The sequence below is a fragment of the Mesocricetus auratus genome, unplaced genomic scaffold (genome assembly GCF_017639785.1).
Source record: "Mesocricetus auratus isolate SY011 unplaced genomic scaffold, BCM_Maur_2.0 Super-Scaffold_100042, whole genome shotgun sequence".
Taxonomy (NCBI): Eukaryota; Metazoa; Chordata; class Mammalia; order Rodentia; family Cricetidae; genus Mesocricetus; species Mesocricetus auratus.
The window spans coordinates 375,987-617,684 of record NW_024429219.1 but is presented as its reverse complement, the minus strand read 5'-3'; the positions used below and the strand labels follow the sequence as shown (position 1 = coordinate 617,684).

General features: G+C 49.1%; 19 protein-coding genes, 4 long non-coding RNA genes and 1 other non-coding gene across 49 annotated transcripts; 15 read left to right on the top strand and 9 right to left on the bottom strand.

Annotated features, from left to right (window-relative positions):
- Nucleotides 1–6,961: 6,961 nt before the first annotated feature.
- Fndc10 (fibronectin type III domain containing 10) lies at nucleotides 6,962–9,744 on the top strand. Its single transcript, XM_040735058.1, has one exon. It carries the CDS (start codon nucleotides 7,151–7,153, stop codon nucleotides 7,820–7,822), a length of 672 nt encoding a protein of 223 aa, XP_040590992.1. The 5' UTR covers nucleotides 6,962–7,150; the 3' UTR covers nucleotides 7,823–9,744.
- Nucleotides 9,745–12,726: 2,982 nt separating this feature from the next.
- Nucleotides 12,727–14,987, bottom strand: LOC121135803. The gene is made up of 2 exons (XR_005872921.1): nucleotides 14,774–14,987; nucleotides 12,727–14,199 (listed from the first exon to the last, which is right to left on the bottom strand). It is a non-coding gene; the product is annotated as an uncharacterized LOC121135803 (long non-coding RNA).
- Nucleotides 14,988–15,174: 187 nt separating this feature from the next.
- On the top strand, nucleotides 15,175–41,886 carry Ssu72 (SSU72 homolog, RNA polymerase II CTD phosphatase). The gene is made up of 5 exons (XM_040735094.1): nucleotides 15,175–15,430; nucleotides 25,748–25,891; nucleotides 39,575–39,714; nucleotides 40,161–40,279; nucleotides 41,579–41,886. Exons 1-5 carry the CDS (start codon nucleotides 15,351–15,353, stop codon nucleotides 41,678–41,680), a joined length of 585 nt encoding a protein of 194 aa, XP_040591028.1. The 5' UTR covers nucleotides 15,175–15,350; the 3' UTR covers nucleotides 41,681–41,886.
- On the top strand, nucleotides 25,543–25,645 carry LOC121135820. The gene has a single exon (XR_005872942.1). It is a non-coding gene; the product is annotated as a U6 spliceosomal RNA (small nuclear RNA).
- Nucleotides 41,828–42,906, bottom strand: LOC121135804. Its single transcript, XR_005872922.1, has 2 exons — nucleotides 42,479–42,906; nucleotides 41,828–42,275 (listed from the first exon to the last, which is right to left on the bottom strand). It is a non-coding gene; the product is annotated as an uncharacterized LOC121135804 (long non-coding RNA).
- Nucleotides 42,907–42,989: 83 nt separating this feature from the next.
- On the top strand, nucleotides 42,990–48,691 carry Tmem240 (transmembrane protein 240). The gene is made up of 4 exons (XM_040735095.1): nucleotides 42,990–43,236; nucleotides 43,510–43,616; nucleotides 47,675–47,883; nucleotides 47,957–48,691. Exons 1-4 carry the CDS (start codon nucleotides 43,180–43,182, stop codon nucleotides 48,103–48,105), a joined length of 522 nt encoding a protein of 173 aa, XP_040591029.1. The 5' UTR covers nucleotides 42,990–43,179; the 3' UTR covers nucleotides 48,106–48,691.
- Nucleotides 48,692–48,799: 108 nt separating this feature from the next.
- LOC101844585 (ATPase family AAA domain-containing protein 3) lies at nucleotides 48,800–68,953 on the bottom strand. The gene is made up of 16 exons (XM_040735092.1): nucleotides 68,648–68,953; nucleotides 65,045–65,121; nucleotides 63,927–64,028; nucleotides 63,537–63,596; nucleotides 62,326–62,395; nucleotides 61,455–61,620; nucleotides 61,118–61,187; nucleotides 59,727–59,882; nucleotides 59,160–59,216; nucleotides 58,779–58,904; nucleotides 58,445–58,569; nucleotides 57,634–57,685; nucleotides 57,201–57,271; nucleotides 56,068–56,235; nucleotides 54,415–54,523; nucleotides 48,800–49,469 (listed from the first exon to the last, which is right to left on the bottom strand). Exons 1-16 carry the CDS (start codon nucleotides 68,850–68,852, stop codon nucleotides 49,320–49,322), a joined length of 1,764 nt encoding a protein of 587 aa, XP_040591026.1. The 5' UTR covers nucleotides 68,853–68,953; the 3' UTR covers nucleotides 48,800–49,319.
- Nucleotides 68,954–74,698: 5,745 nt separating this feature from the next.
- Vwa1 (von Willebrand factor A domain containing 1) lies at nucleotides 74,699–80,251 on the bottom strand. Its single transcript, XM_040735000.1, has 5 exons — nucleotides 80,087–80,251; nucleotides 79,773–79,780; nucleotides 78,224–78,773; nucleotides 76,153–76,431; nucleotides 74,699–76,073 (listed from the first exon to the last, which is right to left on the bottom strand). Exons 1-5 carry the CDS (start codon nucleotides 80,157–80,159, stop codon nucleotides 75,745–75,747), a joined length of 1,239 nt encoding a protein of 412 aa, XP_040590934.1. The 5' UTR covers nucleotides 80,160–80,251; the 3' UTR covers nucleotides 74,699–75,744.
- LOC121135786 lies at nucleotides 76,430–82,806 on the top strand. Of its 2 annotated transcripts, XR_005872901.1 has the most exons (3): nucleotides 76,430–76,535; nucleotides 80,428–80,999; nucleotides 81,120–82,806. It is a non-coding gene; the product is annotated as an uncharacterized LOC121135786 (long non-coding RNA). The 2 variants fall into 2 exon arrangements; XR_005872902.1 differs by having other exon boundaries at nucleotides 80,428–82,806.
- A 7,245-nt stretch (nucleotides 82,807–90,051) lies between these two features.
- Nucleotides 90,052–92,733, bottom strand: Tmem88b (transmembrane protein 88B). Of its 2 annotated transcripts, none has more exons than XM_040735045.1 (3): nucleotides 92,423–92,733; nucleotides 91,932–92,225; nucleotides 90,052–91,084 (listed from the first exon to the last, which is right to left on the bottom strand). In XM_040735045.1, the coding sequence occupies exons 2-3, from the start codon at nucleotides 92,208–92,210 to the stop codon at nucleotides 90,824–90,826; spliced, it is 540 nt and encodes a 179-aa protein (XP_040590979.1). In that variant the 5' UTR covers nucleotides 92,211–92,225; nucleotides 92,423–92,733; the 3' UTR covers nucleotides 90,052–90,823. The 2 variants fall into 2 exon arrangements, with proteins under 2 accessions (XP_040590979.1, XP_040590978.1); XM_040735044.1 differs by having other exon boundaries at nucleotides 91,932–92,242; nucleotides 92,423–92,728.
- On the top strand, nucleotides 91,083–97,673 carry Ankrd65 (ankyrin repeat domain 65). Its single transcript, XM_040735046.1, is given in 5 exon segments — nucleotides 91,083–91,213; nucleotides 93,786–93,970; nucleotides 94,057–94,591; nucleotides 95,236–95,418; nucleotides 95,420–97,673. Coding segments are annotated over 4 exon segments (1,170 nt in total). The 5' UTR covers nucleotides 91,083–91,213; the 3' UTR covers nucleotides 95,687–97,673.
- On the bottom strand, nucleotides 94,973–96,949 carry LOC121135791. Its single transcript, XR_005872907.1, has 2 exons — nucleotides 96,868–96,949; nucleotides 94,973–95,120 (listed from the first exon to the last, which is right to left on the bottom strand). It is a non-coding gene; the product is annotated as an uncharacterized LOC121135791 (long non-coding RNA).
- Nucleotides 97,674–100,117: 2,444 nt separating the features above from the next.
- Nucleotides 100,118–106,911, top strand: Mrpl20 (mitochondrial ribosomal protein L20). The gene is made up of 4 exons (XM_005079237.4): nucleotides 100,118–100,278; nucleotides 100,371–100,481; nucleotides 103,834–103,911; nucleotides 106,554–106,911. The coding sequence occupies exons 1-4, from the start codon at nucleotides 100,192–100,194 to the stop codon at nucleotides 106,725–106,727; spliced, it is 450 nt and encodes a 149-aa protein (XP_005079294.1). The 5' UTR covers nucleotides 100,118–100,191; the 3' UTR covers nucleotides 106,728–106,911.
- Nucleotides 106,912–110,610: 3,699 nt separating this feature from the next.
- Nucleotides 110,611–123,140, top strand: Ccnl2 (cyclin L2). Of its 7 annotated transcripts, none has more exons than XM_040735111.1 (11): nucleotides 110,624–110,938; nucleotides 111,343–111,417; nucleotides 111,633–111,742; nucleotides 113,995–114,115; nucleotides 117,037–117,101; nucleotides 119,421–119,520; nucleotides 119,849–119,953; nucleotides 120,039–120,180; nucleotides 121,195–121,303; nucleotides 121,385–121,477; nucleotides 122,125–123,140. In XM_040735111.1, the coding sequence occupies exons 1-11, from the start codon at nucleotides 110,657–110,659 to the stop codon at nucleotides 122,477–122,479; spliced, it is 1,557 nt and encodes a 518-aa protein (XP_040591045.1). In that variant the 5' UTR covers nucleotides 110,624–110,656; the 3' UTR covers nucleotides 122,480–123,140. The 7 variants fall into 7 exon arrangements, 5 of the variants coding, with proteins under 5 accessions (XP_040591049.1, XP_040591045.1, XP_040591044.1 ...); XM_040735110.1 differs by having other exon boundaries at nucleotides 121,192–121,303; XM_040735112.1 differs by lacking the exons at nucleotides 110,624–110,938; nucleotides 111,343–111,417; nucleotides 111,633–111,742 and adding an exon at nucleotides 117,608–117,621 and having other exon boundaries at nucleotides 114,038–114,115; nucleotides 121,192–121,303.
- A 4,246-nt stretch (nucleotides 123,141–127,386) lies between these two features.
- Nucleotides 127,387–129,019, top strand: Aurkaip1 (aurora kinase A interacting protein 1). Of its 2 annotated transcripts, none has more exons than XM_040735006.1 (4): nucleotides 127,387–127,559; nucleotides 127,936–128,021; nucleotides 128,301–128,743; nucleotides 128,839–129,019. In XM_040735006.1, exons 2-4 carry the CDS (start codon nucleotides 127,970–127,972, stop codon nucleotides 128,938–128,940), a joined length of 597 nt encoding a protein of 198 aa, XP_040590940.1. In that variant the 5' UTR covers nucleotides 127,387–127,559; nucleotides 127,936–127,969; the 3' UTR covers nucleotides 128,941–129,019. The 2 variants fall into 2 exon arrangements, with proteins under 2 accessions (XP_040590940.1, XP_040590939.1); XM_040735005.1 differs by having other exon boundaries at nucleotides 127,545–127,672.
- Nucleotides 129,020–134,932: 5,913 nt separating this feature from the next.
- Nucleotides 134,933–139,629, top strand: Mxra8 (matrix remodeling associated 8). 3 transcript variants are annotated; one of them, XM_021232570.2, is made up of 10 exons: nucleotides 134,933–135,494; nucleotides 136,420–136,443; nucleotides 136,555–136,848; nucleotides 137,054–137,155; nucleotides 137,268–137,738; nucleotides 138,057–138,218; nucleotides 138,299–138,338; nucleotides 138,413–138,489; nucleotides 138,564–138,644; nucleotides 138,845–139,629. In XM_021232570.2, exons 1-10 carry the CDS (start codon nucleotides 135,446–135,448, stop codon nucleotides 138,868–138,870), a joined length of 1,326 nt encoding a protein of 441 aa, XP_021088229.1. In that variant the 5' UTR covers nucleotides 134,933–135,445; the 3' UTR covers nucleotides 138,871–139,629. The 3 variants fall into 3 exon arrangements, with proteins under 3 accessions (XP_021088229.1, XP_040590913.1, XP_005079290.1); XM_005079233.4 differs by having other exon boundaries at nucleotides 134,940–135,494; nucleotides 136,546–136,848; XM_040734979.1 differs by lacking the exon at nucleotides 136,420–136,443 and having other exon boundaries at nucleotides 134,934–135,494; nucleotides 136,546–136,848.
- A 2,947-nt stretch (nucleotides 139,630–142,576) lies between these two features.
- Dvl1 (dishevelled segment polarity protein 1) lies at nucleotides 142,577–153,932 on the top strand. 6 transcript variants are annotated; one of them, XM_013120036.3, is made up of 16 exons: nucleotides 142,577–142,850; nucleotides 147,964–148,033; nucleotides 148,196–148,317; nucleotides 148,542–148,645; nucleotides 148,892–149,030; nucleotides 149,161–149,254; nucleotides 149,326–149,395; nucleotides 149,482–149,621; nucleotides 149,700–149,776; nucleotides 149,865–149,932; nucleotides 150,066–150,218; nucleotides 150,730–150,861; nucleotides 150,960–151,127; nucleotides 151,210–151,416; nucleotides 152,136–152,174; nucleotides 152,629–152,766. In XM_013120036.3, the coding sequence occupies exons 1-15, from the start codon at nucleotides 142,681–142,683 to the stop codon at nucleotides 152,144–152,146; spliced, it is 1,725 nt and encodes a 574-aa protein (XP_012975490.1). In that variant the 5' UTR covers nucleotides 142,577–142,680; the 3' UTR covers nucleotides 152,147–152,174; nucleotides 152,629–152,766. The 6 variants fall into 6 exon arrangements, with proteins under 6 accessions (XP_012975490.1, XP_005079289.1, XP_021088269.1 ...); XM_005079232.4 differs by lacking the exon at nucleotides 152,136–152,174 and having other exon boundaries at nucleotides 142,579–142,850; nucleotides 150,066–150,143; nucleotides 152,629–153,932; XM_005079230.4 differs by lacking the exon at nucleotides 152,136–152,174 and having other exon boundaries at nucleotides 142,580–142,850; nucleotides 152,629–153,932.
- Nucleotides 153,933–154,033: 101 nt separating this feature from the next.
- Tas1r3 (taste 1 receptor member 3) lies at nucleotides 154,034–159,765 on the bottom strand. Its single transcript, XM_005079229.4, has 6 exons — nucleotides 157,726–159,765; nucleotides 157,310–157,610; nucleotides 156,424–157,227; nucleotides 156,100–156,297; nucleotides 155,872–155,992; nucleotides 154,034–155,699 (listed from the first exon to the last, which is right to left on the bottom strand). Exons 1-6 carry the CDS (start codon nucleotides 157,986–157,988, stop codon nucleotides 154,738–154,740), a joined length of 2,649 nt encoding a protein of 882 aa, XP_005079286.2. The 5' UTR covers nucleotides 157,989–159,765; the 3' UTR covers nucleotides 154,034–154,737.
- Nucleotides 159,766–159,921: 156 nt separating this feature from the next.
- Nucleotides 159,922–164,328, bottom strand: LOC101834831 (ceramide-1-phosphate transfer protein). 2 transcript variants are annotated; one of them, XM_013119936.3, is made up of 3 exons: nucleotides 164,030–164,328; nucleotides 161,757–161,981; nucleotides 159,922–161,522 (listed from the first exon to the last, which is right to left on the bottom strand). In XM_013119936.3, exons 2-3 carry the CDS (start codon nucleotides 161,876–161,878, stop codon nucleotides 160,994–160,996), a joined length of 651 nt encoding a protein of 216 aa, XP_012975390.1. In that variant the 5' UTR covers nucleotides 161,879–161,981; nucleotides 164,030–164,328; the 3' UTR covers nucleotides 159,922–160,993. The 2 variants fall into 2 exon arrangements, with proteins under 2 accessions (XP_012975390.1, XP_005079285.1); XM_005079228.4 differs by having other exon boundaries at nucleotides 161,757–161,891.
- A 91-nt stretch (nucleotides 164,329–164,419) lies between these two features.
- Nucleotides 164,420–179,069, top strand: Ints11 (integrator complex subunit 11). The gene is made up of 17 exons (XM_005079226.4): nucleotides 164,420–164,580; nucleotides 167,236–167,333; nucleotides 167,760–167,833; nucleotides 169,985–170,213; nucleotides 175,440–175,538; nucleotides 175,616–175,650; nucleotides 175,888–176,026; nucleotides 176,433–176,497; nucleotides 176,985–177,174; nucleotides 177,321–177,404; nucleotides 177,670–177,759; nucleotides 177,843–178,005; nucleotides 178,092–178,199; nucleotides 178,283–178,344; nucleotides 178,426–178,568; nucleotides 178,639–178,768; nucleotides 178,858–179,069. Exons 1-17 carry the CDS (start codon nucleotides 164,553–164,555, stop codon nucleotides 178,921–178,923), a joined length of 1,803 nt encoding a protein of 600 aa, XP_005079283.1. The 5' UTR covers nucleotides 164,420–164,552; the 3' UTR covers nucleotides 178,924–179,069.
- Pusl1 (pseudouridine synthase like 1) lies at nucleotides 179,061–182,277 on the bottom strand. 3 transcript variants are annotated; one of them, XM_013119995.3, is made up of 8 exons: nucleotides 182,134–182,275; nucleotides 181,857–181,914; nucleotides 181,520–181,707; nucleotides 181,176–181,325; nucleotides 180,925–181,095; nucleotides 179,913–179,967; nucleotides 179,679–179,841; nucleotides 179,061–179,405 (listed from the first exon to the last, which is right to left on the bottom strand). In XM_013119995.3, the coding sequence occupies exons 1-8, from the start codon at nucleotides 182,208–182,210 to the stop codon at nucleotides 179,392–179,394; spliced, it is 876 nt and encodes a 291-aa protein (XP_012975449.1). In that variant the 5' UTR covers nucleotides 182,211–182,275; the 3' UTR covers nucleotides 179,061–179,391. The 3 variants fall into 3 exon arrangements, 2 of the variants coding, with proteins under 2 accessions (XP_012975449.1, XP_021088270.1); XR_002384844.2 differs by lacking the exon at nucleotides 179,061–179,405 and having other exon boundaries at nucleotides 179,747–179,841; nucleotides 179,913–180,144; nucleotides 182,134–182,277; XM_021232611.2 differs by lacking the exon at nucleotides 179,061–179,405 and having other exon boundaries at nucleotides 179,699–180,144; nucleotides 182,134–182,277.
- Nucleotides 182,278–182,823: 546 nt separating this feature from the next.
- Acap3 (ArfGAP with coiled-coil, ankyrin repeat and PH domains 3) lies at nucleotides 182,824–197,409 on the top strand. Of its 3 annotated transcripts, none has more exons than XM_005079225.4 (24): nucleotides 182,824–182,992; nucleotides 186,777–186,834; nucleotides 187,408–187,527; nucleotides 187,746–187,799; nucleotides 188,848–188,906; nucleotides 189,423–189,606; nucleotides 189,953–189,997; nucleotides 190,083–190,178; nucleotides 190,279–190,353; nucleotides 191,076–191,087; nucleotides 191,745–191,857; nucleotides 191,946–191,997; nucleotides 192,218–192,318; nucleotides 192,391–192,502; nucleotides 192,756–192,964; nucleotides 193,054–193,123; nucleotides 193,208–193,302; nucleotides 193,378–193,580; nucleotides 193,789–193,896; nucleotides 194,941–195,039; nucleotides 195,136–195,356; nucleotides 195,538–195,647; nucleotides 195,723–195,833; nucleotides 195,929–197,409. In XM_005079225.4, exons 1-24 carry the CDS (start codon nucleotides 182,946–182,948, stop codon nucleotides 196,074–196,076), a joined length of 2,502 nt encoding a protein of 833 aa, XP_005079282.1. In that variant the 5' UTR covers nucleotides 182,824–182,945; the 3' UTR covers nucleotides 196,077–197,409. The 3 variants fall into 3 exon arrangements, with proteins under 3 accessions (XP_005079282.1, XP_021088267.1, XP_021088268.1); XM_021232608.2 differs by lacking the exon at nucleotides 182,824–182,992 and adding an exon at nucleotides 183,094–183,231; XM_021232609.2 differs by lacking the exons at nucleotides 182,824–182,992; nucleotides 186,777–186,834; nucleotides 187,408–187,527; nucleotides 187,746–187,799 and adding an exon at nucleotides 187,972–188,104.
- Nucleotides 197,410–208,669: 11,260 nt separating this feature from the next.
- Ube2j2 (ubiquitin conjugating enzyme E2 J2) lies at nucleotides 208,670–224,540 on the top strand. 4 transcript variants are annotated; one of them, XM_005079223.4, is made up of 8 exons: nucleotides 208,671–208,854; nucleotides 211,292–211,454; nucleotides 214,394–214,524; nucleotides 216,834–216,874; nucleotides 221,831–221,933; nucleotides 222,015–222,153; nucleotides 223,078–223,158; nucleotides 223,907–224,540. In XM_005079223.4, exons 3-8 carry the CDS (start codon nucleotides 214,394–214,396, stop codon nucleotides 224,189–224,191), a joined length of 780 nt encoding a protein of 259 aa, XP_005079280.1. In that variant the 5' UTR covers nucleotides 208,671–208,854; nucleotides 211,292–211,454; the 3' UTR covers nucleotides 224,192–224,540. The 4 variants fall into 4 exon arrangements, with proteins under 4 accessions (XP_021088174.1, XP_005079280.1, XP_040590902.1 ...); XM_040734968.1 differs by lacking the exon at nucleotides 208,671–208,854 and adding an exon at nucleotides 208,949–209,111; XM_040734969.1 differs by lacking the exon at nucleotides 208,671–208,854 and adding an exon at nucleotides 209,258–209,317.
- A 1,667-nt stretch (nucleotides 224,541–226,207) lies between these two features.
- Nucleotides 226,208–232,554, top strand: C1qtnf12 (C1q and TNF related 12). Of its 2 annotated transcripts, none has more exons than XM_040734967.1 (8): nucleotides 226,208–228,672; nucleotides 230,458–230,628; nucleotides 230,742–230,862; nucleotides 230,978–231,105; nucleotides 231,510–231,618; nucleotides 231,794–231,884; nucleotides 232,017–232,095; nucleotides 232,342–232,554. In XM_040734967.1, exons 1-8 carry the CDS (start codon nucleotides 228,514–228,516, stop codon nucleotides 232,438–232,440), a joined length of 957 nt encoding a protein of 318 aa, XP_040590901.1. In that variant the 5' UTR covers nucleotides 226,208–228,513; the 3' UTR covers nucleotides 232,441–232,554. The 2 variants fall into 2 exon arrangements, with proteins under 2 accessions (XP_040590901.1, XP_040590900.1); XM_040734966.1 differs by having other exon boundaries at nucleotides 230,954–231,105.
- Nucleotides 232,555–241,698: the final 9,144 nt, after the last annotated feature.

The following is a 241,698-nucleotide window of genomic DNA, read 5'->3' as shown; positions in this document are numbered from 1 at the left end:
GCCAAATAAACCCTTTCCACCCCAGCTTGCTTTGGTCATGGTGTTATTTTATTACAGTAATAGCAGCTCTAAGACAGAAATGGTACCAGGATAGTGGGGTATTGCTGTGACGTTTTCGGAGGATTGTGGAAGGACTTTGCCTAGAAAAGCCATCGAATGTTGAGGGCTCAGTGAGCTGTTCTGCAGGAGCTTGGGAGATAAGAATGTTGAGGGCAAGGCCTAGCTTTTGAAGTTTCAGAGAGAAGTTTAAAACTCTATCAGGGCCATTTGTTATTTTGGATTAAGATTCTGTGGTGGTGATGGTTTGGATAAGAACGACCCCCACAGGATCATGCATTTGAATGCTTAGTCATCGAGGAGTGACACTACTTGAGAATGATTAAGAGGTGTGTTCTTTTTGGAGTAGGTGTGGCCTTATTGGAGGAAGTGTATCACTAGGGATGGGCTTTCAGCTTTCAAAGTCCAAACCAGGCAGCACCAGTGGCTCTCTTTTCCTGATACCTGTGGATCTGGAAATAGAACTCTCAGCTACCTCTCAAGCACCATGTCTGCCTGCATGCTGCTATGCCTCCTGCCTTGATGATAATAGACTAATCGTCTGAAACTGTAAGCCAGGCCCAATTAAGTGTTTTCCTTTTTTTTTTTTTTATTCCAGACAGGGTTTCTCTGTATTGTTTTGGAGCCTGTCCTGGAACTCGCTCTGCAGACAGACTGGCCTCGAACTCACAAAGATCTGCCTGCCTCTGCCTCCCGAGTGCTGGGGTTAAAGGTATGTGCCACCAATGCCCAGCAAATGTTTTCCTTTTAAGAGTTGCTATAGCCTGACTAATCTAAAAGATATAAGAAATGTGGCTGAAAATATCTGTAATTCTCGGGAGCTTAGTAGTACAATGGCTGAAGCTTCCCAAAATAATTTAGCAAGGACCATGATTACAGCAATATAACTATGTACACACTGTACCATGTAGTCTTCCCGACAGCTGCCTGGGTCCCAAGCTGTCTCATCCCCCAAATAACACACAAAACCCTATATTAATTATGAAGCCGTTGGCCTTTTTCTTGGTTTCTTATTGGCTAGCTCTGACTTAATCATTAACCCATAACTGCTAATCTGATTATTTCTATGTGGTCTTCTCTTACCAGAAAAAGTTCCCAGACTTCTTGCTTCTCCTGCATCCTACATTGTGACTGACTGTGCCTCTGATGTGTCCCCAAATCCTCCTTGACTCCTAGTCTCACCTATCTTGCTTCCCTATTAGCCAACAGTGCTTTATTAATCAGCCAGTAGGACAATATATACACAAAACACACATACTTGTGAATCTCTAAAACAGAGGAAGAGCCGGGCGTTGGTGGCGCACGCCTTTAATCCCAGCACTTGGGAGGCAGAGGCAGGCGGATCTCTGTGAGTTCGAGGCCAGCCTGGTCTACAGAGTGAGTTCCAGGACAGCCTCCAAAACAATACAGAGGAACCCTGTCTCGAAAAACAAAAACAAAAAACAAAAACAAACAAACAAACAAAAAAACAGAGGAAGAATTGAAACGTCTTTTTTTTTTTGAGACAGGGTTTCTCTGTGGCTTTGGAGGCTGTCCTGGTACTCGCTTGGTAGTCCAGGCCTGCCTCTGCCTCCCGAGTGCTGGGATTAAAGGTGTGTGCCACCAACACCCAGCTGAATTGAAATGTCTTAATCAGAGGTAGAACTGTGTAGTGCAACATTGATGGGCGATGCCGTTCTGTAAATCTGTCTGTTATTGGTTGTTGAATAAAGCACTGTTGGCCAATAGGGAAGCAAGATAGGTGGGACTAGGAGTCAAGGAGGATTCTTGGAAAGAGAAGCACAGGGAGTCATGATGTAGGTGCCATAGGAATAAGAGGTCTGGGCCCTTTCTCCGGTAAGAGAAATACTTAGATTAACAACTATGGGGTAAATACTTAAATCAGAGATAGCCAGTAAGAAACCAAGCAAATGGCCAACAGCTTCATAATTAATACAGTGTCTTGTGTGTTATTTGGGGGCTGCAACGCGGCAGAGCCCAGGTGACTGGTGCTGAAAAAACAAAGCGGCTGGCAAGGAAAAGGCTTCACCCTACATCAACATGATAAGATATCCTAAATTGTATCAATATACAAAATATCTTAAATATATGTAAAAGCATATATACATAGAATATTATAAGGATATTTGCGCACAAAGCATCGTAAATAGAAAGAATAACTTACACATACACAATATGACAAAACATAATAACAAATTATCCGAGAAAGGAATACAAATTTGATTGTACATAAGTTACATCACACGGGAATCTCTAACAATGTAAGTTGCCTATAGCTAATATTTACTAAGGTAATTCATAAGAAGGCATGTTAATCTACTTATATCCCATCCTAACCACTTTCCCATCCATACTCTAAACTTATCTAAAAGTGATACCTGAGTCTGAGCATCTCCTTCTATACCCAACCCTAAACAAATAAAAACCAACCCTATGCAGGTGTAAATTATCCCTTAATGCCAACAGTAGGGGAAGGGAGCATTGTATTCTTAGAATTACTTCCTGCTGAAATGGTAACATGTAATTTAAAGAAATTTTTTTAAACTGAGACAGGGTCTTACTGTGTAGTCCAGGCTTGCTTTGAACTTAGAACATTGGCTCCTGTAGGCTCTCAAGCCTCAGCAGGTAAAGACTTGCCACCGAGCCTGAGAACCTGAATTCATTTCCTGAAAGTTACATGGTAGAAGGAGAAAACCAATTCCCACAAGACGTTCTCTAACTTCTACACACACACTGTGGCATGCATGAGCACACACAATATATGTAATTAAGAAAACCAAAGCTGGGTATTGGTGGCGCATACCTTTAATCCCAGTACTCGGGAGGCAGAGGCAGGCGGATCTCTGTGAGTTCGAGGCTAGGCTGGACTGACAGCCTCCAAAATAATACAGAGAAACCCTGTCTCGTAAAAAACCAAAAAAAGAAAAGAAAATGTAAAAACAAAGCTGGGCATTGGTCCAGCACATGGGTTTTCTTCATCTGAGGCTAGATCTAGATGCTTAGAGGAAGCCTACATGCCAGATTTCTTGCATTTGCTGTGTTTGGTTTCCTTTTGATCAGCTATTGCCTTAAGATAACTTTATAGCCACAGAAGCTGACATTGGAATGTGCAGGCCAGGCCCAAGTCACCTGCCAACCCCAGAGCAGGGAAAGGTCAGTCTCACCCAAACTCCTCCTAGCCTGAGAAAGAGGGTCCCCCAAGGGAAATGGAATTACTGCTACTAGAAAAGGAAATGACCCTGGGGTACTCAGTTCCCACTCCACATCCCACAATAGACCCAATATCCCGCAGTATCTTGTGTTTCAGCCTCAACTTGTGCACTTTGTGCTAATCTGCCTCCATCTGTCTACCTAACCTATGAGGTACTACTCTCTGGGCACCCTGCCTGCGACAGGCTCCTTTACCCCTAGTTTCCAGCAGCGTTACCTGGGAAGTTGGCTGTAGCCCGAAGAAGAGCCACCTGTTCCAGCCTGCTTCCCCACTGTGCTCTCTGAAGAGTGGTATTTGTGCTGATTGGTAGTTTTGTGAGCAGGGACCTGGAAAGTTGTAACAAGGAAGCCTTGTGTAGAGGTATGAACATAGCTTTTTTTTTTTTTTTTTTTTTTTTTGGTTTTTCGAGACAGGGTTTCTCTGTGGCTTTGGAGGCTGTCCTGGAACTAGCTCTTGTAGACCAGGCTGGCCTCGAACTCACAGAGATCCGCCTGCCTCTGCCTCCCAAGTGCTGGGATTAAAGGCGTGCGCCACCAACGCCCAGCGAACATAGCTCTTAATAAGGCCCAAGCTCCCACTGTTTTTGCATGATTCCAGTGGCATGGTTGGGGCTGCAATGCTTCCACAGAGCCAAGCCCTAAGACTGTGCTGCCATAGGACTAGGGAATATCTTACTTCAATTGTGGGGGGCAAGCTCCAGACATAGGAGTGGATCCACATGGAATGAGAAGGTGGTGGGCTCCTTGAGGTCTCTAGGGACAGCATGGCTCTCCTTTCTTTGCTCTGTTGGCTTAGAAAATTTGGATGGGAAGTATGGCCTCCTGTTGCCGGCTTTCTCTCAAGTTGCTGTGGCTTGGCAGACCTTGCATGAGAATCGACTTTCCCCTGCCTTTGTTCCTATACCATAGATAGATAGAACTATCCAGGCAGGATATAACAAAATCCTCATCCCCATTGCCAGCCCTAACCCAGAGGAGAGAGAGCATCTGGAAATCAGATCAAGCGCTGCCCTGACCAGGAAAAGGTCAGTGTTGGTGATCCCCTGGCCTGCTGGAAAGGCCCTCGCCCTAGGACAAGCATGAGGCATGGATGAAGTCAGATCTAGGCCAGGGCTCTGGGTATTGTGTTTTTCAACTCAGCTGATTGTGTAACAAGGTGGACAGTTTGTCTTGGTCAGTGTTCCATTGCTGTGAAGAGACACCATGGCCGTGGCAACTCTTATAAAAGGAGACATTTAATAGGGGCTTGCTTACAGATTCAGAGGTTTATCGTCCATAATCAGTTTGGAGGGATGCATGGCAGCATGCAGGTAGACATGGTGCTGGACATGTGGCAGAGAGTTCTACGTGTGAGTCCATGGGCACTGGGGAGAGAATGCTGGGACTGGCTTGGGCTTTTGACACACTTCCTTCAACAAGGCCACACCTCTTAATAGTGCCACTCCCTGGTGACCATGCATTCAAATCTACGAGCCTATGGGGGGGCATTCCTATTCAAACCACCATTACAGCTTTTCCTGCATCCACCTGACTCTAATTCCTGGTGTGAACTAGGATTGAGCATCCAGCTGTCTTTAGTCCAAAGATTCCACATTGCGTTTTTTGCCCCACCCACTTTCTGTACCCTACTCCAAGGTAAAGAGGGACTCTAGATGTTCTTTTTTTTTTTTTTTTTTTTTTTTTTTGGTTTTTCGAGACAGGGTTTCTCTGTGTAGTTTTGGAGGCTGTCCTGGTACTCGCTCTGTAGACCAGGCTGGCCTCGAACTCACAGAGATCCGCCTGCCTCTGCTGGGATTAAAGACGTGCGCCGCCAACGCCCGGCGACTCTAGGTGTTCTTATTTCCAGCAGATACCTACAAGCAAACTGAATGAGGGGTCTGGGTAGTTTTGGACATGACTTGCAGGTCCCTGGGGTAACCATTATTTCCTAATTCCTTGAGAAATTCCTGGGCACTCTTACAATGATGAGGCAAGAGTCTGCAGTTTGCCCAGCCTAAGGGGAAGGCAGAAATGGGTGGCGGGGCAGATAAATCTCTCAAAACCTCTGTCCTCAAACTGGGAGCAGAGATCTCAGCAGACCCTATCCAAGGTTCCTAGAAATCGGAGAGGCCTAGTGTTGTGATTGGGCCCCTCTGAGTTAGTGATGACATACACTGACTGGGTGGGAGGCTTCTGATATTGACCTCAGGCTCGGTCCTGCCGGTAAGACTGCCCCCCTCCCCCCCCCGTTTTCAGGATGGCTAGGAAAGGGCTCTGTGGGTGTGTGGCAGCATGTGATCATCTACAGACACATGTGTTCTGTGAATACTGCAGCCCACCTAGGCCCTCTTTATCCTTTCCCAGCTGAGGTCACCTGGAAGGTGTCTTGAGGGAGTCAGAATGCAAAGGACATTTGGGTGAGACCCTCCTGGCCTCCCTGTCCTTAACAGTAGAGTTTTCAGCACTAGGGGGCTCCGGCTTCACCCCTTATTAGGGCAAGGCAGGCCTAGCCAGGTGTTCTCTGACTCTGACCAGTGCAAGAGTAGGACTGGAGTGTTCCCTTTCTTCCCTCTGTGGAGCAGCATAGCCATTGCACAAGTTGAGTTGTTTCTGTTTGGTTGTTCTGTGTTTTTGAGAGTGGTCTTATGTTTGATAAGTAGTCAAGGATGACCTTGACCTTCCTGATCTGTTCTCTCAAGAACTGGGATTACAGGTTTAGGCCACTATAACCTCTCTGGGATGCTTGTTTTTCTTTTTATCTTGTTTTCATTTTGTGGGTCTCACTCAATTATCCAGGCCAATTCATTTTGGTAGCCCAGGTAGTCTCTCTGCCTCTGTCTGTCTCTCTCTGTGCCCCCTCTCTTTCTTTGGTTTTTCAAGCAGAGTTTCTCTGTGTGGAACTGGAGCATGTCCTGGAACTTTCTCTGTAGACTAGGCTGCTCTCAAATTTACAGAGATTTGGCTGTGTCTGCCTCCCAAGTGCTGTGATTAGTAGGTTTTCTCTCTGTCTCTGTCTCTCTCTGTGTCTGTGTCTCTGTCTCTCTCTCTTGGTTTTATTCGAGACAGGGTTTCTCTGTGGCTTTGGAGGCTGTCCTGGAACTAGCTCTTGTAGACCAGGTTGGTCTCGAACTCACAAAGATCTGCCTGCCTCTGCCTCCCGAGTGCTGGGATTAAAGGCGTGCCCAGCGGTAGGTTCTATCTTAAGCAGCTTGGATTGTATAGGCCTGCACCACCTGACTCAGGGTGGACTTTTCGTGAGCATTTTCTTTGTCCAGTCTTGACCCTCTTCACGAGGGAGAAGGGAAGGAAAGCCGATGGGACATAGAAGGTCGGTCCGACCTTCACCTTCTCTTCAGGTGTGCAGTTAATCAATTTTCAGCAAGCCAAAGCCTTGTCTCAGACTTCCCTCCCTAGCAGATGCCACCGGCTCCAAAGACAAGAGTTCAGGGTGAAGTTACATTTCAGTCATTTTGCCTATCCCCTGGGTCAGAGCGTGCAGGACCCTTTTGCTGGCCACGAGGGGCCCGGATTGGGTAGAGGGACCGTACATCCAGGGCCCTTATCAATTGTGGCAAGGGCCTGTCCCAGGGTCACTGCACACCACCTGCCCATGGTAGGTAGACTCTTGTGCCATGGGATGCGGCCCAGAGAGGGTTAAGGGGGCGGGACCTGGGACAGCCCCACCTCTGCCGCTGGGTCCGAGCGTGCACTAGACGTGGGCGTGGGGCGGGTTGGAGCGGGTGGCAGATGAGGGCCCTGCGTGGGGCGGGTTGGAGCCGGTGGCGGATGAGGCCCCTGCGAGGGGCAAGCGCGGCAGTGGCTGGGGCGGCGTGGCCCGCGTGACCCTCCGCCGCGCCTGGTGCGCCCCCGAGCCCGCGCCTCGTTGCGCTGGCTCAGCCGCAGAATGCAAGCTCCGCCGCTGCTGCTGCTGCTGGCCGCCTGCGCCCCGCCCTCAGGCGCATCTGTGACCCCGACGCCGCCGGGTTGGGAGCCGGCCTCCGACGCGCCCTGGTGCCCTTACAAGGTGCTGTCCGAGGGCCCCGAGGCGGGCGGTGGGCGCCTATGCTTTCGCAGCCCCGTTCGGGGTTTCCGCTGCCAGGCACCCGGCTGCGTGACGCTGGTCTCGGCGGGTGGTTCGCTGCGCGCCCACGTCCTGCGCAACCGCAGCGTGCTGCTGCAGTGGCGCCTGGCTCCAGCCGAGGCGCGCCGCGTGCGAGTCTTCGCGCTGAACTGCTCGTGGCGTGGCACCTACACACGCTTCCCGTGCGATCGCGTGCTGTTGGGCGCCTCCTGCCGCGACTACCTGCTGCCCGATGTGCACGATAGCGTGCATTACCGCTTGTGCCTGCAGCCGCTGCCGCTACGCGCCGAGCTCGCCGCCGCCCAGCTAGAGCTCGCCGAGTGCGTGGAGTTCACCGCCGAACCGGCAGCTATGCAGGAGATCGTGGTGGCCATGACGGCGGTGGGCGGCTCCATCTGTGTCATGTTGGTGGTCATCTGCCTGCTGGTGGCCTACATCACCGAGAACCTCATGCACCCGACCTTCCGGCGACCCAGCCGTCGCAGGCAGTCCTGAAGCGCAAGGCGACCCGCCCACCTGGGTTCCACCTGCCCAAATGTGCTAAGACCCTAGGCCCTTTCCCTGCTTACCTCTCCCTCTTTGCGATGCTCATGGAGGGCCTAACGGAGACTAGCCCGTGCAGGGACCTTGTCATCATCCCACGACCTTGCCAGCCCCAGCTGGGTATCTGCCTTCCAGACTCAGGCCTCAGACTGGCCATGGGCCCCAAGCTAGAGTGTCAGCCGCGCCCGGGGGTCTTCCCTATCTCTAGAAGCCTTGTAGGGCCGGCCAGAATTTACAGTTCCTCTGTCAAGAGCCACTGGCACCCAGGATCATCAACCTGAACTTTCGTCCTGTCCTAGGTTGTCAGAGCTTGGGCGTGATCGTTGCTTGGTCACTTTGTGTTTTGCAGATGGGGAGGAGTGACCTCTGGATCCTGTACCCACCCCACCTTACCCAGTGGGCTTAGGTTAGCTTTGTGCCTTAGTTTCTCTGGCCCACTGCAGGAGCCACCCATCATCCTCCAGCTGTCCATGGGGATTTGTCGGCCCAGTGTACTGGCTGGCTTATGCATGCTTCTTTCTGTCCAGAGTCCCACTCAGGACACAACCATCCTCGAGATTTTCAGGACCCAGGGGCAGAGGTTCGCAGGCCCTGTTTTGTCTTCCTATGTGGGTGTCCAAGAAGCCAAGAGCCATGATGTAGCCCAGCAGGCTGGACCCAGTGTCCAGCTGCTGCATCCGGGGGTGAGTGCCCTCCACCTTAGGAGGCTGGGGATTCACCCTTGCCTTTCGCTTGTACTGCCTTGATTAGGACTTTCCCGGTGTGTGCTCCGGGGAGGGGGAGGGGAAGGGGTGTTGGGAGGACAGCTCAAGGGATCATGAGAGCTGAAGGAAAGCTGCCAGCCTCGTTCCTCCAGCCAGACCCTTATCTGTGATATGGATCCCAAGCCTCAACCAACTTGAGACCTCAGTGGCCACGGGGCCACTTCACTACCTACCCCACGTCCTTCTTACACTAGAGGGTAGAGAGCCTGAGCTCTGACTCCAGTGATGTGTAGCCCCTCCCATCTGCACGGGCAGAGGGTTGGCCTTGCCTACCTCCTGGCAGACGTGGGCACCTGGCTGAGGTCACCCAGCCATCTGGTGATATTGGGCACTGGGAAAGAATAAGGCATTTCCCAGGCCTCTGAGCCTGGGCTCTGACCACTGGACTTGAACTCTGGCTATTTGCCCTCCCAACTCTCACCCCAGCGACCATGATGACCTGAGCCCTAGCTGGTAGCACTTGTGCCCTACCTCTCTGTCTTTGCTCTGCCCTCTCCCTGTGAGGCACCAGAGAGTTGCCAACATCTAAATGTCCATCACTCTCAGACCAAAAAAATACTGTCTTGTGTGTTTATTTGGGATGTTGGAGGGAAGGTTGTGGGTGAGGGAAGGTGAATTCAGTTCCACCAAGGGCCTCAAGCATTAATCCAGTGGCTGGCCTTGAACTTTTTCTCCCGGTGGGCATGGGATGGGGATCAGCCCCAGGCAGTGTTCACAGGAATGCTGACTTTACAGTGTGGCAGAAGGACCGGCAGGGTGTCCATGGCTCACTTGTCCACCCTCAGACCTTGGGAAAGCATCCCTTCCTAGGCCGGCCATGTTGGGTGGGTGGTGGGTGGGGAGGTGGTACTGTCAGTGGCCAGAAATAGGCTCAGCATACAACGATGGCCCATTTGAACTGTCACAAGCAACAGTTATACAGCTCTAGGAGAGGGTACCCTCCCCCCTGCCTGGGGCTACCCTCTGCAGTGTTAAGATTTGGGAGTAGGATTTGGCATAAAGTGAATCTGGGGCTACCGTGTGGGCCACTCACTCTCCCCACCTGGAATGTCCTTGGGGCTCTTATGCTCCTATGACCCTGAAGAAGGCAACAGCGCAAGACAGGGATGAGCCAGCTCTGATGAGTGACTCATCTGGAGGGGGTGGGAGAAAAGCTGGGGGGGGGGGTTAGTGATGTGCTTAGATTCATCTGAGGGGTGGAGGACATAGCAAGTTGTCTAGACAGCCCGGGCAGAAATGGGAGGAGTTTACAGTCCAGCTGCCTTCCCTTGCTGTTCCAGGGGATCTAGGCTGTACATGAGATTTATTCTGGTGTCTTCAGGCAGCATGGACAGGAGTTGGCACTCTGGAAATGCCCTTTCTGAAGTACCTTAGTGTCCAGCTTCTAGCTCCCTAGGCACAGTCTGATTCTCCAGAGTTAGGACCATGTGTCTTTTTGGATGCTAAAGTTTTATGAGACATCCTCAGGCCCTCAGCAGGACTCAGCTGTAGCTCGGTTGTTAGAATGCTTTCCTAGCATTTAAAGGGTACTGGGTTCAGTCTCCAGCACTGTATAAATTGAGAATCGTGGTAGACATGTGTAACCCAAGCACTCAGAACGTGGAGAGTGGAAGGATAAGAAATTCAAAGTCAGAGGGGCATTGTGGTGCACACCTTTGATCCTAGAACTCAGAAGGCAGAGGCGAGAGATTCTATGACTTTGTGACCAGCCTGAGCTACAAAGTAAGTTCCAGGAAGGCCAGGGCTGTTATACAAAGAAACACTTTAAAAAAAAAAACAAAATAAAAGGTTCAAAGTCCTCAGCTATATTGAGATAAAGGCTGGGGAAAAAAACCCAATTTACAGACCAGCCATATGAAAAGAAATGTAGCCATTTAGTGTCCAGGTTCCCCACGGCTATGATGCTGTGTTCTAGCCCAACTCTGTTCAAGTGTGTGTGTGATACTTCTTGAAATTCCTAGTATGATCCCCAGGGACATCTTACACTTCTACCCAAAACAAAACCATCTGCTCTGCCTACATTCAAAACCTAGTCACAGCATATGACTACCTTAGCCTACCAGAATGATCCATAGCCATTTTCTTTGCATGAACTCAACTCCCATGAAGGGAGTACCAAGGTTTCAAGGGATGAACAGTTTCTTCTAGAACCTCCATGTGCTGAGTTACACAGAAGTTACCAAAAGAACTCATTCATTGTTACCAGGGCTTAGGACATGTGAACCCTACTAGTCATTGTGGATCTTGAGCACTTGCACGTGGCTAGTGTGACTGAGGAAATTTTTGCTTTTGAGACAGGGTTTCAGTGTAGAGCCCTGACTGCCTTGAGGCTTGCTTTGTAGTCTAGGCTGGCCTTGAACTCCTAGAGATCTGCTGCCTGTGCCTCCCTACTTCTGAGATTAAAGCTGTTATGCAGAGAAACCCTATCTCAAACAGCAACAACAACAAAAATCATATCCATCATGTTTTTCTATTGGACACCATAGTATGTACCATAAAAGAATAAATTGATAAACTTTAAAAGTTAAAATTTTTAATCTAGGTATGGTGGTTCAAACCCATAATCCCAGTAGCTGGAATGTGGAGACAGGAGGATTAGAAATTCAAGGCCAAGCCTTGGCAATTTGAGACTATTTCAAATACCAGACCGCAGGTTGGCGAGTTGGCTTACCAGGCAAAGGACCCCCGTCAAGCCTGATGGTCTGAATTTGATTCCTAGGACTCACACAGTAGAGGGAGTGCACCAACTTCTGGAGGTTGTTGTCAGACCTCTACATGTCCATGGTCCATGTGGACACACACAAAATAAAGGAATGTAAAAAAAACATTAAATTTCTGCCTTTACCAAACGTGGTATATTCACATAATTTCATCATTTAGCAGACTGAATCTAGAGGATTGCTTTGACCAGTCACAATCACAGAGTAAGACCCTGTTTATGCTAGGGATTGAACTCAGATCCTTGTATATCTTGGCCAATTAGTTCTTCTTACTACTGAAGCTCTGTCCCCAATCCCTCAGAAGTCTTCCTCTTTTTTTTTTTTTTTTTTTTTTTTTTTTGAGACAAGATCTCACTATGAAGTTGGAGCTGTGCTGGAATTTGCTATATAGACTAGGCTGGCCTAGAACTGACAGAGATTCCCCCTGCCTCTGCCTCCAGAATGCTGAGACTAAAGGTGTGTGACATGATGCCTGGCCTCTTGACATTTTCTTAACCCAAATGTGAAGAATTTTCATACCCACACAGCCTGGGCATGGTGGCACATGATTGTAATTCCAGCACTCAGGAGGCTGAGGCAGGAGAATTACAAATTTGAAGCTAGCTTGGGCTGCACAGTGAGACCCTGCCACAAACACTCAGAAGTAAAAAAAAGAAAACAGAAACCTGCAGGTACTAACTCAGGGAAAATGCAAAGTATTTGTACATATTGTTCACACATACATGAGGTATCTGCAATAGCCCTAGACTAGAAACAGATCAAATACCCATCTGCAGGTGATTGAACAAAATATGGTACGTCCTAATAATGAAAAGCAGCTTGTTAATAACACTGGCTGGGCATGGTGGCATATGACTTTTTTTCCCTGGTTTTTTGAGACAGTGTTTCTCTGTATTGTTTTGGAGGCTGTCCTGAAACTCACTCTGTACACTCTGTAGGCTGGCCTCGAACTCACAGAGATCTGCCTGCCTCTGCCTCCCAATTCCTGGGATTTAAGGCGTGCACCACCAACGCCTGGCGGCATATGCTTTTATATGCCTTTAATCCCAGCACTTGGAAAGCACAGCAGTTGGGTTACTGAGTTTGAGGCCAGCATGGTATTCAGAGCAAGTTCCAGGTGGAGGAGAGAGAGAGAGAGAGAGAGGGAGGGAGGGACGGAGGGAGGGAGGGAGGGAGGGAGGGACGGAGGGAGGGAGGGAGGGAGGGAGGGAGGGAGAGAGAGAGACACACACAACACTGGTGCTGTGTGGGAGAGGGTCAGGAGTTCAAGGTAATGATCAGGTATATATCAACTTTAATGTTAGCCTGAACTACATGAGACCTTGTAATTCTAAAATATGCAGATTATAGTAACAGGAAGCACCTCACATGCTTCTTTTTTATGTATTTATTTCACATGCTTCTTTATATTTCCCTTGACCATGTCATAGGGTCCCTTAAGGATTTTTAGCACCTGGCTTTTAATATGCCCCCAGACTTTATCACTGACTAATGCCATGTTAGAGACACCATTCTGCCCTTAAAACCCAGCATATAGGCCCCAAACACCTGCCAAAATGGAAACAAAGACATAGTCCATAGTTCTAGGAAAGTCCCCTCTAAATATGCTAATCTTGCTTTTTGGTTTCTGTAGCTCTGCTCCTTGATAACTGAAATGTGCCAACCAATATATTTTTTTTTTTGTACATAAAGGACAAAGAACTGTAAGGGTCAAAGCTACATGATTTGAGAAAGTTCTCCATGAAGCCACTGGGCAACAATAAAAACTTTGGTTTTGGCTCTAAGAGTGTCTGTATGTTTGTCTCTAGTGTGCTTATCTCCTAACAGATTCTCAACATTTTTCTTCTCAGACTTCACTATCAGTGAGGATGGTGCCCCTAAAAACTAGGCTTCTGAGTTTCTTCCTCTTCAACAAAGTTAAGGTCTGTTTTTTCACTCATACCTACATATCTATTGTCACAGATATTAAGACACAGGCAAAATCCATGTTATTGTTTCTATTTCTTTCTGGAGATAATTGGTACATTCTAGTGAAATCTACAGTTCTGTGATGTGAGGTTCCCTGAAAAAAAGTCGTATCTGTGTTGAAGATCCTGCAGACTGATTGCCTGATTAAAACACTGTGACTAAAGAAAGATGGAACACTGCAGATTGGGGGTAAAAATTATATTATTTTCGCCCCTTCTCTCTTTTGAATCAGGCTTTCACTCAGTAGTAACCTGGACTGAGTGGGAACTCAAGAACTCATGATCCTATGGCTGTACTGTCCCAAGTGGTGGGATTACGGGCATAAGCCACACCTGGCTTTAGCTCCTTTAGTAGCTATTAGTTACCAGCTTCGGATATAACCTAACTTCTTCAACTATTAGGGTAACCCTTTTGGTATATTACAAACCTAGCAGATAAATAACTTCCACTAATTTCATAGCTAAAAACATATCAGTATCTGAAACCTATAGATTTTCTGGCTTTGATGTAACCTGTCTATCTGATGTTTCTATTGATATATGAATAAATTCACCAGTTTATGGTTTTCCTTTGTTCTGTGGCTATATAAGTTCATGAAACCTCTCCCATGGTAGAATGAATATGCCTATTATGGCAATCTGAATCCATGCTCAGGCTGTGATCATTTGTATCTGTCTCAGAATAAATTCTCTCTTAGTTCCTTTGGAGCAGGAGTTACATTCTGTATTCATTGTTCACATCATGTCTTTTTCCAGTGGCTGTCAGCATTCACAGTTCTGATTCTATGGCAAGTCATTGCCATTCCTGGCCTCTCTTTTGTCCCATTCTGACAGGACAGGAAGTCATAGCCTTCTCCAAGCTGCATCCCTGCAGACCCCTGTGAGAAAGAAGGACACTTCACATTAAGAGCACTTCACATGAAGAGTTCTCGGGATGGCAGGGCGTTGGTGGCACACACCTTTAATCCCAGCACTCAGGAGGCAGAGGCAGGCGGATCTCTGGGAGTTCGAGGCCAGCCTGGTCTACAGAGCAAGTTCCAGGACAGCCTCCAAAGCTACAGAGAAACCCTGTCTCGAAAAACCAAAAAAAAAAAAAAAAAAAAAAAAAAAAAAAGCATGTGAGTCACCATCTGGTTGCTGGGACTGACCTCTGGAGGAGTAGCCAGTGCTCTTAACCTCTGAGCCATCTCTCTAACCCCCATTAACGACTTTTCTTTCTTTCTTTTTTCCCGAGGCAGGGTTTTTCTGTGGCTTTCTCAAAAATCTCCAAACCACCCATGTAATAACCTTCCTACAGTCCCATCCCTTCTTTTCTTGATCACTTTATTGGGGTTAAACGTGCGAGCCACCCGGCTCAGCCCTCTTTCTACTTTGAGTCTGTTGTGTCACCCATACTGTCATTACCACTTAAATGTCAAAACTTTAAAGGACTCTCCAAGGGAAATGACGTACTTCCAGAAGTTCTGTGATCTTGAGGAAGAGATACTCGTTAGAGATGGGGCATAAACAAAGTGCTGGAACATAGGTGCGTTTCCGAAATTGGCGAACTGGCTACCTGGAGGAATCAGGATTGAGAGACATCGCAAAACAGAACCCAAAGAAACCGGCCACAAACGTCTCCAGCGACCACCCCGCCCGCCCCCACCCCGCCCAGCAGTTCCCAATATTGCGCAAGCGCCGCCCACGGCGCGTCATCAACGGCGACGAGCAGTTTACGACGTCTCGGACGCTGGCGAGTCGCAAACTCTGCCGGCGCAGATGCTGTGACGTCAGACGCGGGCCTAGGTGGTCCACGAGCACCAACTTTAGTCGCTCTCTGCTCAAACTGACGCAGTGTGGGCCGGTCGCTCTTCCGTGCGGATTGCTGCGCGGGCCCCCCGGAGAGCCGTGCCGACCTCCCCACGCATTACGTCGCCCTCACTTCCGGGTTGCTGGTTTCCGGTTGCCGCCATCTTCCTCGGGCGGAAGCCGGCTGCTTGGTGGGAGCTCCGGAGCTAGAGTGCCGTGGGGAGCGCTGTCGGCCGGTGCCATGCCGTCGTCGCCGCTGCGGGTGGCGGTCGTGTGCTCCAGTAACCAGAATCGGAGCATGGAAGCACACAACATCCTCAGGTAGTGTAGACTCTACCTGCCTCCCGCCCCTCCCTCCTTTCTTCCCGCAGATTCTCGTCCGGACCCCCCCTCCCTTTCCTCCCCCGACCCCAACCATGACAGGGCCTTCGGAGTTCGGGCCACGCCGGGCCTCCAGGCCTTCCGACCCCCCTCTGCGGGAGCCCCGCGCGCGTAGCGCGTGGGTAGGGTAAGCATTGTAATAGTCAAGTCGATCTCAGAACCGAAACGTTCGTGGTCACAGGAGCGTCAGCCCCCGCCCCTCCCCTTCCCCGGTCAACCCGAGGAGAGATGGCGGCCGCCTGTCTGCCCGTTGGGCCTTGTGTGTCTGACAGCTGGCAGCCTCAGGCCTGGACGGAGAGGGCAGCATCCCGGGCGGAGGCCAAAGGTCTTCCGTCGTGCGGACTGCTGCCGCCCGACGGTTGTCTTTCCCGTGTCTGTCGTCATGCCGCATTCACTGGAAAGCTCTCAACGCGCCCCCCCCCCCCTGTCAAGATGGAACGAGTCTGGGAGCAGCAGCAGCAGCAGCAGCAGCAGCGACCCGAGTCGCTAACGTCAGGAGTTGAATGTTGGTTGCTGTCTACGGTTTGCAAGTCTCAGGCACAAGCCGGCACTACACACACACACACACACACACATACACACCACCCCCCACCCCTGCATAACTCCAATCAGTAATTTTTGGAACACACGAATAAATGAGGTTCACTGGTACCCCCTCCCCCCAGTAATTTTCCAGTGTCTAATAGCGCGTTCGTTCCTCTTTGGTAGTACTCTTATCTTCAGAACCTCATTACAGGTAAAATACGTCATAAATGTCAATTTTCATAGTGCAGTAGAATTTATGAACTTCTGAGATTTTTGTAAATGTTATTTTTTGTCGATATCCTCCCTCCCCCTGACAAGACAGGGTCTCAGTGTGGTCCTGATTGTCCTCGAACTTGGTCTGTAGACCCGGCTGGCCTGAAACTCCAGAGATTCACCTACTTCTGCCTCCCAAGATCTCAAGTGCTGATATTAAAGACTTGTTGGCTGACTTCCATCTTACTCTCTACCTGTCCCCCTAGTGTTTGCCATCATACCAAACTGTCTCATGCTTGCTTACCCAGAGTGCTAGTTGCCTGTCTGCAAATTCTAGAATGTCATTCTTTTCTTTCTGGTTTTTCAAGACAGGGTTTCTCTGTGGCTTTGGAGGCTGTCCAGGAACTAGCTATTGTAGACCAGGCTGGCCTGGAACTCACAGAGATCCGCCTGCCTGTGCCTCTCAAGAGCTGGGACTAAAGACATGTGTCACCACTGCCTGGCTTAGAATGTCATTAAGATTTATTTATTACATATACAGTGTTCTGCCTACATGCCTGAAGAGGGCACCAGACAGATTGAATTGTAAATGGCTGTGATCCACCATGTGGTTGCTGGGAATTGAACTCAGGACCCCTGGAAGAGCAGCCAGTGCTCTTAACCTCTGAGCCATCTCTGCAGCCCCTAGAATGTCATTCTTTTTTTTTTTTTTTTTTTTTTGGTTTTTCGAGACAGGGTTTCTCTGTGGCTTTGGAGGCTGTCCTGGAACTCACTTTGTAGACCAGGCTGGTCTCGAACTCACAGAGATCCGCCTGCCTCTGCCTCCCGAGTGCTGGGATTAAAGGCGTGCGCCACCAACGCCCGGCAGAATGTCATTCTTGATAATGTTACCACATAGATCAGTGAGTGGCTGTCAACCTAATACTTTGACCCTTTAATAGACCCAAACCATAATTTATATTCATTGCTGCTTCATAACTATAATTTCACTTTCTGAATCATGATAAAAATATCTGTCTTTTCCAGTGGTCTTAGGTGACCTCTGTAAAGGGGTCTTGTTTGTCTAGCATGCTTTGAATGTAACTAACCTGTGCTACAAAGTATAAAACTAGTCTGGGCTGTAAGACCCCATCTCAAAAAAAAAAATGGGGTGAGGTGTCCGTTTTCCTTGTATTCTTCTGGATAGGTACCTTACCCATTCTCGCCCTCCCAGCCTTGCTGTCTTGACCATGGTAGCTTTGAACTTGAAAATAACAAACCACTGGGTCTAAAGGTATGTGTCACCACCTGGCTCAAAAAGAAATTAAGTATGCTTCAGTAGACCAGGAGGTGGCAGCACACACCTTTAATACTGGTACTTGGAGGCAGAGGCAAGTAGATCTCTGTGTGTTGAGGCCATCCTGGTCTACAAAGTGAGTTCCAGGACAGCCTCCAAAACAATACAGAAAAACCCTGTCTCGAAAAAACCAAACAAACAAAAAAGGACAACAGGCTGGGTCTCAACTAGAATACCATCTACTGCTTTTGTTTTATTTACAGGTTGCTAATGCAGAAAGGCCTAACCCTTTAATTTTATTATTAGCCAGACTTTGGTTTCATCTGTAGTCTCAGTAATCTTAGGCTACACTCCCAGTCATGAATTAATTTTTTTTGCCTACATTTATGTTTATGCATCACTTGTGTGCCGGGTGTCCTGAGAGGCCAGAAGAAGGCATTGGGTCCCCTTGGAACTGCAGTTACAGATAAGGTTGTGAGTCACCACGTGGGTGCTGGGATTTGAACTTAGGTCCCCTGGAAGAGCAACCAGTGTTCTTAACTACTGAGCCATCTCTACAGCCCTTTTTTTTTTTTTAGACATGTGCTGGGATTAAGCATGTGTGTACTATGGTGTCTGGCCCCTGGAAGCTTAATATTTTGGCAATAATCACCTAATATATCCAAGGTTATGGCTTAATCCTAGCACTTCAAAAGCAGAGGAGGAGGAAGCTATCGGAAAACATAGCTTTGTAGCATGCTTATTTATTAAGCATATAGCCCTTAATTTGATTCTTAGCATCCCATTAAAAACAACTTGATGTGACATATGCCTATAATCTCAGTACTTAGGAGGTAGAAACAATAATACTAGAAGTTAGTTGTAGTTACTAACTACGTTGATAGTTAAAGACCAGCCTAGCCCTGCGATGGTAGCGCTTGTGTTTAATCCCAGCAACTGGGAGACAGAGACAGGCAGATCTCTGTGAGTTTGAGACCAGCCTAGTCTACAAGAGCGAGTTCCAGGACAACCTCCAAAGCCTCAGAAACCCAAAAACAAAAATACCTGGCCTGGACTGCATGAGACTCTGTCCAAAAGTGAGGGAGACTAAGACAGTCTTGTGATAGCCAGGCAGTATGAGTTATGTTTAATTCCCCGGGTGGGAGCAACAAGCTTAGGAGAGGTGGTAGGGTGAGTGCCTCTGCCAAGGTACTTTCTCAAAGCCATTTCAGTTCACCTTGTCAAGTGTGTGTGTACATGTAATTTGGGGATTTTGTGGAGGTTGATGTTGGATAACCTGTTGTTACTCTATATAACGTATTTTGAGACATTTACAGTGAATGTGGAGCTCACCAATTAGCCAGACTGGCTGATAGCAGACTCCAGGTTACTACTATCTGCACCTTTTCCATGCTGCTAACATTACAGTCAAATACCACCATGGCCAGTTGTTTGTTGGTTTCGTTTGTTTAAAGATATTTTTCTTTTTTTTTTTTTTTTTTTTTGGTTTTTTTCGAGACGGTTTCTCTGTGGCTTTGGAGGCTGTCCTGGAACTCCCTTGGTAGTCCAGGCTGATCTCGAACTCACAGAGATCCGCCTGCCTTTGCCTCCCGAGTGCTGGGATTAAAGGCGTGCGCCACCAACTCCCGGTGATATTTTTCTTTTTAAATTTTATGTGTATTAGTGCTTTGTCTGCCCGTGTGTCTGCATTATATGCATGTAGTGTCTATGGGGAAAAATAGGAGCCTAAGAAGAATCCAGGGAATTGGAAGAAAAGCAATTAACTATGATCCCACAAGTCCTTGATTTGTGGGAGGCTCCAGAATGGCAGTATAGTGAGCATATATCATGGGCCACCACAGTTGTGCCATCCAGTAACTGGTAGTAACTGACACAAGGTTTGAACATAGGCTACCTCGAGGTGCCATGAATTTCTCTCTGTTCTTAGGCCATGTTCTCCATATTCTTTTACATGGAGGTGGCATAAGCTGTCTACTGTATGTCTTTTTTGGGGGTTCTTGGTACACTATAAGAAAGTGAGCTGGGTGGTGGTGGGGCACACCTTTAATCCTAGCACTTGGGAGGCAGAGGGAGGTGGATCTCTGAGTTTGAAGCCAACATTTTCTATAGAGTGAGTTCCTGGACATCCAGGACTGTTTCACAGAGAAACCCTGTCTTGAAAAACAAACAAAAGTGAACTAGAAATTATTTAGGTACATGAAGAACTTGGAACCAATATACTTATAATCCCAGCACTGGAGAGGCCAAACCATGCGGATCAGAAGTTGCAAACCAACATACACTCCTGCCTTGAAAAACCTGAGTTTGATTCCTAGGACCAACATGGTGGAAAGAACCAACTCCCACAGGTTGCCCTCTGACCCACACATGGGCACATGTTACATAAATAGTAAATGTAATAAGTATGTTTAAATTTCTACATGCCTGGCATAGTAGCACACAACTTTAGTTCCAACACTTATGAGACACAGGTGGATATTTGGGAGTTAGGTCTACATAGCTAGTTCTAAGCCACCCAGGGCTACATGGCAAAACAGAACCAAAAAAGTTACTGTCTGGCCGGGCGTTGGTGGCGCACGCCTTTAATCCCAGCACTTGGGAGGCAGAGGCAGGTGGATCTCTGTGAGTTCGAGGCCAGCCTGGTCTACAAAGTGAGTTCCAGGACAGCCTCCAAAGCCACAGAGAAACCCTGTCTCGAAAAAAAAAAAAACCAAAATAAAAGTTATTGTCTGTGTTTAGGATTATCTTCTCAACCTTTCTTTTTAGGTGAGAAAATTGGTGGAGCCTGTTGTGATAGCATAAATTTTGTGAAGATATTTTCCAAGTTTTACTTTCTGTATTAGTTGATATTTTTTCCTGTGACAAATGACCAAAAGAAACACCTTAAGGGAGAAAAGATTTGGGCTTCATGTTTCAGTCCCTGGTCATTTGGCTCTGCTGTTTTTCATCCTGTGGTGAACAAGGGCATTGTGGGGAGGACCTGTTCACCTCTTCACTCATAGTGAGGATAAGGTACATAAGGTGATTTATTCTCTCCCCCTCCCCAATAAACATCATCAAATTTTGAATCCCTTATATTAACCCATTGTTTAGGTTGGAATTCTTGAACTTTTTTTCCTTTTTATAGACTGGCTGTCTTGCTCTGTAGACCAGGCTGGCCTTGAGCACCTGCCAATTATAGATCCATCTGGCAATACTGGGATTAAAGGTGTGAGCTGTCATACTGGGCTCTATTAGCCTTTTTGGTAAATACTTCATAACCATACGATAACATCTCACCAGCCTTAAAAACGTTGGAAGACTGGTAGCCTGTGAACAATTGATTTGGGTTCTACAGAATGATGTCATTAGCATTCTAGAAATCATACTAATAGGTTGTAGCTAATCTTGAGTAAAGATGACAGGATTATAGTACTTACTCTTTGGAGGTGTACTTGCTTTTAGAAGTAATAGATTCAGGATTTGAGTCCTCCAATAAATTTACTGATAGATTTTTGATAGATGTGAAAGACATTTATTTTTGTGGACGATTAGACAGAATAATTGGCCTTCAGACAAAGCTGTTGGTTGTGAAGAGTATTTTTATAAATTTCATTGCCTTTATGTAAGAAGCAGATTGTCACCATACAAGATGGGCTGTTAAGCCAGTTTCAGAAGCTTCAGAGAAAGCAGAGCTTCTGTTGCTAATTAGCCATTTTGCCACCTGGGAACAGCTTTTTTGGGGGAAACAAACTGCCTTGCAATTTATTTTTAAAAAGGATGCTTTGAAGTAATAGTTCAGAAAGATGGAGGTGGGACAACACTAATGCGATGGCTGTCCAATCGTGCAGGCAGCTCTTAAGTCTTGTATCCACATAAAGACTAGGTCAAGTTTTGGAGATGGTGTAATTATAGGAATGTAGATAAACTGGAGAATGCTCCCTGTGGAAAATTCTATAGCCACCTTACAACCCTCTGGGGAGTTGTGGTCATATCTATCCTGCCCTTTGCAATACTCTTGGGGATGTGCTTGGTCTGTATAATGATTATGTTGTATGCATTTGAAGTGCCTCTGACTCCTACATTACTTTGTTTTGTTTCCTAGGCTGGTCTTGAAATCTTGATTCTCCTGCCTCTCAGCCTTCTGTATACCTGAGACTTAAGCCTTGTGCCAAGAGACCTACCTCTATACTTCACAGGAATGACCAAAAAGAAATGAGCTTTTTGCTTTCCTCATTGCTAAAATGATTCTTGTGATCCCTTTAGAGTGGGTCTTAGCAGTGAGTGGAGGGATCTTAAGATGGCTTCTCAAATACTTGATTTATTCATACTTGGTCACAAGTGGCTTTGATTGTAAAACATTACCATTACCTTTGACCTCATTCATGCCTATGGAAAACATCGGCTGTCCTAGAACTCCCTCTGTAGACCAGGCTGGCCTCAAACTCACAGAGATCTGCCAGCCTCTGCCTCCCGAGTGCTGGGATTAAAGGTGTGCTCCACCAACCCCCAGCTTAGTTTGTATGTTTTATATATACATTTTTGTTTTTTGCCACAGGGTTTCTCTATGTAGTCCAGGCTATCCTAAAACTTGCTATGTAGATCATGCTGGCTTCAAACTCACAGAGATCTGCCCGCTTCTGCCTCTGGAGGGCTGAGATCAGAGGCATGCACCTCCTTTCCCTGTTCCCTGCTTGACTTTGTGTTGTTTTGTGCTTTGTAGTAAAGATCTTATTTGTCATTCATTACATGTTCTATTTTTAAAAGTTTGGATTTGTATTTTTATATGTGTATTCATGTTTTGCTTTCATATATTCCTGTACACTGCATGTGTGCCTAGTGGTCATAGAGGTCAGAAGAGGACATAGGGGTGAAGCAGAGATGGCTCAGTTGTTGAGAGTACTTGTTATTGCTGAAGACCCAGGTTTGATTCCCAGCATCTACATGGTTGTTCACAACTGTTCATAACTCCAGGTCCAGGATGCATATGATATACATGTGTATGCACAGAAGCAAAACATTCATGCACATAAAATAGATAAAAAAAAATTTTTAAAAAGCAGAGGAGGGGGACTTCAGATTCCTGAAACTGGGGTTATCAGTGGTTGTGAGCCAACATCTGGTGCTGGGAATTAAACCTGAATTCTCTGCAAGAACAAGTTTTTTAACTGTAAAGCTATCTCTCTAGACCCGATAATTGTTGTGTTTTAAAAACTCATTGGCAGCCGGGTGTTGGTGGCACACACGTTTAATCCCAGCACTCGGGAGGCAGAGGCAGGCGGATCTCTGTGAGTTCGAGGCCAGCCTGGTCTACAGAGCAAGTTCCAGGACAGTCTCCAAAACAATACAGAGAAACCCTGTCTCGAAAAACCATATCATGATGAGTGTGGTGGTCAAAGGAGGAGTCGGTTCTCTCCTCCCAAAACAAAACTCATTGGCTTGAAGAAGGAAGTCTTTATCTTGTGACCCTTACTTAATCTCAGCACTCATGCAGAGCATGCCAGTGGTAGGCGCTGGGGCACCATAACTTGGGTGTGTGAACTGTAAAACAAAGGGCTACCACATTAAAGGGTGTGGTAGTCAAATGATCTCACCTGATAGTGCTTCTCTGGACCTGGGAACCTTCAAGTTGTCTGCTCATTCTTGTTTATGTTTTCATGAATAATAAGGCTTTTTATTGCATGTTATCCAAGTTTGTAAGGAAATTGTTTCAAATTTAGGTTAAGGGGACCCTCTGCTTTGACCTTTCTCAAGAAGGCATAATATTTAGGTTTCCTGTCACCTGTCTCATGTCTGGTTGTGAGACCTTTCCAGTTCTGACCAACACCTGGCATTTGTTGCTTTCTAGCTCACTTTTTGTTGGAACATTGGAATATTTGTGTTTCCAGTTTATTTTAGTAGCTCAGGTATGTGAACTTTGGGTTTTAGTGATGATGCTTTAGGTTGTATTCCTTCTGTATCATATTCTGGGGATCTGGCTGTATAGTCAAGATGTTGTAGAAACACAGGCACTTTTTATCAGCTTTTTATCAACCTCAGTGACCTAAGCTGAGTTTCCTAACTTAAATGTGAACTACTTTTTTCAGATTTTTTTTGTTTGTTTTTTGAGACAGGGTTTCTCTCTGTAGCTCTGGCTGTCCTGAAACTAGCTCCATAGACCAGGCTGGCCTCAAACTCACAGAGATCTGCGTGCCCCCCCCCCCAGTGTTGGGATTAAGGCGTGTACCACCACTGCCTTTTTTTTTTCTTTTTTTTGGTTGTTTGTTTTGATTTTTCAAGACGGGGTTTCTCTGTATTGTTTTGGAGGCTGTCCTGGAACTCGCTCTGTAGACCAGGCTGGCCTCCAATTCACAGAAATCCGCTTGCCTCTGCCTCCCAAGTGCTGGGATTAAATGCGTGGGCCACCAACTCCCGGCTTTTTTTTTTTTTTTTTTTTTTTTTTTTAGAATATTTAAGTGTTTTTGAGACAGGATTTATGTCTATAGCCATGACTGTCCTGGAACTAGTTCTGTAGACCAGACTAGCTGTGCATTCAGAAATCTACTTGTCTGCCTCCCAAGGGCTGGGATTAAAGATATGCACCACAGCACCCAGCTAGAATTATTTTTTTATATGTCTGTCTTTGTGAACTCTTTGTAAGTGAATTTAATGGGTATAGGACTGTGTTGCCTGGCACCAGTTCTCTTTTAGCCAGACCTCTCTGGTGCTGCTTCAAACAGTGCTTGGAGATGATAGTGTAGACTTACAACCAAGTAGTTTGTTGGTGCATGCGTGCCTGTCTGTGTTTCTGGAACTGAAGTTTGACTTTCAGGTGTAGCTAGTTTTACTTAGTTGGGGACTCATTACCACTGTAAATAATGGCTAAGCAGCCTTGTATCTAGCTGTAATGAGAAATCTCTTTCCTAATTCATATCCTAGTATTTCTGTTTATTTGACGTCCACCAGTCATTTACTTTATACCTACTGAATGCTACTACATGATACTTTCGGGTTATAGCAGTGTACTACAGAAAAACTTTAAAAATCACAGCTATTGAGCCAGGTGCAGTGACACAACACAAGACTGTAATCCCAGCACTAAGAATCAGAGGCTGTTCTTTTTTTTTTTTTGGAGGCTGTCCTGGAACTTGCTCTGTAGACAGGCTGGCCTCAAACTCATAGCGATCCACCTGCCTCTGCCTCCTGTGTGCTGGGATTAAAGGCGTGTACCAACGCCCGGCTTGTTGGGTTTCTTTTTTTCTTTTTCTTTTTCTTTTTTTTTTTTTTTTTTGGTTTTTTCGAGACAGGGTTTCTCTGTATTGTTTTGGAGGCTGTCCTGGAACTAGCTCTGTAGACCAGGCTGACCTCTCAAACTCACAGAGATCCGCCTGCCTCTGCCTCCCGAGTGCTGGGATTAAAGGCATGTGCCACCACCGCCCGGCTGCTTGTTGGATTTCTTAAAAACAAAACATGCATACATATCATATGGTGCTTTACGTCTTTTGGTGCAGATGTAGTTTGCTAGGTGGGTCTAATTAGTTTGTCCTGTAGCTCTTCTGCATTTTTCTGGTTTATCAGAATCTGCAGCCTGCTGGATTCCAGAAAGTCACTGCTGCTATTGTGGCAGTTTGTCCATGCAGGACTCCTCTGTGTACTTAAGTCTGGATTGCTAGGAAGTTGGTCAGGTGACTACAGTGTTCTAAATTTCAATCAGGATTTTGAGTTCACAGTAATGTCACTAAACAGCTGTAGTTTTCACATTTAGGCAGAAGCAGGCCCTTGAGTTGAAGGGCAGCCTGATGATCTGCATGGAGAGACCAGGTCTTGAATAATAATGGTAAACAAATTAAAAACAGGCTGGGGAGATGGTGGATTTGTTACAGTGCCAGCTCTCCAATCATGAGGACCTGGTTTCAGATTTCCAGCATCCATGTAAAAGTCAGGTTTGTGTGTATGCCTAGCACTAGGGGCAGGAGTACGGGGTGAAAGGACAGGTGGATGGAGCTCATTGCCTAACCAGACACACACACACACACACACAAATAATGTGAAATTTTAAAAAGAAAAATAGTGTGTTTGCTTGCGTTGGCCGCACATATACTAACATTGGAATGATACAGAGAAGATTAGCATGGCACCTGCATGAGGATGGCATGAAAATTCATTAAACACTTCACATTTAATAAAAAAATAAAAAGATTGTACATTTCTGTTTGTATCCTTTGGTATGAGAACTTCGTGTTTTAATCCAACTATGATGTTTCTTTCTTCTTTGTGTCTTCCAGCAAGCGGGGTTTCAGTGTCCGGTCCTTTGGAACAGGAACTCATGTGAAGCTCCCAGGACCAGCACCTGACAAGCCCAATGTTTATGACTTCAAAACCACATATGACCAGATGTACAATGATCTCCTCAGGAAAGACAAAGAACTGTATCCCATGGCTGACCCTTAGAGAAGCAGGGTGGTCTTCTGGTGGGTGTGATTTGTGACTGGTAGTCACTCTGATCCCCCACCCTGCAGGGTGTGTTTTAAGGTGAAACAGGACCAGCAAATGTGCTCTGGCATTTGTGCCTGTAGTGCCCACACCAATCCTTTTTTATTTATGAGAAGTCTGTTTCCTTTCTTCCTTCCTTCCTACCTTCCTCCCGTCCTTCCTTCCTTTTTTTTTTTTTTTCCTCTCTTAATTTGAGACTGGGTCTCACTACATAACCCTGCTTAGTCTGGAATGTACTCTGTAGGCTAGGGTGACCCTGAACTCACTGAGCTCATCCTACCTCTGCCTTAGTGCTGGGATGAAAGAAGTGCAGTACCAGCCCAGTGAAGAACTCAGTTTCTTTCCTTTTGCCTACTGGAGAGTCTAGAGTAGTGATTCTCAACCTGTGGGTCATGACCCCTTTGGAGGTCAGTTGACCCTTTCATGGGTTGCCTAAGACCATCAGAAAACACAGATATTTGCATTATGATTCATAACAGCAAATTTGCATTATGAAGTAGCAACAAAAATAATTTTTGGTTGGTGTCTTCAGAACCATGAAGAGGAACTGTAATAAAGAGTCACAGCATCAGGATGGTTGAGAGTCACTGGTCTAGAAGTAAACCTGCAGACACAAATGTAAAGCCTACCTTGGTGATCAACCAGAAGGCTCTGATACGTTATTAAGCAGTGAAGCGTAGATGAGGAAATAGAAACTACACCGTGCGGGTGCTTCACACTGTAGGCTGCCCAGCTGCTTCCATGAAGGTTTTTCTGCACATGCATGTTGAGGCTATTTGACATTTCTGTGACTCTTGCAGATATTCTAGCTGGTTAGTGGCTCATGCTTGTAATCTCAGCCTTTGGGAGGCTGAGGCAGGAAGATTGCCGCAAGTTTTGAGGCCAACCTGGACTACATATTTGAGGCTAGCTTGGTCTATAGAACAAACCCTGTCTCAAAATCACAACAAAATAAAAAGACACTGTGTTTACCAAAGCATGAAAAAGTATTCTGTGAGAACTTTACTTCAGGAAGAATCACAATAGTCTGAATCGTGTACTGTAGACTCAGGAGGAAAGAAAAGGGTGTTTAACATAGGTTTTTCCATACCATGTTCTATAATGGTTAAGCTAATTAATGCTCCAGGTGTTTGAGTGGGGCATTTTATGATAATCCCCATGCTCACTTGAAATTTCCCATGTTGGCATGAGACCCTGGTATTGACCCTAACCCCACCTGTCAATAAAAATTCTAGATGTTCTTTAGTTACAGTAGTGCTCAGAGTGGAGTCTAAATATTCTAAGCCAGTGCATTTTTTTCCCTTTGTTGTTTTAGTATTGAGACCTTCAGCCTTGTACATGCCAGCCTAGCCTAGCACTCCTCCACTGAGATATTTCTAGATCCAAAACATCTTTTTGATTTTTTTTTTAATAAGACATGATCTCACTATGTATCCCTAGCTGGCTTGTAATAATTTGTATAGACCAGGGTGGCCTCAAACCTAGAGATCTACCTGCCTTTGCCTCTGTCTCTGCCTCCTAAGTCCTGGGTGTTGGGATTAAAGGTGTGGGCCACTCCGCTACATCCTACCTTTTTCTTTTTTCTTCTTTTCCTCCTCATCTATCTTTTCACTTTTAAAATTTTAATCAGGCTTTGAAAAAACTCTAGCCCAGATAGGCCATAAATATGTTGCTCCTCCTGCTCCAACTTCCCCAGAGCCTGAGATTACAGAGCTGTCACTCCTGAAAGCTTTTTGTCTCCTTTTTCCTTTTATATTTATACATGCAACTTTATTTTTTTTCTAGACAGTTTCTCTGTGGCTTTGGATGCTGTCCTGAAACTAGCTGTTGTAGACCACGCTGGTCTCTAACTCAGAGATCCTCCTGCCTTTGCCTCCTGAGGGCTGGGATTAAAGGCATGCGCCACCACCACACGGCCAGCAACTTTAATATAAACTAAAATTTAAGCTACTGTAGAGTCCTAACTACTCAGGAAGTTAAAACAAGAGGATTGCTTGATCCCAGAGTTCAGGGCCAACCTGGGTAATTGGGAGACTTAGCCTAGAAAGAAAGCTAGCTAGCTAGCTCTGGGTATACAAGCCTCACTCAAGAGGCTGAAATGGGATGGTCTTGAGATAAAAAGAAGTATACAATAAACTAAAAGTATTTTTGTAGGTACAGACATGAATTAGGTAGCTTGAAGGTCCCAAATGCCTTTTAGTGAAACATAAATCCTTGTGGTCCCTACATCTTTGCCACCCTCACCCTGCTTCCCAGTCCTCTCCCAGCTGGAGTGTTAGTGGGGACATTGGCTCAGAAACATTTATTTCCTGTTAGCTGCACACTTTTGGAAATGTTTGGGGCTGTGAAGTGCTTAGGGCCTGTACCACAGTGATCCTGGGCCCACTCTGATCTTCAAGCATATCTGATGATACTTCACCCTACTCAGAAATCCAGGAACCTGAATTTGGAGGATTGAGTGTTCTTCCTTCTGAGTGCTCAGTAGAGCAGACTGTGTTCTGCTCACATCCTTGTCCAAAGAGTGCTTATGTGTGTGTTGGGGGGGAGGCTCAGAACAGCTTTTGCCTGAAGCCACTCTGGGGAGCGTGGTGTACTTCCTATCAGTGTCGCAGGAAGTATTACCATGAACTCTCTGAGTCCAATTTGGGGGATGGGTGTTTTCCTTAGCCCTAGGGAAAAGTTGAGGTTTTATTTCTTAAGTTTCTGTGTACCATTAAGTTTATTCTGAAACCTTAGCTGCTTTTGAATTTTTTTTTTTTTTTTTTGAGGCAGAGTTTCTCTGTGGCTTTGGAGGTTGTCCTGGAACTAGCTTAGTAGACCAGGCTACTCTCGGGAACTCACAGAGATCTACCTGCCTCTGCCTCCCTAGTGTTGAGACTAAAGGCATGCGCCACTAACGCCCGGCCTGTTTTGTTTTGTTTTTAAGATGGGCTGTATTATGTAGCTGTGCCTGTCCTGGAACTTAACTATGTAGAACCGACTAGCATGTGTTGGGAATTAAAGGCATGCATTACCATGTTCTCAGGACTATCTTTGGCCAAAAGAATGTCTCTTCCTGGGAATTTGCTGTACATTGGCTTCCAACCAGATCAGTTGTTGGGATATATGGAGGAGAGGATAGAGGTAGGATAGGGATACCCTTTTGTTCCAGGGTACACCATTGTAAGAAATTGGGTAAGAAGTGGTACCATTCTTTGAAAGGTAACCATAATAGCATTCCTTAGTCTGTGTAGTAAGTGCCCCTGCATGATCTTGCATTAAACTGATAGTTTATAGTGGAGAGCTAGAAGAATGTTTTAAGATGTAACCCAAAAATAAACACTCTGCTTACATTTTCAAGGGGGAAAGTGTTTTGTGAGGGCTAGGAAAAGACACTTGATTAGAACTGGGGGCCTCGTGGCCATTATATACCTCTGCCATATTTTTGCTCTTTGTGACTAGGGCCTCAGTTTCTCCATAAGTCCCACAAGGTGAGCATAATAATGGCCACTTTCAAGCTTGGGCAGTAGATGCAGAGGCTAAAGGCCATGCTCAGCTATATAGTGAGTTCAAGACCGACTTGCATCAGACCTCTGTCAGTAACAAAACAAATGAGGGAGCAACATCCATACACAGTGTAGACCTTGTATTTTGTAAATCTGTAACAGATTTTAGATAGTATTTGTGTGTGAGGAAGCGGTGTTCTTACTGTTCATGTGGCTTTGACTGGCTTGGAAGTCATTTTGTAGACCAGACTGGTCTTGAACTCAAAATCCACTGGCCTCCCAAAATGATGGGATTAAAGAATTGTGCCAGGGGCTGGAGAGATGGATCAGAAGTTAAGAACACTGATTGTTCTTCCAGAGGTCCTGAGTTCACTTCCCAGCAACCACATGGTGGCTTACAATCATCTATAATGAGATCTGGTGCCCTCTTCTGGCTTGCAGACATACATGCAAGCAGAATACTGTATATATAATAAATAAATAAATAAAAAAGATTTGTGCTACCACACCCAGCCTTAGACATACTTCTAGATTTAGGTTGGGTTTATTGCTGATGAGGCCTTGAAGGATAAAATGTGGTAAGTCAAAAGTACATTCACCACGCTGGGTGTTATCAGTTCACACTTTTTTTTTAATTTATTTTTTATGTATACAGTGTTCTCTCTGCAAGTCAGAAGAGGGAACTATATCTTGTTATGGATGGTTATCAGCCACCATGTGGTTGCTGGGAATTGAACTCAGGACCTCTGGAAGAGCAGCCAGTGCTCTTAACCTCTGAGCCATCTCTCCAGCCCCCATCAGTTCACACTTTTAATCCCAGAATTTGGAAGGCAGAGGCAAGCAGATCACTGAGCTTGAGGCTACCAGGACAGCCAGAGCTACACAGAAAACCCCTATCTCAAAAAGGAAAGTGCATCTATCTAATCTACTACACTTGTAACTTTGACAGTGTTCATTGTTTACCATTGTGCCTGTGGAGCTGACTGGAAGTTGAGCTAAGCTGGCTTTGCCCCTGGTTTTAAGAGTATCAAACTGTCTCACCAGCCTAGGAGTAAACCCAAGCTTAGTATGGTGTCTACAGTTTCTACTGAATATATATCATTCTCGTGCCACTGAAAAAACGGACTTGTCCTAAGTTTGGGATTATACATTTAATTTCTTTTTCCTTTTGGACTTCTTTCAAGATGGGTTTTCTTTTTGTGTAGTCCTCAATGTTCTGGAACTCACTTTGTAGACCAGGCTGGTCTCAAACTCCCAGAGTGCTGGGACAAAAGGTGTGAGCTACCACTCCCCAACTGTGTGGTGTTTTTTTTTTTTTTTTTTTTTTTGGTTTTTCCAGACAGGGTTTCTCTGTGGCTTTGGAGGCTGTCCAAACTCGTTCTGTAGACCAGGATGGCCTTGAACTCACAGAGATCAGCCTGCCTCTGCCTCCCGAGTGCCCCAACTGTGTATTTTAATATCTTAAAGGTATTTAGCTATAAATAGTTGGATTTTTGTTTTTCACAAGCAGAAATGTGCCTGAAGGATGAAAATTTGCTTCATACTGTCTACGTGGACCCCACCCACGAAAATTGTTGAGGCCAGTGGGACTGAACTGAAACTAAACCAACTATTTGCCTTCACATATTGATAAAGCTAGTGTCGGTTGCATCATGGTTTTACCATTTCTCTTTTTGAGAATTACCTATAATGAGTAACACATGCACACCCTAGATCAGTGACAGGAATTCTTCTAAGCTTACCTGATCTCTAGACAAATATCTTTAAAACAATGTGGTGGTTGTATACCACTATCTGAGCTTCTCTGTAGCTGAGGCAAGAGGAGCCTGCCTGGGTAACAAACTATCCTTATCTCAAAAATGAGAGAAAAGGCTGTAATTGCTACCACATACCTGTCTTCCCAGTACTTGGGAGGCAGAGGTTGAATTTAAGGCTATCCTGTGTTAAATAGCAAGACTCTGTCTCATCTTCATTTAGGAGGGTTTTTTTTTTCTTCTGTTTATCAGTATTAGGTGAACCTGGAACACTTTTGGTAGTGATATAAGTTGTTTATGAGGAATTGTCAGCCTTACCAATGAACTATCAATAGATTGAGGAAGTCTGTCAGAACAGATCAATGGTTAACACTCTGCTCCTGCCACCCACTGCCTACTGGGCTGCTCCAGAGGCCACACTGTGTTCATAAGACTACAGAAGGGTGTTTTTTCCCTCCCCACCCCTCATTTCTTTTTTTTTTTTTTTTTTTTTTTTTTTTGGTTTTTCAAGACAGGGTTTCTTTGTGTAACCCTGGCTATGAAACTGGCTTCATACTCAAGAGATTCCCCTGCCTCTGTCTCCAGAGTGCTAGGATTAAAGTTGTATCACTGCCCAGTTTTTAACTGAGTTTTCCTGAGTCTTGCATATATGTTGTAGCATAGACCTATGAATCTGCTGCCACTGGCATGCTTCTTGGGTTTATCTTTGGGATCTTACAATCACCTTATGAGTTTTTATTTTAATTACTCATTTATTGAGTGCTCAGTGTTCATCCTTTGTCTTTTATTACTGTCATTCCCCCCCCCCAAAAGGGAAAAGTGGTTTTTGAGATAAAAGATTATCAGATTTGGCCTTCGGATGATTAATCTTGTCAAATTGAGTGGATGAGACACACCTAGGTGATTAGTAAAACATAGCTCTGGGTATGCCTGAGAGAGTGTTTGTTTTTCATTGATAATTATATTATTTGTTGTGTTTCATGTATGAGTAAGGGTGCACATGTGCTACAGTGTGGGTGTAGAAGTTTGAGGACAACAATGTAGACCTGATTCCTCACTTCTGTGTGGGTCCAGGGGTTGGACTTGTATATAAAGTGCTTTTTCCACTGAACCATCTTAACAGCCAAGGATGTTAAGACAGATTGTGAGGTTGAGAATCACTGGGCTAGGTTTGTTAAAACTTAGTCACAGGGGCCAGCCAGATTGTGACCTAATTGATCCTTTGATGGATTCATAATATACTGGCAAAATTGGTTGGTGGTGGGACTATTAAAAGTAGGTTACAGGCAGCGTGTCCTGGCATTTTTTTCTATGAAGTTAATATTTTTTAATTTTATGTATATGTATTTTGCTAGATTGTATGTCTGTGCCTCATGTATGCCTGCATACCAAAAAAGGGCACCAGATCGCATTATGGATGGTTGTGAGCCACGATGTGGTTGCTGGGAATTGAACTCAGAGCCTCTAGAAGATCAGCCAGTGCTGTTAACCTTTGATCGACCTTTTTTTGTTTGTTTTTTTGAGACAGGGTTTCTCTCTATTGTTTTGGAGGCTGTTCTGGTTCTCTTTAGACCAGGCTGGCCTCGAACTTACAGAGATCCGCTTGCCTCTACCTCCCGAGTCCTGGGATTAAAGGTGTGTGCCACCAACACCCGGCTGATCCATCTTTCCAACCCATGTAAAATTATAGTTATGAAGTAGCAATGAAATAATTTCATAGTTGGGGGTCATCACAACATGAGGAACTGTATTAAAGGGTTGCAGCATTAAGAAGGTTGAGAATCACTAGACTAGGTTTTTTTAAAACTTAGTCACAGGGGCCAGCCAGAAAGCTTAAGAAGCCTGACAACTGTTCAGTGCCCCATTTCTATCCTGGAAGGAAAGAGCTGACTCAAAAAATTGTCCTCTGACCTTTACATGTATACTGTAATTAATGCACCAGTGCATGCAGGCAGGCAGGTAGGCAGAGGGGTGCTCTCGAACACACAGACACACACACTTATTTAGTGTGTTCACCAATAGTGAATAGCCATTTCTGAGTTATGCCTTTGGGGATCTCTCCCACTTGAGACTTGAGTTTCCTCTTCAGAATTGTGCTTTAGCAGGGAGTTAGTGGACGTGGTGCTGGCAGCACATGCTTTTCTTTAATCCCAGCACTCAGGAGGCAAGAGGCAGGTGAATCTCTGAATTCAAGGGCAGCCTAGTCTACTACAGAGAAACCCTGCCTCAAAAAACAAAACAAAAATTGTGCTTTGTACCTTATATTTTTTAAAATACTTTTAACTTTATTTTATGTGCATTGTTGTAAGGATACCAGATCCCCTGGAACTGGAGTTACAGACAGGTGTGAGCTGCCTTGTGAGTGCTGGGAATAGAACCAGGAAGAGTCTGTAATCCTAGCATTTGGGAGGCAGCTGCAGGAAGATATCTGAGTTCAAGATCAGCGTGTTATACAGAACCAATTCTAAGACAGATGGGGCTACACAGAGAAACCCTATCTTGAAGAAACAAGTAAAATAATTCTGAGATGGACAGGTAGTAGCAGAGTCTCTGGCCCAGTCTGGGAGAGCAGGTACATGAAGCAGGTAGCATGACACAGACTGGCAGCCACGGAGAGTGTGGCTCTCCCTTAGCCTCAGACTGTAAAATTTGATTTTGTAGTTGAGTACGATAGAGGAAGCACACATGTAACTTAAACACTTGGGAGGCTGAGGCAAGATGTGATATTGGAGGTCATTGTGGGTTATACATCAGATGCTGTCTCAGAAGTTAGGGAGCTGGAAACTTTAGCCATCAATAAAATGTTAGAGGACATGAATTCAAGCCCTGGGACCCACATAATAACAGCTGAGGGAAGTGTGCTTATAATACTCTGGGGAGGAAGAGACAGGTGGATCCTTGGGATTCATTGCTAGCCAGCCTAGCATACAGTTGAGTTTCTGGCCCGTGATGAAATCCTGTAAAGAAGCAAATAGACACCAACACCTGAGGTGGTATTCTAGCCTACATGCATGTATGCACACACAGGTGACAGAACCTGAGGTAGTTCCAGCCTACATGCATGTGTGCATACATAGACACACATATAGCTTTTTAAACTTTTAAAAGATGGTTGGTAAACGGCACTGGCCAGTTAAAGTAATGGGCTCTTATGATGTTGACACTATTCTCTGATTTTTTGAGACAGGGTTTTGTGTAGTTTGGCAGACCAGGCTTGGCCTTGAACTCACAGATATCTGCCTGCCTCTGCCTCCCAAGTGCTGGGACTAAAGGTATTCACCACCAATGCCCAGCTAAGCTTGTATAGTTGTTAATCAAACTGAAACATATTAACTTTGATGGTGGCTGTTTTGTTTTGAGATAGGGCCTCATTATGTAGTCCTGGCAAGACTGGAATTTGCCATGCAAACTAAGCTGGCTTTGAAAGAATAGATTTGCCTGCCTCTGCCTCCTGCATGCTAGGATTAAAGGTGTGTGTCACCATGCCAGATTTGATGTTAGGTTGAAGGAGAATTTGGTGCCCCTTCCAATGCCTGCTTTCTGCTGCTTTTCTGAGGGCCTGGGAGTCCTGCAGCTGTATCATTTCCCTGACTGTATCTGTGTGACTGAGAGGAGGCTGTGACTGAGCTGGGGGTGTTAGGACAGTGGTGATGGCAGCAAGGTTTAGAGCCCCTCAGGATTCTTTCTGTTTCTACCGATTCCCTGTCTCAGGGAACATTGCCATAATGTTCTGGGTCAGGCTTGTCTTAAATGTGGCTGTTTATGTTTCTGTAGAAATGAGGCCTGATTTGTGCTTGCCCCCTTGGTTAGCTTCTCAACAGCAGGATGGGTAAAACCTGTACTTGACAGTTCTGCTGAAGATTTATCCATAGCAGGATCATGGGCCTGACTTAACCCAGGAAATTCAGTTTGTAGGTAGCTTCTTGAGAGGCAGTTGAGAGGGCCCATGACTGTTGGGTGCTGAGGGTGTATGTACCTCCTAACAACAAATACCGGCATTTCATGGTATTAAGCCATGGAGACATGGTAGCAGAGCTGTGTGCACTGATGAGCCACAAGACCAGCAAGTGACTGACTGTTGTGTAGTTCCTACCCTATGCACACTTTCCCTTTCTCCAGAAAGCTGCTTGCCTTGCCTTGGGTGGCTGGGCACAGATAAGAACTCAGGCCTTGGCCTGTGTTGAACTTGATACTGAAAACCTGCCTGTGGGTCTCATTGGTCTGACCTTTCTCTATAGGGTGTTCTGTCAAGTCCTGTGTTCTGGGAAGTACAAAGACATCCCTTTGCAAGTGGCTAAGCATGCCTGGTTCTGCACCTACTTGATAGGAAAGGTATCAGATGCTAATATTGCATGAAGAGCCCATAGTTGTCCATGAAGTCAGTTGTGGAAATAGCTTTTCTTTGAGAAATTGCTTAACTAGTAAAGACATGGTTAGTATTACACCTGTAAAATCTTAAATTGCAAGTGGATGAATATCCACTTCCAAGGGCAACTCAGCGGAATATGTGGCATGATTCTGGAAGCAGGCCTCTAAAGTGCCAGCCCCCCTCAACTTCATGGCCCTGAAGATTACAGTATGTCAGCAGGTTCTGTGCATGTGGGTCTAAAGGGTCTCATTCCTTTTCTCATTTTCATTTTGTTTTTTAAGATGGGTCTTAACTTTACACATAGCTGACTTAGAACTCACCATGTAGCCCAGACTGCCTTAGGACTTATGGCAGTTCTTCTGCCTCAGCTTTCTAAGTGCTAGGATAACAAGCAAAATCCACTATGCCCAGCTTGTAGTTAAGATTTTTTTATTTATGTGCATTGGTGTTTTGCCTGCATATCTGTGTGAGGGTGTCAGATTTTGGAGTTACAGACAGGTGTGAGCTGCCATGTGGGTGCTGGGAATGTCAGGCCAGGTGGTGGTGGCACATATCTTTAATCCCAGCACTCGCGGCAGGCAGGTCTCTATGAGTTTGTGGCCAGCCTGTTCTACAGAGTGAGTTCCAGGACAGCCAAGGCTTGTCAGAGAAACCCTGTCTGGAAAAGGGGGTAGGGGGCAATCAGATCCCTGAAGCTGGTATTAAAGGAGGTTGATAACTGTCTGATGTGGTTGTTGGGAACTGAACTTGAGTCCTGGAAGTATAGGAAGCACTCTTAGCTGCTAAGTCATCTCCCTAGCCTCTTCCTCTTTTTTGAGACAAGGTTTCATGTAACCTAGGCTTCCCTAAGGCTTGTGTAGATCAAGTTGACCTGATCCTCCTCTCTTTACCTCCTTTCCCCTGTATCCAATCTATCATATCACTTGGTATTAAAAAATTGTGTGCTGTATGAGGGCTAGGATTGCAGGTGTCAACCAGGAACCTAGCTCCAATGTTCCTGTTCCCCTGTATCCAATCTATCATATCACTTGGTATTAAAAAAAGTGTGCTGGGCGTTGGTGGTGCAGGCCTTTAATCCCAGCACTCGGGAGTTAGAGGCAGGCGGATCTCTGTGAGTTCGAGGCCAGCCTGGTCTACAAAGTGAGTTCCAGGACAGCCTCCAAAGCTACAGAGAAACCCTGTCTCGAAAAAAAAACAAAAAAAGTGTGCTGTATGAGAACAGCTTGAATTGTTTGTCTAATGGTAAATCTAGAAGTTTTTAAATAACTGAATTGTACCTCTGTTGAGAGACAACATCCCAGGGCCTGGTGCCCTCTGTTAGCCCTTTTGAGTCCTGTTCCCCACCTTCATTCTTTTGGGGAGGCTCCTCAGAAAGCCAGACGACAGGTATGGGATTCCAGAATCACGCGGGAGTGGCTCTTCATTCAAGAAAAAGGCAGCAAGTCACTGTTGGCTCATTGAAAGTAGATTAAATTTATCCACACTTAGCCATAGCACAGCTTTCAAGACGCTCATTCCAGGGACTAGCTAATTAGAACCAGAGGGTATAAGCAACCTGACATTTGTACTCCTGGCTCCTTGGAAGCTTTGTTGGGAAGCCCAGGGCTTAGCCAATTAAGCATCAGCCCAAGCCTTGCTTAAGCTTGGGACTCTTGAAGTTTTCCAGAGTTATGTTCAATGAGGTTGTCAAAAACATAGCAACAAGGTTAGGAGATCCTGGATAGTGGGCCCTGGATACTATGACCACCCACATATCCTAGCCTGGCCTCTTTAGCAGGCTGTCAGGAGTTTGTTGAAAGTGCCAAATTCACTGGGTGGTGGTGACGCATACCTGTAATCCCAGCATTCAGAAGGCAGAGGCAGGAGGATCTCTTGAGTTTGAGACCAGCATGGTCTACAGAACCAGTTCCAGTACATCCAGGGCTACAGAGAAACCCTGTCTCAAATCTCCACCCCATCCCAAATTGTGAAGTTCAGGTGAGCTGCTGGCACGGTTAATGTTCTCAACCTTCATCAAATAGCTCTTCACTGAGTGTGGTCACTTAAAAGTAGTCTATCCAGGCAAGAGGTGCATGTGTGTGGTGGAGACAGTATCAAGGCCTTCCCAGGCAGGGTCATTCTGTGTGACCATAGTTCTTGGAGCACTTTTGGACCCAAAAGTATCCCATTATCCCTAGCTTTCTCCATGTGACTTGCTCCAGCGTTTCCTTGGGGTCAGTGCGAAATTTAAGTACCTGGATCCTGATTGGATTACTGCCCAAAAGATCTATTCCTCCGTGTCCTCTGTCCCAGAAGTTGTACCAGCCACCGGGTTTGGTCTCAAATTCATCTCCCCCCCCCCTCAAGACCTTTGAAGGACTCTCTAAGTCTCCGTGCAGTTCTTGTAGGCATCAGGGAAATAGGAGCAGGTGATAGAAATGGAATGGTGTTGTGCCCCTGAAGCAGGTGATGGAAATGGAACTGCCTAGCAGCTCCTGGTCAGGTGTCTTCAAGATAAAGTGTTTAGATTGGCCACTTAAATCACTTAGATATTTTAAAAGCTTCCTTTAGGGGCTGGAAAGAATTCCCAGCAACCACATGGTGCCCCACAACCATCTATAATGAGATCTGGTGCCCCTTTCTGGTGTGGATGCATATGTGTCAGTAGAAGACTGTATGCATAATAAATCTTTTTGTTTTTGGAGACAGGGTTTCACTGTATTGCTTTGGTGCCTGTCCCAGAAATCGCTCTGTACACCATGCTGGCCTTGAGATCAAAGAGATCAGCCTGCCTCTGCCTCCCGAGTGCTGGGATTAAAGGTGTGTGCCACCACCTCCCGGCCATTATAAATCTTAATGCACTCGGGATGCAGAAGCAAGCAGATCTATGAGTTTGAGGCCAGCCTGGTCTACAGGGAGAGAGCTCCAGGACAGTCTCCAAAATGACATAGAAACCCTGTTTGGAAAAACAAAACAAAAGCTTCCTGTACTGTACAGAATGTAGGAGCTATTTTTTAAAGCACCATGAACTAACTTAAATAAACTGACAAGTTGGTAAGATGGCTCATTGGGTAAGGGCACCAATAACCTGAGGAAGGTCCCCAAGCTCCACATGATAGGAGAGACCTGCCTCTGGATAGCCTTTCTGTTTCCCTAAAACATTGCTTGTTTCTAAGAGTAACCCAGGGTGAACCACAGACTATGGGTGCTCCAGGAACTGTCTGAGGAGAGGGTGCCACAACCTTGAAGGCTCTCCTGGCTTTCAGCAGGGCTGATGGGCCTGAGCATGCAGGGATCATCTGGGTTATCCCTTGGGCTCATCAGGCAGCCTCCCTCCCCTGCTTTCAGTTTAACCAGAACTTGTCACTTCTGGACTATCAATGGGTGTTTCCAGTCCTTCCTGTTGCTGAGGTTTGAGAAATTTGTGGAATCTGGGGTGAGGTGGTGCAAGCCTTTAATCCTAGCACTCAGGAGGCAGAGGCTGGTGGATCTCTCTCTGAGCCAGCCTGGTCTACAGAGCAAATGCCAGGGCTACACAGAGAAAGCCTGTCTGTGTGGGGAATAATATAGTGGGGTTTCCAGATTTTCTTCCTGCTGTAGCTTAGCTAGATTGAGGCTTGTTGGTAGGACTACAGTTTGAGAGGAAACAAATGCTTTACCCTGTACTTGGATGAGACAGTAAAACAACTAATGCTAAAAGCACAGATGAGAGCCGTGGTCAGTATGATAGAGGGAAAGTCCACAGTCCTGAGTGGAAGCAGCCGGTGCTGTGCCTCTGCTATCTGTCCAGTGAGAATGAACAAGGCTATCTGGAGCCATGTGTTTGGGTCTCATAGAAACCATGACACCCCCAAGAAGACAGCACCTTTCTAATGTGGGACAGTGGTGACCAGGCCTATACTAAGACCTAAAGCTGTGATGCCTCTGTTGACAAGGGTTTTCTTGGAATCCTGACAGGCAAAGGGACCATTTATTTACAGGCTGGTCTAGTGAACAATCATTTATCCAAAGCTCCTTGACTCTGGTGTTCAGCTATACACAAAATGGAATTTTACATATGTTGGACAGAAATAAAAGGATCAAGCCCCGTCCAGAAAGGTTTCAGAACTGCAAGGACCTGTTTGACCTGATCCTCACTTGTGAAGAAAGAGTCTATGACCAGGTTGTAGAAGGTGAGTGCACAGAGCCTGGTCTGCTTTCAGGCTTCGCCATCCAACACAAAGCTGGAAGATTTATGGTCTTCAGGGATAAGGGAAGGAAGGTTAGGTCTCAGGCCCTGGGCAACAGTGAAGGAGGCAGAGGACACCCCCCTCATCCTCTGTCCTACATGGATATCTGGAGGATAGCCTGTGAAAAGTAAGCAGAGGACTGATGTCCAGCAAAACTACCTACATGTCTCTGTAAGCCTTGTGGCCTTCAGTGTTTGCTTTTCATATCTGTTGGACCTGCCACAGTGTGGCCTTGAGTTGAGTATACTTTTACCTAGGTTTCTTCACTTAGCCTATGTTGTTCCTTGGGCTTAGATGCTCAGTTCAGGAGCAGGTGTGGGGAAAGCTGAGCTTGGACACATCTGTTACCCAACATCTAGTAATATTTGTATCTCTTTTTTCCCAATCAGACCTGAATTCCAGAGAACAGGAGACCTGCCAGCCAGTGCATGTCGTCAATGTGGACATCCAGGATAACCATGAAGAGGCCACTCTGGGGGCATTCCTCATCTGCGAGCTCTGCCAGTGTGTGAGTCTGAGCACCTGGGTCCAGGCAGTCCTTACAAAGGAAGTAGCTATGAGACTGTCTCCTGTTGGGCAAGAGGAGGGGGCTTCCCGTCACTAGCAATTTTTCACATTCTGGTTAAATATTAAATTTCAAATAAGACCAAGAAGTGCACAGTCTAGGAAGTTAGCCAAGTGGCTTTACTGGAGAACATACCCCAGTGTTTCTGTTTGTGGTAGAAGAGATGTGTGACATCTCCCAGGTCTGACATTTCACTTTTTCCTCTGGTGGACAGCTAGGAGAGAGTACCTGGTATTGTCAGAGATAGGTCTGGGGACTTCCAGAGGTAGCATCCATGATATAGGGATATTTCTGTGTCCTTTTGCCCGATACTTATGTAGATATTTATCTTCAAGGCCCCTGGGCAATCTTGCAGCTTCCTAAGGGCTTGTGTACCTGCTGTGTGGAGGTGTCACCCTGTTCAGGTGCTGTGCGGGGGCTTTGTGGGAAGAGCCATGTACCTTGTCCTGCCTTTTGCCCTTGAGAAAGATGTTTAGGTTAGCTGGATGTAACAGAACTGATGTCCTCTTGGCTCACCAAGTAGAGGCTGATAGGGAAGTTGATGTGGGGGATCCACATCCCTGCTAAAGGCAGCACAGTTTCCACTCTCAGTATTACTGCTGGAGTTCCAGTTGGTGAGCTTGTGGTTTGCCTGATGATCTGGAGAAAGGGCTGGAACCAAAGAGACTGTGTAGCCATGCCAGGGCAGTGTGGTCAGCAGCCACCCTGCCTCACTTAAAGTGTTAAAAGGACTTCTGGCAATGCCTGGCCACCTTTCATATTTTCACAACAGAAGCTGCTGGTGCTGGGGATGGAGGCAAGATGTCCTGTTAACATGCTGCAGTGCACAGGCTGCCCCACCACAAAACATGGTCAGCCTCTGTGCTGCACAGTTCTAGGAAAATGCCTGTATATTTCTATGCCTCACTTCACTCATTGCAAGGTTGGGATGGCACTGGTTGGTGAGGCTTCTATACACCTGTGATGTCTGAGAACAGAGATTGAGTTCCAGCCCGGGAACCCAGTCCTTCCTTTGAATCTACTCTACCACTCCCGATGTGGGGGCTACAGTGGTCACTGTGTAGGTCTAGAGCCCATCAACATCCATGGCAGGGACTGCCAGGGAGGGACCATTGGGACAGTCCTAAGGAAACTGTCCTGACTTGGCCCCACTACAGGAGGGAAGATGCAGCACGGGGCAGGGGTGTAGAAGGAAGGCGTGTCACAGTGCCTGGACATCAACCGTGGCTGTGCTTTTCTCAGATCCAGCACACTGAGGATATGGAGAATGAGATCGATGAGCTGCTGCAGGAGTTTGAGGAGAAGAGTGGCCGGGCCTTTCTGCACACTGTCTGCTTCTACTGAGCCAGCCGTGGTTGGTGAGCAGCCTGCCCTGCACAGCCACCTTTGGAGCCTCTTTTTCAATCTGTTTCCCGTTCTGATGTTTGTTTATACTGCTAGGTGTATGTCATCTATGTACTGTACATATGGAATGAGAAGTACACAGAAATGTCAGGTTGAAATCATTGTTTTTAACCAAGAGAAATAAAGACGGTTTACTGTACAGTCTACAGCAAGTGTCTGTTGTTGGCCTGCCTAACCCTTTTCTCTCCACTGCTGGATTGTAACAAAACCTAAATAAAACAATAGGCTGCTTTATGGGGGGAGGGAGGCTTGGATTCACCACAAAATAGGTGCTGCTGGAGGTCTTTGATTTGTTATGAACTCCTGCAGGGGAAGATTCTACCCAGGGCCTTAAGTCCAGCCCTGCCTCATACCACAGGCCACCCTTTGAGAGCGAGGACCAGTGTCCTGGTGTCTTTCAGCCCAGGCTATGCGATCTGACACAGCTGGAACGTTTAGACACAGTGCACAGTGGAGTCTGTACTTGGGGCTGCAGGTCAGCTGTTCTCTTAGGTGTTTGTCACACAGGGCAGGGTTGGTTCTTATGTTGTCAGCTCTGTGGACAGGACAAGCAAGGACTTGGAACTCATCTTGGTTCCCAGTATCAGAGGCAGCCACAACAGGACCATAGACACAGAGCTGCTTCAGGCCACTGTCCAGCACCCCTTCCTTCCCAAAAGCCTGCTAGCCTTCCCTTCCTCTGCCAGGATGTTCTACGGCATCCTTGTTTGCCCCACTCCGTATCTCTTGCCCTCCTACCTCTAGTCATGTAGTCATAGTCCCTGGCTCCTCTGACCTTGTAGGCCCCTCCCCCGATGGCATTTTCTTGCTGGAGGAAGCTGGGTGCTGACCTTCTTGTCCTTCTCAGGAACCAGGGAACACAGGAGGGGGGTCCTCACTTGGAGAAGTAGAACAGAAACGACCACCCGGTCCTGGCCAAGTAGACCAGCGTGGCACTGGGCAAGGAGATCAGAGCCAAGACTGATGAGATGGGGCAGAATGTGGATCCGAGACCGGAGGGGAGGGGTCTCGGCCTGCGTCACAGGCATAGGAGTGGAGAACCTCGACCCTGGATGCTGGTGCGGGGCGGCGAAGTCCCTCCCCAAAGGCGGAGGCAGAAGGAGGAGGGAGGAGATAGTGAGGAAGAAAAGGAGGGAGGGAGAAGCCTGGAGGAGGGAAAGGGGAGGAGGGAGGGGGCCGCCGAGCCGACCGCAGGGAGCCGGGCGCAAGGAGCACCGGCGGGCGGAGCAGAGCGCGGCCAGCGGCGGGCGGCGGGCGAGCGACCCCACAACAGCCCCCACATCTCTGCTTCCTGTGACCGAGCCTGCCCCCGGGGCCCGCGGCGGCCCCGTGCGCGAGCACTGACCTCTGCGGAGGCGGCGCGGGCTCAGCATCGGGCCGGGGCCGGGAGGGGCACCGGGGCCGGGGGGCGGCGCTCCGGCCCGGCCCGGCCCCGCCCGATGTCCATGAGTGCGAACACCATGATCTTCATGATTCTGGGGGCGTCGATCGTGATGGTGAGCGGAGGGGCTTCCCGCGCGCGCCCCCTGCTTCTGCCGCCCGCGCGCGCGCGCCTACCCCACCTCGCTTCCTTGTTTACCGGCCCGCGCGGCCTGCGCTGCCCTCCGCGGCTTGCCCTGCGCTACCCTCGCTGCTACCTTGCGCGGCCCTCGCCCTGGCTGCCTTGCGCTTCCCCACCCACCTACCCACCCCGGCAGCCCAATGCTCCCACTCGGCACCCCCTTCGGCCCGGCCCACTCCTCGCCCTGACCGGTCATGGGCTCTTCCAGGCCATCGCGTGCTTGATGGACATGAACGCGCTGCTGGACCGATTCCATAACTACATCCTCCCGCACCTGCGGGGCGAGGACCGCGTCTGCCACTGCAACTGTGGCCGGTGAGTGCGCCCCGGCTCTAGGCACTACACGCGTGATCACACTTGTGCAGCGGGCCCTACTCGGCCGGTGAGCCGGGAGCAGGCTGGGCCGCAAAGCCTAGCTGAATGGTGGGGGCCGCTTCTGCCCGCCAGGTGCTGGGGGAGGGGTTGCCAACGGGAACCCCAGATCAGCCCGGTGCCTCCCTGGGAAAGGAAGCATGACTGAGTCTGTTAGGGACCCCTTCCTCCAGTTCCTTTAGAGAAAAGGCTGCCTGGTGGTGGCACTATGGGCCATGGAGCCTCCTGGTTCAGGGCCTGGAAGGCCTAAGAGCAGCATCCCTGAGTAGTGCCCAGAGTGGAAGCCAAGGAAGCCGGTTAAGCCTGAGACAGTAGTCTTGCCTATGGCCCAAGTCTTCCTTCTGGGCCTGTACCGTGTTCATGGCAGGCAAGTTCAGGAGGTCGAGATAGAAAGGGCCTACCTTGAGGAACACCTGCCACAGCTCATCACTGTGCAGAGGAGGAGCTGAAGCAGGCTGAGGTTTGTTCAAGGTCACAAATGAGACCCACCACACTCTCCAGGGACCCCCCCCTTCTGTGCATGTGTAGTGACGAAGTCTTCTGGCCTTGCATGTTTGTATGTCCATGTATGAAATAAACATCTTCTCATGAGCCGCGCATGTGTGTACCGTCTGTGCATATACATGTGCGTACACAGCGCACTCGCACATCCGCATGCACTCATTCCAGAGATGCCCTCATGCGATAACCGTCCCTACTGGACAGCCTAGAGGGAAGTAGATGGAGGCTTTAGAGGGTAGACTTGCCCAAGGTTACACAACTAGGAAAGAATGAGGCTAGAATCTCAGAACCTCAGTTCCTTACCCCACCATATGCTTCTGCTCCAAAGGCTGCATACACATGGGGGTGGGGGGGAGCAGGGTAGGGAAGGTCAGGACAGTTGCATGTCTCCTAAGTGCATATATGGGTATGGGTACATGAGTACAGGCAAGTGTGTTACAATCATGGGCATTACAGCAAGTAGAAAAAGGGATGTATGTGCCTTCACATGCGTTGGGCATGGTAGGAAAATTTTCTGTGTGGCCACACATTCCCAGAGAGCCCTATGCTCCATCTTGGTGAACACCATCTGTCTGTCTGGCACATCAGAGGGCTCAGACTCGAGGTCAGCTCTACTGTTCCCAGGCCATGTCTGTAGGTGAGCTCTGAAGCCTTCCCAAGACAGAATCCAGTCACTGGGCCCATGAACATTGGGAATGGACACTACATATGGGGGCTGTTGTAATGGGGTTGGTTCAGCGCTGTCCGCTAAATGGTTTACCCGAGCACAGAGGGTATGTTCTTAGAGTCTGTTTATACAGGTTATATATATGTATATATGCATCTCATGTAGCATCCATGTAAACAGATGGACTCATGTAAACAGACACCTGTAGATTGGAACCTGAAGAAAGGCCTGTGTGCGCAAGAGTGTCTACATGTATGTGCTTTGTACACAACTCTACATACAGGGTATGTAAATTCATTGTACAAAGCACTTTTGTATATTGATTACATATATGTGTATGCAGAGTACATGTATATAAAAACAATATACAGTTCAATGTGCTCAGGGAAAATGTCAGAACATTGCAGCGTGGGTACAGTGACTGCAGATTAGTTTGCAAATGGGGTATCTGTGCACATGCCATGTACACATGTGGTGTCAACAGTTTGCCTGTGTGTACATACTTTGCAGAATAAGTGAACACATGTGTCTGCCTTGTACATGGCTATCTGCAGAATTTTAGATAGAGAACATGTATGTAAACTAATGTTCTGAACAAAGCACGTCAGCAGGCAACATTTGTGTGTACACACAGATCCATGCACATGACAGCATCCCACGGAGAGGGTGGCTGGTTCAAAGCTGAGTGAATGTGCATCTATGTGTGACGCACCATGCTCATACCCAAAGTGTACACAGTGCATGGGTGTGGGGCTTGTGGGACCCGAGTCCACAGTATACACGCCATGTCCTGTGCATGCGGACAGCGTGTATACCGGACACACACTGACCTCAAGTGGACACATGGCAGCATGTGTCATGAAGGTAGGACACATGTATGTACATGTCACAGACATCCATTTGTACACAGCACATCCTGCTTTCATTCGGAAGACCGAAACCCTTGCCTTCAGGGGCTTGGTGTGGGGTTAGGAGGAGTCAGGTCAAGGGAGGAACTGTAGATACCCAAGTTAACTGTAAAGGTACAGGTCATAACCTCTAACCCCTGCATTCTTGAAGCCTCAGGTTGGCTTGGGCCTCACAATGACTACTTGTAGGCTACCTAGGGTCCTTCTTGCCTCCTTGGTAGCTTCTTTGTGTTTCCTTTCCTGGAACAGCTGTATGTTGGGGACAGTGTGGAGGAAGGATGTGGGGCCCAGGCTGAGCCAGTCCCACCAGAGCCTTGACAATCCCTGATGATCTGGAAGCACTACCTTCCCTGGGGCCTGGTGCAACCATACTTTTCTGTGCCAAGATTAATAGCATCCATCCATCCATCATGATGATAGACATTGGCTTACATGAGCAGATGAGTGATGGCTGCTAGGTGTCAGTCATGCTAGCTCGAGGCACCCAGGACTGGCAGCCTAAGCTTTGCCTGCTGGGATTGGCCAAACTACAGACCGAGGACCCCTGGGGTTTCTAAGATCAGAGGATTTGAGGAGTGTCACTGCTCCCCCTCCTTCTCCCTGCTCACCCGGGCTCGGGTTTAAAGATACCAACCCCACTGTGAGGAATTATCCATGTGGCCCCAATGGGGACCAGGGACATCAGCAAATGGGCACAAGGAAGGAAGGAAGGGTTTTAAATCTTGGGAAAGCTGAGGGTCTACTGCAGGCAGATACAGGTTCCAGCCTCTCACTGAGAGGAAGAGGAGGTGCAGGTTCAGGAAGCGAGAAGCTATTTTCAGCATGCGTTTGAAGTGTCTGTAGATCCCACGTGGAGATTCAAAGGCAGCTGGAGCTTTTAGCAGACATGGTGGGCAGTGGAAAGAAGGCCCACCCACTAGTGGCTCTGGAAGGGGGTGGGGCCAGGAAAGGCAGCCTCATAGCAGAAGCCCAGGCAGCCCTTATACTGTCAGGAAGGAGGTGGAAGATGCTTAGTCTGGTGGCACTGTTGGTACCCAAACCATCCGGACTGCTTGGCTTTGTGGAGTTGAACCATCCGTTGGGCCCACTACACCTAGAACAACAGGACAGAAGGAAAGGGGAGCAGCAGCCAGGGGGAACCATAGTGGAACTCCAGTGCAAGCTGAGATGATCTAGGGCAAGAAAGCAACGGATGGTTCCAGGAAGCCTAGGACAGGGAGGCAAAGAGGAGCAGTGTGTGGCACTAAATGACCAGGGCCACAGAGGGTGCTTATACTTACAAGGTCCAGCATGGACCAATAACTGAAAAGGGCCCATTGGGAGATCCGTAAGTGGAATGATAGACATGTGGTGGGTCTGCGCTGGACATGAGTGAGGAGAGAGAAGACTCCCCAAACCTCTAGCAAGATGAGCAGGGGGTGGATACAGAAAACCAGAGGCCCAAGGCAGGGACAGTGAAGGGAGAGCAAGAACACATGCTGTCTCTTGTAGGTGGCCTCCTGAGAGCAGTGCGGAGGCCACGGGGCATGTCTGGTGGGCCTGGGTCATTTGGCTGTGCTAGGACGTTGGCTAGGACCCTCAGGGCCAGTAGGTGGATGTGAACCCTGCTGCAAGACTTTCGGGAAGATGGCGTATTGGGTGGAGCATTCACCCCAGCCATTCCTACTCTCCTCGAACCTCACTCCTTATCTCCAGGGCTACAGTCTCCACCTGTCCCAGCAGTTCTGCCAGGTGACCTTATCTGTGCCTGGGGCTGCTGTTTCCCCTCCCAACCCAGCACACAGGGATTGCTTCAGAGAACTTCCCAGGGTGGCCCATAGGAGTCGAGCCATCCACTTTGGGTCCCCTAACCAGCCCAGCACGGACCTGGGGAAGGCTGGGCCAGGGTTGGCAGGAGAGGTGCCAGCCCGCCCTGCCGCCCCCAGGCACCACATCCACTACGTGATCCCATACGACGGGGACCAGTCGGTGGTGGACGCATCTGAGAACTACTTTGTGACAGACAATGTGACCAAGCAGGAGATCGACCTTATGCTGGGGCTGCTCCTGGGCTTCTGCATCAGCTGGTTCCTGGTGTGGATGGATGGTGTCCTGCACTGTGCTGTGCGCGCCTGGAGGGCTGGCCGGCGCTATGGTGAGTGCCTCGCGCTGCTGCGGGCACCACTTCTGGCCCAGCCCGGCCACCTGACTGCCCTGTCCCCCTGCAGATGGCTCGTGGACCTGGCTGCCCAAGCTGTGCAGCCTGCGGGAGCTGGGGCGGCGGCCGCACAGGCCCTTCGAGGAGCCCACAGGGAACATGGTGCATGTGAAGCAGAAGCTGTACCACAACGGCCACCCCAGCCCGCGGCACCTGTGAGTGCACAGGACTCGGGGCTGCTGTGCACATGTAAAGGGACCTCGTGGACACTCAGCTGGCGAGACGGGACTGCGGCCTCAGGCCCAGAGTATGCTGGGCTGTGGCCAGCTGGGCTGTGGCCAGCAGGCAAATCCAGTGGAAGGTGCTGTCTCTTCTTTTTATAAAGGGGGTCGGGTGGGGGCTGGGGTTGGGATGGCCACTGGGCTTCAGGGACAGCAGCCTGGTTTCCACAGTGAGCAGGACACAAAGGCAGGCTTTTAGAGATGCTGGGGCCAGGGGTGGTGGGTTCGCAACGGGGACAGGTATGGCCTGGGTCACGATAGCCTAAGGCCACATCTCATTGAAAGCCACAGTTTCCTGTGCACCTGTCGTCCATCCGTCCATCTGGAGGGGGAGGGATGTGTCAGGGCCTGCGCCCATCTGCACACGGGAGCATGTGCATGGGGCGTGTGCGACTGGAGGATTGGCGGGTGGGACTGGAAGGGCGGGCCCCCAGCAGCAATAAAGATGTGGTGGCGCCCCAGGTGTCCCAGCCCTCACTGTGAAGCCGACCCTGCCTGGCCAGTAAATTCTCCAGAAAGCTCCAGCCTCTGCTTCTTCCATCATCTCTGATCCCAGGGACTGCTGAGGGCTCCTTCATCTAGTGTCCCGTCCCCCGCCCCCCCGCCACCTCAGCCAAGAGACAAGACCAGCAAACCAGTCACAGTTTTATTAGAGTCTGCATTGAAAATGTTCAGTCAAGGGGAAGGTGGCACCTCTGAATCCTGGATGCCACCGGCCAGAGACTGTCTAGCACCAGATCCACTCTACCTAGTAAGGACTGGGCCAATTCTTGGCACAGAAGTATGCAGGGCAGAAGCAATGTCCAGGAAGCAGAGGCCCTTCCTGCCTGTAGTCTGGTCCCTGCAGGTCCCAGTCTTGCTGGCACAGCCATAGCTATTGGCCTGTGGTACAGTACTCTGCTTCCTCCCTTCTCTGATCTGGGCTTGTAGACAAGTCTCACCAGTGTACTGGGGCGCAGGGAGGCAGTATGCCTTCCTTTGCCAGCACTGAGAGACAGACGAGGAGGTGTGGGAGGCAGAGAAGCTGACACCACCAGCATCCCACAGCTGGGCAAAGGCATTCAGGACAGGAAGAGAATAGTGTGGTCACAGAGACTGGCTGTCCCCAGTCAGGTGTACAAGATGTCCAGGTCCAGCTCAGCAGCTGAGGAGTCAAGGAGACGGTGGCTCGCTGACCTCAGGATCGGGTCTCTCTACTTTAAGCCACCGCATCTTCTGCTGGTGCTGCTGGACAGCATCCTGGACGCGGGCATCCATCATGGCCTCCGTGAGGACCCCATCCTCAGAGGCATATGCCATGGCCTGGTAGGAAAGAGGGCACAGGAGGAGAGGCTGACTGCTTGCACAAGGATGCCCAAGGCCCTCAACCTGGACCCAGAGGCCTTAGGCACTAGCACAGTGGGCACACCTGCGCTAATTAGTGGACTCACAGCCCCAGTGCTGCTTCGGTTGAGTTTTTTCAATGACTTTCTAAAATAGAAAGCCTGAACAGAGCTGCTCCTCCTACATACACATACAGGTAACTCCCTCTGAGCAGGACACAAATGTAGAACCTTCATAAGCTCTAAGTTTAGATTCTGGCTCCATTTCCCAGCTCAGGCAGATATCAGGTCACACAGCAACTACTCAGGTCAGGTTATGCAGCTGTACACTTTACAGGTCTCCTGCAGCTGCTCGGTCCCTACTTTCAGGAAGTTAGTGTGAGGTTTCTCTAATTAGAGCCAAGTGACTCTCTGGCTAGGCTGCTCCTCTTCAAGTCTATTCACACTGGGTAAGCATGCCCCCTTCCACTTCCTTATGCTTTCTGAGGATGGCACTCCAGGACCAGCCAGTAGGAGTTTGAACTGGTCAAGCCGTACCCTTTAGACACTATAAAAGGACCAGGGTTCACAGGTGGTTGAGACCACACTCATGCTGGTTTTCTGCTTGAAGCAGAGCATGTTCCAAAAGGTGTCAGCAAAAGGAATGGAGAATCCTAAAGATGAAGCAAAGGGATCTTCATGGACATTGCACAGGAGGGAACTAGGAGCTGGGATGCCTGAATGCAACGAAGGGAAAACTCCAGGCAGAGAATTTTCCTCCTCGGGCACTAGGACATACTCTAAAGGAACAGGAGTGCACAGTCATATGTAAGAGTTCTGCCAAGACACTGTCACCTATGAGATGCCCATAATATAATGGTATTCTGTTCCCTCTGGATAATTGGGACCACCAGGAACAGATGTATCTAGGGTCCACTATCCCGTTATGATTCACTGGGTGGGAAGACTTCACCATAGAGTCAGACCATCAACTTTGCAAGGTAGTTGGGAGCCATGGATACTTTTTCCCAGCTTGAGCTCGCCCAAGCCCAAAAGCAAGGTATGTAGCTGCAATGGAGCCCTGGATGGATGGGCAACCCTCTTTAAGTGGCTACACTCTGCCAGGGGCCCAGCAGAGGAGAGGTAGAGCCATATGGGCTCATCCACTACCCAGCCTAGTAACTAAGGTCAGGTGAAGCACACTGGAATAGACATTACGGGTCATGCTGTGGGTATTGTGGACTCGACCCTGGGCTATTACCAAGCCAAGGTGGAGTTAAACAATGATGAGACACAGAACCAACATTTACAACTTGTTAGAGACGAGGACATGGGTGCCTCTGCTCTATCCTGTAACTTTTCTGTAAATTCAAAACTATTCAAATGTTTTAAATTTAACTAGGTGTAGTGGTGTACCTGAAGACCCAGCTATTCATGAAGCTAAGGCAGGGTTGCCTTACTGTAAAGTTCAAGACCAGGCTGAGCAATGTAGCAAGAACCCAGCTCAAAAATAAGTAAATAGGGGCTCGGCAGTTAAGGGCACTGTACTGTTACTACAGAAGACCTAGGTTCAGTCCCCAGCACCAACATTGGGTGGCTCACAACCACCTGTAACTCCAGCTCTAGGGAAATCAATGTATTTTTGTTTTGAGACAGGGTCTCTCATAAAATCTGGCTGTTTTGGCATGTGCTATGTAGACTAGGCTAGCTGTAGACTAGCTGCCTGCTTCTGCCTCTGCTGGAATTAAAGGTATGTGCCACCACTCCCAGCCTCATGTCCTCTTCTAGCCTTCATAGGCACCAGGCACACATGTAGTACACACATATATGCAGGCACTCACACATGCACATAATATAAAATAAATCTTAAAACATTTCAAGAATTAGTCTTGATTCTCTTCCAACCCTCAACATTAAAGGGGAAAGGAAGGAAAAGAGACACTTCCTAGCAGCCTCTATACTATCACTGGAACTAATAAACGAGGAGTCCTGATGCGAAGTTCTAGAACCTGAGACACCAGTACTGAGAGCTATAGGCCAGCCCAGACCCAAATAAACAAAACAAAAAAAGCCTAAGCCCAGCCTGATGGCTCACACTGGAATCTTAGCATTTGGGAAGCCGAGGCAGGAAAATTGTAAGAGCATTCAAGACTAGCCTGGGCTACGGAGTGAGACCATGTCAAAACAAACAAGAGGACTCCCTCAACTGCATAAGACAAACCACTTCAGCCCTATCACCTTTTATGACACTGGGAATTAAGCCCATGACTGAAGGTACAAGGCAGATACTACCACCGAGCTCCATCTCCAGCTTTCATTTCACTTTTAAATTTTAAGAGAGTATCTCACTGCGTTGCCCAGGTTGATCTTGAACTTGCAACCCTCCTGACTTAGCTTCCAAAGTGATGGGATTACATGTGTGTGCTATCATATATTCTACTTGGCAGTGGTTTTTTTTTTTTTGGTTTTTTGTTTTTTTTGTTTTTTTTTTTTTTTGGTTTTACTGAGACAGGGTTTCTCTGTAATGTTTTGGAGACTGTCCTGGAACTCACTCTGTAGACCAGGCTGGCCTCGAACTCACAGAGATCCGCCTGCCTCTGCCTCCCGAGTGCTGGGATTAAAGGCGTGCCCCACCAGCGCCCAGCTTGGCAGTGGTTTCTTAAACATGACATTACAGATAACAAAATGAGAATAATCAGACTCCACCAAAATTTGAAAGTTTTGTACACTAAGACAGAGGCAGATGCTTCCCTATGAATTTGCAGCCAATCTGGTATACATAGCAAGTTCCAGGCCAACAACCAAAAAAGAATATTAGCAACAGAATAAAAAAAAATGGAAGAAAAAAATTTATAAATCATATATCTGGTAAAAGGCTAATATCCACATTTAGGATCTCCTGCAATTCAAGAAGAAAAACTGCATAACTTCAAGACCAAAGGCAGGAGAAGGTTAAAAGCATTGGGATGCTCTGCCAAAGAACCCAGGGTCAAGTTCCAGTACCCACATGGTGACTCTCAACTTCATTGGTAATTCCAATTCCAGGGGCTCTGACACCCTTTCCTAACTTCTGCAGGAACCACTCTCACATAGTATGCAGATGTGTATGAAATCAAAAACAAGCACATAAAAAATAAAACAAAGAAACCAGGTGTGGTGCGAGGGCAGGAACTTGTGTTATCCTGACATGCATAGAGGATAGAGGCTGCAGAGAAAGGAAGGATTTTTGTACCGTGCAAGTCCCATGGGAGGGGGGGTGTTAGGGAAAAATAAACAGCAGCATCCAGGTCCTGGTGCTATTGCACAGATGGCAGGACCTAGGCAGCACCTTGGGTAGTTCTCCTATAGCTCCCATTCCTCTCCTGAGAGCAGCCTAGACAGACCTGCCTTGGCCACTCTGAACAACTACCCAGACGGAACATCAAGGAACATCCCTAGCTCTCCCCTGTAAGGTCTGTTTGGACTGTTGCTACTACTCTCTCTGACAATACATTAAGCAAGCGAGGTGAGCTGTCTCATTGGAAGTTGTGAGCCAGGTAACCTGTTGGGATGAGCTCAGTGTATCACCCCATAATATTTCATATGCTGAAGGTTTGAGAACCACATAGGAACTGTATTAAGAGATCATCCTTCAGAGGAAGCAGTTTCATGGAAATGAGGGCACAGAAAGGGTCCTTGGCTCCTTGGACATGCATGAAACACTATTTATTACATGAAGACCCAACAAGATCTTGCCCTCTATTAACCAGGAAAGAACCCTCTTCAAGATCTGACTGTGCTAACACTGACCTTTGTACTTCAGCCTCCAGAACCACGGGAAGACAATTTCTTGTTTTTAAGCAGTCCACCTGTACTGTGCTAACCTCCCTGTACTCCATCATCAGTGTGGTAGCAGACCCTAAGCAAGGACAGACCAGAGTCACTGACTGGCCACAAGGGTGCAGTCTTCAATGTGAGATGTATGCTGCAGCAGCTAAGCTAGCTTGATACCATCCCTAGTATACCTAGGCTTCAAAGTCCAAACCTAAGTAGGATTGTCCTATATACATCCAGAAAAGCACTGACAAGTTTAAGTGACTAGGCTCTGTCACTTGGTTATGCAGTTGTCTACAAGTACATGGTGAAGTTGGTACAAAGTTTGAGGTGGCCATAGCACCTTCCATTCCCTCAACATGACTTTTCTGGACAACACCAGGGACTAAAATTCCTAAATGGCCCTGGCACTGCTGTGGGAATTCCATGCTGCAGGATCATGGAGCTGGTGCTAGGCAGGTTCAAGGGAAAAAACAAAGGTTTTCAGGAATGACAATAGACTACTGTGGTCTATGTGTCTTCAGCCAACAACATCCTTGCCTAGTCTCGGAGGGAATGTTCCTGCCCCTTTATTAAACTTCATCATGAACTTGTCCTAAATAGCCAGATACCTGTGCCAGGCAGTGGTGGCCCATGCCTATAATCCCAGTACTCGGGAGACAGAGGCAGGCAAATGGATCTCTGTGCATTCAAAAGCAAGTTCTGGACTGCAGAGCAAGTTCCAGGACAGCCAGAGTCACATAGAGAAACCCTGTTTTCAAAACAAAAACAAAAAAGGCCAGATACCTATACATGAAGCATACATCTGTTGATCTGGAGCAAGAACCCATGACTTGTCTGCAACTATCTCAACAGACAACCCAAAGAAGCAGCTCTCTAGACTTGCCTAGAGACCCTTGCACATCTACTCTAGTACCCTGGATTCCTTAAAACTCAGCAGTGCCCAGATTTGGGCCAGAACATGCTGAGCCAGTGACAGTATCATCCCATCATCCCTGGGTGAACCATCAGTCCTTGAGGTGGTCTTTGCAGAGCCAAGGGCCACATACCTATCCATCCTTCAACATAAAACCCCCTGTGATGAGACTGGGACAAAGTTTCAGAGCAGGTTTAGTTCCAGGATCTTAACTCACCTGCCATGCCACAGCAAGCTGAGCAATCTCCCGGCCTGACATCCCCTCCGTCAGCTGGGCCACCTCTGAGCATTTCTTTCCGTAGTCAAACTGGGCCACCTTCAAGCGTCTGGAGGAAAAGTTCCCAAGTGGGCCTGGGCTGCCATGGCTCTACACAGAGGGGACTGGGGAGATGGGAACAAGGCTGCCTAACACCACACTCATCAGATGCTTCCACCTGATCTGGGTAACATTGGTGGGCTTTTTGCACAGCCAAGATGGATGAGGTAAACTCAGCCTTCCTTCCTGATCTACAGGAGAGGCTCAAGTTGGAGCCAGGCAGGGTTGGCAGACGGAGTCATCGTCTCCCAATCTGCCTTCACTCCTACTCATTGGACCCAGCTTATAATGACATATTCAGCCCCAAGTAGCAGTAGTAATTAAATCATCAGTCAATGATGAAATGCTAACAGAGCAGGTAGATCTCCAGGTAAGAAAAGAACAGTTAGTAGAGCCCTGCCTGCAAGCTGAATTCCCAGCAATAACATCTGACCAAAAGCCATGGAAATCACACATTAAACATGAATGCAGGTTGCATGTCTGAGCTGAGGCTGGGGTTATGAGGCTAGCAGGAGGCAGGGGACCTGGCTAGTCTGGATGGGGGGTGGACCCATAAGAAACAGCAGGGCCAAGCTATGTTTTCTCCAGAGCAGGGAAAGGCAACAGGCAGCAAGAGGGATTCAGGTCAGGACGTGAAACTTGAATGCCATGAAGCCTGGGGCCCAGGAGACAGCTGAAAGCAGAACAGCCTCTGCTGATAGGAGGCATGGGAAGTGCACTCGACACAGCAGTGAGAGGCTGTGGAAGCACCAAGGCTTCCTCACTGGAGAAGCATCCAGTGGCTTCTCCCCATCTCTGTCCCCAACATGGCTGCACAGCAGCTTCCAGGAGGAGCTAGACAGAAGAAAGCCATGCCACTCAGGCCACAGCTGAGGATGGTAACTGGCTACTTCCAGACCTGGTAAAAAGAGACTCAGCAGGGACTGGAAGAATGGCTCAGTGGTTAAGAGCACTGAGAGCACTGGCTGTTCTTCCAGAGGACCCAGGCTCAATTCCCAGCACCCACATGGCAGCTCACACCTGTCTGTCACTCCAAGATCTGACACCCTCACATAGACATGCATGCAGACAAAACACCAATGCACATGAAATAAAAGTAAATTCTTTTTTTTTTTTGGTGGGATTTTGAGACGGGTTTCTCTGTGGCTTTGGAGCCTGTCCTGGAACTAGCTCTTGTAGACCAAGCTGGTCTGGAACTCACAGAGATCCCCTGCCTCTGCCTCCCGAGTGCTAGGATTAAAGGTGTGTGCCACCACCTCCTGGCTAAATTCTTTTTTTAAAAAAAGAGACTTAGCAAACTTAAGAGGATTCTATTGACACCCAGGGGTGAGCAACCCAGGCACTTAAAAATCAGCTCATGAGGGTGGGCTGTTTGGACAGGCTTGCAGCTGTCCCCAGTTAAAGAGTGGTGGGAGGAAGGGTTGAGGGTCCTCATGACAGAACCACCTTTGACAGGACACATGTACAGAATGTGACCTCACACAGATGGCCTAAACCCCAGGAAAATGAAGTGCCCAGATAGGTTCCAGGTCACTAAGAGGACTGGATACTTACTGCTTTCCTTCTGTGGCTGGCTTAAGGACATACTTGTCAAAATACATTCTCACCAGGCGCTCTCGCTCCTCTCGCTGTGGCAGGGCAAAGCAGACCATCTCGTCAATGCGGTCATTGATGGCCCAGTCAAACTGCTCAGGTTGGTTACTGGCCAGGACCAGCATGAACCTGCAGCCACAAAGTGCATGCTGAGGGCTTGTCCAATCACAGGTCACTCAGGAGCAGAAGGGTCTTTGAAGCCTCCTCAGATAAACTTTATAGATGGATGTAACTTGGCAGCTTTCTTTTTCTTCCTTCTCCCCTTCCCATCCAGGTTTTTTGTTTTGTTCTGAGATGGGGTTTGAACCCTGATATTCAAGAATGCTAGATGTACCTCTAGTCCTTGGCAGCTTTTTAACTCAGAAAAGCTCAGGAAGGCCCAGGCCCACATGCCATGTGTACAACCTATGATTGAGGTTGTCTAGTATCCTAAGGTTCTGTCGTTGCCCTCAAATCACTTTTTCCCAATGCCCTGGACCAGGCCATAGCCACAGCAAGTAAGGGGACGTTTGTGACTAATAAGATGGCCACATACTTCCTAGAAGGCTGGGTCCTACCTTGGTGATAAGCTAGCTAAGGGCAGGGTTAGGACCATAGGTACCCATCCTGCCATTGGCTTCCAGGACACAGTTCAAATTGGGGTCTCTTTCAAGGCCTAGATGCTACCCGGTCCCAGATAAGAACCAATGCCCCCATTCTGCATATACAAGTACTTAGGATCTGCCCCCAGAAAGAGCAAACACACTCTAGCCTCATGCCCAGGTCTCACAGGAGCCAGTGCCCTGAAAGCAGTCTTCAGGCATATTCAGTTAACAGGAAAGTCTCGGTCCAGCTGCATACGGACAGCTGAATGTCAAGAGGCATGAGATGATGTTCAAACTGGGGTGAGCATGTGACAGGAACTGACCCAGCAGACTTCCTTCATGTTTCATATTGCCTTTCTGAAATGGGCTCTCAAGAGCCCTTCCCAGGTAGAAACATGAAGACACTCCAGACAATGGCCCACATACTATGTCCTGGATCATTGTGAGGACCAAGGATAACAATGCCCAGAAGTGCTCTGCACAGGGAGCTAGGGGCAGGAATGCACTTACTTACTACTATGCTGTCCTGTCCTGTGTAGGAATGCATTCAGAGTAGCCCTGAGGTCTTCACTTATCTTTTCCTAATGAGAGAAAGTTTCAGTATCAGTCTCCAGCTGGAGGAGCAGTTTTGTACATGGCCAAGGAAAAGTGTCCACAGGAGACACTGTTGGGAGGGTAAGGCAGGGACTAGAAACACAAGCCTAATCTGACAGCCAGAACTTGGACTCCTGGTGTTTATCATCTCCAAAACTGTGGTTCAATGTCAAACTCTTTAAACTGAGAAGGAACCAACTGAGTAGCAGTCTCAGCTGGTACAGCATGAAGATTTAGCACTTCTGCACTCTCGGGCACAGCAAGCTCTAGGCTGGTCCCCTGCTAAACTGGCTTAGCGCACCCAGCTCTGACCAACTCCCACAGATAGTCAGGGTTCCAGAACACTCACAGTTGCTCGCTTCCTGAGGAAGGCATCTGCTTCATCCACAAAGAGCAGGAGGCTGTGAACCAGAGGGTGGTTAGGCAAGGGGATGCTTGTGTCCTACAAGCCAACACCTAGAAGCTCCCAGAAGCAACAGGAAGTACAAGGCATACCCCTGGGAAAAGATGCCCCACAGAGCGCAAGCCTTGTCCTGTCAGGGACTCTTAACATCCTGACCCAGGAAAAACAGCTCACAGCTTCAAGAACCCCAATACTGAGAACCCAACTGCAGCTCTGATGGCATATGCTAGGCAAAAGAATGCCCCTCCTATCCACAGGTCTCACTCAAGGCCTCCAGTCTAGGTCCGAATAACGGCTGAAATCCATGTGTTCAGCATTAAGAAGAAGGGTTATCTAAGATAAATGGCAAAGACATCATAAAGCATAGTGGCAATGCCAGGGACAATTTAACCAGCTATGCCATACTGCTTGAGTTGATGTGATATCCTCAGCCAACTTTTGGAGGGTTTAACACAGTCAAGAAGGCCTAGACCCATTCCCCTCTCCATTTGGGTTAGCCATTCACTCCTGGCAGTGATTATATCCGGCAGCATCTTTGTACTAGAAACCTTGTGACCAAATGTCCATTCTCAGCAGGACATTTTTTCTAATAGATCCTTCAGCACCCCACCCCTAGGTATCTTCAGAATCTACAGGCTACCCCTGGACTTCCACACAATATCAAGGACAAGAAAGTGGGGAGACAGCAGAACCTTTGTTGGGTACCTACTGGGCCTCTAAGAGTGGGAACCTGTGTATGTCGGGATTGTATGCTCACCCTCGTCGGCTGGTGCTTGCCCAGTCGAAGACCTTGTGCATGGCGGTCACACCCTCCCGCCCCATGGGGGCCACGTCCCCGCCTGTCATGATGGCGTAGTCCATGCCTGAATGCAGTGCGAGTTTCTGGGCAAGGAGGGGTGGGGAAACAGAGCAGATGTTCCCTCCCAGACTCCCAAGCCCACAGCTCTACTAGCCAACCCTGTCCAGTGTGGACAGTCCCCCACCGTCAGAGCTGAATATATTGCCATGCCCTGAGGCTCCGTGACAAAAACTGCCCCAGGGTGAGATGCCCAGCAGCACCCAGTCCCACCGTCACAGCCAGGTATTTTTACCTTGGCAAACAGTGTCTTGCCAGTCCCTGGTGGTCCATACATCAGGACGTTTCTATACAGGCTTTTGTTCTTCTTGGTATTTCTTGTTGCGATTGCAATATCTCGGACACGTGCCTCCAGGCTAGGCTGCCAGAGCAAGATGAGGTTTGGGGAACCTGGTCTCCCAGCCTTAGGAATTGGAAGGACTGCAGGTATTCTAGTGCAGCCTAGTCCTTGTGGATACTGGACTGGCCTAGGGAGTATCTCAATACAGTACAGTAACGTGTTTCAGAACCCCAAAGCCACAAGCATAAGGCTCACATAAACACAACAGTTAAGCTTTGTTGTCCCTTCCCTGAGGCCTGCAGGGCTTCCCAAACCACAGCTGCAACAGTGACTTACACTGAGGATGACACCCTCCAGTGCATCCTGGGGTCGGCTGACCAGTCGCCTGCTGATCTGTAGGGAAAACCATCACAGTTGGCAGGACACAGAGACACCATGAAGTACTGCCCCACAGAGCCCAAGACTTATAACCCAGTATCAAAGCTGGAGAAATGGCCTGGGTGATTCATCAGCTCTTTCCATAGATTTTTACTGAGTATCTGAAGAGACCCAGGTACAGCTGTCACAGAGAACAGGCCTGTCACAACAGAGAATAGCTCAGCCCAAGGAAGGTAGCTGGACACCAAGCTACTCTCACATCATCTATGCCAGGAAAGACCCTGAGTTCAGGTCATGAAGAGCTGAAGCTTACTTAGGAGCCGTTTTATAATTAGATAATATTGATTCAACGGGCCCCATTGGTATAGCATAGTTATGATAAAACACCCATGCCATCATGAAAGACAGTGCAGAAACTGTTGTTTGGGTAAAAGAGGGAGGACAAAGAAAATGTGCACCACTTGTTTGTGATATGGGAAGAAGCCTGGCAAGGATGTGGACCCTGATACCCTACTTTGGCCATACCTGGATGGGATGCCTCAGTGCCTCCAGCACAGAGATGCGGGAGGTCTCCCTCACCAGGGATGGCTTTCCCAAGCGGGCCTCAATATACCGACCAGCAACAGCAGTAGCATTCTTGGCAGAATAGACTCCAACAGCCAGTAGTGTCAATCCAGCCACCTGGGACAGAAAATCAGCAGTCTATGATGCACCCCTGCTCCATAGTTCATCTCACACCCCAAGAACAGCTATGGTCTCGTGGTAGTCTACAACGGATCCTGGTTGGATCCCTAACTCCATACTATAGTCAACCAATGCTCACTTGGTGATAAGCTCACCAAAAGCTTACCACTGGCACTCTCCATCAGAGTATTTCTCTTTGTGCCTTATAAATAACCTGAACCCTCAGAAGCAGAGGTTGTAAGAATGTGGAATGTAGCTGTACAGGGCTGGAAACTCACCAAGTCTTTCTTGCCTTCCACTACTTTCTTACCACTGACAAAGTTAAACTTCATTCTTGGAAAGCAGGCTAACCATAAACCATGAGTTCCTTCTGGGTATGGTAACAAACACTTTTAATTCCAGCATTCAGGGGGTAGAGGCAGTGGATCTTTGAGTTTGAGGACAGCCTGGTCTACAGAGTTAGTTTCAGGACAGCCAGTCCTATATAATAAAGACCCTGCCTCAAAAATAAATAAATAAATAAATAAATAAATCACTGCTGTCTCCCAAGGACACTGGAAAGAACACTCTGACCCCTTCCTACATCTGTGCCTGGATTAGAAATCTGAAGCCTCAGGCAGAGGCAGGTGGATCTCTTTGAGGTCGAGGCCGGGCTGGTCTGACAGCCTCCAAAACAATACAGAGAAACCCTGTCTTGTAAAACCAAAAAAGAAAGAAAGAAAGAAATCTGAAGCCTCAGTGTAGGCTGCCACTACCATGACTAGATGTGCTGCAGATTTTACAAAACCTTAACCTTTCAGGGGGGGGGGGGCTAGTAGAAGTCTTTAGATGGCCCTATTCAGAGTTTTCAACACCAGAAAAACCTTCCTGCTTGTAAGTTAGTCCTTGCAAGAGCAACATAAAATGAATTGTCCAAAATGCCTTAGACCCAAAATACTCTATCATATCTCACTATAGTTCTTTTATTTGTTTGTTTGTTTGTTTGTTTTTGAGACAGGGTTTCTCTGTAGCTTTGGAGTCTATCCTGGAACTTGCTTTAGACCAGGCCTCACTATAGTTCTTAAAGACAGTTGTAGCATCTCATGTGCCTGATCTGTGTTAGGTTTCTCTGCAAAACATCAGGTATCCTCATAACCAGCAGGCAACAGGGATGAATCTTACAGGGAAGTTCCCAGAGACTACCCCAGAGCTAAACACTAGATTTAAACATAGGGATATATGGCACTACATACCGTGGCTGTCACTTTGTCCCAGTCTGTCACAAAGGCACGGAATCCTTCACCAAACAAAGTGCCAGCTGTCCTGCATGGGGGAAAAGTCACATTGATTTTCTAGAAGAGATACCTGGCTAAAGAAGGTCAAAGAAAAGAAATGAATGACGCCCTTTAAGGCTCTCAGACCAGTCTTAAAAGAAAAGTCTACCAAGGTGGGGGAGTTAAAGAGTTGGTCCAGAGCTTCAGGATGAAGAGGCCAGAGGACCCTTCAATGACCAGTAACTTACTAGCTTGAACTGGGAACCAGAAGACTGATTGATGGACAGCAGGCACTGGGTTCTGGCTGCATCCTTACCTGATAGACTCCAAGATGGTCTGGCGGTGCTCAGCAGCCTTGAGGCGGATCTGTTCCCGGATGATGTCTGCATTCTCTCTATCAGCCTTGGCCCGGGCTCGGGCCTCAGCTTCTACCCGCAAAATCTCATTCTTCTGCCGCAGTTCCATTTCTCGCTCCACGGTGGCTGCCCCAGGAAAAGGCAAAGACAGTGGTCTTCAGCCCATATTGTGCCTGCCTCTGACCACATTGCTGACATGCACACACAGACCTGGATATTGCATGGACCAGGAATAGCAGTGTCACAGGGAACAACCCATACTGCAGAGCAAGCCCTTCTACCAGATGTAGGACCCCGGAAATGGCCCGGACCCCCCCCTTGGGATGACGTATTTAAAAAAAAAAGTCGGTAATCACAAGAAAAACCTACTTATACTGACATCTGACTACCAAAATGCCAGAAAAATCATGAGATGCAATAATGCGTACCTATTTGTCAGCGATAAGAGCCAAACACCAAGCAATAAGCCACTGTCACTGCACAATGACGCCAACAAATTGCCCAAACCCTTCCTGACAGACTCCTGGAAATGTTCTTCCTGCTGGGACATGTGTAAAATAGCAGGTTGGCCCAAGGAAAAATGAAGTTCTACCACAGGAGCTAAGGCCAGGCAATTTTCCTATCCAAACCAACTAGTCCCAGAACTTTCTACTCAGGGCCCAGGATACAGATGAAACTTCTGCTGAGAGTTAGTTCTTTGAAACCAAGGCATGTGTCAAAGCACACGCTGTAAACACAATCCTTACTTGAGGTTGCAGTGGGCCTCTGTGCAGACATTTCTTAAGGACTAAGATACGAAAACAAGCCACCCATTCTTGGTGACCCCCCTACCTCGACGCATGGCCTCCTGCTTCTGCACAGATTCCTCTTGTTTCCTTAAATTCTCTTCATTCAGAAGTTGCTGAGAGAAGTCACAGGAAAGGTAAAAAGCTATTGAAAATCAGAAAGACAACCAAAACCAAGCCAACAGGTTGCAGCTGCTCTGAGTCAGGAATGCAATGCTTCTGCCCACCTGAGGAGTCCCACCTTTCTTGGGGCTCTAGCTGGTACACTCCAATGCAGGCACATCTGATGTTGACCCAGGACATGCACATATTAAGGGCCTGGCTTCAGAGCTGCACCACCTGCTGAGGCAGAAGCAGCCTTTATAGCAGCTTCATGTAGAGAGCTGCAAAGTGCTGCACCCTCAAGATGGTGCTGGCTTCCGCCTTCTGCTAGCCCGACAGCAGGTGCCCTCTGTGATAAACAACACCTGTATTTGGTTAAGGCTGGATATCAGGCTTGTTTCTGCATACATGGGCCTATCTGCATGTTCCACGTGGCATACTGGGGTTGGCCGCCCAAGCGCTTTTAAGCTGTGGGTTGGGGCTCCCTGGCGCTCCCTGGGAGAAGAAGATTGTTCAAGGTTCCTGAATAAACTGCTTAAAGAAGAGTCTGGGTGTTGCGTCTTCCTTGCTGGTCGAGGTGGGCACTACAGCTTCACTAATATAGTTCCAAGACCCTCCCTCCCAGGGCTTGCGTCTCTGCTCTATGGTTCTTATAGAAGTCTGATCTTTGCCTACTGAGATTAACAGCTATAATGCCTCAGCAGACAAAACATGAATGTAAGTCTAAAGCTGATGAGACTGCAGGGAGCCAGCATGGATCAAAGGAGGCATAACCAGGTTTTGGATCACCCAGGGACCCTGTCCTCCACCATTCACTAGACCACTGTCCATTTAGCAAGAACCCTCAAGAGTAACTGAAAGACCCATCTCCATTGTGGAAGTATCATAAGAAATTATGTGCATGGGCTTGTGTATGTTCTTGGACGTGTCAGTACTCATGTCTAAGTGTATAGAATGTCTGCATCTAGGTATGTGTCTGTGGACGTCCATTGTGCACACAAGCTCATAAGTATGCACATACCAGGGCCTACGGATGTCTGAGAAAATTCACCCAGGAATGGCAACACTTGCATTCTTGCCCAAGAACCCAGTTGTGCAATCTCCTACGTTATTGCAAGGACAGTGTGTTATCTCTCAGAGGCATGCCTTTCTTACCTGCTGTTTCAGCTGGTCCTCATAGCGTTGTCGAGCTAGCTTATCCTGGTACTGGGCCCTCTAGGGGAGAAGACAGAAGTAAAGTCACACTTTGGCGGGAGAAGCCACTAGAAGGATCAGAAAACATGACCTGGACCCACTCTGGAGTGGCTGCTGAAGTAAGCTACAGATGAGCTGCCACCTTCCACAAACATGCAGGTGCAGAATGGCTCTGTGCCAAGGAGGCTATGGGTTTTGGGGTTATTGTCTTTGTTTACTTTTACAATAGTGGTCCAGATCCTAATGCAACAACTACTGCCCTCAGCTAAGATCCAGAGTGGCATCTCAATGTCTCACCACTACTCCTGTTACCCCAGGCCCTCTGGCATAAGTGGCTGCCTGCGCACTTACAGCCTGGTGCTGCCGGGTCTCTTCACTCAGGGTTTTCCGTCTTTCCTCAGCTTGCACACGGATCTGTTCACTCTTCAGTTGCTCTACTGCAGCTTCATATTCCTGCGGAACACAGCAGTGCCTGTGTGAGACTCACAACCCTCTACAACCCATTCCATGGTGCTGTAGACTACAAAATGGCAACATCAGAGGCCATGCCAACTGGTAAATGCAACAGGCTGGGGTAAGGCAGAAAGCACTTTTAAAAACAATCTGGACAGATACCCTTATACCGCTAAGTGGGCTTATAGCACTAGGCAGATGTACAAGACCAGGCCCGGATGTTATTTATTGCTTTACCCCGAGCTCACATTATAACTGTATTGTATGACAGACAAGGACTAAAGATGGAGCCTGCTCCATGCTCACTGGAAACTGACATCCAGGGTTTTCCTTTTAGGTTTTTTGCTGTTTATTTTTCAAGTCAGGGTTTCTGTGTATCCCAGGCTGTCTTGGAATTCAGTTATTCACCTGCCTTTGCCTCCCAAGTGCCAGAATTAAAGGGTGTACCACGTCCAGCTTCAAGGGACCTTCTGAGTGCAGGAAATAAAGTAAAAATTAGGTGTGGTGGCACATACCCGTAATCCTGGCACGTAAGAGGCTAAGACAGAAGGATTGCTGAGAGTTTGAAGTCAGCTTGGTATACACAGAAAAATCCTATCTCAGTTAAGCAGTGGTAGCGAATGCCTTTAATCCCAGCACTCCGAAGGCAGAGGCAGGAGGATCTCTTGAGTCCATGGTCAGTCTGGCCTACAGAATGGGACCAGGACAGCCGGGGCTACACAGAGAAACCCTGTCTTTAAAAATAAAAATAAAGCAAGCAAACAAAGAACCTGTCTCAAAACAAAACAAAAACAAAAACAAAAGAATTTCAAGAAAGATCTCCTATCTTCAAAAAGTCCAGACATTCCTCACCTACATCTTCCCTCTCAGGTACCTCTACTACAGAATCATATCCATATACTCAGCATCCTGTCCTTACATCCCCCAATTCCTTCAAAGAATGGAGGACACATCCATAGGTCTGTCATCTGTGAAATGGGTCTCTTACACCCTCCTGGCACCAGCCCACAGTTCACCTTGAGTTTAGACTGCTGTTCCAGCTGCAGTGTCTGCTCCTGCATCTGCGCAAGGCTCAGCGCCTCCTTGGCATGGCCTGTAGAGTATAGGAGAGTCGGAGAGAGGGTATTAGCATACCGACAACAGACATATCTGTGTGGCCTCAAACAGAACCTCTCACTCATACCAAGGAGCTTTCTGAGAAACAACAATCAATCTTGAATCACTTGTGTTCCCCTTCTCAGCCTACCTCAACGGCCTACCCATTCCCGATTCCTACAATCACCTCTCCTTTCAAAGCTGCTGCCCCATCTCCAACAGAAAGCCTGGTGAGTTTGGGTATGCAGCTTAGTGGTTAGAGTTTGCCCAGCATGCAAAAAGCCCTAGGTTGGATTCCTAGCACCACACAAAACCAGGCGTAGTGTGCATGCCTGTCATCCTAATATTCTGAAGATGGAAGTCAGAGGATCAGGAGCCTAGTCATCCTTTGCTGCACAGTGCTGTTGAGGCTGGTATACATGAAACTTTGTAGGCAGGGGAGTGGAGGGGAGGAGGCAACTCATAAGAGCTTGGTAAGGGCTCCTGATTCCATCCCCAGGGGGATCATCACACTGCCAAGAACTCCATCACAAAGACCACCACATACTCAACCAGGATAGGGCTGTGGAACAGTGACATGTCAGGCATTTTCCAATTAGGGAAGCAGAGCTCTGACTGGTGCCCATACCTGTACCTGTTAACGATGCTAATAAAAATATGCAGGCATAAAAGGAAGTAAGGACCGGATACCAGACAATGCACCTAGGTCATAAATATCTTCTGTGTGTTTTTGTGTCGGATAGCATTGATGTTTATCGATATAATGGGAAAAACTTTACTTCTAGTATACCCTAAAGAGGCCTAAGCATCAGGTCTCCAAATTTTCCCTTACCAATACCTTATTATAAAAACTACCACAGAAAACCACGGGACTGATCACCAGGGTACCCCCCTACTTAGCCCCTACATTCCATCCCAATTACTTTTCTTATATTTTTGAAGTTTCCAAGGTCAGCTGCAACCTCTGCATGTTACTAACCAGAGCTTAACATCTTAGCCGTGAGAGTATCTGGAGGGAAAAATGGGCTAAGGCAGGAGTTACTATAGTAAGAACATTTCACAGGTTTAGATGGCCATGGCAAATGTCTTGGCATTTGTGACCAATTTACACAAAGCGCATGGCTTGGCATGAACTTCACCAATGGGAAGCAGTGTCAGAGCTTGGGAAGGACCTTGCAAGCCAACCTCCTTCTAGACTCCATGGTCTTCAGTGACCAGGATGGAAGACAAAAGAATTCACACGTGAAGGGAGACAGCAACAAGGCACAGCCCTACTCTAATTCAAATAGTAAGCTTTGAAGCCAAGAGTTGAGCAGACCATAGGAACCCCTGACACTCTCTCTGAGAGGGTCAGGGAGAGCAATACTCCTTGGGGCCCCATTTCAACATAGTAGACAGGAATGGGGGTGTCACAGTCCAACAAATCTGGGACCAAATCCCAGCTCCTGTTTATTCTTCATGTGACTTTGGCAAGCTCAGCTAACTTGTCTATTTTCTTGTGAAATGAGACAGAACAGGTAAACTGTTTAGTCCTAAGACTATCCTACAAGAAAAGGACACTGATGGGACATGTAGAAACCACAAGAGATGTTGCTGGCCCAGGAAAGAGAGCTCTGTTGAAGCAAAGTAGAGGTCAAGGCACTGGACCCAGAGGCAGAATGTTCTGGGCAAGAGCTTCAGGATTGCCAGTGCAGGCACCTGGAGAGCCATTTATATGCAATAGTCTGGATGTAGCAAGGGCTGGAACTGTGCCCCATAGTATGTAACAGATTATAGCAGTGGAACTAACAGCCAAGATTGAATTCTGAAATTCTAGGTGTGACTAAAGAGTGACCATTCAACCCAGCTGTCACCAAGAAAAGTGTCCCCTACATAACCCCATAACAGGGCATTAGGTCATCTGTCAAGTCTGCTAACATTGGAAATGCCTTGAAAACCAGCCACTTAGATTGTCTAGCAAACATAACAGATCACTTACAAATTATTAGCTCTGCTAGGCCAAAAGAGACAGGTGATCCTGGTCCCAAACCTATGGGCATTTGAGTCAGCAGGGCTCAGAGACCATACTGCCCAAGACTTCACAGGATCTCACTGTGTAACCTGGCTGGCCTGGAACTCACTATGTAGACCAGCCCAGCCTCAAACTCAGAATTCTGTCTGCCTAGCCTCTCAAGTGTTGGAATTAAAGGCAAGAGCCACCACTCCCAGCTCAAGACATTTTTTGTGGCCCCACAAGAACATAGGATCGATTCACCAAGTGCCAGACCCTTTCTGACAGGCTCTGCATGTTGTACCTACTTAAATTATGGCCTCCTTATAGGATCCTCTGAAAAACAGAACCCACGCATAAACACAAAATCAAGAACGACATCATTCCTTCAATCAGTATTTATTCAACACCGCCTGCACTTCAGGGTTTATGTTTTGTTTCTTTTAATGTGTTTGAGTGCTTGTCTGAATGTATGTATGTGCACCATGAACATGCCTGGTACCCTCAGAAGCCAGAAGAGGTCCTTGGATACCCTGAAAGAAACCAGGGTTACTGAAGGTTGTGAGCTGCCTGCCACAAGAGCGCTCAGAATTGGATGCAGATCCACTGCAAGAGCAACAAGTGATCTTAAGTCATTGAACCATTTCTCCAGCCTATATTTCAGGCTCTTAAAGAGGCAGGCGGATCTCTGAGTTGCAGGCCAACCTGTTCTACACAGCCTGGCCTAGAGAGACCCAGTTCCAGGACAGCCAGAGCTGTTACAGAGAACGAAACAAACAAAACCATCAACTAGCTGGGCATTGGTGGCACACTCTGAGGCAGGAGGATCTCGGAGTTCCAGGTCAGCCTATTCTATACAGCCTGAACGGTGGGGGCTACACAGTGCTCAGGAGGCAGTGGCAAGTGGATCTCTGTGATTTCTCTACAAGCCTGGTCTACATCTTGGGACAAACTGTTAACATCAAAGAAGACAGAACATTTGTGAGCAAAGATTGGCTCCGAGAGGATCAACTTTTACAGACACCTCCCCCTCACAGTGGAGGGCTATTATCCAGTAATCAATGCAAAAAAAAAAATCTGTCTTTTTGCTGAAATTAAATGCGTTTCAAAAATGCTTCCCTTACAAAGTGGGTGGTTACAACCAACCGCCACAAAACGGATCACCTGATCTGGCCATGCCCTTTGGCCCGCACCACGTGGAGTCAGCAAGAGAGCCCAGTAGTGACTAAGGCTACATTGGCACACGACGTAACCTGCGCTTCCAAAAGCCTCTCTCAAACGGCCTCTTCTGCCGTGCTGACAGCGACAAGTGCAAGAGGGTGGCAGGACCTGGGTCTCCTAAAACGCATGGTTGGGTATGGCCAAATGACTACCGGGCCGTTCAGGTCACCTGAAAAGCAGGGCTGCAGACGGCCAACTGAACACTGCTGCTAAGACGCCAAGAGGACCAAACTAGCAAAAGCAACCGGCATCTCTGAGAGCAACCTCCCATTTCCCTGGGCCTCGGCCAGTCAAGCCCAGCTCGCGTACTCACGCGAGTGCTCCAACTCGCGCGCCGCTTTGGCCGCACGCTCCAGGCCTGTCGGGTCAAAGTTGCTCCATTTGTCCTTGGGCGATTGCCGGTCTCCGGCACCACGGTCGCCTCCACCCTCTGGCCCAGGCTGCGAGGGCGGCAAGGGCAGCGGAGGCCCTGTGCCTTCGCCCTTGGGGCCCTTGTTGATGCCAAAGAGCCACGACATGGTCCACAAGCGCAGACCGCCCTCGGTGGTCCGGACTCAAGTGTGACTCGAGGTGGGGATACTGGCAGTCACCACGCGCCGCTGATCGACTAACTGCGCAGGCGCGACACACACCTCTTCCTCCTGGGCGACGGAAACTTACGAGGGCCAAGGCGCTACCAGCCATCGGATTGGCCGCTAGGACAGGGACGCAATTAGAGTCGGTGGCGCGATTTGCCTAGCTGTCCAAGGAGGCGGAACTGGACGGAGCTACTGGACCAAGCAAATAGGAACGAAAGTTTTTGGAGTGGGTGTGCCTTAGTCCTTGGAAACTCCCTCTTCTTCCCTCAATGGCGCGATTGTTATGGGCCTGGGGTCATTCGGAGATCCATATCCGTTGTTAGAGGCGTTTATGGAGACGCTCCAGCCATAAGCAGCTACAGAAGATCAGAGAGACCCAGGACCTACACCAGCGCAGGGTCGGAACTCCTGCTGTGAGTCCAGACCCAGAGAGCAGAAAAGGAAAGGAACACTTGAAGGAGATGGAGATGCCCAAGTTCCCGGAGCTGACTTCTTCCAGACTCGAGATGCTTCTTGACCATGACAATCAAGGGCGGGGTAACTGGCCTGAGACCTCAGGCCCGAAAGTTGAAAGAAGACGTGGCCTCCGCGCCCTTAGCCTGCCCGCCCCGCCTGTGACCCCGAGCTTTATTGAAGCTGGAGTCATGCAGGTCTGTGGCTGCTCTAAGCTTCTGCAAGCCGGTGGCTCTAACGGCCAAGCGTGAATTAGAATAAGAGGTTGGTCAGAGACAGACGCCACAGTTGAGGAGCAGTCCTGGCTCCACACTTGTATTGCTAAGGCGGTATCTTGAGCCCCTTCGTCTTTGGTGTCTTAGCAACCCGTGCGGTCACTTATCCTGCTGCTTTGCAGTCCAAGCCAGAAAGCCCCAGAGCCCGCAGGGGCACCCTTCACTGAGGGTAGGCATTCTAGGATTCTGGTCGTTAGCTCTTAAGTATTCTTTGGGAACCTGCTGAGCATTGTGCCTGTTCTGGACCCAGGGGCTGGCTGACCTAACCTTTGGGTAGGAGGAAGTTAGCATGAACAGAGAGCAGTTGTTGTTAAGGAACCCACACTCTCCAAAGTCAGCATCTTGGTCCCAGGTTGCTTTGGTAAAACTGGTTGCGTTCACAGAAGTGTATGGGCTAACTTTCCCACTTGGACAGAAGACAATTTTAGGTGACTGACAACATTAAAGAAGTTTAAAGTTCTTTTGTTTGTTTGTTGAGGCAGGGTTTCCTTGTGTCGTTCTGGCGCTGCTGGAACTAACTCTTGTAGACCAGGATGGTCTTGAACTCACAGAGATCCACCTGCCTCTGCCAAGTGCTGGAATCAAAGGTGGGTGCCACCACTGCCCAGCTGAGGACTCCACTTTCATTCCCAGCAACAACTTTGGACATCTCACAACTGCCTGTAACTTCAGCTCTAGGGGATCTCCTCTCACAGGTACATGTACAAACCCACACAGGACATGTACACACACACTGTCAAAGTTAAATATATTGACGGGCGTTGGTGGCACAGGCCTTAAGTTCCAGCACTCAGGAGGCAGAGAAACCCTGTCTCGTAAAACAAAACAAAAACAACAGTTAGGCTGAGGCAGGTAGGAAGATCACTTGAACCTGGGAGTTAGGTTAGCCTGACCAATATAGCAAGACTTTGTATTGAAGTAAAGAGAAGGAAGGGGAGAAGAGAGGGAGAAAAAACAGTCGATTATCGTCCTTTTTTTTTCTTTTCTTTCTTTCTTTTTTTTTTTTTTTTTTTGGTTTTTTTTTTGGTTTTTTTCAAGACAGGGGCCGGGCGTTGGTGGCGCACGCCTTTAATCCCAGCACTCGGGAGGCAGAGGCAGGCGGATCTCTGTGAGTTCGAGGCCAGCCTGGTCTACAGAGTGAGTTCCAGGACAGCCTCCAAAGCTACAGAGAAACCCTGTCTCAAAAAACCAAAAAAAAAAAAAAAAAAAAAGACAAATGTGATGTTCTCTGCTGATGATACTCTGTGGTTTGCTAATGAGGGCCAATCCCTCCATCCTTTCTTCTTACCCAGCTTCCAAAAGGCCCCTCTAGTTCCTATCACCACAGCTCACCACAGGCCTGCTTCTACTCCTGCCACCCCAAGGCAGGCTCTAACCCAGTAGATAAGAAATCCTGTCTAGACTGGTCTTTCAGAATGGAACCCCAGCCTGCTAGTTCCACCAAAGCAGGAGTTCCAGTCTCTTTTTTTAGTCTCTTTTTTTCCCCTCAATGTATGTTTTTATTTAAATTAGAAACATGAATGCTTCACATGTCAATCACAACTCCCTCTCCCACCCCTCCTCCCTTGTCCCTCCACCATCCTCCCAAGCCCTCCACCCCATTCCCACATCATTCTCCAGGGAGGGTGAGGCCCTCGTTTGGGGGGATCTCCAAAGTCTGTAATTTCATCCAGGGCAGGACCTAGGCCCTTCCCCATGTGTCCAGGTTGAGAGAGCATCCCTCTATTTGGAATGGGCTATCAAAGATCATTCATACACTGTGGTAAACACTGATCTACTACCCAAGGCCCCAGTGATTTCTGTGGCCTCCTCACTGGCACTACATTCATGGAGTCTGGATCAGTCCCATGTTGGCCTCTCAGCCATCAGTCTGGGATTCAAGAGCTCCCCGGAATTCCAATCTTTTTTTGTTTTGTTTTGTTTTGTTTTTTTGAGACAGGGTATCTCTGTATTGCTTTGGAGGTTGTCCTGAAGACCAGGCTGACCTTGAACTCACAGAGATCCACCTGCCTCTGCCTCCCGAGTGCTGGGATTAAAGGTGTGCACCACCAATGCCTGGCTGGAATTCCAGTCTTATAAATGAAATGTTTCAGAGAGGTGACAGATTTATGATGATGACCCAGGATACTAATGGCTTAGTACTAAACCCAAGCTTTCTTTTTTTGTTTGTTTGTTTTTTGTGTTTGTTTTTCTTTTGTTTGTTTTTTCAAGACAGGGTTTCTCTGTGGCTTTGGAGCCTGTCCTGGAACTAGCTCTTGTAGACCAGGCTGGTTTTGAACGCATAGAGATCCGCCTGTCTCTGCCTCCCTAGTGCTGGGATTAAAGTTGTACGCCACTACCACTGTCGAACCCAAGCTTTCTTACTACCTGAAGTAGCTCATATTCCTACTTGAGAATTGTGTTTGAGTAAATAGTTACCTGATCATGGTGATCTCAAATCAGGCCCTCTGCAGACTTCCTAGCTGAGAGTTCCCCGAAGGTATCTCCATTGATAGACATATTCCCAGGGTCATCATGAGTGGCCTTGATCCTGGCTACACTCAGATGCTGTCTACCTTTTCAAGTCCTTGGCCACCAGTGTATCTTTGTGTCCTTGGATGCTCCGGGAGGTGCTGTGGGTGGACCCCTTAGGAAATGTCTATGAAGAGCTCAGGAGCCTTTGTGGCAGAGGTAGGCAGATCTCTATGAGTTCAAAGCCAACCTGTCCTACAGAGCAAGTTCCAGGACAGGCTCCAAAGCAATACAGAGAAAACCTGTCTCAAAAAACCAAAAAAAAAAAAAGAAAAGAAAAAATTATTTATTATGTATACAGTGTTTTTTCTGCATATATTCCTGCAGGTCAGAAGAGGACACCAGATCTCATTACAGATGGTTGTAAGCCACCATGTGGTCACTGGGAATCGAACTCAGGACCTCTGGAAGAACAATGAGTGCTCTTAACCTCTGATTCATCTCTCCAATCCTAAGCATGTCTTAAGTGTCTGAATTTAGTATACATTTAAGATCAATGCAGACCCAGAGAACATCTATAGGAAGTAGACTTTTAAATTTATTCTTGTGTAAGTGTATGATGTATGTGTATGTCGGGGGTGCATACCTGCCACAATCCACATATAGAGGTCAGAGACAACTTTACTCGGAGTTGGTTCTCATTCTACTTTTACATGGATTCCAGAGTTTAAACTCCAGTTGCCAGGCTTGTGTGAAAAGCATCTTTATCTGCTGAGCCATGTTGCCAGCCCGAGGAAAAAATTTAGTGGGATAAGATTTCCCCATGTGGTTGCTGGGAATTGAACTCAGGTCCTCTGGAAGAACAGCCAATGCTCTTAACCTTTGAGCCATCTCTCCAGCCCCCAGTCTCTAGCTTTTGAAGTTCTTGGGATGAAGCTATTTGTGAGACAGCCAGACAGTGGGACAGTCTGGATCTAGGTCCCCGGGAAATGAGTTGTTCAATAGTGGCTGTGTAGTTAGGGAGTACTCAGTATAGCTTCTACCACCTTGGAGCTTGGAAAATTATAAAGTAACAGTGGTAAAGGCTGTTAAACCCCCAGAAATGTAGCCCTGAAGTCATCCTCCTCCTGGGGAAGACAGGACAGTACAGGAAACCTGAAGCTCAGATGCAACAGCTGTGTCTCTCCTGCTTTTTCCCTGGGATGAAGCTTAGGGCACCTGCTCTCATTTGTGCATTCATACAGAATATACACATACACATTGTTAGAAATGAAATAAATGAGCCGGGCGTTGGTGGTGCACGCCTTTAATCCCAGCACTCGGGAGGCAGAGGCAGGCAGATCTCTGTGAGTTTGAGGCCAGCCTGGACTACAGAGCGAGTTCCAGGACAGCCTCCAAAACAATACAGAGAAACCCTGTCTGGAAAAACCAAAAAACAAAAAGAAAGAAAGAAATGAAATAAGGGGCTGGAGAAATAGCTCAGCAGTTAGAATCACTTGCTGTTCTTGTCAAGTACCTGGGTTCAGTTCCCAGCACCGCCAGGTAGCTCACAACCAATTTATACATGATCTGACTCCCTCTTCTGACCTCCTTGGTACCTCTTTGCACATAGTACATACACACGCCCCCATACACATAAAATAAATGTGTAGCTCTCTCTGTCTCTTTCTCTCCCCCTTACTTCCTTACCTTCCATGAATAAACCTTTCACAAATAAACTTTCCATATAAGTCATGTAAAAAGTGTGTAAAATAAAAATAAAACAAATATTTTGTTTTTAAAACTTACTATTTTTTTTTGAGACAGGGTCTCTCTATGTAGTCCTGGCTATCCTGAAACTCAAAACATAGACTAGCTTGACCTAGAACTTCTAGAGACCCACCTGCTTCTACCAGTGCTGGGATTAAAGGCAAGTATCACCAAGACTAGCTTACAACCATATTTTGTTTGCTTTTTTTCAAATATTTATTTATTATGTAGATTGTTCGGTCCGCGTGTATGCCTGAAGGCCAGAAGAGGGCACCAGATCTCATTACAGATGTTTGTCAGCCACTATGTGATTGCTGGAAGAGCAGTCAGTGCTCCTAACCTCTGAGCCATCTCTCCAGCCCTGGTTTTGTTTTGGAGACAAGTTTTCTCTCTGTATAACCCTGGCTGTCCTGGAACTCACTCTGTAGACCAAGCTGGCCTCAAATTCAGACATCTACCTACTTCTACTTCCCCAGAGCTGGGATTAAAGGAGTGAGCCACCATGCCAGGCTTAAAACAATTTTTTTTTTTTTTTGGTTATTCCAGACAGGGTTTCTCTGTGCCTATGGAGGTTGTCCTGGAACTAGCTCTTGCAGACCAGGCTGGTCTCGAACTGACAGAGATCTGCCTGCCTCTGCCTCCCGAGTGCTGGGATTAAAGGCATGCACCACCACCACTGTCTGGCAAAGTCTTTTTTTTTTTTCAAGTAGGGTTTCTCTGTGTAGCCCTGGCTTTCCTGGAGCTCACTCTGTAAATGAGGTTGGTCTCGAACCCAGAGATCCCCTCTGCCTCCTGCGTGCACCACCAATCACCACCCGACTCGAAAAGTAAAACATTTTAATGAGACTGCAGGCACAGTTTGTAACTGACTTGACTGTATTTTAGAATTTAGGTCGTTAGTGGGGAAGAGAGATAAAGTGAGCTTGGGTTGGGACAAGTGATTCTGGGAGGAGAGACTCTGCCTGAATAGGGGCTTGAGGGGAAGCCTGTTTCTGACCACCCTTAGCTGTCTGTCAGAAGCCCCTGGAAGTAGGTAATGACAGGAGGTAGGTAGCCTGCCAGCCCAACACCTCAGCGTTCGATGTTGCAGAGTCCTTGGAGTGAACTTTCCCAGGGGGACTGTTGTTTGTTCCTATCCCCTACAAAGCTTCCTACACTAAAACAGACGCCTCCCTTAGAGCCTGTCACAGCACGGGGGTCTCCCATCCCCAAGGTCTCATCCCATTTCTGCGAAAAGACTGCATCCCTATTGCAGATCCTGGGCAGGAAGGCAGGGCCAGTGTCTCTGGCAGGATCCTCTGGGCTAGCAGAGGATCCTGCTGAAAGCTACTTGGCAACATCACCAGTCTCCCAATACTCCCCTCCCTAACCTTCCAACTCTCAAGAAGCCTTTAGGAATCCTGCCTGCACCAGCCTCTCCTCCCGTTCTTCCTCCCACTTTCCAAGCACAAGCAAGACCTGAATGGTCCTGGGCTCCAAGCCATGTGAAGTCCTCGCTACCGGAGGGCCCCGCCTTTGGCACAGGTAGGAAACCTTGCGGCCTCCTCTCCTAAATGCTTGCTTGCCTTATGTCCTCAATCGGCTCTCAGACACTGCCCATCTCCCCGCCAAATGCTGCTCAAAGACCTCTGTATCCTCAACTCCTCTGGCAACCGGAGAGGACTGCCATTGCGGCTACCAGGGTGCCCACAGGGTTCCCAGGAGTCAGGCGAGGACGGTGCCCAGCATGACCAGCAGGGAAACCACTGGGGGGAGTCACGCGGGTCAAAGGTAGGACCGGCACCCCATCTCCCCATCCCCCCCACCCCATCCCATCCCCGAGAAAAAAACTCGGTTCCGCAGCGGCGGCGCCTCCCTCACTGAGCTAGGGAAAGAGGGACCCTCGGGTGGGCGGGGCAGGCAGTTCACGGTTCTGGCGGTCTGGCCTCTGGCCGCGGTTCGCGGGTCCGCTCGCCCAAGGTCGTACAGGCCTTGGCCGATAGCGCCCTCTCGCGGCCAGAGCGGAAGGCGGCAGTCACAGTCACCAGGTAAGTGGTGCCGGGCGTCAGGCCCTGGATGGTGGTGCTGTTGCAGCCAGCGGGCAACTCCACGCGCTGCAGGGAGCCGCCCTGCAGAGGCCCGAGCTGTATTTGGTAGCCGAGAGTAGACTCCGGGCCAAGAGCAGGAGCCCAACTTATGCGGAGGCTGCGCGGCCTGCTATGCGAGATGATGATGCGTTCCGGCCCGACCTCCTCTGCGGAGGAAAAGGGTGGTTGATTGGAGGGAGCCCCTCGTATGCCACCCCGCCCTCCCATGAGGTACCCCTGCTTCACCTTGCAGCGTGCGTACTCGTAGGTGCTGGGGCCTCAGGAGGCGCAGGTTGGACTCGGGCAGCAGCGCTACTTCATAATCTGTGTCCGGGTTGAGGTCGGTCCAGATCCAGCTGGTGGCATTCCCTGGCAGCTGTTGGCGTCTTTTGGTTACCAGCTTGTCACTGGGCACCAGCTCCAGCACGTAGTAACCAGAGTCCACTGTTAGCAGGGGCGGCCAGGACAGGCGGAAGCTATTGGACAGAACCTCCGAGGCCCGGAGCTGCTGTGGCTGCATCGCATCTAAGGATGGTGTGGTGCTGGGTCAGGGAACAGAAGTGGCCTTCTCCGTGTCACAGAGCGGGGGCTCTCTCTGATCCGGAGAGGACCCGAAGATTGGAGCCCCGGTAAGACTGGTGAGGCTTTCTGCCAAGGAGAGGCAGGAGCCAGGTGGATGTTCACTACCAGTAGGTGCTAATGACTACAGGTCTGACTGGGCTGGTGCAATGACAAGTCCCCAACTCTGGGCCCCATCATAAACTTTCCTGCCTACTTCATCCTCAAACCCAGACCTATAAGATACAGCGGCTACTCCTCACAGAAAAACAGCCCTGACCAAGGTCCCTCAAAAGGCAGCAGGGTCCACAGCATTATCTAAAAACAGAGGACCAGTCCCCCTAAGACCAAGTGGTCAGCACAAAATCTGTTGTGAGCCATATCCCGAACAGTTGTGAAGGAGCGAAACAGATCAGAGGCTTTAGCCAGGAGATGAGAGACTATAGGTTAGTGACCCCTGGAGCATTGGAAGTGTGACAACCCCAGGAGCAGCTGAACCTACTGATTAGGGAGAGGGCGGGGCCTTCCTATACAAGACAGCGGAAGGGGAGGGGCTCCAGAATGGGCTCCTGGACTTAGGACAACAAACATATGGCCAGCCATCTGATCAATATGCAGGTAAGGCTTGATAGGCCCATCCAGATCTTGGCTTTCTTCCTTGCTGATGCTGGGTGCTAAGTGTGGTCAGCTGGGTACTCACTCCCCTTCCCAGATTCCCCACTCAGATTCTGATCTTAGTTACCAGTGTCTCCGATGAAAGCCTTTTCTCCTTCTGCCCCCTCCAGGTTAAAGGGTGAAGCAGACCTTTCACCCTTTCCAATCAACAGACCAAGCCCTTCCTGTTTAGTGTAGATGATTAATCCACCGTAAGAGACTTGGTAAGAATGCTACCCTGGCCAGCCGGGCGTTGGTGGCGCACGCCTTTAATCCCAGCACTCGGGAGGAAGAGGCAGGCGGATCTCTGTGAGTTCCAGCGAGTTCCAGGACAGCCTCCAAAGCCACAGAGAAACCCTGTCTCGAAAAAACCAAAAAAAAAAAAATGCTACCCTGGAGTGATAGCATTTTTCAGTGCCTACCGCAGGCTAAGCCAACCAACAGGCCCTTAGTCTCTAGCCCCTTCTCTTTGGGAGATCAGCTATAGAAGGTCCAGAAGAAAGCTGGTGATAAGCTCCTACAGTCTTCCTGTCCTGGCTTCCCCCAGCATTCCCCACAATGGACCTGAGTGAAAGAAAACCAGCTCAAACCCCTTTCTGACTATGGCTCCCCACAATGGAATAGGTATGGCCTGAACTCTGTAGGAGACAATCCCTGACACACTTGGCTCTCCTTTCTCCAGGAATGGTGGGTCAGGCGAGACATTTGGCCCCTGGACACACGCAAGGACACATGACATGATGTAACTGACAGAGATCCATGGAGGGAGCCTTGGACCTCCTTTATCTGTACTAAGCCCCTCCACACATACCATACTCCAAGTAGCTCTCAGTTCATTGGCCTATAAATGCCAGGGAGTTCCCATCTTGAAGTGGTCACTCAGGCCTGCCATAATCTCTTTATAGCCCAAGTGTCGGGGTACGTGAAGGCACCCAGAAGGAGCATGTTCCTGGACAGTATGCACAGAACACGTAGGTCACCTCCCCACTGCTGCACCCACAAAGGCATTGGGCTCATGAGTTTCCCCTGAAGTCTCAACCCAGACCCTCCCCCCTGCAGCAAACTGTCAGCTAGGGATTCACAGGCCCTGGCTCTTCCCACCTACCAGTAATGGCGTCCCGAAGTTCTGGGGCAATGATATGAAGGTCATCCACATCCACAAAGTGTAGGTGCTTCTCAGCAGGAGCTGAGGCAGCTGCCGACAACTCCAACAGGTTGCCTCGGCCAGTGCTGACAATGAAGACGGTGACACCCAGGTCCTTGAGCTCCTGCATAGGGGGGCCCACGGGGTCACTGGAACCCCCATCTGTCATCCACACCAGTACCTTGGGAACCCCTAACCGGGCACCTGCGACTTCAGCAAACAACTGCTCCTTGGCATAAGCCAGTGCCAAGCCTGTATTGGTGTCACCCATACGTTGGGACGTGACACGTATGGCATCCTGTACAGCCTGGCTTGAACTGTGTTGGTCAAAAGTAAACTCTGTGTATGGCCGGCTGCCCACATGCACCAGGCTAGCACGCACAGCCCCAGGGCCAAAAGGCATCGTAGACACCAGCTGCCCCACAAATTCCCGAACCCTTGAGAATTCATAGTGTGACACACTGGCTGAGCTGTCCAGCAGGAACAACAGGTCCCCCTGGGGGGGCTGATGCTGTGGCACCTAGAGGAAAAGACAAGGGGTTCAGTTCAGGTGGTAGCCCCCCCCCAGACAGCCCCATGCCCAGGGCAGAACCACCCCAAAGGCCTGAACTTCCTTTTTTTTTTTTTTTTTTTCGAGACAGGGTTTCTCTGTATTGTCTTGGAAGCTGTCCTGGAACTCCCCTTGGTAGACCAGGCTGGCCTCGAACTCACAAAGATCCACCTGTCTCTGCCTCCCAAGTGCTGGGATTAAAGGCGTGCGCCACCAACGCCCGGCTAGGCCTGAACTTCCTTAAGCATATGCTTGCCTTTGCCCAAAGATATTGGTAGTAGAATCCCCAGAATGGGGTTATAAGCCAGCAAAAGGCCCACACTCTCCAAGGGTTCCTGACTGTACAATGCCCACGTACCTAGGGCACCAGGGGCTGCCCGCATGTTCCTTATATGAGAGCCGATACTTTACTCAATAGACACTGCACGCAGGTGGAGTCAAGGGTTCAGGCCTAGGTCTCCAGAAGGGACCCGAGCCATATGCACCGCTCTCCTTAGACTAGATTTTCGGAAGGGCCACTTCCAGGATGGAGTTAAGCTAGGCAGCCCAGTTTCCAGGAGAAACAATGGGCTCTGAGCATGCACAGCAACGGAGACAACAGGGGAGGATGGGAGGGCAAAAGTGAAGGGATGGGGAAGACAAAACACTGTATAGCCCTTCCCACCCATCATATGGCCAAGCTGGAGGGTCAAGATGACATCACCCTCCCCTCCTCTGGCCCCCGTTCTCCGCTTCATTTGTACCAAGAAAGCAGGATATACCCACCCGAAACAGCCTGTGTGCCCAACCATTTGGGTCTCCCCTTTTATCCTAGCCCTGCGGATACTGATCAGTACTGATGAGACCTTTCATCACAAAGTCTCAAATAGGTAGGGGTTCTCAGGGTGCCTGGGTTCTAGTCCTGGCTTTGGGCTTCCCCCTCATTGTGGGGCCATTCCAATCCTCTTACCTCCTTTCTACTGAGGGGCCTTTCAAAGATAAGGAAACTGAGTCAGGGAGGCCTCTCAAACATCTTTCTCCACTATCCAGGCCTGAGGGGCGGGGCGGGGCGGGGCAGACCGTGGCCTCCGCGTTCGATGTGCAAGCGTTGACTCAGTTAAGTCACCCGGTGCCTGGGGGCGCCCACCGCAGGTGGCTAAGGAGCTGCCGTGCGCCCCACCCGCTCCTCGCCCCCGCCCACTCGTCCCGCCGCTGCACCTGGACAGTCATGACCAGCGTGGGCAGCAGCCGATGGGGCTGTCAAGGAGTTGGAATCCGGGTTCCACCACACTTACTGTGCTCTGCGCCGCTCCGCGCCAGTGCCAGCCGCAAACTCAAAGCCAGGCTGAGCGCAGTCCAGAACAGCATCGCGCACAGAGTGGCGGGCTCTTGACCGCAGCTGGCAGCTAACTTGCCTTCCTACGGCGAGGCAGGCCCACCCACCTCTGAGAAGCCACACCCACTGTCGCGGCCACGCCCCCCGCTTGGGAGGCGCGTGCACTCTGTCGAGCTCTCAAAGGCTAATCTGCGCAGCAGCGAAGCGTGCCTCAGCGGTCCCAGGCTTGCGGTGACAAGCAACAGCCACAAAGGCACATACATGTGGGCATGCGCTGACATTCCCATCTCTCTTTTGCAGGCTGTGATAATGTGTCGCCCATATTCTTCACCTCTCGCCTCTCCCCTTAGAGCTCCTCACAGTTCCTGAACTGCAAAACGCCTGAAGTCAGGGCCAAGAGAGCCTGAGAAGTGGGGCCATACAAAGAAGCAATTCGCCCCTCAACAAGAACCCCAGCTTGACTACAGGCTGGAAGAGCGGCCGGTTTTCTCCGCAGTCTGACCAGTAAGGACACTGAGACAAGAGCATATAAGAAGTTTCTTACAGAATGAAAAGGCCTGCCTTGCCAGCACGCTCACCGGAATTCTTGGAGGAAAAGACATAAGGGGAAGCCAGGCAGTCAGAAGCTATCCAGAGTGACCATGATGGCCTGTTGCTTTCCTATACAGTACCCAAATGGTGGTCCAGGGCTACGCCCAGGCCAGAACCCGGCAGGACCAGGACCCACTGATGGATGATCCAGACTTGGGTCCGTCCTGCAGTCAGTGCCAAACCCAGACCAAAGTGTCGTCCACAGGACACTGAGTCCTTCAAGAGGGCTGCACTGCTGGTGCTCTCCTAAGATGCTTTCCTGTGTAGTGTTCGGGGTGAAGGTACACACGGGGGATGGGGGAGATGTTGTCTGGCAGGATGTCCCCTCCCTTTCGGCAACAGGATACCCAGCAGGGAGGACGGATGGAACTCAATGGTTTTCCTTCCTCCGTTTCTGGCAGGTGAGACACTGTGGGGCCTTGAGGACGGTGCCTGAGTTTGGCTTTGCCTAAAAAAGGAAGCAATACGGTTGAGCCCGAGAAGCTTGCTGCAGGAACAAGTAAGAGCTATGTCCTGCTGCCGTCCCCCACTCCCTTGCCGGGAATCTTGGCAGTGGGTGTTGGCTTCACTCCACAGACCTCAGGCCTCTGAATGGACCAGAAAGTGCTTGATGTTTCTGCCTGAGCAATGCTTGAGACAGGAGCAGCGTGTGTGAGTCCCTCAAAGAGCATGCCTCTCAGGGGGCACCAACTAACCTCCAGCTCCCAGTACACAAGGTTGCTGTGGAGATGGCATTGTGAACAAGCAGAGGACATGGTTGGGGTGTGGGGGGGTGGTGAGAGTCCCCAACAGAACCATTTTATCTCAGGCTTGTTCTGCCAGGGAGCTGGGTCTTGAAGGAAGCAGAGATTCGTAGTCCCCAGGCCTATCCTCACACCTCAGCCTGCCCTGTTTCCATCCCTTCTGGAAAAAGTGAGCAGACCTTCTTGACTGTGACTCAGGCACTTGAGAAAGCAGCTGCCCTCCTTCCTCTGGCCTCACCATCAGACGGAGAGGGCACAGGAGGCCCAGTCTCCACCCAGCCCTTCCAAGCTGGGCTACCTGCCTGACTTGAGCTCAGGCTGAATTGTTCCTGCTGCCAAATTCCTTGGGATACCCTTCCCATCATCCCTACCCCCTGAGCAGCCACCAGAAAAGTCTTATGCTTTTGTCATGCAGTGCTCCCCACCCCCAGAAGACAGACATCCTAGGGGTTATGGGGTCAGCCAGGGGTGCAATGGTCAGGTTCGGGGCTGGGCTTAAAGCAGATACCAAAGGAAGAATAAACAGAAGAGTCCAGAAGCCTTTTCTCTAAAACAAGATAGGCTCAGGAAAGGGGAAAAGAGCAAAGATGGGCCAGGTTTGGGTGACCTTGACCCCTCAGTCCTCAGCCTCCAGGGACTGACTGCCCCTGCCTGTTCCTGTCAACCTAGGAACCCAAGAGGAAGGACAACCTTTGATGCTAAGTCTAGCCTGCCACAATGACTTTGGCTCAGAACAAGGAGTGCCTGTCTGTGCCTTACTTCCTGGAGCAGCTGGCCTGCCCTGTCTGGGTCTGCAGGCAGGTGGAGGGGTTTCCTGAAACCCAGAACACCGCTCTTAGAGTGTCCCTGCTTTCAGCCAAGGACCCTAGGGAATGTTCCTTTCCTCCCACAGTCAGGCTTCTGCAGAGAAGAAGGGCCTTTTGTCCACAGATGGCTGTGGTCATGTTCAATCCCAGGGAAAAGGGCAGCTCCTGGGGCCTCTGACCTGACCCTTGACCCCATGCAAGGACAGAACTGCTTGCCCTGCCCTGTCTCTCCACCCGAACTATGAGCTGCTGTTTTGTTTTGTTTTTCATGGAGGAACTCTTGCTGGCTTGCTCACTGACTCATGCTTAACTAGCTCCCTCATACAGCCTAGGACTACTTGCTCAGGTAATGGTATAGCCCATAGTAGTGGTCTGGGTCTTCCTGCAACAACAATTCCCCCCGCAGACCAGTCTGACCCAAGGATCCCTCAATTGAGACTTCCTTCCCAGATGACCCTGGCTGTATCACATTAAAGCTGACTAGGATGAGTGCCAAGGGGGAAACTTCTCCCATTTCCACCAGGCTGAATGCTCTGAAATGCCATTTTTCTTTCTTTCCTTCTTTCTTTCTTTCTTTCTTTCTTTTTTGATTTTTTTTTTGAGACAGAGTTTCTTTGTGTAACCCTGGTTGCTCTAGAATTGGCTCTGTAGACCAGGCTGGCCTCAGACTCGGAGATCCACCTGCCTCTGCCTCCTGAGTGCTGGGGTTAAAGGCGTGCGCCACCGCTGTCCCACTTGTCATTTGTGTCTAACACGAAAACCCAAGCACACACCACAACACAGAAACAGGAAACGCTGGGAGCAGCTGTTGGAGGCCTGGAGCAGTGGGATGGGTTGAGCCTGGACCCGATCTCACACACACACACACACACACACACACACACACACACACACACACACTGTCTCACAGCAGTCAAGGAGCAACCAAGAGCATCAGGGCTCTCAACTCCTTCCTGCTATCACACTTTCTCCTGGACCAGCTTTGTGGGGGCAGGTTCCAGAGCCCCACCACCACCCCAGTCTCTGCACCGAGGACACAAGGCACTGGGCCAAGCCCTGTCTTCCCAGTACTGCCAGATGAGGACTACTCAGGAATGAATGCTCCACGCAACAGAGACGCAGGGTGCTATGATTTGAATCTGAAATGATCCCCAGACTCACGCCCTCAACCCTCGTTCCCTAGTTAGTAGTAGTTTTTGGGAGCCCGTGAGCCTTTAGGAGGCTGTGCCTAATGGTAAAGGGCAGGTTTTTTTTTTGAGGGTTAAAGACCAGTTCCCGGCTTATGTTACTGCTTGAGACTCCCTGGTCTGCGGTGATATGAAGAACCTTTCTACCATGCCTTCCCCCCACCATGACAGACCGCAGCATTTTGAGACCTTGAGCTAGAGCAAATCTTTTTTTTTTTTTTTTTTTTTTTTTTTTTTGGTTTTTCGAAACAGGGTTTCTCTGTGGCTTTGGAGGCTGTCCTGGAGCTCACTCTGTAGACCAGGCTGGCCTCGAACTCACAGAGATCCGCCCGCCTCTGCCTCCCGAGTGCTGGGATTAAAGGAGCTAGAGCAAATCTTAAGTTGCTCCTATCAGTTGTGCCATCGTGGTCACAGCTACATAAAATGAACTTAATACACAGGGCTGCTTATTTTCCCTGAGAAATGAATAATCGTGCGAGGCCAGGGAGTCAATGGGAACCCTGTGGTGGGAGCTACAGGAAGGAAGACCTTTACAGGCAGAGGCAACAGCGAGTGCCATGACCTGGAGGGCTGTGAGTAAAAGTGCATGTATGTGACAAGATGCTTGGGCTAGGACAGAGGAAGCAAGCCAGGCTATGTGGTCTTCAGAGCATAGGGAGGATGATGGGATTCTGAGTACTAGGAGAAGCTTGGAGGGTGAGGTGGTTGAGGCAAGGACCGCCGACTCCATGCTCCTAGAGAAACAGCCGTCAGAGTCAGACTGCAAGCCTCAAATGTGCCACTAGCTGAACAGGAATGTTCCAACCCTGACACGGGACCCCCAGGTTTGGGTCTTGGCTGGGATGCTTCTGTAAGAAGTGACCCAAGTTTCCTGTCCCATCCCAAGGTATTCTTGGAAGGGAGTCTTCCAGCAGTGGGGACCTAAGAGAAGAAGGAGGAATGGTCTCCTCGACTCTCAGGGCTAGCACCAGTTCTGCCTGTTCCTATGCAGCACCTCCCAACCCTCTCACCCCCAGCTGGGTTCCTGCCTCTACCAAAGACCAGCCCACACACTTGGGAGGGGAGCAGGGCTAGAGCTTAAGCCTGGGGACCCGAAGCTGGATGGACGAAGCTGGTTAAGCCCAGGGCCCCTCCTGGCAGGTACTATCTGAGGGTGTGTCTGCAAATACTTTGTGAATGAATACATTGTTTAAGTAAGATGGAAATCTCACTGAGCCCAGTCTCTTCAATTGTGGTGATGCCCCCACCCAAAGCCTAAGAGGAGTATAGGCAGGACAGATTCATACATGTGTGCACACAACAGCCAGACTCCTTTTACAAGGCAGGCCCTCGGTAACCGGGAAAGGAGTATCCCCTAAATGGAGGTGTTGGCTAGCCCACCTTGAAGCTTAACTCTGTAGCCCCAAGGAAGTGGAGGGGAGGTGGGAGATAGAGGCCCTTAGAGGGTGAGGCTGCCCTGGATTTTGAGGTTAGAGTCTAGACATGAGGATCCCTGGTCCTGAATGACATTTCTGTCTTGAGCTCATGCTAGGCAAGAGTTGGCAGACAGGCACTTGTGGAGCTCAGACAGAGTACTGCCAAGGCAGGAGACAGTAGGATAGGCAAAGGTCAGTGATTACCTCAGGGACGACCGGGAGGGGAACATTGTGACTGAAGAAGGAGCCACACTCTTCTTCCCTTCAGTACAAAACCCCCTTTGCAGGACCTGACCATATGGTGGTGGAAATGGAAGGGGCCCTTAAGACCACTGAAGAGAGGGCCACAAAAGAGCAGGAACCCCAGAACTGTGCCTGGTTGCTTGGTAACCCAGCTCGTCTCCTCAGTACCCAGGCTCTACTTCTCTACCAAATGGCATAACTCTGTTCTTCACAGCTAAATACAGACCCTAGACCCCTTCTGCAGACCTCCTACAGCCTCCATAGTATTCCTTTTTTTTTGTTTGTTTGTATGTGATGCTGTGAATGGAACCCATATCATCCCTCTGCCTCACATTAACACCAGGCTATGCCCTGCTATACCATTCACAGCAAAAGGGTGTTTTGCTTTTTTGACGAAGTCTTATTTTGTAGCCCAGTCTGACCTCAAACTCACAGCAATTCTTCTGCCCCAGTCTCCCCGGTGCTGAGATTGCAGGCATAAACCATCATGCCCTACACACAGAGTTCTTTTGGAAACATGCCCAGAAAAATAAAATAAAATAAGAAGAAAATCTGAAAGGTTAGACCAAAGTAGCTCATCCCACTACCCTCCCTTGGACTTTCCCAGGGCCACCTGGAGGACACCCAAGGCTTCAAGATGGGTTTGGGAAGCTGGGAAACACCTTTCAGAAATGGAATGTCTCAGACAGCTGTTATAACAGAGTTCCTCACCCAGGCAGCAGTCACTTCAGCTTAGGAGTTGCTCTCTCCCGTCACCTCCCCACCCCCACCAGGCCCAGCTGTTGTTTTGATGACTTTGGGGCCAGGCAGATCCAATCCTCAGCCAAGGGCTTCCCAGGAGATTCTTCATCTTCAACCTCTGGGGGTGGCCAGACTAGCTCCTGGCAGAAAGAGAAGGAAGGCGGCCTCATTCCGGAGGAAGCACTCCTGGGCGGCTTGGCGACCAGCTGACTCCGGCACTCTGTCTGATCAGGAAAGGATTCAAAGCTGAACACACCAAGCTGGAAAACACCAAGACACCAAGACACACAAGACGCCCAGATAGACCTGAGCCAGTAACAGACTGGGTTATGCTTGAGGCCACAGAATTAGCTTGACCCTGATCATAGGTTGAGCTCTGACCCTGCTGGTTACAGGCTGTGCCACACTGGGGAAATAGCGTGCTAGATCCTTTCAAAGATATTTAGATCTTGGCATGGTGGCGGATTCCTGTAATCCCAGTACATGGGAAGCTAAGGCAGGAGGATCATGAGTTCTAGACCAGCCTGGATTACGTAGATCCATAGAAATTAAAATTTAAAAAAGAATGTCTGTTACAACTAGATTCCAGGTAAAGTATAATGAGCATACTTTTAATATGTTGCTAGGCTTACAAGTACATATATACCTCAAAAGCCTCTTCCCCGCCCCAAATTAAATATTACAAAAACCCAAATCAACAGACCAGGGGAAAGGGCTCAGGGGCTTAAAGCACTTGCTACCAACTTTGACAACCTGAGTTCTTTCCTTGTGAGACCCCCAACTCTGAAGAGTTGTCCTCTGATTTACACACTCACATGGTTGCATATGCACTTCCATACATTTGTACACACACAAAAATGTAATAAGCTGGGCAGTGGAGGCAGATCTCTGAGTTCAAGTCCAGGCTGGTCTAGAAAACTTGTCTTGAAAAATAAAAGAGCAACTCAGGGAAGAAAGGGTTTATCTCATCTTATAATTCTCAGGTCACACTCCATTAATGAATGAAATCAGAGCAGGAACCTGGAGGCAGGAACTGAAGCAGAGGCCATAGAAGGACACTGCTTACTGGCTTGTTCCTCATGGCTTGCTCAGATTGCTTTCTTATACAACTCAGAACCACATGCCTACGGTGGCACCATTCAAGGTGATCTTGACCCTCCTGCATCAGTTATTAATCAAGAAAATGTCCCACAGGCCAACTGAGATTCGCTTTTCTCAAAAGACTCTGTCTTATGTTAAATTAACAAAAAAACTAACCAGGGCAGTGCCTTACAATCATCACAGATACAGGTTGGCACGATACATTACCAGGGCTTTGGGGAAGGGGACTTAGAGGGCCCATTCAGTGGTAGAAGTGGCAGAATTCCTGTCCAAAATGCTCAAGGCTTAGCCTGGTGTGGTGGCACATACCTTTAATCCCAGCACTTGGGAGGCAGGTTCCTGAGTTCAAGGCCAGCCTGATCTACCCATAAATTTTCTTTTTTTTTGGGGGGGGGTTTCAAGACAGGGTTTCTCTGTGGCTTTGGCGGCTGTCCTGGAACTCGCTTAGTAGTCCAGGCTAGTCTCGAACTCACAGAGATCCGCCTGCCTCTGCCTCCCGAGTGCTGAAATTTTCTTTTTCTTTTTGGTTTTTCCAGACAGGGTTTCTCTGTATTGTTTTGGAATCTGTCCTGGAACTCACTCTGTAGACCAGGCTGGCCTCAAACTCACAGAGATCCACCTGCCTCTGCTTCCTGAATGCTGGGATTAAACGCATGCACCACCAACCCCCGGCCCATAAAATTTTTAAAAATAAATCCATGGGCTGAAGCCAGCCACCCATGCCACCCAACACTCTGGGAAGCACAAAGACAACACCTCCGCCCTGAGCCCAGCTGGGCGCTATGGAAAGTGAATGAGTAGGTGGTGGAATGATAGGAGAGGAAGAAGCAAGCACCTATGTGGTGGAGAAATGGAAGACAAGCAGTTTGTGCCCCATGAAGCGAGGCAAAACCGGAGACGCAAAGGTGGCTGCTGTTCTTGCTCCTTGGGAAAGGTGAATGGCACGGCCCATCAGTTGAGCCAGTAACAAACACAAACGTTTGTGGGCCTGTGCCTTCTTCCTCTGAGAAAACTGACTGCTGTACAAGTTGCTGTGACTCCCAGAGCTGCCTCCTAGCCCAGGAAGGGGAGACCCACAACTGACTGGGCATGTCCTGCTGTATTTGCTCCTCATCACTGAACCTATCTGCCAATCTCTCTCGTTGCCTATGGTGGCGGTGCAACCATGAGACTGGACAGCTCTGTGTTGAACCAACTGCCGTTTTACTGTGCTGTGTCTAACTGGCCAGAGATTTATTTCCTTTGGGAGCTTTGGGTTGGACAGACACACGATGACACCCAGAGGCCCTGCCTGCCATCACGAGGTGGGCAGAAAGGAGACACCTTAGAGACCCCACCCAACACACGGCCCACCCCACGGTACTAGCCACTAAGACGTGCAAACACGGGGCAGAAAGACGGGAAAGAAAGAGAAGAGCGGTTTGAGCGCTATGATGGGAGTTAGATCTGAAGACTCCAAGGTGGAGAGAAACAGTCTGATGTGAGTAGACTTCGAAGCCACCTGAGACAACAGTGTGGTCCCGGCTCATGCTGTAGCTGAGGGCCATATCTGGGTCCATGGCCATTGCAGCAGCAGCAGGGGTCTGTGTTGATGTCCTTGGACCATGTCACCACCAAAGGCCATGTGTATGTCCCCCGTCTGAACTGCTGCCTGGGACCACGTTAATTATCCAAAATAATAATTTTGCACGGAGTTGGCCTTGCCGCCCCCTCACTGGCAGCAGCACCAGGGAGAGTGGGACGCAAGTGAGCCAGCCCCAAGGGTGTGAGAGTGGGAGAGCTGGCTCCACCGCCGCCTCATTTGCCGTATGGTAGCATGGGAGATGGAAAGATGTCCTTCCCCTCTGCCCCCACCCTCCGCCCCTCACCACCTACAGCATGAAAGCAGGAGAGCTGACTCTGCCGCTCACCAGCTGCAGCACTCAGGAGACACTACAACTGGCCTGGGCAGCACAGCAGAGCTGGCTCTTGTGGTGTGGGTGTGGGTAGACCCAGCCCTGAGGGCATGAAAGCAAGGAACTGGCCCTCCCCCTTACTGCCTCCAGCATCAAGTAAGCTAGCTGGGCCAGGCGCTGGAGAGGGTGACCTGGTGGTGAGGACAAGAGGGAACATTGACAGGCTGACCAACCCAGCTACCACCCAGGCCCAGAGTCAGGGCTTTAATTTGGGCCACCCCAACATCCCACCCCTTCTACGAATTGCTAGAACGTGTCAAGGAGTTAGTTCTGCAGGACCTCCATGACACAAGGCAACAACAGGATATCCAAGAGGAGTCCCAGTGAGGACCCAGTATTAATAATGTAACAGAAGCCAGAGGCCTGGAACTAGACCAATGACTCATTGCAGTGAATACTTCCAAGCAAAGATGTATGGGCTAAAGGGTATGACTCACTGTGACACACCACAGCTTCCATGATGAGTTAGTTTTTTTTTTCTTTTAAATTTTATTTTATTGGCTGGGGAGGTTGTGCAAGGGCAGAGGGTGGACACAAAGGGATGGGGAAGTGAGTGGGATTGGGGCGCATGATGTGAAATCCACAAAGAATAAAACTCTAAAAAAAAATAATAGCTGAGCGGTGGTGGCACATGTCTTTAACACCAGCACTTGGGAGACAGAGGCAGGTGGATCTCTGTGAGTTTGAAGCCAGCCTGGTCTACAGATCTAGTTCCAGGACAACCAGGGCTACACAAAGAAACCCCGTCTAGAAAAAAAAGACACAAATTTAAAAAAAAAGTTATTAGCTGAGTGTGGTGGTGTATGTGAGCCTTTAATCGCAGCACTCAGGAGGCAGAAGCAGGCAGATCTCTCAGTTGGAGGCCGGCCTGGTCTACAGAGTGAGTTCCAGGGATGCACAGAAAAATCCTGTCTCAAAAAAAACAAGGGGTGGGGAGGGAAAAAAATCAAAAAATTAAAAAACATATCCAGAGCTGAGGATATAGCTCAGTGGTAAAGTAGCTTGTCTAACATGTATAAGGCTTGGAATTCCATCCCAGGACTACCAAAAAATAAAAATAAATAAGATATTTAAGTTCTAGTTTTATGAGGACCTGGAAGGAGGAGGAAGGAGAGGAGGAGAAAGAAGGAAATCAGGGCAGATAGGAGACAGAGAGGATGATAATTTATCCACACGTAGTAACTTGTTAGTACAGCTGTAGCATTCCAAATGCAAAGATAAATCTTAAAATTACCCACGTTGTAAACTGAACTCTTATGCTGCTTCCCAGTCAGAGGCTGAGCTCTAGTTCTGGACACGCATTGATACCTGACCCAGAATACAAGCTGGATACTGGGAGCTGGAGAGATATCTAAGAACAACTGTCTGTTCTTCCAGAGGACTTGTGTTCAATTCCCAGCACCCCACATTACAGCTCAGACCTGTTTGTAACTCCAGTTCCAGAGCTTGTGACACCCTTACACAGATATACTTGCTGTCAAAACACCAACGAACATAAACTATTAAAAAAAAATGCTGAGCGCTGACCCTGGACTTATATCTGAGCCGCGAATCCTAGATCCTAGTCTCAGACTAAGTGTGGACAAAAGCTGGAACCTGACCTGGTTATAGTTTGACCATACAGCCAATCGAGCCTAGTCCTGGGTCATTGGCTGACCTTGGAACTCAAGTTGACTCCTGAGTCTCAAGATGAGTTATGAAATCTGGTTGCATTGGCTGTGTGAGCGAGCAGAGCGCAGGGCACCTTCTCGGAGGACCACCTCCCTCCTCTGAGCGCCAGCCTGGTCTGAGGAACCCTGTTGCCATCTCCTGGCGACTTCGAGCACTGCGCTCAGAGCCCAGAGGCTGCCGCTCCAATCGTCCACTTTATGGGGGCCAAGGGGAGGCTCTCGACACGCAGATGCCTCTGAGGCATCAGACCCAGGCACAAAGTTGTTTCTCTTCGTCAGGGCGGCCGCCCGCCATTCTCTCTTCGCTGCATCTCGGCGGGCAGGGCGGCTCAGGGGTCCCCGCGGAGCTTTGCAGCACAGGACGTAGACGCCGAACCAGGAGGGAGCGGGCGGCAGAGGCGAGCACCAGAAGAGGCGGCAGGGAGAGGAATCCGAATACAATGAGCGCCGCAGAACCGCGGTCCGAGAGCAGCGCTCGGCATCGTGGACCCGGGGCTGGATGAACCTGTGGATAGTGGAGGCGTGTGGTCGGACGGGGAAGCTCTAGAAGTGCAGCCGTGAGGAAGGACCAAGTGGGACCTAGAGATTGGGGCAGAATTCAGAGCGAAGAAGGGCGGGACTGGAAGGCCTTGAGGTGGGTCCCAGACGGGAATTGCAAGAACACAGCTAAGAGAGTTGGCCTGAGTTGCGGTTGCTCTAAGCCAAACAGTGTTGAAGCTTGTTGGGGAGACCTGGAACCCAGACTATAAATGGCCCAGATAGGGATTCCTGAAGGGAAAAGCTCAGAGAACTTCCCTGGCTCTCCCAAACCGGTTTTCCCGTCCCCATGTGCTCTTTCCCATGGCCCTTACCTGTGTTGACAGCTGATGTTGAACTCCAGCTGTACTGTCTGTCACCAGCCAGCAACATCTCTCTCCCACACCAGAAGCCACAGAAAGGAATATAGGGACCATCAATGTATAGGGGAAGCCATAGCTCCCCTCCTCAGGTGGGGAAGCCCAGCCCAGGTCAAGAGTGTTTGGGTATGTGTGTGTGTGTGGGTATGAGGAGTAAAAAGACACTGAATACAGGTGGAATTTCACAATTTCTTTCCTATCTCCACTTCAACCTCACTGACCAGGCCCTGGTGCCTCCTGGTACAAAGCTAAGAGGCCTGGGGGAGGCAAGACAGCTGCTCCCTGAGTAACAAACAAAAGCTTTGCTTTGTCTGCAGCTGGCAGGGTATTGGCAGAAGAGGACGCATATGTCTCTGCTTATAAAGGGGCAGAAGGGGGGCAGATCCACCTTCAACCTCAGGGACTTGAACCTCCAGGGGGACTCCCACTCCCCAGGGACTAACCGATGCTGCTCACCCTTGCGTGGCACAGGAATCCCAGGTAGACAATGGCAGCAGCTGGCAGCAACACCAGCAGGAAGACTATCCCAGGTAGCAGCAGATGGAACAGGAACCCAACCAGGGCCCGGCCAGGCAGCAACAGGGTCCTGAGGCCTTGGGTGGCCAACATAGGCCACCCTGGGCGTACCAGGACTGAGACATGGTGGTCAGTAGGCCTTCTTCGGGGTAGCATGGGTTCTGTGTCTGAAGTGCCTCCTTCATCCTCTTCTGTCTCCCTTTCCTGCTGGTCACTCATGTCCTAGCAGTAGGCCTTCAAGGATGCTTTCCCTAAGATCACAGTGGCAGGAAGCAGGACTAGCCCCACCACCCCCACCCCCAGGCCCAGACTAGAGATCCTTTACCCTCCCCAGATTCAGTTCACATCTAGATCCTAGCCACCAGACAGTTGAGTCTAGCACTAAGAATCAGTCTCCAAGGATACACCCCTGCCGCAGTTTCCCCCACTACCTTGATGATGTGCCTCCTTGCCAGGCAAATGCAGGCAGCTCCTATGTTCCCTGGTTAGGTCTTACACGGCTACCCCTATCTGAGCGCTAGGGCCCTCCTTCCTCCTAGGCCACCCTTTCCCAGCTTCCAGTTCTCCCAAACAATGGCTTCATTTCACAGATCTTGGCTATGACAGACGCCCTATCAATAGCTGCCATCTAGGGGCAAACCATCAACTCATTTCCAGGCCCTAGCCCCTGCTTATCTAACAACTAGGCCCCTCTTTGGTGTCAGCATAAGATGAAGACACCGGGTGACTTCATGTTGCGGAGTGGTTCAGAGGATGGCACAGGGTTGTGCCGGTAGGGCTTACTGTAGTACCTGGCAGAGAGTAGATGCCTAATAAACAGCAGCTGCAATTACTCTGTACTGAATCCAGATCATCGTGGAAGTATACAACAGGCTTTTCAGATGATAGGAGTATGTAATCCACTGAAAACTCTAGCCATTTACCCCCAATGTTACTAAAATGCCTTAACACTGAAAGTACACAATCACAGCATTTAAACCCTATTCGTAGCCACGGTGTGGTGGTGAGCGCCTTTAATCCCAGCACTCGGGAGGCAGAGGCCAGCCTGGTCTACAGAGTGAGTTCCAGGCCAGGCTCCAAAACAATACAGAGAAACCCTGTCTCGAAAAACAAAAACAAAACAAACAAACAAACAAAGGATAGAACCTTATTGTGTCCACTCCCCAACCCTGTCTGAAACTAGGAGGAGAGGTGATTCCATTCCAGTCCCAAGTCTGGGATGGGGGCAGGTAGGTCTCAAGGTGCCTGGGGGCAAGTCAGAACATATCAAAGTCTGTGTTACTTGGAGGAAGGTAGGAAGGAGGTGCTGTCATCCAGGGCATGTTCCTGCTTGTCCTTCCCAACCCGTCCCGGCTTTTGTTCCTGGGAGTGTGGCCAAGAGCTTTAGTAGCCTGCTAGGGGGCAAGGGTGCTCAGGCAGGGGCTGCTTCCTGGCAGGCAGAGACTCCCTTCAAATCACTAGATAAACAGTGTCAGGTGGCCTCAGCATGCCCCCAGAAGGAAGCAGCGGCCCTTTGCCCACTCTCAACTTCCAATCTAACCTCCCAGCACCCACCTCTCAACCTGCAAGAAAAAAAATTCTGAGAAAGGGTCACCAGGTTGAAGCTAGCCTAGAAACAGAATAGAGAGAACCCTCAGCCGGAAGACAGAGCTCCTTTGCCAGTTCCCTCCAGAGGTAACTGGGAGTCAAGGCTAGGTGGTATCTGAGTCCCCTTGGCAGGGTGGTGACACAGTGACGTGGGACAGATAGGGTGACCCAGTCGGAATCCTCAGGGTAGATGCTCTCTCTCCCCAGATGGATCCCAGCAGGCTGGAGGAAGAACTGCAGTGGATGGAGTTGGTCTGGGAGGAGGCTCCAGCAGACAAGACAGAGGAACCGCTTGGCTCCCAGGTCTGGAGTACCCTGTTCCAGGCAGTGTGGTGTGGTGCCCCCAGCTCGGTGATGCAGCTGCTGAGGCAAGGGGCTAGTGTGGAGGAGAGGTAAGCCTCGTGACTAGCTCAGGACTCTTTCTCTGGCTGGGACTAAGTCGTCTAGGCAGCTTCCTGACTTCTTTCGCACCCCACAGGGATCGCACAGGTCGCACTCCGCTCCATCTGGCTGTGATGCGCGGCCACGTGCCTCTTGTACGCCTGCTGTTGCAGCGTGGGTCCCTGGTGGGTGCAGCTGACCACAGAGGGCGCACACCACTGCACGAGACTGCCTGGCATGGGCACTCAAAAGTGGCAGAACTATTGCTGCGGCGTGGGGCCTCGGCAGTGGCATGCTCGCCAACGGGTCTCACGCCCCTGCACTTGGCAGCTGCGCTGGGCCGCACGCTTCTGGTTACGTGCCTTATGGCCTCACCAGGTTCGGGCCCAGTTGTGAAAGACAGAAGAGGTTGGACTGCCGCACACTGGGCAGCTGCGTGCAGGCAACTGCCGGTACTAGAGCTGCTGACTGTTAGAGGCAATGTAGACCTGGACAGCGCCCTGCTGGTGTCAGCGGTAGCTGGAGGTGCATCAGCCTTGCGGCTTCTCCTGGCACTGGGGGCAAAGGTGGATGCCCCGGACAGCACAGGAGCTACCGCGCTTGGCCTGGCAGCTGGCCTAGGCCACCACCAAGTAGGTCCAGCCTTCACCTTCAGTGACTGTGCCAGAAGCCCGAGGGCTTCGTCTTCACTTGCTTCCATAGGCTCTGGGGGCCGGGGGGAGGAAGGAACACAGGTGAGCAGGGCGGAGGGGTTGGGAGCTGAGCAGGTTCCCAGTGGGGCCCTCTTTATAAAACTTCTCTACTGAATGGTACCAGAGGAGGTCTCCTGTACCTGGTAATCCCACTTTGTTCCATAGCAATGAACTGGGTGAATGTTTAGCTTTTTAGAGTCAGGAACTCACTGTGTACCCGTCTGGCCTGAAGCTCTCTATGAAGACCAACTTGGTCTTGGACTCACATCGATCCTCCAGCCTCTGCCTCCTGGATGCTGGGATTAAAAGTGTGGGCCACCATGCCTGGCAACAAGTATTTATTTAAGTATTTGGCTGGAGCTCAAGATCAGTGGGGGCCCAGGGAGCACCAGGAGGGCAACAGCTTTTTGCACAGTGTTGAATTTAATCTGAGAATTTGGTGCTTTCTTAGAGTCCATCCCATTCAAATCTAAAAGGAAAAAAAAAAAAAAGAGGCTGTAGGGATTTTGGTTAAGCAAACACTAGGCCCAGCGCCTCACCCCTCTGGACCAGGCCCTTTCTCTCTTCTTCTTTTCCTTTTCCAGGATGTTGAGGTGCTGCTGGACCATGGGGCGAACCCAAATATCAGTGACAAGAACAACCGCTCTGCACTCCACAGGGCTGCCGCTGGTGGATATCTACCTGTTATACAGCTGCTGGTGGCTAATGGCATTGAGATGGATTCTCGAGACTCCCTGGGCCTCACACCCCTGCACTATGCTGCTCGGGGGAGGCCATGTAGAAGTTGTCAGTCATCTCTTGGACAGGGGTGCACAGGCCAATGCTGCTGGCTGGCTCCGCAAGACCCCTCTGCACCTTGCTGTGGAGTGTGGCCACAGCAGCACCATAGAACTTTTGCTGAGCCGAGGAGCCAACTCTACCTTGAGGACACAGTGGGGTGAGGTGGCCCAGACTCTATAGGGTGTCTGCCCCCAGGCACTGCCTGATCTCCTTAACAATGAAAGACAAGAAAAGCAGAGCTATACTTATAACTAACTTAAGAGTTTGAGGTTATGTAGGATATCCTTTCTGTTAAGATTTGTTCACAGAGCCTGGCATTGGTGGCGCATGCCTTTAATCCCAGCACTCGGGAGGCAGAGGCAGGCGGATCTCTGTGAGTTCAAGGCCAGCCTGGTCTACAGAGTGAGTTCCAGGACAGCCTCCAAAGCCACAGAGAAACCTTGTCTCGAAAAACCAAAAAAAAAAAAAAAGAAAAACCAACCAAACAAACAAACAAAAAACAAAACAAAACAAGATTTGTTCACAGGGCTGGGTAGTAGTGGTGAATGCCTTTAGTCCCAGCACTCGGGAGGCAGATGCAAATGCATATCTGTGAGTTCAAGGCCAGGCTATTCTACAGATAGATTTCAGGACAGCCAGGGCTGATGCACAGAGATACCCTGCTTCAAAAAACAAAAACAAAAACAAAAAAAACCAAACAACAAAAAGATTTGCTCACCAAAACTGCTACCCATTAGGTTATATTCATATATCAAAAGGATTGCAATTCTGCCAGGCAGGTAAGATATCCATAGTTAACAGCTACATTAAAAAAAAAGAACACCTTTAATCCCAGCACTCGGGAGGCAGAGGCCATCCTGGTCTACAGAGCGAGTTCCAGGACAGCCTCCAAAACAATACAGAGAAACCCTGTCTCGAAAAACAAAAACAAACAAACAAACAAAAAAGAACAACACTGGCTTATTTCAAAATAACTGTGACGACATTTTACTATGTAGATCTCCCATTTGTTCAAAATGGCCATGCCTGCAGTTTCTGGTTCTGTAAAACATGTATAAATGCTCAAAGTGTATCTTAGTGCTGGAACCTAAATGAGATTCACAGATGACAGAGTATGTGAAATGTTATAGCTCAAAATCTACATAAGCTGTAAAGAATTTCTGTTCAAGGGTGTTGTCTCTTTGGGTGTTAGCCAGAAACCATTATTAAAGGGTTGGGCTTTTTTTTTTCTTCCTTATAATTCTCTCAGTGTCTGAAGTAAATTCATGGCTGGTGGTGGTGGTGGTGCAGTTAACCTGCTCTTTAACTAGGAGCCACAGACCCACTATCTCTGTGCTTCCTTCTGTGAGGCTGAGCCTTTTTGGTCAAAACAGGACAAGAAGACTCCTGAACCCTCCTTCTAGGCAGAGACCACCTGTCGGTCAGAAAGAAATCACCTGAGAATTCTTGGGGAGAGAAGCTGCTGAGGCGAAGGTTTGATCTCTGTCCTCAGGAGTCTAACTTCTCAGCTCCAGCCTCATCCACGTGCTGGTGAGGGTCAAGTCCTTGGCAACGGATTTGATTAAAGCCTCATGATTTCTCTTTTGTCTGTTCACCATGGGGGCTTCCCCCTTACCTGCACTGTATGTGGGGAATGTTCTGTTTGTATTTGTCTTTCATATTAGTTTCTCTTCTCTGTGATGAAATACTTGAAAGGAGAGACGTTGGCTCATAGCTTCAGAGCACACACAGTGCGGTTTATGGATATGGTTTAGTTGGTAAAATGCTTGTATAGCATGTCTGTGTCAATGAGAATTCCTGGGGAGAAGCTGTGTGTGACTGCAGAGATTAATTGACTGTGGATGTGGAGAGGTTGGAATGTTGCAGATCCAGATTGCTTTATCTCAAGCTGGTTTTAGCCTACTTCTGTGTCAGAACTAACAGCCTGTGACTATTAGAAATGTTTTGGAATCTATTAACTTAGTAGACCACTAGCTTCCACAAATCAGAAGCTAAGAATGTCATCAGATAGCATCTGAGGCCTATAGGAGAGCTGTCCCCATCTTGCTGTAAACACCTCTGGTTTTTAAAAAGTGTCTTGATTTGTGGCTTTCTTTGTTGTGTCATGAGAAAAACTTCAAGAACCTGGGCAAGGTGACAAAAATTTTTTTGTTTGTTTTCTCGTTGAATTGCATCGAACAATTTCAAGTAAAGTTGGTTTGACAAAAGAGTATATTGTGTGACACAGAGTTACACACTACAACTTCCATGGCAAGACTTTATTTTTTAAATTTTTATATTCTATTTTCTTTTGGGGGGAGCTTATAGGGTGGAGGGCTGATATGGAAGGACTGGGAAATAAGTGGGATTAGGGTGTGTGGTGTGAATTCACAAAGAATCAACAAAAAATACGTGAAGAAAAAAAATCAGAGAAGGATAAAACCAAATGAACACTCGAGACCAACTTGATCTATAGAATGAGTGTCAGGACAGACTCAGCTACTCAAAGAAACTGTCTCAAAAAACCAAAACCGGGCTGGAGAGATGGCTCAGAAGTTAAGAGCACAGTCTGTTCTACCAGAGGTCCTGAATTCAATTCCTAGCAATCATATGGTGGCTCACAACCATCTGTAATGCATCCTGGTGCCCTCTTCTGGCCTGGGCAGAACACTGTATACATAATAAATAAGTAAATAATTTAAAAAAACAAAACATTCCAGCACTCGGGAGGCAGAGGCAGGTGGATCTCTGTGAGTTCGAGGCCAGCCTGGTCTACAAAGCGAGTTCCAGGACAGCTTCCAAGACAATACAGAGAAACCCTGTCTCGAAAAACAAAAAATAAATAAAAAAAAACAAAACCAAATGAACAAACTAGCAAACAAACAAAAAGAAATCAGAAAAGAACATGAGAAAAACATATGCAGAGACACATATAAACAAAACCTATAAAAACTCAAAACCATAATAAATAAGTAAAAGAACAAGTAAAGTTAAAAAAAAATGACCAAACACAACAATACAAGACAAACACATCCCTAAATACATTCAAATTGGTTTTCTGCTGAGTATCTACTGCTGGGCATGGGGTCTGCCCTTAAAGTTGATTTGTATACGAAGTGAGACTCCCTTGAAAAAAAAGTAATTTTGACTGGGTGGTTGTTGAGCACACTTTCATCCCAGCGAAAATGGGATATTTGTGAATTCAAGGCCAGCCTGGTCTACAGAGTGAATGCCAAGACAAGTTCCAAAGCTACAGAAAAACCCTGTCTTAAAAAAACAAAACAAAAGAAAGAAATACTTCACCGGGCGTTGGTGGCGCACGCCTTTAATCCCAGCACTCGGGAGGCAGAGGCAGGCGGATCTCTGTGAGTTCGAGGCCAGCCTGGTCTACAGAGCGAGTTCCAGGACAGCCTCCAAAGCCACAGAGAAACCCTGTCTCGAAAAAAACCAAAAAAAAAAAAAAAAAAAAAAAAAAGAAAGAAAGAAATACTTCCTTTGGGAGTATTTGTTAAATGGAAATGGCTTCTTTGCTTTTGGTGGGGATGGGAGCTCACATCTACTTCCCCATCTCAGCGCTGGGATCTGACAGACATTTAATGCTGGGATTAAAGGTGTGTGCCACCAACGCCCAGCGAATTTTTGTTGTTGTTGTTTTAGTTTTTTGAGGCTTGTTTTTCTTTTCCTGCTTCTCCCTCTTGAGTGCGTGGGACACCATCTGGAGTCACACAGATCCATCCTGTCCCATGCTTGAAAAGAATAGGAAAGCAAGGAATGTCACAGGGCAAGCAAGCAAAGCAGGTTCCAGTAGCAGCATGGGGGTGTCTCAAAAATGAGCTGTCTTAATTTGAATGTGTGTGTGTAATTTTGATTGGTTGACGGGACCAGGTGAAAGGGTGATGTTCAAGTAGCCCCCCCGAAAAGCTCCAAGAGGTCAGAAAACCCAGAAGTTTTGGTAGCCAACTCCTTGGTAAGTCAGTCACTGTTTTACTCTAAGCAACGCTGATGAGTAAACTAAACGCTGCTGTTCTTAGAATTGACTACCGTTGACTGTCTAGTCTCACCGGGACCTCCAGTTTGACCTTCATCTCCCTAGTTTAGTTCTCTACCACAGGTGGCTCTGGGAGCTCAACCCTCCATCCCCCGGAACTAGGCTTTCTATACCCACAGGAGGTTAGCCTTCATTCTCTGGGCACATCTTCTTCAGGACAATAGATACCTTTGTTCATGCGGATCTGCGACTCAGACTAGCTGCCTTAACTAGGCGTGGTGGCGCACAAATTCCAGCACTCAGAGGCAGAGGCAGGGGGATCTCTATGAGTTCAAGGCCAGTCTGATCTACAAAGCGAGTTCCAGGACAGCCAGGACTGTTTTGAAACCCTGTCTTAAAAAAAAAAAAAAAAAAAAAAGACAAGACAAACAAACAAAAACAGAATAGCTGTTTTTCGAATGGGGCTGCTTTGACTTAGGGACAACTAACTGATGCCCACACAAGAGTAGACCACCGAAGGTCCTTTGGTCGTCTCTGGAAATCCGATTTCCGTTCGCAACTGCCCTCTCTCTATTTTATCATCAGCCGGGTCTCCTTGATCCCTCCTCCAGTCCATGAAATGATCTCTACGCATCTGGTCCGTTCCGCCTGCACCCCCTGCTTGCAGCGGAACCGAGGGATCGAGTCCAGAGGCATCCCGGAAGATTGTGCGCGCGCGCACCGGCCTGGCCGGCCTCTCTGACCGTTGACCCGGAAATGCTTATGGCAGCTCCTTGCATTCCCGGAGCACACCATGGTTTTCCTCACAACGCGGCTCTGGCTGCGGAACCGCATCACAGACCGCTTTTGGCGGGTTCAGGATGTGCTGAAACATGCTCGGGTGAGTGCGCGTGCCGCGAACCCATGGGGGGCACGGGCCAGGTGGTGCGTGCGCTGCCATCCGGACACCCTCCCACCTTTTTCTCCGTCCAGCATTTCAAGGGAAGGAAGAATCGCTGCTACCGGCTGGCTGTCAGGGCGGTGATCAGAGCCTTCGTTAAGTGTACGCAGGCCCGCAGACTGAAGAAGCGGAACCTGAGGACCGTAAGCGACGCCCCTGGGAGTCCACCCCGACCCCCCCAAAGCTTGTCCTCCATCTTCCCTAGAGCTCGGCTTTCCTCCTTACCCGGCTTCGGGAGCTCAGCCTTCCCTCCTCTGGGAGTTCTTCTCACCTCCTTGGACAGAAGCTGTGTGAAGGGTGAAAGGCTTGGTATTGGCACAAGACAACCCCTAAACCAAGTTCTCAGCACAAAGGAGATTTAATTGTCCCATAGGGACAAAAATGCATGGAACAAGAGACAAAAAGACAGGAACTAGAGGACAGGGAGAAAGGGGAAATGAGTACGGGAGGGCGGGGAGAGATATTTATCCTGCAGGGACCAAGGACTGGATTAGAGGAGAAACAGACTTGCCCCATAGGCAAATGGCGTTTATAAAGGTAAAAGTGGGAGCCTCGCGTTAGGGAGAGGTGTTAGGTTAATTAGGGTAGCCACAGGGGGCTTTTGCTGGACTCCCTACTTGGGTAGCTGGGCCTAGGTAGTCAACCTCAGGCAGAGGAAGTGATCAAATAAGGGCTATCTCTAGGAATGTAATCTTAACTGTTTACAACAAAGAAGGTGGGATAGTGGAGGGGCAAACCCTTCCAGACCGTTGTTTGTCTTGCTCACGCCTCCTAGAGTCCCTTCACAGGCGTTTCCTTTTTTTTTTTTTTTCATTGGAGAGCTGTACTTAGGGCCTGGGTTGTAGGCCTTATAAGTACCTACGAGCTAAGTCAGCAGGGCCATATGAAAGGTCATTTCTGAGAGTCAGAAAGTGCTTCCTAAAGGCTGGAGAGAGGGCTGCCATTAACAGGGCTTGTTGATCTACGTCATCCGATTTCGGTTCGCAGCAGGCAACTCACAGCTGCCCGTACTTATAGCTGCAGGGCTTCTGACACCTTATGGTCTCCACGGGTACTCACATACACTTTTTTTTCTCTCTCTCACTATATGTATGTGTATGTGTATATGTATATATATATGGACCCCCTAACCTGAATGTGGATATATCATGATTGACTGTGTTCACAGCCTGGACAGTGTTGATTTGGGTTCCTGTTCTTTTCTCAGCTGTACCAGTCTTTGGGGTAGGGTGGTGTTGCCCCAAGACATGGTATTTATTTGTTCGGGCTCAAGTGTGTGCTGCAGTTTGTAAGCACGTGGGAGTGTTGAGATATATGAAAAGTGAATATTTGCTGCCATAGTGGGTGGTCTCAGGGCCTGGGGCAGTCCTGGTCACCCTGGGATTTGTTAGAAACGCACACTTTCAAGGTCATACTTTGAATCCGCTGAATCAGGCTCTGTAAGAAGGGCCCAACAATTTGTGTTAGCAGACTCTCAAGGGTTCTGATGAAGTTCAAACTTGAGGACGTTGTAAAAAAAAATGCTTAAAAGATTGCTCTCACCCTGCAAACCCTGCCCCTGCCCCAAAAAAACAAACAACCCACTGATATCTAATGTGTAAGAACAGAGGCACACACCTCTTATACTGAGGAAACTTAGCATTCCTTGACCATTCTTTGATTCATAGTTCTACTAGATCCTTGTGTCTTTCCAGATAGGTGTTAAGGTGTTTGCCCGTGCCTGGACAGACCCTACTAATCCAGTCAGCCAGATCCTCCCTTCATAGAATTTGCTATGTTTCTATGTCTGCCACAGAATCTCAGTCTTTGTTTGTAGTGGGTGACTTCCTTGCTTGCCTTTTTTGAGCCTGAGGCAGGCAGTACTTGGGATTAAATGAACCCAGGGCCTTTTGCATGCTAGGTGTGGGTTCCCCGCACATGTTCATGCCTATGCATGGATGTGACCGTTAGAGGGCAACTGTCAAGAGCTCACGTTGAGGCAGGGTCTGCCTTGCTGTTTCTGCTATACGCCGTACTCTATGCCAGCAGGCCTGTGAATGCATGGCTTAACCATAGGAATACTAGGATTACAGATTTATGCTACTGCAACTAGTTTTTTTACTCCAGTTCCAGGTTTGAACTCAGGTAATCTGGATTGTATAGCACTATCAGCCATCTCTGACCTTTGAATTTCTGAGCTATATCCTAGACAATTGTATGTTCTCGTGTGGTGCATCGAGGTCAACCTCAAGTGTCACTCTTCACAATCCATCCATCTGCCTGGTTTTTTTTTTTTTTTTTGAGATGAGGTCTCTAATTGGTACCTGACCTGTAAGCTCCAGGGAAATCATGTATCGCAGAGCAGTAACTTCCCTGTTTGTTTTGTTTTTGATACAGAGTCTTGCCTTATAGCCCTGCCTACTTTGAAACTCACTGTATAGACCAAACTTGAGTTGTTCCTCCTGGCTTTTCTCCTAAGTACTGAAATTTATACATGCAGTATCACCCTAGCTTACTTGTCATTTTTGAAGGAAATTTTTGCACCCCCCCCCCCACCTCTAAGACAGAGTTTCTATGTAATCCTGGCTGTCCCAGAACTTGATCTGTAGCCCATACTGGCCTCGAACACGAAAGCCTGCGCCTCTGCCTCCTGAATGCTGGGATTAAAGATTTATACCATCCCTACCCCATCCGTGTGTGTGTGTGTGTGTGTGTGTGTGTGTGTGTGTGTGTGTGTGTGTGTGTGTAATGTTTTGTTTTGTTGAGACAAGGTCTTACTGTGCAGCTCTGGCTGTCCTGGAACTTGCTATGTAGACCAGACTGGTCTTTTAACTCCCAGAGATCTGTTGGGAACTGCCTTCTGAGTGCAGGGATTAAAGACTTATGCCACCGTGACTGTCTGTCTGCATTGCTTTTTTGAGACATGTCTCAAAATGTAACCTAGGCTGGCTGTAACTCTTTTTCTGTGGAGTGTTGCCTGCTTGTGATTCAGTGGGGCTTATCTGTATAAAATATATCAGCCTTTGCTGTTATTTGTCCTAAAAGCCTGTTTGCCTGAGAAGAAAACATCTTTTCTGCTAATTTCTTTGTTTTGTTTCTTTTTGAGACAGGGTTTCTCTATATTGTTTTGAAGGCTGTCCTGGAACTTGCTTTGTAGACCAGGTTGGCCTCGAACTCACAGAGATCCTCCTGTGTTGGGATTAAAGGCATGTGCCACCACCGCCCAGTTTTTTTCTGTTAATTTTTACAAGCATTTTTAATTCAGTCAGATCATTTGCTAGAAACAAGATATGAATACAACGTTTAGAAATCAATATCAAACTTTCTTGAAGCAGGGTGTAGTGGTACAGACCTTTAATTTCAGCACTTAGGAGGCAGAGATAGGCAGATTTCTGTGATTTTTGAGGGCAGCCTGGTATTCATAGTGAGTTCCAGGATAGCTAGAGCTATATAGTGACACCCTGTGTCAAAGAAAGAAAGAAAGAAATCAATAACAAGCATCTATTTTAATTCTAGCTCTGGATTAATCGAATTACAGCTGCCTCCCAGGAACATGGTTTACAATACCCAGCATTCATTGGCAACTTAATTAAGGTAAGTTGAGGGCCTTATCGAGGTGTTGAGCATCTAAAGGAATCATGCCATCAGATGTAAGCCATCCTGGTAGTAGTCCCTGGGTAAACATGAGTGTTGCTAGGACTACATCCTAAACTACTTGTCCATATGGAGTTCTGGAAACATACTTGCTTTTTTTCACTTTCCTTGTAAATAAAGCATGTTATACAGTTGCCTGTTGGAATAGAGAATCACACTGTGAACCCTGAGTTTGTCTTTGTGTTAATTAAATAAAATTAACCTTGGGTCAGTAGGCAGAGCCAACAACTGATTAAAAGAAAGAAATCATAGAATCAGAGGGAGTCTGGAAAATGATAGAGACACACAGGAGGTAGCAGGGAGGGACTTTGAGTGTAGTGGCTTGTTTTGTTGTTGTTGTTGTTTTTTTTTTTGGTGGAATAGAAGGATGCTCTATTTCTGAGATGCTGGAAGGTCAGCTAGTTGCTTCTCAACCTCTCTGAGCTACTAGGTTTTCACTCCAGCCTCTGACTCAGGAATCTTATTGATAAATAGAATGATAGAGATTTAGTTAAAAACTACATTTGGTGGCAGCAGCAGCAGGAGAATTCATCAGGACATAAAAATTCCACCAGGCCACTGGGTGAAAAAACAGGCCAGTAACTGTAGAGCCACAGTTACCGACTGAAACAGCAGTAGATTCAGGTGTAGGTGTTGTGCCATTGTGCCGATGAAAAAACAACATTTTGCTACCTAATGTGGGGTGCCAAATGTAAGAGGTCTTTCTTTAGACCACCAGTTCCTGAATAATGACACAGACACTCTTTTTTTGTTTTGTTTTTGTGTTTGCTTTTTGTGTGTGTGTGTGTGTGTGTGAGAGAGAGAGAGAGAGAGAGAGAGAGAGACAGGGTTTCTCTGTATAACAGCCCTGGCTGTCCTGAAACTCACTCTATAGAACAGTCTGGCCTCAACTCACAGAAATCCACCTGTCTCTGCCTCCAGAGTGCTGGGACTAAAGGCATGCGCCACCATCACCTGGTGAGACTTTATTATGAAAGCTTGGCCTTAGCTTAGGCTTTTCCCAACTAGCTCTTAAAACTCAAATTAGCCTGTTTATATTACTCTGTATTCTGCCACATGACTTATTACCTCTCCTCTACACAGTACATCCTATTTCTTCCGAGTCTCTTCCTATGTGTGCCTGGAAGTCCTGCCTCTTCTCTTCTCCTAGCCATTGGCCATTCAGCTCTTTATTAAATGAATCAAAAGGTGCCTTAGGCATGCAAGGAAGGACAGAGACACATCTTCACACAGTGTGATCAAATATCCTGCAATTTGGATGTTTCTATATGAAAGGAAGAAGGTAGAAACTAATTTTAACTTTGAGGTTTGTTTTGTTTTTTAATTTTATATATAGGTACAGAAGTTATTTTGCCTGTATGTATGTCTGTGTACTATATCTGTGCCTGGTATCCTTTGATGCCAGAGGAGGGCATTGCATCCCTGAGGTATAGCTGATTATAAACTGCCCTGTAGGTACTGGGAATTAAAGTTAGATCCTCTGGAAAAGGAGTAAGTGCTCTTAACTCCTGCACAATCTCCAGCCTCCCACATTTTTCCTTTTAAAAAGAGTCCATGGTAGACATTCTGCTTCCACCTTATCACAGACATTGTCCTAGTGCTTAAGGGTCCTCTGGGTGAGCTGAGGTGGTGTTATAGCCCCCGTTTTATTGATATAGGCCTGAAGCTCAGAAAGCAGATTAAAGTCATGGTCTGCAGGATGTGGTGGTGCATACCTAGGGATTGGGGAGGGGAAGACTGCAGGAGAATGTGAGTTTGAGGCCAGCCTGGTTACATAGTAAGCTCTAGGACAGCCAAACCTACATAATAGATTTTTGCCCCCCACCCAAAAAAAGTCAGTCGGTCCCAGGTCACACAATAAGGGTCCACTTGGTGCTTGATAGCAGTATTTATTTACTATATGCAGCCTACCCCTTTTATTCTTTTCTTGACCCCCTGGTGGAAGTTACCTGCTTTCTGCATTCACTTGTTACTTTTATCATCACTACTAGAGAGGGAATCCAGGGCCTTGTTCATAAGCACTCAACTACTCAGTTACATTCCCAGCCCCATAGTCTCTCTCTTTTGAGGTGGAGCCTCACCTCGAATCAACTGCTTCTGCCAGCCCTGTGTTCTAAATGAGCTTTTATGTCTCTGAATTACAGTAAAGGATTAGCCCAGGTCAGAAATCTTAGTGCTCAAGTGACCACTGATCCTAACCATGGGTCCTGGCCTCAGCCATGTTGTGGCCTCTACTGGTGCCCTTCCTTGTCCCCATCCACATTTATCCTACAGTGTCCTGCTGTGCCTTTCCCACAGTTCCCAACTGTTCCACATCAGCAGAGTGGTGCTGGCTACTCTAGACTGACTACGCGGTCTTGTGGCTACATCCTCCTGTCTGTTTCCACATGGGATCTCTTGTATTCTAGTGAAGTAATTTGTTGTTTTTTGCTAGGATCTCATTATATAGTCTTTGGCTGGCTTGGAATGCACAGCCTGCCTCTGCCTCCACAGTGCTGGAATTAAAGGTGTGCACCACCACACCCAGCTTTCTCAAGTGGTTTCTGACACTTACTACAGCCTGTGGTTCTTTGTCTTCCCAGTGCCAGGTGGAGCTCAACAGGAAAGTACTTGTGGACCTGGCCATCTATGAACCAAAGACTTTTAAATCTTTGGCAGCTTTGGCTAAGAGGAGGCAGCAAGAAGGATTTGCTGCAGCTTTGGGGGATGGAAAGGAGCCTGAGGGCATCTTTTCCAGAGTGGTGCAGTACCACTGAAGGCTGCAGTGCTGTGGAGACTGTTATAAACCAGATAGGAGCAAAAGGATTGTCTATTCACCAGTAAGTCTGATTGTATTTATTTACACTTTAGCAACAGGCCTGAGAGAAAAGGTTTTTACTCAGTGGCACAGCCCCAAAACTGCCCTGTAAGATTGTACAAATAAAGTCTTGAATTGTTCAATTTGTGAGTTTTTTCTGGCATCAGGCAAACACACCTTTAGATGTATAAAGCCTCTGAAGTACCTGTATACTTGTTATCATTGACTGTCTGTTATGGGAGAAGCTGTTAGGTGGGAGTAGTAGGATTCATCTCTGCATGCTGTTTTTCCCTATAAAGTAGTGGTTCTACACCAGGCTACTGAAGTGGCACCTAGTTTTCTGGTCTGCCTTAAGTACTCCCCATCTGTTTGCTTGTAAACAGGATTGATGTTAACCTCTCTTTTGGCTTTTCCTTATGTATGGCATGGCCCCAGTGGTTCAGGTGTTGAGCCACTAGCCTGTTTCCCTTAATGGGCCATTTTTCTAGTCTGCTTTGTGGTGACAGTATTGTATGGCACTATTTCTGAGATGTGGACAGAAGGGTATTCACCCCAGATAGGGAACCGTTGACTGACCAAAGTAAAGATACTACTAAAGTCCAATTGGTGAAACAGTGAGTTTATTGGGGTTACTTATGGGAGCAGAAATGACTCAAAGCTGTAACACAAAAAGCCCACCACAGCATGAGTAATGGCTCATGAAAACTTGAGTGCACTACACTGCTTCTAGGCAATTCCACAAGTTGGGGAGTGTCTTACATGCAGCTTGGCTTATCTGATAGCCTCTCAGGAGTCCTTACAACTGATGATATGACATGCTTGGGAAGGAGACCTAATGAATTTGGTCAGTTTCAGGGACATCCTGGACCAGCTGGTCTCTCCATAGCCCTTGCTGTCCTGGAACTCACTTTGTAGACCAGGCTCAGAGGTCTACCTGTTTCTACCTCTTTTTTTTCAAGACAGGGCTTCTCTGTGGTTTTGGAGGCTGTCCTGGAATGTAGACCAGGCTGGTCTCCAACTCACAGAGATCTGCCGGCCTCTGCTGAGATTAAAGGCATGCGCCACCACCACCTGAGTGCTTCTACCTCCTGAGTGGTGGGATTTTAAGTAAGTAGCTACCAGGCCTGGCTACTTGTGTCTTAAAGAACTTCCCCTGAAGGATGGAATGTGTTACTTCCTTTAAGAATATCCTTTGTCGGGCTTTAGAGAGGGCTCAGAGGTTAAGAACACTGACTGCTCTTCCAGAGGTCCTGAGTTCAATACCCAGCAACCACCTGTAATGAGATCTGGTGCCCTCTTCTGGCCTGCAGGAATCTAGCCTCCTCCTCGGGGGAAATTGTTATACAAGAGCCAGCCATGTTTCTGGAGGAAAGGCCCAGTTCAGCTTTATTTGTTGACCCCCTTGCTATAGGAGAACCCATAGTGCCTGTCTCCCGCAGTTACAACCACACTGTACTCTGGTGACACCATCTTTCGTCTTATGCCACCAGGTGCTTGGGAATCATTCTGAGCTCTTACCCTGAACTCAGTGCCCACTTCTAGCACCAACATAACTGTTGTTGACAGTTTCATGTAGCTCGGGCTAACCTGGAACTTACTAAGCAGGAAGGGTGACTGAATTCCTAATCTTCTGCCTCTGCCTCCCAAGTGCTGGAATAACAGGTATGCAACACCACGCCTAGTTCCTGGGATACAGGGTATTGAACCCAGGGCTTCATGAATGCTGGGCAAGCATTCTATCAGCTCAGCTATATTCCCAGTTCTTACAGATCACTTGGATTGGGGGCTGAAGAGATGGCTCAGTGGTTAAGAGCACTGACTGCTCTTCCAGAGAACCCTGATTCAATTCTCAACACCCACCTGGCAGTTTACAACTGTCTGTATTAAAGTTCCAGGGTATTCAGCACCCTCATACTGGCATGAATGCAGACAAACACCAATGCACATGAAATAAAATCTATATAAAAAATACGTGGATCTGTCCTCTGTTCTCTAACATCATTGTAGGTCAGTTTAATTTTGGCTTCCATTACTGAAGATTCCTACAAGGCCCCTTAGGTGGTTTTTTTTTTTGTCATCAGTCTAAAGGTCACTGCACTGAGTATTTGTGTCACCACTTTGTGTGTTCAATACATATTACTCATTTGCTAATGGTTATTGACCAGAAGGGGTGGAAGATACAGACTTTGTTTTGTACTTAATAAAGACAAGAGATGGCCGGGCGTTGGGGGCGCACGCCTTTAATCCCAGCACTTGGGAGGCAGAGGCAGGTGGATTTCTGTGAGTTCGAGGCCAGCCTGGTCTACAGAGTGAGTTCCAGGACAGCCTCCAAAGCAATACAGAGAAACTCTGTCTCGAAAAAAAAAACCAAAAAAAAAAAAAAAAAAAAAGACGAGATGCTGCAAGCCACTGTGAGTTGTACACAGCATCCCCATCCAGCCTAGGTTCCTCTTCCTGTTGGTGTTAACATTCATCTCCAGTACCACAGTCTAGTTTGAGTAACTATAGCCGGCAGTCACTTCCAATTCTTTGGGCAGCTGTAGTTCAGGGAAATGAGCAAGGAGCCAGGCAGTGACAAGCCTTAGACCGTTGTGCCCACTTTGGAGTTGCAGTCCAGAGATAGAGATGGGTGGGCTTCAACAATATGGCTAACAAGAGTAGAGATATGGTCTTGGTTAGATCTACTTAGGCAATGGAATCAAATCAACTCACTATAGCTGGGCTATGGACTGCTATTGGCAGCCTTGTTCGATGCTCAAAATACCTGAATCGAACCTATGCAGGAACAACTTCTCCCCTCACTCAAGCTGTAGTCTTGGTGAAAGCTTGAGATAACTGAGCAGTGACAGGTAGTTAACTCCATCTCCTGCATTGTTTTGGGTGAAACTAGGAAGGTCAGGAATGGAGCCAGGGATAAATACTGCCTGTAGGGTTAACTCCAAGACTTTTCTTATCGGCCTTCAAAATCTGCCATTCTTGGTCTGTACCTTCCACAAGAAATTGAGAGTGATGAAATCTGACATTTGCAGTTTTCTTTTTTAATTTTTTTTTTTAGTTTTTATTATTTTTATTTTTGGTTTTTCCAGACAGGGTTTCTCTGTGGCTTTGGAGGCTGTCCTGGAACTAGCTTTTGTAGACCAAGCTGTTCTCGAACTCACAGAGATCCGCTTGCCTCTCTGCCTCCCGAGTGCTGGGATTAAAGGCGTGTGCCATCACCTCCCGGCCCTTACAGTTCTGTTTAATCTGTGCATAAAAAATATTTATTTACGTATGTATATGAGTGCTCTGTTTGCACTATATGCTTGCATGACAGAAGAGGAAATAAAATCCCATTGTAGATGGTTGTAAACCACTATGTGGTTGCTGGGAACAGAACTATGGACTTCTGGAAGGGCAGCCAGTACTCCAAACCGCTGAGCCATCCCTCCAGTTCCCTAACCTGTACTTTCAATGCTGATAGATCCACCCCACAGCTGTAGCAGAGCCAGAGGACAGCAGGAAGGGTTGAGACGAAAGTTCCTGGACTAAATAGCAATGTAATGCTGTGCGCGTGAGACTGTGGGGAAGAAGTCGTCCTGTCCCAATACCCAAGGAAAGAACCCCTTCCAGAGCCCGATTCCGAGGCAGGAGCACTTCTCTCTCTTCTGGACTGACCGCTTCCGATTCTGGCCAGGCCGCGGAGTCGAATGGGTAACGAGCGGCCCCACCCGTGCCCACTTCCGGCGTCAGCGGCTGACGCGATACAGAAGAACAGGTCGCACGGCCAATGGGGTAGAGGCGGCGGTGACGTGAAGCCAATGGGCGGGGGCGGGGCGGGGCAGGGCGGCCGTGGTCGTCGCGAGGAGCCGCCCTCCGGGAAAGGGCCCGAGAAAGAATCGGCGGCACAAAATGGCGGCGGCGGCGGCCGGGGCTTCGGTGTTGGCGGCTCCCGCCTTGGCGGCCGGCTCTTCCGGCTCCGGGGGAGCCGCCCCAGGGTCTCAGGGGGTGCTGATCGGTGACAGGCTGTATTCAGGCGTGCTCATCACCTTGGAGAACTGCTTGCTGCCCGACGACAAGCTGCGCTTCACGCCGTCCATGTCGAGCGGTCTCGACGTCGACACAGAGACTGGCCTCCGCGTGGTGGGCTGCGAGCTCATCCAGGCAGCCGGCATCCTGCTCCGCCTGCCGCAGGTAAGGGCGCGGCCACGAGCTTTGTAGGTAACCGTCCGCCGGTCGGCCGAGAGAGGTAGGCCTTTGTTGTTGGCCTGGCCCACTTCCCGGAACCAACCGGGCCTAGACCCTGGCCGAGGTCAGAACCCGGCCCGCACCCCAGCCTTGACATCCTCCTGAGTCCGTGCTTCAGAGCCTACCGCTGACCGGCTTGGAGTGGGGCCCGCTCCCGAACTTCCCTTCCCCCACCCCCTCGGGCGAAGGCCCTTTATTACAAACCCCGGGACAGCCTCGCAATACAGAAATCTTTTGGGGGAAATGGGAACTGTGGTGGGTATTTGTCCTGGCGGGACTACACATGACATTTCAGCCGGGACAGGTTTGAGTTCTGCGTTCACAAGTGATGGAATCTTCTCCGTCCCTAGGTGGCCATGGCTACAGGGCAGGTGTTGTTCCAGCGGTTCTTTTACACCAAGTCCTTCGTGAAACATTCCATGGAGGTAGGCTTCTTTCTGTTTTATCAGACAAATGGTTTAGGAGGAAACCTGGCTTGTTTTGCCCCCTGCTTAGTGAACGGAGTTCTGTCCTCCAAAGTCTGTACCGTTCTCTCCCTGGAGGCCTGTCTCTGTACCTTCTGTTTGCTCCTAGTAGTTTTTAACGCCCTGGGAAGTCTTCAGGTTGGGGAAAAACACCTGTATCCCAATGTGCATTTCAGCATGTGTCCATGGCTTGTGTTCACCTGGCTTCCAAAATAGAAGAAGCTCCAAGACGAATCAGGGATGTCATCAATGTATTCCACCGACTTCGGCATCTAAGAGAGAAAAAGTGAGTCCTCCTGAGAGCTGTCAAATGTCTGTCATTGTTATACCAGCCTGTGGGTTTGACAGGAGTTTGTTCATGAGTGCCCTGGATGCTGTCTGAGGGCAGTGGAAAGGGAGCACAATAAGCAGGGTAGCTGGCTGTTGTAGCCCTTCTGGAATGATTCCTGTGTGACCACATCAGCTCACGACACCATTGTCCTGTTTTCTCCATGGTTCTACTTAGAGCCATCACACCCCAGACCAGTGGTCCTCACTTTCAGCACTGTTACTGTCTGAGCTGGTGATTCTCTGTTAAGGTGGTTTTCCCAGCGTTGTATTCTGTTGACCGGCATTCCTGGCCTCTCCTTGCCAGAAACTATTTGTGTCCTTCCTTTATTACATCGGAGGTAGCCCTAGACAATGTCTTTTTTTGTTGTACCCGTAACTGTCCTGAAATGTAGGTAACGCTGGTCTTAACCTCCAGGAGCCCCATCTCAATATCCCCTTATGTTCTGATTACATCTGTGAACATGCTCATCTCCAAACACTGCTTTTCAAAACACTAATGGAGAGCTGAGCATGGTGGCACAAGCCTACCTAGCACTCAGGAGGCAGAGGCAGAAGGGTCTCTAGTTTGAAGTCAGCCTGATCTACAGAGTTAGTTGCAAGACAGCTTGGACTACACAGAGAAACTCTGTTTAGCAAAACAACAAGAAAAACAAAACCAACCCTTCCTTGGAGCAAGTCTGAAGTGGAGACATGAGCTTAATCTTGGTTGGATTGAGAGATGGATATAGGAGGATCAGGAGTTCAAGGGCATCCATCCATCCTCAGCTATCTAATGAATTTGAAGCCATTCTGGAATACATAAAACCCTGTCACAAAAGAACACAAAACATAAGAAGATCCTGTGTCAACAATAGGTAAAGCCCAAGAGCAGCAGTGAGGTGGCTCAATAGGTAAGGGTACTTCACCACGCCTGACAACCTGAATTCAATTCTGGGACCAACATGGTAGGAGAGAATGACTCCCACATGTTGTCCTTTGTCCTCCACAGGTATAACCCACAAACCAAACAAATGAAATACAACTTTTAAAGAATACGCACACAGGGTTGATGAGATAGTTTAATGGGTAAAAGAGCCTGTTATCAAGTCTGAGGGCCTGGATTTGATGCCCAGTTTCCACTTGGTAGAAGTAGAAGGAGGCAGCTGACAGTCTCCTGTACAAAGTGGAAAAAAACAAAAAACATGGTCCCTAGTTAAGGACCATGCCCCTAGACCTTATTTCTGTTAACAGAAATCCTTTCAAACACAACCTGATTCTCTCTCACTCTAATTTGGTTTGGCTTTTTGAGACAGGGTTTCTCTGTAGACTAGGCAATCAAAAGGCATGTGTCACCATGCCAGGCTACAACCTGGTCACCTAGCCAGGCGTTGGTGGTGTATGCCTTTAATCCCAATACTCCAGAAGCAGAAGCAAGCTGATCTCTGAGTTCAAGGCCAGCCTGGTCTAAAGAGGGAGTACCAGGACAACCTCTAAAGCAATATAGAGGAACCTTTTCTCAAAACAAAAAGCAAAACAGAAACAAAAAAACCCAACCTGGTCTCCTTTTCAATGGTCTGTCATCTATATTTGTAGCTTTCTTATTCAAGAGTTCAATCAACCTTGTATTGAAAATATTGGGTTGCAGCAAGTGGAATTGGTGTGCTGAACTTTCTTGTCACTATTCCTTAAACAAACAGTACCATGACTATATGTGTATAGCATTTACATTGTACGAGGCATCATAAAGTTCCTAAATACAAGAATGTATGGAGGCTGTATGCAAGTGCTATGGGGGATATTCCAGCATTTTGTATGAGAAACTTGCACAATCATAGATACTAGTATTTGGTGAAAGTTGTTATGGAACTTGACAGCTCTAGTGTATACTAAGGATTGACTTTATTGTGCTTTATTGGTTTTGTAGTTTCCCATTCAACCAGAAAAGTTGATGTTTTTGTCTTGAATCTGACTTGTACAGAGATCCTGAGACCCTTCACTATATTCAAGAGGTGTTTTGATATGCTAGGATACTGCTAATGTGTAGTGACAAGGGGGCAGGTTAGTAATAAAGTATACCTAGGTTAGAATTGAGTTTTGAGGACTGTTTTGCAATTTTGTTAAAGGAAGTGAAATTTGTAGCTTCTGGTCCTGTAGTATTTATTGATTGGTGGAACATGAAAGACTTTGCTTGATTGATCCTGATACAGACCAAATGCTTTGTCTTTGCAGGAAACCTGTGCCTCTAGTGCTGGATCAAGAGTATGTTAATTTAAAGAACCAGATTATAAAGGCAGAGAGACGAGTTCTCAAGGAGCTGGGCTTTTGTGTTCATGTAAAGCACCCTCATAAGGTGAGTTTGGCTTGGCACCTGCAGCCATACTTAAGTTGACTTCCAGTGTGTGCTGAATTGAAAGCCTTTAAGAGTATTGAATGTTCCCTACATTTGGTTTTCTTGTTTATGTCTAGAATCTGTTAGTTTTAATAATATGAGTTTTTGAAATGATGTCTTTTAGACCTTGTCTTTAAAAGCCATGTTAAAGTTAGTTTCTTGCCTGGTTTGGTGGCAAACAGGAGTTCAAAGACATCTTTAGCTACATTTCAAGTAGGAGGCCAGCCTCATAAGCATGAGACCTTATCTCAGAAATAAGCAGGGCTTAGCATGGTGTGGTGGCATACACCTTTAATCCTTGCACTTATGAGGCAGAGGCAGTCAGGTCTCTTGAGTTCAAGGCCATCTAGGTCTACAGAGTGAGTTTCAGGTTAGACAAGGCTACATAGTGGGACTCTGTCTCAAAAAGACCAAAAAATAGTGATAAAAACAGGGCCACCAGGTGTTGGTGACTCACACCTTTGATCCCAGCACTTGGTTGGCAGAGGCAGGTGGGTCCCCGTTAAGTTCGAGGCCAGCCTGATCTACAGAGCCAGTTGATTACAGAGAAACCCTGTCTCAAAACAACCAAAAAAAAAAAAAAAAAAAAAAAAGACCAGGGCTGGTAAGATGGCTTGGCAGGTAAAGGCATTTGGTATACCAGATTGTCAGTCTTATTTCTGTCTTTGGAACATGTAACAGTAGAAGGAGAGAAACACGTATTCTACAAAGTTTTTCTCTGACTTTTACATTTATGCTCATTATATGAGAAAGGCCAGCCTGATCTATAGACCACACCATTTAAGTCTACATAGTAATCTAGTTCATCTGGGCATTGGTGGCGCACGCCTTTAATCCCAGCACTCGGGAGGCAGAGGCAGGCAGCAGATCTTTGTGAGTTCGAGGCCAGCCTGGTCTATAGAGCAAGTTCCAGGATAGCCTCCAAAACAATACAGAGAAACCCTGTCTCGAAAAACAAAAACAAAACAAAAATACTCTAGTTCAGAAAAAAGCAGACCAAAACAAAAACTACAGGGCTTCTGTGAAAAAGAACAGGCAGTCTGGAATAAGGTCTAGGGGCATGATTCTTAACTAGGGACCATGGTTTTTCATTTTGTACAGGGGACTGATGTAGTCAGTTGCCTCCTTCTACTTCTACCAAGTGGAGACTGGGCATTAAATCCAGGTTCTTGGGTTTACATCTGTTTTTACAACAACATTGTGTACACAGAATAATTAGGGAACATTTTTTAGCCTACATTTTTTTTCTTTCAAGATTTATTTATTCATACAGTTTATGTGTGAGTGCTTTGTCTTCATTCATACCAGTAGAGGGACTCTGAGCCCATTACAGATGGTTGTGAGCCACTATGTGGTTGCTGGGAATTAAACTCAGAATCTCTGGAAGAGCAGTCAAGTGCTCTTAACCAGTCCTGCCTATATTTTCTTAACAGTAATTATTTTTTTTAAGTGCATGTGTGTGCAGTTACATTTGGAAACCAGAGAAAATTGCCAGTAATATTTCCTCCTGGGACAGGTGATCTCATTGACCTGGACCTTACCAATGAGGTTAGACTGGCTGGCCAGTGAGTCCCAGGGACCCTTTCCGTATATACTACTCAAAAGTTGGCTCCCATTCTAGGGATTGTGAGGCAAGTACTTTACTGACTGAGCTTTCTCCTTAGTCCTTATTGTTAGTATTCAGGCTACATTGTTAGTAGTACAGCCTACCCTTGGGGTTTGGACAGGATACGCCCTCAGCTGCAGCCACTAAGAGCACTACCTGTGCATATTCACTGTGCTCCCTTTTAAAAGGGCCCTGCCCAACTCCCATCCTCTCTCTCCTCTCTTTCTATTCCCCCCCTTCCTTTCTCCTCTCTCCTGCTGCTCCTCTTTTTAAGATCCTTTCTCTAATAAAAAATTCCTCTGCTTGAACCCTGTCGCATGACATCTTTCTCTCAAGCACTGCTTTTCTTAAATTACAACATTTTAAAAGTTATTTTAGTAGAGCCGGGCATTGGTGGTGTAGACCTTTATTAATACCAGCACTTGGGAGGTAGAGGCAGGCAGATCTCTGTGAGTTCGAGGCCAGCCTGTTCTACAGAGTGAGTACCAGGATAGGTTCAAAGCTATACAGAGAAACCTTGTCTTGAAAAACCAAAAAAAAAAGTTAGTAATAGCTTTAATAAATCCTGTGGAAGAACAGAAAGAATTCTGAATCCTTTTATTTCAAAATGAACCAAAATGGTCTATGAATATGCTGATTAGACATGAGTTTATTGTACTCTCTCATGAGTGTCTTACCTAGTTTAGTTAAACTAAAACTTTAAAGCTTCAGGCTTAGCTGGGTGCAGTAGTGCACACTTTAAATCCTAGTACTGGAATAGCCAAAGGCAGGCAGATCTCTGCGTTTGAGGCCAGAACTACATAGTGAGAAACCTTCCTTAACAGAACAAAGTTCTTGTTTGCTTCTGTGGCCTTGTCATCTTCTCTTGCTTATTTGAGTTTCTGACATTAAATTCTTGATAAATTATCCACTAAATATTTTAAGTGCTTAATTTAATGTATTTTCATGTTTTGTGCAAGTTGGCTATTGGGGTACAGGGACGTGTAGGGCAAGCTAATCTCACTGGTGGAAAAGGTGTTGTCAACGAGAATGAAAATGAGCCACATGGAAAACAAGGCCTTCAATGCCATGGGTGCAGCTTGGTCTTCACATATGCACTCACTCAGTCCAACTATAAAGCAGGTAGCAAGCACATCACAAAAGTTGAGCTGTCTGCCGGACGTCACCAGGAGCTTCCTGGGGTATAGCTTGAGGTTCTTTTGCTGCATGGACACCAAGATCTGAGTTCCCTGCTCTCCAAGTTTTTGGTAATAACTGCCTGACCCATATCTTCCAGATAATCGTTATGTACCTTCAGGTGTTAGAGTGTGAGCGTAATCAACACCTGGTCCAGACTGCATGGTGAGTTGATTTTCCTTGTTTTATGAGACCAGCAAGGGCAGTTCAGGAATGTATTACTTGAGGCACTTGGGCAGTGGGTTGTCATCCCGTGACTTGGTTATGGTCTGGAATTGTCCCAGTGCCTCCCCCAAAATGACAGGGACAGGCTTAACGGTAGGTGGCCCATCCACCCCTACCCCTTTATTTCCAACACTCCCACCCCAATGGGCTTCCCTCTGGGGTTTGTCAGCTGGGTGTAGGAATGTTATAGGTGATAGTCCCAACCACAGAATTAGTGGTATTGTTTACAGGGAATTGAGGGAAGGGAAGGAGCTCTGCAGTCCTGGGTTGGTTTTAGCAGGCATATGCTAGAAGGAAGACTGAAGTAACAATTTGGTGTTGGGGTACAATCCCCCCCCAGAGTTAAGTCTGTAAGGGTCATATTGCTGACTGAATTGTCTGGTGCTATGACATGTTTTATAGAGAACCTATTTTGACTTTTCTTTTCTGTACTCTTTCAATCAAAGGGTAGCCTCAGAGGGTAAGTGACTAAGACTTCTCCTCTGCTGTCCAAGCGCTTTGGTGCAGGGACAGCGGCCGTCTTCAGCCAATCCAGTGCAGGCTCTCCACCGAAGGCTGGCTCTAGACTGGTGGTATGCGTACCTGATAGTATAGTCATGGCCGACTGCTGCTTGTGGTTCTCTGACGATTGTGCTTCTTGTTAATCCTGTCCTGCTTGGTAATTGTATCAATTAGAGTTGATAACTGTCTTGACTTAAATTTTGTTCTTTTAAAACTGCTGTACCTGTGCAATAAAGATGCAATACCTTTCTTGTTAAAAAAAAAATGTATAGAAAGTTGTCAGAACTGAAGTGACAAATTGGCACGGTAGAAATTCAGGCTGTTACTGGATCTTGTCATTATTTCTCCCAAGTCCTACAGTTGCTCTTTTCAGCAGCTTAAGTGGGACTCATGCCAGTAAAGGTGTGCATCTTTAAGTTAAACTATTGTATTTTGTTTCAAATGTAGCATTAAGTTTATATACATCTTTAAAGGATTTCACTTGTTTTTAGAACTTAAAATTAATGGGTTAATATATTTGAATACTAAAAATCCCTTATTAGTAATTAAGTTATTGGTGGTTATATCTGTGAATGTTTATGATGTTTAGCCACAGAATGGCTCCTGAGAGATGGATAGTGCAGCTACTATTCTGGCTTCCCTTCTGATGTGTAGAGTTAATGCTTCCAGTGCCAACTGCCTCTTATAGTCATCTATAGAATTTGCTGTTTAGAACATTAGAGTGTGTTTCAATGTTGCCTTTAAAGTTTTAGGGCAAAGATACTGGGTGGGGGCAATTAAATCTCATGAAGTTCACACTGATAGGGTGTGCTGTACCATTATTGGATATGTTGGGCAGTATATAATATAACCTCTTCATATGTTTTCTCAAGAATTGTTTTTGCAATGTTGATAAAGCTAGTATACCAATTGGTTTTAGTCTATAAATTTTAAAGAAATATATAAAGAAAATGTTAAAGATGTAGCAAATTTTAAAGACGTTTAACTTTTCTAAAAATGTCAAGTTTTGTACTTAACGTATATCTTCTAAAGTATTATAGCATTTTAAAGTGTACTTAGTTTGTTGCCACTTTTAGTGTTTCGTTACTTTTGTCTGATTTTTATGAATGTTCATTTTAAGACTCCTTGTTGAAATGGGACAGTTTGGAAACGTTCTTTGATAAACTCGAGAAGAGGATTCCCTTGGGTGTTGACCTCCTCTGCATGATGTGTCCATGCATCTGAACTGCACCCAAGGGCCTTTCCCTTTTCCAAGTGGACTTCCTCACTGGAGCTGCGGCTCAGTCATCTGGAGAAAGACCGAAAGACCGGGCCCAATTGCTGCCTGAAGAAAAGGACACAGGACAGCTTGTCTTACAGTCTCGAGTCTTCATGCTCAGCCTGCTCATTTGAGTTTGCATGTTTCTCTGCACTATGGATTTTGAACATTTAGATTTCTTTAATCAACTACATTTTAACTACTAAGTAGCATTTTCTTTCTAAGCATTGTGCTTTGCATGATAGCAGGCCAGATATAGAAGGAAAAGTAAAGTTAAAGTCGGTTCTCGTTCATAGCAACACATATTGTTTGACATTCAGCCAGCTTTTTTCCCCAGTGATTTCTTTCTTTCATGTATTCAGAACATCCCCTGGTATCTCTGGAGATTCCCAGAATACCCAGTTCAGTCCTAGTGTAGAACCTATAGGAATAACAGCCTTTGATGACAGATAGAGGCATAGTTGTCCACAGCATTACAATCTTCCTGGTTTTGTTTTCAGGAACTACATGAATGACAGCCTTCGCACAGATGTCTTTGTGCGGTTCCAGCCTGAGAGCATTGCTTGTGCCTGTATCTACCTCGCTGCCCGGACACTGGAGGTAAGTATGTGGTTGCCTAGATTTTAATCTAGACTCTAGACCTTTCTCTAACCTCTAGTAAATGACAGTATATTTGTCAAACTAGGTTCATTTACAACAGGGTTTTTTGGTAGTTGGCAGGCCGTTTTCAGGTGTTGCCCCAAGAATTTTGTTGGCCTTGAAGTGTTTTGTTAGTGATGGTGGTAGTGGTGGTGTTTTTTTTTTTTTGAGATAGGGCTGTCCACAAACTCAGATCCAGCCTCTTCCTGAGTGCTTGGATTAAAGGTGTGCACCACCATACCTGGTCTTGGAGTTCTAAGGAAAGTGACATGATAACATCTGTTTGCAGATCCCTTTACCCAATCGTCCGCATTGGTTTCTTTTGTTTGGAGCAACTGAAGAAGAAATTCAAGAAATTTGCTTGAAAATCCTGCAGCTTTATACGCGGAAAAAGGTTCCTCTGTGTGTTTTTGTGTGGATTATATGCTTGTATGTGGCCAGAAGCATTTGGTTCTGAATGAATGATTCTGGCTTTTCAGGTTGATTTGACACACCTAGAAAGTGAGGTGGAAAAGAGAAAGCATGCCATCGACGAGGCCAAGGCTCGAGCTAGAGGGCTGCTACCAGGTAGTGCTCCCGTTCTGGACAGTGCTGCCGGATTCTCACCTGCTCCCAAGCTGGGTGAGTGTTCACAGTTTATTCCTCACAAGGGAACAGTTCGTAACCTTAGTTTAGGGATATGTGCTTATGCCTAACATATCTCTCTTGGAGTTAAGCCTGCAGCTTATTTCAACATTACTCTGGTACTGGAATCCCTAGCAATCTGTTGGTGATCCTTAAAATAAGTCAAGGAGGCCCCAAGAATTTGTTTTCATATTAAGAAATAGGGACAGCATTTCTAAAGTGCTGTTTTTTTGTTTGTTTGTTTAATTATATCTACCAAGTTGGCTTGTTGTCTGCTTTTTTTGTCTGTTTTTGGTTTTTGAGACAGGGTTTCTCTGTATAACAAACTAACTTTTTGGACCAGATTACCCTCTAACTCACAGAGATCTGTTTCTCAAGTGCTGGGATTAAAGTGTTGCACCACCCCTACCCAGCTAAATTTTTAAGTTTGGAGTCTATGATTAGAGTATAGAATATGAAGCTCATTCTCTAGTCCTTGGGCAAACTAGGTCTGATCAAAAGGCCTGTCTGTGTCTTTTTTTTTTTTTTTTTTGGTTTTTCGAGACAGGGTTTCTCTGTGGCTTTGGAGGCTGTCCTGGAACTCGCTCTGTAGACCAGGCTGGCCTCGAACTCACAGAGATCCGCCTGCCTCAGCCTCCCGAGTGCTGGGATTAAAGGCGTGCGCCACCAACGCCCGGCCCAGTCTGTGTCTTATGTGTATTTTCTTTTTTTTTTTTTTTTTAAGATTTATTCATTATGTATACAGTATTCCTCCCACATGTACACTTGCGTGCCAGCAGAGGGCACCAGATCTCATTACAGATGGTTGTGAGCCACCACGTGGTTGCTGGGAATCGAACTCAGGACCTCTGGAAGAGCAGTCAGTGCTCTTAACCTCTGAGCCATCTCTCCAGCCCTTATGTGTATTTTCAATCTGGGTTCCAAGATAGTCTTGTCTTGCTTTGCTAGTGTATTTGTTATTGAAAAAAATCCGATTATGGTTTTTAATTTCCTTCCTGTTTTATTCAGTAGAATCTCCCAAAGAAGGTAAAGGAAACAAGTCTTCCCCACTCTCTGTAAAGAATGCCAAACGGAAAGTGGAGGGCCCAAAGAAAGCCAAGACAGATAGCCCTGTGAATGGGTAAGCTGCTTATACCTGCCTAAATAGACACTGGAGGCTAAGGATAGTACAGGCCTGTAACTGCTATGCTCCTATTTGCAGCTTGCCAAAAGGGCATGAGAGCCGAAGTCAAAGCAGGAGCCGTGAACAGAGCTACTCAAGATCCCCATCACGGTCTGCTTCTCCAAAGAGGAGGTGTGTGTCGAGCTTACCCATGAGACTTTTTTTTTTTTGGTTTTGGTTTTGGTTTTTCGAAGTTGTCCAGGAACTTGCTCTGTAGACTAAGCTGGCCTCGAACTCACAGAGATCAGCCTGCCTCTGCCTTCTGAGTGCTAGTATTAAAGGCATGTGCCACCACCACCGGGCTACCCATGAGAGTCTTAACCTGGTGTTTTCTTTGAGTAGTAGGAGGGCACATAGATGTCTCTTGCAATAGTGCGGACATTGGCTCCTTTTTATTTTGAGACAGGTTTTCTTTTCTTTGTAACCCTGGTTGTACTGGAACTCACTCTGCAAAGCAGACTGCCTCCCAAGTGCTTGGATTAATGGTGTGTACCACCACTCCTAGTGTGATTCTTCTTTCTCTGAATTTGAGTTCCTTTGCAGCCAAGTGGTGGTGGTTCAAACTTTTAATCCCCACTTGGGAGGAAGAGGCAGGCAGATATCTGAGTTTGAGGCCAGCCTGGTCTACAGCATGAGGTCCAGGATAGCCAGGGCTACACCTTTTCTCTGAAAAATGAAACAAAATAAAACCAGCCCCTTTGCCAGCCCTTCTGCTTTGTCAGGGCTTGGCTAGGACAGGTGGCCACATTGTGGTCACACGTGTGTTTTTCTCTTCACAGGAAGAGTGAGAGTGGCTCTACCTCAGGTGGGTCCAAGTCACAGAGTCGTTCTCGGAGCCGCAGTGACTCTCCTCCAAGGCAGGTACACCGTGGTGCTCCCTATAAAGGTTCAGAAGTACGGACCTCCCGGAAATCAAAAGACTGCAAGTACCTCACCCAGAAGCCACACAAATCTCGTAGCCGGAGCTCCTCTCGTTCTCGAAGCCGGTCACGAGAGCGGACAGACAATTCTGGAAAATACAAGAAGAAAAGTCATTACTATAGAGATCAAAGACGGGAGCGCTCAAGGTCATATGAGCGCACAGGCCATCGCTATGAGCGGGACCATCCTGGACACAGCAGACATCGGAGGTGAGATGGGTTCCCTGGTGGCTGCCCTTGGTCCCTCCCTGTTGGGCACACCTTGGCTTCAGTGGCCTTGTAGCGTGATGTTTTTTGGAAGTGTTTTCAATTGGACCTTGAGGTGAGTTTAACTGATGGGACAGTGAACAAGGTGCCCTTCAGGCTGGCCTGCGGAGTGCTGCACATCTGTCCCAGTTGAAGGTCCACCTCAACTGCAGACCTTCGGGTAGCTGGATGGAACAGCAAAGGCACGCATCCCCATTGGTGTGGCTTGGTGCTATTGATAAGCTGTGTCTTCACTCCTAAACTGATTCAATTACGTTAAGCCAAGAAAGATGATTTTTTAAATGTTTGCCTATATTAGGTTGTACTTGTGTACATATTTTCCTGTGTTTCACAATGAGAAAATGGCCTTAATAGCCCCCTTATTCTCTATTCACGTTGTAAATAAACATGTGCTTAATACAAGTGAAAGCTATATATGAAAACTCGGACTTTGAATTCTGTTAGCTTAACACTTGTATAGAGAATTCTGATTTTTAAAATGTGAAGGTATTTAGGTCTGTGTTGAAAGTCATATATTTTTATCTGTGCAATGCTGAGTGCAGGCCACCAGCTCTAGAGAAATTTTACGAGGTTGAATAAACACAATTCTCAGGACACTTGGGATGTAAGACTTTGTGGACTGTGATGCTTCTTTTCTTACGTGCATGCCTGGGGCTTGGCTGTGGGACTCAGGTGTGATGGGAGTGTTTGTGTGCAACTGTGTACAACCTTAGAGGGAGGGAAATATGAGCTGTATATTCCCTGATCTTTTGCTCCCAGTTCTCATTAAAGTGTTGGATTTTGTATTTAGCTCCGTGCCTTCCTAAAACCATCTGCCCTTAGAGATGAAAGGCTGTTTTCTTGAGTGCAACAGGAGGGAAGATAATGACATCAGTATATAGCTGAAGGGCTTCAGACTAAGGACCATTGGTTTATAACTTACGGTTTGTGTTTAGGTTCAGGGACAGCCAAGGATAGGGCTTCTGGGTTCAGTTCTGAACCCATGTGGACTGTGGGACAGGTAAGATGAGCAGACCTATTTTCTTTTTTTAATTTATTAATTTATTGTGTATACAGTGTTCTGCCTGCAGGCCAGAAGACGGCAACAGATCTCATTATAGATGGGTTATCAGCCACCATGTAGTTGCTGAGAATTGAACTCAGGACCTCTGGAAGAGCAGCCAGTGCTCTTAACCACTGAGCCATCTCTCCAGCCCAAGCAGGCCTATTCTTTGGATGAATATTGCCTATCAAAATGTACTGGCTCTTTTGCCAGGAGTCACTTCTTAGACTAGCTCCTAGAGACAAGTATGGGCCTGTTCCCTGTACCCTACTTCTCCCTCAGTAACCAGAGCATCAGTGCCTCCAGGTAGCCTGTATATACTTTGTCTGAGTAGCATTGCAGGGGCTAGTCAAATCTGCTCAGGCCAGCCTCTTGGTTCCCTGTCTCTACACACAGAAGTAGCAGGTGGGTCAACTCTACTGAAGTGGCTCCCAGGTCATATTGACCATTAGAGACCAATACAGGATTAGCAAGGTATTTATGGCAAGAGAAAAGAAAAAGCTCCTGTCTACGGGTGGTATGATCAACCCTTACCTCCCTCTAAGGCCGTGGTTCTTGTTCCAGGCCAACCTGGTCTCTTTAGTGAGTTCCAGGGCAGTTCATAGAAAAACCATTTTCAAATAACTAAAAAGTAGAGTTGCTTAGCATGTACAAAGCCCTGGTGGTGCACGCCTTTAATCCCAGCACTCGGGAGGCAGAGGCAGGCGGATCTCTGTGAGTTCAAGGCCAGCCTGGTCTACAAAGTGAGTTCCAGGACAGCCTCCAAAGCTACAGAGAAACCCTGTCTCAAAAAACCAAAACAAAAAAACAAAAACAAAGATCATCCTAAGTTATACATTGAGTTTGAGGCAGATTGAGTTACTTGAAACCTTATCATAAAATAAGGGCTGGAGAGATGGCTTGGCATCCCTCTTCCAAAGGACCCAGGTTTGTTCACAGCACCCACACTGGGAGGCTCACAACCACCTGTGACTCTCATTCTAGGGGATTTGATGTCTTTCAGGTCTCCATCCATACTAAACTTGAACATACTGCATATACATACATGCAGGCAAAACACATACAATGAATAAATACATTTAGTAAATTTAAAAATAATAAAATTTCACACTGGTCTACAAAGTAAGTTCCAGGACAGCCAGGGCTATACAGAAATCCTGTCTCAAAAAACAAACAAAAAAAACCACCAAAAAAAAAAAACCTTGCCGGGCGTTGGTGGTGCACGCCTTTAATCCCAGCACTCGGGAGGCAGAGGCAGGCGGATCTCTGTGAGTTCGAGGCCAGCCTGGTCTACAAAGCGAGTTCCAGGACAGCCTCCAAAGCCACAGAGAAACCCTGTTTCGGGAAAAAAAAAAAAACCAAAAACTTTAAACATAGACAATGTTCAACAAGCTTCACAACTAGTTGTGCTAGGATGAGACATGTGCTGGTACCCAGCATTGGTGATACACTTGGGAGGCCAAGGCAGGCATATCTGAATTCAAAGCCATCCTGGTCTACAGAGCTAGTTCAAGGACAACCAAGACTACACAAATAAACCCTGTCTGGACTTGAACCCCTCCCCCCCCCCCAAAAAAAAAACAAACATGCGCTGGCTCTGGCACTCCGATATTGAGCTTATGTAAGGCAGGTAGGTACCTTCACTGGTACAAGCCTGCTAGTATTGGGCTTTTTGTTTTTTGACTGTGTGTGTGTGTGTGTGTGTGTGTGTGTGTTTTGAGACAGGGTTTCTCTGTGTAGCCTTTGCTGTTCTGGAACTGACTCTGTAGACCAGGCTAACCTCAAACTAACAGATCCGATTGCCTCGAAAGTGCTGGGATTAAAGGTGTGTGCCACCACCTCCTGACTTCTGTGGCCCACTACAAGTGCTGTGTAATACAGGCAGGCCCCAATGTGGCCCTGACTTTGGCCACTCACACTCTTAAATTTTCCTCTCTCTAAAGAAAACACACACACCCTCCCTGTAAATCTTCTACCAGTGTTTTCTCTTTTTTCTTTTAGACAGGGTCTTGCTTTGTAGACCTGGCTTACCTGGAACTTAGAGATGCCTTCCTCTGTTTGCTGAGTACTGGGCATTGAAGGCACACCGTGAACTACCTGATTGGGGTGTTGGCAACAAACTAAAATCCTATGTGAGAATGAAGTGCTCTTAACTGCTGAGCTATCCATTCAACCCCACCAGTGCTTTTTCATCAGGTTTTATGAAGAATTGAGCTTTGTAGTTCCAATTCTGCCTTGGCAAGGTTGGCTCATACCAGCAGCACAATGTCAGTGTCACAGATATGAACCCATGTTTCACTGTGGTTGGACCCCTTCTGTTTTAACCTGGAGCCTGTTGAGGTGTAGGGCTTGGCTTTTCTCACCTCCCTGAAGACTAGAAACTAGGTAGGGATTGGGAAGGAGGATGCTCTGATTGATCTGTTTCTAAGACAGATGAAGACAGATGGGGTTTCCACTTGCCCTTCCTCCTATTGGTTCATATCTGAATTGTTCTCAACACTATCACCTCTCTGATGGATTTATTCATCTCCTTGGATCCTTGGTTAGGTCTTCTGTTTTCATCTAATTATATAAAATGCGGGGGGGGGGAATCAAATCATCAAATAACAGCAAGCACTAAGGGGAAGACGAGTCTTGAGGGCATCATTTTGTCCCTCTGTGGCTATGAACTGAATTTAGAGACTCTAATGTGCATAAATCTTCCTGTTTGGGTTAGTGCAATATATGGCTCAGTGGGTTAGTAAAGTGCTTGCCACACAAGCTTGATAACCTGAATCAGATCCCTGGTGTCCACACAAAGATGGAAGAAGAGAACTGGCTCTACAAAGTTATCCTCTGACCTCTCCATGTGTGCTGCGACCTGTGCATATGAGCAATGTGCCTCCTCTCTTGAAACACCATTAGAACCTCTGGAAATCAGCGTATATACCACACCACCTTGTGATCTCGGTTACAGTGGTGGGACTATTGGTTTATGTTCCTACCTCTGTTAGCTAGGTTAGTGCCTGGGTATGACATACTTGGCCACTCCTTGCTGAGATTCCCCAGAAATCCCTCATGCAAGGCCATAAAGCAGTTCCTTAAGTGAAGAAGATCCAGAATCTTTCACAGACCTTTTCTAAAGCAGGTGCTCCTGCCTGTCAGGGCTGGCAGACCTTTCTGGGTTTGAGAGGTATAATATGGAATGCTAGGCTCTTGCTGTGGGAAGCAGCACCCATATTCCACAGAGGGTGTTTTAGGTTTTGGGGTAAAAATTAACCTGTGAGCAAACAAGCGTTTGAGGCCAGCCTGGTCTACAAAGCAAGTTCCAGCAAGAGAAACCCTGTCTGGAAAAACAAAACACAAAAATTAATGTGAACATGTCCCCCCCTCCCCCAACAAGGGACACTATCGGAGCTTGTTTTCTTTAGGAACGGTCCATGTAGGTAGGAATTAGGACTTCTCACGAGTTTGGGGGTGTGGGGGGGGCGAGAAGTGGCTGTCAAGTTAAAGGGGTAAGGCCGCAGGAGCAGTATGTTCAGGAACAGCGCAGTTTCTGAGGACTCAAGAAGCCCTGCGAGTCTCATTTGGCCCCCATCATAAGTCACAGAGCTCCAAGTCCCTTCGCCGCTGCATCGCGTCACTTCCGCAGACGTACCGGCCTTGTGGAGAGTGGCAACAACAAAAATACTGCAGAACGCCACGCGCGCGCAGAGAGCACTATGGGGGATTGCGGAAGGATGTAGGTTTTGTTTCGTTGTCCGGAACTGACGTGCCGCTGGAGAGCTGGGGCGGAGGCAGCGGTCCCTCTAGCCGGAAGCGATTGCTAGCCGGCGACCCAGAGACGTGTTGACGCAGAGTCGGGCGCCAGAGGGCGCTGGGTAGGGTCAGGCTGGGCGGAACCCGCCCCACGCTACACACCGGAAGTGGAGGGCTCTGGGTCGTATCAGGCAGAACCCTTCCCCCAGCTTACAGACCGGAAGTTCTGGAGGCCAGCGGCGCAATGGTCAGTTCTAACTTCCGGGGTTGGGTCTGCGGGTCGGAAGCCTGAAAGCGATAGGCTGGCGGGGAGCTGGAAAGATGAGAGGTCACGGTCCTCTGTGGGCCTGGTTCTGTTTGGTGCGTTCGAGTGTTGTACTATTCCCGCGCTGTGGGTTCGGGTGTCCGAGCAGAAACAGTGGGTGGGCGGCTTGCGGGTATCGCGTTAGCGGAGATCAGTAGAGGCAGGATTTATGCCAAGAGCGACGTTTGAGGATGCCTCACTGCTGGTCAGGGGGATCCAGGGAGGTGGGGTATGTGCGGCGTGCGGCCTGGCGGGTCGGCGACGGCTGAGAGCGCTGCTCACCGTCTCTGCATGACCTCAACTGGTCCCTGTATTATAGCTTTGAGCACCTGTGGCCTGGCCATCAACTCACCATGTTCCTGGCGCGCCTGACTTCACAGCTGGTCAGGGCTGTTCCCTGGGCAGGTAAGAGCGGAACCCACGCCTGGATTTGGGGGTGAGAATCATAGCGGCCCAGCTCGCCTTCAGCAGTCTTACCTCGGTTCTGAAAATAAGGGCCTGTCTACAGATTGTCATACTACAAATGTAGTACGTAGTTTGAAGGGGTAGGTACATCGCAGCTTTAGGCTGAAGAATAGGGACCAGGTCTGCCCGTTTTGGGTGTGCGTGTCGCCCAAGCCTGGGTAGTAGTGGTGGTGTGTTCCGGTGTGGTCTCATCAGTAGCGACTGTGTTGTTTCCCCCAGGTTTCAGTCGTTCCTGGCCTGGCTCCGGGGTGATCGGCAGCCATGGTTTTCGACCCCTTTACAATTTGCAGCCTGCAAGCCTAAGTCGGGCCGCCTCCCTCCCTGGTAAGAGGGCCCAGTTGGAGGTTGAGGAGTTCCTGGTCCCCAGGAAGATGTCCATCAGTCCACTAGAGAGCTGGCTGACTGCTCGATATCTATTGCCCAAACTGGATGTTGGGGTCCCAATGACTGTGGTTCCCTCCCAATTCTACGAGTGTCCACCCAGCCAGGAGGAGGAAGCCAAGCAGGGAGTCAGGGATGTCAGGGATGCCACTGCAATGCAGTGCAAGAATGTACTGAAGATCCGAAGACGGAAGATGAACCACCACAAGTACCGCAAACTGATTAAGAGGACACGGTTTCAGCGGCGTAAAGTCCGGGAAGGACGTCTGAAAAGGAAGCAGGTGAATATGGTCTCTCCTTTGGACCTTGATTGGCAGTGGTTGAGAGTGCTTGGCTTTCCCAAGAATGAGCTGGTTGCCCCCCTCTGCCCTTGCAGATCAAGTTTGAGAACGATCTGAAGCGCATCTGGCTGAAGGCAGGCCTGAAGGAAGCTCCTGAGAGCTGGCAGACCCCAAAGATCTACATGAAGAACAAATGAGTCTGGTTGGAGTCCCATCCCTGTTGGCCCTCCCTCTTGCTGCTAATGCATTGTAATAAAAGTTGGAAGGACTCAGTTATTCTGGCCTGGCCTAGAGTTTTGGTCTGGCGTGAAGTCTCTTGAGGTAGAAACAGACTTCCATCATAGGAATGCAGAGCCCAAGGTGCCTAATGAATGGTTGCCTATGTCCCAACTGGTCTTTGACACCACCCCCAGTCTGACTAATTTGTGCCTTCTGAAATGACAGCCATATGTAGAGATTTGTGCTGTGGGATCACTGAACAGCGCCAGGGAGGTAGGCTTCAGTGTAAATACTGATGGTAAAATGGCCTGGGTAGCATTGCAGCTGAGGGGCACCTGGGCTAGGGGGAGTGGTGATTAGATTATGAGGTAGAGAAGCAAAAAAGGCCAGGTTTCCCAAAAGATAACGTATGGTCCCCTATAGGTAATGAGCCCTTTAAGTTGCCCTGTTGGTTGGGATGGTATCATCTAGCTATGGGGACGGTATTTGCATGGGTGCCAGCTTTCCCAGATGCTCCAGCCACTTTTTTGGCTCCTCAGCCTCTGCTGTGTTCTGGAGTCCTCAAGCGTGGGTTGGGGCACTAATCAGAAAGGTTGTCTGAACAGTGTGTTTTGGTAAGTTCAGTGTTGAGGGCTTACTGAGATTGAAGTAGAGACACTCATGATTCCAGTATCCCTGGATCAAGATGAATGTATACTCTGAACAGTTGGAGGCCTTGTGTACCAAGGTCTGAGGGAGCTGGGTATAAGTAGGGAACCTGCTGGGCGGTGGTGGCACACGCCTTTAATCCCAGCACATGGGAGGCAGAGGCAGGCGGATCTCTGTGAGTTCGAGGCCAAAGTAGGGGAACCTGGACAGTGTGGGCCCTTCCATGTACTCTGCTCTCTGGTACCTATCATCAGAGTTAACAATTCTAGGTAGACTAGAGGATACTGATAACCAAAGGTCCCTTAGTATCCAGAAGGACCCCTGCCCAGCACACGTGAATCAGTGAACAGGTTTCTAAAAGACTTGGTCCCAAAGGGGCATGTGTTCTCTGCTAAAAGATAATGTGGCTGTGCTTCTACTAGTGACCACAAGGGGGCTGTAGTCAGACTCTTGGCATCCCACGGACCCTGGCCCAGGACCAGAGCAGATGACTGAAAACTGCTTTTAGGACTTGCCAGCTGTGATACTCTTCCTGAATCTGGCTTCCTGTGGTGTTCCTAGGGCCAGGACCTCCAAGATTGAGCCTTGGTGAAGGGAAGCATGCCCTCTTTGAGCTAGTTCTAACCAAGTCTAACCCTGTAGCCCCCTGCCTCCTGATGGCACTTTTGGCAGTCTGTAGCTGCTCCTGGTATTTCCTTCCAGCCCTGCCCAAGAGCTGCCCTGTGGCTCACCCCACACTTCCCTTTAGAGGAGAAATGAGGTTTTGATTTTGCTGTCTGGAGCTAAACTTCCAGATCTCAGCAGAAGCCTGTAAGGCAGGAGGCCCAGGTGGTTCAGCTACTGTGCCAGTTTTCACACAGAAGAGGCCCTGGGCTACTTCACTTCCTACAGAATGGCTCCTACAGAATAATGGCTCTGTGTGTGTCTGTGTGTGTGTGTGTTCTGAGACAGGGTCTCTATGTACCAGGCTGGCCTCAGATTCACAGAGATCTGCCTGACTCTGCCTCCTGAGTACTGGGATTAAAGCCATGCACTACCATGCTTGGCCCATGGTTCTTAACATTGCCTGAATCCTATCTGGAGTCATTTTTGGTTGTTAGGATGGAAATTAGAGATAACAGATATTACTGGGTTCCTACAAGACAGGAATACACTACCACATAATTCACAGTTCCACTCACAGAATCAGTGCTGGGGATGAGATTATCGTTGCCAATGTCATCTGTCCTGGGTGGGTCAATGGGCGAATCAGTCCTGTCTATTCTCCACTGTGCCTATGGCTTGGAAGACTTTGACCAGCCAGGACCTCAACAGACAATTTGAGAGCTGTATTTTTATCTTTGCAGCTCCTCCCAGGCCACAAGTGGCTATCCGTTCTTCTGCCTTCTCTCTTGTGGGATGCATAGCCCCTTCTTAGTATCTCCCAGTTCTGGGAAGATGCAATGGAGGGAGGCCTGTGATTTGGTTCTGCTCCCAACTGATCAACCTGGCCCCTCCCAGCATACTCAGGGTTTAGATTCCAGCCACGCCAGGGCTGCTAAGAGTAGTCTTCAACCCATGATGGGTTGGTGCCAAGACTAAAAGCTAATAGCTACTTCAGTGTGTCCTTTTGTGAGCTTATCCCAGCCACATGTCTACACAACCAGTATATTTGAGTACCTAGTGTGTTTCCTAACCAGTAAATGCACAGGGTGTCCACATAAATGAATTCTTAGCTCTGCTGAGGAACTCTGGTCAGGGCATTGCCAACTCAGAAGCTCTTTGAAGCAAGTCTGACTTTCCAATGGGTTTTACTTCCCACTGTCATGGAAGTTTGTGGCTGGCAAGGACAGTATGTTTTTTCTCCAACTCACTGAGATCCGCCCGCTCCTGCCTCCATCATTGCTGGGATTAAAGGCGTGTACCACCACTGCCTGGCTCCCAGTGGGACTCTAAACTCTAGGGAGCTGATCTCCCTGGATTGGAGGGAATAGCTTGGAGAGTCTTAGAATTCTATTCACCATGAAGATTTGATAGGCACCGTTTCCTCCATTTTTTTGTTTGTTTTTTGTTTTTGTCCATGGCAGTTCTAAACCACTTCAGTATTTTTGTGTGCCATCAGGCCAACCCTTAGCCAGATGGCCCAGACCTATACCTGTTGCATTTATTTTAATACAGGTTCTTACTGATGGTGATCCTCCTGCCTCATCCTCTTTTTTTGGGGGGAGGGCGGTTCGAGACAGGGTTTCTCTGTAGCTTTTGAGGCTGTCCTGGAACTAAATCTTGTAGACCAGGTTGTTCTCAAACTCACAGAGATCTGCCTGCCTCTGCATCCGGAGTGCTGGGATTAAAGGCGTGCACCACCACCGCCCAGCTACTGCCTCAGTCTCTTGAATGCTATGGTAACAGGCATGTGCCACCATGCCCATCCCACTTCTGTCATTTAGAAATGATCATAAGGGGCTGGAGAAATGGCCTAGTGGTTAAGAGCGCTCGTTGCTCTTTCAGAAGACCCAGGTTTGATTCCCAGCACATAAGGCAGCTGTGTAGTTCTAGTTCCAGGGAATCTGATGCCCTCTTCTGGCCTCTGAGTGTACTGCAGGTAGTATATGTGAGAGACACACAACAAGTACATATAAATTTTTTTTAATGATCATAAGCTGGGTGTAGTGGTGCACCCTTTAATCCTAACACTTTATATGCAGAGGCAGGTGGCTCCATAAGTTGGAATCCAGTCTGGTCTACGTTGTTCCCAGCAGCCAGGAAACCCATGTAGGGAGACCTTGTCTCAAAAAAAAAAAAAATAATAGATCATAAAAGATAAGTATGCTGGTCCTATCAACAGGGCAAGGACTGGTGCATTCATCTAGTTTAGCACTGAACCTTGAGTGCTTGGTAGACAGTTGGTATTCAGTAAGTGCTGGATGAATGAAGACCAATGTGGATCTTTATGGATGCTTAACAATGGATGTAGAAGCAACTCTCCGGGGCTGGAGAGATGGCTCAGAGGTTAAGTGCACTGACTGCTCTTCCAGACGTCCTGAGTTTAATTCTCAGCAACTACATGGTGGCTCACAACCATCCGTAATAAGATCTGACCTGGTGCTCTCTTCTGGCATGCAGGAATACATCACTGTATACATAGTAAATAAACCTTTAAAAAAAAAAGGAAAGAAAAAGAAAAAAGCAACTCTCCGTTTGTGCCTGGGTCTGCTCTGACTATATTCCTTGGGACCACAAGAAGCCTGTGGTGGGGGAGTTGGGCCTGACTGACTCCCTGGTTATGCGGTTTTTCTTCCCAATGATCCGGGCTGCCTGGAATGTCCGAGTCACCAGGAATAGGAGCCAAAATCAGATTCTTAGTCTTTGTGCCTAGAGGATTGGCTGATACCCCTTGCATGGCCACACCCCTAAAAGAAGGGGAGATAGGTCTAGGGCTCTGGGTTGGCTGAAGCTTGGTCAAAGTGCCATGTGGTCAGTGGTTTTACCCTGGTCTGTTCTTTTCCTAGTGGGACAAAGATTCTAGGTGGGGCTGGCAAGCAAGGGGCAGGGAGCTGGGGGCTCCACAGAAGGAGTTGGAGTGTCTCAGGCCCTTGACTGTGGGAGGGGCAGGTGGCTTGGTTAGCAGCCCGGGCTGCCTGCTTGGCTCCAGTTCTTGTCTCTGGCTATTTCCTGCTTAAGGATGTGGTGTGTGGGGGGGGTGCTGGAGGAGGGCAAACAGACCTCTGCTGTCCATCTTCACTCCTCTGGCCTAGAATAGAGGACAGGATGAGGGGAAGAAGGCACTGGCCAAGGCTCATCTGTTCCCATGTATGTCTCTGGGGAGTCAAGGTTCCCATAGATTTCAGCATCTGGCCTGTGACCTGGGAGTAAGTTACTGGGATTTGCAGTTTGAGAGTTCCCCAAACCTCAAGTGGAGCTCTGAGGTCAGGGAGTCTGCAAAGGGAAGACCTGAGCAGAGGTATGGAACAGGTCCCCTAGACTCCTGCTAGTGCACTCTTCCTCCGTCCTCTATCTGGGACCACGTCACTGCTCATACTTAGGATCAGACCTAGTCTACCTCTGTGTCCTTCCATCACTTCCTGAACACTCTCCCTCCATGGAGAAAAAACAGGATAAAGGACAGCCCGGGACAACCATGGGAGAGTGGAGAGAAGAGACAGATATAGGAGAGTGTAGGGTAGAGACAGACACTGTGGCAAGTAAGGCATCAACACCACTTAAAAAAAAAACAGAAAGGAAGGTCAGAACAGGAGGATTGGGGGATGGCCTACTGGGTGGGACTTGTTTTTCCAGAATAAAAGGCCCAGGGAAGAGCTGGGGGCCAAGTTCATGCTCTGCCTGGCCCAGATCCTGGATGGCTGGCTCCCTTAGGTCCTGAGGGACTTCCTATAGCCTCACAACTCCCTGTTTCCCCCTCCCTCCAAGAGCCAGCTAGGCTGAGGCTCTGGTTTTGTCTGAGCACTTGGGGACCCCACCCCAACAACCCCCAGGGATAAGGCCTGTACCTATTACTATCCAAAGAAGTGGCCTAGACTGCTTAAGGACTTCTGAGGTTTTTTTTTTTTTTTTTTTTTTTTTTTGATTCTTTTCCTTTCTTGTTCTGAGGTTTGCTTAACTAGTAGGAGTGGGCTGGTACACAGTGCTGCTCTGTTATTTCCCATTTGTTTATATGACTTTGTTTTCCCAGGGCTTCAAATTTGTACTTTCTGTTGGGAGAGCTCCACTACCCTTTCCTCCAAGTGCACGTTTCCCAGATCACAGTAACCCAGTCCTAGTTTCCAGACACTGAATTTGCCTTATGAATGTGGACATCCCCAGCTGTCCATGAGGAAAGTCTGACCACACTCAGACTCGGTCCTCAGTGTTAGAGGTCCTACCACTCACCTCCCTGGTTCGGTGTTTTTTGTTTTGTTTGAGACAGAGTCTTACTATGTGTAGCCATGACTGCTCTGGAGTTCACTCTGAGGACCAAGTTGGCTTCACATCCATTGTGATCCACCTGCCTTTGCCTCCTTAAGTGTTAGAACTAAAGGTATGGGCCACTGTGCCTGCCTGGATGATTGGCTGTTCTTGTTCCTAAAGATAACTGGACCACACTGCCATCATGTTGTCCCCAGGTAACCCCATGGTCCTAGAGAAGGGCATAGTAAAAGTTAACCCTCGAGCCGGGCGGTGGTGGCGCATGCCTTTAATCCCAGCACTCGGGAGGCAGAGGCAGGTGAATCTCTGTGAGTTCGAGACCTAGCTAGGTCTACAGAGCGAGTTCCAGGACAGGAGAGAAACCCTGTCTCGAAAAAAAAAAACAAAACGACAAAAAAAAGTTAACCCTCATCTAAATTGGAACTGGAAGAGCCACATGATCTGGCAGGGAGACTACAAGAATGGAGAAAGCAACCCCGGGTTCTCTGGCCTGTCTGATCACTTGGGAGAATGTCAAAGCAGGGCATGCGATCATGATCATTCAGCTTCAAATACCCGTTCTTCTGCAGCTCAGAAAGTTTACCAGATGCTTGGCACAGATATGGCCTCAGGAATCCTCACATCCAGGCCTCTTCATCTGTCCTAGGACTGAGCTACTGCCCCTCCCCAGGACTGATCAGAGCGACTGGACTGGCCAAGCATCTATTCAGACCCTCCCACCTTCTGGGCCTGGACAGGGCGGCTGGCTGCAACACTACAGGCCAGCCAAGGATGGGGGAGGCCAGGCAATAGAGCAGCTCAGTGGGCGGGGCACAGACCCTGCCCACAGCTCCGTGATGTCAGCGGGTGCTGGCAGGGAGAGGGGGTCGGCGGCTGTTTTTCTGGAAAGTTAGAGCTGAGTAGACAAAGCCCAGCGCAGTCCCTGCAGGCGCCATGGAACTGCTGTCCTGTGTCTTGCTGTGGAAACTGGTGCTTCTTCAGAGTGAGTGAGAGACAGTGGGGATTGGGTGTGGGTCAGCGGGTGTATGGACTGTTTTGTGTTTGTTTAGGCTGGGAGGGGAAGGGAGCACAGACTGGGAGAGGAAGGGAGCACTCACCAAAGAAAAGAACTGGGCCGGCTGCCTCAAAACAGCAATTCATCTTCTGTCCACGAAGCTTTCAGATACTCTAGCAGAAACCCCAGAGGGCCGAAATAGGGAGGTTGTAACCAAGGGTGCCTCCTGTACCTATTCTTTGTGTGACTCCAGGTCAGCTGCTCAGGGTGCAGTCCTTCCAGATGTGGAGAGGGGAGTCTACAACTAAGGGGCTAATAGAGTCTGTTCCAACCCCTTCTTCAGGCCCCCAGGCCTGCCCACTCTGGCCTCCTGACCAGGCGCATTTTTCCTAGAAGCCTGGGACCTAAATCACTTCTCCACAGCAGTCTTGGGCCAGTGATGGCAAATCAGGACTTACTCCCCATGTCACCTGTTGGGACTGTAGCAGGAGTCCATACTGCACCCAAGGTCCGTGTAGGACAGGGCTATGAATGCTTGAGCTCTGGAGGTTCCTAAAGGTCCGGCACAGACGCATATACTACTGCGGGTTGCCTCAGTGTCATGCTAGAGCTGTCCGGAAGACTTGTTGCTATGATGTGATACTGGCTACTTCAAGCTCACATTTCAGATCAAGCCTGCAAAGAGTCACATTCTTCCCTGCTACACACGGCCAGGTTTCTGGTTTCCCTTTTACCAGAGCTGTCTGTACAGCCAGGAAGGTGACACTAATGGTGTTAACCTGCAGGCTTCCCTACCAGAACTAGTTAAGTAGGCATCATGACTGCAGGAGGTCCCAAGTGGTCTTCCAGCTGGTGGGTCCTGGGATGCAAAGGTGAAAAATGCCCCACAGCTTTATTCCTCCTCTCCTTACAGGCCCCGCATTCATTCTGTCCTCAGGTCAGTATCTCCTACCTAGCTATGGACTGGGTCCCTTTAGGGTCGACGACTTCTCTCCTAACCCATCTTGACTTTTGCCGCTGACTCCCCCTTCCCGACAAGGGCCCGCAGGGACCGCAGCAGCCAGCAGCTCTGTGGTGTCTGAGTCCGTGGTGAAATGGCCAGCCGGAACCCAGGCGGTGCTGAACTGCCAGAGCCCGCGCATGGTGTGGACCCAAGACCGGCTGCATGACCGCCAGCGCGTGATCCACTGGGACCTCAGTGGTGTCCCTGGCAGCCAAGGGCGCCGACTCGTGGATATGTACTCGGCGGGTGAACAGCGCGTGTACGAGCCGCGCGACAACGGCCGCCTCCTGCTGTCGCCTTCTGCCTTCCAAGACGGCAACTTCTCACTGCTCATCCGCGGTATGCTGTGGAACCCTGGTGGGGCTGAAACTTCAGCAGAAGTTGAAACCTTGGCAGGGGGCGGACACATACCTTTGACTAGGCGAGGCCTATGTAAGGGTGGAGTCTTGGAGGGGCGGGGCCATGGAGGGGACAGAATAATCTTAGGGGAGGGGCCATGGAGGAGGATGGGTCCCACGTGCTGAGGTCGTCTTCTACTAAGCAGCTGTTGAGGAGGGCGACGAAGGGGTGTACACCTGCAACTTGCACCACCACTACTGTCACCTCTACGAGAGCCTGGCCGTGCGCCTCGAGGTCACCGACGATCGTGAGTATGCCCCTCACTCTCCTTTGCTACTTCTATCCCTGCCCCAACTGGTCTTCCCCTTCTTCACTGGTCTGCCGGCCAGTGATCTGACTGCCTCTCAATGCATCCGCAGCCCTGTTAGCTCGTGCGTACTGGGATGGCGAGAAGGAAGTCATGGTGGTGGCCCGCGGCATGCCGGCACTGATGACTTGCGTGAACCGTGAGCACTTGTGGACTGACCGCCATTTAGAGGAGGCGCAGCAGGTGGTCCATTGGGACCGACAGCTACCTGGGGTGCCACACGACCGTGCTGACCGCCTGCTAGATTTGTACGCATCTGGTGAGCGCCGCGCCTACGGGCCATCCTTCCTGCGTGATCGCGTGGCAGTGAAAGCCGATGCTTTTGCGCGCGGCGACTTCTCCCTACGCATAGATGCCCTGGAGCAGGCTGATGAGGGCATCTATTCCTGCCACCTGCACCACCACTACTGCGGCCTGCACGAGCGCCGGGTCTACCACCTACAGGTCACCGAACCCACTTTTGAGCCACCTGCTCCTGCCTCTCCCGGTAATGGGTCAGGCCACAACAGTGCTCCTGGCCCAGGTGTGTGTGCAGCCTACCAGCCCCGAGAAGGGGCCCTGGTGTGACCTATGGTGCTGGGGGTATTGTAGAGGCTCCTTCCTTCCTTCCTTTCTCCCTCCCTCCCTCCCTCCCTCCCTCCCTCCCTCCCTCCCTCCCTCCCTCTCTTTCTTCTTCTTTTGTTTTTGTTTTTCAAGTCAGGGTTTCCTTATGTAACCTCAGGTGTCCTGGAACTAGCTTTGTAGACCAGGCTGGTCCCCTGCCTCCTGAGGGCTGGGATTAAAGGCAGGTGCTACCACACCTGGTTTGTGAGGGTTTCTGATGCTTGCTACTTACCTGTAGATCCCACGCTGGTAAGTAGATCCCGAGGGCACAGCGTCATCAACGTCATTGTCCCAGAGAACCACAGTCATTTCTTCCAGCAACTGGGCTACGTGTTGGCCACACTTCTGCTCTTCATCTTGCTGCTCATCACTGTAGTCTTGGCTACACGCCATCGTGGAGGTGAGGCAGGACCCTTGGAACAGAAGGGCCCAGAATTAACAGAGGACAGCGAAACTGACCCGACACTCCTCTTTTCACAGGATGCGAGGCCTCAGACAAAAAAGCTGGGAAATCAAAGGGGTGAGTTTATCTGCTCAACCCCCCTCCCAGACCTGCCCTGCCCGTAGCCTCCTAAACTTCCAATATCCCTTTAGGAAAGATGTGAACATGATGGAGTTTGCTGTGGCCACAAGGGACCAGGCTCCTTATAGGACTGAGGACATCCAGCTAGGTAGGAGTGAAGACCACAAGGGTCCAGGGGAAGTGCATTTTTTTGGGTGGGACTTACTCTTTTCTTCTAACCAGATTACAAAAACAACATCCTGAAAGAGAGGGCTGAGCTGGCCCACAGCCCCCTGCCTGCCAAGAATGTGGATCTGGATAAAGGTGAGCAGTGGAGGGAGACCCCACCACCCATCCCCTCATCCCACACATGACTCTACTAGTTCACAGGACCCTATGGATAGGAGACTTCTGTCATCTTCTCTGAGAAGGGCTTGGGAAGTCATGCTAAGTTAGTCTTCCCTGACTTTTCCACTGGGACTAAGGGACAGAGAGTAGACACTAGCCATTTTCTTGGCTTCCAGAGTTCAGGAAGGAGTACTGCAAATAAATGGATCCTGAGCTTCTGGCTGGGCCAGCAGCTCTGTGTCAAAGAATGTCTCCCTGACTCTCCTGTGGCACTCCGGCTTCTTCTCAGCGGCTGGTCCCGCTTGGCCTGAACTTGGCAGAGCAGCTGCCTGAACTTTGTTCTTCCAAGAATCACCCTCATCTTGGCAAGCAACTGTGGGTTCCCTAGGGACTCTGGTATAGTATGGCTGCTGCCCTTCAATCACCTGTACCCACTGGTGGCCATACGCCCAACGTTTTGACACAACAGACATAGATCCCTTGTTAATGTCCACCAAATTCACAGTCTTTTGTAGATTCTTCCTGCAAGAAGACACTTAAAGGTAGTCCAGTTAAGACTTCTAGTCACCAGTTCAACATGTTAGCCATTGTCTTAGGAAGCCCCCAGGGTCTTCCTGGACTGCACTATATCTATGTATTGCACAGGGCCCTGTGGTCATATGTTCTGACTCATGGGCCGGCCCTCCTTGCTGCTTTGGGCCACTTGGAGCAGGTCTGTTGCCCCTTTTCTGCTTCTGGTCCCTTTCTGCTGAATGCCTTCCAAGAGTTGTACCAGCAGTTACTGGGCACCATGTTACTCTTGGCCTTGATATCCCTCCCTTGGCTGGAGTCTGGGATTGGGGCTCCATTTGTCCTCCACTTTGGCTGAAGATGGGGGAAGAGAGTTCTGAGTGGTCTGTGCATCAAACAGCTCCTACCGGGGAAGTTTTCATGTCATAATAAAGAACACATTTGATTTTTAGTCTTGGCCCTGCTGTTCCCCTTCTGTTAATAGAGGATATATCTGGGCCTTGGGAACATCCCAGGTGCTCTCATAACTTTCATTTGAGTTCCACTGTCCTTCCCTACCTCTTGAGTGGAAGGTCTAAGTCACCATTTTCCATGGTGAAGGAATTTCAGTCCCTTTTCCAAGTACGAGTATGGACAGGAAGGAGGGGGAGTATAAGATGACAGAAGGGGAGAGAGGACACAGAAGGAAATGGTGTTGGCCCAGTTCCTTGAGAAGCAGATGTCAAAATGGAGTAAAAAGAGGAAGCAAAGATAGGCAGGCAGGCTTCCCAAGGATACAGGGCTAAGGAGATTTGGGCAGAAAGAGCCCCAAGAGGCAGAGTTTGGCTAACAGGATCAGGTATTAGTTTTCAAGAACTAGTCCCCTAGGGCTAGTCATACTGGGTATTGGCTATCGGACTTCAGCAGACTCAGAGGTACAAAAGCAGCTAAGAGAGCCACAGACTTCTTTTCCCATTCACTCACTCACTCTCTTTTTTAAATAAAGATTTATTTATTATGTATGCAGTGTTCTGCTTGCATGTATGCCTGCATGCCAGAAGAGGGCACCAGATCTCATTATATATAGATGGTTGTGAGCCACCATGTGGTTGTTGGGAATTGAACTCAGGACCTCTGGAAGAACAGCTTGTGCTCTTAACCTCTGATCCATCTCTTTAGCCCTCCCCCCTTTTTAAAATTTTTTACAAATTTGGGGCTGAAGAGATGATGCAGCAGTTAGGAGAACTGACTGCTCTTCTAGAGGACCCAGGTTCAATTCCCAGCACCCATGTGGCAGCTCACGAGTTTCTATAACTCCAGTTCCAGGGTACCCAACACCCTCACACAGACATACATGCAGGCAAAACACCAATGCAATACATAAAGTGATAAATTAAAAAATTTAAGATATATATATTTATATATGTAATTTAATGTATATGGGTGTTTTGCCTACATGCATGTCTGTGTACCACATGTGTATAGTGCTCATGGAGGCCCAGATGGTTATTCGTTTTTTTGATACAACGTCTAACCATAGAGCTTGGTCTGGAACTCTGTTTCTCTAGTGCTGGGATTGGATTAAAGGCACATGTCATCACACCCTGCTTTATTGTCTTTTTCTCATTTATATTGTGCGAATGCTTGTAGAAAAATGAATGGCATGAACGTGGAAGTCAGAGGACAACTTTCAGGAAACTATTCTCCTCTTCCTCAGGTGACTTTCAGCCTGCACTATGTGGGTCCTGGGGTTCAAACTCAGTCATCAGACTTAGCATCAGACACCTTCAATATTTGGGCCATCTTATTGGTCCTGTTTCTTCACTCTTGCCCCCCTCCAATGCTCTCCAAAGAATAGTGAGTATAGGAAAGTATGGCAATCACCCACAAGAACCTCAGTGACCTGTTGAGGTATAGCTTGAAGATGTATCTCTCTGGCTCACCAGTAGCCACACTGCTACTAGACAAAACCACTCCTAGAAAGGCACAGGTTCTAACCTCACATCCACCTCTTCTACTAGCTCCTCCTATAATTTGGGGTGTCAGGTGGGAACCCTTGAATATGAGTGATCAGTAGCATCTTGTGTCTGACCTGAGAGGCACTCAGAAAAGGGACTGTTTTCCTTCTCCCTTGAGCAAACTCTCTGAAGCCATCTTGCCTGGCTTCTTCGGGTTACTTCTGTATAGATTCAAGGAAGATGACCAGATGCTGCTAAAGGCAGTATGGGTTCCCAGGATAGCAGGCCCCTGATGGGAGTAAGGGATTAAAGGAAAGAACTCTGTTTAGGCTGACTTCAGTGCCTTCTGTCTAACTTCTGGGTCCTCCAGACAGTAGTGGTATGGTCTTTCCTTGTGCTGGCATAGTGTATGGGGATGGTCCCAGATCACAATAGGTACACCCCTTGTCTCCATCGCTGACCAGTATCCTGTGCATTACCCCGATCTTATTACTGGTCAACAAAGGGCCTTAGGCCATCCTGGAGTAGGGGAGGCCTTCAGCCTAGCAAGCGGGTCAACTCTCAGGTTGAGGTGCAGCCTGGTCTTCCTTGGCCTGGGGAAGACACCTGGCTATTTTGATTACAACGTCCCTTTGGCTGCAGCTGTGTGCACATCTGCACCTGGGGATCCGATGGGATAAGGCAGTGCGCATAAGAACCGAGCTCAGGATTATCGTGAGACGCAGTAAGGTTCTCGCTGTCTTGAGCTAGACATAGGAATCTCAAATTCTTGTGGAGCGCCTGAAGCTTCCAGAGTAGCCATCACCTTTGGATTGTCGGCACTAAGGGAACTGGGTGGGATAACCGGACCGGCCTAGCCCGACGATGCACCTCTGCTCCTCTGCTCCCCGGCAGATCATATTCGCTCAAAGGGCACAACCTTTCCAGGGTCTCTTTGCCATTCTGGGGCCGAGCGTGCCCATTTGCCCACAAACACTAGACCCAGACGACGTACGGATTCCTGCCTATAGGGAATCTGGACGAGCGCAGGGCACACTTTTGGCTCCTGGCTAGGGGAACTCAGACCCCCGTCCCATGCTACCGCACGGAGAAAACTAACCATCTAGGCTTCCCGAACCCGCCTGGTCCCAATCCAGGTTGGCACTCTGGTGCGCAAGCCGTAGCCCCGCCCCGCCCTACCCCGCCCCGCCCCGCGCGTGCGTAGCCCCGCCCCGGCCGCGCTGCGGGCGTCCAGTGACGTAACCGACTCTGGCGCGCCCTCTGGTGGCCGTGGGCTCAACCCCACCAGGCGGTTCTTGGAACAGCCCGAGGGGGCGGTGGGCGGCAGTAACCCTCTCAGCTGCTTCCCTCGAGCCCGTTCCGGGGCTGGCAGTGGATGGGCGGCCGCGGGCCGCGGGGCAACAGGCGGGGAACGGGTGCGAGCCGGGACCGGGCGGGGCGGGCGCGCAAAGGGGCCGCGGGGCGGCCGGGCGGGGCGCGGGCCGGCGGTTTGGGAGGGCGCCCCGCGTCCGAGAGGTGAGCCGGGCCCTGACGCTGCGCGGGTTCCGCGTCGCTGCTGCCGCGCCATGGCGGAGACCAAGATCATCTACCACATGGATGAGGAGGAGACGCCGTACCTGGTCAAGCTGCCCGTAGCTCCCGAGCGCGTCACGCTGGCGGACTTCAAGAACGTGCTCAGCAACCGGCCGGTGCACGCCTACAAATTCTTCTTCAAGTCTATGGACCAGGACTTCGGGTCAGTGGGCCGCGCGGCCTGGGCGGGAGTGCTGGCCATTTCCCGCGCGTGTGCGGTGCCAGCCGTGGCCCCGCGCGGGCACGAGCTGGCACCTGTCTGTGCGGGCAGGGCTTTCGGGTCTGGGGACGTCAGAGCGCCCCCGGCGCCGGCAACCCTGCTCGCGCATCTACAGCAGGTGTAGGTAGAGTCTCTGCGCCTTGATGACCCTTGGTGTATATACGCACCTGTCTGGCAAGCTGGGTATCCGAGTACTTGACTATCCTCGTAGGTAGGCCAGAGAGTTCTGTTTGATGGACAGGCGAGGGCCCAGGCTTTCTGTCCGCCATCCAGTGGTGCCCCCTGCGCCCAGCTGGTCAAGGCGGGGGTGCAGAAGGCCACCCTCAAAGCCACCTCCCCTTGTGTCTGGTTAAGCACAGGTCCTGTTGCATTCCTCCTCTATGGGTGGAAATCGGGGTTCTTGGCTGCCCTGGAGAGTGTGCCGTTTATGGGGACTGGGGTTCAGGGAAAGGGTTGGGTGTTTGTGACTCCCAGCATTCAGGGGATCCTCCAGTTGAAATGGGGTAGTGTGGAATGGGCTGGCCATAGGCACCCATCTGTTTTCTGGAGCTTAGAAAAGTTTCTGAAGTCCACAGGACTCCTCGTGGCCCCTCCGGAGTCTCAGTGGCAAGGCAGAGGTCAAGGGGCGCTGGAGACTAAGAAGCTTCGCTCAGGATAGCCTGCCCCCTTGGTTCCTGGCTTCTGTGCCTCTGTCCTTACTGAACCACACAGCATTTGCATTCCTGGGAGGTGCTCAGGTTATCTTCTGACTTGGGCCAGCTTCAAAGGTAGTGTGCTTCTTAGCTGCGCTGCTGTACACTAGCTGATGTCTCAGGAGAAGGGACTTTCTACTTGAGCTAAGCTGGGCCTCTGAGACAGTGAGCCAGGGACTGGCAGGGCATAACAGAGGCCTGACAGGACACAGCCACAGAAACCTGAGTCCATGGCTTGGCAGTGCTTGAGGCGGGGGCATGCTCAGGCCCTGTGGGTGGAGCAGGTGTGCTTGGTGCCCTTGTGTGGCTGCATCTCAGGGCTTTGACATTGAGACTATTTACTGAATTTCATGGTTGCAGGGTCCCTTGGCAGTCCATGGGTCAGGTTCAAGCTTGGACCTCTCCCTGACCCTGGGCATCTAGCCAGGGATCAATTTGGTTCAGACAACTAAACTCTCTCGCCTACCCATTCCCTGTACCCCAACCACTAGGAAAAAGCAAAGGGGAACATGTCCCCACAAATTGAAGGCCGGTGCTCCCCATCCGCCCGGAGGCTGGAGGGCTGTGTTCCGGAGATTGGTCTTCCCCGACTGTCCCGGCTGGGCCACCTCTGTGGTCTCTGCTCTCAGGAACAGGGCATCTCTGGATTAAATTTATTATTTTAGATAAAAATCGCCAGTCACAAATGTCCTCACAGACTTGGGTGTGGTGATGAGGAGCAGACCCAGACCTGGGTTGCCTTTTTGCTATACATTCTTGCTATACATTCTGGGTGTCTCCTGAGGGTACTTGTCCCTCTGCTTTCACATGCGTGTTGGGTAGGGTGTGCTAAGAGTAGCAACCCACCATCAGCTCATATGGGCCTCCCCCACTAAACTGTGTTTGTGTTCAGGTGTCCTGCCTAAGGAGGTAGGGTGGCAGATCTGGCTATTGAAGCAGGAGTAGTTCCTTTGGGTGGCTTGGGAATGGCTGGGGCATGAGGTGTGTATGGAGTTAGCAGAGAGAGCAGAGGTACAAGTTGGGTGTCCTTGGGCGTGTAGAACTAGGAGGCAGAGCAGCTAAGGGGTAGAATCTGGGCTAGAATGACACAGAAAGGCAGGAGCAACCTGTCAGTAGGCCTCACCCCCAACTGTGACCTGATACTCAGATGGCATAGTGGCCTTGGGAGCCTGGAAGAGCAGTCCCTCCCCCCACATAACTGCATCCCTCACTTCCTTGCCTGAGTTCTACCTACAGAGCTCCAAGGATACCAGCCTAAAGTAACTTAATATTGGGAGAGGGAAGCTCAGCAGGGTCGGTTAAGCTGGGCAAGTGGCCTCAGAATAGAGTCTGTGAGGAGTATCCTAGTGAGTCTGGGTTTGCTGCCCCACTTCAGACCAAAGCTGGCTATTTTGTAAAGAGCAGAGTCTGACTTGGACTGGGCTCAATTCCCAACATGTATCTCTAGCCAATAAGTTCAAGGCCTTTGTTCCATGCCCACTTATGTGCAGCTTGTGGCTGTTCTCACCCTGTACCTCAAGGCTTAGTAGCAGGACTTCTGAGCTTCTGGTGGGCCCTGTGCAAGTGTCTGATGTTTGATCTGGCGACTACGGCAGCAGAGTGAGTACATTTGGCTCTTGGTCCCTGCTACTAGGAATGTATTGCTGCTGCCAGCTTGCCTGATATGATACTGAGCTCATCTGCTTGACAATTACCCCAGCCTTTCAATCTCTGAGATGGAGGTACCTGAGCTGGAGAGAGGTAGGCAAGGGTAAGGGCTGGGAGCCCACGGATCCTCTGCCTGTTGACAAATGTTCTGAGGGCTCCCTGTGCCCTGATAGGGCTGCCTGGGTTCAGTGATTTAGATTCTCTGTGTTCCATATGCTTCCTAGTATTTATTGTGAGAGGCTAGGTAATTATAATGCATTCCATGTGGGGTGGGAGGGTGTCATGTTCTGGGGCCTAGTGCCCTGTGGGTGGGTTGTGAGCAGAGTGGCTAGCTATGGTCAGGGGCCTATGTATACCTACCAGTTCAAGTCCATGGGTAGTAAGATTCCTTAGGACAAGAACCCGGCCTACACCAATACATGACTAGCCAAGTGTGGGGAAGGACCAGTATTATCCCTGGAGTCTGGGGCAAGTGCCATCCTCTTGTTACTGTTCTGGTTCCCTGGACTTCCTTCTTGCCCTGACCCCTAGGTAGAAAGCAGGACTTGGGTTGCTCAGGCTGGGAAGGTTAAGGAGAAGGGTGTCTTGGTAGGGGTTAGAAGCCACAAAGACCTCAAGCTGGCCATGTCACCTTAAGGGTCTGGCTGAGTAGGCTGTAGCTGCTCTGGCTAGGACACAGTGCCTGCTGGAGATCCAGGCAGGCCCTATTGTGGGTGTTAGGAGTTGCTCATATGTCTTTCCATGGGTGAGTCAGAGAGGGTTGGAGCTTGGGTGTGGCAAGGCAAGGCAAAGGCTGTTGGTGGGTTCACTTGGGGCTGAGGTTGGGGGCTAAGATGAGGACTTCTCTCCTGGTTTCTCTTGCTGTTAGGTTACTCAGAGCTAGCAAGCTTTCTGCAGACCCTGATCCACCAGCTGCTACCCTGGGCAGCCAGCCCCAGGTCTTCCTGTGATGATAGCCTCTCTTGTGGCTGCCTTGGCCCAAGCTTGTAAATGGAACAAGCCACAGAGCTGTGACTTGTGACTGAGAGCAACAGATATTAGGTGTTCTCAAAAGTGATTCTATCTGCTGTCAGGGTCCTGCTTCATTGGTTCAGCGCCCTCATAGGCACATGGAAGCAATGGTAAGATCAGAAAAGTGGTTGGGATACACTTTCACTTTCAGGCTGCCCTGCTTCTGCCACAACCTCAGCTCTAGGTCTCTACCCAGCAAGTGGGTGGACAGTGGCCTTATCCCCTAGATGGGATGGGATGTTGCTCTGCTAGGGCTTCCTGTAATCTACTGCTGCCCAGTGGGCCTGGAGCAGTAGGCAGAGGTGGCCCTGCCCCTGGCATTCGGCCCATTAAGCCACAAGCCTGTTTCCTGCCAGGTGCACTTCCAGGACCAGTCTGGTTTCCCAGCTCCATTGAACTCAAGTTTTGGGTGTGGAAAATCCCACTATGCTAGGTGGAGCTGAGTACTGGGATGGTGGTGAGGGGGTGGGGAATCCAGGGCCTGAGGAGATAGGTGGAGGCCTGCTCCTTCACAGCTGCCCCTTCTGACCTATCCTGGATGCTGTCCATGCCTTTTGAACACTGATCCCAGGCTTTCTGGCTTCCTTCCCAGTTTTCATTCCCTAACCCTTTATATCCTGCTTAGGTGAGCTTGGCTCTTTTTTAGCCCATCTGACCGGGGAAGCAGCATTAGGGCAAGCAGGGATAAGATGGGTGGTGGTGCTTGGGAGATAGAGGCAGGTAGATCTCTGTGAGTTTGAGACTAACTTGGTCTACAAGAGCTAGCTAGTTCTAGGACAGGCTCCAAAGCTACACAAAGAAACCCCGTCTCGAAAAAACCAACCAACCAAATAAAAGACAAGCAGGGATAGGTGTGGTCAGTTAACCAGCCAGGGCCTGGTTAACTCTGTCCCAGAATATCCTTCCAGGTCCTCAGGTAGAAACCAGCCATTCCCTCCGAGAGTTGGGACTGATTTGGCGCATGAGATCCACTTTGTCTTTCTACTTTGGTAGATGGCTTTGAGGGCAACAGGAGCTGGTATCCTTCTGGCTCTCTCACATCTACATAAGGGGTTGGTAGTCCTTGTACCTTGCTGTAGTCTAGGCCCTGCTCTGGGCTGGGGGAGTGTGGAAGGAACTTCAGAGTCTCAGGGGCGTGGAACACCATGAGATGCACATCATATTGACCAGGGCTTACAAATGCTCCAGAGAGGCACACAGAGGGTGTGCTGGGAAGATGAGTGCAGGAGCCAGTGGGCCATAGGCTATCCCAGGCACCTGGGTGTAGAGCCACTCCCTGAAATAAGGAGGCCCCAAGGGAGCCTCAAGTGGCATATGTTGTGAGACAGCTGTTGGGTTCCTATGCCAGGCATATATAGCTAGAGACAGGTCTCAGGTAAATCCTGGGGCCAAGGAAGCTGAAGAGTTAGGGTCTTTCCCAGGAAACCTTAGCTTTGTCTAGGGCTAGAGACTGACTGGGAGCTAACAGGAGTCCTAGGATGTCCTTCCATGAACCCTCTACATCTGTCTGCCCCAGAGCTGAGGGTCAGGGGCCCAAGGCCAGTGGAGGGCAGCAGAGTTTCTAAGAAGAGAATATGTTAGGTAAGCCCTCAGGGATAATATCTGTGGCCTGGCAGGTGCCCCATTGCTAGGTCCAAGGGTGGGAGACATCTCTTAGTGTCTTTGGTGCCGAGGTGAGGTGAACTCAGGGCCTTGTTTGCCCACAGGGTGGTGAAGGAGGAGATCTTCGATGACAATGCCAAGTTGCCCTGCTTCAATGGCCGGGTGGTTTCCTGGGTGAGTCTATGGGTGGCCCCACCAGAATGATGCAGGTGGGGTCTTCCCGGGAGAAGTAAGGTAACTGGACAAAGGTAGGGCAGTGGCTGTCATCTGCCCTGGGTGTATGTGGGGGTGGTCTTAAAGCAGACGGGCATCCAAGGCCTCATTCTCCCTCCACAGCTGGTCCTGGCTGAGGGCGCTCACTCGGATGCAGGGTCCCAGGGCACTGACAGCCACACGGACCTGCCCCCACCCCTTGAGAGGACAGGCGGCATTGGGGACTCCAGGCCCCCCTCCTTCCAGTAAGGCCCCTAGCAGGGGCAAAGACCTGCTGCTGCTGGGTACTTGCTACCCAAGACCCACCTGGGAAAAGTGAAGCTGACAACAGAGGAGGGGCCTACAGTTGGGTGGGAGGCACCTTCTAGAACTGGGATCCTACTTGGTGGGTTGGGGACTAGGAAGCATTTGAGGTACTGACTGCCAGCAACCTGGTCTGCCCAATTCTGCCTGCTTTTCATCTGTGCAGTCCAAATGTTGCCAGTAGCCGTGATGGAATGGACAATGAGACAGGCACAGAGTCCATGGTCAGTCACCGGCGGGAGCGAACCCGACGTCGAAACCGTGATGAGGGTACTGTGGCTGTGTCTGCCCACATCTGGACCCCAAACTTCCTTTGGCATCCCTTTGATATACACCTAGCCCCTGGAAATACTCTACACATTATTTCAATCAGTAATCCTTGGGTAGGGGGTCCCAACTTGGAACTTCTACCCCTTGTGGGCTCAGAGTTACTGCACAGACTTGAAATGCACAGACCATCCTCATTCTGTGACTGCTGAAGTCCCACAGCTGGCTCCCACCCTGCTGTTCCTACAGCTTCCCGGACCAATGGGCACCCGAGGGGAGACCGGCGACGGGATCTGGGACTGCCTCCAGACAGTGCATCCACTGTGCTGAGCAGTGAGCTTGAATCTAGCAGCTTTATTGACTCAGATGAAGAGGACAACACAAGCCGGTGGGTGACATGTGCATATGTCTTTGTGTGCTGGAGATTCAGGCTTAAGTGCTGGCTGGCTTTACACATTTGTACCCTGTGCTTATCTGAGTCCTTGCTTCTTGTTCCTGCCTGTGGCCTCCTGCTCCAGGCTGAGCAGTTCTACAGAACAGAGCACCTCCTCTCGGCTAATTCGCAAGCACAAATGTCGTCGGAGGAAGCAGCGCTTGAGGCAGACAGACCGGGTAGGCAGCAGGAGGGTGGGGTATCTGCTCTGAATGGTGCCCACACAGCCCCTCATTGGGTCCCTCCACAGGCGTCCTCCTTCAGCAGCATCACTGACTCCACCATGTCCCTGAACATCATCACCGTCACTCTCAACATGGGTGAGGCCTTATGGGTTGGTGGGTGCTTGGTGGGGGTGGGTACAAGCCTGGGAGCCTTTGGGGCCTGCTCATGGCCCCTCCTGCAGAGAGGCACCACTTCCTGGGCATCAGCATCGTGGGCCAGAGCAACGACCGGGGTGATGGCGGAATCTACATTGGATCCATCATGAAGGGCGGGGCTGTGGCTGCTGATGGCCGCATTGAGCCAGGCGACATGCTGCTGCAGGTGGGAGCCATGTGGGGACTATGGGGACAAGATGCACCCCCATCCCACCACCAATCCCTGACCCCACAAACCCCATAGGTAAATGATGTCAACTTTGAGAACATGAGCAACGATGACGCTGTGCGGGTCCTTCGGGAGATCGTATCCCAAACGGGGTGAGGGGGGATCCATGTGGGGATGGTAAGGGCATGGGATGAGAGGGGTTGTATGGCCCTCACCCATGTGTTTTGCTAAACTCTACAGGCCCATCAGCCTCACAGTGGCCAAGTGCTGGGACCCAACCCCTCGGAGCTACTTCACCATCCCAAGGGGTGAGTAACCCCATGGTGGGGTGGGGTAGGGTGGGGTTCGTAGGCCCAGTCTGAAGGGTCTTTCTTCTTTGCCTCTGTGCTATCCCCCTACTTTCTATCACCTGCCATCTGTTGCCATGTGGTAACTGTCCAGCTGACCCAGTGCGACCCATCGACCCGGCTGCCTGGCTGTCCCACACAGCAGCGCTGACGGGTGCTCTGCCCCGCTATGGTACGAGTCCCTGCTCCAGTGCCATCACACGCACCAGCTCTTCCTCACTAACCAGCTCAGTGCCTGGCGCCCCACGTAAGTGGCAGCTTACAAGAGCCCCACAGGAAACTGAGGCTGAAGGACAAGGGCCCGCCCCAGCTTTTAGCCTTGGTGCTCACCGGAGCTATTCCTGGGGCCCATTATATATGATGTGTCTTTCCCCAACACCTTCACAAACATGTACACAAAGATACATGTACACATCTCTCATAGCCCAGCCATACAGGCCATCTGGATATGCCCGGCCTGTGTTGAGGATTGGGAGGACATGGTGGCCTCTGCTTTGCTTTCCTGCTGCCTAACATAACTAACAGCTTGAGCTCTCCAGGGAGGTGTCCATGGGGAAGGAAAGGGACTGGCTTGCCATATGAACTTGGACTGTGGAACTGGGGAGAATATTCCAGTTTTAGCTCAAGATATTGCTGAGAGATACCTCCCAAGGGTAGGGGATGGAGGTTATGAGCCTGGGCTCCCAGCTTCAGGCAGCTCAGAGCTCAGCCCCTGCATGTTGGTTTCTTGCCTGGGCTCAGAGAACTGTGCCTTGCAGAGCTTGAGGAGGCACCACTGACAGTGAAGAGTGACATGAGCGCCATTGTCCGGGTCATGCAGTTGCCAGACTCAGGACTGGAGATTCGGGACCGCATGTGGCTTAAAATCACCATTGCCAATGCTGTCATTGGTGAGTCCCTGGCTGTGTGGGAAGGGCCCAGTCTGTTCTTCATTCTGGTGTAGCTCCCCAGGGCTCAGCTACCCTGACTTTCCTGGGCCTGTGGCCAGGGGCGGATGTGGTGGACTGGCTGTACACACACGTGGAGGGCTTCAAGGAACGAAGGGAGGCGAGGAAGTACGCCAGCAGTATGCTGAAGCACGGCTTCTTGAGGCACACAGTCAACAAGATCACCTTCTCTGAGCAATGCTACTATGTCTTTGGGGACCTGTGCAGTAGTGAGTAGGGGGTCTTGGGGTGGGGGTTGTTGTGGGGCTCATTTATTCGCCCTCACTTACCTGTCCCCTCCCTTCCTGCCAGACCTTGCATCCCTGAACCTCAACAGTGGCTCCAGTGGAGCTTCAGATCAGGACACACTGGCCCCCCTGCCCCACCCATCTGTACCTTGGCCTTTGGGTCAAGGCTACCCCTACCAGTACCCAGGGCCCCCGCCCTGCTTCCCACCTGCTTACCAGGACCCTAGCTTCAGCTATGGCAGTGGCAGTGCTGGGAGTCAGCAGAGTGAAGGTGAGAGTCACGCCAACCCCTCCTCCACTCCCACTTCCTGGCTCTGCCTGGCCTTGCTGCTGTCCTCTGTGCTCCTGCTGTGTGCTTGAGTCCTGGTGGGTCCCATTTCAGGAGTCAGTGTGGGGCAGGGAGGGGGCTGATATGGGGAGCTCACTTTGGTTCTGCGGATAGAGGCCTTTGGGAATAGGAAGACTGCCTGGTGGGAACAGGCCTGGTGCTCCAGGTGGCAGAGGCAAGAGGCCAGGAGGTGATGTGGCAAGAATGAGGGTGAGAATAGCCGAGGGTATCAAGTAGGGTTACTCTCTAGGCCCCATGCTAAGGAGAGGATGGCCTTTATCAGTTATGATACCTGTGCCAGATAAGAACAGCATACAGTGCCATTAGCGTATATCCTAGGGATATTGAAGATCTTGGAGGGTGGGTGTCCCTGAAGAGGAGATAGGTTGAATCAGGCGTCTTAGGCAGAGTGGAGCACAGCAGCCATGCTACAAGGTCTGGAAAAAGACTCAAGACACCTTTGAGGACAAAGGATGGGAGAAAGGAGAGGTTGGGCCAGAGGGTGGCAATGCCCAGGGGGAAACTGTTGAGTGACTACTGACCCTGAACAAGGCTCTTGCATGCACCCAAGCTCAGCTTGACTCACAATAGTCCTAGTTGGCCATTGGTGACCACTGGACTGGTGTGTGACTTGTGCTATCCCTTGCTTTGTGCTGAGCAAGCCTTAGACTGAAGGACTAGCAGAGTGGACCCTCGGGCCGGTAAGCCAGGTCCCCCTGTGTCCCTCTCAGCATGTCCCCAGCCAGCACGTGTTTTCAGGTTCCCACCACTTTCTGGACAGAAGCTAAGACAATTAGCTGACCAGGGCCCCTAGGGTTGGGTGGACAGTGGGTCTTTGGGTGGTGAACCCAGGATGGCTAATGGGAATGCTGGGCACACAGGGCCTTCACTGGTGTCTTAGATTCTCAGCTGTAACATCAGTCCTTGGTTCAAGCATTGGGGTTAGGTGTGGGGTACTAAGCTGGCCCCCATTATCTCTCCTGTCTGCAACTGCCCCTAGCTCCTTGCCTCTCATCTGCTCCTGGTATCTGCATGGCTGCCATTCCCCTACCACCCCAGGCTCACCAGGTCCTGACCTGGCTGTCTGGGAGCAGCTGGTGGTCCTGGAAGTGGCTAGGCCTGGTGTTGACTCTGTTGTTCCTTCCCTTCTCCCAGGGAGCAAGAGCAGTGGGTCCACAAGGAGCAGCCATCGGACCCCAGGCCGAGAGGAGCGCCGGGCAGCTGGAGCTGGGGGTAGTGGCAGCGAATCAGATCACACGGCACCAAGTGGGTCTGGTAGCACTGGCTGGAGGGAGCGTCCAGTCAGCCAGCTTAGCCGTGGCAGTAGCCCTCGAAGTCAGGTGTCAGCTGTTGCCCCAGGTCTCCCCCCACTGCACCCCCTGACAAAGGCCTATGCAGTAGTGGGTGGGCCACCTGGAGGGCCACCTGTCCGGGAGTTGGCTGCTGTTCCTCCGGAACTTACAGGTAGCCGCCAGTCCTTCCAAAAGGCCATGGGAAATCCCTGTGAGTTCTTTGTGGACATTATGTGACTATCAACCAGTGTTTTCAGTGCTGCCTGTGGCAAGAGTCTGTGGTTCTGCTGTGCCAGGACCTCTATAGGCTTGCCTTAGTGGTGGCTAGCGAGGATAGATCAGCTGTGGGGTCTGGGCCAGGGCAGACGGAGCAGGCTGCAGAGGAAGGGCTGAGGGCAGCAGCCATACTACTAGGATATGGGCTTGGTGTTCTGCCTGCTCTGTGGTGCAGCTCAAATATCTGTAGAGTCTTGTGAGGGAAAATCTCTGTCTTTAGGTCCATAGCACAAGTCTCAGTGACCATCTTCTGGGTCCTTTTTTGGAAGTGACCTCCATTTAGGACAAGAAAGACTCTTGGGCTCTGTGCTCTCCCCTCACCCCTGCCTGAAACTCTCAGAACTGTGCACAGGGACCCAGGCTGACTCTCACTGAGTTCCTGGGCCTAACTGTCAGGCCAAGGTGGGGTTCTTGAGGGGTTAGACTGAGCCTTTAAACCTCTCTGGCTGCCCATGTGGGGTCTAACTTATTTATTTATTGCTAGCCTGCCTGCTCTGAGGGTGGTAGCTGGGTTACCCAATGGGGGCAGGTGCATGTCCCTTTCTCCACTTGGTACTCAGCACATGATAGCACAGTTTGTACTGAAAGTATGTGGAGGATGGCTAGTCCAGGAGACAAGAGAGGCCAGGCACCCGTATACTGTCCCCGCTTCAGTGGAGGGGTGATAGCACACACAATAGCTACAGAGGTGGGGTCCTGTCCTGTCATGGCTATCCTGGTGGCTCTCCACCAGCATGTGCCACTGCCATTCTGGCATCGCAGCCCCACATATCTGCACTGTAGATACTGTGTCAAAGTCTGAGCAACTGGGTAGTTCACATACAGCTGCTTCTGTGTAAATGCTGCTTCTGTGTAAATGCTATTTTAAACACTAAAAAGCGTTTAATTTTATGGGACTGATGTGTGGCCTGTTTCTTTCTCCAGCTAAGCTGCTTTGGATTCAGGTGTGGGGGTTAGTTCAGAATTGACTCAGGTCTGGTCCTGTCTGGAGTTGGAAGATACTTAGTCATGTGGCTCTGTCCCTGGTGCTGGCCAGTTACAGGGGTCTTGTAGGCATCTTTTCTGTCCTTGGTACTAGGAGCAGACTGTAGGGGTCCTGGGTGTCTGGTGCTGGCCATGGTGCTGACACGTACCCTTGCTTATGCTCTGTCCAAGGTGCTGGTAGTGACTTGGTTCTCTCCTCAGGCTAAGATTGGGCCAGAAAGGGAGGAGGCTGGATGTTTCCTACCTATTGAGTGCCCTCTACCTGCTGGCTTTCTTGCTTTGTCCCAGTGTGTACATATGCCCAGCCTTCTATTTCTGGGATGCCTGTTCAGGGTGCTGAGGGCCCCAGGCTTGGTATATTCAGGCAAGTAGTACCTTCTGGCTTCCTAGGGCCTGCCTAGGACATTCCTGAATTCAGGATATGGCTATGGAGTCCCAAAGAACGCTTTGTGGGCCACTGGGCAGGCCTTAGGTGGGGCATAACAGGATCAAGAATGATCTTGCCTTTGAGGGATAGGTGGGATCATAGAGTCCATCTTTTACACTGAGGGCCTGTGGGTCACTATGGGGCTAAGGTCAGTGGATAATTTGGAGTCAGTTTATAGTTAAGTGTCTCAAGTCTCAGGTTGAGGTACTGTCTGGGGTTGTTGGCTTGGAAGGTCTCTACTAGGGTTGGGCTCACTAAAGGTGAGGTCATTGGGTCATTGGTCACTTATTGTGTCCCTGAGTTATCACCCCCACCCCCACTGTTGCTCCCATCTGCTGTTTCCTTGCGGCTCCCTCCCAGGAAGAACTCCTGGGTGTTGAGCTTTGGCAGCCACAGAAGTATATAGCACTTGGGTAGGTAGAAGGTGGCCAGGATGCCCAGAGCACAGAGCAGAATGGCACCCATCTGTACAGCTGGCTGGTAAGCCACCTGCACATTGGCCAGGAGGGGCACAAAAGAGACCCAGGTGATGAAATAAGCTAGCATGGCAAAGGTGAGACCACGGGCACGGTTGTAGCGACCAGGCTGGCTCTGTACTAGGAAAGTGCCCAGGAAGCAGAGGAAGGCCAACATTGCATTGGTGATGTGTACCAAGCCTAGGCTGGCCCAGGAATGCATGTGGCAGTGCTCCAGTACCTCTGTGGGCAGCACCCGCTTGTCTGTCATCACTTTTGGTGGGAAAGCTGTCAAGTACCAGGTACATAGTGCTGCCTCCACAAGAATGGCCAGCAGTACCACCAGCCAAGCCCAGGGTCCCCGAAGGCAGCTACATAGCCAGTTTGCCCAGCTCAGTGGCAGCTCAGACTCCACAAAGATCTCAGCTGCTTGCAGGAAGAGTGTGCTCAGGCAGCCTGTGAGAGGAAGGTGAACCAATGGCTGTTGAGCAAGGCAGCTGGCAAGGCTTGGCTGTCCTGGGAACAGAAGGACACTGAGGCAGAAGAAGCCTAGGCAGACCAGGCCAAAGCAGAAGAGTGACCCACCTGAGGCCTGAACAAGAGGACTGTCCCAGTGGTGGACAAAGAGGCCCAGGGAGACCAGTGCTAGGCCTACCACCAGGCAGAGCAGCAGGAGTAGTGACAGCACAGTTGGCTCTCCCCAAGCCAGGAACCTAGGCTTGCGAGGTAAGCAGACTGTGCTTTTCTCTGGGGACCACTGATCCTCGTTACATTGAGTGCAGCTGAAGTCATCTGCAATAAAAGAAAGAAAAAGCAATGTGGGGGCTGGTGATGGGAGACAGAATTTCCCAGCCCCCCCCCACAGGCTCCTCAGCATTAGCCTTGGAGAGGGTGTCACTTGCCAAGCTTGTGTGCTTCTACCCCCTAGCCAAACTCTGCAGATTATCTAGGGAAGGTGGGTCACCTGGATGTTTCCGGTAGCTGCCTGCCTTGCAGTCCACACAGTCATAGCAGCAGGAGTGGAAGCCCTTTACTCTGCGCACCTGGCCATCTTTGCACTGTCGGGAGCACTGGGACACTGGCACCTGGACATGGAGCCTTGGGTTAGGCTCTCCTTGGCTAGCACTGGCCCAAGACCCACAGACAACCCCAAGCCTGTACCCAACATGGCTTTTGCCTATCTTGTCCTTACTTGGTTCTCTGGCCAGTACATCTTGGAGTGCTGCAGCTGAAGGGTGCCATTGAAAGTGCCCACAGTGTGCAATGCAGGTGTAGGGCTCTGCCACACCCACATCTTCAGGTCATACTCCATGTCTACGTTCCCTTTAGCATCAAATTGCAGTGTCAAGTCTCGAGCATGGAAACTCATGTTGTACATGTTCTCCAGGAGCTGTGGGGTGGAGTGGGGGTAAGGCTGACCCATGAGCCTCTCCAATCAAGGCAGGATTTAGCTCTGCCTGGTGGCTCAGTGTTCCTGAATGAGCAGGCATAGACCCAGCAAAAACCCTACCCTCACCTGCCAGGGTTGAACAGGCTCTGATACGGGGCAACTTGAGACATTGCACTGTAGGGTGTTGTGAAGGGCCTGGGCCACACTGTACACAGCTGCATAGGTTGCAAAAATCTGGTGGTGCAACTGCCCAGCCGATAGGTTCTGCAGCAGTCCAGATGACAGGTTCTGCAGCATGATGTGGTCACACTGTGGACAGCGTTGCCCCATTACTTGTTCCTCCAGGTCCAACTCAGCTTTCAATGAGGCACAGAATGTTGGGTCAGCAGCCAGGGCAAGGTGGGTCTCCACATAATGGGAGAATTCGGGCAGTGGGGCACCTCGCTGCAGAAACCCAAGCACAGTGCCCACACGGGCAACATTGGATAGTTTCATGATCAGGTCAGAGGTCAGCCAGGACTCACTAGCCACCCATACCTTGGGTGAGAGGCCATGACGGATGCTGTAGTCAAAAAGGAATTTGACAGCACGGGAGGAGGCAAACAGCACCACCACTTTCACATTGCTTTGGTTCACTTGGTGTAGCACATCCAATACCTTGCCAGGCTGTTGGCCGCTGGTGTCCTGCAGCGGCACCAGGCCCTCATGTGCGATGCAGATACCGCGTGCATTGGCCAGGCCAGAAAAGATGCTCAGACCTTCCCGGCCATAGTCATCATCACTCCCTAAGGCAGCCACCCAGTTCCAGCTGAAACTCTGCAACAGAGTCACAATAGCCTCCAGCTGCACCCGGTCACTGGGCACCGTGCGGAAGAAGGATGGAAATGTTTCCCGGTCGCTTAGCCGATCCATGCTGGCGCTATAGCTGACCTGTGGTGATCAAGAAGCACCTCCTGATACGAGAGCTCAGTGAGAATGATTGATTGAGGGAACGCAAGGGAGGTGGGCTCACCTGTGGCATGAGAAAGAAGCTGAAGAACTTGCTTGTAATAAGGGCAAGTTCTGATGAGTGGGGCCCAATGACAGCCAGCACACGGGGTTGGTACTGTGTATAGTTGCAGTAGGCAGCAATACTTCGACTGCCCACCTTTGCCAGGAACATGAGACTGGGCTTCATGGTGACCACCGGCTCTGAGCATGTGTCAAATAGGTCATAGCCTAGGCGCAGCCCAGGAAGCAAGGCAGATCCATTGTTGATCTCCTCTATAGCCATTTTCATAGCCATGACCAGGAACAGACCAAGCGGTGAGAACCTGAGGCCACATGGAATTGCAGGTGATCACCAACTCACCCCCAGCTTGGGAGTACCACAGACCCAAAACTGCCAGGCTTCAAGCCCACACCCATCCCAGTTACTAGCCTCCATACCTGGTGCACAAGATGCCATTGGGTCGTGTTCTCTGGTAGAGGGTGTCCTCCTCAGGTGAGCCCAGAGGAAATAGCCCACCCAGTATGTAGTCCCCTTGTGCCTTGAGTTGGTGTGACAGGCACAGCGAGGCCCCCGTCCCAAGGCCCAGGAGAGCAGCTAGGCTGAGGCTCAGGATAGCTAGGCCTGGCATGGTAGGTAGAAGATTCCAGCAGAGACAGTAGGTGGTTGTGTTGGGCTGGAGCCCCAGATATACTGAGTTCATCGGGAAGGAGCAGAGAATTTGGTTAGCAAAACTGCTGCTGTGCTTGGCTGCCAAGCCCCAAGGGGCTCCGGTGATATGCTCAATAGCTCAGACCTGATGGTTTGTGTATACTGGACTCATCTTCCTATCATTAATATGCTCTCTGTCCAAAAGTGACCCAGTAAGCCAACTGTGCCCACTGGCTGTGGCCTTATCGCCTTCCTGTGCCCAAGCTCCTCAGCTCCCTTCATTCCTAGAGCAGCCTAGCAGTCTATAAAGAGGATGATGAAGCATTCAGGATCCCAGGGTTTCCCTTGACTGGGATTACGGGGACGGATACAAGGGCTATTCTTGAAGGCACAGAGACACCTTTTATCTTCTGGCTTCTGATTTGAGGCAGTACTGTCAATAGACAGGAGCTGCAGAGGTGGTCTCTCAACAATGACAGTAGACATCTGTTTAGCCAGGGCTCTAACCTTCAGATGGGGTAGGGAGAGTTGGGACTGAGTTTCCTGGGTGTTCCAACCTGCCTGGGTCCTGGGACAGACTCATTGAGGGTCCCAGCTGTTCTTCTGGCATTCTGGAAGCTGTAGAGACCCTTGCCCATTCTGCTGATGCTTGGTGTAAGCCCTCCTCCTGCCTTAGCAGTCAGAGTGCCCACAGCTGTTCCATGAAAATGAGAAAAGGCCATAAACAAATAGGTTCCTGCAGCTGCTAGGGCCAGGTGTGTGTTTGTATGCAGTTCAATAGTTCCTTCTTAGCCTCTTCCCTTGTTCTGGCTAATTTTATGTCAACTTGACACAAGCTAGAGTTATCTGAAAGGAGTGAGCCTCAATTGAGAAAAAGCCTCCATATGATCTGGCTGGAGGGCATTCTCTTAGTAATTGATGGAGGAGGGCCTTCTCATTGTAGGTGGTACCACTCTTGGGCTGGTGATCCTGGGTTCTCTAAGAAAGCAGGCTGAGCGAGTCAGTAAGCAGCACCCCTCCAAGGCCTCTGCATCAGCTTCTGCCTCCAGGTTCCTACCCTGTGTGAGTTCCCATCCTGACTTCTTCCTTTGAATATGAACAGTGCTATGTAAGCATAAGCCAAATAAACCCTTTCCTCCCCAAGTTGCTTTGGTCATAATGTTTCATCACAACAATAGTAACCCTAGCTAAGACATCCCGGGGTATGAGAGTGCTATTGCTAACATAGCAGGTTTCTGGCACCCAAACATTGGGGAGGCTGTTGACTCTTGTTGGAATAGGTACCTGGGTAATCTCAATGTCATATGGCATCTACCAAATGTTATGGAAATGACCTTTGCATTTCCCTGCTGCCCTGTGACAATGTCCACAAAGCACGTGCACACTCAACACACCATGAATCTGTATGTAGCACATATGTCTGTTGCTATATACTTATTTTCTGGCTAGTCTCTTGAAGTCATCAGCCTTGGCTAGAACTATGTGGCCTCTGGTTCTTATCTGGGTATAGGTGTAACTGGATAATATACAGCCTAAGCAGATGAGGTGGGTATGGAGTACCAGGAAGACACCACTCATTATGCATCCTCAATCTACATAGCTCTAGTTTTCCTCCAGCTTTGTCACACAGTGCCTTGGTATCTTTAGATCTTTTTTACAACCTAGCCCCTCAAGGTGGGTGACCCAGGTTTTTCTTTTCTTATTTGTAAAGTGGAGATAATGCAGATCTCAGTGTATGTGTGTGATAAAGATACATCAGGAACAAATGCATGGCAACTCCTTCATTTCTGGCTACTGGTTAAACATGTTTCATGCTTTCATGGTTCATATTGCTCTTCCAGTCCTCAGGATTGGGGACACATGATTCAGCCTTGTCCCTAGGGTTAACTCCCTCCCCACCCATATAGGTAGGTACTTTTATGTTCTTCCCTCACATAATCAGGCACCTGACACACCTGTGACCCATCCTAGAACACCATACCCAATCATGTAGGTGTAATTTATTTGTGTTGGAATACTACATATATCATAGTTCTTGAGGAAAGAGATATTTATGCACATCACCTACACTGGGGACACTGTCTTAGGTTTAACATTGAGACCCAGTGGGAGAGGTTAGGGTCTTATGCATTGGGTGTCAACCATGCTGGGTGTGGTCATCTGACAGCTAGACAAGGGGGCCTAGCCCCCTTCCACAAGTCACGTCCTATCTAAGGCACTTGAGTACCATGATGACAGGAGCAGCAGGGCTGGCTAGAGAGAGGCGTGGTTTGGCCAATTAGTATTGACATTTTGGAATCTAGGGGTGCCCGTGCTGCAAGAGCACCCCTGCAAGAGGCTCCCTTCTGAAGGCTGATGCTACCATATCGCAGAAGCTGTGAAGCAGGCTGCACTGACCAGAGCAGGCTTTCCTGGGGAGGTCTCAGCCAGCAGTTTCAGACAGTTTCTATTTCCAAGGAGACAAGGGGCCTGTTTGATATGCAGAGGCTGACAAGCAGGTGAAGGGCAGGGAAAAGTCTTCAGTACTCATGCCACGGCCAAAGGAACCTCATCTTACCCAAGGACAGCTTTTGGAATATGAAGAGGCCCCAGGCATGCAGGCCCAGGGCTGTCTGCCTGGCACCGATCCATGTCTCAAGCTCAAGATGGGCACAGGAAGGATACACATTGGCTGGGCAGGCTGACTGTGGGGGAGACAGAACCTCAGCTCCAGGGTCCTGTGCCCTTATACCATTTCAGATTCCACATATGGGAGGCAGAACATGACTCTCCTTCCCCATCTTCTCCATTTGCCATCTGCATTTCAATAAGGCCTGACTGAACACACACATAACTAAAGTGGAGGGCAAAACTGGAGTTCAATTGTCTCATCCTGGATCATGAGCATGACTAGCACCCACCTCAGCTTGGTTCAGCTGCCCACCAGCCTGTGGCTCTCAACCAGCTCAGCTTTCAGGGGTGACAGTAGCATCCGGAAAGCACTGCTGTGGGAGTAGATCCCAGGTTACCCAAGCCCAGTTCTGAGCAGGGGAAGCCCAGATGGTATGGGCACCACCACTAGGGCAGGTCTAGCAGGGAGTGCTCAGCATAGAGCGTCTGGGAAACGTTATACACATGCTCAATGAAGGGTAGCGCCTCTCCCAGCATCTCCACTGCCTGCTCAGAGGACCCCACATTCATGGTCTCGAGAAAGACCTTGCGGGTGGGCAGGGCGCAGAAGGCCACAGTGACGGCTTGACGCACGATCCAGGAGTGGTAGGCAGCCAGTGTGGCATTATAGGCATCACTGCAGAGTGTGGAGGTACGAGCATCCTCAGAGCTGGTGCGCAGGCCTTCCAGGAACAGTTGTAGCCAGCGCAGAGCACGATGTAGGCGCAGCACAGTCCGGCAGCCTGAGTTAGGGTATCGGGAACGGGAGCGGCGATCTATGTCCACCAGCTTGTTGCCCACCTCATAGGCTACCATGGACTGCAGGCTAGTGTAGTGTTCATACTGTGGGCTGTTCCTCAGATGCTCCATTATCTGCAGCTTTGAGACCACATCCTTGGAAATGAATGAGAAGACGGCACCCAGGCTGTTCAGAAACCTGTGCAAGGAAGTATAAAATTTGAGGCCCTACCTAGACTGGCGGTCATGCTGTACTGCAGGAGATATTACCTTGAATCTGCTAAGCACTTGTTAGTCTGGAGGCAAGGGCAGGAAGGGCTGAATGAAACTGTCTGCTAGCTGTTCCCATGCCCCTACGCCATATGGAATGCAGGTGTCCCATGTGAACTCTGACTGGCAAAACCACTGTCTTCAGCAGCCCCAATAAACGCACCTGACTAGCCCCTTCCAGCTGTTGATATAGTGGTCCAGCAGCACCTCTTCCTTCTCATTGAGACACTGCTTGAAGCTGATTAGGACGACTTTAAGGTTGAAATCTGCCTCTGGGTCATCCATCTTCCAACATGAGCTGAAATAGTTTTACACAGAACTTGTAGTCATCACGCTGGATTAGCTCACTCTGTGGTTCATATTCTCAAGAAGGGGTTGGGAAGAAGGTCTGAAAGCAAAAGAGGGATGCTAAAACTGTTTGCTGAGAATCATCCCTTTACCTGAGTGTCTTCCTCAGGAGCTGCAAGCCAATTTGACCTTGCTGTGCCCTTGGTGAATCCTGTACCCAGAGATCTTGACATGGTTGCTCCTGGCCCTTCAGGCTAATAATTTGGTCAGTTTCTGACCTGGGATTCCATGGCTGCACTGTTTGCATCTGCTATTGCTTCTTGCTTTCCTGCTTCTTCTCTTCCTAGAGCATCTGATTCTAAAAGGTAGGCATAGTCCTGGACCCTGGCCATACCTGGAACTCACAGTATCAGGGCAGCATTCTGATGGGAAGTTCTACCAAAACAAAAATCAGGACTCTAAAAAAGCAAGTGATTTTCACACAGGGGAGAACTGAAAGGGTAGCTAGACAGGCTTTCCCTTCCTTCATCAGTGCTGTATGCCCAAAATTAAATCGGAGGTTGTGGGCTGGCATCTGCTAGACAGACAGATAGACACCCTTGTTGTTGAAATGGTATGCATCCCCAAATAACAGGGTAGCTGAGCCAAAGGTCTTAACACACACAAAGGATTGCTAAATAAGTCCTCCCATTAGTTCCAGAGCACATTCTGGAAGTGATCCAAGATAGGGAGAGGCCTTAAGGTAAGGTGGGGCTCTGGGTACTGTAGGCATTTTAACAGTCACTCCACAAACATTCTAGTTCCCTTATTTATTTATTTAATTAATTTTCAATTGTAGGGACTGAGCTTAAGGGCCTCTTGTATGCTGGGCAGAGAATAGCCTGGAATAGCCTAGGCAGGCCTTTAACTTTCTTTTTCTTCCTTTTTTTTTTCTTTTTTGTCTTTTCAAGACAGGGTTTCTGTGTAATAGTCCTGTCTGTCCTGGAACTCAGTGTGTAGACCAGGCTGGCCTTGAACTCACAGAGATCCACCTGCCTCTGTCTCCCAAGTGCTGGGATTAAAGGCATGCATTAAAAGGTATGTACCACCACTGCCTGGTCAATTTTATTTCCTTAATGTGTTGTTTTGAGACAAGGTTTCTATGTGTAATCCTGGTTGTCCTGGACCTCACTCTGTAGACCAGGCTGGCCTTGAACCCAGATTTGCCTGCCTCTGCTTCATGATTGCTGGGGTTAAAGGCGTGTGTTACCACACCTGACTAGGCTTTCACTTTCAACCTTCCTGCTTCCTGAGCAGCTAGAGCTACAAGCTTGTGCCCCACAGTCCTTTTGTGCTCACAGCTTGAATGGAGAACTCCAAGCATCCAGCCCCCACCTTCCCTGGTACTGTAGAGCCTTCTCTTGGTGTCCAGGACCAACCCTGTGGGATGTGGGTGAATCTCACCTATGTTCAACACGAACACTCAACACCAGTTCTGGAGGTTCCTGTGTCCCTTAGTGCTGGATCCCTGCCCTAACCGTTGTACCATCAAAGTCCCCCCAAAAACCATTCTCATCTGTCTGTATCTGTGGGCAAGTTCTTTTTTTTTCTTCTCTCTCTCTCCTTCACACAGTCCTATGACTAAGTCCTTCAGCTCTGGGAATGTAGTCTGCATGTCTCTCAATACATGGCTGAGGCTGTCAGAGTTGTGATATAGCCCCATGGGTTGGACTGGATTCCCGTCACAAGTTCCAGACCCTGACCCTGGAGATGGGCTCACCTTGTGTTCAGGTGTCAGGGACAGCCTAAGAAAGATGGCGACGCCCTGAGTCTTGTCACACACTCCCCTCTTAGGGCCTGCGTGCTGCCCACTGAGCAAACTGTTCATTCTTTGGCCACCTAACAATCCTGCAGTCAGGCCTTCCTGCTCAGAGCTTAACCCAGGAGCCAAGTAGCCATTTAAGAGCTGTAGGTGGTAAATTGAAAAGAACAGGAAGAGAGGTCGACTCCCGGAAGGTGATGCAGGGTACGTCTAAGCCTCCTACAGGAGATCAAGCTAGGCAGGTGGACAGCCGGCAGAAGGACCACAAGCTAGCTAGCACACAGCATATACACCCGGGCGTAGGTAGCAGTGAGCCAGGGCCGTTCAAGGAGGTCCGCAAATCTCACCTGGGACGGGTTCCTGTGGCGAAGGGCAAAGGATGTGGCAGAGGTCAGTGATGGGGAGGGTTGACCACAGTTACAATAAGGTTGCTGCGGGAGCCGAATCTTTGCCTGTCCGTCCCGGTTGTCTACGGAGGCTCGACTCCGAGGCCTGGATCACGTCAGGTAGGCGTCCCCATGCTTCTCCCACGCCCGGAGCCTGTTTGGAGACACCTCGAAGTCTGCGGTTGGGCAGAAGTCTTGAGTTGCAGCCCAAGGGTCAGCCCCTGCCCCGCCCTTCGCTACCGCGCCATCCCAATTGGCTGCTGATCATCCAATTAGAACTCGACGTATCGGCCCGCGTTTCCGGCGCGAGGACAGGAAGCCGGCGTCTTGGCAGTTGCGCCTGCGCCTTGTGTGAGAGTCGCAGTGTCTGGGCGTGCGGGGGTGGGGGGGCCGTCTCACCCGCGCGCGCGCGAGGTCGGAGGCCTTCCTGCGGGCGGTGCACGCGGGCTGTGGAAACGCGCAGGTCGAGACTGCCTCCTGGACGATGCCTGAAATAAGAGTCACTCCCTTGGGTGAGTCCGAGTCTGAATCATCTCCTGCGGCGTCCCGCGAGTCGGGCCGGTCCCCTCATAGCAGCCTAGCAATACAGCCAGCGACCAGCCAGCCCTCCACCAGCTGTGCGCCCCAAGGAGCGAAAGTCGTAGCAGAACGTTTCGGAGTTGGTGCTTCCTCATCTCTGTGTGGCACGGGGGGGGGGTCGAAGAGACTGGGGTTGATTCCTGGGCCTCGGTATGAGTTGTGGAGGTCCCGCTTCTGTACCCAGGCTGCCTTATCAGCTAGACGAGAATGAGACCCTGAAGCCCAAGGTGGCCGTGAGGTGCCTTGAGTCTTGTGCAGGCGTTGCCTCTGTATTCAGCCTGTCAGTGGCGTTAAACTCAGCCACAGAACTCTCCCTGGCGACTTTTCTGCCCTGCCTGTAGATTGTCGCTTCAAGACCCCTCAGCTTGGGCTTCTCTTTTTCTTTGCGTCTCCCCGACTTGTTGCCCAGGTTGCTTGCTCTCACCCCCTCAGTTCAGTCTTAGTGTCTGGTCCATCCCGAACTTTAAAAAGCATTATTTGTTCATCGGAGAAAACACGAATCTAGACTTCTAAAAGTCCTAGCAGCATAGTATGGTGTGTTGGAGGAAACAACCCTCTGATATCTGGGGTTCCAGAACCTCGCCAAATGTCCCTGGGCTTTTCCTCATGCATGTATAGTCAGGGTGTTGGAAGCACCTGCTCATTCATATGATCCAGACAGGCCCTTAGGTCATGTCGGTTAGAACTTAGTCTTCCCAGCTTACTGCTTCACGGGGCCTTAGCAGGAGCAACCTCTCACACTGGCTACCCCCATCCCATTTAATTAGATTACAGGATCAGCAAGGCCAAGCATATTAAGACCCAGCTCCCTGACTCACTACCCTCCCACTGGGAAAATTTTTGTTTTGTTTTCTGCCACAGTTTTGAATAATTTTTTTTGGCACAGTTTTTTTTCTTTTGTTTTTACGAGACAGGGTTTCTCTGTATTGTTTTGGAGGCTGTCGGTCCAGCCTGGCCTCGAACTCACAGAGATCCTCCTGCCTCTGCCTCCCGAGTGCTGGGATTAAAGGCGTGCGCCACCACCGCCCGGCTTGGCACAGTTTTTAATCTCCTCCTGATGTACTCAGTGTCTAATTGCCTCATTCCCCAAGGATGTAAATCTGCACTGTGCAGAGATGCATGGACAAGGTAATATCCTTAGCTTTCTTCCTCCCGTGTCTAACATCTATCTCTGCGGTGCAGACTTCTGCTCTTCTTTCCTGGAATGGAAAATCTCTTTGGGAGTGCATAGGGACTGGAACTTTATAATCCCGAAAAGCACACTTCTGCACCATTCTTGGTAGTGTGTTATTATGGATGCCTGTGATGTCAGGCCCTCCCCTGTAAGGGTGCAGCCATTTCCCTTCTATAAATGTTTCAGGGGCCTCCAGGCCTAGCACAACTTTTTTTTTTTTTTTCCTAGACAGAGTTTCTCTGTGTTGTTTTGGAGACTGTCCTGGAACTCGCTCTGTAGACCAGGCTGGCCTCGAACTCACAGAGATCTGCCTGCCTCTGCCTCCCGAGTGCTGGGATTAAAGGCATGCGCCACCAACGCCCGGCTGGCCTAGCACAACTTAAGGGCTAGCAGTCCTATGCATAGGGATGCTAAGACATTTCCCTCAGGGAGCACACATTTTGAGGTGGTAGGAATATGCCTGCAGGAAAACCTGAGACCAACTCCTCCCTAACTTCATTGTGGCTGGCTACATAAGAAAGGCAGACTGGGCCATGGATAATGCTTGTGGTAGATTGTGCTTGGTGCTTGAAGTTGGCAGGTGGAGACTATAGGATCCAAGATGGGAACAAGACTGTTAGTTATTCTCAGACCCCTTTTGAGGCTTGGACCATATCTCTCTCCTTATGAACCCAGATTCCAGGGAGATAACAGCTAAATGGGGGAATAGGTGTGTCCATTATGGTCAGTATCGTGGGCTGAATAGCTGGGAGGGTTGCTTAGTCATCAACACCATGGGACAAGCTCCCATTGAGGCTGAGCTAGGGGTTCAGTGGTATGGGGCCTGTGTTGCACACTGACTAAAGTGGGCCATCTGTGCTGCAGTCAGTTATTGGTCAGAGTCATGATTCCTTATTTCTGGGCTGAAACCACGTGGATATGGCTCCACTCAGCACCAAAACTCAGGATCCAGGCCTCAGCTTCTTCAAGAGGAAATCCAAGGGAAGAAGCATCATTGATTTACAGCCCCGTTGAGGGTCAGGAGTAATTGGACTAAGGTCTGGAGAAACAGCAGTGATATTCCATAGAGTGGTAGCTGTGGCTTGCTTCTGTTCAATGTCGGGGGCCACAGCCAGTGCTTAATGCTCTACTAGGAGTTTGTTGCAACATTGAGATTTGCAGGAAAGCATGAAGGAGGAAGGCATGTGGCCCTTGCATAGTGCTTTGTCTCCCCATTGTGCATTCCCTTTATCTGCATGTGAAGGTACCTGTTTCCTATCCCACGAGTCTGTGCACTCAACTGTCTTAGGTCCAGCAGAGCCAATGGTAACAAGTAGTTCAGTGGAGGTCAGCCATTCGAATAGTGAGGGAAGGAAACTGGGGAAAAAAGAGGGAGGAGCCATGGCCTTGTCTCTTACCTACCTTTCTTGAGCAGGGGCTGGCCAGGATGTGGGCCGCAGCTGCATATTGGTGTCCATTTCGGGCAAGAATGTCATGTTGGACTGTGGGATGCACATGGGCTACAATGATGATGTGAGTACTCTGGGTGGGTGGTCCAGAGGGCAGCAAGGGCCACAGTCTACTTTCTGGTCATGCTCTATCTAGCCATGTGAATCCTGGGACCTTAGAGAGGGGACAAATGGGGTAAGTGGACAGTGGGGGCATTCCTGGACAGCTATTACCCATGCTGGGTGGGGACAGGTGGCCCTGTCAGACGGTGCTTGAAAAATAAGAGGCCAGCTGAGATGAGCCTCTTGGGGATCCTTCAGACTGGTCATGGGGACCCTTTGGGTTCAGCTATTTGCTAATTGTAGCTTGACCTTTCCATGAGGTTATGAATAGCCAGTAGCAAACCCACTGATGTAAGGTTTGCTGGGGGTCATTCCTTGGGGTGCACCACTCTTGCTTCTTGAACCTCAGGTAGCCTGCTGTGTCCCCATTTTTCTCTTGTCTCATCAGAGGCGCTTTCCAGACTTTTCCTACATCACCCAGAGTGGCCGGCTGACTGACTTTCTGGACTGTGTAATCATCAGGTAGGATTGTCAGGGTTTTTTAATGTCCTTTCTTATACCCTTTTTTAGAGGCTGTGTTAACCAAGCCACATGACTCATTCTTCGGAGTGGACATTATCCCCTCAGAGCCAGGAAGATGATTGTGCCTGTTGGTTGTGCCCTGGAGTGTCATGAATTAAAGCCTAGCGGGTGCCCCCAGGAAGTAGAGACCTAGCCAGTGTAGCCAGTGCCAAGATGTGCCCTTCACCTGCTGAGTGTGGGGTCCGTCCAGCCTAGATGACCCCGTGAGACCTTTTCTCACCAGCCCCTGGCAACAGTGATTGCCCCCTCTCATCAGTTCCTTCCCATTCTACTAGCTAAGTATATCTGGTGTATTCCTGCTTGTGCGTCCTCTTCTAACTCTGGTTCCCTAAGGCTCATTTTCTCTTGTTCCTTTGCTGTCTCAAGAGTGCTAAGCCCTCTGACCATTACTGATGTCCTAGACAGTTAGTTCATGGTCTAGCCTCCAGTTGCCACCACCTCAGCTAGGTAGAGCTGAGCAAGGGGAGAGACATCTTTCTTTTCTCCTTGGCTCCCATTTTCATGTTCTGTCCAGATAGGCTGCCAGCTGTTCCCAGGCCTATACCCTTTTGAAGTTTCTGCAGTCACCTCCTAGTCTAGTTGACCACATTCTGACTGTAGCACTTCCCTCTCAACACCTACCCTGCTGCCATTAGCCAGAGTGGTCCTTTGGGCCTAAAGCAGCCAGTCCATCTTGGTAAGCTGTGTTCTCGGTAATTTAGACTCTGGTGTTTTGGTCACTCACTACCTGCCTGCTTTGGGTTGACTGGCCCCACTCTTTCTGGGAAGGGTATTCCCAGGTCTTGCCCTGAGCAGTCTCAATTCTCTCTTGTCTCCATCAGGAAGACATTCTGACTACCTGACAGATAGTGGCTCTTTTCTTGTATGGTATTTGATGACCTGCTTTTTATTTCCTCACCAACTTGTCACCATCTGATTCAGATGGTGTGTGTGTGTGTGTGTGTGTGTGTGTGTGTGTGTGTGTGTGTGTGTGTGTGTGTGTATTTGTAGGAGGCCAGAGGCAACCTCAGGTGTTACTCCCCTTGTGTTTTTTTTTTCTTTTCTTTTCTTTTTTCTTTTTCTGAGACAGGGTTTCTTTGTGTGTCAGCCCTAACTGTTTGTCCTAGAACTCTATAGACAAAGATCTGCCTGCCTCTGCCTCCCTAGTGCTGGGATTAAAAGCGTGCACCACCACCGCACCTGGCTAGTTCTTGTGTTTTTTTGAGACATGATCTCTTACTAGACCTGAGTTCACTAATTAGGCCAGGTTTGCTGGCCAGCAAGCCCCAGGGATCCACCTGCCTTCACCTCCCCAGCACTGGTGGTGTCAGCACACATGTGCCATTGTGCCCAGCTTTTTATGTGGGTGCTAGAAATCAAACTCAGGTCCTTGTGTTTATGAGGCAGGCACTTTACCAACTCAGTTATCTCCCAACCCTTTGTTATTGTTTGTTTTAATTGTCAACACCTGATTTTCTTATTTATTTAAGATGTATTTGTTTTCAGAATGGGTGTCTTACTAGCTCTGGCTGTCCCAGAACTCACTATGTAGACCAGGCTTGCTTCGAACTCAGAGATCTTCTGAACGTTGGGACTAAAGGCATGCACCACTGCTGCCCAGCTGTTTTTATTTTTGTTTTTTTTGTTTTCGAGACAGGGTTTCTCTGTATAGCCTTGGCTGTCCTGAAACTCTCTGTAGACTCACAGAGCTCCACCTGCCTCTGTCTGCCTCCTGAGTGCTGGGATTAAAGGCATGAGCCACCACCAACTGGCCGCTTTTGTTGTTTTAAGGCAGTCTCGTGTAGCACAGGCTGATTTGAACTCCTAATCCTGCCTTCATTTCCCAAGTGCTCACATTACAACTATGTGCCACCATGCCCTGTTCCAATTCAGGTTTAATTACTAACTTTCATATTGTTTTTTTGGGTATCTAGACTGCTCATTTGGGAAGACTGTAGAGTTTGTGGTTTGTTTGTTTGTTTTTGACTCTTTAGTACTATGATAGTGATTCACATTAGGTTTCAGTAAATGAGTGGATCAAAAGCATAGGGCTGAGGAGTGGGATGACCGGGAAACAGTGGTCTCAGGCTGACTGGTGTCGCATTCCCCCAGCCACTTCCACCTGGACCACTGTGGGGCACTTCCTTACTTCAGTGAAATGGTGGGCTACGATGGGCCCATCTATATGACCCACCCCACCCAGGCCATCTGCCCCATCCTGTTGGAAGACTACCGCAAGATCGCAGTGGACAAGAAGGGAGAGGCAAATTTCTTCACTTCTCAGATGATCAAAGACTGTATGAAGAAGGTGGTGGCTGTTCACCTGCACCAGACAGTTCAGGTCAGGATCCCTGACCCATTCTGTACATAGTCTGGAAGGCCCTGGGGTCTTGGTCCCAGGCCACCTCATCTTATTCATGTGTCTAGCTCTGTGGAGTCTCCAAGAAGCAGCAGTGGGCCATTGTCCAACCATATATGGCATTTAGCTTGGGGGAATATATGTGGTATGTCTGTATGTTTGTGCACATACCTATGTAATCAAGGCTTTTTCCCACTTGGCTGTGCCCAAGCAACATTCCATAAGCCAGTTTGCCTTCCCCCCTCCCAAGGGAGAAATCTGAGGTATATGCAACTTGTTGGATATCTTGATGTGTCATTGGTAAGGAGGCAGGCAGGACAGCAAGATGGACCAGTCTGTGATAATATATGGGTCAAGGAAGAAATGAATGAAGGATATTAAATAGCCAAGTGACTGGTTAGATTTAGCAACATTCCCAAAAAATTTTGGATTTGTCTGTTTCTATTTTTCTTTAAATATTTATTTGTTATGTATACAGATCTCATTACAGCTGATTGTGAGCCACCATGTGGTTGCTGGGAATTGAACTCAGAATCTTTGGAAGAGCAGGCAGCTCTTAACCGCTGAGCCATCCCTCCAGCCCTGTTGTCTGTTTCTTATAAGAATTTTTGCTTTGCTTCCTATGTTGCTACCTCCCATCCTTTTAGTTTAAAACACTTGTTTTTTAGACGGGGGTGGGAGGGTGAGGTGGGATGGGAGTGGGTTTCCTGTGTGTAACCACCCTGGCTGCCCTGGTAGACCAGGCTGGCCTTGAACTCAAAGAAATCCTCCTGCTTCTGCCTCCTGAGTGCTAGGATTAAAGGAATGTTTCCATGCATATGTATATTGAGTATGTATATATGTTGATTCTGTTGCTAGGTAGAGGGGAGAGGGAGGGAGAGCGTATGTATGTGTATGTTTATTGCTGTGATAAAACACCATAACAAGAAGCAACTTGGGAAGCAAAGGGTTTATGTCAGCTTACAACTCTCAGGATACGCTCCATTACTGAGGGAAGTAAGAGCAGTCACTCAAGGGGAAAACCTAGAAGCAGAAATTGAAGCAAGAACTAGGGACACTGCTTAAAGTCTTGCTCTTTCTGACTTGCTCAGCGTCCTTTCTCAATACAACCCAGGGGTTGCACCATCAAGAAAACGGTGGGGTTGGATAGAAGGCTCAGTTGTTAAGAGAGCACTGGCTGATCTTCCATAGCACCTGGGTTTGATTCCCAGCACCCACATGGAGGCAAACTGTCTGTATTTCCAGTCGCAGGGGACTCAACTATCCTAGCCTTTGTAGGCATCATGCACACACGTGGCACACAGACATCCAAGCAGATAAAACTGATAGACATTAAGTAATTTTAAAAATTAAAATAATGCCCCACAGACTTGTCTACAGGCAATCTGATGGAGACATTTTCTCAATTAAGTTCCTCTTCCCAGATGACTAACTTGGGTCAAGTTGACAAAAAAAATCCAACCAGGACATTAGGTAGGCAAGTAGGTAGGTAGGTAAACTTTTTTTATGGAGTTTTTATTTTTTAGGTGGGGGCACTGCCACAGCACATAGGAGTCAGAGCACTACTTATAGGGATCAGTTCTTTCCTTCCACTGTGTGGACACTAAGATAGAACTCAGATCGCTAGGCTTGTTGTCAGCAAGCTCCTTTACTTGCTGAACATCTTGCCAGACTTGAATTATCAGTGTATTTTTAACCCTGACAAAAATTATTTGGTGTAGTCAGTATTTGCATATTTTTGTCTATAAATTTATTCTTCTGTAGAGCCTCTCCCCTTCCTGCAGTGTTTCTCAGTGTAGCCCTTACTATTCTGGAACTTGCTCTGTAGACTCAGGCTGGTTTTAAACTCAGTCACCTGCCTCTGCTCCCTCCTACCCCTCTTGCTGGGATTAAGGGTGTGTGTGCCCCACCTGGTCAGTTTCTCTTTTTACTTGAAGTCTTTTATCTGCCAGTGGGTTTGCCGGTGACTGATTTTCTCCATTTTCTCTGTGTGTGTGTGTGTGTGTGTGTTTACTATGTTGTTGAAACTGGCCTCTTGAACTTGTGATGTTCCTTTTTACATTAGTGTCCTGCATATTAGGACTATATGTGTCTACCCTGCCAGGCTGCTGATACTCCTTATTCTAATCTGCCTACTGAAACACTGCCTTCTGTGGTAACCTTGCTGTGAGAATTCCTTTGACCATCCTAGAGATGGTAATCGGAGATACATAGTTTTTCTGATCTACTGCCAGGATGTTTGCCTGGGTGTCTGGTAAGGACAGAGGTTTGTTTTGTTTAGTTTTTCAAGACAGGGTTTCTCTGAGTAACTGTGCTGGAACTCACCACCCTGTAGACCCAGGCTGGCCTTGAACGCATTGGGATCTGCCTGACTCTGCTCCCAAGTGTGTGGGATTAAAGGTGTGTGCCACCACCGCCACACTAAGATAGAGGTTTTACTGGGGCCTACAGAGCAGGAACTGGTCCCAACCCCATTATTGTTTGAGTATTCCTTCCAGAAATCCCTTCTAGCTGCTGCTCTAAGTCTTGGCCTCATGGTGATACCCAGTTGTCCCTCCTGCTCTGACCTTATGGGAGCCAAGCCACTCTGGGGTTAATCCAGCTGTGTGCTGCTGAGGATCAGGGGTGGAAGGGCTGGCCAGCTGGGATTTCAGAAATGATTCTGTTCTTTTATCCATCAGGGACCAACACCCCCTCCCCCCGTCCCTCAGACAGGGTTTCTTAGTCCTGTCTGTCCTGGAAAACTCTCTGTAGACCAGGCTGGCCTCTACCTCCTGAACACTGGGATTAAATGTGTGTCATCTCGGGAAAGACCTATATGCTGAAGGGCCCATTTTGAATAAGAAAAGTGAGGTCTGGTCAGCTTTTGGGGAACATTCCTGTGCTCTCGCCTATGGAAGACTATATACTACAGAGTACAGGAATCTTACATGTTCTGGGAGACATTGCTTTTAACAGCCTTTGTGTAGACTTTCCTGGGGAGATATACTCATACATTACTAACCCTAGAAAAGGAGCCACAAGCCAGGTGTTGGTGGCACACGCCTTTAATCCTAGCACTTGGAAGACAGAGGCCGACGAATCCCTGTGAGTTCAAGGCCAGCTTGATCTACAGAGAGAGTTCCAGGACAGCCTCGAAAACAATACAGAGAAACCCTGTCTCGAGAAACCAAATAAAAGAAAAAAAGAAAAGAAAGAAAAGGAGCCACAACAAAACAATTGCACCAATGTCCAATTTATTGACCCAGTGAGATTTTTTAAATTGGAATTACTAACAGGAATATGATGAAGGGTTACTTGAAAGGAGCAGGGATAATTCACGTGTGACAACTTCTTGGAGGTTTTTGTACAGTCTACAAGCAGCTCCACCAACTTGGACCAGCAAGCCAAGATCCCCAGAGAATCAGGAAATCAGAAGTTTGGTATCAGGAGGTCTTTCATAAACTGTCTTACTCCAAGCAAGCTTATTCAGAAGTACAGCATCTTATATACTATTTCCAGGAGGGAAAAGGGATAGTCAGCAGAAACTATACAATTGAAGGAAGTCAGCAGGAAGTTTATCAGGTAGTGTTGCACTAGGGAAACACAGGGTACCTCAGGAACACTATAGACTAAGCAGCTAGCAGCCTTGGGGCTTTATCTCTTCAGGGGGAAAAGCCACGTTTCCAGAAGTTGAAACCTTAACTTCTTTGAGGCCCAGATCCCAGACCCAGACTGGGCCTTACCCAGTCTGTCCCTGAGTCCTTCCCTATTTCCTTTTACCCCTTTCATCAGGGCATTTGAGAAGGCCTTGGGTTTGTCTGGCTCTCAACACTCCACATTCAGGTGATTTCTCATCTCTGTTTTCTTTCTTTCTCTAATCTCAGCTCCTATTTACTTACTTTTATACTGTTAGTGGGGACTGTAAAGGATCATTCAAGCTTGTATTCTTCCAGAATGTGACGTTTCATTTACCTTCCGTCTTCCACCCAAGGCTCTGAGCCTCCCCATCTTTCCTGGGGCAGATGTTTCAATTTGTAGGGAATGCTCCAATTCCAAAGAACATGCCATACAACATAGCCCCTTTCTTCTGTTTCCTGTGGTCTTGTCTTCCCTGACGCTCTTCCAGGATGATAGTTATCTTACCCATATCATTTGGGATGCTGTCTGCTCCTTTTGTTTAGGCTGCTCTCCCTTTGGCCTCCCAAGCTGTGCTCTGATGGACCTTGACCAGTCTGCTCGAGTCTACCTTCTGGGGCTTGATGTCTTTAATTCTTGCTGTCTATGTTCCTGGGGCTATGAGTAGCTTAACATTAGATCTTTTCACTGTAGACCTTCCATCGTCATTTTTTGTGTTATGGCTCATACTGAATTAAAAAAAAGAAAAGTTTTCTTGAAGCAGTCTCACTGCACAGCCCAGGCTGGCCTCAAATTCTTCACACTCCTACTTCAGCCTTCCAAGAGCTCAGGAGCTGAGAACAGCTGTGCATCACCACGTGCAGTTCCTCAACGTTTTAGTCATTCATTCTCTTGACTTTATTCAGTTTTTTTCTTTTTTTGAGGTAGGACTTTGCTGTGTAGCCCAGACTGGCTTTGAACTCACAGAGATCCACCTGCCTCTGCCTCTTTTTTTTTTTTTTTTTTTAAAGATTTATTTATTTATTTATTTATTACATATACACCAGATTGAATTGTAGATGGTTGTGAGCCACCATGTGGTTGCTGGGAATTGAACTCAAGACCTGTGGAAGAGCAGTCAGTGCTCTTAACCTCTGAGCCATCTCTCCAGCCCCCTGCCTCTGCCTCTTAAGTACTGGGATTAAAGGTGTCCACCACCATGCCTGGCATACTTATTGAAATGTTAATTTGTAGTTTCTAGTTTTAGAATTTTTTTTTTTGAGACAGGGTTTCTCTATGGCTTTGGAGGATGTCCTGGAACTAGCTCTTGTAGACCAGGTTGGTCTCGAAATCACAGAGATCCGCCTGCTTCTGCCTCCCAAGTGCTGGGATTAAAGGCGTGTGCCACCACTGCCCGGCTAGAATTTCTTTTTTATAGTGTTTAGGGTTTATCTGTAAGTTTAGTCTAGTCTAGAAGTAGCTTGCTACAACCCCTAGGTGTAGTTGCTTTTGATTAAGTGCCAGACTTCTGAGAAATGAATGGACTGGATAGGCTTAAGGTAATCATCTGCTTCCTGCCTTGCAAGCCTGAGAACATTCTTTCTTCTGCAGGTGGATGATGAACTGGAAATCAAGGCATACTATGCAGGCCATGTGCTTGGGGCAGCCATGTTCCAGATTAAAGTGGGCTCAGAGTCTGTGGTCTACACGGTCAGTGGAAATACTTGGCTTGAATGAAATTGCTGGGGGTAGAAAGACACCTTCCTTATTGCCATTTTCTTTGCCAGGGTGATTATAACATGACCCCAGACCGGCATTTGGGGTGAGTAGGTCTGTGTTTTCACTCTGTGGGAACTTCCTGGGAGTTAGTAGATCTAAGAGACATCATGGTAGGCATCTAAATGCCCAACACCCTCCATGGTCCTCTCATGCAGTGTGACGGAGCTCATGTCAGGGTGACCTAGAAATGTGCCATGATGGGGCTACAGTCTACTTTGCCACTTGGCTCCCAATTCTGTAGCCGTGAGCAATTCAATGACCACTTCTACCTCTGTTTTAGGGCTGCCTGGATTGACAAGTGTCGCCCCAACTTGCTCATCACAGAATCCACGTATGCCACAACCATCCGAGACTCCAAACGCTGCAGAGAGCGAGATTTCCTTAAGAAAGTTCACGAGACTGTGGAGCGTGGTGGGAAGGTATTGACTGTGCAGTCTCTGGTGTGTGTCTACTCTGGCCCCATTGTATAGGTCCCCCAGCAGGCTTCTCTGAACTACACGTGGACAGTGTGTCTGGGTGTGGGGGGGTTACTATTTATTTGGCACTGAGAGACAGATTCCAGAGTCTTCCCTTCCTTCGTGCTATCCTCCCATGAAGGGCTGTTCAAGAGCCTCCCACAGTTTCTGCTGTCTCTACATGTGGCTGGGGTATATACAAAAAACCCTGTAGTAAGATGCCTGGCTATTCCTTTGCAGTAATGCTATCTCTGAATGTTGTCAATCTACCTGCCTGCAAGGGTGTAGTGAACATCTTACTACCTGCTGTGTTCAGGGAAGGGTAGTGTGGCCAGTGGCTCCCACCTGAATCAGCCACATCTACCCTCAGGTGCTGATCCCTGTATTTGCACTGGGCCGGGCACAAGAGCTCTGCATCCTGCTGGAGACCTTCTGGTAGGTACAAACAGTAATATTCCACAGGTGGGCAGGAAAGAATGGAGCAGCTTCTATGTAGGAGAGTAAGTTCCTCACACTGCCAGTCACAGTAGAACTGTTGACAAGTCAAGGCTGCAATGACTACCACTGGGTACTGTGTGTCCAGGATACAGTACCATTGGCCCTGCTGTCTTGGTGGAGCTGTGCATGTATTGGGATTTCACATTTGAACCATTATCTGCAGGCTGTATTGGTCACTGCAAAAATGCCGAGTCTCCTCACATGAGCTCTGGGGACCCCTGACACTCCCATGTTTGTTTTATAGAACACAAGCTGAGAGGTCTGACCCAGTGGTCATTAGGGTAGAGACAGCATGGGGTTCAGTTCAAGGGACATTGAACTCAGCCTTGGCCATAGCTACTAAGCAGTGCAGTAGAGGGCATAGGGCCACATGTTGCAGGCTAACTCTGGCCTCCCTGCACTGACTGGGCTGGTGGACACACAGGGAACGCATGAACCTGAAGGTGCCCATCTACTTCTCTACGGGCCTGACAGAGAAGGCCAACCACTACTATAAGCTCTTCATTACCTGGACCAACCAGAAGATCCGCAAGACATTTGTCCAGAGGAACATGTTTGAGTTCAAGCACATCAAAGCCTTTGACCGGGCATTTGCTGACAACCCAGGTCCCATGGTAAGGCCCTGACAATGCAGCTTCTCTACATCTGGCCTTCAAGGATCCCTGTCCGTGGGGCTCTGGGAGAGACTGCTGGCTAAAGGTCTGGTGCTTATTACAGCCCTGGGTAAAATCTACTCTCTTGACCCTTGTCAACCCTGCAGGTTGTGTTTGCCACACCTGGGATGCTGCATGCTGGCCAATCTCTGCAGATCTTCCGAAAGTGGGCAGGAAACGAGAAGAACATGGTGAGGGCTTGGGGCTGATTCCCAGGTCTACAGGGACTCGTTATAGTCTTAGAGAACTGGAGTACAAAGAACTGGCCCTTGAACTTTCTGTGTGTTGACCCCATGATGACTCTGCTGCTACTGTGTTCTGCCACCAGTAGTCTGAGCAACTAGTCTGCTAACACTGACAGGCCCTTAGCCTCCTGAGGATTCAGGTCAGGGGCTGCCCCAAGAGCAAATGTCTACTTTGGGAGGCTATGCAGCTGAACCTCACCTCTGCTTTCAGGTCATCATGCCTGGCTACTGTGTGCAAGGCACTGTGGGCCACAAGATCCTTAGTGGGCAACGAAAGCTGGAGATGGAGGGGCGTCAGGTGGTGAGTACCTCCCTGCCCTGGGCTCAGCAGGGCTTCCAGGCTCTCGCTGCTGCTAACTCTGCCTGCATCTTGTGACGCCACAGCTGGAGGTAAAGATGCAAGTGGAATACATGTCATTCAGTGCCCATGCTGATGCCAAGGGCATCATGCAACTGGTGGGACAAGCAGAGCCAGAGAGTGTGCTGCTGGTGCATGGCGAGGCCAAGAAGATGGAGTTCTTGAGGCAGAAGATCGAGCAGGAGTTCCGTAGGCAACTGGTGGGCAGGGATGGCCTGTGGGATGGTACAGGCAAGGCTGGCAGCCTAGACTGAGGCTCTGTATCACTTTCTCAGGGGTCAGCTGCTACATGCCAGCCAATGGTGAGACAGTGACGCTGCCCACAAGCCCCAGCATCCCTGTGGGCATCTCCCTGGGACTGCTGAAGCGGGAGATGGTACAGGGTATGAAGGGCAGACTGGGGCATGGGCCAAGGGAGGCAGGTAATTGGTGGCTTGGGTTAACTTCAATATTCCTTTCCTCTCAGGACTGCTCCCTGAGGCCAAAAAACCTCGGCTCTTGCATGGCACACTAATTATGAAAGACAGTGTAAGTATGTAAAGAGTGATGAAGTGGGGATAATTTATAACATTCATTACTTCCCCTGACCTGCTTGCCCTTCCCCTACAGAGTTTCCGGCTGGTATCTTCAGAGCAAGCCCTTAAGGAGTTGGGCCTGGCTGAGCACCAGCTGCGTTTCACCTGTCGTGTGCACCTGCAGGACACCCGCAAGGAGCAAGAAACAGCCCTACGTGTGTACAGCCACCTCAAGAAGTGCGTTCTGGCCTTGCCCTCACCCCTACAGGCAGGGTAGGGCAGGGATCTTAACTATGCCTCTCCACAGTACCCTCAAGGACCACTGTGTACAGCATCTCCCTGATGGGTCTGTGACCGTAGAGTCCATTCTTATCCAGGCTGCTGCCCACTCGGAGGACCCTGGTACTAAGGTATTACTGGTCTCCTGGACCTACCAGGTAAGGAGGATGGGCATCAGTGGTATGCCTGGAGACCCCACTTCCTTGGTATTGTGTTGTCTGTGGGTAACTGTGCTTTTCTCTTCTAGGATGAAGAGCTGGGAAGCTTTCTCACAGCACTGCTCAAAAATGGCCTTCCCCAGGCACCCAGCTGACATGTAACCACCAGCAACTCACCACTCTGTCTCTTGCTGTTTGTTCAGCAGAAGGATCAGGGATTTGGCTTTGGGAGGTGGGTGCCCTGAGTAAATGGGCCAGAGTCACATAGACGGGTTAAAGTAATAAACAGGTCTTTTTGTTTTTTATGCCTTTTATTTCTACTCCCTTGTCCCACGATTGGGCTCCCAGAAAAGCCGAACCAGTGGCTCCTTGGGTGCTTACAGCTGTTTTCCTGCCTGGTACCCCATCCTTTAGTGACAAAGGGATGTCCACGGTGGAAAGACTGGGGAGGTGGGAACTGCTGGAAGGTAGGCAGGACCACCAGAACCCCACATAGCTGTGGATTAATCTCTGCGGGTGCAGTAAGTGTTGGACAAGGCTGACAGCCAGACTCAGTATGCCGTGTGGTTCTTCACCTCCATTGAGTGTACAGTTAGCTGGTCTCATACTGGACCTTACAGGGCTCAGGATGTTGGACCTATGGATAGACCCTAGGTCAGAGTAAACTCCTCCTATGGTTGCATCTAGAGACCCCACTTACCCCCTAAAATCTGACCCTGTGGACCACTCAATCCATGCCACCATGCTTTTGATCCCTGATCCTACCTAACTGAAGTCCCTTTTCCCACTGTTCCTAGTTTCCACAATAGGTAACTGGATTCTCATCTAGTACAATGTGGGGTTTGACTGCCTCCAAAAGCCCCCTCCCCTCAGTGAGAGCCCAGCTCTTTCCTATCCCACCCCCTCTTACCAAAGTCATCATATAGCACCGACTTCAAGAACAGGCCACGGGCTGGGGCAACTCGAGCCTGATATTTGCCCAGGGGATCTTGACTATCCAGAATCGCTTTCACCTGTGTAGGTGTCAGAGTCCCTTGACCCACAGCCACCAGCACAGCTGTCATCCTCCGTACCTACAACAGAGAGCTGAGATAGTCACAGGCATTTACCTGAGCGCACCCTGGGAGGGTCTAGTACAGCCTACCTGTCGATACAGGAAAGACTGGCTTTCAAACTCCAATGTCCAGAACTGCAGTCTCCTAGAAACAGACAGTTTTGATGTCCAAGCTACAGGCAGCCCCAGCCACCCTAGCTCACCATGTGGCCTCAGACAAGACAGATTTAAATGCTGGCTCATCCATCCAGGGTAGGTTCTTGCCTAGCTGACCACCGGTTCCAGAGGGTGAGTAGGTATTGCATGACTTCCAGGAGTCTGTCTATGCCATATCAGAAAACAGCATAGTCATCAGCCTGTGCATAAAGGGACAGCAATTGCTTTGAGCCCTTCCTTCACATGGAGGGGCCACAGTATGGGTGCTGAGATGGACTTAGCCAGTTCACCTATCAAGATGGAACCCTGGCCATGTACTCTTGTGCCTGGTCACACTGAAGCCCTCCTCCCCTAGGGGCTGGTATCAGTTGCAATGTGCTCAAGGTCAGTAGCTGGTTCCCAGTGGGAAGTCCACTAGACAGTGCAGAGAACTGCCACTCCGTCAAACTGGACCGGAACCACTAGCTCCAATGGAACCTTTTCAGTGACTGCCAAACCCATCTGCTACAAAGAGCTATGGGTATGGCAAGGCCCTCAGAAAGGCAACATTCTCTACCCTGTGCTCCCCAGCCGGGCAGGAAGAAGACACAAACTACTAGCTCATCCCTTTTAAGTGGCCAGCACCTTCCATCCTCCAGGCCTTATGGATGACCAGTGTATATCAGTTTCGCATTATCCCACTTTCTTTGTTGTTTTGGGTTTTCAAGACAGGGTTTCTCTGTCTCTCTGTGTAGCTCTGGCCTGGAACTCGATTTGTAAATGAGGTTGTCTTCAAAGTCACAGAGATCCCCCTGCCTCTACCTCCCAAGTGCTGGGATCAAAGGTGTGCACTACCACGCCTGGCCTGGGGCATCGCTGTACTTTTATGGGATTATTATGAGAACTGATTTAACCCTGGTTGCCTCTAGACCAGCATGAGGCTGTAATGCAAGGCCATTCTTCTCACCTGCTCTCCTGGGGGAGGACAAATAGGCTGGCTGGGCCAGAAGACACAGAGACCCTTTGTAGTGTTCGCACAGTACTTGTGGCTGGGCTGCCAGCGGACTGGAAAGCACTGAAATCATGTGTCCCGATGAGGTGCTGGGCAGCCTCCTGCATGGCAGCCACATCCAGGGACCTGCAGAGCCAGTTAAGCATTGAGGAGGGCCCAGCCAGATGGATGGCGAGCCTTTTCCTCCCCGTTCTTAGTTCACTCACTTTGTCTTCAGAGCCCAGCATACATTTTGTTCAAACACAGGCAGCTGATCAGGCCAGGAGCAGCCTGTGGCCAGACGATACAGGTAGGTTCTGGAGGTGGCTGCATGGCGAGCATGGAAGTCACTGGGCACTCTGAAGGCCTTCAGTACGCTGTGGCAAGCAGATCTGGCTCATTGCAGGAATGAGTCTGCCCATCTGTCCACACAACTTGAGGGAAATCGCCCACTCACCTCCAAGTTGCCCAGAATACAGTATCTTTCTGGACCTCAGCCTTCCTTTACAGAGGGGTGTGGGGTACATTAGTAAAGAACAAAGAACAGAACCATACTCAATCCCTGGCTCACCGAATGGCCCGGTGCTTCAGGTGGGTGTTGAGAGCCTGGGTCACGACCTCCGGGGAGTAAGGCTGCAGGCCTGAGCGGCGATGGATGTCCAGGTGTGCCGCGTTGCTCAGTGCATGCACTCCGGCATCAGTGCGGCTGGAGATAGTAAACCTGATCGGCTCGATCGAGTTCAGCCGCTGGGCGGCCTCCTGCAGCGACAGGGTGCAGGCGGGCGGTCACAGCGGAGGCCAGGAGCCCATGGAACAGTAGAGTGCATGCAGGGATTGGGGCTGCAGCCCGCTGCTTCCCCCGCCCCAACTGGTCATCGCTCTAGCCGAGAGATGAGATAACAGCTCACCTCCAGGAAGTTCTGCACCCCAACAGCGCGATGGTTACCCTTCACCGCCGCGACCCCACTGCGGAGAGATACAGGAAGGAGTTATCGGAAGCGTCTGTGGGAGCTGTCCCGCCTGGGGTTTCGCCTCCAGGGGCGTTCGTACCGCCCAGGCCAGTGTTCCTAGGCTCTTAAAATTGCACATCCCGAGACTAGACGTCCAGGCTGCCGATCTTGGCCGTCTCGCAGACCTCCCGCGAGCCCGAGTGGAGGAACCGGAGGTGATGGCGGGGAAACGTACTTGAAGTCAGTGCCCAAGTACTGGAAGAACACAAGGTAGCGCGCACGCACAGAACCCACAGCCCCGCAGGAACCCATGGTGGAGTAGCTGGAGGGCGGGGCGGTTGCACGTGGCCCGCGGTCCGCCCTGCCCAGCTGCGACGGCGCCTGCGCACTCACTCGGCTCACCCCGCCCGGCCTCCAGGACCGAGAAACGGAGGCGGGACCAAGCTTAGGGAGCGGGTGCGAAGTGCTGTCTTCTAGGCCCGACTGGGCTCACTGTCCTCTGTCTCACAAGGGCGCGGTGACGGGTTGTTTCCACACGAGTGTCCTCCTTGATTTCTTCACCCCTTCACTCCCGATCTTCCCGCCGCCGTCCCGTCCTCCCGGAATGTGTCCGTCTGTGCGTTCTGATCGAGTGCTTCCAAATGTTTTTTTTGTAAACTCCCTGAGTTTAACCATGGCATATGCCTGAAGTGAGAGAACCGCGCCCTTCCCTTTCCCGCAGCCGGGTCAGCCACTTCAAATCCCAGTTGCTGCAGCCGAACCAGCTCCCTGACCCCGGTGGCTGAGGACAGAGGGTAGTGACAGGCAACGGAGTGCAGCGACGCATTTAGCGACGCTCCCCGGAGGTGACAGCGGGTGGTGCAAGCGGCGGCAGACTTTGGCGACGCTCCCCAGCGGTGACAGGCGGGGCGGGGCAGCGGCGCGCCGGCCTCATTCCGAAGCGGGCGGGCGCGGGGCGCTGCGCGGGCGCGACGGACCGTCTACCAGCCGGGGATGCCGCTCGACGCGTCGTGGTCCTCGGTCCAGTGAGCGCCGCTCGCCGCAGCCATGACGGTAGAGTTCGAGGAATGCATCAAGGACTCGCCGCGCTTCAGGTGTGCAGCGGGCCTGGGGTAGGGCACGGGCAGGGATGGGGAGCCGCCTTTGTGCCGGGGGCGGGGAAGGGATGCCCAGCATCGTGACCGCTCCGAGCCCACCTGGATGGAGCCGAAGACCTGGCCTGGATAAGCCGGTCGGAGCCGGAGTCGTGGTCCCCCAAGGCGCGCAGCTCCGCCTCCGGCCTCGGGGGACCGGAACAAAAGACGCCCCTGTACTGATCACCTCGCGCGCGGGGGTGAGTGCTCAACTGTCTTGGGCAGTCGTGTACCACTGGGCATTCGCGTTCAGTGCCACCTCTAGAACTGTCCGCTCTCCTTTGTGTTTGTGCTTTCCTATGCCACAAGTACTGAGCTCCCCCTGGGCCCTGTAGTCCCGTTCTGGCTCGGATTGTTTGGCACCCTGCTTCACCTGTCCCTGGTTTCTATCTTGGTTCATATGACCAGAGCAGGGTATGGGTGCAGCCAACTGGAGCCATCAGAGCCTGAGATGGACACCTTGGCGAGAGTGGGTGGTATAGATGACCCAGGAGCCTGGAGGATTGGTGCTGTGGGGATGAGGAAGTCATGTTTAGGTGGGAGGGTATGGGTCTTGTTCACCTCTGAGTTTGTTGCTTTTATTGTTCCTGGACTGCACATCTATGTGAACCACATGGTCACACAGATACACATCTGTTTCATTGGGTGACATTTGGCAAGCAGGAATGGATCCCCTACTTATATCCCCTCTGTATATGCGTGTACACAGGGAAACATATTCTGCCCCTCCTTGGAGGAGGTGACTGACTAAGTACATGTAGGTGTAGACGAGCTGTGACACTGGGTTGGTATGCTTGATGCGTGCACATAGCCTAGTGAGGGTGCACACATGTATGTACATGTGCCACTTCTCTGTGGATTCATGAACCATATTTGCCATGCTAGGAGATACATGTTAGTGTATGCAGGTGTGTGTTTTAACGTGGGTGCACATGTCCATGCACATGTGTGCACCATGTCACTGGAACACATGTCTGTGTGTGTAATACTACTACATGCATACATGCATGTTCGTGTATAAGCTTATATCATGCCTTTGCACATGTGTGCTTGACCACATATGTACATGCATGCTGGATCTCTGGGGGGGTCTGCCCCAGCCCAGCTCTTTTTAAAAACCACCTTGCAAAAGAGTCAGCAAGAAAAACCTCAGGAGCCTTGGAGCATTAGTGTTAGCCAAGAGTGTTCATGACTGTAGGCAGGGGACTTGAGGCAATCATCTATGCTTTCCTGTTTTCTATTGCTGAGTGATTGAGCGCTCTGAGAGACCCAGATGCCCCATAATTCTGCATCCAGGCTTGATAAGAAGCACAGACAAGGCCTCCGTGCTGGGGACTTGGCCCCATCTGAAGCACTCTTATCTTTGCCCTGAACCCTTTCTGAGGAGCTCTGGCTCCACCCTGCCTTGTGGAGGGATTTGGGCCTAAGCAGAAATCCATTCACTTCTGGACCTTTGCTATAGCCAGCCAGTTGGACTTGTGGGCTGCATTAGATGTGGCAACTGATTAGGTTTAACATTGCTTCTGTGGTGGGGGGAGGGAGTGTTGGGGTGGGGGTTGACTCTCTGGACTTTGGTTCTGGGGTCATGGAAACCTGGCTCAGTAGTTTTGGGTGGGCTGTGATTTGATGGGTTTAAGAGTACCTTGTCCACTCTAAGGTGTTACTGAGGTTATAACTTGGGTCTTTCTGGCCAAGAACCTTTAGGTGGGGCAGGGTGGACCTGGCTGAAGGATGTGGATGTGAGGTAGAGCCCAGACCCCAACCTGGAAATTGTGGGAGTTTTGCTTTGGGGCTCCTGGCTTAGGATAAGGGCTTGTGACAGCCTTAGGAATGTCTCATAGTCCCTGAAGCTGTGGGTGGGGGTGCAGGGGAGCCCCGGAAGAGAAGCCGCCCAGCCTTGGCTGCAAGCCCTGCCCTGGGTGGGGCTTCAAGCGCTGAGTCATGGCTTTGGTGAGGGGGCTCCTCCCCAACTTCCAAGCTGCTAAGGAAGTCCCTGGCAGTTGAGACAAGCATAGGGCAGGAGGGGGATGCCTCAGGTCCTTGGCTGAGGAAGGGAGTGCTGAGAGATTCCTAGGACAGAGTGCTGGCTCCCTGAGCCTCCACTAAGTGCCCACCATGTTCCCACATCTTTGTGAGTACATATGTCAGCTCCTGGTGCAGCCCCTCCCAGTTCCTGGCTCCCTGGCCAGCTGCAGCTCTCCATGCAGCTGTCTGGGCTGTCAGGCCTGCTTGGGGAAGCCTTGAATCGTGCTCTCCTAGGCAGATAGTTACATCTGTGTTCTGGGAACTTCTGGCTCTTATATTGGTCAGAGTTCTGGGCCAGAGCCTCCTGTAGTAGCCTGTGTTAGGCTTGTAGCTAAAGGGCATTTTTCCCAAGCAAGGCAGGCTGTGGGGTATCCTTTACAGGCATGGATGCCAATGGTTCAGTTAGATGCTGCAGCTCTACTCCTGCCTCTTCTCTGCTGTAGGATTCATGGTGCCTTAGCTAGCCCTCAGGAAGGGATGAGTCTGATGGCCAGGACCTTTAAGGGTCCTGGCTAGGACAGCCTGGCATTTCAGCCCCAGGTCTTAATTGAGGACACACTAAACTGTGCCCCATGTGTTTCTCAAGCCCTTTACTCAGGAAAACCTTAGAACAGATCTTTCTCCTTGCATTTCTAGAGACTAGGGCAGAAAGGGGTAAGGAGCTGCTAGAACTAGGTGGCTTTCCCTCTGATAACTCACCCGCAGCCAGTGTAAGACTTGTTCCTAGAGGTCTGTCTAAACCCTTGGCCTATTATGTTCCCAAGGTGCCTCTTTCCACATAGGCCAGATGGGCGTAGCTCACCAGCTGAGCTGATTGTATGAGGTGGGGGACTGCTGGGAGCCTGCCCTTATTTCCTTATTTCCTGTTCCCAAGTTGGAGTTGGGGGGGGTGTCACGTGCCTGGTCCATCTGCCTTTGGCTTCCGGGATTCTCCCTGGCTTCTCCTGGTGATGTCATCATTAACTCCTCCCTCCCTGGGACATCTTCGTTATCAGGCTGGATTGATGGAAATAGACTCTAAAGAGACCTCCTTCTGGCTGGACTGAGCTAGATGGAATATTGAGGTTGGGGGAGATGGAGAAGCTTTTTCTCACTAGTTTGAGGTATTGTCCCTTAGCTGTCTGTTGCTTCATGATCAGCCTTCTTTAGTGTCCTTAACTGCTGGCCAAAGTGGTCTGGAGTTGGGGCAAAGAAGTGAGGGATAAACTCTTTCCAATTGAGGAGGAGCTGTCCAAATGGGGTCCAAGTTCAACTCTGAGCCCCAGAGAGGACTGTCATGGACACCAACATCACAGCATGAGACATTAGTATTATTAAGCTTAAGAACTAAAACTTGTGTTCACAGGTTCATAGGGCATAGCTACACTATAGGGTGTGTGTGATGGGGGGAGGGAGGGAGGGAAACAGAGACAGACACAGAGAGAGACAGGGAGAGGGAGAGAGAGAGAGAGAGAGAGAGAGAGAGAGAGAGAGAGAGAGAGAGAGAGAGAGAGAGAGATGCTTGATAGTCCCCGTGGTATGGCCAGGTGGCTTCAGCCTGTCTGGCGGGCACTGGGTAGTTCCAAAGTGCTAGACCTGGGTCCTAGTTATGTCCATCAAGCAGGGTTCTTGCCTGTCTCAGCCTCAGTTTCCCAGAACCCCCTTCTAGCAGCAAAAACCCTGGGGAGAGGCAAGAGGAGATGAAACTCCAGCTAATCTAACTACCCAATTCTTGTTGTAGGGCAACCATTGACGAGGTAGAAACAGATGTGGTTGAGATCGAGGCTAAACTGGACAAGGTAAGAGACAGATCCCGCGGTACATAAAGGGCCCAGCAGTACTTGGCGCACTCCAAGCCCAGTCTGAAACTAGGGGGTGACTCCAAGTATATCTACCTATGTTGGAGATGCCTATTAAACAGGAAACAACTGCTGTGCTTGTTGTGTCTAGTGTGACTGGGGTAGGGGACCAAGGATAAGGGTAGGGAAGGGGAGAGGGAGCAAGCTTCAGAGCCCGAGAAGGCAGGAGGCTATGTGCTGTCTGGCCCTCTGACCCTGTGGGGCCGTACTCACACTCCAGCCCTGTGTCATCTGCTTTCAGTGTCTGTGTCTGCCAGCCCTTCAGCCCAGAGCTCAGACCCAGATAACACCAACCTCTTCTTCCCAATGCTCCTCTGAATACCAGGCAGATACGATAGTATGTCCTTAGTCCTGAACTGAAGGGGGGCAACTATGTCTGGATGCTGATGGGCCTGAGTTGAATTCTGACCGCCTCTGGCTGTGTCTTCTATGGCCTGGCCTTGTGGTGGATCTACGTTACCAGCTTAGAGAAACTGTCAAGCCCTCATTTTGCCCATTCTATCCCACTTGCAGCTGGTCAAACTGTGCAGTGGCATGATTGAAGCTGGCAAAGCCTACGTTACCACTAACAGGCTCTTTGTGAGCGGCGTTCGAGACCTGTCCCAGCAGTGCCAGGGTGACACTGTCATTTCGGTGAGGTGTCAGTGTGGGGGTGGGGGAAGGGAGAAAGCCCCCTAATGGGTGTCTAGATCATAAACACTGGGTATCCGCACTCTGCTTCAGTTCACCTAACCCTAATGGGTGGTCAGGGAGGAGTCTTTATGGATTTGAAGGAGACACTACCTATGTGGTCTGTATGACATCAGCCCCACTGCTCATCCTACTATGGTCTTCCCCATGCTTTTCTTCAGGAATGCCTGCAGAGGTTTGGAGACAGCCTGCAGGAGATGGTCAACTATCATACGGTGAGCCCCATGGGGCATGTGGGGTCTCAACTTCCATCTGAGTCCACAACATGTCTCCTGAAGGCCCTGCCTAGCCCAGAGTAAACCTGACTTATTTTTAGGTAGCTGAACCGGTGGCCATGAGTGAGAAAGGCCATGTTCTGCTCCTTTAATCTATAGAAATGGTAGCCACTCCAAGTCTATGAGTCAGTGCAATGTGAGGGATGTTTCCAGGGGAGCTGCCATGTCCCCAGCTGTGGCCAGACTAAATCCCAGGGCAGAGGAGGCAGCACACAGCTCAGACCTGAGGGCAGCGGTGCCTTGAGGTGAGGAAACCTTGGAAGTTTCATCTCTACCTGAAGCTGGGCAGAGCTCTCCACCCCAGACCAACTTATATCTGGGTGACATCTTCGCCGCCATCAGGGTAGGACATAGGGCACCAGCACTGATGTGAATAGACACATAGAACAGGCCAACTCTCAGTGGGATGGGAATAGACCATGGCCTGAGAATCAAGAGTCCCAGACTAAACAAGGGGCCCCTACTTGGCCAGACCATGAGAAGCTCAGAAATAAACCAGCTTGGGATGGCTCATCCTGGCAGCTGCCGGTCTGTCTATCTACCCCTGGCTTGGTCCAGCCCTCCATGTGTCACTGTGGGTCACGAGTATGTGTGGAGAATGACAGGAAACCAGTTCCCAGCAATCAGCTACTACCTTCTCCAGGCCAGGCCCCGTGGGAGCTCTCTGCCCCGAGTCCTTCTTATTGCTGGTAATCAGCCTGAGGCAGCCCATGCAGAAGCTGAGGGTGGAGTTTAGAGGCCTGCCTGCCATCATATTGACCTCCAGACTGGCTAAGAGCCATGTGGGAAGATGAGCAGGTGGCTACAGCTGTTGCCCCTAGCCCCCAAGAGGCTCCCCTGGTACATGACAGATTCTGTCGCTAGTGTTTTTATAGAGAGCTGGGGCCCCGGAAGAGATGGGCAGGGATCCCAATTCTCAACTGGTAGGGGATTGGACTTTGTCCTGTCAGTAGTGACCCAAATAACCTCTATCCTGCCTCCGCCCTAGATCCTGTTTGACCAGGCCCAGAGATCGGTGCGGCAGCAGCTCCATAACTTTGTCAAAGAGTGAGTGACCAGAGCTACCAGCCAAGCCCCCAGCCCTATAGTCAAGTGCCATGGTGAAAGCTGAATTCCACGGTCCATCTTCAGGATAAGAAGGGCATCAGGTCCTTGGCCAAGGCTTCAGATTGTGAGAGGTCTTTGCCCTCTGACAGGAGGTTCAACCAACAGGGGCAAAGACTAGGAGATGGGATAGACAGGGCAGGGTGGAGGAAGCAGGAGTTGTAATTTATCCTCATACCCTAGAGGAGACGCAGGCTGACACATGGGTCTGGAGTTAGGGATAAGGCTGGGCAGATGTAGAGTAAGTCGATGAAGGACTGAAAAGTCCTAGAACAGAGAAGAGGGAGGAAAAGGTTAGGTAGATCCTAGCATAGGGAGTTAAGGAAAAAGACCCTCCTCAGGAACCAGTTGAGGGGGTGGATGTGTGGCAAGAAAGAGATCCCAGGCTAACTGAAACCTACTGTGTCCTGCTCCTTTTCTGACCTCTGACTCTTGGCACCTACGTTGACTGGCACTCAGGGATGTGCGGAAGTTCAAAGAGACAAAGAAGCAGTTTGACAAAGTGCGGGAGGACATGGAATTGTCCTTGGTGAGGAATGCCCAAGCCCCAAGGCACCGGCCCCATGAAGTAGAGGAGGCCACAGGTGCCCTCACTCTCACCCGGAAGTGCTTCCGTCACTTGGCACTGGACTATGTGCTCCAGGTTAGCTGTGGGGCAATAGAGATGTGTCTTCTCCAGTGGGTAGGGATAACACCCTGCAAACACCTGGAGGGTAGGGTAAGCTGTAGGGGGTGGATGCCTTGATCTTACACAGGAAGCCTCTAGAGATATGGGCAAGGTTGAGAATTCTTGGTTTCATCCAGGTGCAACCTCATATTCAGACAAGGGGAAAGACTGGATCCAGGGGAGGATGAAGCTAATACCACACAGAGACCTAAAAACTACCTGGGGGTTTTAGATCTATAAGCAGTCCAGGTAGATTCTGGAAAAGTAGAGGCCATGGGCTTCTGGACTGTGACACTTTACCTGTTTGCTCTTCCTCTGGCAGATCAATGTCCTCCAGGCCAAGAAGAAGTTTGAGATCTTAGATTCTGTGAGTGCTTGTGTTGGGAGGTACCTATGGGCATAGTTTGAACAACGAGAGCTTGGCCTCACTTGGGCTCTGCTTTCACCGACAGATGCTGTCCTTCATGCATGCCCAGTACAGCTTCTTCCAGCAGGGATATAGCCTTCTACACCAACTGGACCCCTACATGAAGAAACTGGCAGCTGAGGTGAGCCTACAGGAGTAGCTCAATGATAGCCTTCAGTGGGGGCTCCTGGGTAAGGTCTTGGGAAGGGATCCACTGTCTTCCTGTGATGCCCTCCCCACAGCTGGACCAGCTTGTGATTGATTCCGCAGTGGAAAAGCGTGAGATGGAGCGCAAGCATGCTGCCATCCAGCAACGGGTGAGGCCCTGCAGCCCCGTCTCCCTGAGTATGGGAGAATGTCATCACCATTCCACGAGTCTGACCCGGGCCTCCAGTAGACACATCCACAAACTCTGCCCCTCTTCCCAAGACTGTCCACTTTATCACCCATTAGGCCTTGCAGCAATTGCTGTCTGAATGTGGAGCAGAGGGAGGGGCCCCACCTTTAAGTTGGGGAAAGCCCTGCTTACCCAGGCTGACCAGTCACTCCCTACGGGAGCCATGTGCTGCAGGCTGACTCTGATACAGTGAGCCTGATACATGGAAAGGCTGGAGCTGGGACCTGGAACCTCACTCCTTAGAGCAGTGGTTCTCCACCTCCCTAGCACTGTGACCCTTTAATACAGCTCCTTATGTTTATGGGTGAGCCTCAACCATAAAATTATTTTTTTGCTACTTCATACCTGTAATTTTGCTACTGTTATAAATTGTAACGCAAATATCTGATACATAGGATATTTGGTACACAACCTCCAAAGGGATGATGACCCACAGGTTGAGAACCAATACCTTAGAGGCTGTGGGCACCTCTATGACTAGTCATGGGCTCCCTCTGGTGAACAGTGGTTCCATCCACCCTACCCCCAGGACAGAGATTGACTGCAGGTGGGATAAAAGGACCTGGCAGTCTTTGGGATCAGAGTCATCATTCATGGGTTCTTTCTTTCTCTTTTCCCCTCCATCCTGCTTGGGAACCTCAGACACTGCTGCAGGTAAGAGAACTGCACTCTGGGTTATCCAATGGGTTATTCAGATGCTCTCTTTCTGGGGTGTTTCAGCACCGAGGACACCTCCCCACCTCAGTGCTCCTGCTGCCCTTTGGGTGGAACCTGTAGGCCAGCTAGTTGGTAGCACCAGCAAGATGAATCTGGCCAGTCCCGTCTTATAGGGGTGGTGGCAGCTGTATCTTCCTGTCCCTGCTCAGGCTCAGAGCAGGTGGTAAGGCCTTCTTCCCTCTACTGGCCTGGCCCGTCAGACAACAGGACACACAGGACACCCAAGGCCCACTGGCTTGTGAATGGGGCTCTGTCGGGCAGCTGGAGAAGGCCCAGCTGGCAAAGTGCATGAAACACTCAGGATGGGGCGGGGGGTGGGGGGGTAGACAGGGAGTGCAGCTTCCTTCCTGATCATAGCCTGCTTGTTCCTGCAAGCCTAGTAGTGGGGGCTGGAATACTGAGGACCAGCTGTGAACACAAGGGATCTTCCCATAGGGTCTTTAGACAAAGGGCCTTGCTTGGCCAGGAAATGGTTGTGGTGGGCAGAGGTTCCCTGAGCATGTGCCTCATTTTAGCTTCTGTCTGGGGTGAGCCTGGGGAGGGGATGGGATCCTTCAAGGATGGGCACTCCCCGAGGTCCAGCTCTACCCTTAGGACTTTTCCTATGATGAGCCAAAAGCGGAGTTTGATGTGGATGCACCAAGTGGCGTGGTGATGGAGGGCTACCTCTTCAAGAGAGCCAGCAATGCCTTCAAGACATGGAATCGGTAAGGGCCCCCTCAGGCAGGGCTGAGGGCGGAGTAGATGTGGAGCCAGCTCTGCCTGACCTCTTGTCTCACATTTTCCCTCACCCAGACGATGGTTCTCCATTCAGAACAGCCAGCTGGTCTACCAGAAGAAACTCAAGGTGTGCTGGGGGACAGGGTCACCCTTGGCCAGACTCCTCCCCGTTTAGATCATGGGTTGGGCTGCTACGTGGGTGACGGCACAGGGCCGAGGACACAGACAGGCACCAAAGTGTAAAAAGGTCAAGGGAGCAGGAGCAGGGAGTTATAAACACATTTTTGCTTGAGTCTGAGATAAAGGAGAAAATGGGTATGAGAGTGGTAAGCTTGTGCCGCCAACAGGATGCACTGACTGTGGTGGTGGACGACCTCCGCCTGTGTTCTGTGAAGCCGTGCGAGGACATTGAACGGAGGTTCTGCTTTGAAGTTGTGTCACCTACCAAGTGAGGAGGCCTAACCCCAGGAAAGGTTGGGGAAAGCCCTGCTTACACAGGCTGACCAGCCCCTCCCTACAGGAGCTGTATGCTGCAGGCTGACTCTGAGAAGCTAAGACAGGCTTGGGTTCAAGCTGTGCAGGCTAGCATTGCCTCTGCCTACCGGGAAAGTCCAGACAGCTGCTATAGTGAGGTGTGCTGCTTCTCTCTTTCCCCATGTATATGTCTATGTACCCCCCCCCGAAACAGCTCCTGTAGGCTACTTCATGCTTGTGCAGCTAGTGTGTGCATGTGTGTATGTGTATGTGCAGTGTTTGCATGTGTACATGCGTGCAGATTTGTGTTTGAGGGGGCCCCAGTCTATGCCGATCCTTCTAACTGGGGATCTTCTGGGGAGTTGAGTCAAGCTCCTGATGGGCTGAGTGGCTCCTCACACCATTCACCAGAGGCTGGACCGCACAGCGTCACCATCAACAAGTAGCATTGATTCTACCACGGACTCTCGGGAACGTGGAGTCAAGGGCGAGAGCGTGCTGCAGCGTGTGCAGAGTGTGGCTGGCAACAGCCAGTGTGGCGACTGTGGCCAGCCAGATCCTCGATGGGCCAGCATCAACCTGGGTGTGCTGCTCTGTATTGAGTGCTCAGGCATCCACAGGTAGTCCTCCTTGACTCTGGCTAGACAGGGCTGGCTGGGGTTCTGGATAGAGTCATGTCTTTTCCCATCTCTGTCCCATTTCTGTCTAGGAGCTTGGGTGTTCACTGCTCCAAGGTACGGTCCCTGACACTGGATTCCTGGGAGCCAGAGCTGCTGAAGGTTTGTAAAATAGCCCAAGTAGGGAGGGGGTGGGAATTAGGTCTTTGAACTTGGACTAACATCCCCATGCACTACACCCCACAGCTGATGTGTGAGCTTGGAAATAGCACCATGAACCAGATCTATGAGGCCCAGTGTGAGGGACCAGGCATTAAAAAACCTACAGCCAGTAGTTCCAGGTGAGGTGGGAACAGCCAGCTTGACCATGGGAGCCCCAGCCTATGGATGCAATCTCATGTTCACCTCTGGTCCAGGCAGGACAAAGAGGCATGGATCAAGGACAAATATGTTGAAAAGAAGTTCCTGCGGAAGCTGACCTCTGCACCAACCCGGGAAGCCCCAAGACGCTGGAGGGCACAGAAGTGCCAGCGCCCTCACAGCTCCCCCCACGCCCCTACTTCCCGCCGCAAGGTCCGGCTTGAGCCTGTCCTGCCCTCCATCGCTGCTTTGTCCTCAGGTGGGAGGGCTCATGTACTTGGGCAGGTTTGGGGACAGGCTGAACGCAGCCCTGGGAGGAGCCACCAAACCCTCAATGTTACAGTGGGGTTGGGTAGGCTGGAGGCAGGGCACCTTGGAGCTGGCTGTCTGTCTCTTAAGTGTCCTGAGGCATTCCCCATCCCACGTCTCAGTCTTAACCACCTGAATACGTATCTTATCCCTTGCAGCTGGCACTGTGGAGCGCAAGTTCCGCCGAGACTCCTTGTTCTGCCCTGACGAGCTGGACTCCCTCTTCTCCTACTTTGACGCAGGGGCTGCCGGGGCTGGTCCACGCAGTGAGTGCTGGGACAGATTCCCTTCCAGTGCTCTCAGTGTTCCTCAAGAGCCATACCCCATCCTTAGCGAAAGTATCATAGCAGGGACAGTTGAGGCTCTTCTGGAGAGTGGACAGGGTGGATGACACCTGCTCCAGAACTTGCAAAAGAGACTGGGACAGGGTGGTGATGCCACAAAAGGATTGAGACTGGAAAACATCTAAAGCAGTAGCTCTCAGCCTGTGGGTCTTGACCCCTTTTGGGGTTGCATTTCAGATATCCTGCATATGAGATATTTACATTACAATTCATAACAGTAGCAAACTTACAATTAGGAAATAGCAATGAGATAATTTTATGGTTGGGGGGGTTACCAAAATACAAGGAACTTTATTAAAGGGTCACAGCATTAGGAACACTGAGAACCAATGGGCTAGAGTAATCTCGACCACCAACTTGGGGCCGAGCACATGACTGTCAAGCGTAGTAATATGTGGAAGCCAGGCATGACGGTTTACACCTGTAACCCCAGCACTCACACAGAAGAGGCAGGAGGATTCTAATGCATTCAGGGCCATCCGGTGCTACATAGTGAATTCAAAGTCAGCCTGAGTAAACTTGTAAGACTCTTTCAGTAAAAAAAAAAAAATGTAATGTGTAAAGTGTGGCTTCTGTGTGCGCACACAGGAATTTATGTAGGGAGCAATTGCGTGTCCAAGCACTAATGAAATTTGAAGGGTGACAACAGAGGGCGCTGTAGTACCAACCTTGTCAGGCTCTATAGCTCCTATTGTTACCAGGGCTGTGAAAACCTTAAAACCTAAAGGGCTGGGAAGGGGAGCTCTGGGTTGTACTGGGAAGAGAGGGCTCCCCCTGTCCCTCTGAGCTATTGTTTGTTTTTTTTCTCTTTCCTTTCAGCCTGGGCAGCACTCCATGGTGTTCCCTAGTAAGGGCTATCCTGCTCCTAAAGGGGAGAATCGGCTAAAGGATAGGTCAGGCTCCAGCTTTCCTCCAGTGTTCTGGGACCCCCAAGTGCTAAAGATTCCCTTTCCTGTGGTCCTATAGGTCTAAGCAGTGACAGTGGTCTAGGAGGTAGCTCTGATGGCAGTTCAGATGTCCTGGCCTTCAGCACAGGCTCTGTGGTGGACAGTGTCACGGAGGAAGGTAGGTGTGTGCCTCTCTGCCTCCATGTAGGCCGTCATCCCAAAACCCTTGAAGGTTTCAGCCTCCCCTCCCCCCCAATCCTTCTCCCTCCTGCAGAGGCTGCTGAGTCCGAGGAGTCCAGCAGTGAGGTTGACGGAGAAGCTGAGGCCTGGAGCCTGGCAGACGTGCGTGAGCTGCATCCTGGGCTCCTGGCACACCAAGCCGCACGCACTCGTGATCTCCCTGCACTGGCCGCAGCGCTGGCCCACGGAGCTGAAGTCAACTGGGCTGATGCAGCAGACGAGGGCAAGACGCCACTGGTGCAGGCTGTGCTAGGGGTGAGCTCAGGCAGGACACCCGACTTGTGCACACAAGACTGCATACCTATGCGTGCATTCTATTCCTCTAGGCAGAGACAGGCTTGCTCCTGTTTTGGGGGGTGCTCATGGCAAGAGGTCAGGGTGCTAGGCCCTGCCAGTCTCCTTTCCTGGTTCAGTCTGATTTCCCTGGATTCCCTAGGGTTCCCTGATTGTCTGTGAGTTCCTTCTACAAAATGGAGCTGATGTGAACCAAAGAGACAGCCTTGGCCGGGCACCCTTGCACCATGCTACACTCTTGGGTCACACTGGGTGAGTTCCGTGGGTCTCTCTTGTTCTGCCATCCCCTCAGCTTCGAGCTATCTCAATAAGCCCCTCCACCCCCAGCCAGGTCTGTCTATTCCTGAAGCGGGGGGCTGACCAACATGCCTTGGACCAGGAGCAGCAGGACCCACTGACCATCGCAGTCCAAGCAGCAAATGCTGACATTGTCACATTGTGAGTCAGGCATGGTCCTGGGGATGTAGTCACTGTAAAGGGGGCAGAGGCTGTGTGTGGGGACAGAATCACCTCAAACTGTTCCCCACCCTCAGGCTCCGCCTGGCCCGCATGGCTGAGGAGATGAGAGAAGCTGAGGCACCCCCTGGCCAGCCAGGCCCCCTGCCAGGCAGCAGCCCTACAGAGCTGCAGTACCGCAGGTGCATCCAGGAGTTCATCGGCCTCCACCTGGAGGAAAGCTAGGGCCTGGCAGGCCGGGCAGCTGAGGGACCCCTCCCCTGACCCCAGCCTACCCGGCCCAGAAATCCTGCATGTCCCTGAAGACCCTAGCCCCTCATCTAGCCACAGCCCTGCCTGTGACAACTGTGGGCCCATCCCGACAGCCCAGTATTTTGGCATTTCTGGAGTCCCCACTCTCCTGCTCTTCCCTCCTTCTGGCTACTTTAATGCTCAGCCAGGGGACAGGGACCCAAGCACTGAATCTTTTGAAACCCCACATTTGGGGGGTGGGGGATGCCCCTTATCTCACCTGGGGAACCTCTGTCTTCAGGTGGTCCTTTCTTCAGGGGTCTGGGCTGTCCACGGCACAAACCACTCTTGAGGTCCATGTCACCTTGTACCTCTCTGCCCTCAGGGCCTATTCTCACCTTGTGCCCCCATGTTTACTGCCCCAGAACACTGACCTGCTAGCTAGGTCCTTCCTACATAACCCCAGAGCCCTTCCTCCAGCCTGGGGCTGGTGGCTGGCCACCAGCACCTTCCCTGGCAGGAGTGGCAGCCCACCCAGGGAATCAACCTGAGTACCTCGCTCAGTGACCCCAGCATCCCGGTTGGGCTTTGACGGTGCTGGGAGGTGGAACCTCGGCCCAGGCCTTCCACCCAGGCTGGACGCAGGCGTCCCAAGGCCACGTGGCTGGCCACTTGGGTTCTTGTGCCTGAGGGCCTAAATCCATCCCTGCCTTCTCCAGAGGCACTGTCTGGTTTACCTGGGCCGGAGCCCATGCCTAAAGCAACTGGCACTTTCCACCCTGTGCCCAATGTTCTTTGTTACTGACTGAGAGGATTTTCTACAACGACCTCATTCTGACTTTGTCTGCGTCTTTTTCTGTGGACTCTCAAGGACCATCCTGATCCCAGCTCTTCCTGCTGCTGGGGAGGCCCACAGAGATCCCCCCCTGCCCTGCCCCCAAGCTTCACTCCTTGGGCTGGGCCTCCGATAGGTCCAGTGGTCCCTTATTTGGGGGGACCCAACCAATGCCTTCAATTTCCCTTTTTCTGGAGGAGTTCCAGGATAGAGGCTGGGCCCCTCTGCATACTATGGAACCCTTGTTTAGGTCAAGGGCACTAAGCTGGTCACTATGCAAATACTGCCCTGGGAGCATCCATGGGCAGTAAGGTAGGCACTGGATCAGGGCCTCTGACTCCCTTGCTTGATGGCTGCGGCCCTAAAGAGCAGAATTGGCTTCTTCCTCCTGCTTGAGCTCTGCCCACCACCTACCCTGCCACCTTTGGGCTGGCAGGGTCCCACTCCTTCCTGCTCTGATCACTCTCACTTAATAAACCTCTGCCGCTTGCATCCACTGCCTGCTCATTGCTGTATCAAGTCCTGCTTGGCTCTGTTGTCTCAGCTGAAAGTTTGTCTGGGAGCAGACTGAAGCAGAATCCCAACATTGTCCCTTCCCAAGAGGATATAACCCAGCAGCCACCAGGGCCCAATGCTTTGAGAAAAACTGACACCTGGCACCCTTAGCCCCTGTTCCCTGGCCTCTCCTCTCTGCATTCTCTGAATTAGACTATATATATATATCCCTTGATGGGAATAAGGCTGGATCCAGTGAGAATAGCTGGGGCTGGTGTCCCTGGTCTGCACCCAGTGTCCCTCACCTTCAGTGTGTTTGCTGTGCTCTGTTTCAAGGTGGCACTGAGGTACATTCTGAGGTTTGCAATTCACCCTGATGTAGGTGTTTAGGGAGACACACATATGTGCAAGACAGCACGTGGAATGACTGATTTTATTGTAGAGCAGCCCGAGGTCAGTAGATGACTTGGCTTGGATTTACTTTTATTCCTGCTTTTACCCAGAGGCTGCCTTAAAGCCATTGCAGGCTCTGTGTGTCTGATATGCATATACATGTGTATGTGTGTATGTTTGTATGTATGTATATAGACATGTATCAGAAGCATGCACAGACAATTGTGATAACTAAGCAGACTCCACTGTGTAGAAGTATCTCTACACACACACATGAACATGAATGGACACATGCTCATACCCAGAGTTCAGGATTCTAGAGAGGGGATACTTCCCAGCCATGTCTTGGGATCTCCCTCAACTCAAGAGGCCACCACCTGGTGGGATAAGTGGGTAGAGAGTCCCGGGTGTGTTGGATCTACTGAGTTTCTACAAGGGTCAGATGGTACTGCTTTCTGGGCCCTCAAATGGCTAGTCTGGCACACTCTGGGCAACTAGGGAACCCACTGCTACTACAGTTACCAATATTAGGCTGAGGGATAGCTCTGTTGGGGTTACTTCAGTTGTCAAGATCTCAAGGGAGTGCCAGAGTGTTGGTGCATGTCTTTAATCCCAGTACTTGAGAGGCAGAGGCAGAAGAATCTGAGTTTGAGGCTAGTCTGGTCTACATAGCAAGCTCCAGAATTACACCGAGAAACCCTGTCTCAAAAAAAAAAAGTCAAACAGCCAGCAAGTGGTGGTGCACACCTTTAACCCTAGCACTTGGGAGGCAGTGGCAGGTGGATCTCCAGGTTTGAGGCCAGCCTGGTCTACACAGAACAAGTACCAGAATAGCCAGGGCTACAGAGAAACCATCTCTGAAAAAGCAAACAAAGAAAATCTCAAAGGTGTGGAGTTTAGCCCAATTCTTACACTGAAACTTCCTCCAAAGATCCTGGGAATATCTGTGTGGGGTTATTTCCTGCTGGACTTGTGGTATCACCCACTGAAGCTTGGGGTTGGTGGTCTCTGGCTGGCTTCTGATATGGTGTGGGACTGCCCTGAAGCAGTATTGACTCCCAGCCAGGATGCTTTCCCCATTAGAGCCAGTGAAAACCCAGCACCAGGGCAAGGGTAATGACATCCAGTAGCAGCTCTATCACAGATAGGACAGATGAGCTGAACAGCTGTGTCCAGAGGCTGCCCATAGCACTACAGCTGTGGAACCTGTGGGTAGACAGGCAGTAAGTCCAGCAGGGTCTCCTGTACCCCACCTGTGAACAGGACTGGGGGGGGCTGCCTCTACCCAGCCATCTCATAAAAGGTAGGAATGGTTAGCCATAGGCTCTATTCCCAACCCTAGCCCTGTGTCTCTCCAACCACTCATATTCTGTTGCGTAATCCACAATATGGTAGTTGGCCACATAGCTTCTAGGGTAGGGATAGAGGTGTCCCTGGGGGTACACTCACCCCTGGCTCTTGCTTCAGCTTGAGCTGCATGGGTCTTACTCTAAGCACATCCAGGATCCAGTCCTGCATAGAAGAGGCATACATAGCCACACTCTCCCTACCCCAATGCTGCAATGGGATGTGAGGAGCATGAGGGGCATTGACTGGTCCACTCCTAAATGCTCTGTGAGACTCACAGTAGACTTGGCTACCTGGAGGTCTTTAAAAAGAATTTGTACAGCCGGGCTGTGGTGGCGCACGCCTTTAATCCCAGCACTCGGGAGGCAGAGGCAGGTGGATCTCTGTGAGTTCGAGGCCAGGCTGGACTGACAGCCTCCAAAACAACACAGAGAAACCCTGTCTCGTAAAACCAAAAAAAAAAAAAAAAACAAAAAAAAAACAAAAAACCAAAAAACAAAAAAGAATTTGCCTGGGAAAGACAGGATCCTCAGTCATCCTGTAGTAGTAACCTGAGGAATCATTGAGAGGACCCAGTAATCCCAGGCTGGGTGTCATTTGTGGCTTCAGAACTGGGCTCTAGCTGGAGCAGATCTCCACCATACGCTACTGGAACCAGGACACCAGGTGTGTCTGAAGAGACAGCAAGGACTTAAGGTGAGGATCCTGCCTACACATGGTTCCAGGACTCTTCCTTGCCACCCATTCACCTGCATGGTGTTTGGGGTGTTAGATAGCAGTCCCACATCCATGCCCTTAGCACCATCAGTGCAGAAGCCATAGGGACTTCTGAGGCAATGTAGCTCGTCTTGGAGAAAAGGAGTTTCAATTCTGCTCACAGCATCTTGAGGCCCTGCCCTACCTCAATGCCTGGGTTGGACAGGAAGTTCAATAGCCCTGCTTACCCCTTGAATTCCAATGGTATTCTGAGTCCCCGGCCAGAAGCTGAAGCCATTGTGTTCTAGAAGGGTGTGTGGTTGTTCCTATGAACGATGACCTTGATTCCAGTCTCCAAGGACAAAAGAGGGGGATGTTCTTGCCTTTTAGCCCTGAGGACTAGGCTGATCCCTGGGGAAGCTAAGGAAGAGATGTTGAGGACACTTGCCAAACCCACTTTATATTCATGCCCAGATGCCTGCTGGGGATTAGCACTTACCATTGGTGATACCAGGGCACTGTGCAGCTCAGACACCCTTAAAGGTACAGCAGTTACCATAGGTCTGGTTGTGGAACTTCTGGAGGTGCCAGAAACCCAAGGCCATGCTTAGATACCTTCTATCCCATCATGTACGCCCTGAGGGACTATGGTCTGCCTGTTGTGCAGGGAGTTGCTTGTAGCCAGTCTTAGGCAGCTAACTCCCGTCTCTTTTACCAGATGGATCCCAGGATAAAGCCCCTCTGATGGTGGGATAGAGGGAAGCATCCCAACAATCCTGCCCTGAGCACATCCTGGCAATCCTCACTGTCATAGCGACAGGACGAGACAAAGTAGTCACCAGGATTTTGGTGACTGTCCTCCCAGGAAGTGGGGAGTAGGACCAAGATGTCCATGCAGTGGAAGCATTATCATCCCTGAGCAGCTGGCACACCCAAGGAGTAGGCACAGTTTAAGCAGTCGTCACCAGTTTTATTACTCTTGAGAGGACACAGGGTTAGGTCAGGCACAGCCCACTGTCTCTCCCTGCTAGAAAAGCCTTCTGAAGTGGAGTGGCACACCAGTGCCTGCACCTCCTTGAGTCCCAGAACTCACCAGTCTGCAGCCCACTTTGCATGGATGTCCAGATGATTCAAATGCAGCAAATGAATCTGCCACTTCCAGAACACAGTTGTTCCTTGAGATCAGCCACACAGCTGTTGGGATGGACATTAATTATAGGAGCAACCTGGAGCCTGAATGTGCAGATGGTAGCAGATACCCTGAGTGGGTGGGGATTCACCCTCTCTACCTCATCAACCATACTACCTACTGTGACGTGCTAAAACATGCATGAAAGCCACACATAGACTAAGACCCCACTCCACACTCAGAGAACAAATCACATAGTAGGTGTGTGAAACTGAAGGCAGAGCCGGGCGTTGGCGGCACACACCTTTAATCCCAGCAGTCCAGAGGCAGAGGCAGGCGGATCTCTGTGAGTTCGAGGCCATCCTGGTCTACAGAGTGAGTTCCAGGACAGCCTCCAAAACAATACCGAGAAACCCTATCTCAAAAAAAAAAAAACCAAGAGAAAGAGAGAGAGAGAGAGAGAGAGAGAGAGAGAGAGAGAGAGAGAGAGGGAGAGAGAGGGAGAGAGAGAGAGAGAGACTAAAGGCAGGCTAGCCAGATGCCACAACCCTAGGAACTTTAACTATTCCTGTTTCTTCTGGGGCCCCTTGCATGTATCAGGATGACCCACTAGTCTTTTTGTTTGTTTGTTTGTTTGTTTGTTTGTTTGTTTGAGACAGGGTTTCTCTGTGGGTTTGGAGGCTGTCCTAGAACTAGCTCTTGTAGACCAGGCTGGCCTCGAACTCACAAAGATCTGCCTGTCTCTGCCTCCCGAGTGCTGGGATTAAAGGCGTGCGCCACCAACGCCCGGCTTTTTTTGTGTTTTTTGTTTGTTTGTTTTTGTTTGTTTGTTTTTTGACCCACTAGTCTTACCATACCCATCGGCCTGGTTTGTGTGGTGAGCGCAAGCCTTATCATTCCTTACCCAGGATATTCTCTCTTCCTGATCAATCAGTTCTAAAGACCTGGGTTAGACTGAAGGAGACAGTGCTCACTCCCATTGCATCCAACTGAATTTTGACTGCTAAAAGGAGAGAGGCCATGAGCCTCTTGGTTCTGGAAGCAGGCAGCAGCCACTAATGACATCCCAGGAGACGGGAGTCATGCTGAGGAAGAGAAACCCAGGACACTTAGATGGTCAGTTGGGAGTCGTAACTGGTCACTGACCAGCTTTGTAGCCTTGCTCAAATTATTCAGCCTCCCAAGAAAGGGTTCAATAGTATTCAAGCATAGAATTAAAAAAAATATTCAGCCTTTCAGCCCTTTTCCTCATGTTTAAAATGTGGCTAAGGCATTTCTTTTAGCCCAAGGTTCAGAAGTGGTACTAGTTAATACGGCTGACGAGGGACTCCCAGACTCAGCATAAACCCTGCAGAATCTTTCCATATCTAAGCAGTGTTCCTTTGGAGGAATGGGAATGACTTGTTGCTGTGTGACATCCAGCAGCAGAAGAGGAAGAGCTTGGGCTAAGTTGTTTGAACCAGAGCAGCTCTTTTTTTTTAACATTTATTTATTTATTATGTGTACAGTATTCTGTCTGCATGTATGCCTGCAGGCCAGAAGAGATCACCAGATCTCATTAGAGATGGTTGTGAGCCACCATGTGGTTGCTGGGAATTGAACTCAGGACCCCTGGAAGAGCAGCCAGTGCTCTTAACCTCTGAACCATCTCTCCAGCCTGAACCAGAGCAACTCTTATCTCCCAGTATTTGTGGGGCTGGAAAGAGGAAGAAAGGAAGGCACAGAAAGAAAGAAAGGAAGAAAAGAAAGGAAGAGAAGAAAAGAAAGGAAGAAAGAAATAAAAAGAAAGAGAGGAAGAAAGAGAGAGAAAGAGAATGAAGGAACACTGGCCTCTAATTCAGCCCTTTTCATTTCTTCCTGGGATTATAGGATTATAGGATTATAGGCATGCACCAACACCACCCAGTGACCTCCATATACATTTTTAAAATGTAGTGAATGGGGAAGGGAGGGACGGAGGGGGAGAGAGAGAGAGAGAGAGAGAGAGAGAGAGAGAGAGAGAGAGAGAGAGAGAGAGAGAGAGAGAGAGGGAGAGGGAGAGGGAGAGGGAGGGAGAGAACAAATAAATCTTCTTGGACCTTCCTAGATTAGACCTTCTACCCTCTCAGAAAGGACACTTACCTTTACCCTGGGCCTTATAGGTATCTATCCCTAAGAGTAACCAGAAACCAGGAGTAGTCACTGTCCACTCTTAGGACAGGGCCGCCATAGGAACTACAGGCTTTTCATAGGACTCCAGGCTCAATCCCCCCCCCGGTTTTTCATACTTTGGTGTAACTCAGAGTGCACACCTATTCAACTCATTTGAAACACACAAGATTCCTAGTAGGGAGAGACTAGGCATCCTCTCTGGCCCAAGGGCTGGCTTATCTGAGGTTCCTGGACCTAGACCAGTGACAGATCTTCTTGGTGTTTCTTCAGAGAGACCATGCATTAATTGTACTAGCCAGGCAGGATCTTGGGTCACCACAGAACAGATATTTAGGTGCCTCATACACTGATACATCTGCTAGTCTGGTTAGGTACTTCCTCTGGGAGTCAGAGAGATATGGGAAGTTGTTTTTCCTGGGTCACCTCCACTTTTTTGGGGCCCTCCTCAAGCTCTGGCCAGACCGACTCTACTGGTGGGATGTGACCAAGGCCTTGTGGTCTACCCTGTAGGAGGATTTTTGCTTTTCTTATAATTTATTTTTAAATTTATGAGTCAGGCATGGCAGAGTGTAGCAAGCTTTCTTGGACTGCCAGTGACATGGCAGAGTGTAGCAGGCTTTCTTGAACCCCAGCTCCCAAATCATGACATGAAGACTTATTATTAATTATGAAAGTTCAGCCTTAGTTTAGGCTTGTCCCACTAGCTCTTTTTGTTGGTTTTTTTTTGTTGTTGTTTGTTTGTTTTTCAAGACAGGGTTTCTCTGAGGCTTTGGAGGCTGTCCTGGAACTCACTCTGTAGACCAGGCTGGCCTCAAACTCACAGAGATCTGCCTGCCTCAGCCTCCCGAGTGCTGGGATTAAAGTTGTACGCCACCACCACCCAACTTGTTCTTTTGTTTTTTGAGACAGAGTTTCTCTGTAGCTTTGGAGCTGTAGACCAGGCTGACCTCAAACTCACTGAGATTTGCCTGTCTTTGCCTCCTGAGTGCTTTTTATTAGACCACTCAGGTGCCTTAGGCAGACAATGTAAAACAAATGCAACTTATCTTTAAATAGTTAAACAAATGCAACATAAACAAATGCACAGATCTTTATTACTTTATTTTTCATATTCCAATCCCAGTTCCCCCTCCCTCCTCTCCTCCTGCTCCCCCCACTTGCCCCCTCTACCTTCCATCTGCTCCTTAGAGAGGGTAAGGCCTCCCCTAGGAAGTCTACTAAGTCTGTTCCATCATCTCTTTGAGGCAGGACCTAAGGCACCTCTCTACCCACCACACCGCTATGCCTAGACTGAGCAAGGTATCTCTCCATATAGAATGGGCTCCACTAAGTCAGTTTGTGCATTAGAGTTAGATTTTGGACCCACTGCCAGTGGCCTCATACATTGTCCCAGCTGCACCACTGCCACCTGTATTAAGGGAGTCTAGTTCAGTCTTATGCAGGTTCTCCATTTGTAAGACCAGAGTCAGTGACCTCTCACTAGCTCAGGTCAGCTGATTTTGTGGGTTTCCCCATCATGATCTCAAATCCTTTGTTCATATTATAACTTCTCCCTCACTTTGATTGTACACCAGGAGCTCGGTCCAATGGTTAGTTGTGGATTTCTGCATCTGCTTCCATCTGTTTCTGGAAGAGGGTTCTAGCTTCCCAGGGGTTGTAGATTGTAGACTGGGTATCTTTTGCTTTATGTCTGGTATCCACTTATGAGTGAGTACATACTATATTTGTCTTTCTGGTTTTAGGTTACCTCACTCAGGATGGTTTTTTTCTAGATCTGTCCATTTGCCTGCAAATTTTAGGATGTCATTGTTTCTTACTGCTAAGTAGTACTCCATTGTATAAATATTCCACATTTTCTTTAGCCATTCTTCTGTTGAGGGGCATCTAGGTTGTTTCCATGATCTGGCTATTATGAATAATATTACTATGAACATAACTGAGCAAGTGTCTTTGTGGTGTGAATGAATGCACATGTCTTTACATAGAGTAATACTCTACAACATAAACAAATGTAACACATCTTTACATAGTTAAATCAGTATTTCACAATAGCAGAGAACAGCTTTAATCCTAGGAAGAAAGGCGAATCTCTGAGTTCAAAGTCAGCCTGGTCTACATGGTACATTCCAGATCAGCCAGGGCTACATAGTGAGACCGGAATAAAAAAATAAACAAATTGATCAAAATAAAATTTAAATGGGTTTGTGTGAGTATATGCCACATGTGTTCTGGTACCCACAGAGACCAGAAGAGTGTGTCAGCTCCCCTAGAGCAGCTGGGGTCCCAGTTCAGCCCTCTTATTTTTTTAAAAAAATTATGTTTATCAGAGATGCAGAGATGGCTCAGTGGTTAAAAGCACTTGCTGATTTTCCAGAGTTCCCAAGTTTTGGTCTTAGCACCCCAAAAGGTAGCTTGCATCCAGCTTCAAGGGATCTAATGCCTCTGGCCTCTGGGTGCCTACACTCATGTGTACATACCCACATGAGAACAGACACAATTAAAAATAAATATTTTACGTGTGTATGTGTGTGTGTGTGTGTGTGTGTGTGTGTGAGAGAGAGAGAGAGAGAGAGAGAGAGAGAGAGAGAGAGATAGAGAGAGAGAGAGAGAGAGAGAGAGAGACAGCATGTTGCAATCAGAGGCCATCTTGCAGGAGTCAAAGTTCTCCTTCTACCATGTGTGATCTGGCACTTGAACTTGATCCATCATGCTTGGTGGCATGTACTTTTATCCATTAATCCATCTTGTTGGCTCTTGGGGAGTGTTTTGTCTTTTGAGGCAGGATTTCTCTGTAACAGCCTGTCCTGGCACTCACTCTGTAGACCAGGCTGGTCTAGAACTCACAGAGATCCATCTGTCTCTGTCTCCCAGGTGCTGGGATTAAAGATACTCATCACCATGCCCATGTTTTGTTTTGTTTTGAATTCCAGACTTTCTTGGTCTTCTGGAAGCTGTTACATCACTGGGGAGAGTATCCAAAATGCTGAGTTGTGGTCAGCTGTTCTTTCTTAACACCCACCCCCCAAAAACCTGGCTGGAAGGAGGTACATCCTGGAGGCAAACCCTAGACTCTCCCATTGCAGAAAGATGGTGCCTATCCTTAGGGGTTTGGTTCTGGAGTTCAAGGTTCCAGGTACCCCCTGCTGCTTGTCTTTGTAGCCACTCCTTCTCAACTGTTAAGGTCATCCGTCAGCTTTACAGAGAGAGAGCAGAGCAGCCTGAGTCCCGTTGGCCAGAAAGTTGAAGGTGTATCTGGTGAAGTGAGGTCTCCGGTTCTGACAGAACCTGCTGGCTACATCTGGCCCCATCCCTTCAGGTGTAAGCCAGTAAGCCAGGTGTGCTCAGGGTTTGGGGGGCTCTGAGCTGGGTTCTCTCTGAAGCCTCACCATCGTGATGGTTTACGTATTCATGCTACCCTGGTAGGTATGTCAGTGCTACATTTTGCACAAGGATAAGCAGGTTGGAGAATGGTTATGGCCCAATCTCTGGTTGTTGTTTGCATTTGTATTGTGTTAGGGTTGCTATTATTGTAATGGAACACCATGGAAAAAAAGCAATTTGGTGAGGAAAGTGTCTTAGTTAGGGTTTCTATTATGTGATGAGACACCATGCCTATGGTTAATGGTGGTATGCAGACATGGTGCTGGTGCTGGAGAGAGAAAGAGAGAGAGGTGAGAGAGAGAGAGGTGAGAGAGAGAGAGAGAGAGAGAGAGAGAGAGAGAGAGAGAAACTGGTCTGGCTTGATTATTTGAAAACCCAAAGTTCACCCCTAATGACACATTTCCTTCAATAAAGTCACATCTACCCCAACAAGGACACACCTCCTAATAGTGCCACTCCCTGATGACCAATCATTCAAATATATGAGCCTATGGGGCCATTCCTATTCAAACCACCACAAAAGGATTTATTTGGCATACATTTCCACATCACTGTTCATTACTGAAAGAAGTTAGGTTAGGAACTCAAGCAGGACAGGAACCTGGAGGCAGAAACTGATACAGAAGCCATGGAGGAGTACGGCTTACTGATTTGCTCCTCCTGGCTTGCTCAGCCTGCTTTCTTTGTTGATACAAGGTTTCTCCGTGTAACCCTGGCTGTCCTAGACCTCACTCTGTATACTAGGCTGACCTGAAATTCAGATCTACTTGCCTCTGCCTCCACAGTGCTGGGATTAAAGGCAAACATCACCATGCTCAGCATCAACCTGCGGTCTTATAGAACCCAGGATCACCAGCTCAGGGTGACCTCAAGCACAATGTCCTAGGCCTTCCCACATCAATCACAAGGTAAGAAACTGCCCTACAGGCTCACCTACAGTCCAATCTTATGGAGACATTTTCTCAGTTGAGGTTCTCGCTCAGATGACTCTAGCTTGTGTCAAATAGTCAGCAAGGTATGTTCCAGAGAGCCCATGACTGTTTTTCTTTTTTTTCTAACTTTCCATCCTTTAAAGGTGGCATAATTCGGGTTGGGGATTTGGCTCAGAGGTAGAGCATTTGCCTAGCAAGTGCAAGGTCCTGGGTTCAGTCCTCAGCTCTGGAACAACAACAGCAACAAAAAAGGCACATAACAAAAGTGACTTAATTTACCTTTATTAGGGATCACAAAGCCTTGGGGAAGGAGGTGGCAAAGGCCTCTGTGCTGTTGTGGTTTCTGAGTTTGGCAGTGTGAGAAGCCACTGGTCTCCCAGAGCTAACTTGCCACGGTAAGCTGACGGACCGGAAACTCCCCAGGGTTCAGGGGTCAGTCCTGCGGCAGCACCCAGATAACAACTAAGGTGGGTGGGCTCATCCACCACCTGCTCTGTGAAATCAGTGGCCACTGCGGGACTTATGGTGTTGAGTCTCGGCGATCAATTGTCAATGATCAGTTAGTGAGCCCACTGCAGATGCTCAGAGGCAGTCAGGGTCATGGTGAAGGATGAGAACTTTTTTTTTTTTTTCAAGACAGGGTTTCTCTGTATTGTTTTGGAGGCTGTCCTGGTCCTGGAACTCGCTCTGTAGACCAGGCTGGCCTTACTCACAAAGAGATCCGCCTGCCTTTGCCTCCCAAGTGCTGGGCGCCACCACCGCCCGGCCTGAAGGATGAGAACTTTAAGTTGAACAGTAATTCTGCCCTACATATCTGGTTGGCCAGGCACGGCCAGGAAGGGAGGCTGTGGGAGAGGAAAACCCGTCTTAAAATGTCCTCAAGCATACTGGGTCACCTTTTTCTCTGGACCTGGCGTACCGGGCTGGACTGAGATTTGGGGGGGACGGGATTCCTGCAGCCCACTTATTGTTCCTGACAGTGTCTTGTCCCGGGAGCGGCCAGCTCGTTTCTCCGAGACAGAAGAGAATCCACATCGCCCCGCCCTCAGCCATCCCCCAGTGCGCACGCGCCAGCCGCACTTTGCGCATCGGCGGGACGCCACTCCTCCCAGACAGCTGAGACACCGGGGGACACCCAGGAACGGAGAGTAGAGCCCTCCACCAAGCTGCCTAGAGAAGTGCTTCCACTCGCAAACAGCGCACCGGAAGCGGAAGCGGTGCTAGGCCAGCCCTCGGGAGCCATCTTGGAAGCTGAGAGGCGGCGGCGGCGGCGGCAGCAGCGAAGACGCTGCGGCGGGTGCGGTGGGCTAAGTCCCAGCGCGGGTGCGGCTCACAGAACGGGCCCCACTCTTCCGCACCCTGCTCTGGCCTCGACCACGGCGAACCTGAACGCGGCGGCGGCCTCAGGGAGAGGTGAGCGCTCGCGGGCTGCTCGGGGCCTCGGGCCGCTCGTTCGCCCCGCCGGAGCCGGCCACAGCGGCGGGCGGGGACTCGGGTGGCTGGGGGGGTGGGGACGACACCTCCTCACGTCGGGTCCGGTTCGTTACGTCGCCTGCTGTGCCTGCCCCCCATCACCCCCCGACCCCGAGCGTCCCTTCGCGGACCCGCGGTCGGTTCCTGAGGACGCTTAAGGGGTTGGGTTCCTGGCTGGGGTTTGGTCCCTTGGGCAGGTGAGAGCTTTGGTTTGCCACGCGGCAGGACCTCCCACGAAGAGGCCTGTGGGGTTGGTGAACTTGAGAAGTCCTTCCAGGAGTAGTCGGGGTTGATGAGGGTTGTGTCGTGGGGGTGGCAGCCGTTGAGTGCCCCCTTTCATCTTGAACAGTTAGAACCTCGGGCTGCTTAATAAACGAGCGCGTCCACCGTTATGCCCTTGGAGGTAATAGAACACTTGACGGTAAAGAGTGGGACTTGGACCCTGAACCAGACTCTGTCCTCTGCCGGGGGGAGGCGGGAGGCGGGGTGAGGACGGTGTGTGTGTGTGTGTGTGTGTGTGTGGGCTTATTCACTTTGACTAACTGCAGACTCAACCCATGACCTCACCTCCTTTTCAGGGTACATCACTTAGTAGGTAACACAAGTCAAGTTCCCAACATCGTGTCAGATCCAGATAGGCAACTAGGAAGAGATAAGGCCATGATCACCATAAGCTAACAAGTGCATTTAAAATAGCCTTTTTGTAAGTAGTGGCCCAAGGGTTTATTCATTCCAGGTGTGTGAAATGGTAATTTAGTGTCAGTGGGGGGGAAAAGGGGATTTTAGGTTTTTATTTTAATTGGAAGGTTCAGTGTATGAACTTCAGGCAGAACTAGGTCTGGGTGCTAGAATTTTTGGATTCATTAAGTCTGCACATCATGGTGTACCTGAACTCAGTGTCAGCTCCGTTGTCAGGTGTATGTGAGAAAGTGGTGGTTAGACTGCTTCTCTGAGCCTCTGGCTTCTCTCCTTCCTGTGGAGTAACCCTGGAGAAGGTAAAACTCACTGAAAACCCTGGCCTTGGGTGTGTCGTGTACGATTCTGATCAGTCGGGCCAAGGTCTTATTCCACTTGGTCAGCTGACCTGTCTGTACTCAGTGAGAGAGAGAGAGAGAGAGAGAGAGAGAGAGAGAGAGAGAGAGAGAGAGAGAGAGAGAGAGAGAGAGAGGTCCAAAAGAAAAGGAACTACCACCTTGGTGCAGTGATGTTGGACAGGAAAGATTTATACTGCTAGTGACAGACTGCTTCCTGTCATCTGCAGTCCCCTAGGAGAATCATGAAAGAAAGTGCTGTTTTGAGTGAGGTAGAGGAGGAGCAATTTAGGGGCAACTGAACAGTTGAATCATGAATATGATTTTAAGCAAGCTTGAGGATGCAGCTTAGTGATAGAATACTTGCCTACCCTGTGTGAGGCTCTAGGTTCAATTTCCAGTGCAGAAAGGAACAAAAAAAGTTGAAACCTGTCATAGTGTCACATTCCATTAATATTGGCACTTGGAGGGCAGAGGCAAGAACATCTTTGAGGCCAGTCTTGTCTAAATGGTGAATTCTAGGACAGCCAGAGCTACTCAGTAAGACCTTATGTGGGGGGGGGGGAATAAAAGCAAGTATGAGAGGAACCCTTGTCTTGTGACTGACTGACTAGGCAAAATAAGTTTCAGTTTTGGCTTTTTGAGATAGGGTATCTCTTTGTAGCCCTGGCTATCCTGAACCTCACTCTGTAGACCAGGCTGACCTCAAACTCACACAGATCTGCCTGTCTGTGCCTTCCAAGTGCCAGGATTAAAGATATGTTTCACCATACCCAAGGTTTTTTTTTTTCCTTTATTTTTTATTTCTTAAAAAAGACAGGTTCTCGCCGGGCGTTGGTGGAGCACGCTTTTAATCCCAGCACTTGGGAGGCAGAAGCAGGAGGATCTCTGTGAGTTTGAGACCAGCCTGGTCTACCGAATGAGTTCCAGGATAGGCTCCAAAATAATACAGAGAAACACTGTCTTGAAAAAACAAAACAAAGACAGGTTCTCAAAAAAAAAAAAAAAAAAAAGACAGGTTCTCATGTATTCCAAGCTACATAGATTAGGATGACTTTAAGCTTATGATTCTGCCTCTGCCTATCCACTTCTGGGAGGACAGGTATGCACCACCATGCTCTGTTTATGTGGTGCCAGGAATCAAACCCAGGGCTTCATGCATGCTAGGCAAGCACTTAGCCAACTGAGTTACATTTATAACCTGGCACAACTAACCTTGCTACTTTCCTGTGTGTGTCCACTAACTTTGTACATGTTGGAGTATTAACTTCAAGGGTGAACATAAGAGAAAGAATAAGTCTTGTGTTTCTGCTTGTGGATCATTCTATTGCTTTGTTTCTTACTAGGTGCTGGGCAAGTTGAGCTGTCTGGCCCACATGGCTTCTGAAGCCAAGAACTTGGGGACAATGTTTTCTGGAAGCATTTCTTGGCCATGCTGGACAGTAACCTTGTTCCTGGTGTGAGCATTCTTGGAAACATCAGGCAAAAGCCATTGATTCTGCCAGAAAGGTTCTTGTGTACTATACTCTTAGAACATGGGGGTGGTGGTGGTGGTGGTGGTGGTGGTGGTGGTGGTGGTGGTGGTGGTGGTGGTGGTGGTGGTGGTGGTGGTGGTGGTGGTAGTGGTAGTAGTGGTGGTGGTGGTATGGTTGTAAAGGACAGAAAAGGAGGCATTTGACCCTGATGGATGTAGCTCAGACTAGGCAGGTAGGGAAGGATCTATTTCTTACCAGTCCAAGCTGGGCTGGGAAGGTTGGGCTTTATTAGGTGCTATGAGAACCAGGTCTGGATGGCTTGTTTTAAGGGTTTGTTTGGCAGAGAAAGAAGCCGTTGCTGTTTATCTGCTGTCTTTGGTGGGGAGTGGATGGTTAGACTGCATTGATTTTAGTGCATAAGATGAGTTGAAGTGTGAAGAGATCTGAGGTTCTAGTGGTTAACGGGAAAGTAATGTGTTTCTGCATTATGGTTATCGGGATTGGAACGAAGTGAACAAGTAATGTGTGGATTAGGGTTCATCCCCCACTTCCCTAATTGAGCAGCAACATGGGCACTTTTGCTGATACTGTGCGCATGAGAGGGCTGTGCTGGATACCCTGGCTGAGCTGTCTCCTCTGTAGACCCTGGGGGTACAGAATAAGTACATACCAAGTCCTGGTTGTTATTAGGTATCAGTACTGGTAGAGGAGGCAGATGCTGAGGTCTGTGGTGATGGTGTCTACCAAGAAATTAGCCAGATCAGAGGGTTAAAAGTTGTTGACTCTCAAATATGTATAAGCAAATACTGAAGAGAATGAAAGAACATTAGCTATCTGCTGGGACTAATTCATACAAAGACTAGGATAGAGTTGACTTTAGGTTTATCTAGTTTGGGAGGTCAGGATGGGGAATCACAGCTATTGATTTTGCTGATGTCTAGAGTTATGGTTAAAGTGACCAGACAGCACTGTGTGAGACAGGTTAGGGATAGAGTGGCCAAGTAATAGTGGTAGGAGAAAAAGGATGAGGCTGCAGTGGACAAATCTGGGTTTCCAGTATCTCAAGATGTGGCCATCTGTAACTGCCCATGTCCAACCTGCTCTCTTATAGCCCAAGCTCATCTCCTGCTTTTTTCACTTAAACTTAAATATATTTATTTTTAGTTGTAGGGAGGTGTGTGCCATAGCATATGAGTAGAGGTCAGAGAAGGGACAGCTTGTGATAGTCAGTTCTCACTTGTCATATAGGTCCTGGGAGTTGAATTCAGGTCATCAGACTTGGCAACAAATGTCTTTATCCACAGAACTATCTCAATCTTACCAGATTATTATCTCCTCTCTAATTTGTATATTCTCAAGTGGCCCCTCAATTGTATTTTAGACTAATAGTTTTCATACTTTATTTTTAGTTGTAGATTTTTTTTTTGTGTTGTTTCTATCTTAAATCATGAGAAAAGAGAGCAAGTAGGAGCTCTTCTGACTTCCATGGCAGTGGGAACCCTATTTCCCTCCATCACTGCCTCCTTGTCTTGTCTTTGGGAGTATAGCTAAGGGGTCTGAGTCCCTGATTCAATTCCTTTCTCTTTTGAGACAAGAGTCTCACTATGTAGACTGAGGTTTGGCCTCAAACTCAGAGATTTGCCTGCCTCTGCCTCCCAAGTGCTGTGATTAAAGATGCATACCACTACATCCAACTTTAACAGTTTATTTATTTATTTATTGTTTGTAGATGCATGTATGTTTGTGCATGAGTGGGCTTGGTCAGAGGACAATTTGAAGCAGATAGTTCTTTTCCTTCTATCTGGATTCTGAGGATCAAACTCCTTCCATCAGTCTTGTCTGGCAAGCACTTTTACCTGCTCACTGAACTGTCTCAAAAGCCCTAGTCCCTTTTCTTCAGCATTGTCCTAGTTTCACTTCCTGTATGTGTCCTTCACTGCTGCTTTATGTTGAGGTCCCAGGTGATCTTCCTAATAGAAGGTCCTGATGTACTGTCTTAGTGTTCTACTGCTGTGAAGAGATACCATGACCATGGCAACTCTTATAAAGGAAAACATTTAATTGGGGCTGCGTTACAGTTTCAGAGGTTTAGTACATTTGGGTGGACATCGTGCTAAAGAAGGAGCTGAGAGTTCTACATCTTGATCCATAGGCAGCAGAAGTGAATGCCTGTCTCAGCCTAGCTTGAACATCTGAGACCTTATACCCTGCCCCCACAGTAATCCAGTTTCTCCAACAAAGTCACACCTACTAATAGTGCTACTTGCAGTAAGCCTATAGAGGCCATTCTTACTCAAACTACCAAGTGTACCTTAAGACTGGAGCCTAATATTCTTGGGATTCTGGAAGTTTGTCTTTGTCTCTCTGGCTAGTCTTGTTCTTTGTCCTTCACTGTGTTTGAGCTCCTGCCTGACATGGTGACCAGTGTGCTTCCCTAAACATGCCTTTTCCTCTGCCTAGTACATGCATCTAGATCTCTGAAAATATCACTTCATCTCTTTACCCCTACTGCTGTTCCTTGTGACCATCAATAAATATGTAATAGGCTTTCAAGCCAGGAGAATACCTGTGGTATTCACTAATTTCTTGTTGTAAAACATCCATTACTGAGGTGTTGCCGAACAGTTAAAGGATGTGTAGAGTTGCTCTTTGGAGCTGGTGCAGGCTGGCTTCAGCGTGCCTACCCAGATCCCACTTGAATGAGCTAATCTGTAAATTCTTTGAGAACAGGAATGCAGCTTCATGGTTCTTTCTACCTTGCATCTCTATTAGATACTTGGTATCATGTTGAATAAATGAAAGTGGTTATGGTGGTAGGGACATATAGAAAAAGAGAACCGAGGGAAGGACTTGATGGTTGGTGGACTGCAGAAAGGAAAGCAGAGGTAGTCATCTGCTGAAGTTGTTCATAGTGAGGAAAGCATGTATGTGTTCTGTTCATTGTAAATAGAGATGCTTTTTCTTTTTAAATAGATGAGCAGTAACAGCAATAAGAGAGCTCCAACAACAGCAACACAGAGGTTGAAACAGGACTACCTTCGAATTAAGAAAGACCCGGTGCCTTACATCTGTGCAGAGCCCCTCCCTTCAAATATTCTTGAATGGTAAGATTCTGCATTCTTGCTCATCCTGCATCATAGTAACTCTCTTGCAGGTTCTGTAGTGGTCTGTCTAGTGGGCCTGGTCATGGCAGAGGCAGTTGGGTAATTCCTCAGCTTTGGAGGGACACTTGACAAGCCTGTCAGTACTCTGGGGTTTGCAATGAATGCCATGTCATGAGTATTAGGGAGTTAGTTCTGCTTGACTTAGGCTAGGGCTGAAAGGAGAAATCTTCTTGGGTAGTCCTCATTGCAGGCTTTGGTATACAAAGCTCTCAGATGTTATTCATGTAAATTAGGGCTAGGCTGTATTTTTGCTTCTTTTTTTTTTCTTTTTGGTTTTTCAATGCAGGGTTTCTCTGTGGAGGCTGTCGTGGAACCAGGCTGGTCTCGAACTCACAGAGATCCACCTGCCTCTGCCTCCCAAGTGCTGGGACTAAAGTCGTGCGCTACCACCACCCAGCCCATTTTTGCTTCTTGACACTGGGAATTAGCTATCTAGCCTGGGAGCATTGGTGGCAAAGTCTTGACACTAAACCCTGACTCTGACCTAGGCCAAGTGCTCATAATTCTCAAGCTGACAGATACAAAACCTATGGAAAATACTTGTTTCATGATAGCTCTTTTGCTGTGTTAAAAGTTAAAAGAGTCATGAAATTACATGTTCTCTGTGGAAATGCTCATTACCAGCTTTGGTGAGTGTAAAGAGAAGCCTTTTCCTTGAGAGAAGCCTTCCCTCCAGCCTGGTTCCAGAGCCACATCAGTCCCAAATGAACATACAGGAGGCTATATTAATTATGAAGCTGATGGCCTTGCTTGTTTCTTACTGGCTAGCTCTGACTTAAGTATTTATCCCATAATTGCTAATCTAAGTATTTCTCTTACCGGAGAGGTTTCCGGGCTTCCTACCCCATGGCGTTACATCTTGACTTCCTCTGTTTCTCCTTCCCAGAGTCCTCCTGGACTCCTAGTCCCACCTATCTTGGTTCCCTATTGGCCAACAGTGCTTTATTGACATATATACAGGACTTCTCCCATCAGGTGAGCATTTCTTAGTGGGTGTGGTACACACCTTTAATCCCAGCATTCAGAAGGCAGGTGGATCTCTTGAGTTCCAGGCTAGCCAGTACTGTGTAGTGAACCCCCTCCCCTTTTTTAAAGACATTTCTCTTGCTTTGATGGATTTGATCTTTAAAAAAAATACTGCCGGGTGTGGTGGTGTACACCTTTAGTCCTAGAACTCAAGAGGCAGAGACTGGCAGATCTCTGAGTGCAAGGTCATCCTGGTCACAAAGTTAGTTCCAGGACAGGCAGGGCTGTTACATAGAGAAACCCTGTATCAACAAAAACAACAACAACAACAAAAAAAACCCCTTTACTTTTAGAGTTTTCAAAATCTAGAGAAGATTTTCCCAAATCAAAAAGAATTATTTTGCAGATTGGATGTTGTTGACAGAGGAAATGCATGAGGAGCCTCTTTGGTGGCATTAGAACTAACCCTGTTCCAGTGATGAAAAATCAGATGTGGTCCCTGGAACATAGTTGGCTGATATGGGAACAAGTTTCATTGATGGCTTATCTTTTACCTAGTTTGTGGGAATTTCTTTGTTGTGTGTGGAATGCCTCTTCATGTGCTGGTTAGAGGTCTCTAAGTCCACCCTTTGATTTGATTATGTTCTAGGAAGGACTTGCTTGAGATTGAAATTAAAGCAGTTTTTTTTTTAGTTGCATTTATTATGGGTACAATGTGCCACCTCATATATGTGGAGCTCAGAGGATAATTTTAGGAGTCAGTTTTCTTCTTCCACCATAGGGGATCCTAGGAATAGAACTCAGGTCATCAGATTGGTAGTGTGTGCTTTTACCCACTAATCCATCTCTCCAGCTCTCACTTAAGATTTGCTAGAACAAAAAGGCCAAAAAAGCAGTGAAGGAAAGAGGTAGGAGGAGTGAAGTCCAAAGGAATGCAGAAAGAAGCATCTAGATTACTGGCCCTGGGCGTTTGCTCAAAGCACATGTAGCTCCTCACAGTGAGCTTGAACAGCATGTGTGGCATGTCACTGAAGAAGCTCATCAGACACTTGGTGCCTAGGTTCTTTTTGAGTGGCCATTAGGTACCTTTGCCTGCCACCCACTGAAACACCAAATTCTTGGAGGGAAGGTTTTAGAATGAACCCTGATGTGTATATCTGTCCCCTTGTTGCTGAGAGTGGTGGGTATTGTCCTCAAACAACAGTGTCAGGCCTTTTGTGATAACTCTAGTTTTAGGGAATTCATGGTCTACAGATCAAATAATTTGTTTCTCTCTCTCTCAGGCATTATGTTGTCCGAGGCCCTGAGATGACTCCTTATGAAGGTGAGTAGAAAAAGACGTGAATCATTCCTATCAGGTAAATAACAGTATTTCTGTTTTGGATATGTAGTAGTTAAATCAGAGTTAACAGAATCTCATCCTAGTATTTCTTTAAATCCTAGAAATGTTTGCTCATTTTAGTATTTCTGGACTGTTTGTAATTAGCATCTGCATTTCCCCAGCCTCTTATGTTGGTTAGAGGTGGGAAAAAGATATTTTTTTAAAAACTATTTTATGTGTATGGGTATTTGCTTGCTTATATGTTTGTATACCATGTGTGTGCCTGGTGTCCACAGAAGAGGTAGTCAGATCCTGGAGTTACAGATGATTGTGATCTACCATGTGGGTGCTGGGAATTGAACCTGGATCCTCCTGCAAGAACAGCAAGTGCTCTTAACTGCTAAGCCATCTTTCCAACCCAGGAAAAAACAGATAGTAATAAGTTGGAATAAATAGTAAAACATTCTTCTGTGTCTAAGGCCAAAAGAAATGTCAAAAAATTTGTGCTAGTTGCAGGCAAATGGACAGAACTAGAAAAAAACCATCCTGAGTGAGGTAACCTAAAACCAGAAAGACAAATATAGTATGTACTCACTCATAAGTGGATACCAGACATAAAGCAAAAGATACCCAGTCTACAATCTACAACCCCTGGGAAGCTAGAACCCTCTTCCAGAAACAGATGGAAGCAGATGCAGAAATCCACAACTAACCATTGGACCGAGCTCCTGGTGTACAATCAAAGTGAGGGAGAAGTGATAATATGAACAAAGGATTCGAGACCATGATGGAGAAACCCACAGAATCAGCTGACCTGAGCTAGTTAGAGATCACTGACTCCAGTCTGACAAATGGGGAACCTGCGTAAGATCAAACTAGACTCCCTTAATACAGGTGACAGTAGTGCAGCTGGGACAATGTATGAGGCCACTGGCAGTGGGTCCAAGATCTAACACTAATGCACAAACTGATTTAGTGGAGCCCATTCTGTATGGAGAGATACCTTGCTCAGCCTAGGCATGGAGGTGTTGGGGGTAGAGAGCTGCCTTGGTACTGCCTCAAAGAGATGATGGAACAGACATAGTAGCCTTCCTAGGGGGAGGCCTTACCCTCCCTAGGAAGCAGATGGGAGGTGGGGGGAGTGGGAAGAGAGAAGGGAGGGTGAACTGGTATTGGAATGTAAAAAATAAAGAAAAAAAAATTGTGCTAGGTACAAGTTTTGAGACAGAGTTTCTCTTTGTAACAGTCCTGAAACTCACTTTGTAGACTAGGCTGGCCTTGAACTCACAGATATCTGCTTGCCTCTGTCTTCTAAGTGCTGGGATGAAAGGCATACACCACCACTGCCTGCAGGTCCCCCCCCCTTTTTTTTTTTGCTAGGCACTTATTAGTCTTCAGAATAGTTTCCAAGCTAAGTGGAGGCACGTGAGGCTTAGGAAGGATACAGGAACAGGTTCTCTCTTTTCTGCTTGCTAGTTTTGACCTGGTATTCTGATCCCTCAGATAACCAGATACTATTAGGGCCTTCAGTGATTTTGACAGATTAGTCCTTGGAATGGTCAGTCAGCAGATTTCTAGGGCTCTATGGCAAGATTGATACCATCTCTGCCTAGGGCAGAACACTGGCCAATTGGGCAGGGCCTCTGCTTCTAACCATCAGGCCTAACTTAAGATGACAAAAACAACAGGTCTTAGGCTATAGGTGGAAACCTTGTGGAACACTTCAGAGAGGAGGTTTTAGTGGTTCTGTGAGGCTCTGGGTTCCATCCTCAGTATAAACAAAAAAAGGTTTTGTTTGAGAGCAAAAGGGCAAACTTTTTTTTAAATTTTATTTATTTATTGTGTATACAGTTATCTGCCTGCATGCCAGCGGAGGGCACCACATCTCATTCAGTGTGGTTGTGTGCTAGCATGTGGTTACCGGGAATTGAACTCAGGACCTCTGGAAGAACAGTCAGTGCTCTTAACTGCTGAGCCATCTCTCCAGCCCCAGGGCAAGCCTTTTCTTCACTAGGTTTGCCTTTAGTCCAGGAATCCCAAGTTTTTTTTGGTTTTGGTTTTGGTTTTGGTTTTTAAAGATTTATTTATTTATTATGTACATAGTGTTATGTCTGTATACCAGAAGTGGGTACCAGATCTCATAGATGGTTATTAGCCACCATGTGGTTGCTGGGAATTGACCTCAGGACCCCTGGAAGAGCAGCCAGTGTTCTTAACTGCTGAGCCATCTCTCCAGCCCCTGTTTTTAATTTTTTGAGACCAAATTTCTCTGTAGTTTTGGAGCCTGTCCTGGAACTTGCTCTCTAGACTAGGCTGGTCTTTTTTTTTTTTTTTAAAGATTTATTCAGTTATTATGTATATAGTATTCTGCCTGCATTATGGTTGCACACCAGAAGAGAGCACCAGATCTCATTATAGATGGTTGTGAGCTATCATGTGGTTGCTGGGAATTGAATTCAGGACTTCTGGAAGAGTAGCCAGTGTTTAATCGCTGAGCCATCTCTCCAGCCCAGACTAGGCTGGTCTTAAACTCACAGAAATCATCCTGCCTCTGCCTCCTGAGTGAGATTAAAGGTGCGTGCCACCACTGCCTGGCTATTGTTTCTAATTTTTAAATATATTTGTGTGTATGCACATATGTGTATGTGACATGATGTATATGTAGGAACTCATAGAGGTGTTGGATTCCTTGTAACTATAGTTACAGAGAGTTTTGAGCAGTCATATGGATGCTTAGAAACAAACCCCAGGTCCAGGTCCTCTACAAAAGCAACAGGTGCTTTTAACTGCTGAACCTCTCCATCCTGTTTTTAAATTTTAAAGTAAATAGTGAGCATTTAAACACTGTGTGACAAGAACTCCCCTAGCAATAGACCAGCCAAGGTTAGTTGGCGTGGTGGGCTGGATGCAGGGAGAAAAGAGGGTGGCCCTGAAGGATATGTGATCAGAGTCTTGGGGATTACGGGATCTTGAATCTCAACCCTGACCCTGTCACTGTGCTTCCACCTGGTCCTATTTCTTAACCCATAACTCTAGTGTCTTAGCCATTAATGGTTGTATCCCCTATTCTTCCAACTCCTTATCCTGTTCTGTGTAGTTCTGTAGGTTGTCCCTCAATCTACCAATATACTGAACCCTTGTCAGTTCCTTCTTTACTGCCTCAGCTGTCCCTGCTCAATGGTACTATCCTTTGGTGGCTGCAGATAAACGTTCTCCCAGATTCTATAAGGAATCCTCGTCCTCAGTTTTGTGCCCTCTAGTGTATGATGCTGTTGATGAATACTTTCCTGGTGTGCTCTTCCTCCTTTATGTTTGAGGCATTCTGGCTCTTCCTCCTTGCCTTCTTAATGACTCCTCTGCAACTCAACATCTTTGTCCTGTGACAAAATTTGCACAAGAGTACAAAATTTGCTTCCTATGGGAAGTTTGCTAATAATTTACCACTAGTTGAGGACTTAATGTGATGTTATTCGTGTTTTAGGACTATTAAGGCTTACTCTAAAATTTACATGAAAGGTCAAAGGACCTAAAGTAGTTTTAAAAAAATGTTTTTGAAAGGAGAATTAAGTGGAGGAGTCACTGTTTCCCATATATTCTGTAGCTCTAGCAGTGAGGAAGAAGCAGTGGTGCATGGAAATAGATTGGGGAGCATAATGTAGAACCCAGAAACAGTGCACGTCACCAGGCCAGTTGATGTTGACAAAGCACAAGCCAGTAGCGAAGCAAAACCTGACAAAATGGTCTAGAGCAGCTGGACATCTATGGTTCTGCTGTGTTCTCTGGGTTTCTGTCCCTAGACTTTGGCCAAGGTTATGCTTATGATCCAAACCTCATAGATTCTTCTCTATTCTCTTGTGTTCCATGGCAAGAACTGACTTTGATTGCAGGGGAGAGGGTCTGTCTTACTGTGGTCATTTTGGTAAAAGTATTCCTTTGGGACATCTTCATGCTTTGAGGGTGAGACCCATGGCTACCCACAAACCACTGAGTAATTTAACCTGTGTCTTGGAAGTAGGAGTAGAGATCAGTGGTAGGGTGCTTGCTTAGCATGTGCAAGGCCCTAGGTCTAATCCCCAGCACAACAAATTAATAAATAATGTGTATTTATACACAATCGCACCTTAGTGTGGGTATGGGGTGTGGGTAGAGGTGTGTGTGTTCTGCTGGTCTGCACTTTGTGAGGAAGCTAGAGAAGAGTGCCAGGTCTCTATCCCATTGAAGCACTTTCCATGAACCTGGAACTCATATTTTTCTGCTAGACTAGCAGCTAACAAGCCTCAATGATACGTCTGTCTCCATCATATTGTTAGAGTTGTAAGCTTGAATGGGACCATCTTGTTCTGTGGGTTCTAGAATCCAAACTCAGATCTTCATGCTTGCATAGCAGGCTCTTAACTGTTAATTTATCTCCCCAGCCTTCATTTATGTGTTATTTAGTGCAGCTAGTTGACTGATGTTCAGTAACTTGCTGTTTTCTTATCTAATTTGCACGTTACATAGTATGTAGATTCCTCTTTCACCCATGCTCATGCCTGACATCGATTCATGTGATCCTTTTCTTAGAAATGTGAGTGTTTCCTATTTTTTTTCCCTGCAGACAAATGCTGGTGCTAGGAATGTATTTGCTAGGAATCAAATGAAGTAGTGAAGGAGACTGGGACCCCTTGCAAGTTCTCTTCTGAGTTCTTAGTAAGGGAGGAACATGAAGAGTCTGGGGGGAGAGAAGAGGTGTTCTGTAGCTGTAGATGGAGAATCAGAAGCTGAGATGTTGGAGTATCATGAGTCCTGGTGAATAAAGTCAGTAGTGGGTTTTGCCTGTGAGCCAGCATAGAGAGATGGCAGTGGGATATACCATGTGCTCTGGAAGCCAGCTGCAAATTGGGTAAAGTTGGTGAGAGTTGAGAAGCAGTCACACTGGATGTTGACAAGGCCAATAAGACTGTTTTTCTTTGTGTATAGGTGGCTATTACCATGGAAAACTAATTTTTCCCAGAGAATTTCCATTTAAGCCTCCTAGTATTTACATGATAACCCCCAATGGGAGATTTAAGTGCAACACAAGGTAAGCTTCCCTGTGATGCAATGTTCTGAACTGGCTGTGGTCATGGGAATACAATTACTCACAATAATCACTTTCTTTCAGGTTGTGTCTCTCCATCACAGATTTCCACCCAGATACATGGAATCCAGCGTGGTCTGTCTCCACCATTCTGACAGGGCTTCTGAGCTTCATGGTGGAAAAGGGCCCCACCTTGGGCAGCATAGAGACATCGGACTTCACGGTGAGGTGTGGCAGCGCCTTGCCCGAGGCCTTGTGGCATAGTGGCCTCCAACCTCTCATCCTGGGCTGATTCTGCCCTGTTCCTGGCCACACTATAGAAATCTCTGCTTTGGCTGCCTCAGAACATGGCCTTTGGCTCACTGCCCATCTCTGTCTCCAACTCTGCTTTTGTCCTTGCTAAGCATCACTGACACTCCTATGCTCCTCAGGAGACTTTGTAAGGCTTGAGAAGGGGATGTACTTCTGTTCCTGCTTGTTTTAGTTCTCTAATATTTAGATGATAGGAATCATGTTTAATGTTAATTGATAACAAAAACATAAATAAGCCTTCATAAGACTAATTTTTAGGTGCTTTCTATAATCCTTGATTCTATAGGAGTCTGTTTTGAGATTTTGTTTTGCCAAATATTAAGGTCTCATTATTGGCATAGGGTGGTCTTGAACTCACTATGTAGGGAAGACTGGCTTTGAATCTGTTGTGGTCCTCTTACCTCAGCTTCCTGAATTCTGGGATTACAGGTGTGCACCACCACATCTATCTCTTTAAGAGTTTTTGTTTTTGATTTTTTTCGAAGCAGGGTTTCTCTGTGTAACTGTTTGGCTGTCCTGGAACTCCCTGTGTGGACCAGGCTAACCTTGAACTCACAGAGATCCACCTGCATCTGCCTCCCAATTGCTAGGATTAAAGCCATGCACTGCCTGGCAAGATTTTTTTTTTTTAATTAAAATTAGCTGGGTGGTAGCGGCACACACCTTTAATCCCAGCTCTTAGGAAACAGAGGCAGGCAGATCTCTGGGTTTGAGGACAGCCTAGTCTACTGAGTGAGTTCTAGGACAGCCAGGACTACACAGAGAAACTCCGTCTCAAAAAACAACAACAACAAACCTAGCTTTCTGACTGATATTCCCTTCTCTTTCTTCCTAGAAAAGACAGCTGGCAGCACAGAGTTTAGTGTTTAATTTAAAAGATAAAGTCTTTTGTGAATTATTTCCTGAAGTTGTGGAGGTAAGAAAACAAAAGTTGGAAATCAGTTTTCTCTTCCCATATGTCCCTTTCAGGTTTAATTGTTTCCAAATAGAATCTGTATTTGTGTGCCTACCACTGTGTTCCTGTAGATGTTGTAGAGGGATTGTAGGCCCTCCACGTTGTTGCAGTACATAGAGGGGTCTATGCTGGCTCTGTCTCCATGTGTATACATTATTGGGTGACAGAACTGGCTCTTCTCCAAGACCCTACAGTTAAGGAAAGACAGAGCCCAGAAATGGGGGGAGACCCCGAGGGACATGTACAAGTATTGGAAATGAGTCTGTCCCCACAGAGGCATGAAACTTGCCAATCAGTAGCCAACCCTCAGGTGATCCACCAGCAGTGGCTAGGAGATACATCAGTTGCTTCTTATAGCACGGGCTGGGTATGTATTATGCCATGTGGGGTTAAGTATTCCCTGGTTTGGGATGTAGTTGAGAGCATAAAAGTAAGCAGAAGCACCAGGCTAGACAGTGGTGCAATACTTGATGGCTCATTGTTACTCAGCATTGCTGCCACCTGATTCTGGCACAGAGTAATAATTTTGATACCTTGCATGGTTTCTTCACCTGTAAAATGGGAGGGATCAAGAGCTTTCCTCTCTTGGGCTAGGATCTGCTGCAGCGGAATGGAGAACTGTATTCTGGGTGGTAGCTTTGGGTTTATGAAAACGCTACTCCCAGAAGAACAGTTAAGACAACTGAAGGTTCTTGTGTTTTTCTCTCAGGAAATTAAACAGAAACAGAAAGCACAAGATGAACTAAGTAGCAGGCCCCAGAACCTTCCCTTGCCTGACGTGGTTCCTGATGGGGAGATGCACCGTGGTCAGAATGGGCTCCAGCTCCTCAATGGGCATGCACCTGCTGCTGGCCCTAACCTCGCTGGGCTTCCACAGGCCAACAGGCATCATGGACTCCTGGGCGGCGCTTTGGCGAACTTGTTTGTTATAGTTGGGTTTGCAGCCTTTGCCTACACGGTCAAGTATGTGCTGAGAAGCATAGCACAGGAGTGAGGCTCAAGAGCCCCGCAATCTACAGTTGCTGCTGAGGGACACGGGCCAGAGCTTGATGCAGGCGGGATGGACATGCTGCTACGCACAGGATGGCCTGCTGGACTCCTGGGCTTCACTTTTTAGAAACCTTAAAAAGAAAGCAAAAACCAAAATGTGTGATTTGGAGGAGATTGGAGAGTCTTAACTCCCTCTTGAGGCTGATGTGGACAAGGGCCACTCACACTTTGGTTTTATTGCTTACTCCTGTGTTGTCTTTTGGACTGTTTAGTAAACCTGGTTTGTTTGTTTGTTTTTTTCCATTTTATTAGATTTGATCACTCAAAAATATAAAACTTTAATGCCTATCAAATAAATACTCTGTGTGTTCTTAGTGGAGAAGCTGAGGGCTTCATGGTGGGGCCAACTGTAGTTGGGGATCTAGGAGAGAAACGAATTGTAAAACTGGCTTATGAGGGGAAATACTTATAGAAAGTGCTTGTTCTGTTCTTGTCAAGGTAGAAGAGTCAACTTGCTCACTGACCACAAACAGTGCCTGAAGACTACAGTGAAGGCTTTGGCGGTTGGCCCTGATATTAATACCCATCCCTTCTTTCAGCTCCTTTGAGTGATGGAGATGTAGGATCCCTGAGTGCCTGTTGAGCCTCTGCTTTGAATTCCTTATGCCTATTTGGCCGGAAGCCTATATTCCTCCTATGTTGGTAGACGATGGAAAACTCAAGTCCCCATGGGCTTAACATATTTTGAGGCTTCTGTAAGTTCTCTTAACATCATTTTTAGGTGACCTGTGTTAGATGTTGATGTTTACATATCATGGAAAGGGAAGCTGCCCAGAAAACGCATCAGATTTAAATGTCTAAGCTGCCAAGTTCTCAGTTTTTAGATGCTGGACTCCTTTATGGCCAACATCTTACCTTTTTAGTATTTGTGTTTAATGTATCTGCAGTTTGGGAAAGCTGACATCTGTAAGGCCCCAGATGGAGGCAGTGACATTGTCTATGTTAGACATCAGTCATCACCAGGGGACCCAAAGAGGCTCCTAAGCCAACTTCATTTCAGAGACCAGTGGTAAAGCTGAAGTGCGACCTGTGTGATCATTTTGGTTTAGCTCTGTAAGTTACAATTAGTATATACCCTTCCTGTAAAGGCTTTAGTTATACCTTCTTTCTTAAATGCCATGCTGTCTATGTTAATGTCCTTCTCTGGTAGGCTATGAGCAGGTTGTACCTGGCTTAGGGGGAGGGTATGTTGCTGTTGCCAAAAGGTGGATTGATAACCCACGGCTGGGTCTAGGCCTATGAAGCCTGCAGCTTTCGGCTGAGATGTGTCTATGCATGGCATGGTGGCAGTGGGTTGAGCCCTAGAGACTGGAACTTCCTTTTAGTACTAGACATTAGTTCTTCCCTGGTCCAGGAGTGATCGGTTACTCTTAGGTAACTGTTTAGTATCAATTCTAAAGTCTCCTTGTTTCCTGAAGTTCTTATAAAACAACGTTGGTTTACTCAACATGCGGTGTTCTCTGTATGTGAAATCTCAGCTCTTTTTTTTTGTTTTTTGAGACAGGATTTCTTTGTGTAACACTTGACTGTCCTGGAACTCACCTTGTAGATCAGGCTGTCCTCAAGTTCAGAGGTCCACCAGCCTCTGCCTCTCGAGAGCTGGGATTCAAGGCTTGCGTTGCCACTGTTTGGCTGAAATTTTAATTCTTGGCATCCCAGAATGGAAGAAAAAGTGCTTGCTCTTAAAGTAGAAGTAAAAAGTCAGCCTGCTCTCTGACCACAAGGTGTCGCACTTAGTATAGCAGCTGAAGACTGCTGAGGCTTGGTAGGTTAGCTCCAAGACCATGCCCCTCTTCCAGCTCCTTAGAGTGCTGCAGGACCCTGTATTCACAATTGTTGCCTGCACTGACCCCAAATAAAAGATGACCTTTGTTCCATTGGATTAAACATGTCTAACTTTGTTTGTGTGTTGCCCTTCTTGGGAGAAGTAACTTGTAGGACCAGTTGGTCACCCTGGACTGCCTTCCATTAGATCTTCCTTGTACAGGTGAAAAGCCTTTCCCAAAGCTCATATTCTATTGCTATTTAGGGAGAGGTGTCTTGGAAGGAAACATCCCAGCTCTGCCACCTCTTGTTCCTCTCCTGAGAAAAAAACAACTCCCCAGCAGCCTTTGGGACGGTTTTTTTTTTTTTTTAATAGGGTCTTGTATAGTTCAGTTTGGCCTGAACTTTCTTTGTAGCAGAGGTTGGTCTCCTATGTGTTGGCCTTTGGGAATTTCATTTTAGAATGGGTAAGAGGGAACAACTTCTTGTATAGTGAGCCAGTAGGTTACTGTCAAGCTGTTTTCTTCTGGGCTTGGGGAATGAGAGCCAGAAGTTGGACTTGATCCTCCTGGGGGTTGCCTTGGTCATCTTGATCAGGGTTCTTGTGAACCAAAGTAGAATCCTTTTGGTTGTTTTCCAAGTTGTTTGTGGCAGGGGGATGTTGAAACTGAAAAACTGGTAACTTGAGTCCATCCACAGCCATAAAATGAGATCCTCACTTCCTCCTAGCCTACCTGCTTATAAATTGTAAGGCAGAGCTGGGGAATCCCATTGCCAGTCACACTAAGAAAGGTTAGGCCACTAGGATAAAGGTAGACCAGAAGAGCATGGTGTTGCATCTGTGTTGAGGAAGTCTCTAGACTGAAGTACTTGCTCTTTCCCAACCCTGTCTTTGTTGAAATGTATTAGGTACAGGTCACTGCCAGGGATCAAGTGCTGGTACTTCCTTAACATCCAGAGTAGCCTCACCAGGAAACATAAGGACCAAAGGCACTTTTCTTCTTTTGGTTTTTCTAGACAGGGTTTCTCTGTGTAACAACCCTAGATGTCCTGGAACATACTCTGTAGACCAGGCTGCCCTCTGTAGACCTGCCTCTGCCTCCTGAGTGTTGGGATTAAAGGCATATGCCACTGTGCCTGGACCAAAGGCACTTTTGAGGGCTTGAGGCATTGACAATATGTGTGAAACACTTCAGGATTAACCTCTGCTGTTCCTGGAGGTGACAGTTTGTCTGGGGCCCGGAACATGAGGGGTGGGCATGTCCTTTGCATTCTCTCCCATCCCAGCTTTGTTAGGCTTCTCTGACTGGGTGTGACCTAAAGCTGGGTTTGCTTGCTTGGCCACCTTTCACTCTTCTTTGGTGTGTGAGTTGAGGGGGCTCTATTCTAGAACATTGTTCTGTTTATCAGAACCCAAACCCACTGGGAATGCAGCTCCCATTTCTTTATAGAGCAGTTAGAACCCCTGGCTGGCAGTTCTTAGCCACAGTTTTTACCAGTTGGAGGTCACTGAGGCCAAGGTACTCACTGGCGTGGCATGGCCTCGGCTAACCGACTTGCAGCCTGAAGACCCCTTCCTCTGGGCCTGCCACTGTATCACGGGTACTGGAGGAAGTTCCGCTGGCCAGAGGTCAATGGGAAAGCTTCCCCCTCGCAGTGTGGCCTGGGCCTATGCTAACTTCTTAGGAGACCTAGGGGACTGCCAGTGGAGGGCAGATGGTAGAAGTTGACCCTGTGACTGGTGTAGATACACCACCAGACTCTCCTTGCTGTAACTTGGCAGAGGTCAGCCTGGTGGGCCTCATGTAGTAAGGGAGGATCACTGGCTGGGATGGGCAGGCAACCAGGTAATGGAGATGCTTTACCTTTTCCAGTGCTGTAGGGGGGTGGGGAGGTGGAGCGTTAAGGTAGGGGCTGACTCTGAAGTGTGTGTGAGAAGGTCTTTGAGATTTGTAGAGAGGTTCCTAAAGTGAATGAATCACGTGGGATTCACTGCCCTGAAGGCGGGTATGAAAGATGCCACAGATTTGATGTTAACAGCACCCTACCCCCACCCCCAGCTTAACTAAGTAGAAATCCTGCTGAGAAGAGACCAGGGACTGCTTGTGCAGGGGAGATGCAGTCCTACTCCTCCCTACTTCTTAAAAAGAGGTGATGGAATCACTGGTCATAGGGGTCCCGCCCCTGCCCTGCCCTGCCCCGCCTTCCATGCAGTGGATGAGCCCTGTGTAAACCCTCCCCTTGGAGCCTGAGAGGCTTGGGAAGGAGGGAGGGCTCATTTGGTGGTGGGGCTCCGGCAAGGGTACTTAACTATGCAGGAGGGGAGGCCAGTGGAGACAGTAGCTCTCAGCTGCACTCTGGCTCATCCTGCAGACATGCACCAGCGGCAGCCGGGCTCGTCTCTGGGCCTCGCCCCCGCGCAGGGGCTTTGAATGCAGCCACCCCCATGAGAACACTGGCCTGGGCTCCCATCCCTAAGCCTCTGGCTGTAGAGACTGAGCTATGTGGGCCTGGGCTTGGGCCACAGCAGCCCTCCTCTGGCTACAGACTGCAGGAGTGGGGGCACGGCAGGAACCCAAGAGGCCTCAGCAGCTGGCTGTTCATGTGGAGTCCCCTAATATTACCACACCCAACCACAAGAGATTGCCAGGCTCCTTCAAGGTAGGCACGGGCTGGGGTGCATGTGGGTGTGCAGCTCTGAGTACCACTTCAGAGCTCGGACTGACCCCCTACCTCAGCAGCTCTGCTCCTTCTTCTGGGGAAGAACCTGAGCACTGCCTGGGACCTTGACCACTGGTCCTGGCTTAGAGTTTCCTGCAGTCAGGTCAGGGGCTGACCTGTGGGAGCCTCCTTCTGCCATGCCTGGTAGGCCTCAGAAGAGGTACTCCTGGTGGGGCTAACAGTTCACTCATTGAAACCCAAGCATGCTTTTCAGCAATCTGATGCCATTAGGTATAATTGCTATTTCAGGTAAGGGTGGGGAAGGGCTTGAGACAGACTGGTAAATGGGACACTTTATGTACCATGACTCCTGAGGTAGGCAATAGCCTGACTAGCCTGTGGCCTGTGCTTTCCAGGGGTCTGCTGTGGCTTCTTGCATGCAAAGTGTCCGGTTCTTAGAGTCTTCTAGGGACAGGAATCTCTCCTGAGCATTCAGAGCCTCTGCTGCTGCCATCCTAGAGACCCCCCACTACAGGAATGGAAACAGTTGTTACCCAAATTGGAAGCCCCTGGCTATGGATCTTTGACTCCTGCATCTCCCCTTCCTAGGATGTTTCTATGTTGGTCAGCTTGGTTGCCTCTCAGCCCCCATCAAACCTGAGGTCCCATTCTTCTGATAGTCTGAGCAGAGCTGAGGGAGTGTAAGCCATGGATTGGTTCCTGGGCAGACAAAAGGGAGATTTTGACCCTTATAGTGGGAGCTCCTACAGGTGTTGGGTCCTAGTATCTAATGAGTAACCCTCATTAGATACTAGGGAAAAGAGGTGCCCACCCAATTGAGTGGTGGCAGTTTTTTCTGCCCTGCCCAGGCTTGTCCTTCCAGAGATAGGGCAGTTGACAGTTTGGGAAGATGTTGGCAGGGGTGGAGCCTCTGTGAACTCACTCTCCAGGTGTCCCTGTTTTTCGTGCTGGGGGTAGGCTTGTTCTATATCTCCCTGCAGCCTTTGCCCTTGGCTCAGCTGTGTCTAATGCCCTTAGTTCCAAGGAGCAAAACAGATCCTGTTAGAGAATTTTGGTGCATTCAGATGTCCTTGTATCTGTCCCTGGGTGGGACTCAAGGGAGAAGCAGTGTTTTCCTGTCCTTTCTATCCCCCACTAACCTGTTCAGAGGAGAACATCTTTATTACTGATTAGATCTCCAGTACTCACTCTGATCTTACTCAGGACTGACTTTGTGTTGGGCCAGGACCCTTGACTTAACTCTGGTCAATGAAGGCAGGAGCATCTTGAAGCAACCAGACTGTCAAGCTAGGCTATCGATGGCTACATGTCTGTCCATCCCACATAGTGCCAGCCTGGCATACAGACATTCCCCACATTCTAATTGTCCCTAGAGATGGGCTTGGGCCTTACCAAGCATACTCTCCCCAGCCATATCTCTATATCTGTAGTCCCCTTGTCTCATTTAAGGTCAAGCCTCTTATCAGAGACATATCAGGCTTGCCCCATGTGAGTCCATCATGCCCTTCTTCATGGGAGCAGAGCCAGAAGAGTCATGTTCATTTTTGTAAAGGCCCAAGGTGCTTTAGCATCAGGTTCTTGCTTTCTCAGAGACCCCAGACTTCACCTTGCCTATCCCCCCCCCCTCCGACATGGGGACATCTAGGTTTTGATGGCCAGGGATAGTCCCTTTGGGCTGTGGTCTGAGTTATCCCTGTGACATTGTCCTGTATAACTGAACCCCCCACTGACCTGCATTTCATTGATATCTTTGGGGTGTATCAGGACAGAGACCAAGGGCCTGGTGTTCAGTACACTAGCCTTGCTTCTCTGGCTTTTAAGCCACCAGAGGCCTCTGGACCTGAGCTCTCAGATGCCCACATGACATGGCTGAACTTTGTCCGCCGACCAGATGATGGGGCCTCTAGAAAACGGTGCCGTGGCCGGGATAAGTCGGTAAGTCCCCAAGCTGCTGCGGAATGAGCCCTTATGGGTCCTTTCAGGTTCTAAACTCAGGGAAGTGGGTGACTCAGGAGCCCTACTTAGATTCACTTTCTTTTACCTCCTAGAGAGGCCTCTCGGGTCTCCCAGGGCTCCCGGGACCCCCTGGCCCTCCTGGTCCCCCTGGTTCCCCTGGTATGGAAGTCACCCCAGAGGCCTTGCTACAGGAATTTCAGGAGATGCTGAAAGGTAAGACTGCCCTGCACCCAACCTCTTTCAGAAGCCCAGGAGGCTATTTCAGGGTTAGAAGGGGCCTGACCCAAAGTGGCCCTCCCCACAGAGGCCACGAAACTTCGATTCTCAGGGCTACCAGATACATTGTTACCCCAGGAACCCAGCCAGCGGCTGGTGGTTGAGGCCTTCCACTGCCGCTTGAAAGGCCCCGTGCTAGTGGACAAGAAGACACTGGTGGAACTACAAGGATTCCAGGCGGTGAGTGGGGACCCAAGCCAAAATACAGTCTTTTATCTCAGGGGCTTATGTACCAAGGGGACAGGATATGGGGGTGGGCACCTGCTGGCAAGATGGGCCCAGACACCACAGGACAGTTGCTGGACTCATGCCTGTATTGGTTCCTAGAGATATTATTGTAGAGGATAAGGGCCAGCCTTTGCCAAAGTTAGGAGTTCCAGTGTGCCTCATGCTATACTAAGACAAAAGTGGGGTCTAGAGTTGCCATTCCCTATGATAGCTTTTAGGTTCCTGTCCACCCACTGGAGCCTGGAACACAGGAAAGACCTGTTTGGGGTTGAGCTATAGGTACTTCCCTTGGCTAGAGTGTACATGGTAAGGGTTCAGGCCCTGAAATCCAGCTAGTCACCTCCTAATCTCCACAGCCTACTGCCCAGGGCGCCTTCCTGCGGGGATCTGGCCTGAACCTGACCTTGGGCAGATTCACAGCCCCAGTCTCGGCCATTTTCCAGTTTTCTGCCAGTCTGCACGTGGGTGAGCCAGCCTGTGTGTGCAGTATGGGTGGTGGGTAGGTTATCCCTTGAGGGTGGGTGTTTCAGAGATACTACCCTACTCTGCTTGGGGCCAACCACCCTCCACCCTCACAGACACTTGAGCCTGTTCTAGGCAGTGTCTTGAAGCCCCCCTCCATCTGCTGCTCTCCCCATAGACCGCAGTGAACTACAGGGCAGAGGCCGGTTGCGTACCCGGGACACTGTTCGTGTCCTCATCTGTATTGAGTCCCTGTGCCATCACCACACGTGAGTCCTGCTGCCCACCACAGTTCTCTGGGATCTGTCCTTGGACTGAGATCACAAGTAGCCACCTTGAGGGGTGTCTGGGCACCATGGGCCAGTGGCCTCTACACCTTTGCCTTGTGGTGCTATGCCCAGGTCCTTGGAGGCTGTATCAGGCCTGGAGAGCAACAGCAGGGTCTTCACAGTGCAAGTTCAAGGGCTGCTGCAGCTACAGGTAAGGGTACAGGCCCAGGGAACAGGTGGGTGGGTTTCTAGCCTGGGAGGGCCTTTTAGCCTAGTGCAAGTAGGTGGCCAGGACCTCTGAACCCTTGGGGTACTGCTTAGTTAAGATGATTTTAGATCAGTATAGATGGTGTTTCAACTGTTAGGGAGTATTGACTCCAAATGCTATCCCTATGGGTGGGTAGGCTTCTGGGCTGGGGCCACCTACTAGTAATGATGGTCACTGTAATGTTTTCAGTCTGGACAGTATGTCTCTGTGTTTGTGGATAACAGTTCTGGAGCAGTCCTCACCATCCAGAACAGCTCCAGTTTCTCCGGAGTGCTTTTGGGTACATAGGGGAGCTGAAGAGATGATGACTGAGGAGCCAACGCCTTGCTTCTTAGAGGAGCTGCAAAGGTCTGCTCCCCAGTTAATAGTTGTCATAGCAATAAAGATCTCCAGATTTCTCCATCACTTGGGTGCTATCTGGTTATTGTGTCGGTAGATGTGGTAACTGAGTGGTCAAGGTATGAACAGGAGATGTACAGCCAGCAGAAGATTGTTCACATACGATCCCAGAGCAGACTGTAGCCACAAAGAAGGACCAGAGTGAAATCCCCTTACAAGGTCTGCAGTCAGACTTCCAACCAGTGAGGGGAGGAGCAGGAAAGCCATCAAAAACTTCTCCATGGGCTCGGGACTGAGTTGACCCAAGGCAGAGACAGGTGGATCTCTGAGTTTGAGGCCAGTCTGGTCTACAAAGTGAGTTCCAGGACAGCCAGGGCTACACAGAGAAACCCTGTCTCAAAAAACAAAGCAAAAATCCAAAGTCTCTTTTTTGAAAGTTCAAAATTTCTCTAAAATATGCAAGATCTCATAATTGTGAGTTTCCATAAAATAAAAAAAAAACAGGTTAAATACTTTATTATTTTAAGAGAAAAAAACTAGGGTACAGTCACAATCAAAACAAGAGCAAAGTCCAAGAGTATAAGGTTTGGGGCTTCATGTTTGGAATCCACTCACGGTCTTTTCCAAAGGGTTTGGCAGTTCCACTTCTGGCTTTGCCCTCCATAGCACATGCAGCTTGCTTATAGGCGCAGGCTTGGCTCCCACACTTGTTGCTGTCCTTAGTGCTTATCATCCTATGGGACTGGCATCTCCAAAATGCTGGTTTTTCTGCTGCAGCTGGGCTGCACCTTCATTAGCAGCCTCTCCTGGGCTCTCTTTAGGGATCTGCATGTTCTAATCCTCAACTTTTATGACCCCCTTCAGTCCTGGAGCTTTTACTATGACTGAGGCTGCATCTTCACCAATGGCCTCTTCTGGCCTCAGCTGCTGTTCATGACCCTTCATGCCTTAAACCTGGGGAAACTTACATATTACGAAGTTCAGCTGCTGGCCTTGGCTGCTTCTGGATCACAGCTGACCCCGCCAAAAGATTTTCCTTCAATAATAATGGTGGTCTCTTCCTAATCATAACCGAATCTTTAGCCCCGCCGACTTGTATCAATTATTCCTGTAAGCAAAAATTTCAATTTAGTAGTTCTAGCCTCTTGTTAATAACAGCCAATTCTTCAGCCCTAGCTGACCAGAACCACAGATTCTTAATTCAAAATAGCAAACAGCTCTGATAATAGGCTTTAAGGGATACTCAAACTTCCCTCTGAAACTTTACAGACCAGGCCTCCATCATCTGTACTGCTCCCAACATTATCTTGTAAGTTATCACGATAGCTCAGAAAGCTCAGCACACTCAATGGCTTTTCTAGCCCCAAGATCCAAAGTCCTTTTATAATCCTCCCCAAAACACATGGTCAAGTGTGTCACAGTAATATCTCACTCCTGGTACCAATTCCTGTCTTAGGGCTTCTATTGCTGTGACAAAAAACACTATAACCAAAAGAAAATTGGGGAGGAAAGGGCTTATTTTGACTTACAATTCTCAGATCACACTCCATCACTGAGAGAAGTCAGGGCAGGAACTCAAGGCAGAATCCTGGAGGCAGGAAATTAACCAGAAGCCACAGAGGAATGCTGCTGGTTGACCTTGCTCATTGTGGCTTGCTTGGCCTGTTTTTTTCCTTCTTAAGGCACGGTCTCTATGTAACTCTGGCTGCCTTAGAACTCTATGTAGAACAAGCTGGCCTCAAACTCAGAGGTCTGCCTGCCTCTGCCTCCAGAATGCTGGAACTAAAGGTGTGAGCCACTATGTCCAGTTCATCCCACTTTCTTCTGCAGCCTAAAACCACTTTCCCAGGGACTGCCCTACCTTCTGACATCAATCATTAGTCAAGAGAATATTCTGCAGATTTTCTACAGGCCTTTCTGTTTGGTTAATTTTTGTTTGGGGTTGTTGGAGACAGGGTCTCACTATGTAGCTCTGGCTGTCCTTGAACTTTCTATGTAGATCAGATTGGTCTTGAACTCATAGAGATCTGCCTGCCTCTGCCTTCCAAGTGTTGGGATTAAAGATGTGCACCACATGTGGCCAGGCATTTTCTCAATTGAGATTCTCTCCTCTCAGATAACTGTAGCTTTTGTCAAGTTGACAAAAACAAAAAGAAAAAAATAATAAAACAAAACTAGTCAGCATAGGGGCCCTGTGAGACCTGCATCCTATGAGGAGGGTTCCACACACTGGTGAGGTTGCTGAAGGGAGCTAAAGGCTATATAAACAACATACAATACTGCCCACTTCTTATGTAACTATGTGCCAAGTTGGAGAGCACCTGCAGGCCCACATGTGCTAAGACAGAAAGTTTGGACTAGGGAAGTCTGCCCAGGCTAATGCAGAAAGGAGTTTCCCTTCTTGCCACCTTCCCAAGTGATGGCCAGCACTCTCCAAAGATCAGAGGCCCATAGAGGATATGCAAGGTGGACCTAGCAGCCCATCTGTTGCAATCTTCAATGTAGGAGCCAGTGACTAATGTTAGAGGTTCCTCTATCCCTACATTACTTTGGCTCTGGCAAACTCCCGTCAAAGAATATAAATTAGCTTCAGGATGTCCCAGCCTGCTAAGCTTCCAAGATACCATCTCTAGTTGGCACCTGGGCCATCAAAAGGTGGTGCTAAGCTTTCAGCCTGACTTCTCTCAAAACAAATCTATGGCAGGCCATCAGAATTCAAGACTGAGCAGGGGAGAGGCTCCCTTGCCCTGGAATGATCTCCCAAACGGAAATATACAGCTGAGAGGTGAGTTTGCTCACAGGTCTGTGGGCAGTGTATGAGGTGAGGAAGTAGAAACAGAAACTGGAAGAAGCCAAAGTGTGTGGACTGTTACCTCTCACCTAAGACTTTGACCCTGCTCGAGGTGCCATAGGAGGGCCCCTCCTTAGGGTCTTGCTGGGCAATGAGGCAGATTAATCAAGCCAGGCACTGAGGCGGTGTTGGCGCCAGTCTGTGTGTGGTAGTAGGCTTGACCACTGACCCATCCCCACCTTTCATCTGGACCCCCGCCACCAACCCCCATTGTGGCGTCAGGGGCTGGGGCTGTCTGGAGAGATCTGTGTTTCACTTGACTGCAGCTTACATGCCAGCTACTTTGATGGGGGATGGTGCAAAGCACACTAGGGTCCATATGGAGCATACTCAGGGTCCCTATGGAGTAAATAGAAGGGAGCGCAAGTGCGGAAGAAGTGACTGTTCTCCCACTTGCCAGTTACTGAGGTCTTGACTGGCTAGATTAAAAAAAGAATCCAGGCTCAGGGATCCATCTTCCTTTTCTGCTGTCTGTAACCTTGTTAGAGAGCCTACCTACTAGACCAAGGACTGGAGCTCTCTGGCCTTCCTTTCAGAGCCCCAGCCCCCTTGGGCTGTATCATCAGTGGATTCTTATCCCAGGAGGAGCAGGGCTCCACCCACTATAGCAGGGGAAATAGTTTGCACACAGAGTGACTTTTCAGGGCCAATCAGTGGAGATACTGATACTAGGGGGTCAGTGTTCTGTGAGAAGGCAAAGGAGGGACTAGGAAGGAGCTGGCACAGAAGTTTGGTTTGAGTACACCTACAGATCCATAAACATCCCATTTACATTGGGATTATCAGGGGGCTGCTTCTATCTATGCATAGCTAGGCCTGTAATTTCTCTGCTCCACTAAGAGCAGCCATTACCCTGTGCAGATCAGGCTGAGGCTCAAAGCTAGCCACCCAGTATGATGGACAGCACCAGCCAGACTCTCCTGAGCCACATACAGGGCCTTCCTGCCCAGGGTAAGGGTCTCAGCTTTGTGTTTTGTTTTTGTTGGCTGCTGTAGGGGCTGTGATGCCCAAGACAGAGACTCACTGAATGGGCCCCACAAAGAGACAGATGGAGACGAGGAGATGAGAGATGAGGAGACAGTGATCAGGGGCCAGCTCTACAGAGCAATGCCTGGGCAGGTAGCCAGGATCAGGGAGGGCCTTGTCTCTGCGCCTGACTCCACCTGCGTCTGTCTGTCTGTTCTTTCTCCCCATTCCTACCCCTAATCGGAGGTCATTAGCCACTTACCTGTAATTTCCTTGGAATGTGCTGTCTCCAGATGAGCCCCAGGGGCTGGGGGCCCAAGAGCAAGTGAGTGGGTGTCTAGGTGGGTGTAAGTGGAAGGTTCCAACCAAGATTCCAGGACGTAGACACAGAAAAACCCATGCAACTTGCAAGAAAGACGAGCAGCCAGGCTTTTTGCTTGTACCCAGGTGTACCATATGGTTTTCTCAAGTCTCTCATGGTCCTAGGCTCTGATATCCCAGAGCTTCATGGAAGACAACCTGGAATGGCTGCCTAGCCTGAGCATGGCATGCTATGGAAGTCAAACAGGCTGGAGCTGCTAATATTTAGGTGGGGTCTCAAGGGTGGGGAGAGCTCGGGGAAGGTAATTTTCTCCTACATTCTCCCATTTTGGAACTGGTTTATGAAATGGTCCAAGTGTCTAGATATTTCCCATCCATGGCTTACGACAAAGAAAGCTTGGCCATTGCTGTGCTGGACATCCTTGGTTTGGCTCCTGATTCCAAGCTATTGTTTTAGAGTAACTGATGGTGCTGACTGGCCTTGCTAACCTCTTTGCTAAGGTGATTTCCCACAACCTCAGTCTGACCCTCTGCCTGCAAGGCTGGGACTTAGAGCTGGGGTATAAGCCACTGCCACAGGCTCCTGATTGTCCTGGAATGCCATACCCAACATGGAGATAATTGATCTGAAACCCTTCCTGAGTCTGGTCTTGGACCATCTCCTGGTTAGTTCTGGCAAGCCCCTCCTAGGAGCAATGTCCACCCTGGTATTGGAGGTATGCTGTAGTGTTCAGTCAGAGCCTGATCCCTTGGTATCCTTGGCACCCTGTCCTGGGTTTGAGTGCAAATGGGAATATGGTTCTCATTCCCAGGATGGGGGGAGGGTCCTCTTAGGCTACGTCTCAAGCTAGGAGTTGGAAGGGGTATGCAGGGAACAGGGGCTTTTGGCCATGAGCAAGGCTAAGCCTCTAAGACCTACGTTTTAGGTAATATATAGCTTTGATAGTGCCAATCCCCACATATGCTCACCCTGTGCTCCCCTTTGGGGGGTAAACTTATAGAAGAGAACTGCTCATACTGGCCTATACATGGGGCCTTAGAATATATAGCCAGGCAGTTTGACTTTTGAGTGGGTCTGTTCCAAGGACCACTTGGATTTTTTGCCACCTGCTGGGCCCCCTGAATTTGGTAGCAGTGTAATCATCCTTAGACCCAGACTCAGACCCAGACTACATATTCTGCAGAAAACCAAGAGCATCTGGCTGGCACGTGAAGAGTCTCTCTGGAGGTGATCCTGTCCCACATATGTGTGTAGTTGAGTACTCACATAGGCAACTTAATGTCTATATAGGTGATATCAAACCCTGTGGGTATGTCCTGCTATGTTCCCACAGAGGAACCCTGAATGTGCACATGTTTGTTGCAAGGAAAGGAGTGTCTGTGTCTCCAGAGATCCGGGAAAAGCCAGAACTGCTAAACCTCTACCCATTAAGCGTGGGGCAGGTATCCAGCTGACTGGAGCTCTCCATAGACACGTGGTCAAACTCAGGAGTGAACATAGTTCTGGTCCTTGGTGCTAGAAAGATCCCGTGGTATTTGTCCTGCTGAAGTCAGCTAGGAATTCCAAGATGGGATGTGTGGCTGCTCAGGGCCTCATACCAGCTTACTGTGAGCACATCCCTGGCATTTGAGGCTCCCCGGGTGGGAAAAGTGGGTGAAGAGGTCAAGGGAGAGAGACTTCCCACCTCAAAAGGTGGGACTCTGTCTTTTCTCCCCCGTAGCCCTGGTCTCAGACAAGTTGAAGAATCAATCCGTGACAGACTGCAGCTTAGAGCAAAACACAGGTTCCAGGTCCTGGGGCTACTGCTCACTGACTGGGCTTGACCAATCTGCCCATGGGCTCCCAGTTGAGGCCACTATGGACCTCATGGCCCTTCTCCCTCCAGGACCTTGTTTCTGGGGCCTCCTGCAGCCAGTCCCAGATCTCCCAAACTCTAGTTCTAAGGTCTGAGGCAGGTGGGCTGAGAAACACACTCAGGTATGGAAAACAGACCTGATTCTACCTGTGCTGGCTGCCTCTATTGGCACGTCTGTCTGCCTGTGTGTTTGGGGGTTGTTCAGTGGGCCTGGATGGGAGGGTTTAGGGACAAAGGGTCTTTGTTTGAGAGAATTTGGGGCACAGCCCCTTGCTCTGGGGCAGTGACTCACAGGTTCTTCCAGCAGATAACATCAGTTTTTTAACAGTCAGCATGCATACGTGTAGCCCAGGCCCAGCACCACATCCCTAAGCCAACCCTGCTGAGACCTGGTGATATGAGGTGGCAGCCAGAACTGGAATAAACAGGAAGTCAAGTGTTGGAGCCAAGCAAACTTCATTTCTGCCACTGAAGCTCCAATGTAGCTATTCAATCCCCCAAAGCTCCAACCACTTCCAGGCCTTTCCAGATACCTCCCTAGTGTCCCAGAGGTCACAGGAGTGGCATCCTCTGGGTCTGTCCCAGCCACAGGAACATCTCTGGGAAGCAGGACACACTGATGCCTGACTCATCATAGCATTTGCAGGGGATCCAGGGTTCTTTCTGTAGTGCATGGCTGACAGGGTTGGGGTAGGGCCCATCCAGAATGCTGGAGGGCAAGACCAACCAGCCATCACCACAGGGACTTGAGCTGTCACTGACTATCCATCATTTCCTCTCAGGGTCAGTAGTGGGAGGCTGTAGGGATGGCTCACAGTAAAGGCTGGGCCAGCTTGAGAGACCCTCAGACGCCACAGAAAGGAGTGGCTGGGTCTTAGGTTTCCTTCTCCTCGGGTCATTGAGCATGGTCATGTCCTGGCTTAGTGGAAGAGCAGGGCTTGATGTAGGCTCACTTGGCCTGCTGTCACACCAGGCCTGGCCTCAGAGAGGCAGTTGCTACCTGAGGTATGACGCTGACAGTATGAAGCTGACTGATAGGGCCACACACTGCAGCCCCTGGCTTCTTCCCAGCCTGGAACAGCATTCATTCAAAGTCAGTTTGGCTGAGATGAGCTACACCGTGTTGTTGGAAAGCCCCCCAAATGGCATTTTTCTTCTGTAGCCCCGTCAGAGAAGGGTGCTATAGTCCCTGGGAATACCGCTAAGGACACACTGCAAGTTTTGTTGGTGCAGGGACCTGAAGCAAACTAGAAGATGAGTCATGGACCAGGCTCAGACAGGTCAGGTTTTGTGGGTGCTTTGGCACTTTCCATCTCTCCCCTGTTTCCTCTAAGGACTCTTTGGTTCTAGACACCCATTTTCATGCCTCCCTCGCCTGCCATGGGGGAAGCTCAAGGGTGAGGGGGTAGACCCGTGGAAGCAACCCTAGAGCATGGCAGGAGATAAACATGCCCATGCTGGGATAGTGTGCTGGCTAGTTTTATGTCAGCTTCGCACAAATTAGAGTCGCTGGAAAGGAGGGTTCCTCAATCGAGAAAATGCCCCTGTAAGACCACGCTGTCAGGCATTTTCTTAATTAGTGATTGATGGAGAAGGGCTCAGGCCATTTTGGGTGATGCCATCCCTGGGCTGGTCCTGGATTCTATAAGAAAGCAGGCTGGGGAGCATATCAATAAGTAGCACCCATCCATGGCCTCTACACCAGCTCCTGTCTTCAGGTTCCTGCCCTGCTTGAGTTCCTGTCCTGACTTCCTTTGATGATGAACAGTGATGTGGAAGTGTAAGCCAAATAAACCCTTTCCTCCCTGTCTTAGGGTTTTTAGTGTTGTGAAGAGACACCATGACCATGGAAACTCTATTATAAAGGAAGACATTTAATTGGGACTGGCTTAGAGTTCAGAGGTTTAGTCCATTGCCATACATGGTGCTGAAGAGGTAGCTGAGAGTTCTACATCTGGATCCCAAGGCAGCAGGAAGAGACTGAGACACACTAAGCCTGGCTTGAGCTTCTGAGACCTCAAAGCCTACCCCTAGTGACATATTTCCTTCAATAACACCTGACATGTTCCAACAAGGCCACACCTCCCAATAGTGTCAGTCCCTGTGAGCCTATGGGACCATTTTCATTCAAACTACTCTACTCCTCAGCTTGCTTTTTTTGGTCGTGGTATTTCATCATAACACTAGTAACCCTAACTAAGATAGGCAGGGATCCATGGAGGTTCATTTCAGTATGATATATGATGTGGCCAGGGGTGATGGGAACTGAGATATGTCAGAGGCAGGGACTTGTGAACCCTTGAGAGACAGAGTTGAGAGAGTGAGACTCAGGGAAGGTAGTTTTTACCGGAGGAAGGGCTGCTGGAGCAAAAGAGTTCCAGTAAGAAACAGATACTTGACAGGTGAAGATCTGACCTCTCAAAAGCTCTGTGTTTGCCTGAGGGTCAAGAATGTCCAAGCATGGTATTGTGACACTTTCTGGGAAAATGTAAATAAATATTTATTCACCCAGATAGAAATAAGGTTACTACCAAAGTTCAACTTGGTGAGCCAGTGGGTTTTATTGGGGTTATTTACTGGAGCAGAAATGGCTCAAAGACAGCTGTATCACCTCGTATGAGTAACAAAGCTGGAAACCTAGAGAACACTCCACAACAGGCAGGTAGCTCAGTAAGTCAGAGACTGTTCTTTCCAGGTCCCCATTTGATCTGAGACTCTTCCAGGAGCCCACATTCTTTAAAAGTGTCTTTCAGGATCCTTGTGCCTTATGCTTGTTTGGCAAGAAAGTAGCCAACTGAATCTCAGGAGCTTCCTGAAACCTTTGTTTTCTTTTCATCCCAAGTGAGCATCCCAGACGTCCCTGTAGGACGGAGTGTTTGCTTCCCCTTTAGAACATGTTCCATCTTTCTTGCAAGGCTGAGTGTTTCACCTCCCTTTTAAAATCCTGTCATTTTACCTCCTTTCTAAAAATTCCTTGTCTTACCAGCTTCCCAAGGAATTCCAGATCCTTCCTCTGCTCCAGAGACTGGCCCTGACTAGGAATGAGGAGAGGAAATGAAGAAGAGATAGAGACACGGAAATGGGCTCTCAGGTGGAGAAGCCACTGCAAGCCCCATGAAGCAGACAAGTGGCCAGGTCCCTCCCCCGGGGACCTCCAACCACGAAACACTCTTAAGTGCCCTAATGGCCAAACCCTCCAGAGTAAAAAGACCA

Bases quoted from the DNA above. Each gene is read 5' to 3' on its own strand.
- Pusl1 (XM_013119995.3), bottom strand. From the start codon at position 182,210: ATGGGTTCCTGCGGGGCTGTGGGTTCTGTGCGTGCGCGCTACCTTGTG. The intron at 181,326-181,519 runs GTGAGCCAGGGA...TGCTTGCCACAG, and splicing joins CTGAAGCACCGGGCCATTCG to CGTACTGAAGGCCTTCAGAG. The intron at 179,968-180,924 runs GTGAGAAGAATG...GTCTGTTTCTAG, and splicing joins GTCCTCCCCCAGGAGAGCAG to GAGACTGCAGTTCTGGACAT.
- Ccnl2 (XM_040735110.1), top strand. From the start codon at position 110,657: ATGGCGGCGGCGGCGGCCGGGGCTTCGGTGTTGGCGGCTCCCGCCTTG. The intron at 119,521-119,848 runs GTAAGTATGTGG...ATCTGTTTGCAG, and splicing joins TCGCTGCCCGGACACTGGAG to ATCCCTTTACCCAATCGTCC. The intron at 121,304-121,384 runs GTAAGCTGCTTA...TCCTATTTGCAG, and splicing joins ACAGATAGCCCTGTGAATGG to CTTGCCAAAAGGGCATGAGA.
- LOC101844585 (XM_040735092.1), bottom strand. From the start codon at position 68,852: ATGTCGTGGCTCTTTGGCATCAACAAGGGCCCCAAGGGCGAAGGCACA. The intron at 59,883-61,117 runs GTATGTAGTGCC...TTTCTGTCCCAG, and splicing joins GGGACAAAGTGACAGCCACG to GTGGCTGGATTGACACTACT. The intron at 59,217-59,726 runs GTATGGCCAAAG...TTTTCCCTACAG, and splicing joins CACTGAGGCATCCCATCCAG to ATCAGCAGGCGACTGGTCAG.
- Acap3 (XM_005079225.4), top strand. From the start codon at position 182,946: ATGACGGTAGAGTTCGAGGAATGCATCAAGGACTCGCCGCGCTTCAG. The intron at 186,835-187,407 runs GTAAGAGACAGA...TCCCACTTGCAG, and splicing joins TCGAGGCTAAACTGGACAAG to CTGGTCAAACTGTGCAGTGG. The intron at 193,897-194,940 runs GTGAGTGCTGGG...GTGGTCCTATAG, and splicing joins TGCCGGGGCTGGTCCACGCA to GTCTAAGCAGTGACAGTGGT.
- Mxra8 (XM_005079233.4), top strand. From the start codon at position 135,446: ATGGAACTGCTGTCCTGTGTCTTGCTGTGGAAACTGGTGCTTCTTCAG. The intron at 135,495-136,419 runs GTGAGTGAGAGA...CTCTCCTTACAG, and splicing joins GAAACTGGTGCTTCTTCAGA to GCCCCGCATTCATTCTGTCC. The intron at 137,739-138,056 runs GTGTGTGTGCAG...ACTTACCTGTAG, and splicing joins CAACAGTGCTCCTGGCCCAG to ATCCCACGCTGGTAAGTAGA.
- Ints11 (XM_005079226.4), top strand. From the start codon at position 164,553: ATGCCTGAAATAAGAGTCACTCCCTTGG. The intron at 167,834-169,984 runs GTAGGATTGTCA...GCATTCCCCCAG, and splicing joins CTGGACTGTGTAATCATCAG to CCACTTCCACCTGGACCACT. The intron at 176,498-176,984 runs GTAGGTACAAAC...GTGGACACACAG, and splicing joins ATCCTGCTGGAGACCTTCTG to GGAACGCATGAACCTGAAGG.
- Ube2j2 (XM_021232515.2), top strand. From the start codon at position 214,394: ATGAGCAGTAACAGCAATAAGAGAGCTCCAACAACAGCAACACAGAGG. The intron at 214,525-216,833 runs GTAAGATTCTGC...TCTCTCTCTCAG, and splicing joins CCTTCAAATATTCTTGAATG to GCATTATGTTGTCCGAGGCC. The intron at 221,934-222,014 runs GTAAGCTTCCCT...ACTTTCTTTCAG, and splicing joins AGATTTAAGTGCAACACAAG to GTTGTGTCTCTCCATCACAG.
- Dvl1 (XM_005079230.4), top strand. From the start codon at position 142,681: ATGGCGGAGACCAAGATCATCTACCACATGGATGAGGAGGAGACGCCG. The intron at 148,318-148,541 runs GTAAGGCCCCTA...TCATCTGTGCAG, and splicing joins TCCAGGCCCCCCTCCTTCCA to TCCAAATGTTGCCAGTAGCC. The intron at 149,255-149,325 runs GTAGGCAGCAGG...GTCCCTCCACAG, and splicing joins GCTTGAGGCAGACAGACCGG to GCGTCCTCCTTCAGCAGCAT.
- Fndc10 (XM_040735058.1), top strand. From the start codon at position 7,151: ATGCAAGCTCCGCCGCTGCTGCTGCTGCTGGCCGCCTGCGCCCCGCCC.
- Ssu72 (XM_040735094.1), top strand. From the start codon at position 15,351: ATGCCGTCGTCGCCGCTGCGGGTGGCGGTCGTGTGCTCCAGTAACCAG. The intron at 39,715-40,160 runs GTGAGTGCACAG...TTTCCCAATCAG, and splicing joins CTATGACCAGGTTGTAGAAG to ACCTGAATTCCAGAGAACAG. The intron at 40,280-41,578 runs GTGAGTCTGAGC...TGCTTTTCTCAG, and splicing joins TCTGCGAGCTCTGCCAGTGT to ATCCAGCACACTGAGGATAT.
- LOC101834831 (XM_013119936.3), bottom strand. From the start codon at position 161,878: ATGGATGACCCAGAGGCAGATTTCAACCTTAAAGTCGTCCTAATCAGC. The intron at 161,523-161,756 runs GTGCGTTTATTG...TTCCTTGCACAG, and splicing joins AGCTGGAAGGGGCTAGTCAG to GTTTCTGAACAGCCTGGGTG.
- Vwa1 (XM_040735000.1), bottom strand. From the start codon at position 80,159: ATGCTGTTCTGGACTGCGCTCAGCCTGGCTTTGAGTTTGCGGCTGGCA. The intron at 76,432-78,223 runs GTAGGTGGGAAG...CACCATCCTTAG, and splicing joins ACTTCGGGACGCCATTACTG to ATGCGATGCAGCCACAGCAG. The intron at 76,074-76,152 runs GTGAAGCAGGGG...TTTCCTCCGCAG, and splicing joins ACGAGTACGCACGCTGCAAG to AGGAGGTCGGGCCGGAACGC.
- C1qtnf12 (XM_040734966.1), top strand. From the start codon at position 228,514: ATGTGGGCCTGGGCTTGGGCCACAGCAGCCCTCCTCTGGCTACAGACT. The intron at 228,673-230,457 runs GTAGGCACGGGC...GGGGTGTATCAG, and splicing joins GATTGCCAGGCTCCTTCAAG to GACAGAGACCAAGGGCCTGG. The intron at 232,096-232,341 runs GTAAGGGTACAG...TAATGTTTTCAG, and splicing joins AAGGGCTGCTGCAGCTACAG to TCTGGACAGTATGTCTCTGT.
- Tmem88b (XM_040735045.1), bottom strand. From the start codon at position 92,210: ATGAGTGACCAGCAGGAAAGGGAGACAGAAGAGGATGAAGGAGGCACT. The intron at 91,085-91,931 runs GTGAGCAGCATC...CACTATCCACAG, and splicing joins GATTCCTGTGCCACGCAAGG to GTTCATCCAGCCCCGGGTCC.
- Tas1r3 (XM_005079229.4), bottom strand. From the start codon at position 157,988: ATGAACTCAGTATATCTGGGGCTCCAGCCCAACACAACCACCTACTGT. The intron at 157,611-157,725 runs GTATGGAGGCTA...ATGTGGCCTCAG, and splicing joins AATGGCATCTTGTGCACCAG to GTTCTCACCGCTTGGTCTGT. The intron at 156,298-156,423 runs GTGAGGGTAGGG...TCCACCCCACAG, and splicing joins AGCCTGTTCAACCCTGGCAG to CTCCTGGAGAACATGTACAA.
- Tmem240 (XM_040735095.1), top strand. From the start codon at position 43,180: ATGTCCATGAGTGCGAACACCATGATCTTCATGATTCTGGGGGCGTCG. The intron at 43,617-47,674 runs GTGAGTGCGCCC...TGCCGCCCCCAG, and splicing joins TGCCACTGCAACTGTGGCCG to GCACCACATCCACTACGTGA. The intron at 47,884-47,956 runs GTGAGTGCCTCG...GTCCCCCTGCAG, and splicing joins GAGGGCTGGCCGGCGCTATG to ATGGCTCGTGGACCTGGCTG.
- Mrpl20 (XM_005079237.4), top strand. From the start codon at position 100,192: ATGGTTTTCCTCACAACGCGGCTCTGGCTGCGGAACCGCATCACAGAC. The intron at 100,279-100,370 runs GTGAGTGCGCGT...TTCTCCGTCCAG, and splicing joins ATGTGCTGAAACATGCTCGG to CATTTCAAGGGAAGGAAGAA. The intron at 103,912-106,553 runs GTAAGTTGAGGG...TTGTCTTCCCAG, and splicing joins TCATTGGCAACTTAATTAAG to TGCCAGGTGGAGCTCAACAG.
- Aurkaip1 (XM_040735006.1), top strand. From the start codon at position 127,970: ATGTTCCTGGCGCGCCTGACTTCACAGCTGGTCAGGGCTGTTCCCTGG. The intron at 128,022-128,300 runs GTAAGAGCGGAA...TGTTTCCCCCAG, and splicing joins CAGGGCTGTTCCCTGGGCAG to GTTTCAGTCGTTCCTGGCCT. The intron at 128,744-128,838 runs GTGAATATGGTC...CTGCCCTTGCAG, and splicing joins GACGTCTGAAAAGGAAGCAG to ATCAAGTTTGAGAACGATCT.